This window comes from Bufo gargarizans, chromosome 5, assembly GCF_014858855.1.
Source record: "Bufo gargarizans isolate SCDJY-AF-19 chromosome 5, ASM1485885v1, whole genome shotgun sequence".
Classification (NCBI taxonomy): domain Eukaryota; kingdom Metazoa; phylum Chordata; class Amphibia; order Anura; family Bufonidae; genus Bufo; species Bufo gargarizans.
In genome coordinates, this window is record NC_058084.1 from 455,086,340 (window position 1) to 455,293,150 (window position 206,811).

The 206,811-nt window shown below is 44.3% G+C and overlaps 1 protein-coding gene across 1 annotated transcript; it reads right to left on the reverse strand.

Moving 5' to 3' along the window:
- Positions 1-5,226: 5,226 nt before the first annotated feature.
- Positions 5,227-154,947, reverse strand: ITGA8 (integrin subunit alpha 8). Its single transcript, XM_044292919.1, has 30 exons — positions 154,648-154,947; positions 153,355-153,485; positions 132,726-132,826; positions 128,045-128,168; positions 125,363-125,424; positions 123,488-123,533; positions 117,176-117,301; positions 107,726-107,770; positions 100,789-100,832; positions 99,502-99,558; positions 97,127-97,179; positions 91,718-91,923; positions 89,830-90,021; positions 87,498-87,543; positions 84,748-84,864; positions 78,348-78,403; positions 76,472-76,626; positions 75,464-75,601; positions 72,908-72,975; positions 52,570-52,717; positions 51,690-51,782; positions 49,147-49,223; positions 41,105-41,185; positions 35,327-35,432; positions 34,667-34,825; positions 32,768-32,899; positions 29,704-29,817; positions 25,267-25,368; positions 16,467-16,589; positions 5,227-8,692 (listed from the first exon to the last, which is right to left on the reverse strand). Exons 1-30 carry the CDS (start codon positions 154,815-154,817, stop codon positions 8,606-8,608), a joined length of 3,159 nt encoding a protein of 1,052 aa, XP_044148854.1. The 5' UTR covers positions 154,818-154,947; the 3' UTR covers positions 5,227-8,605.
- Positions 154,948-206,811: the final 51,864 nt, after the last annotated feature.

The window sequence follows — 206,811 nt, forward strand, 5'->3', positions numbered from 1 at the left end:
ATTTACTATAAGACTATTAAATGTTACAAACTAACAGAATACAAATCAGACCCATGGTGAGATGTGAATGGGAAATGACCACGATGGTATACAGCCAGGCAGATGAAAGGGCTATATACTGTTTAATACTCCTGACCCGCGTGTGTATCTTACCGTACTGGGAAGGATAGGGAGTTTGAGGATAACCGTATGTTGGAAAATGATACAGTCACATCTGGCTCAAAGAAAAGATATAGTAGAAGGTGATGAAATATTGGAATTCATCAGAGAATAGCAATTAGAAAGTCAGCCTATAAAATCTGGTTACAAGGTAATATACCCAATGCTATAGAGAACATCTACAGGAAGATCCTGGACAGAGATGCAGATATTCCAGCACCCTCAAAATCCATAGCTTTTGTCCAGTTGCATTAATAGCAAGTATTGTGCATCCACAATAGAACCCCCTGCTTATGCAGTTTAAATAGATGGAAGAGAGAGGTCCATCTTGTGGATGCACACTGGGGTTCTCCTGGTCAGGATAGGTCATCAAGATCAGTGGTGGTCCGCATCCCGGCTGATCAACTGTTTTTCCAAAACTTTACTACTGATGACCTTTCCACTGGATAGGTCATTAGTATCTGATCGGAGGGGGGGCCGACACCTGGGGCTCCCATCGATCAGCTGTTTGAGAAAGCACCGGCGCTCGCAGTAGCGCCGTGGACCTCCCACAGCTTTCCTGGCCTAGGAGCAGCTCAGCCCCAGTGAAGTGAATGGGGCTGATCAGCGATACCAATCACAACCATTATCGGCGCTGTGCTTGGTGAGTTGGGTGAATGGAAGCAGTGCTACAGTAAAAAGCAGCGGCCATTACACAGTGGATGTAGATGTACAGAACCTTCTGTTTGGCAGAGGTCTTGGGAGTAGGACCCCCACAGATCTGATATTGATGACCTAACCTATGAATAGGCCATCAATATAAAAGTCCCAGAGAACCCCTTTTAATGTATTTGGAATAAAGCTATGAATTTGAACCCAAGGTGCTGGGTACACTTTTCTACATTGAATACCTGGGAACCAGCTTGATGTCTTTCTCTGCACCAGCATGGTGCCTGCCCGTTTACTTCCCTCCCCTGTCCTTTTCCACTGCTGCTGTGCGGTCCAAATCGTAGCGGGCGCATGCGCAGTAGGTATTGCGATGCCCTGCCATGAGCGGGCATCGCATTGCGCATGCGCCCGCTACGATTTGGACTGCACAGCCACAGTGGAAAAGGACAGGGGAGGGAAGTAAACGGGCAGGCAGAGGCGCACGGAGGGCGGGGTTATGAGCCGTTTAGGAGGTGCTGCCTGGGGCTCCGAGGATTGAGAGACCGCCCTGGGCACTTGAGAGGGCTCAGAACATAATCTTATAAGTTCATTTTCGGCAAAAAGAAAAGTCCGTTTTCTACAACAAAGGTACCGTTTTTAAGTTCTGGGTGGATCATATAACCCTATTTGATCGGTCTAATATGCTGAAATGTGGTGACAGACTCCCTTTAACTTCACAGTCCTAGCCCTGTATCTAAATATCCAGGTCAAGAAAGAGTGATTGTTGGTGCCCCTCAAAAACCAACATCTGGGTCCCCACCTCATTATGCCCCTGGCTAATTCTAGAAAATATAATCTGTATCTATATAATGAACCGTTGGCTCCTGCAGCTTCTCATGTGGGTCCATCCATACCTCTATGATTATTCATATATGTGTCATGCTGGTGGCCCGTGCCAGCCACTGTCCTGCTGTCCCTAGCAGGCTCGGGCATTGCTCCTCTCTCCCTGTGTGTATTGGAACCACTGCACAGTAAATTTCCTTTCAGTACTGCGAGTGTTAATTCTTTCCTCTTGCTCCCTGTCCAGCTGATGACTAAGATGCTGATCAAAATCCCTGTTTAACCGGGCTGCGTATTCCACCCACTTGTCTGAGTTTTGGGTTTTCTAGTGTCTAGTAACCAGTGAAGCTGTGATCTCTTGTCTATTTCTCTATACCGTACCTTACCTGACAACCGATTCTGCTCCATGCTGCCTGCCACAACCTTGGAATTACCATCTGGATTATGCAGCCTGCCGTCCTTGGACTGATTCAGACTACACCTTTTACCTGTTCCCTCTGTGCTTCGCACCAGTGTCTCTGATCCCGTGGTACAGCTGCCATCTACACCAGGACTACTCCAGGAGGTAACAACCTGGTTGTTTCTCTGCAGCAAAGTCCAGATCCCTGAACATAGGTTAAAGGGTGAATATCACGGAACTTCAAGAACAACCACCTTAGGTTTGGCCCAAAGCCAAATGTTTTAGTTGGCACAGTGGGTCCACATCCACTGCCCATTACATGATGTTCGAGCATGCTCTCTTTAAGTAGCATCTTTTCACTACAAGCTTTGGCATAGTGCCCATTTTTCAAGGGGTGTAACCCTCCTATTCTCCCCAATTACTGCAAATGTGTTTCCCTTTAAAGGGGTTGGCTACTTTCTGACTACTGGTGACCAATGTGTATGTAAGATTACTATATGACACTTACTAATAAATCCTTTGTTAATCTTCTCTGCTGTTTGCTCTATTCCATAAGCCATCTTCTCTGCTGTCCACATAGAGGTCCTTTCCATTAGATGGCCGTTCGTGGAGGGTCATGTGACCAGGCAAATCCCTCCACCTCCTCCACTCAAATACTGAGCACATGCACTAAACACCCAACAGTGTAAGTACAGATGTCAGGTGCAGTTTGTTTGAATGGAGGAGACATTACCCGGAGGTGATTTGTCCGGTCACATGACCCTCCATCATCAACCATTTTATGGACCAAACCTCTATAGATACCCCTTTACATTTTATTGTTATCCTGTTGTTGTGCCTCATGCTTTTGTTTATGCACCTCTAGACCTTGTGTTCTGAAGGGTTGGCAGCCATATACAGTGGCAGTGGCGTCAGTGTCTCTTGGCATCAGGAATCATAGTTTCTGGGCCAGCTTGTAGATGTTGAGCATCATTTGGGGTCCATAAGGAGCCTGATGAAGCGTTGCTGGTGTCTGCAGAATTGCGACACGATACTGAGATGAGGGAGGCTGGAGAGATGTGCAATGCCAGAGTGTGGCAGTGAGACCTGAATACTACTGTTGTGAAGCATCCCACTGCACCAGAGGCAGGGGCTCAGAGACTGAGAGAGATTGGTGAGTGGTGGCCTAGAGACAGAGACCAGGAAACCTTGGGGGCCATGCCCTAGTGTAACCACTGAGAGACATGCTGGTGAGCTGGTGGACTCCATACCTTGCTGAGGTGGTTTTATGGTGAAGAGCAGACAATGCCTTACACTCTGCCCGCTTTCTCAGCCCCAAGCCAAATCCGACAGTAACGCAATGGATTCATTGTCTGTGTCTGCTATCCAGCCGGTGACAAAATGTTGTGTAATTACAGCAAAATAAAGCTTCTATTGTCCCTTTTTCTGCGCCTGGTCAAAATTTAAAGCTGAAGTCCAGGCCAGTAAATGTGTATTGATAATTTACCAGCTACTTTTGTAGGATGTGTATCTACTGCAGCTCCCTTTTGGTATATTTTATGTGCTTTAGTGTGGTACTTCAGGTTTCTTAGCACTCACTAAACATTCTCTGTGACCAACATTTGAATATATGTGGTTACCGTATTTTTCACTCCATAAGACACACTGGACTATAAGATGCAACTAAAATTTAGAGGAAGAAAATACGATTTTTTTTTTCATCAGACCTCAGATCAGAGTCTAAAACTTCATCAGAACCTCAAATCAGACCCCCAAACTTCATCAGACCCACAATCCTCATCAAAGCAAAATCAGACATCCACTGCTCATCAGACCTCAAATCAGACCACCATTCCTCATTAGACCTCAGATCAGAACTCCATCAGACCTCAGATCAGACCCCCATCAGACATAAAATTAATTAAAAAAACATACCTCTTCTGCTCTGGACAGCACCGTCGCTCTGCAGATCCAGTGACACATCCTGCACTCACCGATCTCTGCTCTTCTCCAGCCCAAGCTACATTGTGACCTAACGTCACGCAGGGTCAGGTCATAGTGTGTGCACTATGTCCTGACTCTGTACGTACGCAGTCGGCACAATGCAGTGTGGCACCCGGGGATGACAAGGGAACAGTCTCTACTTTTGGGGGGGAGAAGTGGATGTTATGAAGCAAAAAGTTTGTCAAGTCTGCAGAAGTAGTCACTATAATTTCTAAAGAATGGGCCACGAAAACCAGACCCCTGTTTCCATTGTGTGGTTTCTCCAGGATAAGGCTTATCGGGCCTCCTTCATCAATGCTGTCTTTTGCATTTTACTACAGCACCATAAGATATGACTGAGAGCCATCGCAACCTTCCCTGACAGTTGAGTAGTGCTCCGGGTGGAGGGCAGTAATGGTGTGTGTCTCCAACATGGAGTACTTGATACAAGAAATTATGATAGCGGAGGCCTATAGTCCCCAATTTGCAGGAACCGTCCCTAATTTGCAGAGGTTGAAATGGGCTTATATAAGCACCACTCGTAAATGGACGGTTCTGCATGGCTTAGGCGTTCCCAGGGCGGGAAATAATTGTCCCAAAGTTGCCAACTGCAGTGTTAGTAAGTATGGACTTGGTGCCAAAGTAATGTAACACAGGATTCATGCCCAATGCCAAAAATAAGACAGCCTTGAGTTTGGACACCAGTCATCATTGCAGACATCCAGGAGAGGGTCCCTGGAGGGAAAGTGGCAAGGTGCACATCATCGTACAAAGTGTGGCATCTTCCAGGAGTTCAACTATTGTTGCCACTAGGGGGAGCTCACTGCACATGGATGTACTACAGAGTTCAAAGTGAAGTGTATAAATGCGTATGCATTGAGCTCCCCCTAGTGGTGGTTGCAAAAATAATTTTAGCAGGTAACAACAATATGTTGCTGTTTGATGGCAAATTGGGGATTTTGGGATCTATAAAAAGAATATTAGGTGTCAACCCAGTATAGGCACCAATGAGCTTGGAAACGACACTTCAGCTGCTGATTGACAGGTTTCTTCCTGTTACTATTTCTAGGGAGAAACTTGCCAATTAGAGACAAAGGACAAGGGAGATTGTAGGAGGACCCCTAACATCATAAATATCATTGATAGAGTGCTGGCTGCAAGCTACTCTTTTTTTGCTGTGTTTTTTTTTTTTTTTTGAGTGTTGGTTTACCGTAACGAAATAAGTAAAAAACACAAAATTATTTTACATTTGCTCTTTTATTATTTTGAGTCCTTCGCACATTGCATAGGCTTTTAATATGTCTGTCGTCAAGCATCTCCCAGAATCATGTTATTTCTACAAGTGATTGCTGACCTAATGCAAAAACAGTATCAGGTTGGAAAGAAAATCTCTCAATGATGTGAACTACGTATATAAACCTAAAGCCAGTGGTCATTCGGTGGATTTGTGTATTCCAAGAAAAAGATCCCAATGAAGTATATCTGAAAATATGATTACGATCACGTGAGGAATGGAAATGACTGGGGTGCACCCATGGCTTCTTTTAGTCTGGCTAGGGGTCGTAGTTCAGTAACCTAATCAGAGTATCAAATGCATACAAAGAGGATCTTGGTATAAAAATATTCAGAGGTGTAATGTGGGCTCCTGGGCCCTCAGCTATAACAGGACCCCTCACCTATCAAGTGCATTCATTACTGATGTTTTCTTATGTGGCAAAGGGGATTTCGGGCCCCTCAAGCATCTAGGCACAGGTGCAACTTCTACCTCTGCTCCTCCTATAGCTACACTATCAATACTGCATCATTCATAATAATTGCCTCTGGATACTTAGGTTTTCAGAACTTATACGAGTATATAAAAAGATGCACCAAATGCCAGTGTAAACATGTCTTCATTATATATTGCACAGAAAAGTTTCATTGACTACTTAAGTCTAGAAGAAGTTTTCATTTTTGAGAGTGACCTTGGAGGGTGTCTCTGGGAATAAGAGGATTTTAGTAAGCACCCGCAGCCTGCCTCTCTAAGCCGAAAATTCATACCCACCTGCTCCATTCCACTCCGATCCTCTGTGCTGCCTCCACTGTGTCCATGTTCCCCTCCCTGCACTATAGCATGGTCACATGGCCACTGCAGCCAATGACTGGCTTCAGCGGTGATGTGCCCACAATGATGGAGATAGTCATTGGCCGCAGGGGACCATGCTCATGGTAATACAGATGTCAACAGCGCAGTGACCAAAACATGGACACAGTGGAGGAATCGCCGAGGACCAGAGTGGCAGGGAGCAGGTAAGTATGAATCTTCAGGAAGGCAGGCTGTGGGCACTTACTAAAATTTCCTTATTCCCAGAGAACAGCCTTAAAAGTTGGCCTCACATTATAGACAGAGTTAGACCATTTTGCGCTTGGCCACTTACACCTACTAAGACACTAAGAAGCATGGCAGATGCTGACCAGTGGCAGATCTCTGTCCAAGATTCGATCTATCTTGCTGGATATTTTCTTTTGTGCTGTAGTTTTAAAGGCGTTCATGCCAAATGTCCATCCCAGAGGCACAGACCAGGTTACCGATCACAGAGATCAATCAGTGATTTGTCATTTTAATTATGGTATTGTCACCGGAAAAAAAAAAACAACCTTCACAGACCAACCAAGTCGTTCAGAAGATGGCCATCTGAAATCCATAATGTATGGTAAGCTTAAGTGTCACTGTGGAATTGTTATATGACCCTAGAAGAGACTTTTCCCTATGGCACATGCATATTGCACATCTTCTAATCAAAGGTAAAGCAAGGAATTTCCCTAGGGCTAAAATATGAAATTCACTGCCCCCATTGCAAAACCAGGACTCCCCACCTTCCATGTACCATTTATAATGCTGGTGGCCCACCTGGGTTTGATTGTGACCAATACCTCTGTACTCCCTATGGCTACACCACTGGATACCCCACATCCAACTGAAAGTTTCCGGGACTCCTTGGAATTCTGACTGACTGATATATGCTATCATTGGTGTAATTGATTGAATAAACTTTTTGTGTGGCACCCTCTACATTGGCGTGTGATTCCAACATCCCTTAAAGTGATAGCTGTGTGCCATCATTGGTCCAATGTACTGGTCATGGATTCCAACTTGTGGATCATGGTCAAAGGCTATAAGAGCATGAGTTATAGTTTTGCAAGAGCTGCAGAGACAAGGGCTGGAGTCCATTGGTCTCACGATCAATCAAATATATTGGCTTGTATATTTTAAGTTGTTCTACAGCAAGGAACTGCTCTCAGGGAAGTCAATTCCAAAGCAATGATCTGTTCATATACATCATAATGTAGTGTAAGACCTCACCTGGAGATACATCTACATAAAGCACTTCCTAGATACAGTTAGTAAAACCATGTTCCTCTCATACATAAAGGGTCTTCACAGTGGGCAGCTACAAAATTTGCCGTAAGGTTTATGTGACTTATATTGGATTAGTCTGAGACTGAAGGCCTTTATCGAGTAGCCCCAAAAAGTCTTCTGGTAAACCTGTTTTTTTTTGGAAATAGTTGAACAGGCATATAATCTACATACATGAGCAGCCCTCTGTGAATGTTTTTATCCTAAGACGTATGCAAGGAAAGTGGACATTAGTGGTCTTTTTGGAAGGACTATGTGGTTTTCTCTGGCCACAAACTTAGTCTGTAGTTAAACCTTAGTTTCATCCAGTCTTTTCTTGCTTCATCATTGAGTGCAATATCTTATAATCACCAACCGTGAGTAGTCGGAAAACCTCTGTAGACCATGGCTGGCTACTCGTCCCATGTGACACACATGAAGGCACCGCTTAATACGATATTGTTAATACTGTAACAGTGTAACAAGTGATATAAATTAAGTGATTGCTATATAAAGTGATATCAGGTCACCAGCCATTCTGAGAAGAACACAAAAAGTTCCATTCTGCCACCTACTCAGCTGGACTTAAGCCAAAACCCAACTCTTGACCCAGTAAGAATAACCTCAATGAGGCACGATGTCTCTAGTTCTGGCCTTTACTTCCATAGTGAGTAGGTGCCTATCATGGTTTGGCATTCATGAAAAACTGCACATCTTCTATAAACAAGAACCTTTTGACATTTGTACAAATGTATAAAATATTATAGAGATCTCCATTACATTTTTGGAAGTTTCGAGAAGAAGAACAAGGAGCTTGTGCTTCGCTTATAAAATGACCAACTCCATCTTTCATAGTCAGTTTCAAAAACAGTCAAAAATCTGACACTTCCCAGTGATCCAATGGAGTTCTGTTCCATCATGGACATCTTCCAAGATCCTTTACAGAACAGTAGTGGTTCTAGATTTGGTCAGAGAAGTCTACATCCCCATACAGTAATACAGGCACTGCCTCAGTTTGTGTTACTCTGGAGTGCACATCAGGCAACTCATCTGCATGTAACTAGCAAAGATTCAAGTAAAAACTTCATCTGTGATGTTGAAGGAATATTTTTTTAAGGCATTGTTCAACAAATGTTCCTTGAGTTGTTGGTACAGCGCAACTTCGATGCAACGCAGCATAGTGGCGATGCAGGTGCATTCAATCTTTGGCCCTCTGCATAGTCTTACAGCACTTGATTTGTTCATGCTTCAGATGTCTTGTTTGTTAATTTCTCTGTGTCATCGGTTACATCTTCTTGTGGTGGTCTTGCCCGGTCGAAGAATCCACACTTTAAAAAAGTGAACAGACAAATCTTGGCATTAGGATTTATTAAAAAGTCTTTATTATAACAGGTAAACTTACAGTCATGTATGAGTTTACAATAAGGCTCCATGCACACGGCACAGCCTGCCAGAAGGGATATGAATTTTCTGCGTCTCTGCACCCTTTTGTGTTGCCACATGGTGTCTATGTACACTATCGTATTATAGTTAGGGCCCATTCAGACGGCCGTATGAATGAGTCCGCATCCGTTCTGCAATTTTGCGGAATGGGTGCGTACCCGTTCATTTCAATGGGGCCGCAAAAGATGCAGACAGCACACAGTGTGGTTCCGCTCCGCAGGAAAGATAGGGCTTGTCCTATTCTTGTCTGCAATCGCGGACAAGAATAGGCATTTTCTATTATGGTTGCGCCCATGTGCGGTCCGCAAATTGCGTAGTGCACATGGCCAATACCCGTGTTTTGCAGATCCGCAAAGCACTATGGCCGTCTGAATGGGCCCTAAAAGGGGTTGTACCATGAAAAATATTCTACATTTTTAAAAACAGCACCTGGATCTGAATATCTTTGTAATTGCATGTAATTAAAAATGTAGAATTTTTGAAGCCACTAAGATATTCAATAAAATGTATCTGTATAGCGCCACCTGCTGTTTGTTTTCTTTATTTCTTGTCCACCTCACAGAGGTGGTCACACTTGCTCAGTTTAAGTCTTCAACTGCCATCAGCCACATCTTCTGTTAGAAGCTGGGGCAGTTATAGGGAAAGAGCTACAGCAGTAAGTCCAGGCCCCCTGAGCCTAAAGTAAATCTAGCAGAATAATTGGGGCAATGAATGTGGAGATCTCTGGACCCATGTGAGGTACAGGGCTGGTTCTAGCTTTGTTAGAAAGAGGTTGTCATGTACTATATGATGTCTGATTGTAATTTTTAAACACACTGTGGTGAGGAGGAGTTTGACTGCACGGTGCTCAGCTGTTTCTGTCAGCTCCTCCGATCAGCAAGGAGTATGTTTGATCTCAGGGTCATGCAATGAGATGGAAGTCTTCTTCCATTGGCCGGTGGGAGTCGTAGCTGTGGCACCAGACATTTGTAACCTATTCTGTTGATAGATCGTAAAGGTTCCTAGTGGGAATATCTGTATATCTTAGCAATACACTGCATAGCACTTTGCCTGCCATAGGGTTGCAGTAAGAATTAAGATTTTCTACCTTAATTTCCAATTTCCTGTCCATTCATATGAATAAACAAGTCACTGCCTCCAACAAAGCCAACATCATCCTCTCCATGTCGTCATCCAGTTGATCCTCACGGGCAGGGCCCTCTGTCTTTCTGTACCAGTTTGTAACTCGTCTTGTATATGCTTAGTGCAATTGTCTGTATTATGTATGTATGTATACCCCTTATCACATGTACAGCGCTATGGAATGAATGGCGCTTTAATAATAATTAATAATAATCCTCTCCCATTTTCTTACTCTTGCCCTGCCATTGTTGAGGAGTAGCTTAGTCGCACACTGCTAATAGTATACTTTTTTGAATTTCTAGGAGTCGGGTTCCCACCCCATCAGGCAATTAGAAGAAAAACTCCAGAAATATCACAATGAATTGTAGTTCAGTGGATATGTGTTTTTATTGGATCTGCGGCTGATGTTACGTTTCGGCCTATTTTGGCCTTTGTCAAACTACAGCAGAATAAAGAAAATAAAGTCAAAGGTATTCCACGAGGATTACGTATACGTACCAGACCCACGTTTTTCAAAGACAATGCAGAATTCTGTGAAAAGTTCGAACAAGTCCTGAACAAATGCTCCTTTGATCTGATGACCCTAACGTTATCTTATTTACAGAACGCAATTACTGACATGAAAATAGAAATAAACTCTACGGAAGAACAACTTAAAGCGACCTTACCATCAGAAGATTACAATCAAGTCAAAGATAAGATTAATTCCACCTTATCACAACATAGAAAGGAGGTAGAGGCAACCAAAAGAAGCAAATTCCTACGTGACACAGAGGACTACAGACAGAACCGCGTTTACAGATGGCCCCACACCTCAGCTTCACGTCCCAACTATTCCAGATGGCACTCATCTTCAACAGAATCCTTACAATCTGGATCCAGTGGTGAACATTCGCAATTCAGATTGGGTGAACAAAGGTCTTCACGAGGACGAAGAGGCCAGAGAGGGGGTCCCATGACTTCTCTACAAGGGACGTCGCAAATCACGACTAGATCTCATGTACAGTCTTTAGTGGTGAACATTTCATTTTACACATTAGGGCCTGCAGAACTGTCCCTACTAGAAAAAGGTCTCTCTTACTGTCTTACTGGACACGCTCCAGCTGGACATGGACTTAAATACTTTTTAGAAATATTCGTTTAAAGGTCCATTTCTGTTTAAGTCAAGATAGAAGCACTGAGGACACTCTTCCTTCCCAGATCTCTATAAGAAATCTGGGTCTACGAAATAAAAGTACATTCACTCCCCCCAAAAATCAACCCGCGATCCAGACCTTCATTAACCTAGTACAACAGGACTTAACCACTTTCAAAAAGGATCTAGAGAGGGGAAGATTTAACTTTACTCACAACCTTAATAACACCGATAGGCAGGCTTTATACTCGCTACAGAAGAAAAAAGATTACATTTTTAAACCCGCGGACAAGGGAGGGGCTCTAGTGGTTATGGACAAAGATGCATACAAAGGAGAGATATACCGTCAGCTACAGGACACCAATGTCTATCTCAAATTACAATTGGACCCGACTAAAAAAATATTGAAAATTCAGGACACATTAACCACTTACCGTAATTTAAATGTAATTGATGATGCCTCTGTAACCTTTTTAACCAACACTCATCCCGTGATACCTGTCTTTTATGTATTAGCCAAAATACACAAGAACCTCAATAACCCTCCAGGCCACCCAATCGTGGCCTCGACAGATTCGATTTTATCCCCCTGTCAGTCTATCTTGAAAAAATCTTGACACCAATCATCAAAAACACTAGATCCTTCCTCCTGGACACCTCGGCATTCCTGGAGGTTATTGACAGAATTCCACCCTTAAAGGGAACCTGTCATGTGGATATTTGATTATAATCTAACTAATTATATACACTCATTAACTAATAAAAAGTACCTTAGATGTATTCACTTACTGGTGCGACAGATGGTTACCTCATAATATACACACAAAGATGCCACATGCTAATGAGCTGATTGGAGTCCAGCGTGATGTCATTGAGTCCAGCGTATATTTAATTCAGAGTTATAGCCACTCCCCTGCCCACCTGCTGCTGAGTCATATGGAAACAAACTGTCACTCAGCAGCAGGTGGGCGGGGAGAGTCAGGAGCTCATGAATATTCATGACTCATCATTATCAGCTGGAGCTTTTCAATACAAGATGTTGGCAGATTGAATGGGTCAATTCAAGAAAGTGACCCAGCATTTTGCTAAGAGAATCAGTCACTTATTTATGTTGCCCTTAGTTAGAACACCATAAAACTGGTGACAGGTTCCCTTTAAGTCAGGATACTATATTGGTAACATGGGATGTCACTAGTCTCTACACATCTATCCAGCATTACAAAGGCCTTAGAGCAACTAACGACTTACTACACTCTATTAACATGGAGTCTAGGAGCATATCCGTTTGCATGGAACTATCAGAGCTAGTTCTTACTAATAATTTCTTTATGTTTGGTGATGATTTTTTCCTTCAGAGACAGGGTACCGCAATGGGGTCTAATGTAGCGCCCCCTTATGCTAACAGTTATATGGCATATTTTGAGGAGACCTTTCTTTACCCTGATCCGTAAATTGATTGTCATGTAATAGTATGCAAGCGTTATATCGACGATATATCTTTCATATGGGAGGGTAATGTCGACTCCCTGCTACAGTTCCACACATTCCTCAATTCAATTTACCCAACTTTACCCAATTTTTCCTCAACACCACAGTCACTAAGACCACGGCTGGCACCCTTACCACTGATATATACTGCAAAACCACTAATCGCAATAACCTTCTGCACTTTTCCAGCTTTCACGCACCAAACACCATGAAATCCCTCCCGAACTCCCAGTTCGAGAGGGTTAGATGGATAGTCAAAGACAACACCGGCTGCCAGGCGAGACTAGCTGAAATGACACAACGTTTCCTAGACAGGGGATACCCCCCACGTCTTTTACAAATTTCTGATCAACCAAAAGAACCAAGACCAAGGAACTTGTAAAAACGTATGGCCTTTGTACATACTTTCCACCCATCCACTAATAAGGTCCTTAACAGTATTAGAAACCATTGGCCACTTCTACACAAAGCCTATCCTACTATAACAGAATTTCAAAATCCCATCTTACGTTGCACTCGCCGCACTAAAAATCTACTCGATCTGTTGATAAAAGCAGATATTGGCCCCCTTGAGAACCACTCCAAAACAAACATTCTTATATAACCAGAAGAAAGGTACATTTCCCTGTATACATTGTTTCCAATTTTCCAATGTACAAAAAGGCTCCGACATATATCACCCTCAATCAGGCAGAAGTTTCCCAATCCACAATGTGTGGGTAAAACCACACAAAAAAGAAAATTGTGACCGTATTTGTCAACATAAATCCAACATCAGACGCAAAAACCTACTGTTACCAGTACCTGCCCATTTTCACTCGGCAGGCCATTCAGTGGCTCAACTGAAATTCCAGGTAATTGAGCACATTCCACCGTCCAGGAGAGGTGGGGACCGCCTGAAATGTCTCAAAACTAGGGAAGCATTCTGGATACATAAATTAGATAGCCTGGAACCGAAAGGGATGAATAGGGGCTATGAAATTCAGAACCTGATCTAATATTTGTATATTTTGCGTCTGTCAACATAACTTCTTGGGGTACTTAATATCAATATATGTATATTATTTACTGTATTATTTGTATCTTACCTATACCGTTTATTGACATTTATATCCTTATCTATTACAGATCCACTAGTACGGGGGTCATATCCTGGTGCCATCTGCAAAGGGTATCCTTTATTTTCTATCATCTACCTTACCTCATATCTTTCTATATTTAGAATTCTCTCCTTTTTCATTTTTTTCACCTTTATTATTTTGCTCTATTATTTCTTTACTTTTACTATTTTCTTTATTCAATTTTTTTCCTTTTTTTCTATTTTCATTTTTATTTTCAATATTTTTATTATTATTTTTTTCTATTTGGGTTCTTTGATCTTCTCTTTATCTTTGCTACATTTTCCACTCCCCCCCTTTTTTAATCTCCCTCTTTTCATCTTATCTATGTTTCATTTTTCTCTTCATTGTTTCTCATCTTTTTCTCATTTCCTCCATGCTCTTCTATTTTGTCACACATTTCTTCTAATATTCTTGTATTTCTTTTCTATTCTCTTTTCCCTCTCTCCTTTTTCATCCCTCATGGCTTTTTTATTCGCCCCATTTCCTCCTTGTTCTTCTCTTCGTCACCATCGTCCGTTCTGTCCGTTCCCCCATCTTTTTAGCATATTCCCCTTACACCCAGCACCTATGCGTCCTATAGCAAAACTAGACACACTGTCCTGTACGCACAGCAAGGCTAGATACAAGTCTATTGACAGCTAAGATCTTTAATTCCCTTTTACTCACTATATGTTCATATACTTACACATTACAGTAGCTATAGATTCTTAACATATGATTCAGCATTATATAGTTCCATCGCTACCTATTAGTGGGATCTCGCATCAATACTACCAGGTGATTCGGTGGACCAGATGACGTTTTTGAAGAAAACACAGTTGTGTCTATTTTCATGTATCAGTGCTAAGTTTATTATTATTTTTATTTTTGTTTATTTTTGTTGCTACATTGTCTCCATTAAGTTTACTTCGATCATGCGACTTGATATATTTAATGCTTGTGACTGCTCATCATTGTAGTAAGCTGGCCACTGCCATGATGTACTTTGTTAAAATATTATATCTACTTTATTTTCTTTATTCTGCTGTAGTTTGATAAAGGCCGAAATAGGCCGAAACGTAACATCAGCCGCAGATCCAATAAAAACACGTATTCACTGAACTACAATTCATTGTGATATTTCTGGAGTTTTTCTTCACATCATCTTGCCCTGCCATTGTGATCTTTCCTATGATCCTATCCTCTGCTGCTCTCATGATCTTATTAACTACATGTCGGGCAAGGCTGGAACCTAAAGGGGTTGTATGTTATGGATGAACATTTTCATTTAGAAGGTCCCCCAAAAATTAGAGGGGTTCTGCAGTTTGTTTTAACTGATGATCTATCCTCCGGATAGATCATCAGCATCTGACCGGCGGGGGTCCGACACCCGGGACCCATGCCGATCAGCTGTTTGAGAAGGCAGCAGCGCTCCAAGAGCGCCGCGACCTTCTCACTGTTTACCACTGGCCCAGTGACGTCACGACCAGTATGGCTCTTTGCATTGAAGTCTATAGGTGTTACAGAAGCAGCTGAGAAAGCCCCTGAGGTCAAATTCCCTCCTTTGGGATATTTATGGCATATATTGGATACTATAAAAAAATATATGGTACATTTAAAAAAAATAATGAAACATAAACAAGAAAATATTTTTTTTTTTAAAACCTATAAAAAACAATTTAGAAAAACAAAAATCCTCTAATTCTGTAGTGAAGAAATTAATGATACGGTTAAAACGCACATTTCCTGACTACCTGTTTTAATAATAATATGAAAATGTCCAACTTCTCCATCCCCCCGAAGCTGATGGATGTAGCAGGTTTTACCCCCGGGGGTCCCGGCTGTGCATTGGCCGCATTGTTACTCTCCTATAATGTTGTAAATTCATTAGAAGTGGAACTTTCTTAGATAAATATGGTTTTTCATTTAATCCCTGGATGCCTGTAAACTACACGGTGTTATTATTTCCAGAACAAACATCCAGGATTTTATTACAGAAGGCAATGAGGCACCATCGCTACGGTTATGGTTACAGTTTGGAGCTTCTTGAGCACTAATTGGCGAGCAGTCAAATGATGGAAGTTGGAAATTGACTTTATAGTAGTCTGGAGAATTTATTGTTTTAAAGGGGGCTTCAGCCAGAAATAACGCCCATCCAAGCGTCCATCGAGGAACCTTGCACAAAGCCACCTTAATCCAGCCTAGCTAAGCATTTCTTTTCCCTTCATTTTTTATTCTTTTTGGACCTAGCAATTAAATTTTTGGGTAAAAAAAAAAGTTTATGTCAGATCCATATAATATAGTGTATATAGATAATAGGAGTCCAAGACGCAGCCAGACATCCTCTTAATGCTGTTTCCAAACCGTTTTGAAGGGGTTTCCAGCAATTTCTAACCTTTCTTTTGTGAACCAGACACCCTCTCTTCTTCGGAGCAGGAGGTGCCTGGTTGGATGCTTGGGTCTCCCATTGACATTCATTGTGTTAAATTGTACTCGAGCAGTATTCGGTCGAGCACTCAGATGTGCCGAGCATAGCGATGCTCAAGCCGAATAGCAGTTCGGCCAAGCATACTCGCTCAACACTAGTAGCCAGCACTGGAAAGCTGAGGTGCACTGAGTGGCTAGGCCCCACCCCTTGGTGCACTGAAGCCCTAATTTGCATAAAGAATACAAGTCTTTTTTTTTCTTGGAAACCGATCACCATCAGCAGGATCAGCCCTACCAGGTAGCTTGCTTGGTGTAATAGGCTTGATCCTGCTGACAGGTGCTTTTTATTTCACCAATAAAGCAATAACCCATCTACTTGAACCTTACCTTCCACATGACTACTGTAAGTATGGCTAAAACCAACAGTCCCAGTAGAATCGCCAGTATGATGACCCACAAAGGAATGGAGAACGTTACATTTGGTGTTGCCCAGATCACTGATGTCTTTATCTGGAAGGAAACCACAAGAAGAAAACTCTGTAAGTCATCTGAGTCCACACATGTCTCATCACTCAGTCTGCTCCCAGGCTCCTACACTTAAACAGGAAAACCGGAGGAGCGGACGGTTTAGAAAGCAGTCCCATAGAACATCATTCGCAAAGTACTTTCCTGGAAAGATCTGTAATCTGGATTTTGGAAGATGTGTAAAATCCCCGAACATGCACATGTACTTATATACCATGATAAATGGAGAAGACTTCCTTGATGGCAGCAGAACAAGAACTTAAGCCTGTGTTCAGCTCTCTAGGAAACCGTACATCTTTCATATCTGACGGCTGTGAGGTTAGATATACATTTTAATGCACTTGAATGAAAAATACATTTACATTACCGCTATTAGTAAACCTGACAGACCTTAGAAACGTTGCCTGTAAACTTTGAGATGAAGTTTGATTTCCTTGGCTCATACAAAAAAAAGGAGATACATGGGGTGCATGATTGTTTTTCTACTACTATGTCCTTATATAAGCACACTTAATGAGGTTTACCAGGATACTGATATTGATGACCTATCCTCAAGATGGGTCATTGATATTCGATTGGTGAGAGTCCAACACCCGGCACCCCACCAATCAGCTGTTACCTGCAACCTCCAGAGCTGGAATCGGCATTTGAATAAAAACGGAAGCAGACAACTCCGTTCAAAGTGTAGTGGCCGTGCTGGGAAAAGCAGCTTAGCCCTCATTAAAGTGAATAGGAGCAGAGCTTCAGTACCCCCAGTACAGTGACTACACTGTATGGAGCTGTACTTCCTGCTCCATTCAAGAGCTAGTTCCAATGCCGGAGGCTCTGGGGCACAGCCTATTAGGGAGGTGAGGCATGTCAGGCCCCCTATAATCAGATATTCTTGACCCTATCCTAAGGATAGGTCATGAATATTAGGAGCCTAGAAAATCCCTTTAAGGTGTCCATTCACCTTCAAAACTATTCCTCCCGACATCCCATACACGTGTCTGCTTGGCCCGGAATGTGTTCTAAATGAGGAGGAGACAATAAGTCAGTGGTACACACCTCTGGAGGCGACCCAGGAACAGAAGGATCAGAATTTGAATTTCAACATGACTGAACTCTGGTAAGTGCAGCTTACCAAGCACTTACCTCTGTGACGTCTATTGGATAATGGCTGTGCTTGGTATTAAAGCTTAGCCCCATTCACTGGACTGGCACTGAGCTGCACCAAGACCACATGACTGATAAACGTGATCTCACTGGCCACGGCGCCTTTTCAAACAGCTGATCAGCAGGGCTGTCGGGAGTCGGACCCCTGCCAATCTGATATTGTTGACCTACCCTTGACCTATTCTCAGGGGCTGAGCTGCAGTAAACAGGCACAGCCACTACACAGTGGATGGAGCCTTCTCCTTCCATGTCTGTCCACTGTGCTGCCCAAAATAGCTGACTGGTAGAGGTGCGGGGTGTTGGACTACCACCAAACTGATATTGTTGACTTATCCTGAAGATAGGTGAACAATGCCTAAGTCCTGGACATGCAGGAAGGCAGCCGATACCACTAGGGCAGTTCACTTCCTACTGGCTAATTTTTGCATCCATATGTAGGAAGCTCCCTCTAGTGGTGGTTTCAGGCAGGCAGAATATTATATTTTAAATTCATGTTTATCCACAGGATTTGACACTTTGTATCAGAAAACTGGCACTCTGGCTGCTATTAAGATATTTTAAGATATTAATGAGGTCAATATTTTAGAATCTATTCAGACGTTCATAAAAAAAAATATTTGATCATATGAACCATCTCTGTGTAATAATACAGCAGAAGCATCTGCCATTCACAGGGGAATGTGCTGCACAGATGGTCAAGCTCGTGTGCTCTGCACATGGTAATGTTATTGTGAGCAGTGCATCGGGCCAGGAGGCAGGTGGACAGCTTGGCCTTCAGAGCAGGAACTTCTGAGACTCTACAAGGGCTTAAAGAAAATATCTAAAGTGCTGTAAAAGGTGAACGTTAAGAAATTAAGAAGGAAACAAGGAAGAATGCTAAAGCAGGACAACCATTCCCTGGGCGCCGCACTGTCTCAGCCCTACATGATGGAAGGAAATCTCTACTTCCTCTAACAATGAGCTGCTCATAAATTTTGAGTCATTAAGCTTCACATTCATAGACCAGCAAGTATCTGCTCTTGTAGTAACGGACAGGAACAAGGTGGCTCCAAACCTTCTACATGTACGTATGAGGTATCATAACTTTCAGAAGCTAGCCAGTGGTTGGCCACACCATTCACAGGCAGATATTATAGGGGTCTCTGCTTGAGACAATTCCAACTTGTTAGACAGAGCCCTTAAAGGGTTATTCTCATCTCAGACAATGGGGACATATTGCTAGGATATGCCCCCATTGTCTTATAGGGGAGGGTCCCACCGCTGGAACCCGCACCTATATCGAGAACAGAGCCCCGAAAGTGGTGGAGGGCGTACTGCACATGCACAGCCACTTTCCATTAATTGAAGATGGCTTGGCTATTTCTGTCGGACCCATAGAAGTGAATGGGAGCGGTGGCCGGTCATGCTCAGTGCTGTCTCATTCACTTCTATGGGGAGAGCGTTAGGTGGTGGCCGGGCCAGAGTCCTCCAGCCACCACTTTGCGGGGCTCCGTTCCCGATATAGGTGTGGGTCCCAGAGCACCTATGAGACAATAGGGACATATCCTAGTGAGACAACCTCTTTAACAATAATAAGATCACAAGGTGTCCTCCTGCTAGGTGTAATCTGTTGGGAAACCTGACAGGGAGTGTTCACTTTCTCTGCAGCACCACTACAGGGGAGTTAAGGAATTACACAGTGTCCATTTAAATCCATGTGCTGTCTGTGAAATGCATCGCAGGACAGGTCCTCCAGAGCAGGAGAAACGCTCTTTGGGGGATACTATATCTCTATAGTATACAAAGACTCCTTATACAGATTAGGCACTCTCCATAAGGAAATATAGTATCCCCCAAATCCTGACCTAGGCCTCTCACCCAGTTAAGCCAGTAAACACTGCTCTGCACTGATCAGCAGCAATCACCCCGAAACAGCTGTCTGCAGATGAGGTGCAGGCTTAATTTTTATCCAAGTCATATCTCAAGGCCTGTTTAAAAGTTTGAACATTGACTTGTAGTATAGCTAACTTACATCTGGTGGCATCAGAGGCAGAGCTTGCTCAGAGCTTATTCGCATGCCTTCTTCACTGACTTATAGGATAGCTGCCTTACATTTGGTGGCATTAGAGGCAGAGCTTGTTAAGAGCTCATCCCTTCCCTCCCAGAATTCCAGAGGAGCATGTATGGCTTATAAGTCTCCTCACACCGATTAAGGTGCTCTCTCCCTAAGGAGAGTCAGTTCCCCCCTGACCCGGACACAGGCCTCTCACCCAGTTAAGCCAGTACTCAATGCTCTGCACTGATGAGGGGCAATCAACCCGAAACAGCTGTCTGCAGATGAGGTGCTGGCTTATTTAATATCCAAGTCAAGGCTTATTTCAAGAGCTGAACGTTGACTTATAGGATAGCTGCCTTACATCTGGTGGCATTAGAGGCAGAACTTGTTAAGAGCTCATTTGCATCCCTTCTTCCTTGAAAAAAATGACCAAGCAACAACCAAGATCTGTAACTAGCACTGTGCACAAGGCCGGAAGCTGATAAAGACGTAGATGCACACACAGACAACTCTATACTCACAAAGACAACCCTTTTCAGATGGAAGCCGCTATGGCAATCAACCACCGATCTCGCTTCTCATACATCATGCATCAACTATGCATTTCCCTTTCAGGAAGGTCACAGGTTTTAATTGTTTTGTATGCAGTAATTTTAATAATTGAGGATCAATTATTTAGAGCTGTTTTCTGTTTAACATTAAAGGGTCATTTTTTGGTCACCAGTTTCAAAAAGAAAATATTTTTTAGGGTTGTTCAGTTTAAGAAAATCCATTTTCTCATAATCTCATATTCAGGATCCTCATTTTTTGGGCTAGAGTGGAAAGCAGTCACAAAGAGTGTCTCACCCTGGAGGACCTGTCCTGTCCTGCATTACACAAACAACTCATCGCTACGAATGGATACAGTGTAATACTTTGTTTATCCTGTGGTGGTGCTGCAGGAAAATGGAACACTTGCTGCCAGCTTTCTTCATAGATCAGAGCTGATCACTGTGGGACACTCAGTAACCAAGGAACCCTTTTAAATGCATAATAATTTATTAATGCAAGTTGGGGGAAGCTGTTGAATAGTTTTTATGAGCACGTTATACCGCTGATCTTAAAAAAAAGTAGAATTTGGATGAACAATTCTTTCTTGATGCCTAAGGGCTACAGACTCTGAACCAATTACCTCCCCACGGTGCAGACTTGTACAGAGGCAAAACACATTTGTACCTTCAGGGTCTCTATTATACGCAGCATTTAGAAAATATTTGCTTTAGTGTTTAAGTTCTGCACATGCCAAATGTCACATATCCCGGGCCCGATTTCAACGCTCTTTGCTCCTTTTTCCATTCATCAGAAGCGCACACAGCAGGGGTCGCATAGCTGTGTAAGCACGCAGAATACCGTAAACAGATGTCAATAATATTAATTGCCCTCAGCTCCGTCGATGTTTTCTTTAGAATTATTTCCAGCCATTGCATCCCAAGTCATTGCTTCTTCTCTTATTAAAAATCCTCCAGTCTCTCATTCAGTGTCTAGCGAAGTGTACAATTTACGAGGGCGAGCAAAGCGTTATTAGGGAACATCAAATATACATTGAGCTTGAAGTCTCATTATGTGCGCTGAGTAGACGCGGGTATTGCACTGGAGAATTGGTCCCGCGTTGTGGCCGAAAATGGTTACCACGTGCTGCAAATTTGTATCCATTGACGGATGGGACAAACCTTTTAGGCTACTTTCACACTGGCGTTTTGGCTTTCCGTTCCGGGATCTCATAAACGGTCCAAAAATCAGTTTTGCCCTAATGCATTCTGAAGGGATAAGGATCCGCTCACAATCCACCAGTTTTCCTCTGTCGCCTCCATTCCGCTTGCAGCGTTTTGGTGTCCGTCTGACGAAACTGAGCCAAACGGATCCGTCCTGACACACAATGTAAGTCAATGGGGACGGATCTGTTTTCTAGGACACAATCTGGCACAATAGAAAACAGATCCGTCCTCCATTGACTTTCAATGGTGTTCAAGATGAAATGGTCTATGAAATTGTGGGCGTTTAGGAAGGGGGAGCGTTACCTACTAGGGGTAGTAGTATGGGAGGGAATGGTTCGGCTGAGAGTAAGGTCAAAGTTCAGCCTGTGATACAGCCGAATTTCAGTGTCTGTCCATATTTAAGCCAAAATACCTGCACCTACAAGACTGAACTGAACCCTACGGTCATGTGGTGATCTCCGCTTAGCTGCCGCTATAATAAGGACGGGCAGTTCTCAGCTCGGGAACTACAGGACTGACTGTGACAGATTTGCACGCCAGTGATCATCTTGGAAACTTGCAATGTGTTTAGAGAGTGAGACTAAGAGACTACTCCTACCATCATTGCTGCCTATACACAGCTATTGGGAGAAGACTGTATTGTGTTATACCTCAGAAATTGTGTCTGTTGCTATCTGTACTGCAACTCTCATCCTCCCCAGTAACGAGAATGGGACTCCACCATCATCTGCTGTCCCCTGCATCTGCCATACCCTGATCTTGCACCCTGCCAACTATTAGGGCCGGCGCCACCTGTAAGGCGACCTAGGCAGCTGCCTAGGGCGCAATTTAGCAGGGGGCGCCGGAACCGGAAGCGATACAGATGGCGGTGCAGCAGGGCAGGGGAGGGAGAGGTGTGTCTCTTCCCCTTCTTCTGATAGGCTACCGGCCTAGTGCCTGCAACCTATCAGAGGCCGGTGCAGGTGGCGCGATGATGTCATCTCGCCACCTGAGCCCTGAGCCGTACAGCGCGGGACACAGGCCGGAAGAGGCCTGTATCGCATCGCTGACATGGAGGTAAGTTTAAGTGTTTTTTTTGTTGTTGTTGTCGTCGTCAATACTGGTGGCTACTGGGCTGGCACATGATGGGGGGCTCTGGCTACTGGCACATGATCGGGGGGGCCTATGGCTACTGGGACATAAAAGGGATAGGGGGGCCCTATGGCTACTGGCACATGATAGGGGGGCCCTATGGCTACTGGCACATGATAGGGGGGCCCTATGGCTACTGGCACATGATAGGTGGGCCCTATGGCTACTGGCACATGATGGGGGGCCCTATGGCTACTGGCACATGATGGGGGGGCCCTATGGCTACTGGCACATGATAGGGGGAGGGCTATGGCTACTGGCACATGTTGATGGGGGCACAGGCTACTGGCACATGTTGATAGGGGGGCTCTGGCTACTGACACATGATATAGGGGAGGCTCTGGCTACTGGCACATTATATAGGGGGGGCTCTGGCTACTGGCACATGATATAGGCGGGGCTCTGGCTACTGGCACATGATATAGGGGGGCTCTGGCTACTGGCACATTATATGGGGGGGCTCTTGTTACTGACACATGATGGTGGGGGGGCTCTTATTACTGACACATGATTGGGGGCCTCTATGAGGGCACATTTTACTGGCACATTTTTTGGGGACATCTATGGGGCACTTATTACTGGCACATTATTGGGGGCACTTCTTACTGGCACATTATTGGGGGCACTATAGGGGCATCTACTGAGGCCACAAAGAACGGTTATTTTATATGGGGGCTCTGTACAGTAGCATTTTATACTGGGACACATTATGGTGGGTACTATGGGGAAGGTGGGAGAGGAGCACTATGGAGTCATCGACGGGGCCACTGAGAAGGGGTATTTTATACTTACAAATTATGGGGCACTATGGGGACATTAGCTCAACTAGGGGCATTACAAGGGGCTATTTTTTGCACTGTCACATTATAAGGAGAATTATTTCTACTGGGGGGGGGGCATTATGGTGGGCTTTATTACTCCCCCATGGTATGACCCCCTAGTAGCAGCACAAGCCTCTCCCTGCTCTGCTATTCCTCTGCCCCTTCTCCAAATCCTTATTATGAAATCTTTCTCATTAGGATAAAACACAACATCAGCTCCGCCGAGCCCCCGGCCAAAGTGTGGAAGTGGTGTCCGAGACCCCCAAGGGCCAAGCCAAGTAACTGTAAGTTTTCATGTGAAATATGTTTATGTTATACACATATAGCCTACACTGTGCCCCACAATATACAGTTTCATCTGTAAAAGTCATCAAGTGTCATGGGGGGGGGGGGGGGGGGGGGGGGGGGGGGGGACTTATTGTTTTTCGCCCCAGGCTTGTTTCTTTAGCTATGGCTTAAGTTATGGTAGTTATTCTCCACCATTCTTAATAGAGGGCTTTATTGCAACATATAACTCTCTTTTAATTTAAATGCTGAGAAACGGGTGGAACATATGTGATGTCATGATATGGGCAGATCATCTGATAAGGGGGGGCAGCAATTTTTATCTTGCCTAGGGCGGCAAAAATCCTTGCAACGGTCCTGCCAACTATCCAATATCAAGGGAACCCCAAATACCAGCAGGCAGGAGCCTCAATACAAGGGTGCGCCCTGCAGTCACTGCACAGCCCTACGGAGCACCAGAGGCTCGATAGCCACCATGAACTGTGTTACCACCATTGAAGTCACTACCGCTCCTCCCATCCTCCCCTTCCTGGGCTCACTGCACTTGCAAAAGTGCACATTTTTGTGATTCATATGACATTTTTATGCATTGTGGAGAAGGGAAGCGCTATCCTAGGCTTTAAATAAAAAGAAATTATAATATGGATGCTAAAGTGCAGTCATATTACACCGGACCAAAATATACGGCACATATAATGTAACCTTTCTCTTCCTATGTTTATATATATTTTTTTCATTAGACAAAAGGCTGCTTGAAAGGCCTCCCAACCGGCCAAACAGAGCCCTAATCCTAACTGATGAGGACCAATAAATGGGTGGATGTCTCTGGTTTGGCTTACATCCCAATTCATGTTTCAAGGCTCTCTAATAGGTCAGACACTGACTTCCAGGCTAGCTACCTACACGTGGCACTAAAGAGCCTGTAAGACTACCTACACCAGCTGGATCTCCACAAGAAGAACCTTCCACCGTTATACATCCATTGTGTCATATTCTCCATTGTCCCTGAATTGTCCCATCAGTCCATATGCACTTTTAGGGTTTATGAGTGCCCTACCTGGGACCTCCTCTGCAGAGCAACTAACATCTAGGTGCTTTAGCTATTCGATCAGTTCCTGTCTTCAGGAAACTGGGCAACTGTTTGTTGGGCATCTCAGTAACTGAGCCTAAGGAGATCATATTAAAGGGGTTGTCTGTGGTGAGAATTGTAAAGAGATGGGGGGATTGTGCCTCGTGCTGAAAAGGACATCAGGGGTTAGCATTCAGACATGCACCATAAATGTTTGCACCTTGGGCATAGCTATAGATACTGCAGAAGTAGCTCTTGAAAACAGGCACCTGTGTTATAAATGTCACAATAGGTAGAGGCCCTATTACAGACTGAAACATAAAGTCACGCCCCTAGGCCCACCCCTGCAGAACACAAATGCCTTGACACTACCACAGTTATGAATAGTAAGAGAACTTTATTATGTACTCACAGCTATACTTGCCGCAGGCAGTTTGGCCGGTTGAACACTATATGGCATCTTCTTTACTTCGAACGACACACTGGCGGTAAGTGAGTAATATTCATTGTCCCTCTGCAACAAGAACATTATATGAGTACGCAATGCTACAGTATATACAATATACAACATTTCAAGGTAATTATGTTTTATACAAATGGATGCTGCCATATCTTTGCTTGCGTCGGCCATTTTTGCAAAAGTGACAACAGGAAGCATAGTCGTTCTGGTTGTCACTCAGATGTTTTCATTTGTTCTGAAACATAACCTCCATGGGGGGGGGACCTAAGACAGATTCTAGTACTAAGCCTGAGTGCCCAAAACCTTTCCAGATTTAGACAACACCCACGAACCACCATGTGTCAGGGATCGTGTGGTCTGAACTTCTAAGATGTACCCACTGCTGTTTAATTCAGTAAGATCTTTCGAAATGAGCCCATATGGTCTTTAAACCAAATAAGAATCCCTGCCGAGAGGGTCTTTTTTTTTAGTATCTTTAATCCCTATTCCAGCGGTCATGTTTTGTGGTGGATGTGGTCTTCTTCTTGAGGTTCGCCTTCTCATGTCAACATAGAATGTTTATGTAAAAACCATCTGATGACAGACAAGACCAGCACCGTGTACACTGATGGCTTCAACATCCTCAACGACTTTTCCATCTTTCCAAATCAAAATCCCAGATTCAGGGCTTTCTACATCACCTTCAACAATCCCCCAGAGCCTCAAGAATACAAAGCAGACGTCCACAGTCAAACAAGCTTTTAGTAAGGTGATAGATAACTGGCCCAGTGCCAGATGTCAGCAGAAGTGTAAGATTCACATTTCATCCTCTGCAGTCCAGGGAAAACTTTCCTAAAATGTGAAGCTTCCCTGACATTGGGCACAGCATTTACTTCCAATTAAAGAAAAACTGGAGCAGAATAGAATAATTTATGGCTTCTCTTCCCAAAATAATTCCTTGCAGACCTCGTATCACACGCACATATTTAATGCCTTTCTTCCTTTGTTTTGTCTTCTCAATCTCATTCTATATATAGAGGTCCCAGGAGAGGCGAGGAGCTGGTTTTATCTCAAAACTGGACATTTTATGGTTGCTGTGATTTCATACATTTGTACAATGGATCCAGATGAGTCCGATAATCAATATGTGTTCTCCAATACTGCTGCTTCCTTACATGCACTGGGATGGACAGGCCCACAAGAGCAATGGAGAATCCACTCTTGGGCCCTAGTTAGGATGCACTAATGGGCTCCTAATAACTCAAATATCCAGCAGAGGACACCCCCATTTGAAGCTGTTCTGTAAAGCATTACTCATACCAGGGATAACTCTTTATGGGTTAAAAGGGTTTTCCGAGATTTTTATACTGATGACCGATCCTTAGGATAGGTGATCAATATCTGATCAGTTCGGGTCGGACACCCGGCACCTCTGCCGATCAGCTGTTTGAGAAGGCACCGCCACTCCTGTGAACGCCGCTGCCTTCTCCTTGCTTCCCAAGCACAGCGCCGTACATTGTATAGTGGCTGTGCTTGGTATCGCACTCAGCACCATTTACTTCTACGACCAATGAACGTGACCTCACTGGCCTAGGAAAAGCTGCAAGAAGGCTGCGGTGCTATTGCGAGCACCGCTACCTTCTCGAACAGCAATCGGTGGGGGTCCTGGGTGTCGGGCTCCCACCAATCAGATAGTGATGACCTATCTTGAGGATAGATCATCTGTATTATCTCAGAAAATCTCAGAAAACCCCTTTGAGGCTCCATGCACACAAACGTATATTTCTTTCCGCATCTGATCTGCATTTTTTTACGGATCAGATGCGGACCCATTCATTTCAACGGAGCATAAAAAAATGCAGACATCCCACTGTGTGCTGTCCACATCTGCACACCAGTACTGCCGGTCCACCAAAAAGATAGAACATGTTCATAAATGTCCATTTTGTGGACAAGAATAGGACATTTCTACAGGGGTGAAAAAAAATGGCGCCGTGCAGACCACAAAAGACATACGGTAGTGTGCAGCTAGCCTAAGGCTGCTTGTACTCAACCGTATCCAGTTTGCGGATCTGCAAAATACAGATGCAGTCCGTGTTGCAACCGCATTTTTTGCTGACCCATCGACTGCAATGGATCCGCATTTTGCTGACAAGTATAGAACATGTTCTGTCTTTTTGTAGAATGGACACACGGACTTGAAAAACATACAGGTCATCTGCGTGAATCGCGTTGACAACAATGGGCCGCAAATAAAATATGGACGACACATGGACCCCACTCGTATTTTGCCGATGTGCGATCTGTGGACCGCAAAATTGGTACGGTCGTGTGCATGAGGTCTTAGTCACAATAATTATTTGACTTTTGTTCTGTATACATGGGAGGGGGCTCCATCAGATTTATCTTCTATGCTGGGCCCAAGGTACCCTAGTGCTGCTCTCTTTCCTTTGCAGGTTTCTTTTTATTTCAGCTATGCTACCCAAAGTGACGAACCCCTTTAAATATCGGAAGGCCACCTGCTCTGAGCCCCAGGAAACAATCAGGAAGTCAATGTCATCCATCTAAACTGTTTATGGTCAGACAATAAAAACAAGAGTCTGTAAGCCATGCGGCTCGTGGCCCCCTGCTGTGCGGCTCGCTATAACAGACCTGACTTATGACCATATACGTGCACATGCTACAATATGACAAGCACTGACAGTAATGCTGCTATAACCTGTCCCCAGAACAGTGCCAACAGTGACCCTAACGTAAGGACTACTCAGGGACTTCTCCTTTCTTCCAAATGGGGCCCTGCCAGTTGATAAAAGTCATCCCCTATCCACCAGATAGGGGATAACTAACTGATTGGTGGGAGTCTAACCGCTGGGAGCCCAATAATCCTGAGAACGGGAGTCCCATACCTCGGTCCTGGTGGAGCAGCAAATCGAGCATGCTCCCCTCCCCTGCTCCATTCATTCTCTATGGGATTGCTGGAAATAACTTTTACCAACTGGAATAGCCCTTTAATCTTTGCGTTTCTCCACGTTTAGGATAAAATGATTATCCCAGGAAAATGATTCATTACCTATCTACGGGACAAGTGATAAATATAAAATCAAGGGGGAAGGGCGATGGATAGGACTCCATGACTGAGGCGTCACTCTCTGAATGGACCGGTAGGGCGCATGTCGGTTCCTTGCTCCATTCATTTCTATGAGACGGAAGAAGCACTGTCTACGTGATGAATGGAGTAGTGGACCAGAATGCGGAGAGGGCACTGGGACATCCCTTGTTCTCAGGAGGATCAGGGGGGGTTCCAGCCGTCTGGGGCCATACATGGTTCAATGCAGTTGTTGTACCAGATGGAAAATGTGACTATGTGTCCATAGATTTTGAGACTTTCAGAGCAGCAGATAAAACAATTAGCATTCCATAAAAGTTCCATAAAAAAGTCAGACTTTTGCAAAATTAATTATTTTTTTGTTATTTTTTTTAAATATTGAAATACATTACTATAAAAGAAGCATCTACAAGAAACATGCACGACAAGCATTTACTGCTAGATCCGATTTCATAGAGATGAATCATCTTATTAATATTTATCCAGAAGCAGCTGGTCCTGGCCGCCGGACAACGCAAACAACCATTATGTCACTGCACTTACTGCTGCTCTACAAGTACCTCGCTGACTGTCTACAATGGTATCGTATTGTGAGTGCGACCAGAGAACGGACAGAGCTGTACAAGTCGCTCAAGGTAATCCCAGCGCCATATTATCAAAGGGAATCTGTCAGCAGTTTTGTACCCATGACACTGTCTGACCTGTTACATGAGCGCTTGGCAGCTGAAGACATCTGTGTTGGTCCCATGTTCCTATGTGCCCGCATTGCTGAGATAAAGGATGTTTTAATATATGCAAATGAGCCTCTAGGAGCAACGGAGGCGTTGCCGTTACACCTAAAGGCTCTGCTCTCCCTGTAACTGCCGCGCTCTCTGCACTTTGATTGACAGGACCAGGCAGTGTAAACGTGATCACATCTGGTCCTGACTTCATGTAAACGTAATCAAAGTGCAGAGGAAACGGCAGTTGCAGAGAGAGCAGAGCCTCTAGGTGTAACGGCAACGCCCCCGTTGCTCCCAGAGGCTCATTTGCATATAGTAAAACTTTATTTTTCTCAGGAGTGCGGACACATATGAACATGGGACCGACACAGATGCCTTCACCTGCCAAGCGCACATGTAACAGGTCAGCCAGTGTCATAGGTACAAAAGGCTGTCCGGGCATGCTGGGAGTTGTAGTTTTGCAACAGCTGGAGGCACACTGGTTGGGAAACACTGCTCTAGAGGCATATAACAGGCAATACGTATACCGTACTGTAAATGAAAAGCTCAAGTCCATGATATCACTGTGAGCACTGTAGTTACCTGGAGGAACGTTTCAGCCCATAACCGCGACCGTATCTTTATCACCGCCCGCTCTGCGCCTTTTAATTGCTTTACTTTGCAGGAGATTGTTAAGCATTTCACATTGGTGCAATTCTGCAGTAGGAAACACACAAAAACACATTCATTGCAGCCTTTCCATTCATTAGTTCATTATTTTAACCCCATAAAGGTAAAAAAAATAAAAGTTAACCAGACGAACGGAAAATATGATTTTTATTGATAATCTCGATGCTACCAAAAGGCCTTGAATATACGAGGAATATACTTTAGATGTCACACAAAGAGGGTGTCATGCCAGAAAACTGCTGAATAGAGTGGCCCCCGCTCTGGAGGACTCAGCACATCTATGTATTCCATATTTATCTGTTCAAGGGATGTTCTGTGCCAGCGGGATAGATTTTTATAAATAAGGACCCCGCCGCCGCCACTGGTCCGACGCTCACCCTGCTCTTTTTTTTTGTTTCCTGGTCCTGCCTTGGCAAACAGAAAATGGCAGGAGATGCAGAGGCCGGTGGAGGCCCGGTGAGCATCAGACCGGCAGTGGAAGGAATCTGAGTAATGCTTCATTTTTATCCCCCTGGAAAATCGCTTTGAATAGGCTCCATGTAATAATACACAGAAAGGGGGTCATTTACTAAACTAAAAACCGTTCAGTTATGGAAATCATTTTTGTGAATTTTTTTTTCCAATTATTTACACTTTCTATAACAGTCGTTTTGATATATGGGATGTATGGGTTAGGGTCACCAGGGGCTAGAGTGTGGTGGCATGTTTTAAAATTATTTTTTCTAATTATTTATTTAATTTTGTCTTATTTTGTCTTTACCTTTGGGGAAACATTTTTTTATTGCTGATTATTATAAGCCCCAGTTACAGGGACAATACATTCCCCCGAGAGGTTGGACGTACGTGTACAACCTTACTGCAGAGGTGATCTGGATCTAATAGGACTCAACTGACTCTGACTCCGCTGACCCTGACTCCACAGACTCTGCTCCTGATGGTCATAGGACTGCTGGGCCCAGAGGAGGGAGCAGCAGTGCTGTATATAGAACTATGGAGAAGGCAGGGATGGTGGAAAAACATCCATGCCTTCTCTATGGGGAGCCCTGCTGCCCCTAATCTATGGGGAGCCTTGCTATCACTGACATCGGCCTCCCTGCTCCTGCAGCTGCACAATTAGTGTGCAGCTGCAATCTATGCAGGGACATTTTAAAACTTTTTTGCAAAGATACTGTAAATGCCGAACGACCGGATGTTTATAGTCCATGGGCAGTGGGGAAGTCGATAATGGGTGAAGACATTTGTTTGGGGGATATGCAGCTTCAGGGACATTCATCAGCCCATTTTCTTGTAGTTCATCTACAAACTGATGGAAACTTTTGACTCTGACATTTCCTAACAAACGAGCTGACACAATTTTGACAGTCTTTTATGTTTCTAATTCGCTGTCCTTCAACCGACTCTCAAATTTTCAGTTTTTTTAAGTTCCCTTCCTCTACCCCTGTAACTTCTGAACAAGAACGAATCTCACATTTTCAATGTCATTTTCATGTTCAGCATCACAAAATTATGCAAAATTACTTATACCCCCGGTACCAAAAACTTCTGAGATTTTTTAGGTCAGACCTTGATCAGCTGATCGTCAGGGTCAGCTCAATTCTCAATGATGAGACAACCGTTTAATAGATACCAATTGTCCATACAAAGCCTCACTTCTACTTCTGTTCTGGTATGTTACAAAATTCTTCTTGTTATCTACAACAGATCTGTGCAACGAGCCAAAAAAATAACTACAAAATCTTCCAAAAACAATCACACAAAAATCGTAACATAACACGTTTCCAGACGAGAAAACAAGCCAATGACCTGGAGCAAATAATCAAATGTGTTTCTAATTTTCGACGTGAAAAAAATGCATATCTTACAAGATCTCACAAACCATGAGATACAGTCGTTGTCGTACTTGTCTCGTGACAATACACAGATGGAGAGTGAAGATACCGTAAACTGTAGATATATGTAGCCTGATTTAGCTGAACCAGCTGAAAGTCTTTGACCTTTGGGCACCATCAGCCACATGGTCAAATGTTTTTTGTCTCAAGTCGTGGAGGTACTAAAGCTTTTTGACTATGCTCAATTCTCATACCTGTATATAACTTAATATGGATGCTACAATAACCTAGGAAGGATGTTTAGAAAATGATCTTTCTACTCTGCAAAAGACTCTCAAAGAACGGTCTTTGAGAACCTTCTGAGAAGGTTCTAAGAGTAGAAAGATCATTTCAAGGAATGTCCTTCCTAGGTTACCTGAGCATGTATGCTTAGATGTATTACATAGCTTTGGTGTCACTATGTCTCAGGGATCCTGGGCTCCCTTTGGGAACCATAAGACAAATTGTCAAGTGCTATTTTCTCCAAGACGTGATGGTGCTGGTGTTGTTGGACTATGATAAACCTTCTTGCTTGCTTAAACCTAATGTACGTGCTAGGGTAACCTAGACAAACATAATCTTTCTACGCTGCAAGTAGCTTGGTCAAAAATGTTTGTATATGAAGTATGCTAAAAGTGACCTTTAAGAACCTTTTGCAGAGGTTTCCGACAATAGAAAGATCATTTCTACTGTCATTACTCGATCATCAACTATTTAGGTCCATGTTTAAACAGAACTGAGCTTAGTCAAACAGCTTCAGCTGTCCATGCCTTTGAGGAAACATTCAAGGGTCATGGGCTCTTTTTTGGGCACCAACTGGTCAAATGGTGTTTTCTCCAAGACAAGGAGATGCTGGAGCTGTGGACTTTTGCTGACCCCTCAATATTCTTTCAGAAAACCTAGGCAGGTTGAGCATAGTCAAACAGCTGTGGCATCTCCGTGCCATGGGGGAAATTCTCAGGGGTCCTTGACTCCCCTATTGACTATTTACTCTTCAAATATGAATGATGTTAAACTGTCTTTGTAAATAGTCTGCATGTTAATAGGAATATTGGGGAGTTGGCCGTCAAATGAACGAGCGTTCTTATGATGTGATGCAATGTTCTTACCAGTAGTTTAGTGGGGATGGGGTTATGCCGCAGGGGCTCAGCCACTGCTATGTCCCTCCGACTCACTGCATGAGAGACACTGGAATTCCGTAGGAAAGCAGCTAATTCTGGAGTGTCTTCAGGTTCACTTGGCTAAAGAGAAAAGAAGTGAGACAGTAATACAGGCACTAAAAAGAAAAGAAAAGTGTGTTTATATGATAGGAAACCAGTCTGCAATGGAACTACTATGTTATGCATGGACATACAATAGCAATGTATTGTCAACCTAACGGTTAAAAATAAATAAATTGGCTTAATGTTTAGGTAACCAGGGTGATGGACTGGGTCCACCCCCTGGCTAGTTAAAGCAAGGAGTCTAGTCTGATCAGAAGACATGTGTGTGCATGCACCTGCTATCTAGGCCCAAGTTCAGAGAATCTTAGTCTCTGAGTCTACAGATGCCAAAGAAGCAACTTCACTACCCCTGAAGGAAAGAGAACAGACATCTTAGAAGGTCTAGAATCAACAAGGCCATGCATTAGATAGCAAGATGTAAGTTTCAAACTGACTCATATTCCCTAGACTCATCTGCAGTCTCCCAAATGGCTTAGGTTTCCTGATTTCAGCTCCTGCCACACTGCACATACATAAACCAATACATTATTACATGGCGTTCTTGTATTTCCCATTCCCTTGCTTTTTAATTTGGCTTATTAGATGTTAGTAAATCAGCTTTGTGCCCTATAAACAATCCATTCTTGTGTTCTGAGAGGAAAGAACAGTCAGTCTCTGGGACTGTTCAATTAGTGTGACTTCAAATAAAAGATGAAAAGTACGAGGGAAATGAACTGACGGCTGCAAGCAGTAAAGGAATTACCCTTAGATGGGATTAGACGGGAACCCCACACATGTGCGGCCCATATGGGGCAGACGCAAGAAGGATATTATCCCATAAATCCCACTGGTGGCAAAAGTCAGATATCTGTGGATGGAAAAACACTGTGACAAATAGGATGCTGTGGGAAAGTAACAGTATCAAGTTTTAATCCAATCGCTGCGCAGTGTTGGTTATCCAGGCGGTACGTGGCCAGAAGAATTTTATGAACCATCTCTCTATGGGGAAAATGCTGACTGTCAGAAAGGCTCCATTTAAAGGGGTCATATATATTCCGAATGATTTATTGATTTAATGGATACAAATTGTAACAAATTATGACCTTTGTAAAGGAATTTCACCCTCTAGGGAATCTTTCTATTAGCTATGGTGGAGAGCAGCTCAGAAGGAGCAGCTCTTCCTGGAGGACTCAGATCTGCCATGTATTACAAAGTACAAAGCGGGTGTCATGTAGTACCACATTTCCCCAGCAGTGGCCGCTGCAGGAGCAATGTGTGACCAGGAGTAGGACCAAAGTGATCAGCTGATTGTCAGACTGGTTTCCTTGTCTTGTTGGTACAACCCTTAAAAGGGGTTGTCTCACTTCAGAAAATAGTATTTATCATGTAGAGAAAGTTAATATTAATGTATTGTGATTGTCCATATTGCCTCCTTTGCTGGCTGGATTTTTTTTCCCATTACATTATACACAGCTCGTTTCCATGGTTACAACCACCCTGCAATCCATCAGTGGTGGCCGTGCTTGCACACTATAGGAAAAAGCACCAGCCTATGTATGCCTCCACGGTCCTGCCCACCAAAGAGGCTGGCAGTTTTTCCTATGGCGTGCAAGCACGACCACAACTGATGGATTGCAGGGTGGTCGTAATCATGGAAACTAGCAGTGTATAATGTGATGGAAAAATTAATCCCGCCAGCAATGTGGACAATCACAATACATTAGTAAGTGCCTTGTATTAGCTTTCTCTACATGATAAGTACTATTTGCTGAAGTGAGACAACCCCTTTAAGCCCCTATAACATACCTTAATTTTTAAAGTGTTAATTGCGCTGGTTGGGTAGCAATGTATGGGTCCCTCGGTCTCGATGTGAAATATATAAAGGAGGAACTCCTCTTTATTCTGTGCAGGCCATTCCACCGTCAGGTGTGTTTCACCAACCGCACTTGGTCCAATATTATGCAGCTTAAAACAGAAAAAAAAAGTCCATTCAATACAAAAATGTCCTTACAATGAAAATATTCCGGGACTGTGATTTCAGTTCTATCTGAATGACCGCCTCTCTGATGGAAACAGAGACCGAGAATCCTTCATAAGTGTCAAGTTTAGGAAAATCACTTTAAAGGGTATAACCATATTTGTATAGTTCATGCATCAAATTTAAAAAAGGAAAAATTGTAAGTTAAAAATATTGTAGCATTTTGTGTGTAAAGTTCCTATTCAGACCAATGTGTCTCCATGGTTACAGAATTCAAACAGACTCTGTGTGTGGTGTAGTCCTGCAAAATTAGAAGGGAGAGGAGCCAAAGGAAGTGGAGACTACACAAGGCTTGTCTGTAGTCTGTGACCATGGTAACACTTAGATCTGCATAGGAGCTGTATACACAAAATGAGAAGAATATAATTTTATAGGCATTGGAACAATTTAAAAAACGGTTGCAAAAGTGTACATTCCCTTATGTATACCTCATAGATGTGTTGAACTAAGGGTCCTATTTCCACTTCTTCAGCTGGTTTTTCCTTAGGTTGCCAGTTAGGAATGGGCAGGACGATCTGAGGGGGATGAGAAACTCTGTAAGAATAAAAAATGATTCATATTATTGTGAGGTGTAAATGGGCTGCCGAGCATGGGGGAGAAACCAATGTAACTCAGTATCACTCAACTATACTGTCATGTTCTCCTTACTTCAATTTCTTTAAAGGGGTTGCCCCACAAAAAATACCAGTATTCTACATTTTTCAAACGAGCACCTGGATCTGAATACTTTTGTAATTCCATGTAATAAAAATTTTTGTATAGCCACTGAGATATTCAATAAAATGTATCAGTATAGCGCCACCTGCTGTTTGCTTTTTTCCTTTTTCTTTGTCCTGCTCACTGAAATGGCCGCACATGCTTAGTTTGATCCTTCAACTGCCTCCTAAGTCGTGATAGGGAGAGCATGGACACGCCCCCTGAGCTGTGATAGGGAGAGCATGGACACACCCCCTGAGCTGCAGCAGAAAAGACACTCCCCTTGAGATCCCAGCCTGATATAAATCTAGCAGAGCAATGAATGTGGAGATCTCTGGATCCATGTGAGGTACAGGGCTGGTTCTAGCTTTGTTAGAAAGAGATTGTCATGGACTATATGATGTCTGATATTCATTTTCCATATTAATCATGGGATAACCCCTTTAAAGAGTCCTGAAAACAGAGGTGAAAGAAGTAATGGTCGCTATGGGACTTCTGAAAATATTTTTGGAACTCCCATAGAAGTGAATCGAGAGCACGCTGCGCATGCCCCGACCACTCTCCTTCCGTTCTGAAGATAGGGGCAGGTCCCGCACCTATCTAACATTGGCACATCCTAGCGAAAAGCCACCAACGATTCAGATGACACGACCTCTAAGCTTTATTTACTTAAAACCAGAAAATTATTTACGGGTGCATTCGCACGAGCGCCTGTATTTTGCGGTCCGCAAAAAGTATGGATGACGTCCATGTGATGTCCGTGATGCATCTGTTTTCTTTTGCGGATCCGTTTTAACAATGCCTATGCTTGACCTCAAAACGGACAATGCTGGACTATGGAATGGACATACGGACGCGGACAGCACACGGAGTGTTGCCTGCATTTTTCCGGACCCATTGAAATGAATGGGTCCGCATTCAATCTGCAATAAATGTAGATCGGATGCGGACCAAAAATACTGTCATGTGAATGTTTTCAGGCTTTTAGTTTTCAGGCTTTTAGTCCTCATCGGAGCAAGAGAGGGAAACGGCTAAATAATAATAACTGATCCTATTAATTACAACTTTTCAAAAACATATGTTCCGGAGAGTATATTAATGTGTCTCCTGTCCCATCTGATGTAGAGACAAGAGACAGATTACCAATTCGTGTAATCACTGAAGATAAATTGGGGTAACCCTGCAAAAAATTCAAAGATGGACGCTGGACTTCAAGGATTCCATTAGCAAAATTGCTGTCCATTTGCAAAACCTTGAGAAACCCTCTTTATCCCACCGTTTACACAACTGTAGCTGGTTATCCCTAATCACTTGTTTCCTCCCGCGACTTCCTGCCTGATGCCACTACACTAACCAGAGGACCAGAACCTGGTCGGATGAAGTGCGGGGGAAAAACTAGGGAATACAGTATATCTAACTATTCCTGGCACAGTATGTCTCGGCTTATGTCCTTGACTGTAATCTCTTTACAATACAGGGTATGTGAGCGGAGATCTTCTGAGCTTGCAGTGGAAGCCATATTAGTAAGAGAGGCCGTATTTCACCAAGATGTCCAGTTCTTTGTAGCCAACTATTGTATTATTTTTAAGTGCATTCATTTCTCCATTGGTCTACTCTTTCTAGCTGAAGAAGTCTCCAACTTTATCCTCCTCGAGGGAACAAAGAACCTGTTTCATTTTACTGTAAGTGATGTCAGCCCATGCTGTCTGGATTTACTACACATTCCTGGAAGTCACCAAAGTCCCAGGCTGAGAAAGGCAAAAAGCAGACGAGGCAGATTCCAGCGGCCTGGATATGCTATCAAACGAGACGGAGACTAAAATCCCCCCCCCCCCCCCCTTCCCCGACCTAAAGGATGACTGTAGGTAAACCTTATTAAGTTCAGTTTTTAAAGCATCGGCTCCTTTATTGGTCTTGTTAAATTTTCAACAGTAAAAAATTGGATACATACTAGGTTATATAGCGAGGGTCATGTCGTCCACTCTCTTCATTATTATGTCTACCGTCACAACCATTTATCTTATTGTTCCAGTGTATTTAAAATGAAAACTTAAGAGTCTTGAAAAAAATATATATATTGTGTCTACAGCTCCTAGGAAGAGCTATGTGTCTCCATGGTAACAGACTACACATAAACCATGTGTAGTCTGATTCTACCATCACATTCCTGTGCATGTTTTCCCTGCATCTTACTAATGTAATTTGGTTAGTAAGAACATTAGTAACAACGTTCATTTGTAGTCTGTTACCATGGAGACACAGAAGTCTGCATAGCGACTATAGACACAAAATAATATATTGTCTTAAAATTAACATTATTTTGAAAAGTTTCTGCATTCTCTATTTTAGATGCATTGGATGGATGGTTCGTCTCTTTAAAAACGGATGTTTATATAGAAATGTACATTTACCATTTTAGATGGCCACTATTACAGTCCAGGAACACACGGGGTAAATTTATTATGACTGGCGTTTTAGACCCCCTGCGCTGGCGGTGGATATGACGTAGAGGCGCCGGCCTCTACATAACTTTGGTGCATCCACCGCCGGTCTAAATGTAAGACCGCTTCCTTGGTGGCTTAGATTTAGACCATTCTGTACTCCTAAAGGGCAGGCGTAGAAAATGAAAAATGAAACCGCGCTCAGGCCACACACCCTTTTTTAGAGCACGGAAGAGTCGCGGATTGCAGCATAAATAACCTTTGCGCTGTCATTTGTAACGGATAGACGCCAGAAAACTGGCATATATCAGTTAGTAAATGACCCCTACAGTATGATGGCACACTAAGGCCCCTTTCACACGGGCGAGTATTCCGCGCGGATGCGATGCGTGAGTTGAACGCATTGCACCCGCACTGAATCCCGACCCATTTATTTCTATGGGGCTGTGCACATGAGCGGTGATTTTCACGCATCACTTGTGCGTTGCGTGAAAATCGCAGCATGCTCTATATTCTGCCTTTTTCACGTAACGCAGGCCCCATAGAAATGAATGGGTTTGCGCGAAAATCGCAAGCATCCGCAAGCAAGTGCGGATGCGGTGCGATTTTCACGCACGGTTGCTAGGAGACGATCGGTATGGAGACCCGATCATTATTATTTTCCCTTATAACATGGTTATAAGGGAAAATAATAGCATTCTGAATACAGAATGCACAGTAAAATAGCGCTGGAGGGGTTAAAAAAAAATAAAAATAATTTAACTCACCTTAATCCACTTGATCGTGCAGCCGACATCTCCTTCTGTCTTCATCTTAGCTGTGTGCAGCAACAGGACCTGTGGTGACGTCACTCCAGACATCACATGGTCCATCACCATAGTAAAAGATCATGTGATGACCGGAGTGACGTCACCACAGGTCCTGTTCCTCCACACAGCTAAGACGAAGACAGAAGGAGATGCCGGCTGCACGATCAAGTGGATTAGGGTGAGTTAAAAAATTTTTTATTTTTTTTTAACCCCTCCAGCGCTATTGTACTATGCATTCTGTATTCAGAATGCTATTATTTTCCCTTATAACCATGTTATAAGGGGAAATAATACAATCTACAGAACACCGATCCCAAGGTACCAAACATGCGCGATTTTTATCACGCGAGTGCAAAACGCATTACAATGTTTTGCACTCGCGCGGAAAAATCGCGCGTGTTCCCCCAACGCACCCGCACCTTTTCCCGCAACGCCCGTGTGAAAGAAACCTAAGGGTCCTTAGTATGAACCAATGTGCACTTTGTGGTCTGCAAAATGTTGCTTCTATGAAGCATACTATGGGTGCCATATTAGGATCTGTACAACATGGATGTGGAATATGGCCCTATGCACCAGCCCTTAGAGAATACTTTCTGACAGAACACTATGGACTTATGCAAGTAATAAATATAAGGTATAAGTATGGCCATGGGGTCAAAAATCACCCCAAAACTTTGGACCATGAGGCAAAATTAACTTGTATTGTTGTTTTCAAATACCATTATTGGATTTACATCTTTAAGATGCTGCGGAATATTTAATGGATATCTACTGGCACTTGGTTGTGTCATGTTTTTCATGCAGGTCCCCTTCCATTCTTCTGTTATACCCGGGCAACCTCTTTAATGAAACAGTTAACAGCAAAAATAGACACCGGGGTTCTAATTGACAAAAGGGGGTGGTGGAGGGGGGGTCATACTGACTGTATGCTAGAAATAATGTAGGTGTTACCTTACATTTTGTGGCTATCTAAGGATGATCTGGAATTAAAAGGGTTGTCCAAGACCTAATAGAGTGGCTGACCTGCGGTGGGGTTCATACTTACCTGGTCCCCACTCCTATTGATGGATGCCACCTGACCCAGTGACGAGCCGCATGGGTGACAGCCGGTTACAGCTGCGTCCAGTGACTGGCTGCAGTGGTCATGAGGTTCCCCTTAACAGAATGTGGAGGCCAGAGCATTGTGGATCTGCAGAGACGGACGGGAGGCAATGAAGTTGGAAACCAGAAGCAAGTATTAACTCCACTGTGGGTCGGGCACTCTCTGAGGTCTTTTTAAGTCTTGGATAACCAGTTTAAGCAAAAAATACAAGCCCCTCCTTGTTGCACATACAGATCATATTCATATAAGCGGGTTGTCTCATCAACACAAATAAAGCCGGGAGGGAGTAGAGGAGCTATACATTTATCAATATCCAGCATAATCACAAGTAGAAATGATGATTCAGTAGATGCAGAGAAGTGATATGAATTCCTACAAGCGCAACTCCTTGGTAAAGACGACAATGTGAGTGCTAGAATTTTTTAATAAAAAAATTCTTTGATCATTTGTATTGTAAGGGTATTTTGTAAGTACTGATTGATGCCGTCCCTTTAATTCTGTTCCCTTTTATTATTACCATTCTCTGTGATGATGTGATTTGTAATGTAGTACCCATCCCCCATTGTGCTGCACATTGGAGGAGAGGCTACACACACATGCACTCAGGGCATTCCATTGAAGACCTCATTCTATTGAGGATGTAAGTATTGATTTGCCCTATTTCTTGTACACCCTAGGGTGTCGACCATGTGCTACGACATGGCGGCCGGAATGCCACCCCATACTGCATGTTGCATATTTAGACTAGTGATGTCTAGTTACTTTTTATTATTCAGTATGTGATTTGTTTGTGTTAGTAAATATATTTATTCACTTAGCCTGCGTAAGCCTATTCATTCTCAGATCTTTCAAATTCATATTACGTTACATCATTTTAACACTTTTTGGAAGAGGATTTGCTTCTTCAGACAACTTGAAAACCTCTGGGCTCAAATAGTTTTCTTCTACAAGATGCAGTGCCTACAGGGAGGGGGGTCATATCACTTATCTTCATCTACTGACCCTACAATATCAGGTATGCACAGCCCCCTTGAAGCCCATCCAACACCTTTGGGGGTTTAAAAATCAAAAGTTATGGATACATTATTTTATATACAGAGAAAAGTTTAAAAAAATGTTACTTAATAACAATCAAAAATACCCCCCCAAGATACTCACCCTCTGATCTCCACCTGGGCCACAGCAGTGATGAAAATTTCTAGACTGACAAAGTTACTGTTAGGATTGTCCTTGTTAGAACTGGAAGACAAAAGAAAAAAAATTCAGCAGGGTTGAATAAAGGTATTGTGACTAGGCTTGTTTTGTATCTCTAGAGAGTTTATCGTGTACATATTCAAGGGGCTGCAAGGGGTTGTCCCATGGAAAATATTCTACAATTTTCAAACCAGCACCTGGATCTAAATACTTTTGTAACTGCTTGTAATTAAAAGTTTAGTATAGCCACTGAATTATTCAATGAGCTGTATCTGTATAGCGCCACCTGCTGTTTGCTTTTTTTCCTACTTCTCTGTCTACCCTGCTGAGGTGGTTGGACACGCTCATTTCCATCCTTGAACTGCCACCAGACACCCATATCTACTGCTAGGAGCTATGGAAGTTAGGCCTCATGCACACGACCGTATGTATTTTACGGTCTGCAAAAAAAACGAATCCGCAGACAATACGGATGACGTCCGTGTGCATTCCGTATTTTGCGGAACGGAACAGCTGGCCCCTAATAGAACAGTCCTATTCTTGTCAGTGATGCGGACAATAATAGGACATGTTCTATTTTTTTGTGGAACGGAAATACGGACACATTGAAACGGAATGCACACGGAGTAACTTCCGTTTTTTTGCAGACCCGTTGAAATGAATGGTTCCGTATACGGTCCGCAAAAAAAAACGGAACGGACACGGAAAGAAAATACGTTCGTGTGCATGAGGCCTTACAGAGAAAGAGCTGCAACAAAAAGAAAAGGACACACCCCCTGAGCCGTCAGCCTGAAATCTAGCAGAGCAATGAATGTGGAGATCTCTGGATCCATGGGAGGTACAGGGCTGGTTTGGCTTTGTTAGGCCTATTGCACATGACCCTATGACTTTTTCAGTGTTTTGCAGTCCGTTTTTCACGGATCCGTTGTTCTGTTTTTTGTTTCTGTTTCTGTTCCGTTTTTCGTATGACAGTATACAGTAATTACATAGAAAAAATTGGGCTGGGCATAAAATTTTCAATAGATGGTTCCGCAAAAATGGAACGGATACGGAAGACATACGGATGCATTTCCGTATGTGTTCCGTTTTTTTGCGGACGCATTGACTTGAATGGAGCCACGGAAACGTGATTTGCGGGCAATAATAGGACATGTTCTATCTTTCAACAGAACGGAATAACGGAAATACGGAAATGGAATGCAAACGTACATTCCGTTTTTTTTGCGGATCCATTGAAATGAATGGTTCTGTATACGGACCGTATACGGAATGCAAAAAACGGCCTGTAAACGGAAAAAAAAAAACCGTCGTGTGCATGAGGCCTTAGAAAGAGATTGTCGTGTCCTATAAGATGTCTGATGTTCAGTTTCATGTGAATCGTGGTTTACCCACTTTAAGATTTGGATACCCAACCTGCGGCCCTCCAGCTGTTGCAAAACTGCAATTCCCAGCATGCCTGGACAACCTACAGCTATTAGGGCTTGCTGGGAGTTGTAGTTTTGCAACAGCTGGAGGGCCGCAGGTTGAGCATCCTCGTGAGGGTCCCACCCGAGCAATGTAGGCCCTTTAATGCAGTGCCAGGCACAACACTGAAATACAGGGATGGCCGTGCTTGGTGCTACAGATCAGCCCATTCAAGTCAATGGGGCTGTGCATGGTCCAGCTCCAGTACCCGGCACGGCTGCTGCTCTTTTGTCCTGCTGGTTGTACCAGTCTCACGGGTGGGACTCCAACCCATCCTACTGTCTACTGACCGCCTATCCTATGATAGACCATCAAAGTAATATCCTGAAAAAAGGTGAAATCACTATATTGTGTTAATAGCAGCCCAAATGTTTGGTTCCCATCTGAATGTTATATCATGCCTCTTACTCCAGTCACAGCCAAAGCCTAATTGGTTTCCCCATTAGCTTTCAGATTATGTGACCTCACTTTGCCTTGATGATGAACTGTCATATAGACGCACTGCCTAGACCGAGCATTATATAGAAGTCTCATGTAGAAGACCACTCCTCAATCCTTAATTTGCTGCAGACTGGGATGTGACTGGAGCATAGGAGATGACAATCTAAATGAGTTGATATTATATGTAGATTCCAATGTTAAAATGATGTTGAAAAGCGGTTGTAGTGTCTGCGTCTCTGACGAGGAGGCACTGAACGGCTTGTACTAACGAGGTCAGAAAAACCACAAGACGGAGACTTTCCAAGCCAAGGCCGGAAATAAAACTCATTGTTCGTTCATGTAAATGAATTAGTAATCTTTAAATAAACGCTTTCAAATCGCTCAGTCCGAGATAATCAATTCCTCATTGAACGGCACAGATCATCTCATTAAATGGAGCCAGTGGGCGGCGGTCATGTGACTTGATCGCAATCCGCCCGTGTCGGAATATTTCAGCTTTCTTATCATTTCCATCATAATGTAATTTATGAGCGTCAGCCCCTCCGCCGACGCTTTCCTGGACATCGCTTGTGTTTTCTAATCTAGCAGATCGCGTTTAGGGCTCATTAACACGACTGTATGGTCGCCGTGCGAGTGTTGCGGACTGTAAACAGCAGGTCCACAATACACGGCATTGTGAACTCCGTGCTGCTGTGCGGACCCTTTGACTTGAATCCGCAAGATACAGCAAAAGATAGGACATGTCCTATAAAAAAAAATAGAGCATGTCCTATGCTTGTCCGCAATTGCGGACAAGCATAGGCATTTCTATCATAGGGCTGGGTGTGTGCGTGCCACAAAATGCAGAATGCACACGGCCGGTACCCGTGTTTTGCGGATCCGTAATTTGCAGTGAGGAGAGGAAGCGCACTGCAGAGCTCCTGCTCCTAAGAAGGATTCTCCAGAGAGAACAACTGAAGAAAGCCTCAGGTAAATCCTTGAGAAACCAGTCAGCAGAGTGAACAGCTGAAAAACTGCATTTCAGAGACTGCTGCCAGGTGAGGGACTATGGCTAAGACACCCATCACCCAGGATACAATACAAGTTCTAAATTGCAGCCATTAAACCTGCCTCCATAATCCTTACAGGTGCCAGAGATTAATTGAACTTGGAAATTGCTGCTCATGAATGTACCTGAAGTTATACTGTTCACTTAGTAAATTAGACTGTTCTACTTTTACTTCTGGCCTTATTCTTCAAAACTACATTTCCACTCCACCAATCCCCAGGAAGTAACAGCCTGAGGGAGTACGCTGTGACACAACATCTCATCAGGGCCACTGCCACTCCCATCGCCTATGGCTCGCTGCATATACGTCACTTGTGAATGTAACCTTAAAGAGGTTGTGCCATGAAAATGTAAAAAAAAATTCAAACCTTCACCTGGATCTGAATACTTTTATATTTACATATAATTAAAAATGTATTATAGCTAATGAGTTATTCAATAAAATCTATCTGTATGTTCTTTTCCCTATTTCTCTGTCCACCTCAGTAACATCGCTGAGGTGGTCGCACATGCTCAGTTCCATCCTTCAACTACCACCAGCTGGATCTACTATTTGAAGCGCTGACAGTTACAGGAGAGAGCTGCAGCAGAATGGACACACCCCTGAACTGTGATAGGGAGAGAACGGCATCAGAAAAGACACACCCCTGAGCTGTGATAGGGAGAGAACGGCATCAGAAAAGACACACCCCTGAGCTGTGATAGGGAGAGAACGGCATCAGAAAAGACACACCCCTGAGCTGGGATTGGAAGAGAACGGCATCAGAAAAGACACACCCCTGAGCTGGGATAGGGAGAGAACGGCATCAGAAAAGACACACCCCTGAGCTGTGATAGGGAGAGAACGGCATCAGAAAAGACACACCCCTGAGCTGGGATAGGAAGAGAACGGCATCAGAAAAGACACGCCCCTGAGCTGGGATAGGGAGAGAACGGCATCAGAAAAAACACACCCCTGAGCTGGGATAGAGAGAGAACAGCATCAGAAAAGACACACCCCTGAGCTGGGATAGGGAGAGAACGACATCAGAAAAAAACACACCCCTGAGGCGGGATAGGGAGAGAACAGCATCAGAAAAGACACACCCCTGAGCTGGGATAGGGAGAGAGCTTCATCAAAAAGGACACACCCCAGAGCTGCCAGCTTTAAATATATCTAGCAGACAAATTGGAACAATGAATGTGGAGATCTCTGGATCCATGTGAGGTACAGGGCTGGTTCTAGCTTTGTTAGAAAGAGATTGTCATGTACTATATGAGGTCTGATCTTCGTTCTTGAGATTGTTACCCCTTTAATTTCACAATACAGTATATGTCAATTCCGTGCCAATTTCTTTCACTATTGGGATGTTGGAGTTAAGGATTTTAACTATAAGTCTGCAGTTTATGTGGAAATCGAAGGGGTTGGATATGATAACAAAAATATGCAGAAACAGCGCCACTCTTGACCACAGGCTATGTCTGGTATTACAGCTGAGACCCATTCACTTAAATTGAGTTAAACTGTAATACCAAAAATAGCTTATGGACAAGAGCAGCGCTGTTTCTGTCACAAATCCGCCATGTTTTTCAAATCTCATTCAACCCCTTAAATGAGGTACTATGAGTAGATCGGTGACAATTGTCTTTTATGGGACATTTTTTTTAACTACAGGAAACGTCCTGTTTCTTAAAGGGGCATTCCCATTTGGGAGATTTATGGCATATCCCTGGGACAGGCGTGGGTCCCACCCTGCATTCACCCATATCGGACTTTAATGCTGCCTGCACTTGCTTGATTAACCCTATTATCGCAATTCCCATAGCAGGGAATGGTGAGGAAGCTGTGCATGCGCAGTGTGCTCTCTGTTCATGGAATGGGTTCCAGAGGTGGGATCAGCACCTATCCGACATTGATGGCATATCTTATCCATATGACCTAAATGTCCCACATGGGAATACCCCTTTAATAGTAAAGAGGTGGCGGTAAGCTTTTTGTGGCCTTGCTTGGCTCTTTAGATGGCTGCATCGGGCATTCTTTGGACCTGATGGTCAGATACAGAATTCAGGATTTTTCAACTTTTTGGAAAAGTTTATAACACTTACGAGGGTTGAGAACATTCAGGAAGATAATTCGAAACAAAATTTTTATTATTGTTTTTTTTTATTTCTTAATTACTAACAGCTTTTTGTGAAACTTCTATATTACAGTATGTACAAAAATATGAGGTACTTTATCACATTTTCTGGATTATCAGATTTCACACTTCATAGTATTGAAGGAAACGGTAACATTTTTCAGGAGGATCTATGGCTTCTCCCTACAGAACACCCCTCACCCCTGAGTCTGATCGCCCTAATAAATCTTCCGATTAGTGACAGTGACCAGAGTGACCACACATTGGAGATCTATCTGCTCTATTGACCCCCGGCCTCACCACAAAGGTGTGTCCACCCAGTGTCGGCCTCATTAATAAAATGCACATTTTCTGGGAAGATTAATGGCTGCTCTTTGCTGGAACAACATGGCGGATGGTATGACAGATCACCTCAAGGTCGGCATGTTAGGATAATAATCCTCTTCTGTCACCGCTTCCTTCCCTTTTGCTCCAACGTCAGATTTCACCCTGCGTTATCTGGATGTTTCTCAAACTTTCTAAATTGTTGCTATCCGCTTCAGACAATTTGGTGCAAAGGTCAGACGTCTAGAGATCACTCGTGTGTCAAGAAGCAAAAATATACAAAAAGTGCTCCTCGTCACTTCTGCCCCCGATACTGTACAATGATATATGAAGACGTCTTATTATGATAAATAACAGAAATAAACCATCACATTCCAGGTAAAAAACTTTAAAAAACATCTGATATTTTGCAGAGCAGGTATAAATCTGTTAAATGAAAATCTCTCAGCTGTAATACCAGACATAGCCTGTGGACAAGAGTGGCGCTGTTTCTGCATGTTTTTGTTATCATATCCAACCCCTTCGATATCCACATAAACTGCAGACTCATAGTTAAAATCCTTAACTCCAACATCCCAAAAGTGAAAGAAATTGGCACGTAATTGACATATACTGTATTGTGAAATTAAAGGGGTAATAATCTCAAGAACGAAGATCAGACATCATATAGTACATGATGACAATCTCTTTCTAACAAAGCTAGAACCAGCCCTGTACCTCACATGGATCCAGAGATCTCCACATTTATTGCTCCAAATGCTCTGCTAGATCTTCTTCAGGCGCACAGCTCAGGGAGCGTGTCCTTTCAGCTGCCGCTCTCTTACTATCACAGCTTGGGGGGAAGGGGTCCATTCTGCTGTAGCTCTCTCCTATCACAGCTCAGGTTACATGTCCTTTCTTCTGCAGCTCTCTCTCTCTCACAGCTCAGGTGGGCATATCCTCTCTGCTGCATCTCTCTCCCTATCACATATGGGGGGGGGGGGGGTCCTTTCTGCTGCAGCTCTCTTCCTGTAACTGTCACAGCTTCTAACAGTAGATATGGCTGGTGGCAGGTGAAAGATGGAATTGAGCATGCCTGACCACCACAGTAGGTGGACGTACACATTACTACTCAGGGGCACCATTATAGTGATGTATTAGAGTCACATCTGGAGATTTTTTGTAATAGAAAGTAAATGACAAAAGTTACAGTTTCAAACTGAATTATATTAAAATAACATTTCATGGTGGGACCGCCACTTTATGAAACCTAAAAAGTGAAGGGAAAGCGGGGTAGAACTTATAAGCATTTCATTTCTGGTTGTGTTCCAGCTGATCCCAACAGGTCAGTTTCTATGATTCCTGAAAACCCATAAATCTCACACCTCATTAATGCTGAATTTAACACATTACTGTATATACAGTAAAATTAACCGTATCAAATATTCTGGATTATCAGATGTTAGAGTGCATAGAATGTATCTGTAAGGAACACCACCCAAATAGTAACACAAATGTTAATCAGGATTAGAAAAACATTGTTGCTTCCTTCCAGAAACAGCGCCTCCCCTGTCCATGGGTGGTGTCCGGTATTGCAACTTGGATCTGTTGGCGTGAATGGGGATGCGCTACAATACCACAAACAACCTGTTGACAGGTGTGGCACTATTTTTCCCCCAGAAATCAGATACAGTTTTTTAATCCTGTCTAACACTTTAAACCCTTTATCTGTTCAGCCAGAAACGCTATCGTAGTCAGCACGGAAACACCATCACCGGAATACTGGAACCAGTAGAACCTGGTGACAGGTGACTGGAGCAAAATTTAAAATTTTAAGTATATTTTTATTATTTTTTTATTTTTTATTATTTGCTATCATTTTTGTGTGGTTCAAGGGAACTTTCTGACAATAGGTAATCATTTGAAGCCCCCTCCCACCAAAAATATAATAAATAATAATGGAAAATTACTAAAAACAATGCAGTACATTGGGGCAGATTTACTAACCCTAGTAGACAGAGTAAATGTAGATGCAACAGTCTAAAGATGTCAAATTGATCAAATTTGGTGTACTTTTAGACATTTTTATCCTCCTTTACACGGTCTGCTGATTGCCTTATTTTGAATCAAAAATTTTGCACAAATTTTGTTACAATTTTGGTGCACTCTTGGGGTCATTTATAAAGACCGGCGATGTATGCGCTGGTCTTAGTACCGCTGCGCTGGCGGCAGATGCACCCAAGATATGTAGAGGCGCAGGCCTTTACATAACTTTGGCGCTTTGTTCCACTGGCGGTGGGAGATAGTTTAAACTAAGCCAGGCTCTCTTGCCTCAAGCTGGCATAGAAAATGGTAAATAAAAGGGGCAGGCTGGCTCCCCTCTCCTCACCCTCTCCCTTGCCCACGCCACTCCCTCTTTTTCCGCCAGGTCGGAAAAGCGTCACGAGCAAATCTGCTTTGCGGCCAAATCTGCGACAGAGTACGCCTTTACATAATAAATGACCCGCTCTGTGTGCATGTTAAGCTGCACCATTTTCCCGCTATACCAGTCTCCTTTGTTGAATTTTGGTGCAAATTATGGGAGAATTCTGGTGCCTTTATCTTAGTATGTGATGAAGAAGGAACAGGCTTACCTTTTTACAAAAAGATCAAATTTGATGCTGTCGGCGCTTTCCAACCTCTGGACCATAAATCGTAGACCAAGCGAGAGCTAAAAACAGACCAGAAACCTGTAAGGTCAGGATTTTCATAGCATAAGTGGCATCACGAGCCACGCTGCCCTGTCAGACATATCCACAATGCCTTGAATGAATTAGGAACCGTTCACGGAAATCAGCCGAAATCCCACCGGCAGCCGCGTGGTTTCTGCTTCCCATTCACTGAGGATCGCGGGCATGTGTAGAAAGGCCATGCTCCTTCTCAGCGCAACCGCAGATTTAAGCCACTGAAATGAATGGGAGGCAGAAACAACATGGCCGCCGGTAAAAATTTCAGATGTGTGTGTGAACACATCTGGATTTCTATTTATTTCCTGAAAAACTAATTTCTGTTTGTAAGAAGAAGGGGACAGATAGAAGATGGTATGGCTGCGGGATCAGACTACGTAGGGGTTGTTTGTCCTCTGTTACTATGGAGACGTCTAGGTCTGCATGAGAGCGGGAGACTCTAGCACATAAGAATTTATGCAAAGTTGCTTTATTTTTCATATTAGATAGTTTGGAGCAATGAAAAGAAGACAAGAAGAAAAGAAAATAAGGAGTCGATCTATAAAAGCATAAAAATGTCCACTTTTTCTTTCCTTCCTTTTGGCTTTAACATGGATCCAGCCTTAGGTTTTTTCCCCCATTTTCTAGTTTGTGTTTTATACTGGGCATTTTATCCCCTTACCCCCAGAATGTATTTGGGGCCTTGGTGACCAAGCATTTTTTTTTCATTTTTTCATCTACGCCTTCCAAGAGCTATAACTTTTTGATAGCCGTATGAGGGCTTGTTTTTTGCAGGACAAGTTCTAGTTTTAATGTTTTTGGGGCACACATAACCTACTGTATAACTTTTAGTAATTTTTTGGGAGAGGGACGGGAAAAAAATATCAAAACCACCATTGATCTTTTAAATTGTACATTTTTGAATAATGCGGTGTAAATGGCAGAGTATCCATGACAACTTTATTCTCTGGGTCAGTACGATTACAGTGATACCAAATACATATAGTTTTTGCTTTACTACTTTTGCACAAAAAAACTTATAAAAAAAAAGAAAATGTTTTTGCATCACTGCAAGATCCATAACTTTTTTATTTTTTGTTCTACAGTGCTGTGTGAGGGCTTGATGCAAGCCGAGTTGTAAATTTCATTGGTGCCATTTTGGAGAACATAACACTTTTTATTCCTTTTTTTGCCAGCGAATACAAAAGAAACAACATTTTTGGGGGGCGTTCACCATGCGGGATAATGGCGTTCACCATGCGGGATAATGGCGTTCACCATGCGGGATAAATGATGTTATAGCTGTATAGTGCGGGTCATTACGGATGCACCAAATACATGGGAGGGATTGTTCTTTTTTACAGAGGAGATTTTTTTTCAAATAACATTTTGTTTAACTTTTTCTTTATTTTTCACCAATTAGTCCCACAAGGCGACTCTGACTTACGATCCTTTGATCGCTCACACAGTACACTGTACTACTTATGTAGTACAGTGTACTATATACTGGATGTAGGATACTCAAAGGCACTATCAGGCTGTGCCTCTGGCACAGCCTGAGAGGCATACACTGCAGGCAGGCCTTGGGGTCTTCATTAGGACCTAGCTGCAGTGTACAGACATCGGCATCCCGTGATCTCATTTTTGGGGTACGGATGCTTGAGAGAGGTAGCCCCTTCTCTCTAAACCACTTAGATGCCAAGGTCGCTATTGACCGCAGCATCTGAAGGGTTAAACAGCCGAGTTCAGTGCTTCTGCCAACCTGGACCATTAGAGCCCAGCTCCTGCTCCCCACTGCACAGGAGACCCATGCAGCTCTTATTCTAGGATGCCATTAAAAAAAGCAGCGGCCTACAATAAAGCCCATTAATGACCGCTGTAAAAACAGCGGTGGTCGGTGGTTGTTTAGGGGTTAAAGGTATAGTGAAAACTCTTTGCCCAAAAATGACATACCTTCCGCATAATTGATAAAAATGCCATTGAGCTCATTAAAACAACACAAAAGGAAGAAAACACCATGCAAAAAGCCCCCAAAAACCTAAAAAATGGCCCTAGACAGTGTGAATCCAACATGTCTTCCATTTCGACTGCTTTTGTCTAATCTGCACTGAAAAATTAAAAGCTGTCATTTGATTGGTTGATACAGACAGCTGCCTTTTTTCTTTTATACAATTAGGGGATAGAGAATATTTTTGAACCCACAAAATGGCCGCCTGCACATTAATAACTGATAATAATGTACTTTATTAGGGTCATTTATCAAACTGGTGTAAAGTAGAACTGGCTTAGTGGCCCATAGCAACCAATCAGATTCTTTCTTTCATTTTCCAAAGGAGCTGTCCAAAATGAAAGGTGGTACCTGATTGGTTGCTATGGGCAACTAAGCCAGTTCTACGTTACACCAGTTTGATAAATGACCCCCTATATGTCTAAAAGCCACATGGCACCCACATTTTTGGGAAGTTACTTACATTAGTTCCAGCGACCATGGGGTTTCCAAGGTCGCACACGACCATTCGGGATTCATTTTCCATCTTGTATTCGCAATTAAGCTGTCGCAGACCCTTTAGAAGTAATAAATAGTAGGTGAAGATCAGAATATTGTAGAAATGAAGAAGAAGAAAAAAGAATAACAATACCATAAAAATGTGATTTTATCTTTTATCTGTGCTGATGTCATATTTTTTAACATATAGGCCTAAAGCCTAAGGCTGCACAACTGAGAGATATTTTTTTTACAACTTTTTGAATTTTGTGCCATGGAGATCTAGTAGCTGTGTGTATATGTGGGGGCACTGATTTGGGGACACAAGGTTTCCATGACAACACTGCGCCTAGGCTCTGTGATTGTAACTTCAGACGATAATGTCTCAGTGGCTACAAAGGGCGCCTCTTGCTCTGGAGGACCCAGCATGTCCGTGTATGACAGAATCAAAGGGAACTGTGTAATCCTTCATTTCGCCTGTGGTGGCGCTGCAGGGAAACTAAACACTTACTCCTCCACAGATTACAGATGATTACTGGGATCAAAGACCAAAGTGGAATAACATTGCTAATAAATGCACGAATACTCATTGACTCAAACAGAACAATCTAATCGGACACACCCGAAAAATATCCTCTTGGTAAACTACAATATCCTATGTTTTCCCAGTGAACAGGATATGGCTGACGAGAAGCGTTATCTTGAAAGCATAGGATATGATGTTTTAGATTAAGCATCCTTCACTGCCAGATGTCTGCCCTGTGTATTTTAAGGCTCTCGCTGGCGACCATGTGCTTTCATCCTACAGAAGCAATGATTCATTCAGTCCTCCGCAGGTCACATGGTCAATGTATCGCTGCATTTACCTCCATGCCACGCTCAATGCCCACGTAGTCGGCTTCTGCTGGGATGTTGACTTGGAGCTCGGCCTCGTAGGCGCCTTCTCCGTCATTCCTCGCGTTTATGATGAAGAGGATATGGTTTTCTTCCCCTATAATCAGCTCCTTTTTGTCCCTATATTTAAACAGAAAAGCAATGAAAAAGTATGGAAAGAATAAAGTGGGGTGTCAGTCAGTACATACCAGAGCGCAGGTGCTCGTCGCCATGGCTGGAAGCACAAAAGCAAAAAGAAACACAATGCAGCAGCACTTCGCAAACAAAAATAATAAAGTAAATACAATAGCACTGTATTCACTATAGAAAATGTACTGCTGCTACATTATAAGGCCTCTTTCACACTACAGTATGTCCATTTCAGTGTTTTGCGGTCTGTTTTTCACGGACCCGTTGTTCCGTTTTTATGCTTCCGTTGTGGTTCCGTTTCCGTTCCGTTCCGTTTTTCCGTATGGCATATACAGTATACAGTAATTACATAGAAAAAATTGGGCTGGGCATAACATTTTCAATAGATGGTTCAGAAAAAACGTTACGGAAACGGAAGACATACGGATGCATTTCCGTATGTGTTCCGTTTTTTTTGCGGACCCATTGACTTGAATGGAGCCACGGACCGTGATTTGCGGGCAATAGGACATTTTCTATCTTTCAACGGAACGGAAAAACGGAAATACGGAAACGGAATGCATACAGAACACATTCAGTTTTTTTTGCGGAACCATTGAAATGAATGGTTCCGTATACGGAACGCAAAAAAACGTACCGCAAAACGGAAAAAAAAACGGTAGTGTGAAAGAGGCCTAAATGTGAGATTCTTGGCTAATACATTTTGTACAAAAAGATTTGTGCCTGTCCGCCAACGACAAGGTGATCTCTTAAGGACAGGAACCTACACCAAATACCACCTCTATTGGTGCCATACCGGCCTCCATTAAATTTCGGGCATGCAGGTTCCACTTGCATGCCCAGCCCACACTATAATATACAATTAAAAAGTACTTCACACCAGGCAGCTATTGGATCCAGGCTCTGACAGGCCCACATGGGAACAGGTGAATACTCTGGTGGGCCCCTGAGCAACAGCAGACCTCTAGTCCCACACCCCTTGCACATGGCACAATAGACCGCACTACATACAATTAAGAAACTTACATCGTCTTAGCCAGTCTATGCATCCATATAAAAAAAGGGCAGATTATTTAAGAGACTACCCAGTTTTATCATTATAGATAATTGGGTATTGGTGATGACCACTAGGCACAGGAGGAGGTCAGCCAGCATCCTCTTTCCCTAAGAACCTGCCTTCTCGAAGTCATTGCTGGCAAGGAACCCATAACATCGTTATTATCTTGCTGCTGGCCGACACTGTGTGAGCAGATAATATTTGCAAGTAGCCGTACACTGGGCCCACAGAATTAATTTTACTGGTAGGCCCAGGGCAACCCAGCGTGATACTGATTTGACCACCATTTTTAGAGGCCCAAGGTGCTGGCTTTAATTTCCAGCACTCCTAAAGGTTGACCCATGAAGACAACTTACCCGCTATCTACAGGATAGGGGATAAGTGTCTGATCTGCTGGGGCCTCAGACGATTATGAGGACAGGGGCCTGTGCTCCCCATTTGAATGAAGCGACAGACAAGCATGCTGCTCCATTCAACTCTATGGGACTGCTGGAGATACAGAGGCCGAGTAGAAGCACTTTGCTATGTCTGGCAGCTCGACAGAGTTAAATGGCGTGAAAGCGTGTGTGAATAGGTCCCTGTTCATGGGAAAGGCAGGGGAACCAGCAGTCGGACCACAACCGATCAGACACTGTGGAAAGGGTATAAGTATAAGTTGTCTTGATGGGACAACCCTTTTGAGGTCCTTTTACATGATGCTGATGTTGAAGCACCATTACCTAAGTTCCTTATGTTCCTGAAAAATATTTTCAACCATAAAACCAGGGTTCAAGAGCAGGTGCTCCCTCAGCACTCCTTATGACTACATCCTTGCTGTCTTGGTATCACCTGAGCAGCATACCAAGGATTCAAGCAATAATTTAGGAGTTTACCATCTTTTGGGGTATTTCCTTGGGGTCATGCCTCTTGGACCTCTTGGACCCACCCAGTTGATGTATCCTGAGCAGCACATGTGTAGTATCCCAAACCTTAGTTAAGTATTGTGTAGGTTTCTGGCTATTTGTTCCAGTAAGGATATAGATGGCAAGGGTTAACAAGGAACACAGCTAACCACCCTTGGTAGGAGTGGGCTGGTCCTGCTTCCTGGCAGAAGGAGAAGGACATAAAGGGGAAAGGAAGCACACTACAGAGCGCCTGCTCCTAAAAAGATTCCCCAGAAAGAACAATCAACAATTTGCCTCAAGCAAATCCTCAAGACAGCAAAGTGACCAGCTGTATGCAGCACTAAAGACACTGCTGTGAGGTGAGGGACTACAGGTAAGACACCCAGCACCCAGAATACTACAAGACCAGTAAAACCTTAGTGCTAAACTGCAGCCATGCAACCTGTTGTCACAGTCCCGTCCGTGACAGGGACTAGAAGATCTAAGAGACTGGCTGCAGGCTCTTTTAGTTTCACTTTTCTGTGTTGTTGCTGGGGATGACTCATCAGGTGTAGCTTAAGTGGTCATTCCTTTTCCTCTATTTAGTCTGGTCTCACCCATCAGGCTATGCGGTTGATAGCTCCTTGTTTGTGGAACTCCTGGTGTTGGTTCTCTCTGAGGTTTCTGCTCATCCGCATACTTCTGGAAGTTAAGTGTATCTTCTTTGTTGTTTGTTGCTTTCCCCTACCTCCTGATATTAGGCCGGGGGGGGGGGGGGTCTCTTATTCCTTTATCTGAGGAGGAATAGGCCATCCGTGTCCTGACACTATCTGCAGGACCCTGTTAGGGTGAGATTGGGCTTAGGTTCCTGCGTATGAGCATTCCTACCATCAAGGTCTGTTCATACTGATAGCAGTCAGAGCTTGGCGTAGGGACTCACTAGGTGTGACCTTTTTCCTTTCCCTAGGTTCCAGGCCTAATACCTTTTCCCTTTCCTTCTGTGTTCAGTGTGGAGTGTATTTACCACACTGCGCGGTGACACCTGCCTCCCTATTCTAGGAGATAATAGCTCTGATGGAGCAGGGCGCAATCTTCATAAAGTATCCAAAAAAAGTCTGTCTTTGCTCTTGTGTGGACACCAGAAGCATACAGTAATACAGTAGGACCCTATAGACGTCCATATGAACTCTGCAAAATATAAGCTTTGTAAACAGCTACAGTAAGTAAGCTGGAATATGCCAGCAAAATATGTCTAACATGTCTCCTTTTATTCTACTTTTTGGTACACATGCACATCTTAAAAAGTTCAAAGAAAATATTAGCAAAAAATAAAAAAAAAACATATGTCAATTCACAGGACCTTATGTTCTAGCGCAGCGGATGAAGATTAGTATTGTGGAGCTGTTTCTCTGCCTTTTAACACTATGGGAATTCACATGGCTTTATTTCAAAGCACTATCACATCCGTGCTGGGAATTTTCTAAGGGGTGTGCCGTGGGACACATCGAGCTTTGAAGTTACAAAGACGGGGGCCTGTAGGGAGGTAGGGGCTTCCTACCACTGTTGCAAATTGACAAGATAATGAGGACATGCTTGAGAAGTCACAAGAAAAAAAAACGAATTTCACATAAGACAAGTGATTTCTCCGAGATGACCATTTATCATGAGATATGTACTGTATCTCCCAACTGTCATAAAGAACTGTGGATGGGCGTGGTGGAGTCTTGGATTCGATCCAATGTCTATCAAAATCTGCAGGTAACCATACAAGTGCAAGCTACCTTGACATAATACAAAAACAAAGTAGTCAGTAAACACTATGAAGTATCACGACAAGATTTAGTTCCATAAATCAGCCAAAAGTGTAGGTGGGCTAAGAAGAAGGTCTCTGAGGAGGACCCGGATTGCTTGAGGATTACATGAGCAGCTCACTGATTTTAGTGGACTTCATGTAATACCAAATGTCACCTGTGGTGGTGCTGCAGGAAAAACAAAGCTTGCTGCTCTATTTCCACATTCCCAAGTTGGATCGATCACAAGTTCAGCAGGGGTGAGGCTTAAAATGTCCTTACAATTTTTATTAAATGTTGAGATGTAGGCTGCCGAGGATCTGCAGTGGTCAAAGCTCAGTGACTCTCCACAATGGAATAGGATAAGCTGTCTTGGTACTCAAAACGGAAGTACCAGAAAACACCTCACCTGGTTCCTTCTAGCCGTACTATAATTTATTTAACTGATATATGACTAAAACCGTTCCTTTACCAGTGTACTAAAGAGACATGATAAATGGAACCCAACACCTACAGCAGTTTGGACACAGCCTTCAGATAGTTGTAATAAGAGATTTTTGAACCCTATCATTGCACCACCTGTGCTGTCCCAGCTATGGCTTCAGAACTAGAATTCCTTATTGTGTTCTGTGTAATCCAATATGCTTCATGTATTTTGCCATCTAGTGCCCATTGTTATATTTGGCTTATGTAAGTTATCCATGCTGTATTTCTGTCATTCATTCTGTAACTCCTCCTCTCCTGTGAGCTCACTTCCTGCAGTCTTTTCCTGTTTGCCAGACATGCATCACACAGCTGAAGATAATATTTTCCTTTTCCCTCTATTATAGGTTCAATAAATTAACTAACGGCATATCCACTGCATCTCCCTTACTAGAATTCTACATGCAACTTGTGTTGCAAGGGGGAAGATTATAGTTAGCTATCTTCCATTGCTTGTACAAGATATTGCCACTCACACTCATCAGAGACTTATCTCACATACATTGGTGGCAGAATACCTCCCTTCCTCAATGGTGCACTGGGCAACTGCCTACTTTATACACCTCTGCTCAAACCCATCCCACCTATCTTAAAATATTCATAACATGTCATTTGTGTCTAAACTTCTCCTTTAAAGAGAACCATTTTTTTCTCTTGACATGTCTGCTTAAGTAACTACTTACATCCCACAGGTAATAACAATTCTGGAGCATATTTACTTATAACCATATGTTGTACCATTCCTCTATTATTCCTGCTAGAAGTTATGAATTACTAGTAGTTTGCAATGAAGGTCCAGTTGGTTACCAGTTGTGTGTGTGTGTCCCTTCACAGTCTGTCACTTTCCAATAACTGCTGCCAGTGTCAGACTGTGCAGGGACACACCCTCAACTACTAACACTCATCTGGACCTTCATTGTAAACTGCTAGTAATTAATTTATAATTTCTAGCTGGCATAATAGAGGAATGACACACCATAGTGTCATAAGAAGAGATGCTCCAGAATTGCCATTACAAGGGGGATGCAAGTAGTTATTAAAACAGACATGTCAGAGGAGAGGTCACAGTTCCTATTTAAAGGGCATCTGTCAGCAGTTTTGTACCTATGACACTGGCTGATCTGTTACATGTGCTACCTTGTTCATATGTGCCCACATTGCTGAGAAAAATGAAGTTTTAATATACATAAATGAGCCTCTAGGAGCGTTGCCGTTATACCTAGAGGCTCTGCTCTCTCTGCAACTGCCGTGCCCTATGTGTAACGCCCCAGAGTGGCATCACCACTTCTGCACCCCGCTACTGTCTTTACTGGTTAACCTCATAACATCATGTGTATTTATTTCAGGTCCAAACACTATGCATTTCCTATTTTGTAACTGTTTATGTTCACGTGTAATGTGCCTGGTTCAACAGCAGGTGGCAGCAAATACGGCAGAGCTACAGGTACATAGAATGGAGCTTTCCATTCTAACCCTCCTCTGTCGAGGAGTGGGTGAGTCCCACTTCCTGCAGGAAGGAGGGGTCCAAATTTAGTCTAGCTTACCCCCAGCTAGGGGAAGGAAGCAAGTGCTGGACACGTCTCTGCTGGACATGCCCAGGCCAAGCAAAGCCAAGCCAGCCAGAGCACCTTCAGCTCTGCTGGATATGGAGGCCACAGTTTGGAGCCTCAGGAGCCAGGAGGAGATTTTCCTGGCCTAATTAAGAGACAGACTACAAAGAGAGAAGTTGCAGCATAAAGAAGAAGCTAAGTTATACAGCAAGCCTGTCAGTACAGCAGAGTAAGAGAGCAACAGATGTAGCAGAGACAAGTTTGCCTGCCAGAGTTTAATGCTAAAGCCTGCTGGGACAAGACAAAATTTTAAGACTGTTTTTGATGACCGTTTATTCAAGTAAAGCTGCTATTGAACTTCATACCAGGTCTGGACTCAAGTTACTTATTTCATCCCTCTCTTACTACCCCCTATTTGTCTGCTTGAGAGCCAACGCCTGGGGTTCCAGCTGTATCCGGGTAGGAGCACCGTGACACTCGCACTCAACATAAAGGGACATTTTAGGCCACCCTTTACCACTCGACCACTCCTACACCTGGGTACTCTGGTCATCTTTATGGCCCCAGGGCGCGGCCCGCTGCATATGCACTTTGATTGACAGGGTCAGGCAGTGTAAACATCATCACATCGGGTCCTGCCAATCAAAGTGGAGAGGGCGCGGCAGTTGCAGAGAGAGCAGAGCCTCTAGGTGTAATGACAACGCCCCCATTGCTCCTAGAGGCTCATTTGCATATATTAAAACATGATTATTCTCAGCAATGCGGGCACATAGGAACATGGGACCAACACAGATGTCTTCAGCTGCCAAACGCACATGCAACAGGTCAGCCAGTGTCATAGGGACAAAACTGCTGACAGATGCCTTTCAAAGAGATTGTACAGGATTAAAAAAAATTCTATATAAAAAGCACCACAAACAGCGGCACACCTATGTATGGGTTGTTTGTGGCATTGCAGATCAGCTAGATTAAAGTGAATAGGGCTATGATGCAATGTAATTAATACATTGTGCCTAGTCATCTGACTATAGAACGTTCCGTTACACGTGCTTTAGTATTTTAAAACTTAGCTTTTATTTTTAATCGTAAATGAGCCTCCTAAATAACAAACTGTGAGACAATTTAAAAAATCGCAGCAGTCAGCAGAAATGATTCCCTACATTCTATTCAATGAATTAGGAATAAAGTGATACCAATTTGTATCTATTCACGGCATCACGCTGCTGAAGTGACAAGGTGGCCTGCTGCATGCGCGCTAGAGCTGCCTACATATCCCTGTTCAGGGATCTAAGATTGCCCTATTGTTAGCTCTCAGGAGGGAAGCTTCTGCTTTTCTTACTGCTCTTAAGGCCTCTTTCCCACGGGCGTGTGCGCCCCGTGGTCGTGCTGCGGCCCGCAAAATGCTGGTCGCAATGCACGAGCACAGTCCGTGGGGCAGCCGCAGCGGATCGCTGACCTATTCACTTGAATCGGTCCGCGATCCGGCCGTTCCGCAAAAAGATAGGACATGCTCTATCTTTTTGCGGAACGGAAGTACGGGACGAAACCCCACGGAAGCACTCCACATCATGAGCGGATCTGGTTGTATTATGTCTTCTATAGCCATGACGGATCCGTCTTGGACACCATTGAAAGTCAATGGGGGACGGATCAGTTTTCTATTGTGTCAGAGAAAACGGATCCGTCCCCATTGACTTACATTGTGTGTCAGGACGGATCCGTCTTGCTCCGCACCACATCGCGGACAGAAAAACGCTGCTTGCAGCGTTTTTTCTGTCCGCGTTGGGGACGCAACCAAACGGAACGGAATGCATTTTGGTGCATTCAGTTTCGTTCAGTTCAGTTGACAACGAATAGGGACAAAGCTGAAGCGTTTTCTTCTGCTATTGAGACCCTATGACGGAACTCATTAGCGGAATTGAAAACGCAGATATGAAAATAGACTACCTTGTCACTTCAGCAACGTAATGCTGTGAATAGATACAAATTGGTATCACTTTATTTCGTATGGCTTTTTCAGTGTTTTGTGGTCCGTTTTTTACGGATCCGTTTTCTTTCCGTTTTTCCGTATGCCATATACAGTATACAGTATTTACATAGAAAAAATTGGGCTGGGCATAACATTTTCAATAGATGGTTCAGCAAAAACAGAACGGATACGGAAGACATACGGATGCATTTCCGTATGTGTTCCGTTTTTTTTTTGCAGGCCCATTGACTTGAATGGAGCCAAGCACCGTAATTTGCGGACAAGAATAGGACATGTTCTATCTTTTCACGGTACGGAAATAAGGAAATACTGAAACGGAATGCACACGGAGAGACTTCAGTTGTTTTTGCTGAACCATTGAAATGAATGGTTCAGTATATGTTCCGCATACTGAACGCAAAATACTGTCGTGTGCATGAGCCCTTATTCATTGAATAGAACGTAGGGAATCGTTTCTGCTGACTGCGGCGATTTCTGAATCGTCTCACAGTTTATGTTATTTAGGAGGCTCATTTACGATTAAAAATAAAAGCTAAGTTTTAAACTACTAAAACTACAACTCCCATCATTCCCTGATAGCTGTATTATGCCCAGGCATGATGGGAGTTGTAGTTTTGCAACAGCTGGAGGGCCACGAGTTTGACATCCCTGTACTAAAGGAACGTTCTACAGTCAGACCACTAGGCACAATGCATTACTAACATGGTAAACGTTATACACGAGCTGACCGGTCCACTTTGGAATTGTGATGCAATATAAAACGCACCTGTGGACAGGTGTGGCGCTGTCTTTGGAAAACGAAGCAGCCAAGAAATAGAAAAGAATTTGTTAATAATTTATACAATTCCCTGCAATGTTTATTGATAGTAACCCAAATATTTATCGCAAACTCAACATTCAACCTTGGACTGAATATGTGTATTAATAGCAGCCCGCGGTACAATACTGCGCACATCGTCAGCATCCTTAATTATTTCCTGTGCAGAAAAAAGGGGCCAATTAAATGTGTTTACCCGAGCCCTCCGCGGGCGGATTACAGGCGACGGCAACTTAATAATAACTTAAATGCTCTTTAGTTTGATCCCTCTAAACAGATACATCCCTTTGTATTCAAATGTTTATCTCAATCAGGAAGCCGGCCTGATTGCGGACATGGATCCGCTCACCCTGCAGACTGTGCGTCTACCAAGTAACGCGTGCGAATGCGGGTGGGTACGGTACAAATAACCGGTATTACAAGCAGATCATTTGTCATCTCAGTTATTATATTCAGTGGGAATTAGGATCTCTAATCACGTATGGAACTGAATTCTTTATAGAGCCGGAGCGCGATTGTGCACAGTTAGGCCTCCTTCCCACAACCGTTTTTTTTCCGTTTCCGGGCCGTTTTTTTTGCGTTCCGTATAAGGTCCTTATTTGGAACCATTCATTTCAATGGTTCCGCAAAAAAAATGTAATGTACTCCGTATGCATTTCGTTTCCGTATTTCCGTTTTTGCATTCCGTTGAAAGATAGAACATGTCCTTTTATTGCCCGCAAATCTCCATTTAAGGCCTCTTTCACACAACCGTTTTAGTTTCCTTTTTGCGGGCCGGTTTTTTGCGTTCCGTATACGGTCCGTATACAGAACCATTCATTTCAAAGGGTCCGCAAAAAAAACGGAATGTACTCCGTATGCATTCCGTTTCCGTGTTTCCGTATCCCCGTTCCGTGCAAAGATAGAACATGTCCTATATTTGGCCACAAATCACGTTCCGTGGCTCCATTTAAGTCAATTGGTCCGCAGAAAAACCGAAACACATACGGAAATGCATCCGTATGTCTTCCGTATCCGTTCCGTTTTTTGCGGAACCATCTATTGAAAAGGTTATGCCCAGCCCAATTTTTTCTATGTAATTACTGTATACAGTATATGCCATACGGAAAAAACGGAACGGAAAAACAGAACAGAAACGGAAACACAAAGAAAACAAAAAAAATGGAACAACGGATCCGTGCAAAACGGACCACAAAACACTGAAGAAGCCATATGGTCGTGTGAAAGAGGCCTTATGCTGAATGTACAATAGGCCTCTGCCCCTTTAACAAAAAAATAAATAAAAAATAAATAGATTTTAGACAACTTCGATTCATTCAAATATTCAAAATAAATAAACACATGTTTTTTTTAACCCCTTCAAGCGACAGCCAGTTTGGACCAAATGCCGGAGCCCCATTTTTCTAACCTGACATGTGTCACTTTATGTGGTAATAACTTTGGAACGCTTTTACCAAGCCATTCAGAGATTGTTTTCTAGTGCCACATCGTACTTCATGTTAGTTGTGAATTAGAGTTGATACGTTTTACCTTTATACATAAAGAAATCCAATATTTGCACAAATTTTGGAAAAATTAGCTATTTTCAAAATTAGAAATTCTTTGCTTTTAAGACGGAGAGTGTAGTGATACTTCATAAAATAGTTATCACTTTACATTTCCCATATGTCTACTTTATGTTGGCATCGTTTTGTAAATGTAATTTTATTTTTTGGGGACGTTAGAAGGCTTAGAAGTTTAGAAACACATTTTTTAGTTTTTAAGAAAATTTCCAAAACCTACTTTTTTAAGAACCATTTCAATTATGAAGTCACTTTGTGGGGTTTACACAGTAGAAACCACCCATAAATGACCACGTTTTAGAAACTACACCCCTCAAGATAGTTTTTTTATGTTTTACTTCTTTTTCAGCAATAAAATCACTACCTGTGTGAAGTTGGCACCCCATGTTCTTAAATTTCAAAAATAAATACACCATTCGTTTGTGCTGCGTTTGTGCCACAAAAATGAACGTTTGTGCCGGTTCGGTTCCTGAGATATTGCGCGTTAGATTTTTATGAAGCCCCGCCCATTTTCCACCCCATGTTCTTAAATTTCTAAAATAAATACACCATTCGTTTGTGCTGCGTTTGTGCTGGTTTGTGCTGCAAAAACGAATGTTTGCGCCGCTTTGGTTTCCGAGATATTGCGCACTTGATTTTCTGAAACCCCGCCCATTTTCCACCCCATGTTCTTAAATTTCAAAAATAAATACATCATTCATTTGTGCTGCGTTTGTGCTGGTTTGTGCTGCAAAAATGAATGTTTGCGCCGCTTTGGTTTCCGAGATATTGCGCACTCGATTTGCTGAAACCCCGCCCACTTTCCACCCCATGTTTTTAAATTTCAAAAAGAAATACACCATTCGTTTGTGCTGCGTTTGTGCTGGTTTGTGCCGCAAAAATGAACGTTTGTGCCGGTTCGGTTCCTGAGATATTGCGCGTTAGATTTTTATGAAGCCCCGCCCATTTTCCACCCCATGTTCTTAAATTTCAAAAAGAAATACACCATTCGTTTGTGCTGCGTTTGTGCTGGCTTGTGCCGCAAAAATTAACGTTTGCGCCGCTTCGGTTTCCGAGATATTGCGCTTGATTTGCTGAAACCCCGCCCACTTTCCACCCCATGTTTTTAAATTTCAAAAAGAAATACACCATTCGTTTGTGCTGCGTTTGTGCTGGTTTGTGCAGCAAAAATTAACGTTTGCTCCGCTTTGGTTTCCGAGATATTGCGCTTGATTTGATGAAACCCCTCCCACTTTCCACCCCATGTTTTTAACCCTGACTCTAGACCCCTCAGGTGTGCTGCAGCTTGCCCCCCACAACTTTTTTGGGGGCACAAGCATATTATATATTTTTTTTCTGCGTACGCTGACTGTTAGCGCATCGCACGCCCCAACGCTGATCAACTTCAGACGGTTGATCAGCGAGTTTGAATTTTTAAAAAAAAAAACAAATTTTTGGGCCTTTTTTAATTTTTTTGTCTGTTAGGTTTAGGGTAAGTTCCCGAACACCCGTCCCCCCACACACACGCACACCAAATAAAGTTTATCACACACACACACTCCCCTATGGCCCGCCGGATGTTCTAGGCGGCATATGCCCAGCTTGCCTCCGAGTCCAAGAGCCCCAGTGAGGACGAGGATGACCCCACTTTCCTTTTGTCATCCGCGTCCTCCTCATCATCTAGCGATGATGATGAGACCCCAAGGCGGCGGAGACGCCGCCAGGTGGAGCAAGGAGACCGCCATGCTAGGGACCCTGTGGCCCACACTAGTACGAGAAGCTCTGGGGCTCGTACTAGTTTTCCGGCCCACCAGTTAAGTCCACCGGAGCCCCCTACCGGTGAACTTGTCTGGTATACCCCAGAGCGTTTTGAGCCCGTGATTCCTGATTTTGTAGGCCAACCAGGAATTCAGATTTCCACAGTGGGCTTCACTGAATGCGACTACTTTAGTCTTTTTTTCAGTGACTCCTTTGTGAATCTGATGTTGGAGCAGCACGAACCTTGTACGCCCCACAGTTCATTGCTCAACATCCGGGCTCCTTTTTGGCTAGGCCCGGTGGCTGGACTCCGGTCTGTGCAGCCAAGATGAGGATGTTTTGGGGCCTCGTGCTGCATATGGGCCTAGTCAAGAAACCTAGTGTCAGGCATTACTGGAGTGGGACGTCCTCTACCAGACCCCACTTTACAATTATGCAGATAATGCAGCATGTCCCCCCCAAGGTGATCCTGCCTATGACCGCCTGTACAAAATCAGGCCGGTCATCGATCACTTTGGGGCCAAATTTGTGCAGGTCTATGTACCTGGAAGGGAAGTCGCGGTTGATGAGTCTCTCATTGCTTTCAAGGGGAGACTCATTATCCGCCAGTATGTTCCCTCTAAGCGGGCGAGGTATGGCGTGAAGCTGTACAAACTTTGTGAGAGTGCCTCAGGGTGCACTTACAAGTTTTGTGTGTACGAGGGGCGAGATTCCCGTATTCAACCCCCAGAATGTTCCCCCACTCTGGGTGTTAGCGGGAAACTCGTGTGGGACCTTATGTACCCACTGCTAGATAAGGCTTACCACCTTTGCATGGATAACTTTTATACTAGTATCCCCTTGTTCCAGTCTCTCGCCGCCAGATCCAAGTTCGCTTGTGGGACCGTGCGGAAAAATCAACGCAGCCTCCCCACCCACCCCTTCCAGGTACCTATCCCTAGGGGTGCGACCCGTGCACTTCCCAGTGGAAACCTGTTGCTGGTCAGATATAAGACAAGAGGGATGTCCTTGTACTGTCCACAATTCACGGTAACGGCATCATCACAACTGTCCCTGTGCGAGGTACCGCAGCAACGGTCCTCAAGCCTGATTGCATCGTCGACTAGAATCGATATATGGGAGGAGTTGATCTCCCTGATCAAGTCCTCGAGCCATATAACGCCATGCGCAAAACCCGGGCATGGTATAAAAAAGTTGCGGTCTGCTTGGTGCAGGTTGCCTTGTACAACTCTTTTGTGCTGTCCCGGAGTGCTGGCAACACAGGGACATTCCTTCAGTTCTATGAGGCAGTCCTCAAGGACCTGATCTTTTCTGACTGGGAAAGAGCAGGCCAGAGTACCTCGGGAACTGGAGGTGCCCGGATCGTCCCTGGCCAACACGGTGTGTCACAGGAGGGGGATACGGAAGGACACCACTACTCAGTGTGACACGTGCCCCGATCATCCGGGCCTCTGCATTATTGGTTGCTTCAGGGAGTACCACACTTCCATGGAGTACTAAATTTATGTTCCCCTTCCCCATTTTAGCCACTGATAATCGGATATAAAACTATGGGGATACTAGTATAAAAGTTATCCACGAACAGGTGGTAGCCCTTATCTAGCAGTGGGTGCATAAGGTCCCACACAAGTTTCCCGTTAACACCCAGAGTGGGGGAACATTCTGGGGGTTGAATACGGGAATCTCGCCCCTCGTACACACGAAACTTGTAAGTGCACCCTGAGGCACTCTCACAAAGTTTGTACAGCTTCACGCCATACCTCCCCCGCTTAGAGGGAACATACTGGCGGATAATGAGTCTCCCCTTGAAAGCAATGAGAAACTCATCAACCGCGACTTCCCTTCCAGGTACATAGACCTGCACAAATTTGGCCCCAAAGTGATCGATGACCGGCCTGATTTTGTACAGGCGGTCATAGGCAGGATCACCTTGGGGGGGACATGCTGCATTATCTGCATAATTGTAAAGTGGGGTCTGGTAGAGGACGTCCCCACTCCAGTAATGCCTGACACTAGGTTTCTTGACTAGGCCCATATGCAGCACGAGGCCCCAAAACGTCCTCATCTTGGCTGCACAGACCGGAGTCCAGCCACCGGGCCTAGCCAAAAAGGAGTGCGGATGTTGAGCAATGAACTGTGGGGCGTACAGGTTCGTCTGCTCCAACATCAGATTCACAAAGGAGTCACTGAAAAAAAGTGGGGAGGAGGACGCGGATGACAAAAGGAAAGTGGGGTCATCCTCGTCCTCACTGGGGCTCTTGGACTCGGAGGCAAGCTGGGCATATGCCGCCTAGAACATCCGGCGGGCCATAGGGGAGTGTGTGTGTGATAAACTTTATTTGGTGTGTGTGGGGGGACGGGTGTTCGGGAACTTACCCTAAACCTAACAGACAAAAAAATTAAAAAAGGCCCAAAAATGTGATTTTTTTTAAAATTCAAACTTGCTGATCAACCGTCCGAAGTTGATCAGCGGTGGGGCGTGCGATGCGCTAACAGTCAGCGTACGCAGAAAAAAAATATATAATATGCTTGTGCCCCCAAAAAAGTTGTGGGGGGGGGCGGGAGGGGGGCAAGCTGCAGCACACCTGGGGGGTCTAGAGTCAGGGTTAAAAACATGGGGTGGAAAGTGGGAGGGGTTTCATCAAATCAAGCTTGCAATATCTCGGAAACCAAAGCGGCGCAAACGTTAATTTTTGCTGCACAAACCAGCACAAACGCAGCACAAACGAATGGTGTATTTCTTTTTGAAATTTAAAAACATGGGGTGGAAAGTGGGCGGGGTTTCAGCAAATCAAGCGCAATATCTCGGAAACCAAAGCGGCGCAAACGTTAATTTTTGCGGCACAAACCAGCACAAACGCAGCACAAACGAATGGTGTATTTCTTTTTGAAATTTAAGAACATGGGGTGGAAAATGGGCGGGGCTTCATAAAAATCTAACGCGCAATATCTCAGGAACCGAACCGGCACAAACGTTCATTTTTGCGGCACAAACCAGCACAAACGCAGCACAAACGAATGGTGTATTTATTTTTGAAATTTAAAAACATGGGGTGGAAAGTGGGCGGGGTTTCAGCAAATCAAGTGCGCAATATCTCGGAAACCAAAGCGGCGCAAACATTCATTTTTGCAGCACAAACGCAGCACAAATGAATGATGTATTTATTTTTGAAATTTAAGAACATGGGGTGGAAAATGGGCGGGGTTTCAGAAAATCAAGCGCGCAATATCTCGGAAACCAAAGCGGCGCAAACGTTTATTTTTGCAGCACAAACCAGCACAAACGCAGTACAAACGAATGGTGTATTTTTTATTTTTATTTAAGAACATGGGGTGGAAAGTGGGCGTGGCTTCAGCAAATCAAGCGCAATATGTTGGAAACCAAAGCGGCGCAAACGTTAATTTTTGCTGCACAAACCAGCACAAACGCAGCACAAACGAAGGGTGTATTTCTTTTTGAAATTTAAGAACATGGGGTGGAAAATGGGCGGGGCTTCATAAAAATCTAACGCGCAATATCTCAGGAACCGAACCGGCACAAACGTTCATTTTTGCGGCACAAACCAGCACAAACGAATGGTGTATTTCTTTTTGAAATTTAAGAACATGGGGTGGAAAATGGGCGGGGCTTCATAAAAATCTAACGCGCAATATCTCAGGAACCGAACCGGCACAAACGTTCATTTTTGCAGCACAAACCAGCACAAACGCAGCACAAACGAATGGTGTATTTCTTTTTGAAATTTAAAAACATGGGGTGGAAAATGGGCGGGGTTTCAGAAAATCAAGTGCGCAATATCTCAGAAACCAAAGCGGCGCAAACATTCGTTTTTGCAGCACAAACCAGCACAAACGCAGCACAAACGAATGGTGTATTTATTTTAGAAATTTAAGAACATGGGGTGGAAAATGGGCGGGGCTTCATAAAAATCTAACGCGCAATATCTCAGGAACCGAACCGGCACAAACGTTCATTTTTGCGGCACAAACCAGCACAAACGAATGGTGTATTTATTTTTGAAATTTAAGAACATGGGGTGCCAACTTCACACAGGTAAAATATTCACACAGGTAAAATCACTTTTGTGTTAAAAATAAATTATATTTTGCATCGCCATATACTAAAGTCCATAGCTTTTTTATTTTTTCCCCAACGTAGCTGTATGGGGGCTTGTTTTCTGCATGACGGGCTGTAGTTTTTATGGGTATCATTTTGGGGTACATATGTCTTTTTGATCACTTGTTATTTATTTATCTGTAATTTGTTTCTACATTATATTTTACAGTATTCAACGTGCGGGATTGGTAATGTGATAGTTTTATAGATCAGGTCGGTACGGACGCGGTGATACCAATTATGTGTAGTATTTTATTATTTATTTCACTTTTTTTAATTACATAAATGAACGGATATGAGAAAAGACAATTTGTATTTTATTTTTATTTACATTTTTATATATTTATTTTTATTTTTTTCACTTTTGGTTTTTTTTACACTTTTTTATTTATTTATCAAGACCCATCTTGAAGATCCAGTGGGCCTGATGGCTATACAGTGCATTGCAATAGTCATCTATTGCAATGTACTGTACAGTCAGTGCTACACTTAGGCCTCATGCACACGACAGTATTTTTTTGCGGTCCGCAAAAAGGGGTTCCGTTGTTCCGCGATCCGTTTTTGTTTCTGTGTGTCTTCCTTTATTTTTGGAGGATCTCCAAACATGAAGGAAAGTAAAAAAAAATCTAAGTTTAGTTTGCCATGCAAATGATAGGAAAAAAACAGGTGCGGACACGCGGACGCGAATGACAATCTTGTGTGCATCTGTGTTTTTTCACGGACCCATTGACTTGAATGGGTCCGTAAACCGTTGTCCGTGAAAAAAATAGGACAAACAGTGCATTAGCCGAGTTTTCCACTGACCCATTGAAAGTCAAAACGGAACAACGGACACGGGACACAACAACGGTCGTGTGCATGAGGCCTTACACTAACCCTGCTTTCACCCTGCATTCACGTTTTTTGTAATAGTAAACGCGCGTTTGACGCGCGTTTGTGTAATTGACTGCAGTGTCCTATGGCCACAAACGCGCGTCAAAATGCCCCAAAGAAGCTCAAGAACTTGATTATGTAAAACGCCCAGGTGAGAACCATTCCCATAGGGAAGCATTGGTTTTCATGTGTTGAGCGTTTTACAGCGCGTTTGAACGCGCTGTAAAACGCTCAGGTGTGAACTTAGGGTAAGGCTGATCAGACCCTCAGGGTCTGATCAGACTTAGGTACATGGCAGCCCAGACGCCTTTGTAAGGCATCTGTTTGCCATGGCAACCATCGGGCCGCTGCCATCGCAGCAGCGGCGGCCTGATGGAGAGAGAGGGAGTTCCTCCCTCTCAACCCCATGGATGCTGCGGGAGGCTGCTGACCGTGGCATCTATGGGGTTAAACAGCCGAGATCGACCAGCACCGATTTTGGCCGTAGCAGCAGAGTGTCATTTGTAAGTTACAGCTCCGTTCCTGAGCCGCTGCCATCAGAGGACATCGCAGCAGGGGGCATCTGGGGCGGATGGTGGACAATGGGAGGGGGCAATTCATCAGGGGCACATTGGGGGTCTTATCTGATTTCAGGGTGGACTGATCAAGTCGAATGGGTCTGGATCCGTCTGCGGAATCTGCAATGATGTTGCCCCTGCAAATTGCGGCCGTGTGCATGAGCCCATAGGCTACTTTCACATCTGCGGTTTTGCTGTATCCTTCATTGATCAGTAAAAACACTTCCGTTATAATACGTTATAATTCCCTTATAATACAACCGTCTGTATCCGTTATGAATGGATACGGTTGAATTATCTCTAAAATAGCCAAGACGGATCCGTCACTAAAACCCTTGCAAGTCAATGGGCGCTGGATCCATTTTCTTTTGTGTCCGAGAAAACGGATCCGGCACCGTTGACTTACATTGTGTTTCATGCTGGATCCGTCTTGCTCCGCATCCCATGACGCAATCAAAAATGCTGCTTGCAGCGTTATTCTGTCTGCGATGGGAACACAACGAAACGGAACGCAATGCATTCTGGAGCGATCTGTTCCGTTCTGTTTTGTCCCCATTGGGACAAAACATAAGGTTTTCCTCCAGTATTGAGATCCTATGACGGATCTTGATACCGGAAAGGAAAAACGCTGATGTGAAAGTAGCCAGACTCACCCTCCCAAGCCCCCCGATGCCATCATCTCCACGGCACTCCCACGCTCTGCAGCCTCGTCCATCCCAGTCCTGATCGGATGCTGCTACGTCTTTTCCTGCTTAGTTCGTGATGTGCGTGATGACGTCACCGTGGTCACCACGTGGCAACATCATCACGCATATGGCAGGTCCTGTTCAGTGAAGGTAGAAGAAGCTGCTGCAGCGCAATCAACTGGATGAGGTGAGTTGTTGTTTTTTTTTTTTTTTAACCCTCAATGGCCATATTGTTTGGAATTCTGTCTTAAGAATGCTATTATTTTCCCATATAACTATGTTATAGCGGAAAATAATAAAGTGAAGTTCGGGTCCCCATTGACTTCAGAGGGGTTCGGGGTCAAGTTCGGGTCCTGAACCCAAACCTACTCTTAGGGCTCATGCACACAAACGTATTTTCTTTCCGCTTCCGTTCTGTTTTTTTTTTACAGACCGTATGTGGAACCATTCACTTCAATGGGGTTTTAGAAAATACAGAAGTTACTCCGTGTGCATTCTGCATGGCCGTTCCGCAAAAAAGTAGTGCATGTCCTAATATTGTCTGCAAATCACGGTCCGAAGCCTCATTCAAGTCAATAGGTCCGCCAAAAATACGGAACACATTCCGTATTTCATCCGTATTTTGCGGATCCATACTGTAGAAATGCTATGCCCAGCCCATATTGCTCATGTGTTTGGTGATTAATAAGTTACTGTTTCTGTATACGATCCGCAAAAAACGGATCAAATACGGAAACCATACGGATATGTTTTGTGCAATAACGGAACGGAAGAGGACTTAAATCAGAGAGAGAAAAAACTCAGATACGGAACAACGGATCCGTGAAAAATGGACCGCAAAACAACAACGGTTGTGCGCATGAGCCCTTAAAGGGGTTATCCAATTTTAGACAATGGGGGCATATCGCTAGGATATGCCCCCTATTGTCTGATAGGTGCGGGTCCCAGCACCTACAAGGAGAACAGAGCGGACAAAGTGGAGGAGGGCGCACTGCGCATGCGCAGCCGCCCTCCATTCATTTCTATGGAGCTGCCGGTTATTTCAGTCGGCCCCATAGAAACCACAGAATAGGAGCGGTGGCCGCTCATGCGCGGTGCGCTTCCATTCACTTCAATCGGAGAAGTGGGGAAACCCAGGGTCCTCCAGCCACAACTCTCCCCGGCTCCGTTCTCCTTGTAGGTGTGGGTCCCAGAGGTGGGACCCGCACCTTTCAGACAATAGGGGCATATCCTAGCCATATGCCCCCATTGTCTAAGATGGGATAACCCCTTTAAGCACAGAAAGAGCAGAGGTTTAAATGAATAAAATACAAGTTTTACTGAATCCTTTCCCATAAAACTATACATCACTCAGCTCAGACGCCGTGTACAATGTGACAGGTTCCCTTTCAGTGTGTGTGCATCCATTCCTTCATGGAGCAGTGGGGTACACTGGGGAGAAGACCCTTCACAGCAAAGATCAAAATGGGCCTCCATTGTGGTGGGTTTTTGTTCAGTGTCTGGTAATTTCAGTAACCTTGGAATTCAAGATAAAACGTAAATTGTATTTACATGAACGGATCCGTCATGATTTCTATTGAAAGTCAATGGGGGACGGATCCGTTTTCTACTGTGTCAGAGAAAACGGATCCGTCCCCATTGACTTACATTGAGTGTCAGGGCGGATCCGTCTTGCTCCGCACCACATTGCTTGCAGCGTTATTCTGTCCGCGATGGGGACGCAACCAAACGGAACGGAATGCATTTTGGAGCGCTCCGTTCAGTTTTGTCCCCATTGACAATGAACGGGGACAAAATGGAAGCGTTTTCCTCCGCTATTGAGAACCTATGATGGATCTCAATACCGGAAAGGGAAAGTAGCCTAATTAGTAATTACTGATTAGACGCATTAGTAAATCCGGATCATTGTATCTTTCTTATTGTTTTATGAAATCTGAAGCCATCTGACAGAAAGCCTATTAGTAGAACGTTTTGTTGAGCGCCATAATCAACACATAAAACAAACATGTCACTTTGCGGTCTGTAACACGGCAGTTTTTTTTGGGACGCATGTCTTCTATTAGAAATCAATCTAGCGATGTATATTTATATAGACTTACGATTTGGCTTTGAGTTTCAGGTCAGGAATGCACATATTGTCCTCTCCGCAGTCCACAAGAATGTGCGCCTGAGCGTGGGGAAAACAGGAGACCGTCACAAAGCCTTAATCACTGCATCAACGACATTTCTAAGATTCCGATTCCTTAATATACTTTGGCTTTCAGTTCTTTAACATTTTCAAGATATCTGCTTGCTGTCAGAACACTCTGATTTCCATTCTGAGACAGTAAACATGTCCATAGCTGATCCTGTACTCAGCCGAGCGGTGCAGACAATTGTGTCCAGTGTAGATACATTGGATCCAGACTGATACATTGTAGCTCACAGGGCATTGTCTACACTGGAAACAAAAAGTCTACACTGGAAGCTAAAAGTGTTCTCATTCACTGACAGCAAACAATTATTTTGAAAATGTCAGGAACTGAAAGACATGGGGATGATTTGTCATCTCCCTACGCAATTTTTGTGGCTTAAAAAAGTTGCAAACACTATGGGGGGTCATTTATGAAGACCGGCATTTTAGACACTGGTCTTAATAACCTCGTGCACTGGCGGTGGATCCGGTGAAGTTATGAAGAGGCGCTTCGTCTAGCAGTGTGAAAATATAAACAAACACGCCCTTGCCCTGCGCCGGAGCATGAGATGTCAGAGGGGCCGGTTCAGCTCTGAACCCCAACAACCCCTTTAAGTGTATCCTCTAGCAGTGCAAGTCGGGGATACCAAGACCAGTGACGCCAACTCCGGTTTTGACAAATCTCCCCTGTAGTTTATTAGAAAGTTGTAGAACTTTTCACTTATAAATTGATTAAGCTTAAAGGGGTTTTGCCATCACAGACAATGGGGGCACATCGCTAGGAGAATGGAGCGTGAAAGTAGTGGAGGGCGCACTGCGCATGTGCAGCCGCCCTCCATTCATTTCTATAGGGCCGCCCAAAACAGCCGTGCTCTCCCATTCACTTGTATGGGAGCAGCGCCTGGTGGTGGCCGGACCCTGGGAAACCCGGGGTCCTCCAGCCACAACTCTCCCCGCTCTGTTCTCAGGTCACAGAGTTGCGGGTCCCACATCTATCAGACAATGGGGCATATCCTAGTGATATGCCCCCATTGTATGTGATGGGAATACCCCTTTAAGTTACAGAAGTCAAGAAAGTATTTTAAGAAAAGATTATTCGGCATTAACGGCCCTTTTACACAGGCAGACAAATCGAGGCAATTTTCAGGAAATTAGGTGAAAGCTTCGCTGATGCGAACACCAAAATAATTTTTTCTGGACAGCAGATCCTCTGGTGTGAACAGGAACAATGATTCTCTATGGGGAAGAGCGATCACAGTAGCAATTGTTCATCCCCATACAGAAGAGACGATTGCTGCTTGTAAATGCAGCTTTCCCCTTCTTTATTCAGCAGGCAGTTATCAGGAATGAACAGTTTGTTCCAGATAATTGCCTGCTCTATCGGCCTGTGTAAAGCGGTCTTAAAGGGGTTGTCCCATTTTACCATTTCCGTGACTGGAAGGGGCTGAGTGCCGGCCCCTGGTTTACAGACACTGCCCGGCCGCCCGGTGCTCCGCTGCTTCTGTAGCTCCCATTCTCTACAATTAAGTTCCCGGCCACCCGGGGACCACGTTTAATCCCATCTTAGCATGGAAAAATGGGGAGCTGGGACAACCCCTTTAAGAGTTTTTGAACAGATGCTTCCAGTCCGCTGCGAGTTTTGCTTCCTGAGTTATTCTAAGCGGCCGTCTTTTCTTATCACACAAATGTTTTCTTTTTGGCAGCTCTTAAAACAAAATCAGAATTGTCCAAACACTTTCTTGTCTTCGAAACATCAAAAAGATATTATGCAGGACCTGACAGATTTCAAATTGACAAAGTTTGCACAAACTTATGTGAGTGATTATAAATGGGATTCCTAAATTCTGGACAAAAGTGGTAAAGTAGCAGAGCTGAGCCGCCCCATCACTAATGGGTCGTGTAATCTCTGAGGTTGTGAGGAGCCCTAACATTGCTCCCGTAGACGTCCATGGGGACTTTATGTGCCTCCAATATTAGTTTTATCTATGTCATATTTTTCTATCCATCTATTTATCTATCTACGGTACCTATATCTACCTATCCATCTCATGTCTATCTATCTCATATCTATCTATCTATTTAATATCTATCTATCTATCTCATGTCTATCTATCTAATATCTATCTTTCTTTGTTTACCTACACTATCTATCTATCTGTCTGTCTGTCTATCTGTCTCTTTTGTAGCACTGAAAATAGCCGAGCAGCACGCTCAGCTATTTTCTGAAGTCCCATAGAAATCAATGGAGGGTGGCTGGACATGCCCGGTGCGCTCTTGTTCTCTTTTGTTCAAGAGATAGAAATGACTGGTTGGCGCGGCCTCTGCTCCATTCATGGAACTGCTGGAAATAGCTGAGCCAGCGGTCCCTTCATTTCGGCACTCCCATAGAAATCAATGGGGGGGCTTTTGTTCTCTTTGGGAGCTTTGTTCTAGATACAGGTGTGGGTCCCATAGGTGAGAACCTGTCTGTGGTACTACACACCTGCTGCTGTATTTTTGGCTCCTTATAGAGATTCAATATTGGTTTCAGATCCTGGTCACTCAAGAAAGCAGATTCCTCCAAGCTGTAATTCAGGTTGACAGTGATGGGGGTGAGCTTATCCCGAAACTCCGATTCTTCCTGTGGGGAAAAAAAGGCCAACAAAAAATCTTTAGATTTGGTTCTTTGGAAAAACATGCTTTTTTTTTTAACATTTCATCAGAATGGATTGGACAAATGATCCTATCACTGCCTGGGGTCCTATCGTCCTTGGGGGTCTCTGTCTTCTGGAGTATTTGTGTCACTGGGGAATGATCACATTACTGGCAAAGTGTGAAATCAGAAACCCCAGTGTGAACGGAGACCCCGCTGAGTTGTTTGGGGGCTCTGGAGGACCCGGCACGTCCGTGCATTGCACAGAAAGCTCACTGATTTCCACTGGCGCAGTGCAGTTCCTCATTCTTCGTGTGGTGGCGCTGTAGGTGAATTGAACACTTGCTGCCACTTTCATCCACCGATTAGAGACGATCTCAAAGGATCACAAGAGCAAATTCAAGGTCTGTAATGTTTACATGAAAATCCCAAATTTTTGTGGACCTTGGGGGTGGTAATTAGTGGGATCAGCAGTAGAAATAAGAAGTTTCCATCTGGTAGACCCCCATAAACATCAGATTGCTGTAATCATTGTTAGTCATGGGTGTAACTATGGCGGGGCAGAGAATACGCTCTTGAACCTGGAGCCTAAGGGGCTGTGTCCCTCTGCCCAATATGAGAAGACCAGTCCTATAAATGACATGTCATAGCTGAGGGCTCTGATTTAGATATTTGATTGTGATCAGTTTCAAGCTACCCCTCGGCGATGAATAGTTAAAAGGGTTAGCTGCAATACCGGACACAGCCAGTGGAGAGGTGTGGCGCTGTTTATGGAACTCTAATGCTAAATACAGACCAGATGATAAGATTTGGCTGTATAAATGTCTACACTTATTACATCAGGCGTTCAGAACTCACTCTGAGATAAACAACAAAGTCCAGACACTGCTTTCCGATATCCTTCCCAACGATCACATTGAACACGTGGTGCGTTGTGCCGTAGTCATGGAAGATGGTTCTCTTCACTGCTCCCTTCTGCTTTAACCAGTCCAGTTCCAGTTCAGCTCTCAGAGCTATGAATGAAGATATAATACATAGTACAGCTAATATTTCTATTACAGGGACGTTTAGGGGAATATATATATATATATGTATCATAGATAGAGAGATAGATAGATAGATAGGAGATAATAGATTAGATAATAGATAGGAGATAGATAGATAATAGATTAGATAATAGATAGATAATAGATAGATAGATAGATAGATAGATAGGAGATAGATAGATAGATAGATAATAGATAGATAATAGATAGATAGATAGATAGATAGATAGGAGATATATAACATAATTGATTGATAGATAGATATGAGAAAGATAATTCATTCTAGCAATACAATATTACCGTATATATAAAAATATATAATAGTTAAAGAATCCATAATTACATAATTTTTCCCTATTCCAGTCACATTTAAACAACCAAGCTTTGGATGTGAATAGAGTATAAAACATGCTTAAACAAAAAATTAATTTACTTTATATTTAAAGCAAATATTTCCCCATCCCCCCCCCCCCCCCCCCCTATTCATTGGAGAAGATTAGATTTATTTAGATAAACTGTAGTAATGGAGCCAATGTAAACGGGAGAAAGCGTCTCTTGATGACACTGCTGTTTGTTGTTATAATGAGGGAGATGGCGGGAGGATTTCCTACCCCTCGGAGATATCTCACGGTGTCAGACAGGTCACTGTTTATGTTCTGGCCTTTAGCCCGATGAAAGGAGTGTCACAATGGACATGGGCAAGATTTCCATGCAATGAACTAGATATATAAACACTGCGGGGGCTCAAATTGTGTGATTTGCTCAAAATTCATGTCTCTTTTTTTTTATTTTTGAAAAAATAAGCAACACTATCCTTAATATGGTTTACAAAGTGTTCCAGCTCTTCTCGGATCCCGCTAGTCTCGACTTTCTGGTTTCTCTCAACACACAGGAAATGACCGCTCAGCCAATCACTGGCCACAGTGGTGACCCGCCTCCAGCACTGATTGGCTGAGGGGTCATTTCCTGTGTGTCAAGACGGACCAGGAAGTAGAGAACAGAGTGGGCCAGGAAGCATTGAAGTATCACTTCTTAATAAACAAAAACATTTTACCAGCCAGACAAACCCTTTAAAGACTACAGGGCACATTTATTAAGTTTTACACACCAGTCTTAATAAGCCCCTGCGCAGGCGGTGGAGATGTCGAAGTTACGCAGTGTTTTAGGTGGAATTTTTGAAAATGTCCCTTAAATAACAATTTTAAAAGATCTTAGGGGTTGTCCCAAGAAAAATATTGAGCAGTTTTCAAACCAGCAGCTGGAACTGAATACTTTTGTAATTGCATCTACGGTAATTAGAAATTTAGTATAACCACTAAGTTATTCAATAAAATGTATCTGTATAGCGCCACCTGCTGTTTGTTCTTTTCCTTATCTGCCTGTCCATATTGCTCAGGTGGACGCACATGCTCAGTTCCATTCTTCAACTGCCTCCTGAGCTGTGATAGGGAGAGAGCTGCAGCAGAAAGGCCACGTCCCCCAAGCTGCCAGCTTGATATAAATCTAGCAGAGCAATTGGTTTAATGAATGTGTCAGGTACAGGTCTGGTTCTAGCTTTGTTAGAAAGAGATTGTCATGTACTGTATGATGTCCGATTTTCATTTTTTACATTAATCATGAGATAACCCCTTTAACAAATTTTTAGGTCCTGGTAGTCTGATAGATGCAAAGAGTTGAATGTTACTGACCTATGTGACGTGGAATACCTTGTCCGGATACATCCATACACACCGTCACAGTGAGGCTGCAAATACAAAAATGATAGAAAAACATTCATGATCTCGTCTTCAAAATTCCTCCCGTAAGACATTATTTCCTGGTAAAGAAAAGCTCAGACGACATTCAGAAAATCATTTTATCCTATAAAACTGGAGTCCCTGGATTATGTGGGTGACAACACTGGACCACACAGACTCATGGAGACGCATCCTGCAGTCCTATGTAAAGACATAAATCATAGTATCAGCAAAAAAAAAGGAAACCACAATGTATCCCACTGGCATCTCATGGACCCTATTGACCTGTGATGGATCTTTCAGTTTCCCTTGTGGTGTCTGATAAATGACTTGGGCTCCGATGGAGATGTGAATAAAGCTGTTACGGATGCGGATGTAAATGCGCCATGTCACTGAACAGATATGACTTGTGGATACTCCCGAAACCGAAGGGCATTATCTAAGTAACTCCTTGGTCTTCACCCTTCAACCTCTACACAGGGTTCTGGACTCTGCTGCAGAGGAAACACCAGGCTGCTACCTTTTAGAGTAGTCTCTGTTTAGTGGCTTCTGATCCACAAAGGTCAAGAGACACTTATGTGGAGCACTGTGGGATCAGGTAAAAATGTAGTCAGGGACAAGCTAAGCATGGGACAGTCAGAGTATGTGCAATGTGGTGACAGGCTAAAGGTCCAGGCAGGAAGCACAAGCTCAAATCTGGGAAATAATGTGTAAATGCTGCTCAGCACATAATCTTGCTGGTAGCACTGCAGTAAAGTCTCAGTAGACCTTTATTTCATTTTATTCAGCAAACAAAATACAATACGAGTTTCAGCCAGTTCCAGCATTTTTTTAAATTGAAAATATGGGAAAAATGAAGAAGTCAGGTCAGGTAGCAGAGGGTCAAAATACAGTAAACAGGCCAAGGTCAAGCACAAGTAGAATATAACACATCTGTGCAGGGTCTAGTGGATTAGAAAACGTATTGCTCAGGCACTTTCCCACAAGCAAAGATGCCCTAAATACTCAAAGGCGGTCAGCCATAGGTTGAGGAAGATGGAGGTGCACGTTTCCCCCATAAGAGTATGAGAGAGAGCACGCACGATCATGCCCTATGGAAAGGCAAGAGGCAGGCCTCAGACTATGTGAGCATTGGAGTAGCCTTACTCCTGCGGCCGTGCCCGCCAGGTTGGATCAGAAGCATGAACTACTAGGGAACAAGGGAGGGAGGACAGGCAAGTGCTCCGGTGTCCATGCCTGCCGGGTGGAGAGAGATGGCGGCAGGAACAGATCGCCGGTATAGCAAAATAAGTTGTAGAAAATGAGAAAATCCAGTTAATTTATGGTGCACTACACACATGAGGTCCATCTGACCCGCAAAAATTGCAGTTTGATCATTTGAGAGAGGAAAATGAGAAGAGGAAATTCCAAGGAAGAACTTTATCACAGCAAGTGGAGTAAGTCACAAGTGTGGTCAGTGTAATTACATCTCCTCTATGCACCATTAACATATCAATGCGAGACACTAAACAACTCTCTAATCATAATGACTGGAACTGGAGATTAACTTCCTCTCCGCAATGTGATTAAACTGAACAAGAGCCGACATCTGGACGCTTCCATCCCGCACTTGAGGACACATTTCCTACACTCTACTACACTAAATGTGGTCAAGAATGTGAGGAGTAATGATGGCAGATGACTGCCCCTCTCCTGGGGAATTAGGAATGTATGGGTTATTTCTCATGGGGGGCGGGAGGACATAATGCACTGAATTACACAGAATGTGGCATCCTGGTGCCTGTTTTCTATTTATCTCATGTCTATCAAACTATCTATCTATCAAATCTATCTAATTAACTATTTTATATCTATCAAATTATCTATCAAATTATCTCACTATCTATTTCATATCTATCTCCTATCTATCTATCTATCTATCTATCTATCTATCTATCTATCTCTCTATCTATCTATTTCATATCTATCTCCTATCTATTATCTATCTATCTATCTATCTATCTCATATCTATCTATCTCTGAAAGTATTGATTTATGGATACAGGCAAGAAAATGATGATTATGATAACTGTTTCTGTCTTATTAGTTCTCATTATCTATCTGAAGAAATATATTGCAATTTTCATTAACCCTTTATAAACATGAATGCAACCATCTAAATGTATAATTACTTATATTAAATATATAGGAAATTGAAGTCTGCTGTATACAATGCTCTATAAATTCCGCATATTCCAGTTCTGCTGTTACTGGAAATAAATTTTTCTTTGTGTCTGCACCAGTTTGCACATCGATGTCTGTAACAAGGCTCCACATGCATTTATTATAAACTCCACCATCTGTTAGTTATTACAGTATGAGGAATTTCTATATGCTCATATCCTAACGAGTTACATTATTTATGGAACTGGACCTGACATAGGACTGCGAGGAGCTCTATAAAGCACTACACTCACAACTGGTAAAGTTTTAATTGTTTATCTCCCTCTCTACTTCTATTCTGGACCTCCTGGCAATATTAAAGATTGTCAGATTTTTTTCAATTTCATGCCAACTCTAAGTGTCCCCTAAATTCCCTAAGTACCTGGAGGTGAGAGAAATAAAAAAAAAATATGTTCCCTGTTCCCTTATTACTTATTGATTGTTAGAGTTATTCTCCAAATACTATACAAATTCCAGATACCAGTGTAAAAGATAGTACATCGCTCCAGCTGACAATTCAACATATCATATTTGAGAACATAATACATCAATCGGTTCTGACAAGTCATCATGGAGGGTCAACCTTTTGTGTACAGATTTCCAAAAGGACATGCCATATGCTTTTTGCAAAGAGGGTTCTTAGAGATATCTAACTGGATCCAAAGTTCTCAACCTGCCTCATGGATGGTGCACCTCTGCATGTTCATCAAATGGTAAATTCACATATTCAAATGTCATCTAAGCCCCTTAAGCATCTAGGGGTGAAGAAATAAAAACGGACACGACACACTCTAATGGATTAAATGTCAGTCTTGATGTATCTAGTCAATATTCTCATTTAAAACACCCTATGGTATTCCAATCCCACATACTTAAGGGTAGTTTGTAGTTTAAACCAATTTCAAGGCTTGTGGGATGATTCTGTAATATATGATATACTGGGAAACAAACATAAACATTGATAGTAACATAGTAACATAGTACATAAGGCTGAAAAAAGACATTTGTCCATCCAGTTCGGCCTGTTATCCTGCAAGTTGATCCAGAGGAAGGCAAAAAAAAACTGTGAGGTAGAAGCCAATTTTCCCCACTTTAGGGGAATAAAAAATTCCTTCCCGACTCGAATCAGGCAATCAGAATAACTCCCTGGATCAACGACCCCTCTCTAGTAGCTATAGCCTGTAATATTATTACGCTCCAGAAATACATCCAGGGCCCTCTTGAATTCCTTTATTGTACTCACCATCACCACCTCCTCAGGCAGAGAGTTCCATAGTCTCACTGCTCTTACCATAAAGAATCTGTATGTTTTATCGGAAATAGAGTTCTTAGAGATATCTAACTAGATCCAAAGTTTTCAACCTGCCTCATGGATGGTGCACTTCCGCATGTTCATCAGATTATTCAGTTTACAATGTTAAATTTACATATTCAAATGTCTCCTAAGCTCCTTAAGCATCTAAGGGTGGAGAGAGAAAAAACCTGACACACTCTACTGGGTCAAATGTCAATCTTGGTGTGTCTTGTCAATGTTCTAATTTAAAGCGTCCTATTGTACTCCAATCCCACATGCTTAAGGCTCGTTTGTGGTTTAAACCACTCTCAAGGCTTGTGGGATGATTCTTCAATATATGACATATTGGGAAACAAACATAAATACTGAAAAACGTTGATGCTGTATGTTTTTTTGGGAGATAGAGTTGTTAGAGATAATCTAACTAGATCCAAAGCTCTCAACCTGCCTCATGGATGGTGCACCTCCGCATGTTCATCAAATCATTCCGTTTACAATATGAAATTCACATATTCAAATGTCTCCTAAGCTCCTTAAGTATCTAGGAGTGGGGAATAAAAACTGACACACTCTACTGGGTCGAATGTCAATCTTGATGTGTCTTGTCAATGTTCTCATTTAAAGTGCCCTATGGTATTCTAATCCCACGTGCTTAAGGGTCGTTTGACCACTTTCAAGGCTTGTGGGATGATTCTGTATATATGACATATTGGGAAACAAACATAAATACTGAAAAACATTGATGCCCTGGATTATTTATCTACTGCCTTCCTTGCCTAACGTTTTAGACAACTTAATGTCTCTGTTTATCTTCCCACAGGTCGCGTTTGCATGTGGACCTCTTACAAAACACGTCCTGGCCTCCTTCCATTAATGAGGTGTATGAAGTTACTGATTCACATTTAATGTGGGGGAACTATAGAAATAAACGGAGAGATTATTAAACTGATGCATCAATCTTGGAATTTCATGTTTCCGTCCGCTTTCACGAGGGCTGGAAATACAGCCCTGGCAATTCGGACCTCCGTCAGGTTCTCTTACATGCATTCTGTAATGTAATTTCCCTTACACCGAGAAATCCATCAGCATTCATTCTGAGCAGGCTACACAGCTGGCTCAGGAATACAAAAAGAAGGATCCCGAGGGAGTAAAGAATTATGTGCCTGTTGGATTTAACCTACTAATCGTTTTCAGATGCACAATACAAGGTTAGAACAACCATAACAGAACATAAAACAACATAAACCGAATCAATAACAAAGGCGACTATCAGCTGGGACCATCTAAAAGCTGTTGCAGCAAAAAAATCTGATTGTATTATTTAATATCCCAGAGTTTCCAGTCCTAAAGCAGCTGCGAATGCCGAGATAAATTGGCCTGTGCAACGGACAACTGATATTTGGGCCATTTCCTTTGTGGTCTATGGTAACAATCCCATTGTTTCAAGGTATCTGTTGAATTCAATGTAAATGTATGCAGTGGACATGGTTACATTTTATCTCTGCCAGTGATTGCATTCTTTATAAATTGTAACAGACCCCTAAGGGCCCATATGATTGGGAGGTTGTACGGGGGCCTGCATATGTTGTGTAGGTGACCTTACGTGGAATTAGGACATATCTAAGTTTTGCCTAAAAACAAGATCACTGCATCAGTGGCAGGTGAAGCTGCCTGGCAAATGAATGGTGGCCCTTGTGATGCCCTAGGCAGGCAGGACTAGGGGGTGGCAAACTGAACAATGGCCTTTGTTTCTTAAAGGGGCTATTTTATTTAGGTCATCAGTATCTGATCAGTGCGGGTCTGACACCTGGGACCCCCTGACGAACAGCTGATTGAGAAGGCACCGGTGCTCGCAGTGGCGCCACAGCCTTCTCCGTACTCACCAAGCACAGCGCCGTACATTGCATAGTGGCTGATCTTGGTATCGCAGCTCAGCCCCATTCACGTCAATAGGGCTGAGCTGCTGCTAGGCCGTGTGACTGATGAAAGTGAAGTCACATGGCCTAGGCTAAACCGCGAGAAGGCAGTGGCGCTAGTACCTTCTCAGCTGATGGTCCCCGGTGTCAGACCTGCACCAATCAGATACTGATGACCTATAAAAAAGATAGTTCATCCGTTAAAATAGCTCAGAAAACCCCTTTCCCCCCAAGTGCCCCAAGGGACCTTAGGGGCAACCTGAAATTGAAGTATGTAAACCCTCACTGTCCTAGATTACCAGGGACCTAATCCCTGATCCCACCATGGTCTTTATAATTAACCCCTAAACTATTTAGGCATTATATGGTAGTGTTATTTGGATATTAAATGGCAGTTTATGTGAATGGCAAATAAAATATAGCAGTGTAAATGTGGGCACTATATGGTACTTCTATTTGAATACTATACGGAAGTATTATTTCAGCATTGTATGGCAGTATTTTTTGGGTACTGGACGAAATAATTGTTTGGGCATTGTGGGGAAGTATTATTTATCATAGGGCAGTATTTTAGTGCTCATATTTATAATAGTTATCAATATTTTGAGTGGAAAGTACACATTTACCCCCAACATATATAGTGTATATATACTTGTTGCCCAGGGCCCTCGGTTTCTGGAAACCAGCCCTGCACGCAGGCAAAAGGCGGTCAGTGGGCTAGGTGATACTCCAGTGATAGCTTTTGACAATCGGTTGAATGACTGAGAGTTATATTCAGTGACATCACTACATTGTCTGTGGTGATGTCATTAGCCCCAGCCCAGATTCATGCGTCCTCAGCCCGCTCCTGTCTACTGCTATTACAAAGAGACATGTGGGTTACCTTGTAATATTATAATATAAATGACTGGAAGAGATTAAATCACAGCCTCTCACTCACCAAGACACCAGCAGCTCCACGGTGTCGGAGATGGAAAGCGAGCAGGTTCTGTCGTCAGGATTCAGGATCATGGGATTAAGATGAAGCTCGGCGTCCACTGTAACTACAGGTCTGGCCCTGAGATCGAAACACAGGAATGAAGATCTCACTAACATAGTGGATGCGAGCAATGAGGAACGCTACCAGCAGTCAGCAGTGAGCACTGGTATACTGAATGCACAAGTTCACATCTGAGCAACATTTTATAGAAATTAGAACATATACAATGTACATGAAAAGCTGAGTAACATAGTAAGTGTTTTACATTACTTATCCTGCACTGATCCTGAGTTACATCCTGTATAATACTGCAGAGCTGCACTCACTATTCTGCTGGTGGAGTCACTGTATACATACATTACATTACTTATCCTGTACTGATCCTGAGTTACATCATGTATAATACTGCAGAGCTGCACTCACTATTCTGCTGGTGAAGTCACTGTGTACATACATTACATTACTTATCCTGTACTGATTCTGAGTTACATCCTGTATTATACTCCAGAGCTGCACTCACTATTCTGCTGGTGCAGTCACTGTGTACATACATTACATTACTTATCCTGTACTGATCCTGAGTTACATCCTGTATTATACTCCACAGCTGCACTCACTATTCTGCTGGTGCAGTCACTGTGTACATACATTACATTACTTATCCTGTACTGATCCTGAGTTACATCCTGTATTATACTCCAGAGCTGCACTCACTATTCTGCAGGTGGAGTCACTGTGTACATACATTACATTACTTATCCTGTACTGATCCTGAGTTACATCATGTATAATACTGCAGAGCTGCACTCACTATTCTGCTGGTGGAGTCACTGTGTACATACATTACATTACTTATCCTGTACTGATCCTGAGTTACATCCTGTATTATACTGCAGAGCTGCACTCTCTATTCTGCTGGTGGAGTCACTGTGTACATACATTACATTACTTATCCTGTACTGATCCTGAGTTACATCCTGTATTATACTCCAGAGCTGCACTCACTATTCTGCAGGTGAAGTCACTGTGTACATACATTACATTACTTATCCTGTGTTGATCCTGAGTTACTACATCCTGTATTATACTCCAGAGCTGCACTCACTATTCTGCTGGGGCAGTCACTGTGTACATTACATTACTTATCCTGTACTGATCCTGAGTTACATCCTGTATTATACAATAGACCTGACTTTCCTAGCAGACTAGCGAGTGAAGCTCTTGAGTATAATACAGCTCTGGAGTATAATACAGGATGTAACGCAGGATAAGTAATGTAATGTATGTACACAGTAACTTGACCAGCAGAATAGTGAGTACAGATCTGGAGTATAATACAGGTTGTATCTAAGGACCAGTACAGGATAATGTAATGTATGTACACAGTAACTGCACCAGCAGAATAGTGAGTGCAGCTCTGGAGTATAATACAGGATGTAACTCAGGATCAGTACTGGATAAGTAATGTAATGTATGTACACAGTGACTGCACCAGCAGAATAGTGAGTGCAGCTCTGGAGTATAATACAGGATGTAACTCAGGATCAGTACTGGATAAGTAATGTATGTACACAGTGACTTCACCAGCAGAATAGTGAGTGCAGCTCTGGAGTATAATACAGGTTGTATCTAAGGACCAGTACAGGATAATGTAATGTATGTACACAGTGACTTCACCAGCAGAATAGTGAGTGCAGCTCTGGAGTATAATACAGGATGTAACTCAGGATCAGTACTGGATAAGTAATGTATGTACACAGTGACTTCACCAGCAGAATAGTGAGTGCAGCTCTGGAGTATAATACAGGTTGTATCTAAGGACCAGTACAGGATAATGTAATGTATGCACACAGTGATTGCACCAGCAGAATAGTGAATGCAGCTCTGGGGTATAATACAGGATGTAACTCAGGATCAGTACTGGATAAGTAATTTAATGTACACAGTGACTGCACCAGCAGAATAGTCAGTGCAGCTCTGGAGTTTAATACAGGATGTAACTCAGGATCAGTACAGGATAAGTAATGTAATGTACACAGTGACTGCCCCAGCAGAATAGTGAGTGCAGCTCTGGAGTATAATACAGGATGTAACTCAGGATCAGTACTGGATAAGTAATGTAATGTACACAGTGACTCCACCAGCAGAATAGTGAGTGCAGCTCTGGAGTATAATACAGGATGTAACTCAGGATCAGTACTGGATAAGTAATGTAATGTACACAGTGACTGCACCAGCAGAATAGTGAGTGCAGCTGTGGAGTATAATACAGGACATAGCTCATTATCGTTGCAAGATTCAACTTTTTAGGCATCACGGATAATTCTCTCATTAAGCTGTAAAATGTTCCTCAAAAGTGGATATTCAGTTTAAGGGAAGACATCAGGCCCTGTCCACACTGCATGTGATGCTCCGAACAGTGTGCAGTGTTATACTTGTGTGCGCAGCCCCACATACTGTATAACGAGACCCCAACCTAAATGCCAACATTACGTTTTTAAATGGTTTAACCACGATTCTCAAATCATGGCTGCTATCTTCCAAAAACAGCAATGCACCTGTCCATGTTTTTTTTTTCGGATACTGCGGCTTAGGTTTATTGGAGGGAATGGGTCTGAGTTGCAATACCGCAACCAACCTGCAGGCAGGTGTGGCACTGTTTTTTGGAAGAAAGCTACCCAGTACATTAATGAGACGACATAGAGTCTTACCTGTACAAAGCCACTTTTCCTGCTCCAAAAGCCCCAACAATCAGATCTAGATGTAAAAAAATAACACAATGCTAAAGGAGGAAAGTATTATGTAGCTAAAGATATAGCATTCTAAAAAACATATATCATAGAGTAAAAGTCAGATTCCTATTTTGTCATCTAGAAGGCAGTAGCTAATTCTGATGTAGTAAGGCCAATGACACCGGACAGGTGATTAATGTCAGATCAGCGGCGGTCCAACTCTGCCCCCCGCCCTATCTTTCCTAGTGGCCTGACCACTGCTAAAAGTAGTTTAAATGGTCAGGCTGTATAATCTATACTATATTATATATTATACTAATTCTATAGCATTGATGGAAGCAGCCAAGTGGTCATTTAAGTGTTCAGGACAGGACACAGAGGAACATTGCTTGGCCTACAATACTACTCAGGTTTACTCATGTGTTCTCCACAAGGAGAAATAGTACCACAACCCCTGGACCCCAACCAAGGCTTCTCAGACAACTAAGCTAATTCTCTGTGCAGCTCTGATAAAAAAAATAAAAAAAATACAAAACTGTTTGCCTGACGTGACACCCAGTTATCTTTTCCTTTCGGAAGGAGGACTGGTGTGCACATCTCTTTTCCAGAGGATCTCTCTCACTCTCTCGTTTGTGTAGAATCGATTTTCACCTGAATCAAAATTTGCTCATCTCTAATCGTCTGTATTCATTTGTCTGCCTGTGTACTGACTTCTGCCCATTTCCTGCATTTTGACCCTCCACTACCTGATCTGTACGTGACCACCGTATTGACCCTTCGCTGCCTGCCCTCAGACTGTTTATCGATTTGCTCGTATTCTGCCTGCCCTGACCTCAGCCGATCCCTTACTACGGGGTTTTGCTCGTGGTTCAGCTGTCAATCATATAGAGACTATGCTAGGAGGTAGCAGCCTGGTAGTTCCCCTGCAGCGAATTCCAGATCCTTGTACAGTGGTGAATGCCAGGGGACTCCCAGGATAATGCCCTTAGAAGTAGCCCAAAGCCAAATCTGCTGGTGACACAGTGGTTTTACACCCACTGCCGTAAAACTATGTATGTGTGTGTGTGGTATAGAGGTACTATATATGTGTGTGGTATAGCAGTACTATATATGTGTGTGGCAGTATTTTCTATTACATTTTATTAGGTGAAAACTTTTTTCAAGTTTGAGGTGTGTGTGCATACAGTGGGGTGGGGGGAGGGCCCTGGTTAATTAACCTTCTTGCTCTTACCCAATACATATAGGGAGTCATTTAAGAACAGATATACGCCACTTTTGTGGCCTATATCTGGCGCAGATTCTGTTGCACGCCATGTTGTGGCAGAATCTCCGACTTCTTCCCTTCTCATGCCAGGACTGGTTTAGGCATAGAAAATGTAAAAGGAACCTGGCTTACATTTAGAAGCGGCTGTGGATACTCGGAAGTTATGTAGAGGCCGGCGCGGAGGATCCACCGCCAGCACAGGGCCTTAAAACGCCAGTCTTAATAAATGTGCCCCATAGTTTACCATATATAAGAAGTGTGAATCTCAGATTCTAAAAAAGTCCCAGCCATCTTTACCATGAAAGTGTCACACCTATGCAAATTAGCTCCAGTGCCTGTGGTGCAACCAGTAGGAAGGTCGTTATCAACGTCTGACCTTTTGCACAGGCTTTGGGATTATAGCCGAGCCCGTACCTCCGTGTCACATCCAATAATCCAGTTTCCAGCCTAGTTCCCAGACATGGTCAGCGGAGATTTGCTAGCACAAATAAATATCCCGCACTCACCATATCACATGATGCAATAGAGGAAATGATCAATTTTCGTATTTTAAACATACAGGCGACTATATTTACAGCGGGGAATAGATTTCCTGTTTACCAAACGATAAATGTTAAAGACATTACGAGCATTAAATGCCAATTTCATCTGATGAGTCGTGGAAAAATGGCGAGAACCCCGAAAAACAACAAATGATCTAATCGAGAAGCGGCTTCAGTCTACACAGAGCGGGGGGGCTCAGAGACATCAGTCGTTTTCATCAGACCCCTCGATCTCTTCATTATAGGAAAACCATAGGAGTCAATAGAGTTCAGGCATGTTCAAATGTCATGTTAAAGGTATTACTGTTTTAGAAGAAAGTAAAAAAATAAAAATAAAACACTATGTCTACATAGTCTACACTTTTGGCTACATTACAATCCTCAGCAGAGGCCGCGCGTGACGCCCCCTGATGAGTCCTTCTTCTCGGTAAATGATCTTTGCAGACAATGCAGGGATGGAATTACCGTCCTCTATAGGATTCAAATGAAACAAATAGTCGCATACCTGGATAATCATTCTTGTCTATGTCTGAATCCCCTCTTAAGGTGAAGCCAAATCCTGCCGGCAGTGACGTTGAGGCCCAGGATCCTTCCAGGACTTGAGACGGTTCTTCATTTAACCCGTTTTTATCCCCGTTGTAAATAAATACTTTTCCCTTTCTGTCTTCCCCTCCAAATGGGGATCCGACGGCGACATCTGCCGAACGAAGGCAACGGACAGAGATGAAATATACGCATGCTGTGCTGTACGTAGTCTTCTATCTACAGATGTAGCAAATGTTAACTTCACACTTAAAACGTTACATAGACAGTTGCAGCAAACTTAAATTTTAAAGGGGTTTTCCGGCAGAAGAAAATAGGGTCTAAACTGCAATGGGTGATAGTCCAACATGAAAAAATAGCAAAAGTCATCTAAACAGATCCTCCGCTGCTCCTGCGCTAATGCTGCCCAGTCCCCGACCACTCCCTGCTTCCCGATCCAGCGATAACGTTCGGGTGTCCCATCTGGACATGTATGTCATACCCACAGAATTCAGTTTTCGCCTCAGGCAGCAGAAAGGCTAGGTGCACCCCTGATGGTACCTGCATCTATCAGACATTTCTTACATATCTAAATGTTCAGATTGGACAACCCCTTTAAGTCTTTTGACCCTGATTTTTTTTCTAGTAATTTCATGTGATCCTTTATCCACAGAATAGCGGATAATTATTTAACTGATGGGGTCCTAACACTGGGACCACCGCCGATCATGAAAACGAGGTCACCGTACCCCGCTGGGCTCATGAAGAATCATTTTTAATATTATTTGTTATTATTTTTTTATTTTACGAAAGCACCATTAGTGCTGCAGACAGCAGGAAGTCTTCCGCTCTTGGGAATTTACGATTGAATCTTTACATTACGGAAAAAGATACGGCCCAGAACATGGGACACTAATTAGACAGCTTGCGCTGTAAATGTGGAACGTATTAGGGAGCTCGCAGACAAGTTTCAGGAGAGAATTGAGGGTTAATTGAGAGGTTATCCTCATAAAGTGACTCTCTATGGACTGAAGTGTGGAAAGCTGTGAAGCCCAGACATCCAGTAAACAGAGGGTCGAGCAGGCGGAGAAAACTCCTAAACCTGCCATTTGCAAAGTATACACAGCGCTCACCACTGTGTACAATGGAGTAGACAGCAACAGGGCATGATCCACTTAAAGGGGATGTCCTATTTTTCAGAATGCTACTTTGAGGCATGTTTAGATAATATTGTAGATTGGTTACAGGGGTTGTTGCATGTAGCACATTTCCGGCTCATGGATAGAATAGGCCAAACATGTCTGATAGCTGCGGATCCTGCACCTTTAAGACCTGCTCCTATCTCAAGAAAGAACAGGGCGCCATAGTGAAAGGAGAGCAAGTCATTCATGTGCAGCCACTTCTCCATTCACCACTATGAGACTTGCAAAAATAGCCAAGCTTGGCTATTTTTGGAAGTCCCTTAGCAGTGAATGGAGAGGTGGTTGCGCATGCACAGCATGCTATCCGTTCATTGCGGGAAAGGGACATGTCTCAGAGGTGGGACCTGCACCTATCAGACATGTATGGCCTATCCTATCGAAGGACCACATTGAGGACCACAATTGGAAGGAATCCAATTTAAAGCACACTTTCTATACCATTCCCACTTCATATTCACATTAAAAGTTGCCCATTTACTCATAAATTTCCTGGTCGCCCTTGGAAACAGTCAGCAGTTTCTCCACTTTGCAGTCAGACATGCCATGTAACATCGATCAGAGGCAATTTCCCAGTGTTATGTCCTTACAACCGACCCAACACTCATTGGGACACCCAAACTATGGGGTAAGAAGAAGCCAATACATAAGAAGGTGAGAAGGACGACTTACCGTTGTATCCATCTTGATTTAAATCCCCTAGATTTGCAATGGAACTGCCAAATCTGCCGAACACCTCGGCCCCTTTCAGTAAGCGGGCATCTTTGAAGACGAGGGGACTCTCCTGCAAGTAGATGTAGACTTGGCCCACTTCCTTTGGGTTACTCTCAAATTCGCGGTCCATGTACAGTGGCGCCCCCACCAGGACATCATCTAAACTGCATAAGGACAGGAAAATCACGATGGAGCAACTGTTGAGTATTCATGGTTTATCCATTTTGCTGGCCAATATATCAAGGATTTGTCTTGTCTTGTTTCTTCATATACTCTATCGAGGAGATGAGCTCCTACGTAAATCAGGGTTGTCTCTGGAGCAATGAATTGGTTTGGATTGGTTGATTTGGTTGTCCCAAGATTTTATTTTTCAGCTATTCAACAGATAGGGGATCTGTGCTTGATCAGTGGAGGTCTGATTCCTGGGACTCCTACCGATCACCAGAACAGGACTCCTGTGTATAAATGAATTGACGGTCCCATTCATCTCTACAGTGGACGGACAGTGGACACTTATGTTTGACAATGGACCACCACCCCATTAATACAAGGGGATAAAGAACTCCGGTTCTCGCCATAAGTAGGGGTCCTAGTGATCGAACCCCCACTAATCAGACACTTATCACCTATCGTAACCCTTTAAGGAATTTCACATCATTTCTTAATCAAGTGGTGTACATAAAGGATGGAGCCTCACAGCAAGGGCCCATTGACCCCACCATACCACTAACGACCAGGGACAAAAGGTCTTGGAGGCCCTATATCATTTTCCAAATCCTTGCTTCCAAGGATTCCAAGGCTACCAATTCTCACCAACCATTAAAATGAGGCCAAGACCAACCTGGAATGGGGCCCCTCTCCCCAGGGGCCTGTAAAGGCTGCCTCTAAAGTACATGCATCCTTATCCTAATGTATTATCCTCTGTAAAGCAGAGGAGCATTACTGCAATGCTCGATAGTCCGGAGGACTAATTCAGTAAGAGATGAGTGGCTCGTGCATCAGTTACACATCATAAATATTGACCGTGAAGTGCATTAGAGAGGTCAGTTTTCCCGCCATTCACGAGGTCGCCGTCAAGACAAAGCCGAGTGCGATTATCTTTCCATACATTATCACTGCATGTAAATATACAGGATGTTAACCTCCGCCACTTCACGAGTCCCTCATAGTATGCATGGAATTCAAGGGCGATAAAAATATCAGTTACACCAGTGTGTACGTTACACGACACGAACATATGCATCGTATAAATGTTTATGTTCCCCGGGCCTGTATATAATTATGATTGATGACTGATTATAGACCACTGTATGCAGCTATAAAATATGATAAACACCTCCGAACGTATGCACACATATACATCTACACATTGTATGTGTAAGTCCCAATTTTTTACATCTTTGCCTTAAAAAATATATATATATCTATATTTTGTTAGTTTGTTTTTAAATGAGCATAGTCTTTAGAGAAACAGTAAAATCATATATTGCCCTTAAATACAGCTTGGTACATTACGGTCTAACTCAGGCACCCTCAAACTGCGGCCCTCCAGCTGTTGTAAAACTACAACTCCCACAATGCCCTGCTGTAGGCTGATACCTGTAGGCTGTTCGGGCATTCTGGGAGTTGTAGTTTTGCAACAGCTGGAGGGCCGCAGTTTGAGGATGCCTGGTCTAACTTAAAGAGGACTCATCCCCTCTACTGACGTTTGATTTAGTAACTACTTGCATTCCCCATGTAATAACAGTTCTGGAGCATTGATTCTTATCTCTCTATGTTGTGCCATTCCTTTATTATTCCTGCCAGAAGGGAATGAACTGCCAGCAGTCTGTAATGAAGGTCCATACCAGTTGAGGGTGTGCATAGTCTGACTCTGACAGCACTGATTGGATAGTGTGCAGGGACACCCCCCCCAACTGGTAACACCCAGCTGGGCATTCAGTGCAGACTGCTGGCAATTTATTCACAGTTTCTAGAAGGAATAATATAGGAATGGCACAACGCAGACTCATAAGAATAGATGCTCCAGAATTGTTATTACATGAGGAATGCAAATAGTTACTAAGACAGACATGTCCAGGAAGGTGATTGATTTTTAGGATTAGAAAAAAGATTCTTTCTTTCTTTTTTTTTTTTTTAAAACAGTGCCACATCTGTCTTAGGACTATTGCTGGTATTACAGTTCAGTCCTTTTTACTTAAAGGGGTTGTCCCACGAAAAATATTCTACAGCTTTAAAACCAGCATCCGGATCTGAATAATTTTGTAATTGCATGTAATTAAAAATTTAGCATGGCCACAGAGTTATTCAATAAAATGTATCTGTATAGCGCCACCTGCTGTCTGTTTTATTCTTATTTCTTTAACCTGCTCACTGAGAAGGCCACACATGCTCAGTTTCATCGTTCAACTGCCTCCTGAGCTGTGATAGGGAGAGCATGGACACGCCCCCTGAGCTATGATAGGGAGAGCGTGGACACGCCCCCTGAGCTGCAGCAGAAAAGACACTCCCCTTGAGATCCCAGATTGATATAAATCTAGCAAAGCAATGAATGTGGAGATCTCTGGATCCATGTGAGGTACAGGGCTGGTTCTAGATTTGTTAGAAAGAGATTGTAATGTACTATATGATGTCTGATTTTCATTTTTTTAATTAGTCATGGGATAACCCCTTTAAAGGGGTTGTCTCACTTCAGCAAATAGCATTTTTCATGTAGAGAAAGTTACTACAAGGCACTTACTAATGTATTGTGATTGTCCATATTGCCTCCTTTGCTGGCTGGATTCATTTTTCCATCACATTATACACTGCTTGTTTCCATGGTTATGATCACCCTTCAATCCAGCAGTGGTGATCATGCTTGCACACTATAAAAAAAAGCACCAGCCTCTCTGGTGGCATGGACCATGGGAGTGCACATAGGCTGCTGCTTTTTCTAAGGGTCCATTCACACGTCCGCAAAATGGGTCCGCATCCGTTCCGCAATTTTGCGGAACAGGTGCGAACCCATTCATTTTCAATGGGGTCGGAATGTGCTGTCCGCATCCGCATTTGTGGATCCGCACTTCCGGATCTGCACTTCTGTTCTGCAAAATAAAAAAAAGAACATGTCCTATTCTTGTCCGCAATTGCAGACAAGAAAAGGCATTATCTATTAGAGTGCTGGCGATGTGCGGTCCGCAAAATGCAGAATGCACATTGCAGGTGTCCATGTTTTGTGGATCCGCAAAACACATACGGACGTGTGAATGGACCCTTATAGTGTGCAAGCACGACCACTGTTGCTAGATTACAGGGTGGTCATAACCCCTGGATATGATCAGTGTATGATGTGATGGAAAAATGAATCCAGCCAGCAAAGGAAGCAATATGGACAATCACAATACATTAGTAAGAGCCTTGTATTAACTTTCTCTACATGATAAATGCAATTTGCTGAAGTGAGACAACCCCTTTAAGGGGTGTACTGCAACCGACACAGTAAATGGGGTACCATCATTGGCACTGTCAGGGGATGGTTGGTGGTTGGGGTGGGGTTCATGAGCTATATTCAAAACAAAGAGGTTATGGCAATTCCTCAATCACCATGGTACTGTCCTTCCAATGAATTAAGTGGGGATCAAGAAAGACTCCAGTCAGCATCAGACTAAAGTCCCTTGGACCCACCAGAGGAAGTGGTTCTGAGGGCCCACCCTCTGTGTATACAGAACCTTAAAGAGGACCTCTCATCTGGCAAAAAAATCAGAACTAAGTATCATGATCTGTACAGCGGTGCCCAGGGATCTCACTGCACTTACTATTATCCCTGGGCGCCGCTCCGTTCGCCTGCTATGCCCTCCGGTATGTTTGGTCACTTGGTTATAGTAGGAGGAGACTTAGGGGACTTGGTTATAGTAGGAGGAGTCTGCCCTTGTTCTCCTGGGCGTCTCCATCTCCTACGCTGTATCGCTGGCCAATCGCAGAGCAAAGCTCACAGCCTGGGAGAAACAAACCTCCCAGGCTGTGAGCTCTGCACTGCGATTGGCCAGCGCTACACCCTGGGAAAAGGAGACGCCCAGGAGAACAATAGCAGTCTCCGCCCAGTATAACCAAGTCCCCGGAGTCTCCGCCCAGTATAACCAAGTCCCCGAAGTCTCCGCCCAGTATAACCAAGTCCCCGAAGATCCCTGGGCGCGGCTGTACATATCATGATACTTAGTTCAGAATTTTTTGCCAGATGAAAGGTCCTCTTTAAGAGCCATTACACCTAGAGGCTCTGCTCTCTCTGCTACTTCCGCATCCTCTCCACTTTGATTGACAGGGCCAGGGCCTGTTTTATTAAGGTTCAACTACTATTTGAGCTTCGACCCACCGGAGGATCCTCTCGTACTCTGGTGAGCTAGTTAGACCCTGACTCCAGTGGTGGGAAATCTCCCAAAAAACAAATAAAAAATGTTTGAATGGGAAGCTTAACAAAACCTAAAGTTTTTTAGGGGGCTAGAACAAGCCATCAATATCAGATCGGTGGTGGTCCAGCTTTCAGTACCACTGCCAGTTAGCGGTTTGAAGGCCCAGAACCTCGGCCTGTTCAGTATTTTCATTGCTCCATATTCCACCACCCCTTGTACGGCACAATGTAAACAATGAAGAAGCCTCCACTCAGACGGCCGTATGCTGTCCGCAAAAATGCAGATCCGTTTTTTTTGCAGACAGTTCAGCATGTCCGCAAAAAAATGGATTGCATTCCGTTTTATTACTGACCCATACACTTCAATGGGACCACGTCCTGATTTTCAGTATAGGACATGTTTCATTTGTTTTGCTGAGCCATAGCACAGAAGAAAAGGGCTCCATAGAAGTGAATGGAACAGCATCTAATCCGCAAAAAAATGGATCCGCATTTTTGCGGACAGTATACCGCCGTCTATATGAGCCCTTACTCAAGCTCCATGGCCACCGTCAAGCAGCTGTCCTTAGAGTCAGACACCGACAGATCTGATACCGGTGACCTATCCTAAGGATAAAGCCTGGTAACATCTGGAATCTCCTTCTCCATCTTCACCATTCATTGTGGTTTCCAGTTTATAGAAAAAAGTTAGACTTTTTCCTCTTTATGAAATCTCCCCTAACACCGCTTCCTCCTGCGATCTTACTCGGCTTCCGTCTCTCCTCCTCCAGGAGCGTCTGATCTTTAGCAGATCACAAGGCATGGCATGAAACCGTGAGCATTAGGCGGCCTCTTTACTTTAAAGGTAACGTCAAATAGATGTCAAGACATTGATCCTCCGCGCAACGTCTTAAGACCAAGTGGCAAAATGCAATACAAACACGGTTCTTCATGGTGGTAATTAAGAGCGGCCCAAACATTAGAGGATAGTGTTAACATACCCGTCACTGTTTACATCTGACACGGCAACTGTATATCCGAAGTAGGAAGCCATCTGGAAAGAGAGAGGTTTTAACAATAGCTCCGGCCTCTTTGTATAGATGTGAAAGTATCGACGTTCCGACATCAAACAATGTCTTAATGGGAAAAGAATCTGTAAATGTTCAATATCTGAATTATTTAAACTTTAGGTTGAACCTTAAACCGCAAGGGTCAAAGCCGGAGACTTAAGGTAAACAAGAGCAGGGTAACCCCGCGGAGGGGATGCTGTACAGACAGATATTCCTGCATTATTATTGACATAAGGAATCACTAATCACTGTTTTTAATGTGGTCAATGTATACTACAGAACACCCAACGTAATCCTTCTTTAAGGACCTCATTTTTCCTCGAATTATTTGGCTAATGTGGTTGCACTGACTGTTTTTGTGTTTTGCTTTTGCTTCCAGAGGCAGAATTTGTATTCGGGATTGTGTTACACACAGCGGGCAGCCATGCGTTTTCCTGGAGGTCTTCTTGCTCCCAATGTCCCATCTCTTTCAATGAATACTACAGAACAGCAAGCTGAATCCTTCTTAACAGACCTCATTTTAACTTGACTTATTTGGCTTATATGGTTGCGCTGACTGTTTTTGTGTTTACCCTTTGTATAAAGATGTCGATATTCTATTAGGGATTGTGTTACCCACAGCGGGCAGCCATGTGCTTTCCTGGAGGTCTTCTTGCCCCCTCTCTCTTCCCCTGTCATCTTGCAATCCAAACAAATGTCTGATAAGCCAAGGAAATATTTGTCTGCGGTGTAAGGGCAGTATGGTACAGGGGCTATCTATACTGCCCATCTTCATTATGGGAAAGAAAAAATATTATTATAGCTTTTTTTTACAGGCTCAACCAATTTGGTAGTATGTCCCTGGCAAAGTCGTGTGCGTAGCCCCGATATGGCAGAACACAGAGTCCTTATCGTTAAATAATATACGCTTCAGTAGGCCAAAATCTGGTCCCCAAGTTCTAAATTTGGGAATAGCAGATTTTTCAGGGGTGGGGGGTTGGGATTGTTCTCAGCTCCAAAAATAACATTAGCAAATTCCAATTTCCAGAATGACACATTCAGTTGTAGAGTTTCTATTTCGCTTTGATGATAATTTTTCACACAAAGAAAACCCGAATTTTACAATAAAGGATCATATTATATCCTAATACTTAAAGGGGTTCTCCGGGCTACAGATGTTGATGGCCTGTCCTCAAGATAGGTTTACAATATCAGATCGGTTGGGGGTCCAACGTTTGACACCTTCACTAATCAGCTGTTTCAGTCAGTTATGGCACAGGATCTAGCAGCGTAGAGAGCTGTCGTTTCTGGAGTCGGTGTACTGAAATTCAGCTTCCATTCACTTAAATGCAGTACACTGATATGGCCACTACACAGTGTATGGAGCTTTCTGCCTCTAGCGCCATACACTACATAGTTTCCCATTCCGGGGCAGCCCAAAGCAGCTGATCCGCCAGGGTGCTGGGTGTCAGACCCCCGTCGAAATGATATTGATGACCTATCCTGAGGATAGGTCATCAATAGCTGTAGCCCAGAGAACCCCTTTAAATATTTTCTGAAAGTAGACACCTAGTTAATCGTGAAAATGTGACTTTGCATTCATCATTTTGCATTAAATGGCGCCTTCATGCAATTTTGCTACAAAGCCTAAACAATGGAGTTGACTAATGGCTGATTAGGCGCAGGGGGTGATTAAATGTGACATTGCTCATCTCTCTGATTGGTAAAAGTGTGGTGATAACATGAAGAAAAGTTCATTTATCCCCCCCCCCCCTTCCCAAGAGAGGCCATCAGAGGTTGTACAGGGGACCAGATAACAGTAACAGGCTTTGATTAATAAGAGAGGTGGTAACATGAAGTCAAGTTCCTGCATCTCTTCCTCCTTGAGTCACTGGAAGCTGCACAAGAGGAGAGATGACAATAACAGGCTTTGATTGGTACAAGGGGTGATGACATGAAGCAAAGATCCTGCATCTCCCTGGGGTCCCTGGAAGCTGTACAGAAGCAGATTGCAGTAACAGGGTATGACACTTGCAGTTTTCTCCCCTTCTATGGAGAACCAGGAAGTAAATCTTTTCATACTTCTCTCTGAATTTAAACAAGTGCTGCCGAATATTACACCTACAGCTTGGATATTAGTAGGGCTTTAATATGATACCAAATCTGAGCAGTTATAGTCTAGTTGCAGCAAGTATTTTAAGTCATGATGTCCATGGCAATGATAGCAAATATGATATATAATAGAGGTTGATAATATTTGAATACAATTGTTGATCCAAGTATGACAAGGTCAGCAATCACCCCCTGTCCATGATGTGTAGAATTACCTGATCACCTGTGAAATTGTGGATGTACGTCATGTCTGTAGAGTCAATGATGGTGACCTAGGAAAGAGATGTTGGTCCGTCAGTCTGGATTATTCCATGGGTCTAAACCCAATATACTTGACGTTTTAATTCCAAATCATTGGAAGGTCTCGGCCTCATCAAGTAGACTACTTGTTACAGTTACACTGATACACTTAAAGGGGTTGTCCAGCCCTTACTAAATAATGGCCTATCCTCAGGATAAGCCAGCGCTAGCTGATCATCGGGGGTTCGGCACCACACATCCTCGCCAATCAGCATTTTAGATGTAGCTCTGTGGCCAGAAGTTAGAAGTCATCAATGGTGTCGGACTGGGGTTCCTTCGGCCCACCAGAGGACATTGCTCTCGGGGCCCAACCTCTATATCATCAATAAAGTCTACTAGGTTTTGAATCAAAGAAACAGACCCTAGTGGCAAATGATTGGCTGCAAAGGCAACGGACCTTTGGGGTCCTCTGTGACTTCAGAGGCTGGGCCCACCAGACGATCCTCTGATACTCTGGTGGGACAGTCCGACCCTGGTCATCAACCTTGTTGAACAGGAAGCACTACAGCGCTGCTCCCAACACACAGAGGATATTTCTAAACAATCCATGAAAAACAAATGCTGACACATGGTCCATCGGATGCAACTAGAAGTATTGCTCACGGAGGCGCCATACAGCACAGCGTTCCCAGTTCTGTTCAGGTTCGGGGCCACCGCACAGGCTCTGCACACATAGCTTTGGTGCAAATTGGTGCATCTAGGGTTTCTACACTTTTTTCAAACATGCTCAACCAGTGGGCGGGCTTAAGCTGAAAGGAGCGGAGCGGCGCAGATAAGGGGAGTGGCCTAAGATGCACTATTTTGTGCCAAAATTGCTCCACAATTCTGGTAAAAAAATCTGTCTCAAAGTAAGCCAATCAATGGGTGGTATAGAGCTAGACAAAAGTACCTGTCCAGATAAATCATTCGGCCTGAGCCCCGGTGATAAATCTGGTGCAGGGCTGTACAGCCGGGCTAAGGTTTATTAAATCTCAGCAGATATACAGTTTATAAGTTGCAGAACCTTTCAGTCTACAATGACTGAACTTGATCTCCTTTAAGAGCTGTTATCATTATCATTTTACAATATAATAATATAACATGGTATGCCTGCATAGTGATGTATAAATAAAACATAAACAGTATGAAGCTAAGCACATTCATATATAAAATACTACATACATACAGTACATAAACGGTATAGAAGAGCCAATAATACATACATATCCGAAGTTCTGCTCGCCTCTCGGGATTCCAGCCACCAACTCTGTCAACAAAATGAACTAAAATCAACACATGAAGAAATCGACTACAGTAAAGTATCAGAACGGACATCTGCACCTATGAAGATGCCATTTTGTTCATTTATTTATTTTCCTCACTTTTATATAGCGCTGACATATTCCGCACCGCTGTACAGACATCAGCATCACTCTGTCCCCAGAAGAGCTCACAATCTAAGTTCCCTATCGGTACGTCTTTGGGGTGTGGGAGGAAACCGGAGAACCCGGAGGAAACCCACGCAAACACAGGGAGAACATACAGACTCCATGCAGATGTTGTCCTTGGTGGGATTTGAACCTAGGACCCCAGCGCTGCAAAGCTTTACTACACTAGACTCTATTCTATAATAACGAAGAATCCAAAACTTGTGCATTAAAAGACGCACAGCCATACTGTAAAAAAGAGGAAACATGGATCTCACATACGAGCCCTGCTTTCTTTTTTTGGAATTTTATTAGTGCTTTGTCTTTTTTCATGGTGTCAGCAGCACTCCTCCCATTCGGCCCAGGTGTTTTTTATTAGTAGGAGACTGCAGAAGGGTTAATAAAGAACTACTTGGTCTCAGTGTAGTTCCTGAGACTGCATGGACAGCTGAGCTTCTGACATCTGTTCACATGGTGCAGTACTGCGTTGTTGCTGTGCTTCTGTGCCTGTGGGTTGGTGGGGCCCAGTGCCAAGGGGGCTTAGTCTTGGAGAACATGGGTCCTGTTGGACTGTTAAGTGGGGCAGTCACAACGTGGTGCTGCGCTAAATTACCCACTCTAAAAATGCAACCTTGATGCGGCCAGTGGGCTGTCAATCAAACTTGAGAGGGTGCGGCAGTTGCAGAGAGAGCAGAGCCTCCTCAGTTGCTCCTGGAGTCTCATTTGCATATATTCCAATTTTTATCACATATGTACATGGGACAACACAGATGTCTTCAGCTGCCAAGTGCACATGTAACATGTCAGCCAGTGTCAGAGGTACAAAACTGCTGACAGATGCCCTGTAAAGAAGCTGTTGCTTATAAAATATTACAGGAAATTTCTCAATAGTGTCATAGTAATGGGTTGTGCTGCCATGTAATATGAGCCACTAATTCTGTAAAATAGTCACAGATGATGATAGATGCCTCTAAGTTCTCAGGCACAACGACTGTATAAAAAATGGGTTCCATATGACTTATGCACAAACTCCGCTTTTGTGGGCAGCTACAATAAATGGGAGCTAATGGTCCTAAAAGTGTCAATACACTAATGGACCTGATGGATTATCGCCGAAAGGACCGTTCTTTCCCGATAACTGGCCCATGTAAAAATGACCTTGTGCCAGTAGCACATCGCCCCATGTAAACAGGGAATGTGCTTCGGGCAGTAAAGCAAATGAACAGCTACAGGAACGATCAAATTGTTCAAGTGGACAATTCTGCCCATGTGAAGGAACGTAAAATGAGCACTGATCATACAGAGACAGGGAGCAGGATGGCAAATGCCAATTTACAATTTCTCCTGCTCTCTTCAGTACCATAGACCTGTCATCTGTCCTTAGCACACTACCACCCTTTAATAATAATGAGATGACTCTGCTGATACTGTCCCAGTCTAAACAGTAAAGCTGACAAATGAGCTACAGAAATCAGACAATATCAGTCTATTGTATGTGCTCCAGTGGCCGATGTAAATATTTCATAATTTTTTCATCATGGGTATTTACATACAAATCACCAAAAAGATTAAGGGAGTTGTCTGAGATTTTGATATTCATGGCCCACTCAGGATAGGGCATCAATTTTTTTAATCGGCGGGCGTGCTGATAGTCATCTGTCTGAAGAGACTACGGAGCTCCGCTGAGTGTTGCAGCCTCTTCCTAGGCCGGTGATGTCACATTCATCGGCCACTTGGCCTAGACGCAGCTCAGTCTCATTCCAGTGAATTGGGATAAGCTGCAATACCAAGCACAACCACTATGCAATGTACGGCGCTGTTATCGGTATGCTGTGAGGAGGCATCGGTGTTCACAGGAGTGCCGCAGCCTTCTCAAACAGTAGATAGACGGGGGTGCCGGAACCCCCCCCCCAATCCTGAGGATCGGTCATCAATATTAAACTCCTGGATATCCCCTTTAAGAAAATGTTTGTAACAAAACCTATAATTTTCGGATGACATACTGAGTATAAAAATTTCATGTTACAACAGGAATCAACATTTCCTGCCAAACATTGGACCTGTAACTGGAAATGCACAATAACATAGATTTTATGAGTTTCTGTATTCCAGTCTCCATATGGCTAACCACACAGTAACATATCTGGATCTAATTACCAATGTACATTACACCACTCACTGGCAATAGTGCCGCTTTATGTACAGTCTGTGGTTTCGTGCTGCTGGGATCCAGCGTCTGACTAATCCTCCTATAGTTCATGTATACATATCTACACAGATAGACTTCAGTATCTGCTCAGCGTCACCAGAAACCATCAGATGCCAGCGCTGCGGAGTCTCATGAGCAGGAACGATCCCAAGAATTATACTCAGAAACTGCATCATTTTTGGATTGTAGATAAGGAAGGAATATAAACCATCATTATATGGTCACTGGAAATAATACAAATATGGCTAGGGTAAATTGGGGGCAAGGCTGAAATAATATAGTGAAAAGTCAGGAACATACTGAATACGGCCAAAGCTCTACTCACAAAACTATAGCCCTAGTGGGAGTGCATTAGATAGCAGTGCAATCTTTTGTCTTATATGTCCTTATGAGGCTGCATGACAGGGGCACGCTGGGATCTTAATGGCCCTATTTTGTAGTCAGAAGGCGGTGGGCCCAGCAATACCATATTGCGGCACATTATACTACCCTAACAGCACCAAATACCACAGTCCATCATGAAATACTGCATCAGCAGCACAAAATATGTCTCAAAAACTGCAACGGCCCTGTAGAGTCTATGGCCAATCTGCCCCTGTTGAGTGACATCACATATATAAGTGTGCCCTCATTATTATACTATAATACTGAAAGAAGGCTCAATTTTTATGACATTGCAATATATTTATCATATGTGAGATTGCATCACACTGCACATGGTGGAGCTCTACACCAAAGAGTTTTATATAACTTTTTATGCTGAATACAGGATGATAGGCCACACAATAGTTTTACATATGTCAATTAGATCAATCTGACTTTAAAGCAGGTTTTCACTCTGTTAGATGCTCTTCCAGCTGTAGACTGCTCACGGGGTGTCCTGCTGTTGGGAGATACCACTCACTAGGTGTCCTACTGTTGGGAGACACCACCCACTAAGTGTCCTGCTGTTGGGAGACACCACTCACTAGGTGTCCTGCTGTTGGGATACACCACTCACTAGGTGTCCTGCTGCTGGGAGACACCACTCACTAGGTGTCCTGCTGCTCGGAGACAACACTCATTGGCTGTCCTACTCTTGGGAAACACCACTCACTGGATTTCCTGCTGTTGGGAGACACCACTCACTAGGTGTCCTGCTGCTGGGAGACACCACTTATTGGCTGTCCTACTCTTGGGAAACACCACTCACTGGGTGTCCTGCTGTTGGAAAACACTACTCACTGGGTGTCCTGCTGTTGGAAAACACTACTCACTGGGTGTCCTGCTGTTGGGAGACACTACTCACTAGGTGTCCTGCTGTTGGGAGACAGCACTCATTGGCTGTCCTGCTCTTGGGAGACACCACTCACTGGGTGTCCTGCTGTTGGGAGACACTACTCACTGGGTGTCCTGCTGTTGGGAGACACTACTCACTAGGTGTCCTGCTGTTGGGAGACACCACTCATTGGCTGTCCTGCTCTTGGGAGACACCACTCACTGGGTGTCCTGCTGTTGGGAGACACTACTCACTGGGTGTCCTGCTGTTGGGAGCTCTAAGGGTCCTATTACACCGTCAGATGAAGCTAACGATTGTCGGGAAGGAAGTGTTCCTTCCTGGCCATGGCCTGCTCGTTAGCGGAGGAGACTGCTGCAATTGTATGCAGCAATCTCCTCCTCAGTACGGGGAAGAGCGATCGCTAACGCCATCTCTTGTCCCCATACTGAATCACTGATTGTCGGCAGCAGATCGTGATTACATGCGAACCCTTGTTAGCGATGATCTGCATGGTTATCTTCAGGTGTAATAGGGCCTTATGGATCAGCTGTAATCTGTGAGAGAACAGCAATCATTCAGATCCTCTGCAGCACTCTCAGAGGAAAAATGGAGCGTCTACAAAGAGTCCTCCAGCCAGATGATTTTTGTAACTGCTGTCTGTGCTCGCTGCTAAGGTCCTGATTGAGGGACCCCCTCTAAAAGGATTGTGGCAAAAAAAATAAAAAATCCACATTTTTCAAACCAGAACTTGTATCTGAATATTTATATAATTGCATGTAATTAAAAAAAAGTTGTATAGCAACTGAGTCTTTTCAATACAATGTATCTCTAAAGCGCCACCTGCTGTTTGTCCTTTACCTTATCTCTCTGTCCTCCTTAGCAACATCGATGAGGTAGACGCACATGCTCAGTTGCATCCTTCTACTGTCACCTGTCGAATCTATGAGAGATTCAGCAGAAGACATGACCCCTGAGATGTGACAGGGAGAGAGCTTCAGCAGACAGGACACAGCCCTTGAGAATGGACATACCCGCTGAGCTGCCAGCCTGACGCAAATCTAGCAGAGCAATAAATGGAGAGATCTCTGGAACCTTGTGAGGTACAGAGCTGGTTCTAGCTTTGTTAGAGATTGTAATGTACTATATGATGTCAAATTCTCTATTACAGTTGTTTTTTAATACAGGCAGACCCTTTAAGCAACTGATAGTTAAGTGGTTCCTTACTTTTGTCTCACTATATTGCGGAGAAAAATTCATGGCTACTATAACAAAAAGCATATGACATTCAGAAATAGTAGGACACATAAGAAAATCTCCTGGACCTACAACGCACTGATATAACTGTTTTTGATATACGTCCTATTCGTTTTCCTTCTGGTAATACCCTCAAGAAGTAGTTCTGAGTAACTCTGAGATCTGACGAGCCCAAAACAAAGTAGTGCTCACGAGGACGGCTGGTTTAAAGGAAGTCCATTTCCAAAACACACTCAATCAACGTGATCTCCCGTCAGAAACAGCTTGTTATAGGGTGGAAGTGGCAGTAGTGGAGCCTTTCATCTACTAAGTAAGGCTCTCTCATACAGACAGGTTCTTCTACAGCTGGTTCCCGTTATAGTAGTTCCTGGCCTCCTCCTGTCTACGTGTTCTGCCTCACAAACCACACAAGCCTGTGTTTGGGGACCCTGCAAAAAAAAAAAGTAAGCCCTCATTTTTATAAATGGGTAATCAATGAATCGACGGATGGAGAAACTGACCACAAAGATGAATCCACTGGGATATAAATCCATTCTTTGCATGTTCTCGTCAGTCCAATTTCGTTGGACTGAAATATGGTGACGATACTGTCCATAAAGAGTATACTCCTTTTATAATATAACACTGTACTGCTAGTTTGTGCCCTTACTTTATGATCATGGGGGGGTCTGTCCTCTGAGACCTCCACCAATCTTGTGAATGAAGGGGCTGCAGTGCTGCTTCCCATTCACTGTTTTCCTGCGCAGGTACTGTAACTGCAGCACAGCCCCCACTCAAGAGTTCGGACCAAAACAGATCATAAAGTGATGGTTCATTATGGTCATCAAATTTGGTACATTAATGCTTTATTGTATAGGAGACAGGGGGATGTAGCTGCCCCAATATAAGCCTTCTTTGGCAACAATGGAAACTCCAAATTTGTTGGGTCCAGTTGCTGAGCCATAGATAGCATATCTGGTGGGTGACCCCCATGTTCGGTTCACTGCATGGCAATTCTTGCCTCCAACACTTGTGATCCCAGATTTTATTTTATTTATTTTACAAACCTACTATATATAGCGCTACTATATTCCGCAGCGCTTTACAGACATTATCATCCAACTGTCCCCAATGGGGCTCACAATCTAAGGTCCCTATCGGTATGTCTTTGGAGTGTGGGAGGAAACCGGAGTACCCGGAGGAAACCCACACAAACACAGGGAGAACATACAAACTCCATGCAGATGTTGTCCATGCTCGGATTCAAACCCAGGACCAGTGCTAACCACTGAGCCACCGTGCTGCCCCTCCCAGATGGCAAACATAGGAAGTGGGGAGGAGGAGTTCAAACAATTTTTTGTTAAAAAGGTTCCCCTGACAAAATGGAGACCACAGGCTATTCCCCTGATGAGATCCTCAGCAACCCCCAGCTGAAAATTGTTGGTAAAATAGTAAGGAAGTGTTTGATTCCCCTACAGCACCCCCCTAGGGGAAATTAAGCATTACACTCGCTCACTGGAATCAATGGGCTGTTCGTGAAATACTTGGTCCTCCAGAGAGAGAGATGGAGAAAGATGCATCTGTAACTCTGTCTCTGTTAACAGATGAGGGTCCTGAACAGCAGACCCCCTATATTAATGGGTTATCCAAATTAGACAACCCACCAAGGGAGGATCAATCGTGCTGCACATTATCGATCTCAGGAACAAACCTTGCACATGAGAATGATACGGATATTTTAATATTTGTATTATATTTTATAGTTTTATATGATATCAACTGTATTTTTTTTTTTACAACTTGACTTTCTCATTTGCAGCCACTGGGTTTCAAACTGGTCCCACTTTCCCTGAGTCATCATCAGGTCAGAAAGATGTGCATCCCACCCCTTACCTTCTGCCTCCACTGGTAATGGCACCCCGTCCTTTAATATTTAATAGTCTCCCAGTTAACCAGAGACACATTACAGCTTTAAGAAGCTGACTGCTCTTCCGAGAACCTTAATGCACCCAGGTCTGTGGTCAGTACATTACCTTGCTCTGAATCGCCTGTAAATTCTCCTACGGCCACCGAGTACCCTGTAAAGGAGGACAATTAAGAAGAGATGAAATGTGCGATCAATTCAGTAATCCGCACACATCACAGCAGAGGACGGGATTCATGATATATTCATTATAAGAGAGCACATAAAACATAGATGGCGCCAGGCGAGGTTTTATCCTAACGTAAAACACTGCATGATCTAGTATACACTATCAGCATAAAATGATTAAAGGTCGTAAAGTGCTCGAAAGGTTTTAATATTAAATATTTATGTCTGCGACTTGCCCTTAGAGCCAGCGGGGGTTACAGACACTGGTGTTTCTCCAATAGATGCCCCTTAAAGGGATTTTCCACTATTGTGGCTATTGGTGCACCTAGCCTTTCTGCTGCCTGAGGCAAAAACTGAAATGGCGCCCCACCCCGCCAATTTCTCAACCTAACCCCTTTCCCTACTGTTAAAGACATACTTGGAAAACACTACATACAGCGCTACAAAACATACAGGGTAATACAGCGCCACATGCGCCACACGCTATTCCAATACTATACTGCAGAAACTGATACTCCTCCTTCCGCTGCCCCCCCTCTTGCTCCTACCTGGTGCTGCCTGAGGCAATCGCCTCACCTTGCCTCATTGGTGGTGCACCCCTGGTTGGGACCATGCTGGCATATTGCAGCTCAGGTCCCACTCACTTGAATGGGAGCTGAGCTGCCATCTGCTAGCACAGCCTAAAATTCGATGGAGCCTTCTGCTTTCTGCTTCCATCCACTGCTTTATTTCAGCTCATCGGTGAGTGCCAGACCCCCAATGATCTGATGGTGATTGCCTCTTCTTAGGTAATCTTTAAAGGGCACCAGTCCCCTCTCCTATCATCTCTTTTATAGTAACTACTTGCATTACCCATGTAACGACAATTCTGGAGCATTGTTTCTTAGACCTCTACGTTGCGTTGTTCCTCTGTTATTCTTCCTTCAAATTTTTAAATAAATTCCTCCCAGTTGGGGGGGGGGGGGGGGTCCCTACATACTCTGACATTATCCAGTCAGTGCTGACAGTGCTAGAGGATGTAGGGACGGGCCCCCACGACAAGGGGACTGGTAAATGACAGAATGGAAGACGAAGAAGGAAGAAGAGGCAAGGACCATAAATGGCTGACATAAAGATTCTAGTCATTTTACAGATTATAACCCAACCTGACACTGTACAGGAAGATTACGGTACTGGCATAATCTTCTCATTATGAAAATGTGAATGGTTGCAATTAGCTCTATTACAGTACATTATAGATGGCCACATCACAACAGGCCTCACATTATGCTCCAACAATCAAACGAGAAGGAGGAAATTAGTAGATTAAACAGTAGGTAGTGTATCTTTTATTTACTGTATATACAGGGAGACAATTACCCCCGGAGATATTTACTTGTCTACCGGAATCGGTGAGCGGTCCATGAGAACCCGCAAATCCTGATTATACATCCAAGACTATGTAAACACATACCAAATCACCAGGCCCATCATCCGAAATTTACTGTTCATGTTATACATTGCACCAGACATGAAACATTAGGAATTCCTGCCCTGTTTACCATATGGAAGAGGCCTAATTATATTATATGGTGCCTAATTTCTACCTTAGTTCATCAAATGGCAGGTTTACATACAACAGTAGAGCAGAGACACTGTGGTCTACCGGGAGACAAGAGGACTGCCTACCCCATTTAGAAATCATACTGAAAATTAAAGGAATGAGTTACGGGAGTGATTGCTGGAAGGATACACACAGAGTTTTAATCTTACCCTAAAAATGAAAAACCGTAAATAAAAAGTCATCCAAATTGTGAAAATATGAACTAGAAAATACATCACTCCACTCTCAGCACCCAGTAAAGTAACACCTTTTGACCAACATTGTACTGAATATTTTTTATTGTTCATTTCCTACAATATTTTTGCCGTAGAGTGTGTGCAACTCCTTCACCTAGTTGGCTGCCCTGCTGAATCTAATATAGCTCTTACACAGCAGCAATCTGTTCTCTCTCACTTTCCCTTCTATCAATGCTAACGGGATTCTCCGGCACTGAAGAATTTATGTCCTTACGATAGGTCATCAATATCAGATTGGAGGAGGTGGCGGTAGTCGGAAAGCCACCTATGAGCTTTTTTTTGCAGTAGCCTCGGCAACAAAGACAGGAATACTAACTCCATTCACTGTGTAGTGGTCAGAGCTGGTTACTGCAGCAATGCTCCCAATCACAATACCCAGGATGATGTTCATTATCTATCCTAAGGATTGGTCACCAATACCTCAGTTCTGGAGAACCCCTTAAAGGTGGCCTCATATATTAGATGAATGTTCTCCAAACCCACCGATATTGGTTGACCACCTTCTGTGTGGGGGTGCCCTAACTCTCCCTGCTCAGCCAAATGTGCATGTGTATGAGGGTGGGATGGCCGTAAGGAAAAGCTGCTGGTGCAACAAGCATTCAGCCAACATCTATCTATGGCTACATGCACACAATGTATGGATTTTGTGGTCCGCAAACCGTGGATCCACAAGATACGGATACAGGCCATGTGCATCCTGCATTTTTCATGGGCCCAGTAGTACAAATGCTGATTCTTTTCTTCCAAAATGCCAAGTGTAGGACATGTTTTATAATTTATGGGATGGACACACAGATGCGGACAGCACATGGATGACAACAGTATGCTGTCCACAATTTTTGTGGCTCCATAGAAATGAAGGGGTCCACATGCAATCCGCAAAAAATGTGGTTGTGTGAATGAGGCCTAAGGTGATTAAGCCACCTTTATAAATCGCAGCAGGGAGGGAGATGAGGTTGTATAAGGCAGATCAGAGTATGGAGTGGGGGTTTAGAATCCAAGGAGGGCAGCTCACACAGGCTGCGCACAGAGGAGAAAGCACACACAAGGCAGGTTGCAGGAAGAGAAGGGAGAATCATAAGAATCACATAGGATGTATACAAGTGTAGAGCAAAAGCATTGCAAACTCTGCAGGAGAAACGTTAGATACTCCTCAGCATCAGTAACTACCAGTACTAGTAGGAGAAGACAGCTCCATAGAAGGAGAGTCAGTCCATGAATGAAGCTGTGCTGATTCATGAGAGCTAGTGAAGAGAGTAGCGTCCTGGACACACAGACCTCAGATCCAGAATTACTGGGAGGGACAGGTCTACATTAGAAAAATTTGCACTAGGAGCAGGTTGCAAACTGCATTTCAAGCAATCTGAAAATGAATGAAGGAATGAAGATTTCAGACTAAAACTTAGTGCAACTCAATGTAACCCTTAACGTATGTAAAACTCATCTGTGTCTACAGGCTCCTGAGATGTAAATCATATATAAATGAGCCTGGACTTAGTCAACCAGAATGAAACCATCTATTGTATACATTGCTTCGTGTAGAGAACTAGAAAACAGAGCAAATTAAGAAGAAAGTTTATATTAACGAGTTACTTCTTTTATTTATTTATTAATAAGGAGTTAATTAGAGATGATGCCTACAAGACAGTGCGTTACTGAAAAGCAGAAGCACAAAGGATCCGTCTCCTCCCCAGGAGGTAAAGGACTTAATTTCCTCTCGATAAATGTAAGTATGGTTTGTATATTTTCAATGTTAATAAACATTCAGTTGCGTCCCTGCGAGAGATTATCTGGGAAATGAAACTATCTCCACGTATATAAATAAACCACATTGTAAAGATGAGGACAAAACACTTTATGGAAGGAATATCTACATGAGTGATATCCTGTTTATATACCGCCGAGCTGTAACTGCTGGGAGGACTTCTGTAGGTTCTAGTACTGTCCTGCCTCGGATTAAATACATTTTTTTAATGAAGTTCCCATAGAGAGGGCCAAATGCACCGTTGTGATGAGAACCCCTGACCATATGTTATTAGGGCATTAGTAGGACATGGAGGGGATCGGGAGCTAAGCCAGAAAGCTCAGGCGGCCCCATCCCCTACGTTTATTGCATGGTCACCCCATTCGAATGACCAGCGTGTAGTACTACCTTTTCCAGAAAATCTGTGGTTTTCCCTGGTGAAGACAACTGATAGTCCAGGTTAGAGAAGATGGACTCATGTCAATCAACTGAACCTCATAGTCTTCATGGATACAACCCCTATTAATATTAAATGGGGTTTGTTAGATCATGCCCCTTCCGAAAAAAAAATTAAGAACCAATACAGGGATGCACTTTGATAATGCATTTGATTAAAGGGGTTTTCCGGGATTTTGATATTGATTGCCTGTCCTCAGTATAGATCACCAGTTATCTGACTGGTGGAGGTTTAACTCCCAGGACCCCCGTCGATCAGCTGTCTGAAGAGACTGCGGAGCTCCAATGAGTGTGGCAGCCTCCTCCTAGGCCAGTGACGTCACGTTCATCATTCAGATGGCCTAGGTGCAGCTCAGTCTAATTCAAGTTAATGGAGCTGAACTGCAATACCAAGCACAGCCACTATCCAATGGACGGCGCTCTGCTTGGTACGCTGCAAGGAAGCTGCTGCACCCACAGGAGCATTGCAGTCTCCTCAAACAGCTGATCGGCATGGATGCCAGGACTTGGAACCTCCGCCGATCTGATACTGATGACCTATCCTGAGGACAGCATCCAACTTCTGGAAAACCCCTTTAAAAGGTTTTTTGGGGATTTACGTTTTGATGGCTCATCAATATCAGATCAGTGGGGGTCCAGTTCCTAGGAGCCAGCCATGTGTTGTCATGTTCATCGGTCACGTGGACTAGAGGCAGCTCTGTCCCATTCCAGTGAATGGGGTTGAGCTGCAATACAAAGTACAGCCGCTATACAATGTACGGCGCTGTGCTTGGTGAGCTGCAAGTAGGCTGTGGCCTTCTCAAACATCTGAGATAGTCAGACCCCTGCCAATCTGATATTGATTGAAAGAAGTCCACAGGGTTCTCCATAGTGGGAAACCATGTAGACAGATAGAAGGTCGAGATAAAAGCGTGTAGTATACCAGCTCATGGGCCAAGTCAAGGATAGAAGACTGCTCAGGCAAGATCCCCGCACACGGTAAAATTGCCAAAGAGGAAAATAATACAGGATTCCCAGGGGTGCTGTTCTTCAAAAAGCAGTCTTTTATTGATAAATGCATAAGGATAAAACACTTTCTGTCTCCACCCATCCCTGGGTTGAACTTGAAGGACTTGGGCTACTTTCACACTTGCGGCAGAGTGATCCGGCAAGCAGTTCCGTCGCCGGCAAAACATATGCCAACTGATGGCATTAGTAAGACTGATCAGGATCCTGATCAGTCTTAAAAATGCCTGATCATTCAGAAAAATGCATTGAAATGCCGGATCCCTCTTTCCGGTGTCATCCACGGGTCCGGCATTCCGGTATTTTGAATGCCGAATCCAGCACTAATACATTCCTATGGAAAAAAAATGCATTCAGGCAAGTCTTCCGTTTTTTGGGCCGGAGATAAAACCGTAGCATGCTGCAGTTTTATCTTTTGCCTGATCAGTCAAAAAGACTGAACTGAAGACGTCCTGATGCATCCTGAACGGATTACTCTCCATTCAGAATGCATGGGGATAAAACTGATCAGTTCTTTTCTGGATTTGAGCCCTTTTGACGGAACTCTATGCCGGAAAAGAAAAACGCTAGTGTGAAAGTACCCTTATACCTTTTTTCAACTGTATTAACTATGTAACTTGTGTAACGTGTTTTGAAGAGGCTCCCGTTCTTCCCTTTGAAACGTATTACACAAATGTTTTATCTTTATACTTTTGATAATATTAATAATAACCTATCCTGAGGTCATCCCGGAAAACCCCTTAATGTTTGTCCTACAGGATGTTATGTTTGTCTCTCAACCTATAAATACCCGTACTCATACAACCACTTGAGACACCCAAAATCGCAAAATCAAACATTCAGTTATGCTGAAAATCAGATCAAGAAATCACCATGTGCAAAAGCAATTGCTCAAAGGTCCCACAGATTGCCTCACTTAAACACTTGAGAACAGCCATTGTGAGCAAGACACCATTAGGCTACTTCTCATAGATGATGTAAGGGTATTGCCAAGTCCTCAGCTCGGGGGACCAAATATGTGATGGTCTAGAGTTTACACACTGCCTGTGACATGGGGCGCAGCGCGTAGTCTTTCCTGTGCCTTAGCCCTGAATCTGTGGGTCGCCTACAATTTTAATCTATAAACCTATGGGGGGTCATTTACTAACCAGAAATATGCCTATATTAGGTCCTCTGCGACTTTTCCCCATTCACGCCAGGTCTACAAAAGTGGGAGTCCACAGTCCAAATAGCTCAGGACCTGATCCCTAATGTGTTGCACCGGAAGAGGTCCTTGGGCCTGGGAACAATCCAGTTGGGTTTTCAGACAGAACCCAGGAAGATAACTCCTAGTGATATTTGATGGGTTGTTTCAAGTATATATTGTGTGATGTATCATAGTACGTTATCTGTTGAGAAAGGCCCGGATGGACGGAAACACGTCCAGTGTATGTGAATTATCTACATGATGGAATAAAGGAGCATTGAGGAATACATTCGTGTTGCCGGAATTTCTACATACAGAAAAAAGTGGCAGTGGCAGTGGCAGTGGCGTGGGCAGGAAGGGGCGGCAGGCCCGTCTAATTTACCATTTTCTACGCCTGGTTTAAGCATAGAAAATGGTCTAAATGTAAGACAGCAAGGAAGCCGACTTACATTTAGAAGCAGCGGTGGATCCTCTGAAGTTATATAGAGTCCGGAAGATCCACCGCCAGCTATAGGGGATATTAAGACCAGCGTCTAAAACGCCAGTCTTAATAAATGACCCCTCAGAGTTTCTAATGGATGGGTTCTGGCTAAGCTTCTCTTTGTGATGTCTGGGTGAAGCACCAAGTTGCTCCTGGGGGGCCCAAGGCAGCTGCCTCTTGAGCCCCGCTGGCCAGCGCTGTAGCGTAGGGGGGCCGTTGCCCCAGGCGCTAAATTCAAGGGGGCGCTAGCCAATTAGGCAAAGTAAGGCGATGGCCCCAGGCCCCACGGCCCTGGTGACAATTGGAGGGCAGCAGCAGGGCACAGGGAGATGAGAGCTTCCATTGTGGATCATCTGTATCGTCGTCCTCAGGACAGTGATACAGATGACTGTGCTGCGGGGCAGGGGAGAGGCGTCTGTGGGGGCATCTATGGGGGGACTTCTTACTGGCACATTATTTGGGGCACTATGGGGCCATCTACTGAGGCCACAAAGAACGGGTATTTTATATGAGGGGGCTCTGTATAGGGGCATTTTATACTGGGGCACATTATGGTGGGTACTATGGGGAAGGGGAGAGAGGAGTACTATGGGCTCATCTATGGGGGGCACTAAGAAGGGGTATTTTATACTTGCAAATTATGGGGGACACTGAGGGCATCTACTGGGGCACTATATATGGGGAATTTTATACTGGTACATTATGGGGGGCACTAGGAAGAAGGGGGAGAGGAGCACTATGGGGCATTTACTGGGGGCACTATATGGGGGTATTTTATACTGGCACATTATGGGGGTCACTATGGGGACATTAGCTCAACTAGGGGCATTAAAAGGGGGTATTGATTGCACTGGCACATTATAAGGAGAATTATTACTACTGGGGGCATTGTGATGGGCTTTATTACTACTGGGGGTCTATGGGGAATGTGATTACTAGTATGGGCACTATGGGAGCATTATTACTTCTGGGGCACAGTGGGGACATGTTGAGGTCACTGTAGGAGCACTATTACTACCACGTGTGCTCTAGCAGAGAATTATTCCTATTGGTTGGATGTTTGGGAGCATTATTACCGTGGGGGCACCTGGCACCGTATCAGTTTACCCCAAATATTTTTGGGGGACGTTATGTTTACACTATTAGTGTCAGGGGCACTATTTGCTGGGCGCAGTTATTTTAGGGCCCTGTGTGCCAATAATTATTGAAGGTCACTATCTGCATGGTACTACTACTATCAGGGGGCTTATCTGTTTCTGCAGTATAGTATTGGGGAGCACAGCGGCACAGTATTGGGGGTGGTAGGATGATTTGTCCAGAAGATGGGGGGATGATGGAAAAGTAGTAAACTAAGATTTTGTTTGTCAAACTGCAGAGACGAGAAATGGTGGTCTGGTCTGAAGGTCTGAAAGGAGAAGATGAGGAAAGAGAACATCTACATCAGAGATACATCACTGGATGTAAGAGGTATGGGGCGCTGTATTACCCTGTGGATGGAGGGGTTAGTAGTACAGTACTATCTGCACATTGTAAAAAAAAAAAAAAAGTAATCTGCAAAATACTATATATTTGTGTCAGAAGTTGTGCTTTTTTAATTTTTAGAATAATGATACAGCCATTTTATTTGATACTTTTGTGCTGATTCATTTTTTTTCTCTATATTAAGGGACACTATAGTCACCAGAACCACAACAGCTAAACGTAGTAGTTCTGGTGTCTATAGCATGTCTCTGCAAGATTTTTAATAGAAACACTGCCTTTTCAGAAAAAAAGTCAGTATTTACATTACTGCCAAGGAACATCTCTAGTAGCCACTTATCATTATTAAAGTTTACTACTCTACGAGGTGTGAGGATTTTTTTTTTAGTGTGTGTGTGTTGTGGTGGAGGGCGTGATTGCATGCTAGGGTGTGGGAAGGCGGGATCCAGGGGGCCCAAGTAAATTCTTGTCCAGGGTCCAATCAATATTAAAGACGGCCCTGTGTAGATACCAGAGCTAATACCTGTAGACAGTGGATCCTAAAATCTGAAAATCAGAGGTTAGATTATTCTCTTCTAGAGGTAGTAATGGGGGGATAACAGAAGAACATTGTGATAATATGTCCAAAGTTAGGGCACTTTCACACTTGCGTTGTTGGATTCCGGCAGGCAGCTCCGTCGACGGTACTGCCTGCCAGATCCGGCAATCTGTATGCAAACGGATACCATTTGTAGACGGATCCGGATCCGTCTCACAAATGCTTTGCAATACCGGATCCGTCTTTCCAGTTGTCATCTGGAAAAACAAATCCGGTATTTATCTTTCTCACATTTTTAAAGGTCTGCGCATGCGCAGACAGCAAAACCGTTTCCCATTTCCGGAACACTTGGGGCCCCATCCGGCTTTAATGCATTTCAATGGAAAATAATGCCGGAAAGTGGTCCGGAATTTTGAACTGAGAAAATACCGCAGCATGCTGCGGTATTTTCTCTGTCCAAAAACCGTACAGTGACTGAACTGAAGACATCCTGATGCATCCTGAACGGATTGCTCTCCATTCAGAATGCATTAGGATAAAACTGATTGTTTTTTTTTCCGGTATTGAGCCCCTAGGTTGGAACTCAATACCGGAAAAGTTTAACGCAGGTGTGAAAGTACCCTTAAGGGATGGCAGGAATACTTGAATGTGTTCAGGTCTTACCTCTGTAGCTATCATCATAGACAGAGTCGCCCACTTTGGTCTTCTTCTCTCCAGTAAGGTTTCTGATAATGTTCCTGAAGGAATAGCCTTTAATTATTTCCGCGATGTTGGCACTGAAGACCTGCCCTAGATCCAAAAATAGTTATTTCATGAAACTTTTAATAAAAAAACAGGTTAAACTCATTCTAGAACTAAATGTCTCTTAGATTCCAGTTAAAAATACCAAAACTGAAGAAACTCTGCAAAGTTATCTCATCGATAGTTTCAATCCCTGATCTCAAAAACTGACCAACATACATGGACAGTATTTCCTTTATACACACAATCGTCCATACAGGAGTGTCTTGCCCTCCAGATCTCCGCCAAGGGAGCAAATATCCCAATAAAGTATATAAGCACTAAATAGCAGTTTTAAAAAAAATTACTATTATTTAAATTATTATTTAAATTAAATACAGAATATTGTCCTTCAGTGAAAGTCAACACAAATGATAAGACCTCCCATATAGTTAGCTAATCCTTTGAGCAGCTGTAAGGAGAAGATATTATCTGAAGGGTAATCCTTGTGGTAGTAGTAGGTATAGAATTGGGATAACAGTATGATCACTCTGTTGTTCTCTTGATTGCGCTTGATAACGATGTCCACAGAAGAGCATTGCGTTAAAGTGAGTTTCTAGGGACCTCAGCTGAAGTGAGTGCCACGGCCTCATCGCACCTTACCCCAGACTAGTGACGTCACCTTTATCATTCTTGTGGTCTAGGCACAGCTCAGTCCCATTCAAGTAAATGGAGCTGAGTTGCAATACCAAGCACAGTGCTATCCAATGGACGGCACTGTGCTTGGTATGCAGCGAGGAGGCCACTGTGCTCACCATAGCAAAGTGTTCTCCTCAAACAGTTGGTCATCAGATACTAATGACTTATTCTGAGGACAGGCCATCAGTATAACACACTCCTTTAATGTAATCTATGATTCTCTATGGTCCAGACTGCCGGTGGCATATCTAGAAATGACTGGGCCCCACAGCACATTTTTGAAGGTACCCCCCCAAGCAACCTCTTCACAACCCCCTCCTCCCGTGCATCCCCTATTCCTGCATCTAGTCAAGATCGCTCTCGTAGGTCAGACCCAGCAGCCGCTCCATCCATTTCCTACAGTGTTACTGTATATAAAGTAATTGTATAATACTGTTTAGGGGGCCCTCCTGGGTGGGCCCCTTCTGAGTACAGGCCCCAAAGCAGCCGCTTGCACTGCTTCCCCTATAGCTACGCCCCTGTAGACTGCCATTTTTTATTTTCCTACTGCCCAAACTAGCGCTGAAATACACAGTCCGCACTTCTGTGCTAACACAATAGAGAGGACTCCTGTGCGCATGCGCAGCAATCCAGTGTGGACTTCAGCGTAGCTTTACACAATGACATCCGGAGAACATGGGTCTGTAGGGCAATATGGACTCCGTATCTGCAGTAATACTCATACATTACTGCAGATAATAGTCCAAGTCCCTTCAAAGAATCAGTTGAATTGTAGATTTTAGTCAGTGTCCACTAATTGTGATAGAAATATCTTTACAGTACATGGCTTCCCATCATCTGCTGCCACTGTACGGGATATGAATGTGTCACGCATTTATGGATATTGTAATAAGGGATTTATGGATGCAGTGAAATAGCCCCATCGAGCATGAATATGTCCTTGTCTGATTGGCATGATGTCACTGCACCTCTGCACCAGCCGCTCATAGTGATACTGTTCTCCTAAACTGAGCCCACAAAGGCATTATTATATGGATTCAACTGCAATCACTGTATGCTAGGTTATGCCCTCACTTAATGATCAGTGGGGTCCAACCTCCGGGACCCCCACCAATCCTGCAATGATTTTACAAGATGGAAACTACGTGTAACTAAAGAGGCTGCAAAACTGAGACATGGGTGTTACTGTCATGGGGGCTCAATGATCCCTCTACCGCATACGAGAGAGCACCAGTACTGTAAATGGCACATGGTAGGTGGCGGGCCCTAGTGCAAGTTCTGCCGGGGGGAGCCAGGAGCATTGAGTTATTCCTCTCTACAAATCTGAACTGGTAAAATGAAAACAAGTTCTAAACCAGACATCTGATCTGTTAACTTATTATTACTGGAAATATGTGAAAGAAAGATAAAAATAAAAGAATAGAAATAGCAAAAAATAAATAAAAACAGTTCAGCCATTGATTTGGGTGGACGTACAGTGTGAGAACGCGAGGACTCAGCATAATCGTTCTCCACAGGTGGAAATAATATCCCATTGTTAATGACGGACTTAATAAAGCAGATTTTATTTTAGTGCCTGAACTTGGCAAAGGACTGAGGTGGCAGCGGTCCAGATCCTAAAATACCTTCTATGAGTTTCAATTGCCTCAAATTCCGGTCTTAAATCCAAAAACTCAGGGCTGTATTATGATGTTCTGCAGCAGCTGAGGTGTGTATTATGATGTTCTGCAGCAGCTGAGGCATTATCAGGTTCTGCAGCAGCTGAGATGTGTATTATGATGTTCCACAGCAGATGAGGTGTGTTTTATGAGGTTCTGCAGCAGCTGAGGTATTATCAGGTTCTGTAGCAGCTGAGGTGTATATTATGAGGTTCTGCAGCAGCTGAGGTGTGCATAACTATTGTGTGGGGGCATTATTGAGGCAAGTAATAACTGGAATAGGTTGACTACAAGACGCAGAAATATAAAAATTAGGGTTATTCACTTTAGAAAAAAGATGACTGAGGGGAGATCTAATTACTATGTATAAATATATCAGGGGTCAGTACAGAGATCTATCCCATCATCTATTCATTCCCAGGACTGTGACTGTGACGAGGGGACATCCTCTGCGTCTGGAGGAAAGAAGGTTTGTACACAAACATAGAAGAGGATTCTTTACGGTAAGAGCAGTGAGACTATGGAGCTCTCTGCCTGAGGAGGTGGTGATGGGGAGTACAATAACATAATTCAAGAGGGGCCTGGATGTATTTCTGGAGGGTAATAATATTACAGTGTCTCGGACGTTCCCGCGACAGGTGGCAGGAGATCGGTGAGACTGGCAGCACATGGTTTGGTCTGACATGTTTTCCGTTTGGATCAAATGACGTCTGTGTTGCTTCTGGTGCTTGCCGCACCTTCTTTCCCCAGGTGTGGCTATTAGGGTCATTTAAACTTCTCTATTTATAGCTGCTTCTCCCACAGTGCTGTGCGGTTTATAGCTTCTGTTTGGACCTTTGGATAGATTGTGGTTGGATCTCGGCTGAGTTCCTGGTGCTTCCAATGCTTTCCCTTTTGTATTTTGTTTGGGTTCTGTGTGTTGCATTTCCCTGTTGTGTGTATTAGGCCTGAGGGAGACTCCTGTTCGTCCTTCCTTTTGGAGGAACAGGTAGTCTCGTCTCTGCCATTAGTACCAGGGTCCTATAGGGCTTGATAGGACTCGAGGTATTCCTGCGTATGAACTCAGCTACCTTTGGGGTCTGTTCATACTGGTAGTCAGTCAGGATTTTCGTTAGGGTTTTCACTAGGAGGTGTCCATTTTCCTTCCCTAATTCTCAGGCCTGATTCTCTGTTTCCCCCTTCCCTCCTATGTTTCCCTCCCACATCGAAGCGTGACATACACGTTATAGCTACTAGAGAGGGGTCGTTGATCCAGGGAGTTATTCTGATTGGGGCCGGGAAGGAATTTTTCCCCCCCTAAGATGTGGAAAATTGTCTTCTACCTCATAAGGATTTTTGCCTTCCTCTGGATCAATTTAGCAGGATAATAGTCATCAGTCAACAGTCAACATCAGTCAAAAGTCAGCAGCTTTATAAACAATGCTACATTACTCTATTATCACACCTACAGCCAGGTGTTCCGGCCAGCAGTTCCGGCAGACAATCCCAGGAATCGGCCTATTCGCGGGGAAGCGGCCGGATCTTTCTTCCCCAAACTCCATTATAGTTATTGAGGCCGATATTATTATTATTATGCCCATTATATCCCACCTCAATATGCCGATGTGGGAGAATCAGGAGGGCCCATACATATCAGACGCCCAAAGGTCATTTATTGTTTGTTTCTTGGGAAGGGGGGGGGGGGTAGGAATTTTCTTCACTTTCTGACCATTGATAACTAATTTCTAGGAAAATTTATTTTGAACATTTGTTAAAGTTAGACTGTCTTTAGTACCGGTAGTTCTTCTTTTTAGACAGTTTTCCAGTATTCTCATATCCGGAGCCTCATATACGGCACTTGCCATATTTCGTGGCGGTCAGAACTGCTTGACTTGACTTTTCGGCATATGACTTCCCAAGCTTCCCCATGCACTTATCACCGACACTTGTAACAACCCCTCCATAAAGTCTATTTGCAAGTACAACCCGAACTCTCTTGGGGTAGAAGGAGTGCGCATTTTCGATCCTTTGGTCTCAGCTTCCTGTGCCTCTTACAGCCGGCTTCCCTGGAGCAAGCAGACCAGCAATGACAAATTACTTGAAGAAGATGAAGTAAAACAGGCCGAGAAGGTTTCCATAAATACACGTCTGCCGTGAGGAGGCTTTAGCCGCGTTCCTGGCATCTATCTCTGGCCGTGGAGTGCTGCATGCATATATATTCACACACCTCACTTACACCAGAACCGTGTGAAAACGAGATGACTCTTTAATGTGTTATTCCTTGCCCAACTATTACATCACCCGCTCATGAATGCTGAAACGGGATTATAACGGGATACAAGGCCTTCTAGAGCTGTCACTGGACTACATAAGAGGCAGACAATTTGTGGCAAGGATATACAGTACCCTAGTACACGGGGTACCTGCTAATTGTTATATACACCTAGCATGACCTGGTATGGTTGTCAGGGACAAGGATAACCACCCTGGTCCTCCCCTTTTGTCAGGAGTGGGCTGGTCCAACTTCCTGTCTGGAGAGAGAGAGTTCTAGTTTAGTGAGTGAAGAGGAAAGAAGCAAGTCCATGTGCTCCTTCTCCCTAGTCCTCGGGATCCAGAGACTAAGTGATCTCTGTGACAGTTATTGCTTTTGCTACAGCAAGAAAGAGAGAAAGAAAGAAGAACTTAGAATCTGCCTGGCCAAGCATAGGAGTCAGGAAGGTAACCTGCGACTACAGCTATACAGACTTTGCTGCTTGTGAGGGATTACAGTTAAGACACCCGTCACACTTAACCACGTCATGGCCAGACGTGCCTCTAAACACCTGTATCCCGCAGTGAACACTACTGCCATAATTGCCAGATTACATTTACCAGCCAGAGAGAGGGATAGCATACCAAGAGTGCCATCACGTGCCACTTTGCCAGCCTTTATATCTCTCCATCTGGGAAAAGGAGTTGCACTATGTACAGATGAGACTGTGTTTCCTTATTGGTGTGGCGCTGTTTTTGAAAGAAAGCCATCATTTTTTTTTATTTCTTTAAGGCCCAGATAGTAGCAGACATCTTCTACCAGATAAACCGTAAAGCAGAAGTCTTAGACAGGTTGTCAAGGATCAGAAAAATATAGCTGCTTTCATCCAAAAACAGCGCCACAACCTATTCACAGTTTGTGTGTGGTAGTGCAACTCATCTGCATTCACTTCAGTAGAGATGATGTGCAATACCACACACAACCCATGGACAGGTGTGGTGCTGCTTCTGGAAGAAAGCAGCCATGTTTTGCTAATTCTGGACGACCCCTCGTTAAGGTCCCACACAAATAAGGATGATACGCCTCCAGTGAGTAGACACCTTCAGCCCACAGATCCCACAACACCTGCTATGGCATTGGCATCACAGAAGGATCCATGGAGAAGAGGGCCTCAGCTCACACTCAACCCTTCCCAGAAGGAAGCTCAAGAGAACCTGCACTAGGTATTACATCCATAACATTAGGAAGTAATAAGGCTCAAGGATCAGGAGTCCTTCTTAACTGCAAGGAAAGGGGTGGGATGAAAGGTCGAGTACAGGATTGCGACAAAAACTAAAACGAAAAGAAGGTTTTCAGATGAGGTCTTTCTCCTATGTATATCCCTGCTATAGGGGGCCCTAAAACCCCTCCGCCTCATAAGACAACACCAGTATTAAAGTAGTATTCCAGGAGTAGAACATGTATGACCTGTCCTCATACCATATTGTCCCCTATAACCAGTGCTTCCAGTAAATGGAAATTTTGTAACATCCTAAAGGGGAATGACTGAAACACTCTCGCACTGACTTGGATTCACCAAATTACTTTGTTTACTGGAGGAAATAATGTTAAAAGCTTTGTAACTCTTAGTGACTAATCCTGTGCTAAATCTGGTTACATAAGTCTTACCTTGCCAGTAAAAGCTGCCGGGTCCTCCAACTGCAAGGTCTCCATTCTGGAGAGAAGACAAACAGCATTTATTAGTCCATTACACAAGGGAGCGGTCTGCAGAGATTAAAAGGGTAATGCACTAGAGCACAGGAATAGAGCGCAACGCAGGATACTCACCAGATATATGATAGACATAGATAGATAGATAATAGATAAATAGATAGATAGATAATAGATAATAGATAGATAGATAGAAGACAGATAGATATGATATAGAGATTGATATGAAAGAGAAGATAGATACTCTAAATCAGGGATGCTCAAACTGCGGCCCTCCAGCTGTTGCAAAACTACAACTCCCAGCATGCCTAGACAGCCTACAGCTATTAGGGCATGCTGGGAATTGTAGTTTTGCAACAGCTGGAGGGCCGCAGGTTGAGCATCCCTGCTCTAAATTATAACATAAGTAAACCAATGAATGAGAATGTGTATGATAATAGTAATTCCATCCTGCAACAATGAATTTATTATTTTGTTCCACTTATAGTTGAGTGATTTATATATAACCCACGACATGATCAGTAAAACTAATGTGCAGTAGGAGAAACGCTGGCATTTTGGGTAAAGGTTCTCTTTATATTCTTAAAAAACCCACTTGTTTGAAAACCCAGATATTTACATAGATCTTCTAATCTATTAATACAGAGAAATGAAGCAATAAAAGTGGATTTTGTAGAATAACAGAGCAGAGTCATCCGGGATCAGCAGTAAAGCCCCGTTACATAGAGGCGGCCAAAATATATTGCTCAAGCTGAAGAAAAATTAGAAGCAATACATTGTGGCTGACATGTCATATAAATAAGCCGCAGATAACTGCTGGTAATGGCCTCATGTTCTGCTGGTGAGTTAGATAGTTTCAGATGGGAGCCAAGAGAAGCGCGGACCGGCTGAGATCCTTCAGTGTCACCAGCAGCTGGAGTACGAGGAGCCCTCACCACCGATAAACCTCACATTATATGACATGAAGGCTTTCCACAAGCTGTAACTTTTTACACTCCTCGACAGTGAAACTACAGCACCAAGAACGACAAGTCCTAAGGTTCTGCAAATCGAGGAAGTAGCAGGTATCGCTAAGGTCTGCAGATGATCACATTTTTAAGCACCTAGCTCCAATCCGTGACATAAAAAACAGATTGAAAGCAAAGTTTTTAAGCCACATGACACCTCAAAATATCTATTTGCCCTATTAGAGTATAATCCAGAGGTTGTCAATTGATGCTTCAAGGGAATTTGTCATCAGAAAATGCCCAATTGTTTAAAGGGGTTGTCCAGGGTCAGAGTTGGACCCTGCAGGCCCTCTGAGATGAGCATTGGAAGCTGAATTGCGCAGGGCTAGGTCTTTTTCTGCAGATCCGGTGCCGTACAGGGTCTCTGCTAGGCAGAGGCTTCTGCCTAGCAGTGTTCCCGGTGATGTCACCGGCACTAATGGCAGCGCTAAAGCCCGCCCATTAGTGGTCCACAGGAGCTGCTGTAAAGCATATGTCTAAATGCTACTACTGTAGCTCAGGCAAGATGGCCGTCCCCATATTAAGTACAGAAATTAGAGTAAAAATCTACAATGGGGAAATAATTACAGATTTAACAATTTAACCTTTTCCAAACTATTTTTTAAACCCTTTTTATTATTATTTTAGGGGGTGTTCACACCTGCATTGGAGGGTCCTAAAAAAGACCAGTGTGAACAAACCCTTAGCGACCGGACAACTTCCATAGCCAAGGGACGGCTAAATAACATCACACAAAGGAGACTGATATTGTTTTACTGCTCATTGTCGATCCGTTTTCATCTTTACACTGGGTTTTTATCATTACAAAAAAATTTAAATTGATTACCTTATAGAAATCCAAACTGAATCCCGCCTGACAGTAGCCTTGTCCTGCCGGGTCAGCATTCTCTGCCAAAGAAAGAAAGACATTTGACCAATATTCAATTTCTCAAAACAACCTAAACTGGTGTGTTTAGCTACAATTTCATTTTTTGTTTCTGATGCGAAAACGCGCAAAATTTTCAGTTCTTGGAATTTTCTCAAGTCGGCCATAACTCTTTCCCTCGCAGGGAAATATTGAGGCTGCACAGCAAAGGGGTGATGCCGACGCTGGCTATTTTGCAACCAAACGTCACTGTGAAGCCTTATTCTAATTACAGAAAGTAACATAGTAATCAGCAGACTACAAGATGTATAACAGTGAAAACGTCAAATAAATCATATTTCCCCTTCCAACAATGGCTCGTTCCTCAGGAAATTCATGTTAATGGAAGAGAAATCCTTTCGATTTTACACAATAGTGACTTTTTTCAATAAATCTTTTTATAAAACCTTGAGGAAAAAGTAACTTCCCCTCACTTTCTATGAAAATCCAACTTCTTTTAACTCCTTAACTTTTTTTTACAGCATTCACTGTTAGTACAATTTTTATTTTATTTTTTTAATTCCATTATTGTAATCATAATGTTCATTAAATAATCATCATACACCGCCATAATATTACACCTTGGTCACAAGCAGCATCTACCCGAGCCACTGCAGTGCTGCCATTCTCCTTGGATATTGTTTGGATACCTGATAGGGATCAAGAACGCTGACGCCCATATTTATCCTGAAACTTTGGTGGAGTGCTGCCTGCTTTTCCATATCTATCTATCTATTAAATCATGGCTTTACAAAAGCTCCATAGAGAGAGCTGAAATGTTGCTGTCACATGGGTTAATAAATCACCCACTTTTTTTCACCAATTTTGAGTGCTGCCTTCGCTCTTTTTTGTTATATGCTTTATTGGCAGGACTAAATACATTTTATTTTACATTTATTTTGCATTGCCAATGCAAGTGGGAAATAATTGGGTAGGGTTGGGGGATGGGGACACATCCAGGGTGGGGGTATAGAAGTCCATGGTATATCAGGCTCCTCTCAGTCTATGGCAGGCAGTAATATATTGTGCTGCTGTGGCCGCTGTGTTCTCCTCTTCCCCCAGCAGTATGGAGAGTCTCTCTTCCTCCTCCATGGAGGTGGTCTGGGCAGAGATCAGACAGTCTCCTGAAGTGAGAATCCCTTAATGCTGAGTATTTTGGGCACTATCTATCTATCTATCTATCTATGTATCTCATATCTATCTCTTATCTATCATCTATCTATCTATCTATCATCTATCTATCAACAATCAGTAGAGGTTACACATGTATAAGTCTATGAGAAAAATGGAAAGCACCAAGCATGCTGATTGGACTTTGAGGGCGGCATAGAGTAGTGACAGACGTGATTTCCGCTGTGTCTTTTATATAGTAATATGCAGCAGTTTGGCGGAGTGTACGGTGTATCAGTTGCAGTGCACTGAGAGTGCTGTGGAGTCGGAGTCCGGTGTATCGATGAGCCTGCAGTGACCCAGAAAGCTATGAGCCCCGGAGTTGAGCGTCCATAACCATGTCACCTCATGAACTGTACATTATATAGTGGAAGGACCTTTCTTTGCACAGGGTGGCCCACAAAAAATAGCCCACCTCCAGCGATAGTATGACACGATGATCGAGCAAGCGGATTGTCACAAAAGATTCTGACAGTGGTCCCCGTTCACGTCTCTGCACTTTAGGACAGGTCGGATTATGTTGGATGATGCTACTTGTGATGCTGCCGAAGAAGAAATGTCCTGCTCTTTCCAACAAGATGGGGAACATGCCGCACCTCACTGGCACGGGTTCGTGAACTGTTTACAGAGGAGGGAACTGTGACAAGGGGTTATGGCCGCCACATGTGATTTTTATCTGTGGGGAAATTTTAAGCAGAAAGTGTCCGCTAACAATCCACATCCCCTGGAGGAACGCAAGGAGAACATCACAAACACTATCCGCAGCATCACAAGCCGTATCAGCCACCATAATCCGACCTGCCCGAAGGTGCAGAGACCTGGACGGGGACCACCTTCAGCTTCTTTTGTGACTTGTGGGTAATGTGACACAGTGAGGGGAATGGTCTGGGAAAACAGGTATTTTCCTCCCAGCGTGTGCTGCTGGGCTGATTTGCAGCCAGGTGGGGTCAAATACCAGACTGGATTTTAATTGCCGGTCAGGGTTTTTGGCAGCACCTGGCTGTCCTTAAATAGGCAGCTGGGCTCATCAGCAGTATCTCTGTGTTGGGATCTGAGGCTTGGTGCCAGGTTGGATGGGCCGTGGACTGCCGGAGGCAGAACTGACATCAAGGTGACTTGTCTTATATGAACTTTCCAATTTGTGTGAAGTAACACCAAAATGTACTTTCCATTGTGTGTGAAGTAAACACCAAGACTGCAAAGTAACGCAATGTTTTGTGCATTTGCTTCAAGTGTGAATAAACATTGAAGTTTTGCGTTAAGAACTGGTCTTTTGCCTCTGTACTGCCTCCGCTTACTCTATCTACCAGAGCGAAACCCCACAGTGATTACAAAAAATCAATCCTCTTGCTCGTTCATCTTGTCATACTATTGCTCGAGACGGGCTACTTTTTTTGTGTATTATCGGATAATGTATCTAGTAACGTAACTTACGGTTGCGGCAGGGGGAGTATTCGGCATACGTGCTGAAGTTCTGTACGGTCACATAGCAAGTGCCAACAGGGTCTCTTTCACTTATATCTTTCACGCTCCTCCAGTGATATAAAGGGGCACAAGCCTAGACAAAGAGCAAAAAAACATCACCGGAAATGTAACCATCACAGCGCTACAACAACGTCAGGTCATTAATAACGTATTCCCGGAAAACCCCTTTAAAAAAAAGAGGTCGGGGCTCAGAATCTAAATTTTCTGTCTCACACGTAGGCATTTATTTCTGGGGTAATTTTATCGGAAGCCCATTCACTTATCAGTAAGTTTTTTGGAGCACGGACAAAAAAAATAAAACATTAAATTCTACAGAAACTAAACTAAGGAATTAAAGGAACACTCTAGCTAAATGGATCCACTCTGACATGCTTAGTGCAGGTTCTGAAAGGGCGGAGCATGGCACAGGTTTCAAGATCACCAAAGAGGGAATCCTTGTGTCATGCCCCGCCCCTTCTCTCACACTAGCTATAACTGCAGATCTATAAAACCTCTCTTTGCCAATCATAGCACAGCTTTCATTTTTTGAAGCAGAGTACAATGTGAAAGCTGCACTGTGATTGGTTGATAGAGCTAAACCAGGCAGTCTTCCTTTTATTTATCTGCGCCTTGCCTGGAGTGCCCCTTTAATATTATCAATATGCTGCTGTGTGAGGATGTTTTGTCGTCTCGTGGTCTGTCATTTTTCCTCTGCCACTTGTGATTGCTCATATCTCTGGGATCTGTGCTTTGATCTCCATGTAATATGACAGATGTGGGAATAATAGCGTCAGGATTCAAAGGATTTCTACCTAAAAGTGTCATTAGTGTCGCAGGCAATTTACCTGAGACTGTGAGATTTTACACAGGGCCGGGCTAAAAGGATGCAGAAAATAGGCCCGGTTTCAGCTGCAAACTGCCCGATCAAGACAAACCATAGGGGGCGCCACAGCTCAGATTAAAATGGGCCTCTGTCGTCCCCAGGTGTGTTTGGGTATGGGTATGTTTGCCCCTCTTTCTTAATATCAGTGGAGTTTCTCTGGAGAGAGGAGTCCTACTCAGGGTCCTGTCACCCAGCAGCCAAGGCTGGGCCCTATTTCTCTATGGGCCACATGATCTGCCTGTAGAGAAGAGCTCTCCCCTCCCCTGACATGTCTGTTTAGTAACTACTTGCATTCCCCGTGTAATAACAATTCTGAAGCCTCTATTCTTCTGACTCTATGTTGTGCCATTCCTGTATTATTCCTACTAGAAGTCTATGAATGAAATACCAACAGTTTGCAAAGAAGGTCCAGCTGGGTGTTACTAGTTGGGTGTGTGTCATTGGCAGCACTGATTGCATAGTGCCAGCTGGACCTTCATTGCAAACTGCTGGCAATTCATTTATAAACTTCTAGTAGGAATAATAGAGGAATGGTACAACATAAAGTCAAGAATAGATGCTCCAGAATTGTTATTACATGAGGAATGCAAGTAGTTACTAAACCAGACCTGTCAGGAGAGGGGAGAGGTCCTCTTTAAGGTATATTGACCTTTGTGCTGAGATGGTTTCAGTCCACTACACAGGGTTGAGTCCTATCTAGGCTACAGAGGAGTATTGCTTTTTCATTTAAAGGGATTGTCCAGCCCTCTGAATTTTTTTTTTGCGACCGCTTTCAAGGTCCCCCACCAGTCTCTGTATCCTGGCCTCTTGCAATGACGGTTTGACATAGGCATGTGACTACTGCTGCCAATTACTGGCTGCAGCAGGCACCCCAAAATTGGCATACAGAGACGAGTGGGAAGCTGGTAGGTGGTTGCATGTAATACTTTAGCAATTCTGATGCTCTTGTGGTGCACCAGCCCGCAGGGGAGGCAGAAGGTGGAGAGGATGGGAGTTGTGACTGCGGCGATGAGGGTGGTTGTCGCCCTCACTGTGGCTAACCCTGCACCAGCACTCCCCCAGGCCGGCAGTTGCAGTACCCCAGACCTGGGGGTATCGCCAATTGTACATAGTTAAGTATTGTAATTCCAGCAGAGGAGATTACGGTTGATTCTCCCCTCTTGGTAGGAGTTGGCTGGTCCTGCTTCCTGCCAGGAGGGGGAGTTCAAGTCCGGAGAGAGAAGGGAAAGGAAGCACATGTCAGAGCTCCTACTCCTGGAAAGTGTGTCTTATTCTCCTATGTGAGCATCACCCCAGAGAGACCTTCAGAATTCAGAACACAGCTTCTAGAAAGCATCAGTGTGTCAAGACAGCAGAGTGATCAGCAAAATTACAGCTTTACAGGCACTGCTGAAGGTGAGGGACTACGGCTCAGACACCACCAGCTACCTAAACCACCACTAGGCCAGACAAATGTCAAGCCATACCCACTTTATTAAAACAAGACAGTAGTAAAAACGTATTTTTAAGAATGCCATTTGTACAAAAATATGCAACGTTTATATGCCAGAAAAGGGACGCATAATTTTGGTAAATGTGTCCCATTCTTTTTTCTAATCTTTTTTTTTTTTTATATTAACTTTTATGAAATAACTAATTGCCCACTCTCTATAGAAATATATATATATATTAATTCTATATTAGAAAACATGCCAACGATACTTTATGGGTAATTCAGGGATTCATGTGCCTATGGCTGTAAATGTCATATGACAATTTTGTCAAAAAAAAAGATGGCTTTGGATAAAGAAAGTCTGCCTCGCCCTGGTCTAAGTGGCGTCATATAATTTTTCAAATGATAAATGCTTTAATGAGAAGAGACTCCTTCTCGCAGATTGATGTAAGGCATACATCCCTTAATTCAATATACGCTGATTACAGACGGGAAACATCTAAAAAGGACAAAAACAGAGAATCTGTGCATAGAGTCTAATTCAGACAAGCAATTATAACGTAAAATATCAGTGGAAATATGACCAAGCAATACTGATGTCTTAGTATAGACCATCAATGATCAAAGGGCTTCTCTGGGCTTTCTTCTGTCCTGTCAAACAAAGACGGTTTAGTTAGTACTTACCCCTCCATTGCGCCGCCGTCTCCGTTGCATTCACACAGACTGTGGGTTTTTCCGCTTTGGTCCTGACTGAATCTGCGCCCTTCTCTTCCTGTTCAGTAGAAAGAGCCGGGCACACATCCAGTCGGTACCCGAGCGGAAGAGCCCGCAGCCTGTTTAAGGGCAGTGAGACTTCGCCATCGGCGGCGTGACAGAGAGGTAAGTACTAACTAAACTATCTTTTTTTTACAGGACAGAAGAAAGCCCAGACTTCTTAAAAATCTCTGAGAATCCCTTTAAGGAGAACCTATTTAAAGGGGTTGTCCAAATTACTTAAAAAGGGCCCCCATGCCAGTAAATACCTTAAAATAAAATCCTATTCCCTCTTTCTCCAGTGATTGGCTGCAGCAGTCGCATGCCGTATAAGTGCAGGTCACTGCTGCAGTTTTGTATAGAGATGATAGGAGGAGGACCCGAGCGGCGGTGCAGGAACAGAGCAGGAGAAAAAGGTGAATACAGTATATGATTATTTTATTTTTATTTTTTTTCTGGCATGGGGCACCTTTTTTAGGTAACTCAGACAATGTCTTCAAGGGGGTTGCTCAGGTGTTAGATTCTGATTACCTAGGCTCAGGATAGGTTATCAGTATCAGATTTGTGGGGATCTGACCGCCGGCATCCCCGCCAGTCGGCTGTGATCTCAGTAGCCGATACCACAAATAACACAAAAGATGGGGCCAGAAGTGCAGCTCCAGGCACCTTGTCAGGATGAAAGCAGCTCAGGTCCAATTCCCATTTAAAGAGAACCTGTCACATTGAACATGTAGTCCGAGCTGCAGGCAGCATGGTCTAGAGCAGGATTTGCTGAGCAATTTGATATATAGATTCGTGCAAAAAGATTGAGTAGAACCTGTAGTCTGTTCAGTTAAAGGGGTTTTCAGAGATTTTTTATACTGATGACCTATCCTCTGGATAAGGTAAACTTATAGTATAACTATAGACTATAAATTATAAGTGGCTAGTTTCTGGATTAAACCCTCATCTGCTGTTTTGGCTTTCCATCTATTCTGGTCCTGCTCGTCTACTATTCTTTGTACCCCAGTTATTCTGGTAGGTCTGCTTCTAGCAAGCTTGCACCAGCTTTCTGCTTCCCTACTCCACCAACGATACCTGGGTCCCTAGCAGTCAAGTCTACCCAGCCTTGCAGCAGGCTCTGGTGAAGAACCTAGGGATAGCCTTAGCTTTCTACTAACCAGGACTTGAAGCAGTTTCTGAGTTTCCTGGTTGTGGTTCCAGACCGTGATCATAGTTTTTCCGGTCCAATTAATAAGATCATTAGTGGGCATCAAGGCTTTAAACCCCCCCCCCCCCCAGCATGTACCACCACAGTGGCCATGTTAGTTATCATAGTGTGGTCCCCTATAGCTATGTCCCCGTCTGCTGAGCTCCTATTCCAATTAGCGAACACATGAGACATTGGTATTTTCTATGTCAAAGCTTACAACAAGATTGCTTAGGGGAGGTTACATTTCCCTTCATTATGTATTCATCCGGTAAGGATTTTTTTTTTATATTTGTTCCATCTGTTTCCCATTGTCCATAAAATTCTAAAAATACAGTAAATTTAAGCTTTTCTACTCCCACATCAGACATGTATGGGTTTCGCTCCTACTTACCACAACTTTTTCCTTATGAGACCGGACTGTTGCCCCAAACCATTGTTGAGACTTGAACTCCAGCATCTGTTTGGTTCCATTGATTCTGGCTTGTCTGTTGTCTGCACAGGAAAGAGAACATGAACCACTATTCACACAGGACAGCTCGTTTAGTGCTAATTTGCAGCTTGATCGTCGGACACGTTGGCTGGTGACTGAGTTACGGTCCTTCTATAGCACAACATAAAACACATAAAAGACTGAAACACTAGAATGCCTCCTACCCAATATAATCACCACTGAGACCCTGCAAAACCTGCCTTGGCGCAACTGTCCTGTGATCCATATAGATTTCTTTGGCGCTAGTCATCATTTAGGAGAATTTATAGCACCGGGGCTAAGACTGTGGTGGTGTCATATGTCCTGGCTGTAAAATATCACTATAAATAGGCATATAAATTCAGAATATAAATATAACATAAAGAAAAACTCAAACCTAATACTAAAAATTCAGTGTTGGACGGAGATCAATCTCATCTCCTACTCTGGTAGCATGCTAACGCCCGCTGGTGAGTTAGCATGGTAATACAGTAATACAAGCAGGAAAAACCAAAAACAAAATAGAGCGCCGGATCGGTCATATGGACTTTTAATGGGGTCCGTTAGGTTCAATGCTATTATGTAGGCTGGAAGAATAGCGTTGCATGCTGCACATACTGACGAAAGTGTGAACAGAGCCCTTTAGGGCTGGAGCTTAACTGCGTCCACTACTCCCCTTCACATCATAGATTTTATTTATTTATTAAATGTTTTATTATTTATTTATTTATTTAGTTTAGCTTTATTATGTATCTATTAGATTTTAATTATAAGGTTCTGGTTACTTGCTGCTGCCACTAGGAGGAGCTCTCAGGATACAGTTGTATTTACTGAAGACATAAATAGGAGGCAAGCTCCCACTAGTGGAGAATGCATAGCTAGGAGCCAATTATGGAAAATCCAGCTACGAAATAATCATTCATACACAGGCATATGCATTGGGGTGGGCCCATTCCAACACATGGTTTCTATGAGTTTCTAATTTATGGAAATTTTAGGAGGAGGAATGTGACAACCCGTCCCACACTGGGGCAATCATACTACACGTCAAGTTACATACATATATGTCCTAGCTAATCATCCAGAGAGTACTGTAGGTAGACACTAGAAGAAGCTGGATTAAGGCCTCATGCACATGGCCGTGGCCCTATTACGGCCCGCAAACAGTGGGTCCGCAATACGCGGGCACCGGCCGTGTGCTCACCGCATTACGGAGGCGGACACATTCACTTGAATGGGTCTGCAATCCGGAAGGTCGTGCGGAACGGAGGCACGGAACCCTACGTAAGCACCACAGAGTGCTTCCGTTGGCATTTCTGTCCGGGCCTCCACACCACAAAAAAGTAGTGCATGCACTACTTTTTCGCGGTACATACCGTCGGATGCGGATCGCGGACCCCATTCAAGTGAATGGGTCCGCGATCGGCATGCGGCGGCGATACGGTCAGTGCCTGTGCATTGGGCCCGGCCGGCACACTGTTCGTGTGCATGAGCCCTAGGAGAGTTGTCCAAACTGGACATGCCCTTTAAAGGGGTATCCCGGTTAGCAGCGTAAGTGATACATTTTAGATCAGTGCTCCATTAAAACTCCTCCTGAATGGTGATCAGGTTCTGGCAGTCCGACTGCTGGGACCCCCACTGATCTAGTATGTATCACCTATCCAGTGCATAGGAAGTAACTGCTTGTAATCAGAGAACCCCTTTAACCACTAAATCCTGTTGTTGTGGGTCTCATTTTGGTGATTTATGGTATATTTTTGGAACACTTCAAAGGCTTGATCTTCGCCCCCGTATATAAACTTTGCACCTGTGCCACCGCAGACACCTCTATGGAGAAGTGGGGATCTCTGGAGACCTCGACCTCTTAGGCCTCTATTAATAGAAGATCTCAGCTTAAAAGATCAGAACAGGTTTTTTTTTTTAAGTCTGTCCCAGGGCCACGTATGGGAGCAATTTCTACACATCTGCAAATTGAAAGAATTCCTTATAGTCCATCTAGATGCGCTCAGACTCGCTGTCCCCGATGCCATCATTTAAACCATGCTCAATCCACTTTACCATATGTTTCTGCTTAAACATTTGCAACCAAAAAGCCCTTTATATTTAACGTGTCAGTTTTTTCAATACCTCTGAAGCTTTACACTTACGCATCCCCCATCAGTCAAACCGTGGACAGCTCTGACAAGTCTACCAGATACACGCACCAAATTCAAGAGGTTCTCCAATGTCAGCAAGTCATTCACTGTATAATGAAACATAAGGCCATAATATATTCTGTATTCTGTATTCCTTAGGTTTTTCAAGATCCCTGCATATAGCCATTGAATGGGAACCTGCATTGCTTACTTCCAGGGAATGAAAACCTATCCTGATCATGCCCTTACAGTAATCAGTCCTCCACCGAAGGCTACTTTCACACTTGCAGTAGCCCGGTGGGGGAACAGCCTGCCGGATCCGTGCTAACGCTAGCCCACCATGCCGCCAGAAGTCACTACAAACAAGGTCCGACCGCAGCACGTCAAACAAGCGAAAAGGTGGCCGGACAAAAACCGCAGCGTATAGTGAATGGGGCCAGAGCGGACCTCTGGCGGCACGGTGGGCTAGCGTTTGCATGGATCCGGCAAGTTGTCTTCCCGCCAGAACAGCCTGACGGACCATGCTGCTGCAAGTGTGAAAGTAACCTAAGTGAGAATCATAAATTATTTTCGGAATTCCCATAGAAATTAATGGGAGCGCACCGCGCTTGGCTATTTTTTGCGGCCCCATAGAAATGAATGGAGGACAGCCGGCTCCGTTTACGAGATAGGTGCGGGTCCGAGAGGTGGGACCTGCACCTATCAGACAATGGGGGCATATCCTTTCCATACGCCGCCATTGTCTGAGATGACACAACCCCTTCTAATGAAGGTTTGTAGAGCTGAGGTGAGAGAAAGAATGAATGCACCCTACAGCACACATGCCAATAATACAGCTGCAATGGAGCGTCACAGTCGCAGCCTCCAAACCCCTGTGGATCTAGTGAACTGATCGTCAATGCACAGGGACAGCACCTAAATCATCACGTTACAGTCACGGCACTTGGAGATCCTGCGATTCTAGGGAAATTAACTTAGATCACCTTGTTACAATTGAGCTCCCATGAGCCTACTGAATTGAACTTAGATCACCTTGTTATAGTTGCAGCACCTGGACCAGCCATAATCCTGCTGAACCGAATTTCGATCTCCATGTTACAGTCCTGGCACCTGGTCCTTCTACAATTCTATGGATTGAACTTTAATCACTATGTTACAGGTGCAGCACCTGGACCTCCCATGATTCTATGGAACCGAACCTAGGCCACCATGTTACAACCGCAGCACCGGAAACTCCTAGAATTCTACTAAACTGAACTTAAATCACCTTGGATCTTCCACAGTTCTACTGAACTAAACTTAGATCACCATGTTACAGCCACAACCTGGACTCCTTACCATTCTACTGAACTTAGGTCACCATATTTACAGCCACAGCACCCGGACCTCTACCATTCTACTGAACTTTGATCACCATGTTACAGTCGTGACACCTGGACTTCCCACAAGTCTACGGAACTGAATTAAGCTCACCATATTACAATCGTGGCATCTGGAGCTCCTATCATTCTACTGAACTTATATCACTATATTACACAGTCATGGCACCGGGAGCTCCTACCATTCTACTGAACTTTGATCACCATGTTACAGCCGTGACACCTGGACTTCCCACAATTTTACTGAACTGAATTAAGCTCACCATATTAAAGTCGTGGCATCTGGAGCTCCTACAAATTCTACTGAACTTACATCACTATGTTACAGTCATGGCACCGGTAGCTCCTACAAATTCTACTGAACTTACATCACTATATTACAGTCGTGGCAACTGGAGCTCCTACCATTCTACTGAACTTACATCACAATGTTACAGTCGTGGTAGCAGGACCTCATATGATTCTGCTGAATTAAACCTACACTGTAGGTCACCATGTTACAGTCGTGCCACCGGGAGCTCTTGCCATTCTACTGAACTTACATCACCATATTACAGCCACAGGACATTGGGCTCCTACCATTCTACTGAACTTACATCACCATGTTACCGCTATTCTACCAAACTGATTTCAGGTCACCATCTTATAGCTGCAGTACCCCAAACCTATAAATTGCACTGAACTGATTTTACATCACCACATTACATCAACAGAACCCCGAGGCTTCCACCATGATCCTACTGAATTAAATATTCCATCTGCAGAACCCGGACCCCACACGATTCTACAAACAGACTGACATTACCATAGGGTTCTATTGTACCTGAGTTCGGTAAAGCTGTGAAGGGTCTGGATGTTGTTACTTTGGACCCATAATGGTTCCTGATCTGGAGCCATTATTAATGTTACTATTATTGCTATTATTTTTTTATTGTTGTTATTTAATCCATTCATGGACATAGAAAACCTATAAGAAGGAGGTTAGAGATCCCCTCATTTTATAATACCCTGACCTGACATATACGGTCACTGATGGAAGAACAGGAGGAAATACCAGCACATAGAAGAACAATCAAGGAGGGAGGGAAACTCATAACCTTCCACAGAACATACCCACCGCATCTAAAGAGACCGGTATACGCTGCACAATCACCAATAGACAAGAGCATCTCCTCTGCTCTCCTTCTAAACCCTCCTATAGGTCTACAAAGCTCTTCACCATGCTGCATCTTCCTCCACCTCTGAATCCTCATTCTTCTTGCTCAGGTAATGGCGTACACCTCTGTATCCTTCCTTGCTACATCCTCTGAGGCTTCAAAGGAATGGTCTTCAGGCTGAGCAGAATCAAGACAAACCCTTTCAAAATAGTGATTGCGAGGGGGCATCTGCAGCTCCTTGTTCTAGAGATCATCAGGGGTCTCAGCGCTCGGACCCCCACAATCACAACTTTTGATATTTCTCTATGACATATCAAAGGTTCCTCAGCACTGATCAAAACTTTTGATATGTCACTTCAACATATCAAAAGTTTTTCCAAACTACAGTGTCACTTTAAGGTCTGCCCCGAGCATGACCACTGATAGCACCCACTTCTTGGCAGGGCTTCATTTTTAGCCCTGGAACAAGACAAATTTTTTGGGATGGTTTGTGAGAATTCATAAAAATTCCAGCAAATTCTGGACCGTTGACATATATGTTGGTGCCATATCCATAGAGTTCATTATTGATTAAAGGGGTTGTCTCACCTCGAACAATGGTGGCTGTGGGACCTGCACCTATCTCTAGAACTGAGCCCCAAAGAGAACTAGGGTGCACGGTACATTTGTTGCCGCCCTCCATTCATTTCCATGGGAGTTCCGAAAATAGCCGAGCCTTTTTTCCGGCAGTGGAAAGATGGTCGCAATTGCGCAGTACGCTCTCTCCTTTCATTTTTTGGGGGACTCCTGAAAATAGGTAAACGTGCTGCTCAGCTATTTTTGCCACTCCCATTGAAATCAACGGAGGGTAGCGCTTTCCCAAACTTTGCGTGCTCCGTTCTAGAGATAAGTGCTCAGAGGTGGGACCTGCAACTAAACCTGCACATAGCCATATGTCACCATTGTTCGAGGTGAGACAGTCCCTTTACATATTCCCAAACCTCAAAGTAAAGTAAGTTTTCTAGAGTTTAAAAATAGACTTTCGCAGAAATCAGCAAAAAGGATTAATGCACCTCTGCCCGAAAGGTCCGACTGTTTACCACGACGCAGAGGTGCAGGCCATAACAGAGACATCATCTGGCGGCTGATGAAAGAGATCAGGATACGCGACACAGAGACGTTATATAAACTCTGCTACATGTAAGGGCAAACTTGGCTCAGACGGCCTGAATTCTGATAAAAGACTGTTCACAGCAAAATAATTATTAGCAGATCAGCTGACCAGGAGCAGAACAAACCGTCTGACCGTGGATAATACTGAAGAACGTTTCCCCCACTAAGTTCTTAAAGGGGCTTATCTGGTTTTATGTAAATGAAACAAAATCACTGTATACAGAAAACTAAATTTAATTTTAAAAAACGCACTATTAAAAATAAATAAATAAAAAGTTCTACAACTTTCTGATATACTTCGTCTTTCAATTCCCCACCATTTTCAAAATATTTGTTTGCTGTCAGTGAATGAGAACAGTCATCTATACAAAGCAGCTGAGAAGTGGATACATTTGTAAGGTCTGCGAGCTCAAGAAGACATCAGCAGCAGCTGCACAAATCTATAATACTGGTTTGCTACAATGTATCAGCAGGGGTGCGCCACCAATGAGGCCAGGTGAGGCGATCAGGTAGGGGCTGAAGGGAAGGGGCTAGGTTAAGAAATTGGCATTAGTGAGGGGGGGGGGGGCTGTTTCAGGTTTCGCCTCAGGCAGCATAAAGGCGAGGTGCACCCCTGTCTATCAGTCTGGCTATCACGAGGGGCATCGAAAATTTCCAACTTTTACAGCAAAGGGAAATGATAACAATGAAAACAAAAGAGGATGTGAATGACGGTTTCACATTTGCGTAGCAATTTTTGTCTGGTTGATTCTCTTTGCCAGGTAACGGCTGGATCTTTGCCGGTCCCCATTATATTTCATGGAGCCGGACAGAATTCTGGTAATGTCCGGCAGTGACGGATCCGGCAGGTTGTTCACACCCCGGATCTGTTCAAAGCAAATGTGAAACAAGCCTTAAGCAGTAAACTGAGTTGTATACAATCTTGTGCAGCTATCATTCCATTTTAAAATCAATCAAAAGTCTTCAAAAAGACTAGGCATTGACCTAGCATCGACAGCCTAACACAGTATGCGCCAAGCTCTGGAGCTCCCTCTAGTGGAGGCTGCCAGCCATTATTTTGCTATTTAAATTAGAGTCTATGTAGGAGATTTGAAGCTCTTGTGAGAAAAAATAAAGCCTCACCTGCCTATAAAGTCTCATTAAAAAAATCAGTACAGAATTTTGGAACTTAAAGGGAACCTGTCGAGTTCAACACAGTGTCTGATCTGTATACAGTAAAGACCAGGAGAAGCTAAACAGATTGATACCCAGTTTTGGTGGAAATGATTCAGTATAACTTGCATTTTCCAGCTCATTCTATGCTGAAGAGTCCAGTGGGCGGTCCTGATCAATGACTGAGTCTTCCCTGTATGACTATGCACATACAGAAAGCTGTCAATCACTAACAGGACCGCCCACTGGACTCCTAAGCATAAAAAGAGCTGGAAAACACAAGTTACAGTAAATCCTTTGCCACAAAACTATACAGTAGATAGGTCAACATGTAAGCTAATAAAAGTTAACTTTAATTCACTTCTTTCCTCCAGTTATTAAAAATTGTATCTATTTAAAAAAAGAACCGATACGGCTTCCACAAGTCCCACGTGTACAGTGCTCGGCTATCTCCATCAGCCCCTTAGCGAATGAAAGGATCGGCAGCGTGACCATCACAACTTTCAAACAGGGGACATAGGACCCATTCTCGTTATCATTGGCGGTCACACACTTATCACCTACCCTGAGCATAGCGCCACCACAGGGGAGATGAAGCATTGCTCTGTGTCTATGTATGTCAATGGATTGCCTGTGTAAGGCAGGACAGGACAGGTCCTCCAGAAACAGAGACGCTCTTTGTAACTGCTCTTCACTCCTGAACAGAGGACCCCCCCCCCCCCCTATATATTTAGAATTCCCTAATAGCCCGGATGGCCTGAGCTTTCTATCTGATCCAGTATCACAAGTTATCGGCTATAACAGATATTTGGAGGGCGCGATGTACTGCGGAGACGTGCAGGCTGGAGATGGGCCATCCATTAAAGTAACTTCATAACAAGGCTTCTATATATATCCCACTGACGTAAGGCGGAGAGCACACGTGCACATCTGGCTGGATGTGGGGACGTCTGGTGTACACCACCGCTGGGTGTAACGAGGATATTATGCAAACTGTATGTATCCTATCGCAACGTGTAAGCTCAAATTTAAAGGATTTGTATAGTTATGTCTGATCCGATGCGTCTAAAATTAAAAATGAAGCAACATCGCAGTGTGTCGTCTGATCCTGCAGTTTGGACAGACCCCCCGCACACACACACACTCCCCATGGCCCCCTGCCATTGGATCCCAGCTCCTTTGCTGCCTGGCCGTCGCATCACTTGGGTCCCCCGCTGTCAACGTCTGCTTTGACGCTGCTGCAGCCAGTGCCTGGCCGCAGTGGTGACCTGGCCTCCTTGCATCATGTCAGTTGGTCACATGATGAAAGGGGTTTGTCGTTGGCTGCAGCGGTGTCAAAGCAGAACCCTATGATTTGGGCCCTTCTACAAGTTCCCATGGTCGGAGCAGTTATCGGGTATTCCTAGGAGTACTCATTCCTGATAATCGCCCTGTGTGAAGTATTTCCTCCCCACCGTCCCAGATCCAGCAGGACAGTCCTGAATTTTGATTTTTGTCCCGCGGTCCTGGGATGGCCGGTGAGTACTCAATTTGTAGAAAATAAGGAGGCATCACTCTTAAGAGGGTCTCATATTGTAATGTGTGGGCACCCATGGGGGAATCATACTGTACGAGGGGGGCACCTAAGGGTTAATCACTCTGTATGGGGGCATCATATTGCATGGGGGGGATTAAAGGGGACATCAGTCTGTATGGGGGCACTTAATGGCGCCTTATACTACATGGAGGCATTTATGGGGCATCATACTGTGGGGGCACTTAAGGGGACCTTATGCTGTATGGCGGTCGCCCATTTGGGAATCAACTCTGTAGGGGCACTTATGGGGGCATCATACTGTGTGTGGGGCCCTTTGTGGACATCAGGTTGTTTAGTGGCATGTAAGGGGGCCTCATACTGTATGTGCGGTACTTATAGGGGCATCATACTGTGTGAGGGGCACTTACTGGGCATCACTCTGTATGGGGGTACTTAAGGGGGCTTAATACTTTGTGTGGGCATCACACTATATGGGGCAGTTATGGGAACCTTCTACTGTGAGGGGGGCACTTGGGGGACATTCTATTGTGTGGTGCCACTTAGGCACATCATACTGCGTGAAGGGCCCCCATACTATGTCAGGGGTACTGAGAGTGCATTATTGCTGTCTGAGGGGCACTAAGCGGGTATGAGAAGGGGGCACTAAGGGGACCGGGCAGGATTGGGAGTATATAATTGGGTACCACTAAACTCTCGTTCATCAGCATTGTTGATGTGGCACCAAAACCAGTGTTTCTGGGCAGGAGATTGTCCTGTGTGAACAGGGATCTGCTGCCCAGAACCAGTGAATCTGTATGGGAACAAATGATCGCAGCAGTGATTGCTCTTCCCCATACAGAGGAGGTGATTGCCACATGTAATCTCTTCTGATGGAACAAACTTAGTCGACCCATGTCTGTGAAGGTTCTAGTCGGCCCATGTATAGGGCCTTAAAGGGGTTGTCCCATCTGGGACATTGATGGCATATTGCAGTACATAGGTGTGAAGGACTCTGCACAGATGGACCTCTGACACCCCTTTTACAAGGTTTCTAAGCCGGATGTGGCGGCTGTGTCACTCGCATGCTAACTCCAGACAGGATCCAGGTCCTGCCTGGGGCCCCAGACGTCAGCTCCTGCCCTGGGACTGATTTTGCTGATGTTCGCTGCCAATTCCATAGACATTGCAGAAATATTCCTACAAAGAAAGAATTCACCGTATCTCCTGCCAGTTCACTGCATTATCCCTGTGAGCCGCTCGTAGGATCTACCTCAGCGGAGGCCCACCTTATACATCTGGAACATGTGCGCCCCAACTGCTGAGGGCCACACCGGTTGTATTTTACACAGATGTTCTCCTACCTGCCAAAGCAGTTCCCTATAAACCATTCAAAATTACTTCAGTTGCTGCTTTCTATCTGTTTCTGGGAAAGCTGGGTAATGACCCATATGATCGGCGCTGCATCTACCGCAGGGGTTAAAATATGGCTTTTCCAGGGGTCTGAAAGGGCAAACTTGGGAATCTGCCAATCCCAGAGAAAAATAACAATTCTGGGGCATCTAATCTTATAACGTTATGTTGCGCTGTCCCTCTAGTATTCCTATTAGAAGTCATGAATGAATTGCCAGCAGTCTACAATAAAGGTCCAGCTGAGTGATACCAGTTGGGGGGGGGGTGTCACTGGACAGCCTGACACTAACCAATCAGTGCTGCCAGTGTCAGACTGTGCAGGGACACATCCCCGACTAGTAACACCCAACTGCAGACTGCTGGAAATTCATTCCTAACTTCTAGCAGGAATAATAGAGGAATGGCATAACATAGAGTCATAAGAATAGATGCTCCAGAATTTTTATTACATGAGGAATGCAAGTAGTTACTAAATCAGACATGTCAGGAGAGGTCCTCTTTACAGGGGTTGCATAGTATTAGAAAATATGGATGCTTTTTCCAGAAATGGCGCCACTTGTGTCTAATGGTTGTGTCGGGTATTTCAGCTCCATTTATTTGGATAGGGCAGTGCTGCAATACCACACACAGCCTGTGAACAAGAGTGGCGCTGTTTTCGGTGTAAGGCAGACCTGTTTTTCTGAGTAACGCGAGAGCCGCCTGGAAGCCACGTGTTGCTGACCGATTATCGAAATCTAATTGTTGTGTGGCTTCCGTGGCGGCTGTGTCCTAACATGTCCCGATGTAATAAAGGATGTTTCTGCAACTGAATAAACCACTGCTAAGAGGAATAACTGATGGTTTACTAAATTCAGGACAGATCGTAGGTGTAATGTGGGATGCAGGGAGAAGGACGCTGCAGGGCCCCATGCCCTATATATAGCCCCTCTTGCTGGTCAGAAAGGGTTTAAAGGCATATATAAGCAGGATCAACCCCGGTAAACCATACTGCCTGGTAGGGTTGATCATGCTGAGTGCAATGGCCCCCGTCTTGTAGCAACCCTATCAGTCGTTTTGTAGAAAATGCTAATGAGGTGCTCGCAGCACGACTGTAAGGTAATTGCATTTGCCACGATCGTGCCAGATACGAGCAGAAACCATACTTTCTCAAATTTAAAGGAGCCATGCACCACTTTCAAGATCTCTGCTTGCTGTCAGTGAAACAATAGATTGTTTTGTATTAAAACTAAGTGGCCAAAGTTTACTCCAATCCTATCATATTACAGACAAATCCCTGTACAATGAAAGGCTGGGCAGCTTTATTAGATACTTTATAATACAGGGCTTCATTTTGCCGCCTTATTAAAGATCCGTGCTGGCTGTCAGTGAATGACAGCATTCATTACAGCCAGAGGTTTAAAGCCAAAGGGTACGGCTCACAATGCAGATTTTGACGCCATCAAATTCCACCATGTGTACTACGCCAAAAACCTTTGCGGTTGTTCACTTTGGATGCCGGTACCTGCTCGCGACTAAACTGCGAGCGGACACAAGCCGTACATTCAAGCGGCATCTGTCCACACACCGAGCCAAGAAGGGACATGCCCCATCTTGGCACAGTCGTGGCATTAAACATTTTCAGCAAAAGTTTTCAGCAGTTTTTGAGACCGCGTTAAAAAATTCTGCCTATTTGCAGAGTATCACTTCCAAATCCTGTCATCTGACGGGTCATGTGTAGCCTTATCTCTGATCCCCTGACCTCATAAACACTCATTTAAGCCATGATCTCATCAGTTTGATAAGAGTTTAATGACTGAGTGAATATGAGGTCAGAGGCTTCACATGAGCTGTCAGCTGATGGGATTCTGAAGTAATACTCTGCAAACAGACAGATTTTTTTTAACCCCTGTATCTCAAAAACTGCAGAAAATGTATTTTACCCAAATTATCCCAAAATGAGTAAACTGCAGTCATAAAAATATTGGACCGAAGGTCTCCATAGCCTTTAAAGAGACCAATCCTGTATGGGGACTCACTGAAAGTGATCCATGGTATGGAGACTTATTGGAGATGCTCCATGGGAAAACCATATGCAAAGAGGTATCTCCCAAGAAAAGAGAACCATCTCACTAGCGCCACCTTGTGGAAGTGTCTCCCTATAAGTCAAAAGGTTGGATTTTGAGCTCCTTCCATAAGGTGGCGCTAGCGAGATGGTTCTCTTTCCTTGTAAGACACCTCTTTGCATGAAGTCTAGATGCAGAATCCTTCACTTTGGCCTTTGTACAGACACAATTAAGCTATTACAAAGCGAAATCTTGACGTGCTCATACATGGCGCTTGGATGGCGGCTCTGACAATATCCAGGAGTCCAGGCCTTTATCTCGGGGTCTTATGTCTTAGTCTATAGATTTGGCTTCTTCTCTCCCATCCATCGTTCCTTTCGGATCCTCTCTGCCTTCTTCAGCCCGGTGCGGAGGAGAAAGCATTTCTCACTCCTCGCAAGACGGATTACGCATTGGCTCACGTAGAACTGAGGTCATCTTGTGTTTCTCCACTTATACACTTCAGATCCTACGGCAAATTTTTATTTGTATTTTTTTTACTCCTTTTTGTTCTCCTTCTTGAAAGCACATCCTGCAGAAGGCTGATGTTATCTCGTAAACTATGCGAACAGATGCGTCCAGGCTGAGGAGCGGCTCCGTAAAAAACTATTTTTGCATTTAAAAAAAAATCAGAAACACGTGTAGGTGGATTTAAAAGAAATGGACTGGAGGCATCTACCCCAGCTTCCTGTTAGCTTTTGATCTCCCCTGTACTGTTGAGAGAGATTATGTGTTAGTGGCTTCAGACGTCAGTGACGTCCACCGGCAAATCCCAACATATTGCGGTAGCAAAACATTATACATGAGGACGGTTTACAAGGTTAGAGAAGACCTGTCGCCTCTCCTGACAAGTCTGATTTCAAATCATCAATCTAAGCCATCTTTTCCCGTAAGCCTGCCTTGTCGTTCCTCTGTTATTCCTCCTGTTATTGACTACTGGAGGTCTCTATACCCATCTTCCACCCTAAGACGAGAAAGGAGTGTGAGTTATGGTGGGAAATATTAGCACAGCAATTCCACTATTGACCCAACCATAAAAACGTATTGACAAAAATCCAAAAAGCGAGGCGCCAGTTTGATACCTGAGTATTTTTTCACCTTATTGAGGTATATTCCCATCAGTGCATGTAAAGCGGTTTCTCATTATAATCACTGCAGTTGAATAGAAAATCAAATGCATTGACTTTCTTGTGGTGGGCTTCTGCTTATGTTTAGGAGCCAATGCGAACAAGCCGAGCCGAAGAGAACACCATTGTAAGGATAGGTCGTCAATACGGGAAAAGCGGACAACCCCTTTAAGTTAGAGTGACTGCCGGAGCTGGGAATAGACCCTTCCTGCAGTCACAGGATAGGAGGTCTGGGATGACCCTGTGATCTTTCTTTACGACATCCTAATGAAGACGAGGCGGAGAAGAGAGACATCTTGTAAAACGCTTCATCAGCTCCAAAAGAGTGAAAGCAAAAGCACCACCCGGGGAAGATCTTCTTCACTTTGCTTGTTCTTTTTTATTATCTTAGGCTGTCGGAACAATTCTGAAAATAGCCAACATACCGGTTTATAAATCCTAAGTGCGGAGGCGGAATATAGGGATGTGATGTGCCGGATGAGTTACTGTTTAGTTTTGCAACTTTTTACATAAGTTTTAAATGGTTTGTGCCAAGTTTTGAAGTTATCCCCTGTCCACAGGCTTTCCCTAAAAATACGTATCGGCAGGTTCTAAATGCCTAAAAAATGCAATCTAGCTAGTTAAAGGGATTGTCACATTTCAATGTGACTAAGTCTCGACCACCGGGTGGCCGGGAAACAACTTGTAGCTTCAATAGCTCCCCTTGCAGTGGATCGGAGCTACGGAAACAGCGTTAGGGCCCCGTAACTTGCGGTCCCCAATGCACGGGCAACATCAGTGCAGATTCGCAGATGGATCCAGACCCATTTTACTTGATCCGTCCGCACCACAACATGTTCTATTAGTGCTTCAGCGCCTCCATTCCGCACCGGACCTTCAGGATTTGAAGTGAATGGGTCCCCATCCGTGATGTGGCCGCATGCTGCAGACACACTGTTTGCGGGCCGCGAGCGGGCCGTGAGCATGAGCATGAGCTCTTAGGCCTCTTGCACACGACCGTATGGCTTTTTTAGTATTTTGCGGTCCGCAAAAAACGGATCTGCAAAAAATACGGATGACGTCCATGTGCATTCATTTTTTTTGCGGAACGGAACAGCTGGCCCCTGATAGGAAAGTCCTATCCTTGTCCGTTATGCGGACAATAATAGGACATGTTCTATCTTTGAACGGAAATACGGAAACGGAAGGCATACGGAGTACCTTCCGTTTTTTTGCGGATCCATTGAAATCAATGGGTCCGTATACGGAACACAAAAGATGGAATGTAAAAGGAAAAAAAAAACGTTTGTGTGCAAGAGGCCTTAGGGAAACTGCATAGCTTCCGGTGCCACCATGGTTCCGCAGCTCCCATGCACTGCAATGGGAGCTATGGAAGCAGCGAGCACCGGGCCGTTCCGCTGTTTCTCGCCCATCTGGTTGCCAGGACTTAGTCTTATTTTGCCTTAGTAACAGCGAGGTTGTCCGAGCTACAGATAGTAACCTGTTCTTAGGCTAGGCCATCAATATCAGATCCATGGGTGTAACTATAGCCATAGCAGGTTGGGGGGTGGGGGGGCAATCAGGTGCAAGAACAATATGGCGGCTTTTTGCTATAATCTTCTATTATATTATCAGATATATGGTGCTATTATAATTAATATTGCTTCTTACGCTGCTGTTGTAATTATCTTACACTAGGTGGAGGGGCCCCATCTTATTTCGCTCTGGGGCCCTATTAATTATAGTCATGCCCCTGATCAGATCAGTGGGGATCCAACACTCGGTACCCCTACCAATAAGCTATTTCAGGCAGCCGCAGATCCGGAAACTATACGGTGTAAAGCGTGGAAGCAGAATGCTCTTCACTTGAACGGAAGCTGAGCTGCAGTACCCCAGAACGGCCACTAGACCATACACAGTACAGCATGCACAGCGCCACTGCTGCCCAAAACAGCTGATCGCTGGGGGTGCCGGGTGTCGGACCCAATTACGATAGGTCATCAATATCTGTAGCCCGGAGAACCCCTTTAAAATCAGCACCATTTTACCCGGCCAGCACTGTTATCATTGCAGGCACATAAGCAGTGATGTCACTGCTGCCGCCAGTCACGTGGCATGGATGACACATCACTGCCCTGCTATGACAACAGGGGGCAGTAGGTGGTCCAGGTAAAGGATAAAGATAAAGAAATCCCACTAAAGGGGTTTTCTCACGAAGAGAAGCCACCACAGTGGTCAGCCGTGGTCCAGCTTCTCTACCACCCAGCAATCAGCGGTTATCTCCTGTAGCGGGCGCTGCCTTATTACATGCCGGCCATTAAAATACAACTGGACCATTTCCAGTCATTCAATATCTTTAGGTCCTGGGAAGGGGATCTACTTTTAAAATAAGACAAGAGATCCTGCCCCAGCTTCACTGCGTGCAAACAAAGTAAGCGGACAAGCAACGCCAGACATTTACCCCGCACTTGCAAGGTGCAGGGCACAGGACATGACAGGGACGGACCCGGCAACATTCAGATCCTGACTGGACCGTCCAGCATCCATCGTTTACTTTCCAATCCTATGGACATAAATCCAGCACAAAGTCAGCACAATGCCAAGAGAGTTCTGGAAAGCTGCCCATAAAGTAATACGCCTCATTACAAATTTATATGTTTTATGTCAGAAGTGTTCGTTTCCAAGGTCATTTATTACTATGGCTCTAATATATCTTTTTATGAACTCCACCATATAAAACGCAAACCACGTAAAGTGTGTATGGCCCCATCACAGGGTTTCTACAGTCAGACATGTCAATACCCAGGTAGAGCAGTAAAGGGATATTTCGGTTGTTTAAACTTGTTCCCTATCCTGAGGGTCATATAGATCAGTAGGGGTCATACCGCTTGGACCCTCACCAATCATGAGAATGGGGGCCCTGTACACCCTGGAGCCCCCCATTAATTTCTATTGTAGTTTTGGAGATAGCGCTCACCTATCTCTGGAATTCCCATAGAAATGAATGGGGCAGTCATATGCATGCCTGACCAGCCATTCCATTCATTTCGGGGGGGGGGGTGCAGCTGGTACGGGGCCACCATTCTTGTAATCGGTGGGTGTCCCAGTGGTAGTTACCCCGCCAATCTAATAGGGGATAACTTCAAACAACCAGAATTACCATTACCAAGGCTGCAGGAAAGATTCAGTCTTCATGAAAGTCCCTGACAACATCAAGTCCTATATAAAAGGATATTTTGTAGGGAGTCAGGTTGTTATAAGTTGCAGAGTGCATAGACAGAGGCATAACTTAAAGCTCACATGCCTCACAGCAAAAACTATAATAGGGCCGCCACTGAACATGTGTTAGTAATAATATTGGTATGTTTTTTTTGTGACAGAGAAATCTTTGGGCCCCTCAGGGACCAGATGGACCAGATCGTGAGACTGATCTGCGACTCCTATAGCGTCGTGTCTGTATGTACAGGGAGAGGCTGCCAATAAAGCTGCAAATTTACATCTGGTGCCTTGAGACCTGTGCCTAGGTGCAGCCCTAAAAGAAAAGGTGGCTGCTCCTCAGGGGCCGGATTATAGCTCCTCAGCGGGAAGCTCATTATGCAAATAAACAGGTTGTCCACTAGGGACCACTTCTATTTTTTTCTAGAAAGGCACTACTGTCAGGAGCTTACCCAGACAAACTTCGGTCCGTGTCTGTGCTTGGAGGGCTGTCATGCTGACCAGTCATGCCCTGAAGCTGAAAGCCAAGCCAGTCAGGTTCCTGGATCAGTGGCTAATCCTAGAGCTACCCGAAGTATTTAGGTTTGCCTCTCAGTCATGGACGGCTGCTGGTAATTGCATGTAGGTGTCCCGGCTCTGTTTGTACCTGTGTCCTTTGTAGCTGAACTTTAGACCTGCTTGTTAAAACCATGGCTTGTTTTCCGGATTAACCCCTTGTCTGCTGATCTGGCTTTTAGGGATTCTCCTGATATTCTAACCATGGCTACTTTCTGGATTAACCCCTTGTCTGCTGTTTCAGTCCTATCCATCTCTCCTGGTTCTGACCCTGGCTTGTCTACTACTCTTTTCATCCCAGTCATTCTGGTAGGCCTGCCTCTAGCAAGCTTACACCAGCTTTCTGCTACCTTACTCCGCAGATGTAACCTGGGTCCCTAGCAGCCAGGACCATCCGGCCTTGCTTCAGGCTTTGGTAAAGCACCTAGGGGTAACCTTAGCTTCCTATCAACCAGAGTGGTTAAGCAAGACTGGTAGCAGTTTCTGAGTTTTTTCTAGCTGTGGCTCTGGACGTTGACCATGGTATTTCCTTACAGCTACTAATAAAAACCTGATAATAAAATATCTTGTCTCTGGTACCACCAGTGATTAGCTGTAATCAGTGGGAGAACCTGGCAGTAAGTGTTGAATTAGCCTGCAGTGCCTCCACAGGAGAAACGCGGCATTGTCACTTGTCATTGAATTGTATAGTTTGTCCATGTATTGCACAAATGTGTTAGGTCCTCGAGGTCTTAGTAGATGTTCTTCATTTGGACTATTAGGACAGGGTCCTGAAAGAAGAGCCTAACTACGGTATGGGCCAAATCTAAGTGTGGAACCCGACCAATAAGCTAATGAGTGAAGCAGACACGAAGAATGGAAATGGAGCAGTGATGATTGGAGACCATAGAGACACAGAAGGAATTTCATCCCTTGAATCTCCACACTGTACAGATGGTCAAACGTTCAGTATCCAAGTGTAATGGAAGTTCAACCCAATCACACATTTCAAGCCATTGATATTGAGCAGTAAGCCTCGGGTGGATTTTAGGTTGCTGAGGAAAGAAGAAGCATGTTCCGACCAAACTCAGACGCCAGGAAGAAATCAACGGAGAACAACCATCCTGCAATAAACACTGTAAAGGCATGCAGCTACAAGCATGTCACCCTGACAATAGGAAACAATGCCTTGCTGGTCTATAATTACCATGTGGAAGTCGTTACCACCGTCAGAGGCACGAGAAAACAATAACAGGCTAAAATTACACGAGCTCGTGGAAGCCGTACCCATCAAAGGTCCTCAGTGATGTGCCCAGAGCACACTGTCTAAATCTGCGCAATTCATATACAGCATAAAACATATCAAAACCTGCAAATGTGGGGGCTACTCCTCTCCCCCCCCAAACAATAGCCAAAAATGAAGCTCAAAGGCTAACAGTGTTCATGAATTAACTTTAACCAGACATTCCGCCTTTGGCAACATCTTACTCGTTAGGAAAAACTTCAAGTGTGAACATTACACGCTAGCAGGGCTGCCATCGGGGAAGTACAAGGTGGTACCCCCCCCCGCCTCGGGGGAAGGCAAATTAGAAACTCCCTCTGCCACCCACCACTAAAGAATTAAAGGGGTTGAATAATGCTTATATTTAACTTTTTCAAAAGACAGAATGGGTAAAAAAAAATCAAAACAAACAATACTTAAAGGGGTTTCTAATCCTTTACCCTCTAACGAGGGAGGGTCCGACATCCCCCATCCCCACGATCAGCTGTTTGCAGCAGCTCCGGCGCTGGAACGCTTAGTGGACAGAGCTGGTTACTGCAGTGCTGCCTTCCTTCACATCAATGGGAGCAACTCCGCAGTAACCAGCTCCGTCCACTGCAAAATGGATGGCGAACGGTTGATCGATGGGTGTGTGGGGTGTCAGACCTGAGTCCTGGATAGGCCATCACTTATAAAGGGTTGGACAACCCCTTTAAGTCACTGATCCCCCTACACTCCCATTTCTATGCTTCCCAGGTCCCCTGCCTAGTCCCTCTCATCACACATTAAATGACGCCCTCAGTCAATGACAGGAGTGGAGGATCAGTGAGGTGATCAGTAGGTATTGTTTAAAAAAAGAAAACATGCCCACCATAGAGACATTGAGCCCTTTAAATATAAAATTATTTTTGTCTGCAGCCACCACTAGGGAGCGCTCCTGTCATACAGATTTATACCTCAACTACTGAATTCAATGAAAGCTGTAGAATTTGTGTAAAGCTCCCCCTAGTGGTAGTTGCATAAATTTTACCATTTAGTCCTATAACTACCGTATATGAAGGGGAGCAGGGAATTTTTTTTAGCGCCAATCCCTATAAAGATATATTATGGATTTTTGTTTTCTAAAGCTTTGAATCTGATGACATTATATGCACACGCTAACACCCACCAGTGCAGATCAAAATCTAAATTAGATTTATGGTGATTTATTTAATTTTGATCAATTTGGTGATTAATTTAAATTTGATTTATGAAACTACTTTGAAGTCCCAATGTCATGAGACAGTAGCTGCTTTAAAGAGTTGCTGGCTGCTCTCCTGACATGTCTGGTTTAGTAACTACTTGCATTCCTCATGTAATAACAATTTTGGAGCCTCTATTCAAATGACTATGTTGTACAGGTCCTCTATTATTCCTACTAGAAGTTTGCCAGCAGTCTGTAATGCAGGTCCAGATAGGTGTTATCAGTTGGGGGGGGGGGGGGGGGGTCCCTGCACAGTCTGACATTATCCAATCAGTGCTATCAGTGTCAGGCTGTGCAGGGACACGCTCCCAACTGGTAACACCCAGCTGTACCCTCAATGCAAACTGATAGCAATTCATTCATAACTTCTAGCAGGAGTAACAGAGGAACATGATATGATAGAGTCTTAATAACAGATGCTCCAGAATTGTTCTTACATGGAGAATGCCAGTAGTTACTAAACCAGACATGTCAGGAGAGGGGACGGGTGCTCTTTAAAAAAGCTACTGTCTTACGACATTTTCATGGTGGTATTGCTATTACAATCTGGCATCAGACATTGCACACTATTACTACTACTAGTACAATACTGTACAAATGACAAAGCCTTTCTTAAAGGGGTGGAATGAGAAAAGCCGCCTTTTAAATAACCAGAAACAGCGCCACTCTTGTCCATACGCTATGCCTGGTATTGCAGCTCGGCCTCAATGGCTTGAATCAAGTACTGCAGTACCAGACGCAGCCCATAAAAACAAGAGGCGCTGTTTTCAGAAAGGGAAACTTTTTGTTCCTAATCTGTAATGACCGCATTTAAAAATGGACCTATCATCGAATTCTTCGCTGTGCTGACCCTCTGTTATTCCTAATAGAAATGTATAAATAAATTGACAAATGGACGTTACCAGTTGGGGGGGGGGGGGTTCGCTACACACGGTGACACGGTCCAGGCAGCGCTGCCAGTGTGAGACTGTGCAGAGACACATCTTTGACAACAGGAACAGTACTGTCATCAACAATGTCTCAGTAAAGAGCGAGAAGTGAATTATTCGCACAGTAGCACGCAGCGTATCACACCCACACAGGCTGCCATTGCACGACACCCTGATACAAACACCCATAAAACACCAAGAGGTGGCCTGAGAATGGGCGTCACATGGTCACGTCATCCCTGGAAGGTGTCTGACCCCCATATGGTATAGTGATACTCACTGGTGTTGTCAAAGGGAATCCTCTTACATCCAGTCCCCGCACTTGGGAATGGGCAGTAGTACACCGCTCCTCCTTCCACTATCTCCGGCTGGCTGGTGTTGGCTTTGGGGGCTCCAATCAATACGCTGGTTCTGGAAGAGTGGGCCATAAGGGAGAGAATATCAGTACAGGAGACAGAATACAGAATATTACTGCTGAGCATCCTGACGACAGGAGTCCACCGACAGAGAACACTGCCGCCCACCACCTCCAACAGCAGGAGAATGAGACCCAACCGAGACGCAATCCAGCCCCCTGCGAACAGCACACAATGCATCATGTTACCTGTACAATTACTGTCTATTGCATCTTCTCCTGTATGGGCTGCAATAGAGGGCCGGGTAGTACCGGAGAGACGGAGCTTCTACCAACTTTCATCTTATCTTATCTATTATTTATCTCATATCTATCATCTATCTATCTATTATCTATCTATTATTTATCTCATATCTATCTCCTATCTATCTATTATATATATATTTATCTATCTATCTCATATCTATCTATTATTTATCTCATATCTATCATCTATCTATCTATTATCTATCTATCTATCTATCTATTATCTATCTATTATTTATCTCATATCTATCTCCTATCTATCTATTATATATATATTTATCTATCTATCTCATATCCATCTATCTAATATCTATCTATCTAATATCTATCTTCTATCTATTATCTATCTCACATCTATGTATCCATCGATCTCATATCTATCTATCTATCTCTATTATCTATCTATTTATTTCTAATCTATCTATCTAGATACATTTTATCACCTCCTACAATGGATACTCTAATACCTGTTACTACCAGCACATGTAATGTGTATATGACAGTATTAACCCTCTCTATCCAGCTGACATGAACACACAGGAGCACATCTCCATCCTCTGGACTCTAGAAGTTCCAGGGGGTCATCCCCAGGTCCCTGACAAGGTCCACCAGAAGCCACCACAATTATCTGAGCCTGCACAATGTCCCCTCACTTCACATGGAGAGGGGGGAGCCTCCTATTAATTGTCACTTAACCTAGGCATGCCAGGGGTTAATGACTTCCTCAGTACTTTGGGAACCTGAAGTCCCCTCTATCCCCCCCACACACCCCTATATCAAAAGAACAAGATACTGGTTGAGGTCATGGGGCACTGACTGGTCACCAGTGCCAGGCCCTCAGAGGGACATCAGACTGGCACAGGAGGCTCTGCCACATCCACCCCCCGGACCCCCAGTCTGTGCAGGACTTACGTTCTGGAGTCCGGGATGTAGAAGTCCACAGAGTATCCAAAGTAGCTGTTCTGGGGTCCACTGTACACTGTGACCTTGTCTACGTCCAGGTTAAAGGCAAGGGGTGCAGGGGGGCAAAGCAAGAAGAGCAGCAGCAGCTGCAGCAGGGGCAGGCTCCACTCATGTAGCATCGTGTATCCAGAGGTCCTGAGCCGAGCACTGATGGAGGAAGGTAGGACTGAGCCCTGAGCAGCCGGAGCACTGACTGCTGGACTGCACCCCCCTCAGGAAAGCGGGAGAGGAGGGGGAGGTCCCATCAGGAGCAGAGAGGGGGTCCTGGGGGGAGAGGGACCGGCGCGGGGCATAACCGAGAGATGAGGGAAGTTACATCTGCACCCAGCAAGGATACATTGTAGTCAGGACTCTGCACCCAGCAAGGATACATTGTAGTCAGGACTCTGCACCGAGGGAGGATACATTGTAGTCAGGACTCTGCACCGAGCAATGATACATTGTAGTCAGGACTCTGCACCGAGCAAGGATACATTGTAGTCAGGACTCTGCACCGAGCAATGATACATTGTAGTCAGGACTCTGCACCCAGCAATGATACATTGTAGTCAGGACTCTGCACCCAGCAATGATACATTGTAGTCAGGACTCTGCACCCAGCAAGGATACATTGTAGTCAGGACTCTGCACCCAGCAAGGATACATTGTAGCCAGGACTCTGCACCCAGCAATGATACATTGTAGTCAGGACTCTGCACCGAGCAATGATACATTGTAGTCAGGACTCTGCACCGAGCAATGATACATTGTAGTCAGGACTCTGCACCCAGCAAGGATACATTGTAGTCAGGACTCTGCACCCAGCAAGGATACATTGTAGTCAGGACTCTGCACCCAGCAATGATACATTGTAGCCGGGACTCTGCACCCAGCAAGGATACATTGTAGTCAGGAGTCTGCACCGAGGGAGGATACATTGTAGTCAGGACATGTTCTGTACATCAGATAACTGTAGTCCATTGACTTTACACCATGTTACCTCTGACAATTGAAGTCCAGTGGTTGCATCTTATTCTGCACCTGGTAAGATCACACAGGTCGCACTGTAGTCCAATGATCCTGTACAATGTTACATAACATAAGAATTGATCCCAAAGGAAATTTCAACGATCCAGTGATTGCATCTTATTATAAACCCTGTAGCTAGATAGGTTACAGTCTACTCCAATGTTACATTATATCTTATTTGTCAAACTGTCTGATTAAGTTACATTGTAATATTCCTAATGCATCTTATTCTACACCAGTGACATAAGTTACACTATAGACTAATGATGACATCTTAGATCAGACAAGTTACATTGTAGTGCGGTGGTTATGTGGTATACCGCACCATGTGACATCAGACAAGTTACATTGTAGTCCGGCGGTTATGTGGTATACCGCACCATGTGACATCAGACAAGTTACATTGTAGTCCGGCGGTTATGTGGTATACCGCACCATGTGACATCAGACAAGTTACATTGTAGTCCGGTGGTTATGTGGTATACCGCACCATGTGACATCAGACAAGTTACATTGTAGTGCGGTGGTTATGTGGTATACCGCACCATGTGACATCAGACAAGTTACATTGTAGTGCGGCAATTATGTGGTATACCGCACCATGTGACATCAGACAAGTTACATTGTAGTCCGGCGGTTATGTGGTATACCGCACCATGTGACATCAGACAAGTTACATTGTAGTCCGGTGGTTATGTGGTATACCGCACCATGTGACATCAGACAAGTTACATTGTGGTGCGGTGGTTATGTGGTATACCGTACCATGTGACATCAGACAAGTTACATTGTAGTCCGGCGGTTATGTGGTATACCGCACCATGTGACATCAGACAAGTTACATTGTAGTCCGGTGGTTATGTGGTATACCGCACCATGTGACATCAGACAAGTTACATTGTAGTCCGGTGGTTATGTGGTATACCGCACCATGTGACATCAGACAAGTTACATTGTAGTCCGGCGGTTATGTGGTATACCGCACCATGTGACATCAGACAAGTTACATTGTAGTCCGGCGGTTATGTGGTATACCGCACCATGTGACATCAGACAAGTTACATTGTAGTCCGGCGGTTATGTGGTATACCGCACCATGTGACATCAGACAAGTTACATTGTAGTCCGGCGGTTATGTGGTATACCGCACCATGTGACATCAGACAAGTTACATTGTAGTCCGGCGGTTATGTGGTATACCGCACCATGTGACATCAGACAAGTTACATTGTAGTGCGGCAATTATGTGGTATACCGCACCATGTGACATCAGACAAGTTACATTGTAGTCCGGCGGTTATGTGGTATACCGCACCATGTGACATCAGACAAGTTAGACTGCTTTCATACTTACGTTGTTAATTCCGGTATTGAGATCCGGCAGAGGATCTCAATACCGGAATTAAATGGATCCGTTTTGATTTTGCACATCATGATGCACCCATTCCGTTAGGATGCGGTTGTGTGAAATCAAAACGGAAATAAACAGATCCATCAATAAATACATTGAAAGTCAATGGGTGATGGATCCGGTTTTTCAGGCTTCCATTGTTTTCAGTGATGGATCTATTTTTTTCCATTTTTATGAACAGAAACAAAACCACAGCTTGCAGCGGTATTGTGTCCGGTCACAAAACGGAATGCTGCCGGAACGGAAGACGTCCTGATGCGTCCTGAACGGATCTCTTTCCATTCAGAATGCATGAGGACTAAATGGAATTTTTTTTTTCTGGTATTGAGATCCTCTGCCGGAAAAAAGTTTATTCCCGACCTTCATGTGCCGCCTGCTTCATATTCACATTCCATTCATAACATTGTTTTCTGTATTGCGACAAACACCAAATGAAAACTAGGATCATAAGTTACAATGTAACATCTGCTGCGTCCATGACGGGACATGGGGCTAGTCCCAGTGACTGCCCCGCTGCTGTACCGCATTATGTACTGAGAGTAGCTGATGTCACAAATCTGAAAAGTATCAGAGCTGCTTTAGGAGGCATTATAGAGCCAGGAGGCACTGATTATCCTGTACTACCTTGTTTATGAATATAATGCCAGTGCTACAGTAATGACTGACACTTGCACAGACAACAAACTGGACAGTAGCAACGAGGAAGGTAAACAGCCATGGAAATTTATGTTCATTTTAGAGACTGTGGAAAGCTGAAAAACCCGTTCCGTTTTTTTTTGGGGAATAGGATGTGGACCCATTCATTTTAATAAGTCCACAAAAAATGCAGACAGCACACTGTGTGCTGTCCGCATCCGTATGTCCGTTCTGTAGCCCAACAAAAAATATAGAACATGTCCTATTCTTGTCCGTTTTGTGGACATGGATAGGCATTGTTACAATAGATCAGAAAAAAAACCCGGGTGCAATACGGATGCCAAAAGGACGTCATCCATATTTTTTGCGGATCAGTGATTTGCGGACTGCAAAACACATACGGTCCTGTGAATGTAGCCTTATTAGTGTTGATATGGCCTTGGCATCCTTCCAACCTCTAATTATCTAACTTATACTATCTATCTATCTATCTATCTATCTATCTATCTCATATCTATCTATCTATCTAATATCTATCTATCATATATTTATCTATCTATCTCATATCTATCTATCTATCTATCTATCTCATATCTATCTATCATCTGTCTATCTATCCATCTAATATCTATCTATCTATCTAATATCTATCTATCTATCTAATATCTATCTATCTATCTAATATCTATCTGCCTATCATATATTTATCTATCTATCTCATATCTATCTATTATCTATCTACAGTCAGGTCCATAAATATTGGGACGTTGACACAATTCTAACATGTTTGGCTCTATACACCACCACAATGGATTTGAAATGAAACGAACAAGATGTGCTTTACCTGCAGACTGTCAGCTTTAATTTGAGGGTATTTACATCCAAATCAGGTGAACGGTGCAGGAGTTACAACAGGCCCCGCCCCTTCCTCCTGCTCCTTGTTTTCCCGCTCCATCTGCCTCCTGCGCCCTGGAGCGCTCATTAGTTACAAACATGGGTGCCCAGGCCAGCTCATCCTCGGCCTCTGAGCAGCCTCCCACACCCACTCAACCACTTATCCCCCCCATTAATGAGAAAGGTCCCCCTCAGCCTTATGTTACTCCTGTGCCTTTGACAGCCCCCCCTGATATATATGTGGATGCTGGCCCATTGTCCCTATACATTCTGGACCATCAGGCCCTTCCCAACCCCCTTCCGCTATGTCACACAGGCGCCGTCGTCGCTCTCCATCATCCTCGTCTGGGAGAGCCAGACAGAGGGGTCCTCGATGTTCTCGCAGGCGCCAGTCGCGTCGCCACTCTAGGGATTCCGGGAGAAGCCAGCGCTCCAGATCCTTGAGATGGCGTTTACCGTCGTCTTTGGAAGTTTTGTTGGGCACATCCATGGAGTCTGGTCTGGGATCACATTCAAGACGTCAGAGGCGGGAGCCTAATCCACCCTCCAGGGCCGCCAGCCTGGTTTCTCCACCTACACGGCAAGATCCTGCTTCCACCAAATATTGATTAAGGGGTTCTATATACCTGCTTCCACAAAATACTGATTAAGGGGATTGATATATCTGCTTCCACCAAATATTGATTGAGGCCTGCAATATACCTGCTTCCACAAATACTGATTAAGGGGATTGATATACCTGTTTTCACAAAATACTGATTAAGGCCTGCGATATACCTGCTTCCACAAATACTGATTAAGGGGATTGATATACCTGTTTCCACCAAATAATAATTGAGGCCTGCGATATAAATGCTTCCACAAATACTGCTCTTCTCTAGGGACTTTGGCACAGGGTCATTTTGAAAATGACAGGCAGAGGAAGAGGCAGGTCGTTACGCAGGGGTGGTAGGGGTCAGGCAGGTGCACCAGGCCGAAGCCTAAGTGGGAAGTTGGAGAAGGTGCATGCGATTACATCAAAGGACGCACCAGAGTTGGTTGAGTGGCTCACTCAGTCTTCCACTTCTGCACCCTCCTCTTCCTCTGTATCTGCACCCTCCACACTCTATGCTGTGTGCACCCCCAAAGACACCACCACCACCATAACCCCTCCACTCAAGTCAGAGGAATTATTTTCCCATCCATTCCCAGACCTTACCAATGCTCAGCCATTCTTGACATCGAATGAGGAGGAGGAGGTAGCAACGGCCGCAACCCAGCGGTCTGATGACAGTACCTGGACGTCATGTGGGTGACCACAAGAGAGGAAGAGGAGGGGAGTTCAGAGGGAGAGACGGAGCAGCAGAGAGGGAGAGGAAGCAGGCAGAGCTCGCAGGGCACAGTAGGCATAAAGCAGACTGCAAATGTATCTGGAGCGAGCCATCCACCATGCACGGTCACTTCTGGCGCTCCCAGGACGCCGGCACATGGCTCTGCAGTGTGGGCTTTTTTTAACGTGTCAGCTGCTGACAATAGTGTTGCCATCTGCAGCTTGTGAGCCCAACACTCACCTAGGGACTACTGTCTTAAGAAGGCACCTGGCCTCACATCACTGAGCCCAGTGGGAACAATGCCATCATAACCCACAAAGCGACCCTCCTGGCGCTCCAGGTCCTGCCTCTTCTCCTCTCTCCTCCCATTTGTCCCCCACTCCACCTTCCACCATGCCGTCGTCATGTTCATCTGGCAGAAGGCAGGCTTCCGTGGCCCAAATGTTCGAGCGTAAAAAATTGATGACGCCGGATAACCCTCTTGCCCAACGGCTGACCGCCGGCTTGTCGGAACTGCTAGCCCACCAACTACTGCCATATAAACTGGTGGACTCGGAGGCCTTTAGAAAATTTGTGGCCATTGGCACACTGCAATGGAAGGTCCCCGGAAAGAAAATATTTCTCCCAGAAGGGCATCCTGGAGCTATATGGTCACGTTCAGCAGCAAGTGAATATATCTCTGGCACACAGTGTCGGTGCCAAGATACATCTGACCACAGCCATGTGGTCTAGCAAACATGGGCAGGGAAGGTACATAACTTTTACTGCCCACTGGGTGAACCTTCTAGCTGTTGTGCCTGGAGCTCCGCGGTCACAGGCCGATCAGTGGCTAACCCCGTTCAATTTGACAGTTGGTAAAGTGGTGTGCGACAGCGGTGCCAATCTGCTGAGCATGCTGAAACAGGGCAAAATGACACACATGCATGGCACACGTCCTGAACTTAGTCGTGCAGCGATTTGTTGCCAAATACCCCGAGTCCAGGACGCCTTGCGGCAGCCCAGGAAAATTTCTGGCCATTTTAGAAGATCTTACATGGCCATGGCTCTCCTTGCTGACGTTCAGCGGCGACACCACCTGCCCGTCCGATGCGCTGGAACTCCACCTTGTATATGCTTGATAGGCTGCTCCAGCAGCAACGTGCCGTTAACGACTATCTGTATGAACTCTGCGGCAGAACAGGTTCTGGGGAGCTTGGTTTCTTTTCACCGCACCAGTGGCTGCTTATGCGCGACGCATGCAGACCTCTGCGGCCATTTGATGAGATCACCAAACTGGTCAGTCGCAGCCAGGGCGCCATCAGTGACCTTGTACCTCACGCCTTCTTTCTGGAGCGTGCATTGCGTCGTGTCATTGATCAAGCCCGCGAGCTGGAAGATGAGGAAGTCGCAATGCTGAATGAATTCCCGGGGGGGACTGAGACAAGTCAGCAGGAGTCTTGAAGAGGAGTCAGAGGAGGATGGTGGCTGGGGGGAGGAGGAGGAGCAAGAAGAGCAGGCTTTGAGGGGGACTTTAAACTTTTCGGGGATCCCTGGTGTTGTCCGTGGCTGGGGGTAGGAGACAGAGGACGACATTCTCCTGGGCGATGAGTAGGAGCCAGGGCGCTCCACTGCTTCCAATTTAGAACAAATGGGGGCCTTCATGCTCCAGTGTTTGAAGAGGGACGGCCGTATAAAAAGCATAAAGGGCAAGGACCAGTACTGGGTGGCAACGTACTTAGACCCCCGGTACAAACACAAAATGGCGGACATGTTACCAGCATCACAGAGGACTCGCAGAATGCAACATTTCCAGGCCTTGCTGCAAGAGATGCTGCATTCTGTCTATCTGTCTATCTATCTATCTATCTATTATCTATCTATCTATCTATCTATTATCTATCTATCTATCACAAAAAAAATTAAACCAGCACCTCCAAAATATATATAAAAAAGGGACACAGGTGCACTATACCATGGCTACAATACAATGCGTAGAACAACAAGTAGCCTCATATCTATCTATCTACCTATCTATTTATCTATCTCTCTATAACTATCTATTTCTCTCTATCTATATCTATATCTTCTCCTATAAGTGGCTGTTACAAAGGGTCGGGTGTTCTGGGTTCCATATTTTTACTCAGGAGCCTCCAACATCCTTAATCCATTCTGTCCACAGCCATCTTTATGTAGACATATTTGGAGGATCGTAACTACAGATATGAGAGAACACTACAGTCAGCCTCTCCGCAGCCTGAAAAGGCTCAGCACATGGAGGGAGGGTGTTCTAGGACTACTTAGGTTTGCATTCAATATTTAGCATTACTTTTACATGTAATAAAGCCTAACCCCGGAGCCATGAGATCCCACAATCCCGGAGGTGAACCCATATTATTCCACTCACAGGAAAGTGAGCTTCCGCTGTGGCCAGGACCATGACTAATTCATAAGCGCCAGTAAGAAGACCAACAACGTTATTCCTCATGTCAGAATATTTACTCGCTTGTATTGATTCTGGGACGTGACTGCTGTGATGCTGGCGGAGGGCCGTGTACACCGTCCTATAACTTAGGATAAAAGTGTGATTCTATGGAAGGAGGCATGTCATTACCCTGGCCGGGCCAGCACCGGTTATCACATTGCCGCCGTGAGGTCACGAGCTCCCGGGATTGTGTTACCGCCATAAGTCAAAGACGTTCTCTGTGTATGTGACAGGTTTATATACAATAAGAGTAAAACACACCACAAAGAACATCATAAAGTACCTGTGTCACGCCCCGCCCAATTAAAAGGGTTTTCCCACAAAACACCCATGATTACACATAACAGAAGAAAGTACATAATATACTCATACTTAGCGACGTTTCAGGTGGTAAAACCTGGGCATCTAAGACCCCCCCCCTGAGAACGCCCTGACCCCGATTGGAAACACTCTCTTATGGGTTGTGATTGTGTTGCTAGGACTGTCTCTGAAAATCTGGGACAGTCCCACCGAATTCGGGACAATTGGTAAGTATGCATATTTATCAGCTTTGCAGTTGGTAAATTCAGGACAAATAGGCCTTGCCCCAGGAATACCCCCCAGTGTGGGGCTGTCAATTTTTGGGTGGCGCTTACATAAGCCCCACCCATTTTCATCATGGGACAGTTCGAATTTGCAGGGACTCTAGGGACAATAGGGACAGTCTCTGCAAATTCTGAACTGTGGGCAACCATGGATGGGACATTCCTCTCCCTGGCGCATGCACAGTGGAGGTGGATTCAGGATGTGTGCGCACGCGCCAGGGAGAGGAATAGTCCTGGCTCCGTCCACAGCTGAGATGACATCCCATTTCCAGGCCAGAAACCACGAAAAGGACGAGTCATCAGCAGAAGCTGGATTTTCAGAAGACTAGGTCACATGACCGGGTTCCTGCGAGGCTGATCCACTCAGTTTCTGAAAAGTAAGGCCTGTTTCACACTTGTGTCTTGACATTCCGGTTTTCTGATCCGGCAGAGGATCTCAAACCAGAGACAAATTCCGTTCTGTTTTGTAGCGTTTTTTGACCGGACACAAAACACATGCAATCTTCGGTTTTGTGTCCGGTCTACAAAACGGAACAAACCAGATCCGGCATGAAAATCATGGTGCTGGATCGTTTTTTTTTTTGTTAGCGAAAAGTGTGAAACAGGCCTAAGTATATTATAAACTTCTCCCACAGGCGCGATATGTAAGCATTATGAAACCATCTAAAAGCGAAAGTATCTGTGTTGCCCATGCAACCAATCGTAGCACAGATTTAATTTAATTTTCTAAAAGCTGTGCTGTGATTGGTTGCTATGGGCAAGAAAAACTGTTTCTCTTTTTGACCGTTTTCATAAACCGACCTCTCTCTACACCTTTGTTTAGAGTGCTGCTTCAAAACGCTAAGGGTACTTTCACACTAGCGTTAGTGCCTGCCGGATCCGGAAATCCGTATGCAAATAGATATCATTTGTTTCCGGATGCGGATCCGTCTGACAAATACATTGAAATACCGGATCAGTCTCTCTTTTGTCATCCGGAAAAATGTATCCGTAATTTATTTTTTTCACATCTTTAAAAGATCTGCGCATGCGCAGACCGGAAAACCGGATCCATCAATGCAGCAATTTCCTGAACACTTGGTACCGGATCCGGCATTAATACATTTCAATGGATCCGGCAAGTGTTCTGGAATTTTGTCCGGAAAAAATACCGTAAAAGGGACGGAACGGAAGACATCCTGATGCAAACTGAACGGATTGCTTTTCATTCAGAATGCATTAGGACAAAACTGATGCGTTTTTTTTTCCCCGGTATTGAGACCCTGTGACGGAACTCAATACCGGAAAACTTTAACGCTAGTGTGAAAGTAGCCTAATAAATTATGCAAATTTTCACAAACTGTGTTGAACCCCCTAAGCAGGACTATGTGTCTCCATAGTAACAGACTACAAAAAAAACCTGTGTAGTCTAATCCTCCAGTTGTATTCCCTTCCATCTGCTCTCTACAGAATGTACATTGAAGGGGTGACCATGACCCCCCAAAAAAATTGTAGGGAAGCCTACAAGTTCTATAATTTACTAAACAAAAAACTATGGCTATGTTCACATGGCAAAATACACAGCAGAAAATTTTGTGGCAGATCAGAAGGAAAATCTGCCTTTTTTGGCGGCATAAACGCCGCAGAACATGCTCCGGAGATACCTCCTACTCACCAATGTTTTTTACCAATTTCCCATTGACATTAATGGAGAATGCACCCTGGAAAATACATCAAAGAAGTAACGATCCTGAAGAGTTTTTTTTTAAATACATGTCCGTGTGAACTAAGGAGTATATTTACCATCGAAATCAATGTCAAGCTCTTTGGTATCATTTCGACTATACATTATACAGCTTAACATGTCCGTTTTACAAGACTGAATGCACAGCACTTTTTGGCAATGTGAATATAGCCTTACCATCCATCTCATAGCCTTACCACCCCCCCCCCCCCCCCCCGCCATTCCAGTGCTGCTGCTTTGTGATTCCGGGTGGTCTGTGCGCCCGCTGCTGCAGTGATGGTATGCCTGACTACTCCATATGACTGTTGCAGCCAATCACTGGCTTCTGCTGTCACCTGGGATAATCGGGTACATCATTGCTTTTTTGGGGGTCCCAGAAATCCCCTATAACAATTAGTGCAGATACAGATGGCTAGGAGCATGACTGCAGGATCAGACTACACAGGGTTTTATTTGTAGTCTGTAACCATGGAGACACATAGCACCACATAAGAGATGTAAACACAAAGACTTTTTTCCTTCACATTTTATTATGTTGCTTTGAAGCAATAAATAATGGTTGCAAAAGTATGCATACCCTTTAAGCATTACGTCTCAGTAGTGAATGTATGGAGTAAGGCATAGGAAAGCTCAGAAGGCATTTTTTCTCTTTTTTTGTTTTTTTGTTACATATTTGGCGTATTTACTGAAGAACGTATCCCTCATAGTGCAGCGGGAGGAAGCATTTCTGGAAAATAAATCCCTGGAGTCAAAATTGAGTTAAAATCTGACAGTCGCTTCCCCTGGTTAACTTGTTGAAAGCTGAAAGCTGCGAGCTGCGTATAGCCCATTAGGAATTCGGGGCCATTAACCAGTGTGCATATTGATTTTTGTTAATGACTGGACAATGTGTGGCCGGGACCTGGAGGAAATCCTGGTTGTGAATAATGTACATAGACGGCTCTAACTGCACAGCTCAGATCTCCCCCCCCCCCCCCCATCCTATATGTATCCTACAGGGCATTGAGCTCAGACAATCTGATCGTAAAGACTCATAAGGAGTGCATATCATAGGCCACCTAGGGTATAAATACTGTATAATAAGGCAAAAAAAAAGTATGTGGACCCCTCCTAATTGTTCGGTTTGGGGGGGGGATTTATGCTCGAATTGAACAAGAACATCAGATCTCTCTAGGTGACTTCCCCGTCCTGAAGAAGACGCGGTATCTCTTGCAATCAGGGGTGCACCTAGCTTTTCTGCTGCCTGGCGCCCCAACACCCCAATGTCAATTTCTTAACCTAACCCCTTTCCGCCAGCCCTACTGTTAAATACATACTTGGAAAACATTACATACAGCTACAAAACATACAGGGTAATACAGCGCCACATACTGTGCTTCCCAATACTATACAGCAGAAAAAGATAATCCCCCTTCTGTGCCCCCTCTTGCCCCTACCTGGTGCTGCCTCAGGCAATCGCCTAACCTTGCCTCATTGGTGATGCAGCCCTGCTTGCAATCCCAAGATTTAACTCAAAAAGGTGCACAAAATTTAAGCACACAGACGTACAACCTCCATAGATAGACATTTGTAGCAGTATGGACCGTACTGAACCTGGCACTGTCACAGGTCAGTTCATGAAATTGTCGATCGGCCCCATTCATCTGTAAGTGCTATTATTATGGATGAGGAAGCAGCTCAACCATGAAGGCCTAGAAAAACGACAAATCAGGATCCCTAAATGGTACTGAAACAGGTGGCACATAAAATTTGCCTATCCTCCATTAAATTGCTCATTACAGAATCCCAAGCTACCTCTAGAAGTGACATCAGAACAACAACTGTGCAATGGGAGCTCCATAAAATGGCCATCCATGGTCAAGAAGCTGACCAAAAGCCTAAGATTACCAAACAAATAGTTAAAAGTGGCAATTCTAGTGCAGTTGTTGGAGTAATGGGCAGAGAGTGAGCAGGCCCTAAGGATGGAGATGTTTGTGTGAGCTTCTGAGAACTAGTTCCTAGTCCAGGGAACCTTCAACCATCTGCCAGAGAAGCAACCGAATAGAAGGACCAATTCCTGAGAGAGAGAGAGAAAGAGAACAGACATTTTACAAATCATTGAGAAAGGCCTTCCTGGAAAGACAGTAAGGTAATCGCTCGTTTATGGCTACAGACCTTAATGCATGTGAAAAAGGTTATATTGCTTCAGTGCCCGTAACACTTCTGAGACAAACTGGGCTTCCGGATCTAAGATCTGCTCCCCCAGTCTGGGCATCACAGAAAGAGTTAATGGGAACATAATTGCATGCCTGTGGTTATTTAGGAAGACTGTGAAGTATATTTAGAGGGAGGATTACTACCATCATTGCCACTGCCTATACACAGATATTAGGAAAAGTCTACTCTGTGATATAACTCAGAATTGTGCCTGCTGCTACTATAAGTACTGCAACGCCCATCATCTATTCGTGATTCTGTTTATTCGAACTAACTGTAATGTCTGTAGGTAGGAACAGACATTGACAGTGAGCCCTAACCTAGAACCCAGCCTGCTTTCCCTATGTAGCAAGACCACAACTGGTTGACAGTCCCTACGCTACAAATGTGCAGAGACAGACAAACACCTAGAAACGACACAAAGACAGAAGTACGTCAATGGGTCACAACCAGGAGGACAACACAGAACAAAGACAAGAGACAGACAGTGGTCAAAGGACGAGCCAAGGTCAGAAACACGAGCAATCCAAATCAGCACAGGAGCAAGAACCAGGAACCTAGCTAGTGAGCCCAAATAAGACTATCACTGGCACTGGTGTATGGCCAGGAAGGGGTTTAAATAGAGAACAAAGTCCCTGGATCACAACCTGATAGGCGCTCTGTTATTCAGAAATATTTGCGCACAGGAACAGAGCTGCTGAGCAATTAGCCCATTGCTCATCTTCCCCAGCACATGCCCGCTGCAGGGAGAAACAGAGCACTGCATCCTAATGCTAAGGATGCTGTCACATTACCAGGGGACATGGCTCAGGGGACATGATGGGTTATGAGGTGCAAGGCAGGAGAGCAGGATGATAGATGCCGGTGGATGGATGGTGGAGTAAATGACCAGGTCCAGCCTCAACACAGCCGTGCCAGGAGAGACGCGCTGTCTCTCCTGGCACGGCTGTGTTGAGGCTGGACCTGGTCATTTACTCCACCATCCATCCACCGGCATCTATCATCCTGCTCTCCTGCCTTGCACCTCATAACCCATCATCTACACCAGGCATGTTCAACCTGCGGCCCTCCAGCTGTTGTAAAACTACAGCTCCCACAATGCCCTGCTGTAGGCTGATAGCTGTAGGCTATTCGGGCATGCTGGGAGTTGTAGTTTTGTAGAGTTGTAGTTTTGCAACAGCTGGAGGGCCGCAGATTGAGCATGCCTGATCTACACCAAAGGAAACCCCACTTAACACTAGGCAGGAGCCCCCAAGCCTAGAAGTGCCCCAAAGGGAAGAAAAGTTGCACCCTTCCTATCACTGCACATACAGTCCGGGGAGTGCTAGAGAGAGGAATTAGCCACAGTGAGGGAACTGCAACCAACCTCATTGCTGTTATCTCCACTCCCTTCATCTCCAGTCTCCAGCCACCACCCACCACATCTCCCTTGAGGTCCAACACACTTCAACTGGACTCTGGAGCAGTGGAAATGCGCTATCTGGGGTGATGAATCACGTTTCACCATTTGCCTGAATTTGTATTTGGCGGATGCCCGGAGAACATCACCTACCGGAATACATAGTGCCTATTGTAAAATGTGGTGTAGGACGGATAATGGTCTGGGCTGTCCTTTAGGGTTTAATGCCGCAGCACACAAAGACATTTCACAATATTTTTGCTTGTGGTAACAATTTGGGTAATGTCCTTTTCCTATTATAGCAGGACTACCTCCATGCACAAAGTCCTCTCCAAAAAGACATGAGGTGATGAGTTTGGTTTGGAGGAACTCGAAGAGTTCCCAGAGACATGACCTCAACCCTACCCAGCAGCTTTGGGATAATATGAAACACCAATTTTGAGCCAGACCTTCTCATCCAACATCAGTGTCTGACCTCACAAATGATCTTTTGGCTGAAAGGGCACAAATATCCCCTGACACACTCCAACATTTTGTGGAAAGCCTTCTAAGAAGAATGGAGGCTGATAGCTTGAAAAGGAGGCACAATTCCATGCTAGCACTCATGGTTTGAGAACGGAACTTCCACTAAGCCCATGTAGATGTGATGGTCAAGTGTAATAATGTTAACTTTCTATTGACATGTCTGTAAATAATATTTGCATCACAGTCTGATGTCAGAACCTGCCGATTGTACATATGTGCTGCTTATATCTTCCCACAGCATAGGAGAACCACTGTGCTGAAATGTCAAAGAGACTTCTTTCTCTTGATCTTCTGGATCAGTAGGGATACCAGAGAGGTCAGATCCTCATGATCATAATGTTATGACATTCCTAACAGTAGATGATAGAAATGTCCCTTCCAGTATTCATTTACTTAATGAGGGTCTCTTCGAACCTCATTTCAGATTGTTGGCCTCCTCAGATTAGATGAACACTTTTCTGCTACGAAGAACATCCCCTGCCCCCACCATAATTGGTTGTTTGCTTTCTATAAGTCAGAGTAATTTCCTTTTTAAGATCCAGCGGGGTCAAGATGACCTGCTCCTGCCAAGTAAACACAAACAAAAATGTCATTAGATATTTCATGCGTCCTACCTTCGTGATACAAGAAGAAAAATGTTCGGAATGAAAATAGTCTGCTTTATGTGTCCTGCGCTGGATAAACACTGATTTCGGGTCTAAACAACTGTGGTTTCCATATGGGTGAAGATCTGTAGTGTTATAAGAAATAGGGTTTTGGATGTTAATGTGACACATTACTGATACTGATACAGACCCCAATTCAAAATATGTCATAGAGCCCCCACCTACCATGTGACATATGATGCCTTCTTATGTGGCAGAGGGGCCTTGCTAGGCCCCCTCAGGCACCAGGAGAAGGTTTTAACCTCTAATTGCTACCCTCTGTGTAGAGGAGAAGGAATTAGTGAGGGCAGGGTACCAGGAAGGCCTGATGCACCCTACTGACTTACCATCCTTTGTGAAAGTCCTCCATCCCATATTTGCTAGGTTGCAATGTGGTATCTTCATAATTCCATAGTAAGGATGGTCTGGATCTTTAATATTTAAAGCCAGATATGGGTTGAGTATATGTTTCTAGGGCACAGATTTAGATTGGTGAAAGAGAACACAAGTGAAAATGAGCTTCTGATAGGTCGATGATCTTGGACCACCACTAACAAGAATGTGCATAGGCAACTAATATGTCTGGGGTCCTTGGCAAGAGGAAGGCCAGTCCTGGTTGGTCCAGTCCAAGTAATAGCAGTACCAAATGAACTTGATCACTCTACAGTATTAGGTTCTATCAAGTTCAGTTGAGTGTAATAAGTTGTAATGCAGCTGGTATGGACACATTGTGGCACTTGAATATATTTGACTTGGTGCTACCCCCAAGGGAGTTATCTAACTGGCCTCACTGGTCTTCTCCCTTTAACTCCTATACAGGGATTTGGACACCACTGCAGGGGAACCACCAGACCATTACATCTCAGAGCAGTCTTCGTCTCTGACAGCTGACCAACGGGGTCAAGAGACACTGCTGCAGGGCACCAAGGGATCAGGCAAAACCAAAGTCAGGGAAAGGTCAATGTCAGGGGGGGGGGGGAATAGTTCATGCGATTTGATAAACAGACAAGGTTAGAACAGGCAGCTCAGGGCCAGAATGAAAATCAGGCAGAAGTCAGATCAGGCAGTGAAGGGTCAAATCTAAAAAATAGGCAGAAGTCAGTACATGGGCAGATGAACGAAGAACTGTACTCCTTTTCTGACACTAGTGGACTAGGACCTATTGCTCAGGCACCACTGGGGGAGGGTGCCTTATATACCCTAGGAAGGTCTGCAATATGCTGGTACAATATTAAGGTATGCATATGCATGCTTTTTAAGAGCCAAAGGGCAGGCAGAAAGATGCTAGGCACATAGAAGCAGGCCGCAGCCTGCATGGCGAGAAGACATTCTGATGGCCACCATGCCAAGTAGAAGGAGAGGGACACTGGCAGGACTGAGCAAGGTGGAAAGATGGAGCCACCAAACATCTGGAGGAAGCAGAGCACGGGACACTGACATGACACAAGTCATCCATTGACTATACACAGCAGTTTTGTGTGTTTATCTAATGTATGATTTTGCAGCCCAAAGCTGCGTCTACTACTAGGTCATCATAACCAATGTCAAAAACGATGACTTGGGCACCTCCTGTTCACTACTTGCATGCAATCTGCTCTTAAAACATGTCTACAGGTAGTCTTTCCAGCCATTGCCCTTTTTTGACAAATGTGAGACCATGTACCTCCATTACTTCTGTGCCCAAGATGTTATGGAGGCTTATTGGACTGCAGATTGTTGTGAGCATGCTCTGTGTCATGTACAGTAGTAACAGCCCAGAGAAGGGGGGGAGGAAGTTGCCCCATTACCTGCCTCCTGTTTTAGAAGTGCTACTTTTTATTGTATAGCTGCCTTCTGATGATAATGAGATGACTACTGAACCTCCCCCACCGTAGACAGAAACAGTACAAGCTTGTGATGTCTGTCCGTGTAAAACACATCTTTCTCATGCAAAGCGTGTCTGATATATTTCTGATGGTTGATACAGATTTCGGCAGTCTGAAATACCATTTTTATTTTCACTGTCACCATAAATGAGCGTTTTTTTGTTTTTTTTACAAAAATAATAATAATAATATTAAAGATTATTTTATGTGTAGGGGTTGTGTGATTATTGATTACAGTTAGAATTTGTGTGCAGGGATGGAAAACGATCAGAGGTTTAACTTGAAGATTGAGGGCCCCAGTGCAAAATGAAGGACAGAGCGCTCCCAGCGTGCACTTTCTATAATACCGGTGTCGTCTTATATGGCACGAGGGTGTTTGGGCCCCCTCAGGCTCCTGGGCCTGGCAGTCACTCATACCTCTGCACCCCCTATAGCTACGCCCCTGAAAACCATATACATATATGCTGCTCAATTAAATTTGCATGCACATTCCTGCAATTTTGGCGATTCTTTATGTGAAGATATGTGTGGTATGTATGGACCCCTTACATCTTGCAGTTTTTGGCAGAGGACATTTTATTTACGGTCTGCTTGAGTAAGCCTTTAAGGGACATATTGGAATTTTTTCTGAAAATCACTTTGATGCAAAGTTGCATGAAGGTGTTGTGTGCACGAATTCTTATGGTATTTTTATACACAATATGCTTTGTGCTTTCTCACAGAGTGTAGATTTGGTAACAGAGTATCCATTTGGGATGTGCACTATATACTTTCATCACATCTGTAGATGACTGCCAAATATTGCACCCTTCTGTTTCAACATTTTTAGGGCACAAGTTCTTGCTGATGTAGACGTTTGTGGTATATACTGTATGTTAACATTCCACATCGTCAAACTTAAAGGGGGTTGTCTCACTTTGGCAAGTGGCAAATGTAACATCCCAGAGTATGTTACCAACCTCTTTTTCCCTGCTACAACATGTCAGGTGTATATTTATTGTCATCTTGTGTAATCTAACATTGCATTTCCCCGTATATGTATTTTCCAGGCCTGTTTGATATATTAGATGGCAGCAATGTTTTCAGCAGACCTTAGCCAGTTTAGTATACCTAGGCTGGAATAGTTCATTCCAGTCTAGTCTCCCCTGTGTGAGCAGAAGTGGGCTGTTCCCATGTCCTGTCTCATGAGGAGGAGAAGGAAGTTAAGTTAGTGTACCAGCCACCCCCGCTTGGGGTAGGCTGTGTTAGTAGGAGCTCCCAGAAACAGGGATCCCAAGACAGGATCTTGCCTCGGCTGAGGACAAAGATCACCCTTCCCAGCCTGAGCCATCAGCCTCAGCTGGTTGACAAGAAAAGCAGCCATCTCCAGAATTCCAGGACGAACCATTCCCTGTGAGCATAGCTGTGAGTACATATCCAGAGACCAGGAGAAGCCAAATTCCTCCTCAGCTAGTCAGGCCCATACCAAGCAGAAGATAGACAGAGCAGAAGATAGATACCTGCCAGATTCTCTAGGCATATGAGGCATATGATAAGAAGCAGAAAAGATATATAGCTCCTGGCACATATTGCCAATACCTGCTGGGACCTAAAGGACTATTGCTGTCCCTCGTATGGATTTATGCTGCATTAAGTAAAGACAAGTTGGATTATATCTCTAGTCTGGATCTCATTTACTGCTACCAAAGTTCTTCAGTTACTCCTACTAGCAACACTCATTTTATTGCAAGTGAGCCAGGATCCAGGAGTCCAGCCGTACCAAGGTAGGAGACACCGTTGACATTACACAGAGACACTATCCCCACTCTGGCATTCCTCACCTGATACGTGAGTTATTACATCTTAAAGGGCCCTGCACCAGTACCCTGCTCACATTGCAATTGGCGTCACGAACAAACCATAAACTTATATACATCTATCCTGACCCACTGCATAGTTGGCCACCGTACCACGCCCCGGCTCAATGCACATTTATTATGTAGAGAAAGGTAATACAAGGCACTTACTAATGTATTGTGAGTGTACATATTGCCTCCTTTGCTGGCTGGATTCATTTTCCATAACATTATACACTGCTTTTTCCATGGTTATGACCGCCCTGTAATCCATCAGTGGTGGTCGTGCTTGCACAGAGTAGGAAAAAGCATTGGTCTCTCTGGTGGCCAGGACCATGGGAGTGTACATAGAATAGTGCTTTTTCTTATAGTGTGCAAGCACGACCACCACTGATGGATTGCAGGGTGGTCATAACCATGGAAATGAGCAGTGAATAATGTGATGGAAAAATGAAGTCAGCCAGCAAAGGAGGCAATAAGGACAATCACAATACATTAGTAAGTGCCTTGTATTCACTTTCTCTACATAATAATTGCTATTTGCTGAAGTGAGACAACCCCTTTAAGTGGCGTGCATCTCATTTTCTGCTTGGGTCAGACTTTTAGCAAAAAAACAAGAATTTGAAAAATTACAGTTTGTATGCATTTTCTTCAATGAAAAATTACAGTTTGGTGCAAATGCTGCGTGAAGGTGCCTGCCCTGTGTGCATAAAGTGCTGACAATATGCCAGCTGTGATTTGTTTTATTCTATAATTTAGGGGTTTTTTTGCTTGTCAAAAGTGTGACATTTTCCTGGCTACAATATGTATATCCGTGGCAGCGAAAGGGTTAAAGGAGGATCAAGAGGAAGGAAGAGGAAGCAGGGCGAGAGAGCTGGAGCAGCCAAGGGAAAGGGTATGTAGACCAAGATTTGGGAGGTAGGAAAAGATGAAAGGAATTCAGGCCAGTCAGAGGAGAACTGGGAAGTCATAGATCCTTGCAGATGACATCAATGAGCTCAATGCCAGTCAGCCAGCATTATAGGATAAAGCATCCAACGGCAAACAGGTGTCCTGAGCTGCAGACAGATATTGTCAGTCAGTCGCCAGACCAGTACATTACAGCCCAGCTGCAGACAGGACACGGGGAAAGACGGCCAGACCAGAATTATATTTGTCCACAGTCCCTGGAGAAGGAAATTACATCTGTCTGCTATGTGCAATGGTCATCATCTGAGAAAAGAAGCCACCGTCACCGGGACATGAACTTACTGGTAGATGTGGTCACTTGTCCATATTGATTCCAGGATGTCCCATAGTTGGAGAACTTGGAGACACAGGATCTTCTCTTTCCTTAGTTCATCCAGCAGATAATGGACGATAAACCACATAGATTCTTAGCACTTGACACCCTTTAAGAGGTTTCAGGGATTTTCAGTTGAAGGACAGTGCTTAGCATAGACTATCAGTGTATAATCTGTGGGGCTTTGATCCCCAGGGACCACCACTGAAGCATGCTATAACACAGCAGTCTCTGTGTCCTTACATACAGACGTGGACAAAATTGTTGGTACCCTTTGGTCAATGAAAGAAAAAGTCACAATGGTCACAGAAATAACTTTAATCTGACAAAAGTAATAATAAATTAAAATTCTATAAATGTTAACCAATGAAAGTCAGACATTGTTTTTCAACCATGCTTCAACAGAATTATGTAAAAAAATAAACTCATGAAACAGGCATGGACAAAAATGATGGTACCCCTAACTTAATATTTTGTTGCGCAACCTTTTGAGGCAATCACTGCAATCAAACGCTTCCTGTAACTGTCAATGAGACATCTGCACCTCTCAGCAGGTATTTTGGCCCACTCCTCATGAGCAAACTGCTCCAGTTGTGTCCGGTTTGAAGGGTGCCTTTTCCAGACTGCATGTTTCAGCTCCTTCCAAAGATGCTCAATAGGATTGAGGTCAGGGCTCATAGAAGGCCACTTTAGAATAGTCCAATTTTTTCCTCTTAGCCATTCTTGGGTGTTTTTAGCGGTGTGTTTTGGGTCATTGTCCTGTTGCAAGACCCATGACCTGCGACTGAGACCAAGCTTTCTGACACTGGCTAGTACATTTCTCTCTAGAATTCCTTGATAGTCTTGAGATTTCATTGTACCCTGCACAGATTCAAGACACCCTGTGCCAGACGCAGCAAAGCAGCCCCAGAACATAACAGAGCCTCCTCCATGTTTCACAGTAGGGACAGTGTTCTTTTCTTGATATGCTTCATTTTTTCGTCTGTGAACATACAGCTGATGTGCCTTGGCAAAAACTTCGATTTTTGTCTCATCTGTCCACAGGACATTCTCCCAGAAGCTTTGTGGCTTGTCAACATGTAGTTTGGCATATTCCAGTCTTGCTTTTTTATGATTCGTTTTCAACAATGGTGTCCTCCTTGGTCGTCTCCCATGTAGTCCACTTTGGCTCAAACAACGACGGATGGTGCGATCTGACACTGATGTTCCTTGAGCATGAAGTTCACCTTGAATCTCTTTAGAAGTCTTTCTAGGCTCTTTTGTTACCATTCGGATTATCCGTCTCTTAGATTTGTCATCAATTTTCCTCCTGCGGCCACGTCCAGGGAGGTTGGCTACAGTCCCATGGATCTTAAACTTATGAATAATATGTGCAACTGTACTCACAGGAACATCTAGTTGCTTGGAGATGGTCTTATAGCCTTTACCTTTAACATGCTTGTCTATAATTTTCTTTCTGATCTCTTGAGACAGCTCTTTCCTTTGCTTCCTCTGGTCCATGTCGAGTGTGGTACACACCATATCACCAAACAACACAGTGATTACCTGGAGCCATATATATAGGCCCAATGGCTGATTACAAGGTTGTAGACACCTGTGATGCTAATTAGTGGACACACCTTGAATTAACATGTCCCTTTGGTCACATTATGTTCTGTGTTTTCTAGGGGTACCATCATTTTTGTCCATGCCTGTTTCATGAGTTTATTTTTTTACATAATTCTGTTGAAGCATGGTTGAAAAACAATGTCTGACTTTCATTGGTTAACATTTATAGAATTTTAATTTATTATTACTTTTGTCAGATTAAAGTTATTTCTGTGACCATTGTGACTTTTTCTTTCATTGACCAAAGGGTACCAACAATTTTGTCCACGTCTGTATGTGGTTGTGCTTGGTACTTCAGCTCAGTCCCAATACCCACCTAGTTTTAAGGCCTCTTTACCTCCTCCTACCCAACTCCCGTCTTCCACCATGGCCCTCCTGCTCTGGTTGCCAACACCACTTGTCCTCGAAGATCACGTCAGGCCTGGTGCTGTTTTATGGGCAGTCGTCCTGCCATGTATTGCCTGGTATTCATGGATCATTCCTTTCTTGGATTTTTCTCCTGGGTTCTGTCTCGTCCCTTATCTGGCTCTCGATTTTTTTTCCTGACTTTCTTGCCCTGACTTTCAGATTGTTTGCCTGGTACCTGTTGTTCTCCTCCTGCCTCTGACTCTTGGCTACACTTCTTGTCTTCTGCCCTGTCATATCTTCACCATCTTCATGGTGACAACCCTTAGCTTTATTTCTGACTAGTGTTGAGCGAACTTGTGTTTTAAGTTCTGCGTCCAAAGTTCGGGTTCAGGTTATCGAAGAATCCCGTTATGGATTCCAAAATCCATTATGGTCCGTGGTAGTGGAATCCATAACGGGATTCTTCTATAACCGAACCTGAACTTTGGACGCAGAACTTAAAACACAAGTTCCCTCAACAGTATTTCTGACCACTCTTCTGCTCCGTTACATATTCTGGGGACTGCAACCTGGGGATCGTCCTGTGGCAAAACTCCATACCCAGGGGATCCCTTAGACCACATGTGTCAAACACAAGGCCCGTGGCCTTTTTTTTTGTGGACCGCAGGTGAGGCCCGTAATATGAGTAGTTTTCCCTTTAAGCTGCGCCTCAGACGTTCTGTGTGGGGCTCAAAGTGGCCGCCGCCTACCCCGTACTGTGCGGTAACAACAGGGAGGTGGCAGCGCCATCTTAGAGCGTGACTGAGGCACTCACACAAGTGCTGATTAAAGTTAGGCATATGTAACTTATAATTATGGACAGGAGATACCCAAGTTATACCAGCATGGCCCATATCACTATATACAAGGAGATGTATAACTTATACCAGCTATACATATACCATTATATACAGGAGATGCCCAGGTTATACCAGCATGCTCCATATCACTATATACAAGAAGATGTATAAGTTATACCAGCTGTGCATATATAATTATATACAGGAGATACCCAGGTTATACCAGCATGGTCCATATCACTATATACAAGCAGATGTATAACTTATACCAGCTATACATGTAAAATTATATACAGGAGATACCCAGGTTATACCAGCATGCTCCATATCAGTATATACAAGAAGATGTATAACTTCTACCAGCTGTATATATATAATTATATACAGGAGATACCCAGGTTATACCAGAGTGGTCCATATCACTATATACAAGCAGATGTATAACTTATACCAGCTATACATGTAAAATTATATAAAGGAGATACCCAGGTTATACATCTCCCGTATATACAGTAGTAATATGGGCCACACTGGTATAACCTGGTACCTGTGGAGCTCCAAAGGTCCCTCTGCCACATAAATGGTATAAATGGCAGGTGATAGGTGTTGGTACAAATGTTGCACTGGGCCCCATAATGACCTGACCGGCTACAACTACATTAAATGGCTGTATGAGATTTGATCATTTAGAAACAGCGCCACTCTTGTCCATAGGCAGTATTGCAGCTCAGTGCCATGCATTCATCTTTTTATAAAATTATATAGTGCTGGATGGTGAGATTGCTAAAATAAAGAGACAGAAGCGCTGAGCTGAGCCCTTTCGGCTTTAGTCAGCTCTCCATGGTACGCGTATCTCTAATGAGAGCAGATCAAAGGTGAGCAAAACCAAGGGGGCTCCGCTGAGAACTCATGCCCCTTCATTCCAGTGATCGGGAGCAGTTTCAGTACCTGGAGCCTCCATGATCAAAACTTCTGACATGTTAAAATGCTAATTATGCTTTAAATGAGGCTGTGCTGCAATACCAAAAACAGTCTATGTGCAAGTGTGGCGCTGTTTTAAAAAAAATATATATATTATTTTTTGTAATCTCCTAGAAACCCTTCAGTGGCTCTATAGTCTGAAAACATGAAGACTACGTTTGGTATCTATGCTCCACAGGCAGCGCCCCATGCCCCACATTTATCAGTGTAAAAGGTATAAAAAACACCACCTTATCTGTACACATAAACGCGTATATACATTCATAACAAGGTCCTCCTCCTATAGACGTGAGAATCTCACAGATGTGACCTAGAAGATTAAAGGACACGTCCAGATGTTTGTTCACAGCAGAGGTCCTCAGACTATTACACCAGCTCCGGGCTGCTCTCCTAATCCTTCACCACATGATAAGTCAAAATATCATTGAAACCGGAGCTCCGTGTTAGGGTCCATTCACATGTCAGTATTTTTCTATATCCCGAATTTCGGTCCGTTTTTTGCGGATCTGTTGTTCCTGAAAATGTTTCCGTATGTCATCCGTTTTTTGCGGATCCATTGACTTTGTGTTGTACCAGGATCCGATTTTGCGGATAATAATAGGACAAGTTTTATATTTTTTCGGACATGCGGAAAGGAACAACGGAAACGGACAGCACACATTGTGCTGTCCGATTTTTTTCAGGACCCATTAAAAAAATGAATGGGTACGCAACTGGTCCAGATCTGTTACGCAAAAAACGGAACAGATCAGGAAAGAAACAACGGTCGTGTGAATGGACCCTTAAAGGGGTTGTATGAGATTAGTAGGGTCCACTTTGTCTATTTATAACCAGCGCCCCTTCTGTCCATGGGCTGTGTCTGCAATCACTTGAAATTATCTATCTTCATCTGTTTTTATGTTTACAACCGTGTATTAGACCATTACAATTGGGTAATTTGTGCTATAGTCCCACAAGTAGATTTACAAGATGTATTTTATATCCATTACTTTACATTTTCTTCATGTATTATACCTCTTCTATTCTCTTTGTCATTTTTTTTTTCTTTAAATGCTTTTTTTTAGAGAATAGCAATGGAGAGGGAGAATTGAAGAAAGAAGACAAGGGATTGAGCGCCATTACTGAGGCACAGTGCATGGACATAAACGTCAGTGAAGGTAACAAACGTATGTAGGCTTTGGACATTACTGCATTTGGTTGGGGAAAAGCTTCAAGTACCCTACCATATTTCTGAGACAGATCTGTTAAAGACTAAATCCTGGGGTTGGGCATTGTAGTGCTATATTGGGAATGAGAATCTATTGTGTGATAGGATTTGTCCCCGTTGGCTGAAGTGAGAATTTTGCTTGGATTAACTGGAGGCGGACTCAGAGAGGTACTCATTGTATGGCCCATATCCTTAGAGACAGCCTTGGGAAAACTGGATGTAACCTGGAAAGACTGAACTTACTTTTGCATGTGCCTGTGTGGGCCATCTGCCCAAACTGTCTTCACCATTGCCACCTCATCATTGCCCCTTTCAACAGTACTTTGAGTTAACCCTGCCTTGCACCCCCTATACCTGTCGACACCAAGGGCACCCCACCTACCACCAGACAGGAGACCCCAAATCAGGATGTGCCCCAAGGAGCAGAAAGGGTGCACCCTCCCATTACTACACGATCCAGGGAGCGCCAGAGTAAGGACTGCCATCGTTAATGCTACCACCCTACTCCAATACTGAAGCCGCCAGCACCTCCACTTCCAGGTGGAATCATGTCTCCAGCACCTGGGCACCGAATCTGCACTGCTTGGCAAGCAGCAGCAGTCTTTACAGCACAGGCACAGAGTTTTTGAGCCAAAGCGCAGCCACCAGAAGACAGCACAAGACAAAATGTCTTGGCATATCAATCAAATGGGAGAGGGAAGTGCACTGAGCACATACTTCTGAGCTCCAAGTGCTACAGCCAGCCCCTCAGTGCTCCAAGCAATTTGACCAAGATAAAGCGATCCAGCACTCTAGCTTCCATGTAGCACAACACTGCAGGTCTTTCCTACGCGTTTTGGACCCTGCGGTTCTTAATCTTAATGATATCTCCGCAGCCGTTCATGCTAAAAACAAAAGAATGATATCATTTTAATCAGCGTGATCAACCCTACTAGGCAGTATTCTGGGTTTAATAGGGTTGATCATGCTGACAGATGCTCTTCAAATGATGTCAGCTGGGGGGTGTCCTATAAAAATGGGTGGTGGCCACTTCATACATTGTTTCTCAGAATTTCCCTGATGTCACTTCTCAAAAGTTGGCAAGTATAGGTGAGACAGCCTGGATGAATGGTCCAGTGGTTGATGGGTTACAGATGGCACTCTTGTAGATTACCCACCTTTCCCTTCCAAGTTCTCCGGCCCAGCATGCCAGTATATTAATAATAATGCATTCAGCATGTTATCCGCATGGAAAATCACTATGAACATATTTTTATCACACAATTTTGATGCACTGTTTATATTATGTCTCCACCAAAACTTGCCTAAGAAATCAAAATAATAATAATAAAAAAAGAAAAATGTCCATGTCTACATTGAAAACACATGGAAAAGGTTTTTATTAATGGAGTCTAATAATGGCCATTCAACAAGCAGAAAACAAGAAGCGCTGGTTCACATTACCCTGAATGTCAAAGGCGTGTAAACTGATGATAGCAGTCATGATATTTGAAGGCTTAAAGGGAATGTGCAGGATTTTACTATTGATGGCATAGCCTCAGGGTAGGCCGTCAATATCCGATTGATAGGGATCAGATATTGGGGAGTGACCCAGTTCAGTCAGTACTCTCTGTTGTGCACTGATGAGGGGCAATCACCCCGAAACAGCTGTCTGCAGATGAGACGCTGGCTTATTTAATATCCGAGTCATGTCTCAAGGCCTATTTAAAGGGTCGAACATTGACTTATAGGATAGCTGCCCCACATCTGGTGGCATTAAGAGCTCATTTGCATCCCTTTCTTCCCAATGTTAGACAATGCATGGTACTGCTGTTTGCTAAAGCAGTTGTCCAGTTTAGAAAACCCATTTGCATTCACCCTATTGGGGGATTAGGAAGAGTCATCTGATCAGGATCCTCGACTGGAGAGTGGTGAAGAGCGTCTCTCTCTCTGGAGGACTTGTCCTGTCCTGTATTACAAAGACAACGCACTGATTTGGATGGGCACAGTGTAATGTTTAGTTGCTCCTGTGGTGGCGCTGCAGGGAAACCAAACACTTGCCAAGTTTTCCTACAGATTACACCTGATTCCTGAAGGTCACAGCAGGGGAATGCTATATAATCAGTCATTTGTCAAAGGACCCTTCTAAAATGTAGGGTTTGTTCAGGCTAGAGAACTCCTTTAAATTTGTAGTAGCGTGTGTTTGCTTCACTTTGTAATATTTTATTATAGCATGGTTGTATATTCTTTTTAACTTGCATTATCTGCTCGTCTAAATCCACTATAACAGGTCAGAGAATAAAACATTTTGTGGGAGTGCTACTTAATTATCAAACCCCAGACGAGGACCCTAACTTAAAGGGGTTGTCTCACTTCAGCAAACAGCATTTATTAGGGTCCATTCACACGTCCTCAATTTCGTTCTGCATTTTGTGGAACGGAATTGCGGACCCATTCATTTCTATGGGGCAGCACGATGTGCTGCCCGTGTCCGCAATTCCGGTCCCGAAAAAAATAGAACATGTCCCATTCTTGTCCGCAATTGCTGACAAGATTAGGCATTTTCTATTAAGTGCCGGCAATGTGCGGTCCGCAAAATGTGGAACGCAGATTGCCGATGTCTGTGTTTTGCGGATCCGCGGATCCGCAAAACACACACGGACATGTGTGGATAAAGTTAATACAAGGCACTTACTAATGTATTGTGATTGTCCATATTGCCTCCTTTGCTGGCTGGATTTATTTTTCAATCACATCAGACACTGCTTGTTTCCATGGTTACAACCACCCTGCAATCCATCATTGGTGGTCGTGCTTGCACACTATAGGACAATGCGCCGGCCTTTCTGGTGGCCGGGACCGAAGGAGCTCACATAGACTAGTGCATTTTCCTCTAGTGTGCAAGCACGACCACCACTGATGGATTGCAGGGTGGTTGTAACCATGGATACGAGCAGTGCATAATGCATTGGAAATAATGAATCAAGTCAGGAAAAGGAAGCAATATGGCCAATAACATTACATTAGTAGGTGGCTTGTATTAACTTTCTGTACATAAATGCTAATTGCTGAAGTGAGAGAACCCCTTTAACTCAGACCCTGGACCAGACTTCCCTAAATATATTAAGACCCAGAACAGGCCCGTTAGTGTATTCAGACCCCCAGACAATACCACCTAAATATATTCAGAACCCCAGACGATAACATCTAATTATATTCAGACTCTAGACCAGTCCGCTAACATAATTCAAACCCCAGACTGGGCCGTCCAGTGTCATGTTGCATGTGCATAAAATTAATTTAGGGGTCAGGTCTGGGTTGTGATACTAACATAGGGGTCTTGTATTAATATAAGGGGTCTGAATATATTCAGGGGGTCTGATCTGGAGTATAAAATTAATTTCGGGGTCTGATATTAATATGGAGGGTTTCAATAGTGGAACAGAGTGACCAGATGAGGGAAGATAAATCTACCCAACTCTAGGTAAAGCCGGGCGAGCTGACATGTCTGCGAAGACTTGGATCTGACCTGAGTGCTGGTGTCAGACCTGTTTCCAGTGATCACAATTACATATCTCAGTCTGAGCAATCAGTGAAATCAGCCCCGACACGTTACATCCGCTAATCTCCGGCTACGGCTGTGTGCTTGGAAATTACTTGTGACACCAGTCAGAGACGGTTATGTGGTTACTGGTCTGTGGGAACGTCACCATGCTGCCAAACACTGAGGACATTCCTGTGCAGGAAGAAGGACTGTCAGAGAGGTCCCTTGTCCTGAAGGCCACCATGACTTTCTTATTAGAGGAACTGATGAGAATTTCACCCCCAAAAAATGATGAAAAGGAAATCTCCAGCTAGGGCTCATGCACACAAACGTATTTTTCTTCAGTTTCTGTTCCGTTTTTTTACAGGTTCATATGCGGAACCATTCAATTCAATGGGGCTTAAAAAAACTAACATTTTTCCGTGTGCATTCCATGCCCGTATGTCCATTCTGCAAGGACAATAGAACATGTTCTATTCTTGTCCGTTTTGTGGACAAGGACAGGCATTGTTAACATGGATCCGCAAAAAAAATAAAAAATGCCACACGGACATCACACGTTTTTTTGCGGATCTGTGTTTTGTGAACAATGCCTGTCAATGCCCTAACTGTAACTCCTCAGGATGTTATCTTCTCTCACTTTGCTTCTAGGAAAGTTGGGTGATAATCAATATGGCTTCCATGACAGGGAACTACCTCAGGGTTGTCCACTCTGCCTTCCCTCAGATCACTGCACCTCCAAGCTCCATGTATAATCTAAGTTTGGTTCAGTAGAACTGTGGAAGGGGCGTACCATGGTCCTTAAAAGGCGACCATATCACCAGCATCGCACTGGCCCACCAGGGTAACAGAGGACCCTCCAGAGGGCCCAGGCTCTGATGCCATAGTGGGCCCCAGGAGAAATAAAAAAACATTTGACGCTGCCTTTGAAGCCGATGACCGGCCACCAGGGTCTATTCCTGTGAATCAAAACCTTATTAGACTATATTGATGATATAAGGATTGAGCCCCGAGAATACCGGTACTTTCCTTGGATGGGCCCAAGGAACCCTAGTCCGACACTGCAAATCACAACCCTGCAAAATGATGCCAAGAATGCCTGAGGAATAATCTAAGGAAAGAGGATTCTTTTCTGACCACACTTCCCATTCCCTCTCCTGACATGTCTGCTTTAGCAGCTACTTACATCCCCATTCTGATGACATTATGATGTACCATTCCTCCATTATTCCTTCTAGAAGTTTCTGAATGAATTACCGGCAGTTTGCAACGAAGGTTACCAGTGTGGGGTGTGTCCATGCACAGTTTAATACTGGCAGCACTGTTTGGATAGTGTCAGATTGTGCAGGGGCACACTGCGAACTGGTAACACCCATCTGGACCTTCATTGTGGACTGCTAGCAATTTATTTATAAAACTCTAGTGGGAATAACAGAGGAAAGGCACAACTTAGGGTCATAAGAATAGATTCTCCAGAATTGTTAATACACAGGGAATGCAGATAGTTACTAAAGGTTCCCTTTTACACCGGACGACAGAGCAGCAGAGTGTCGGGAGGGAAGCGTTCCTTCACGACAATCAGCTGGTCACTGGCGGAGGAGACTAATGTATTTACATGTATGAGGAGGACTGAGATCGCTAATGCCATTGCTCCTTCCCATACTGACTTTTTGTTTGCCGAAAGCTGATTGGGGGTTACAAATCAAACTGGTGTAAAGTAGAACTGGCTTAGTTGCCCATAGCAACCAATCAGATTTCTCCTTAGATTTTTGACAGCTCCTTTGGAAAATGAAAGGAGGAATCTGATTGGTTGCTATGGGCCGTCTCTAAGCCAGTTCTACTTTACACCAGTTTGATAAATGACCCCCATTGTGTTTACACAGCAACATCTGCTGTCAGGAAATTAGGATTTTTCGTGTTCACACAAATGATCCAATTACCTGATGAATGAACGTTTAGCTGGTTCATCGGGTAAATGGCGGTGCCTTTACACTGCCAGATCATCGTTCAAATGCTCATTAGCGATTATCTTTAAGATTCACGGCCTGTGTAATGGGCCCTTAAGACACACATGTCAGGAGAGAAGGACAGCCCCCCTCAGTAGAAGAAGCAGCGTCCTGGTGAGAGGTCCTCACACGGCTCTGGCAAGTCCCTGATGTCCCTGGAGAGGCCTGATTAACAAGCCATTTGTTCTAGGGCAGATGAAAGCCTTGGCAGTAGCAGGGTGCTGACTGCTGGCTGCTGCGGGACATCTCATTTTCACACTTTTCTATATGGAATCCCAATCAGCCCTGAGATCCCTGAGCGTTCCCTCCTCGCCTATTAGACTTTATAAGTGTGAGGTCAGGTCAGCAGTGGCGAATACAACATGTGCGCATCACAGCGTCCTAGTCAGAAGATACGTAGACTGAATGTTCATCTCATCTTTATTAAAATTCTATTCTATGTTCATCCTGAACCTCCTGCTTCATGAATATAATGCCAGAATTAGACAGTACAGACTGACGTGGGCTCTGTTCACACATTTGTTCAGTTTTATTTTTTTTGTAACACAGAGAGGTGGTCAAATATCGCTGGAGAAGGATAAATTGAGAGGACAATTTTTTGTAGATAAGTAGATAATAGATAGATAGATGATAGATAGATATGAAATAGATATTAGATAGATAAAAGATAGATAGAAAGATAGATAGAGGATAGATAGATATTAGATAGATGATAGATAGATAGATAAAAGATAGATAGAAAGATAGATAAAAGATAGATAGATAATAGATAGATAGATAATTTTTATATAAAAATTATATTTTGGACTCTCTTCTCTATTAGTGATTTTTCACTTGCGTGTATTTTTCTATGACTATCTGATAATCTGGAATAGTTGGAATAAAGTCAAATTGATTCCAGATTAAAGGAATCTTCTGTATTATTGCGAGGTATACATAGAAGAGAAGGGGTCCTATAGCAAAAAACCATATGGGCCCCTCCTCCATTATACTGCCAGGTTTTATTAGAAGACGCTGGGGTCTACCCCCTCCAGATCAGTCCTGTACTGCTCCTCGGCACCTAGCGGCGTGGGGGATGGGAATCTCTCTATGGGCCTCTCCCTTCACGGGTCCTTCAGCGGTCGTATGGTCTCTGATACATACACACAGCAGTCCACCTTAGGGTAGGACCATATGACATGGCTGTGCTGCGGTTGTGTATCGTGGCAGTACGTGCCACAGTGGACTCCAATGAAAAGGTAGCGGTCACCTTACAGTGAAACCATCTTACATGCCAGATGCGTCAATACATTCTAATGGTGTTGGTCCTGCTTCCAACGGTGAACCCATTGTGAAGAAATAAGGCTTTTTATTGTATGCTAATTAGTCCCTGGGTGCAACTAGGGTGGTGCTTCCACTCCTTTTGTTTTCTGGCCACGCCCCCACTTTGACTGACAGGCCCAGCCAGTGAAGATGTACTCACACCTGCTTATTCTCTGTTCGGTGCATGCGCAGTACAGTACAGAAGCTCTGTGACTGATGGATTCTGTACTGTGCCCAACGAGCAATCGGGAGACTTCAGACCAGGCATGAGTACGTCTTCTCTGCCCAGCCTTTCAGACAAGGTGGTGAGCGGGAAGAATAAGGAGCCTCGGGTGCAGCGTGGTCCTGCTCTAAGGCCGCCTGCACACGGGTGCGGGTCATCGCACATAAGATCTGCACGAATTTCGGTGCGGATTTATGTTAGTTTCTGCAGAATATCCGCACCAGAATCCGCTATCTGCAGATTTGATGCAGATTTTCCTCAGTTCTCACCCTTCCATTGAAAAGGACGATATCCGCACAAGAAAAATGCAAAGACAATATAGAAGTTGCAAATTTCAAAATCCGCACGACAGGTAAGGCTACTTTCACACTTGCGTTCAGAGCGGATCCGTCTGAGACGGATCTGCTCATATAATGCAGACGATGGATCCGTTCAGAACGGATCCGTCTGCATTATATTGTAAAATAAATTCTAAGTGTGAAAGTAGCCGCAGACGGATCCTTCCAGACTTTACATTGAAGGTCAATGAGGGACGGATCCGTTTGAAAATTGCACCATAGTGTGTCACCTTCAAACGGATCCGTCCCCATTGACTTCCATTGTAAGTCTGGACGGATCCTTTTGCCTCCGCACGGCCAGGCGGACACCCGAACGCTGCAAGCAGCGTTCAGGTGTCCTCCTGCTGAGCGGAGCGATGGCCAAACGCTGCCAGACTGATGCATTCTGAGCGGATCCGCATCCACTCAGAATGCATTGGGGCAGTACGGATGCGTTCGGGGCCGCTTGTGAGAGCCTTTAAACGGAACTCACAAGCGGAGCCCCGAACGCAAATGTGAAAGTAGCCTAAATTGTGCATGAGATTTGTGTAGGCCAAAGTTCTGCGGCAAAACTGCATCAAATCCGCACCAAAATCCACAATTAGACATTGCAGATTTGGGTGTGGATACGGCACAGAAGCGCACAGAAATCCGCACAGAGATTTGCGCGGATCTTACGTGTGTTCACCTGCACTCCCTTCAGACCGGTGGATTTTCCGCTGCGGAATTTCTTGCCGTTGATTTTAATCTTCACACGTGAAATCCATGGCAGAAATCCGCAGCGTAAACTAACATGTGGCGGATTTAGGATCTGCGCCACTGTGAATTTATTGCGCCGTGTGGATGGTGCTGTAAAAGGCTGCGGATTCGTCGTGCACAAATCGGCCCTGCGCGGATGTACCCTGACTCTCATCATCCACATTTATCCTCAGGCCACTGTCACTGCTCCCCCCCCCCCCCTCAATAACTGATCACAGACCTCGGCGCTATCATATGCTCTAGGGCCCCGGCCCCAGACGCAGCGGGGTAATCTACTTCAGGTGTCTCTGCACTTCACGGCCCCAAATAAAAGGAGCGAGATCAGAAAACGTACAAGAAAGTAAAAGGCTTCTGACAACTCAGAGGCGCTCAGAGGAGCCGACATCAAAGGGCCACATTCTGGTCTGCAGCGCAGATGCATCACTCACTTTTACTGGAAGGATTTACCGCTTTCTCATCTATTGTCAACACGTTTCCTATAACGATTTCCGAACCGCTAGAAAGTGCAGCCGGTGTGCACCAGAAGATGCCGGGCGGGGAGGAAGCCTGCTGCATCTTGTCTTACAGCTCTCTGTGGTGCTGTTCCTCAGTTATTCCTCCTGAATACTCATTGGTAACACTCGGTTGTCAATGTATGCATTAACTTCTAGGAGGAATAACAGAGGAGCAGCACAATGCAGATCTCCAAAATGTTATATTCTGGGGGGAATACACGTATTTTTACTAAAACAGACCTGTCAGGAAAGATGACAGGTCTTTTTAAGAATTTAAAGGGGTTGTCCACTCCTTTTATATTGATGGCCTACCATTGGTGGGGAAGGGGGGGGGGGGGGGTTAGACCCCTACCGATTAGATATTGATGGCCTATCCAGGCTATCAGCATAAAAGGAAAGGTCAACGCCTTCTGATTGCCTGCGACTGCCACTAGGGGGAGCTTAATGCATAATGTAATACTTTATGAACTGTATGCAGTAAACTCATAAGCTCCCCCTAGTGGAGACTGCAGGCACCATGTTTACTTTTTTATTTTTCCTCTAGGGATCTGTATCAGAAAAATAGCGCTCGGACCCCTAAACAAATATATTAGGAAATTGAATCCATTTGGATCCAAAAAAACACAAAAGTTTGGGGTAGGTTTATCAAACAGGGTGTAAAGGAAAACTGCCCATAGCAACGAATAAGAGCTCCTTTGAAAGGATCAATCTGATTGGTTGCTAGGGGCAACTAAGCCAGTTTTCCTTTGCACCAATTGTGATACATCTCCCCCTGCTTTCTGTCAGGCACTTCCAGCTGTCACATCACGTCACAGCGGCCACTACTGGTGAAATGTAGTATTACATGGCTCCAATGCTAATGAATAGAAGGTCATGTAAGGCTAGGGCTACACGACGACATGTGTTGTGCGACATTTTGTCGCACCAATGTCACACGACAATTTTTATAGTGATAGTCTATGGTGTCGCACTACGACATGCGACATGCTGCGACTGCGACACAACAGTAGCAAAAATATCCATCCAACTGTCGCGCCGCGCGACACATGTTGCAGTGTAGTTGTGCCCTAGCCTAATACATGGCCAGAGTGAGTCCTCCAAAATGATGGGGGAAGGGGGGTGGGAGGGGTGGTCCTTCCGCCATGACATCCCTATGGACAGAGGTTGTCTCATGGAAACAGTCCCTGTAGGGCTGAATACAAGGACAGACCCCCCTCATAGGTGTCTTCACATGCCCTTAGGGGCGGCTGTGTGGGTTTGGGGTCTTCTGCTATTGATGAGGTGTAGAGAACACAGCAGGCGTCCTCAGGATGTGAAACTTCCATGTTCCTCATACAGGGAACCAGATAATCATCACCGTGTGTTCTTGTGACCATACGGTACACAAGGTGGCGGCCATATTGTGGGCTGGACTAATGTGCACATGTAGTGTGTGTACTAGGCCTCATGCACACTACTGGGCAACAGCTCCACAATATGGAGGCTTCCTCTGTATGAACCTGACAGGAATAAAAACCTGCCATACTGCAATGGCATCGTGTGCAGAGGTATGGGCTAATGTACCGCCATATGATGTCAGTGGCCCCCACAGTTCTATCGCACAGTATAACCTCTCATCTACACCCACAGATATATCGCACAGTACAACCTCTCATCTACTCCCCACAGATATATCGCACAGTACAACCTCTCATCTACCTTCCACAGAACTATCGCACAGTACAACCTCTCATCTACACCCACAGATATATCGCACAGTACAACCTCTCATCTACACCCACAGATATATCGCACAGTACAACCTCTCATCTACACCCACAGATATATCGCACAGTACAACCTCTCATCTACCTTCCACAGAACTATTTCACAGTACAACCTTTCATCTACCCCCTACAGATATATCGCACAGTACAACCTCTCATGTACCCCCCACAGAATTTGTTCACAGTACAACCTCTCATCTACCCCCTACAGATCTATCGCACAGTACAACCTCTCATCTACCCCCTACAGATCTATCGCACAGTACAACCTCTCATCTACACCCACAGATATATTGCACAGTACAACTTCTCATCATCTACCCCACAGAACTATCGCACAGTACAACCTCTCATCTACACCCACAGATCTATCGCATAGTACAACCTCTCATCTACACCCACAGATCTATCGCACAGTACAACCTCTCATCTACCCCACAGAACTATCGCACAGTACAACCTCTCATCTACACCCACAGATCTATTGCACAGTACAACCTCTCATCTACACCCACAGATCTATCGCACAGTACAACCTCTCATCTACACCCACAGATCTATCGCACAGTACAACCTCTCATCTACCCCACAGAACTATCGCACAGTACAACCTCTCATCTACACCCACAGATCTATCGCATAGTACAACCTCTCATCTACACCCACAGATCTATCACATAGTACAACCTCTCATCTACACCCACAGATCTATCACACAGTACAACCTCTCATCTACACCCACAGATCTATCACACAGTACAACCTCTCATCTACCCCACGGAACTATCGCACAATACAACCTCTCATCTACCCCCCCCCCCCCCCCCACGGAACTATCGCACAGTACAACCTCTCATCTACACCCACAGATCTATCGCACAGTACAACCTCTCATCTACCTCACATAACTATTGCACAGTACAACCTCTCATCTACCCCCCACTGAACTATTGCACAGTACAACCTCTCATGTGCCCCAAAGATATATCGCACAGTACAACTTCTCATCTTCCCCCACAAAAATATTGCACAGTACAACCTCTTATCTACCCCCACAGAACTATCGCACAGTACAACCTCTTATCTACCCCCACAGAACTATCGCACAGTACAACCTCTCATCTACCCCCCCCCCCCCACGGAACTATCGCACAGTACAACCTCTCATCTACTCCCCACAGATCTATCGCACAGTACAACCTCTCATCTACACCCACAGATATATCGCACAGTACAACCTCTCATCTACACCCACAGATATATCGCACAGTACAACCTCTCATCTACACCCACAGATATATCGCACAGTACAACCTCTCATCTACTTTCCACAGAACTATTTCACAGTACAACCTTTCATCTACCCCCTACAGATCTATCGCACAGTACAACCTCTCATCTACACCCACAGATATATTGCACAGTACAACCTCTCATCTACCACCCCCAACAGAACTATCGCACAGTACAACCTCTCATCTACCCCCCACAGAACTATCGCACAGTACAACTTCTCATCTACCCCCCACAGAACTATCGCACAGTACAACCTCTCATCTACACCCACAGATATATCGCACAGTACAACCTCTCATCTACACCCACAGAACTATCGCACAGTACAACCTCTCATCTACACCCACAGATATAGTGCACAGTACAACCTCTCATCTACCCCCTACAGATTTATCGCACAGTACAACCTCTCATCTACCCCCCCAACAGAACTATCGCACAGTACAACCTTTCATCTACTCCCCACAGATCTATCGCACAGTACAACCTCTTATCTACCCCCACAGAACTATCGCACAGTACAACCTCTTATCTACCCCCACAGAACTATAGCACAGTACAACCTCTCATCTACCCCCCCAACAGAACTATCGCACAGTACAACCTTTCATCTACTCCCCACAGATCTATCGCACAGTACAACCTCTTATCTACCCCCACAGAACTATCGCACAGTACAACCTCTTATCTACCCCCACAGAACTATAAAACAGTACAACCTTTCATCTACCCCCTACAGATCTATCGCACAGTACAACCTCTCATCTACACCCACAGATCTATTGCACAGTACAACCTCTCATCTACCCCCCACAGAACTATCGCACAGTACAACCTCTCATCTGCCTTCCACAGAACTATTTCAGAGTACAACCTTTTATCTACCCCCTACAGATATATCGCACAGTACAACCTCTCATGTACCCCCCCCCCAGAATTTGTTCACAGTACAACCTCTCATCTACCCCCTACAGATCTATCGCACAGTACAACCTCTCATCTACACCCACAGATATATTGCACAGTACAACTTCTCATCTACCCCCCACAAAACTATCACACAGTACAACCTCTTATCTGCCCCCACAGATCTATCGCACAGTACAACCTCTCATCTACCCCCACAGATCTATTGCACAGTACAACCTCTCATCTACCCCCCACAGATCTATCGCACAGTACAACCTCTTATCTACCCCCACAGATCTATTGCACAGTACAACCTCTCATCTACCCCCACAGATCTATCGCACAGTACAACCTCTTATCTACCCCCACAGATCTATTGCACAGTACAACCTCTCATCTACACCCACAGATCTATCGCACAGTACAACCTCTCATCTACACCCACAGATCTATCACACAGTACAACCTCTCATCTACCCCACAGAACTATCGCACAGTACAACCTCTCATCTACACCTACAGATCTATCGCATAGTACAACCTCTCATCTACCCCACAGAACTATCGCATAGTACAACCTCTCATCTACACCCACAGATCTATCGCATAGTACAACCTCTCATCTACACCCACAGATCTATCGCACAGTACAACCTCTCATCTACCCCACGGAACTATCGCACAGTACAACCTCTCATCTACCCCACGGAACTATCGCACAGTACAACCTCTCATGTGCCCCACAGATCTATCGCACAGTGCAACTTCTCATCCTTCCCCACAAAAATATTGCACAGTGCAGCCTCTTATCTACTCCCCCACGGAACTATCGCACAGTACAACCTCTCATGTGCCTCACAGATCTATCGCACAGTACAACCTCTCATCTATTCCACAGAACTATTGCACAGTATAACCTCTCATCTACTCCCACAGATATATTGCACAGTACAACTTCTCATCTACCCCCCACAAAACTATCACACAGTAAAACCTCTTATCTACCCCCACAGATCTATCACACAGTACAACCTCTTATCTACCCCCACAGATCTATTGCACAGTACAACCTCTCATCTACACCCACAGATCTATCGCACAGTACAACCTCTCATCTACACCCACAGAACTATCGCACAGTACAACCTCTCATCTACACCCACAGAACTATCGCACAGTACAACCTCTCATCTACCCCACAGATCTATCGCATAGTACAACCTCTCATCTACACCCACAGATCTATCGCACAGTACAACCTCTCATCTACCCCACGGAACTATCGCACAGTACAACCTCTCATCTACCCCCCCCCCCACGGAACTATCGCACAGTACAACCTCTCATGTGCCCCACAGATATATCGCACAGTACAACTTCTCATCTTCCCCCACAAAAATATTGCACAGTACAACCTCTTATCTACCCCCACAGAACTATCGCACAGTACAACCTCTTATCTCCCCCCACAGAACTATCGCACAGTACGACCTCTCATCTACCCCCCCACGGAACTATTGCACAGTACAAACTCATGTGCCCCACAGATATATCGCACAGTACAACTTCTCATCTTCCCCCACAGAACTATCGCACAGTACAACCTCTCATCTACACCCACAGATCTATCGCACAGTACAACCTCTCACCTGCCCCACGGAACTATCGCACAGTACAACCTCTCATCTACCCCACGGAACTATCGCACAGTACAACCTTTCATGTGTTCCACAGATCTATCGCACAGTACAACCTCTCATCTACCCCACAACAGAACTATCGGACAGACCCCAGAATATAAATGGTATGTTCACACATGGCGGACACGCTGCAGATTTATCCTGCCCAGAAATTTCAGTGGGGTAAATCCGTCCTGTGTAGTCATCGTCTATATACAGATGTAGCAGAGCTGAGATTGTCATTGGTGAAGACAAAACGAGACAGATTCATTAAAACATCTGCAAGGAAAAAAGTGGCAGCTGCTCATAGCAGCCAATCAGATTCGATTTTTCTAGTGATTTTTGAAGGACATCATATCTCCTGCTCTAATCACATCCAAAGCTGCACCTAGCTAGTTTCCACGCTCGGGGTGTATGCGGGGTGCCAGCCACAGAGACCCCATACAGCAGCGGCTGATCACCCGTCCATGTTGCAGGCTCAGCCGGAAGCCTGTGTTTTTACAGATGAAGGATTTCAGTGGTGGTGACCCCCAGGTTCATGCTGGGTTCATATTTACTGTGAAAGCTATTAAAGTGAGGCGAGTATGAAAGCGGAATATCAGCACTTGGCGCAGTCCGTAAATCACACGGATAATGTACAGTGATGAGGCCGAGCAGTGAAGAAGACGTATCCTGCATCTTCTCATTTCCTCTGCCTCACGATCAATCATTGACTTCTGAAGAGCTGCAGCCCCTTCTCTGAGTCCCTTCCAAAGCTGCGGGCGCAGAACCAGTATGGCGGTCAATGGTGCCCCTAGTGATCTATACTGCAGACCTGTAACGCACCGTGTGCTGCTGTATGGCGGCTCTACGTAGCACCAACAACATGAAATGGTGCACGCCCCTATGGTGCACGTCAAGAATCCTTCTTTCCCCCGATTGATTCTCATCTGTCGGGGAGAATCAGGAGCATCCTGTAATATGGCGGCTTGGATAACAATAGTCAGGGGGTGGCGTCACCAAACATATGCTACATTTTTCAAACCAGCACCTGGATCCAAATAGTCCACAGGGATCTTGCGCACGACCATATGTAATTTGCGGTCCGCAAAAAACGGATCAGCAAAAACTACGGATGACGTCTGTGTGTATTCCGTATTTTGCGGATCGGAACAGCTGGCCCCTAATAGAACATTCCTGTCCTTCTCCATGATGCGTATTTTTTTGCGGAACAGACATACAGAAATGAAATGCACACGGAGTACCTTCACTTTTTTTGCGGACCCATGGAAATGAATGGTTCCGCATACGGTCCGCAAAAAAAAACGGAAAGGAGCCCTAAGGGAGAGTTCATTCAACATTATTTTTCCATTCTGATCTACCAGAAGGACAGAAAAAAAAAAAAAGGGGGAAAAAACGGATATGCACATTTTACATCTGTGTTAGGGCTCATGCACACGAGCGTATGCCCTCTGAGACATACGGTCCGTGAGCGAGTCATATGTCCCGGGGCGGCATACATTGTGCGCATGGGAGCGCACAGCATCATAGATTACTATGATATTGTGCGGATCGGGACGCCTGCCGGACTATTGTCCCGCACTCATAAGATCATGTGAGTGCAGGACAGTAGTCCCGCAGGCGGCCCGACGTGCACAGTATCATAGCAACCTATGATGCTGTGCGCTCCCGTGCGCACGATGTATGCCGCCCCGGGACATATGGCTCGCTCACGGACCGTATGTCTCAGAGGGCATACGCTCGTGTGCATGAGCCCTTAGTCATTTCCATCTTAGATCCTTTTGTAAACAAAACAAAAGTCTTGCATGCAGGACTTGTTTAAGCCTAAGAAAACTGATCTCAGTTGGAAATGGCTCAAACGGATGCCAAATGTGCATAAGGTATTAACAGGATCCGTTTTTAGTTTTTTTACAGGATCCTGTTTTTACTTTTCTTCGGTGATGTGACCTCTCCCTAATCTCTGCAGTTAGAGCAGGACTGGAACCAGCAGCTCCTGATGGCACTCACACATTCCGCGCGTCACGATACGGCAACCGTCTGCCCCTCACGACGAATATACTCGGCATCCGTCTTCAATGTCTTAGGCTACTTTCACACTAGCGTTATTCTCTTCCGGTATTGAGTTCCGTCCTAGGGGCTCAATACCGGAAAAAAAAAACGCTTCAGTTTTATCCTAATGCATTCTGAATGGAGAGCAATCCGTTCAGTTCAGTCACTCTTACGGTATTTGGCATGCTGCGGTATTTTCTCCGGCCAAAATTCCGGAACAATTGCTGGAATGCCAGCATTATTTTCCATTGAAATGCATTAACGCTGGACCTGGCACCAAGTGTTCTGGAAAAACGGATCCGGTTTCCCCGTCTGCCCATGTGCAGACCTTTAAAAATGTGAAAAAAATAAATACCGGATCCGTTTTTCCAGATGACACCAGAGAGCCGGATCCGGTATTGCAATGCATTTGTGAGACCGATCCGCATCCGGATCCATCTACAAATGCTATCCGTTTGCAAACGGATTTCCGTTATCCGGTAGGCAGTTCCGGTAACGGATCCTCACAACACAAGTGTGAAATGACCCTTAATTATAATAAACGGCTACAATAAGGTAAATAATAAGAGCAGAGTCCTGACCACCGACGACCTAGAATACCCGGGGTTTCACACAACCATTCAGATTATCTAGGAAAACAAAGCTGTTGTGTACAAGACAGGGGAGGAAGGCCGGATGTACGAGTTTCCTTTTTCTGCCGATCCTCCGGAGGAAACTTCTAAGATGCTACAAGGTAGAAAATAAAATAAAGATACAGAAGGATCGCAGTCGGCGAAGTGTACGGTCCGTTATCTTATCACCCGCATGCCTAATGTAGCACAGCATGTAATAAAATAACAGTTATATTCTTTTTCATTATTTTTTTTTTTACTCAAGGAAACAAAAATTAACACAAAGTATCAGGAAAAAAAGCCTAAAAAGTTTATTTAAGGCCAGCGACATGAACATAATAAATAGTGGATCACTGCTTTTCATGCGTTTGGTATATACTGCAGCTCCAACGGCATCGGGGCAGAAGGTGTTTGGCAATATTATTACAACATGGAATTAAAAGTAAGAAAAAATAAATTAAAAACTACAATAGTAAAATGGGTCTATGAACAAAATACCCAGGGCCATATTTAGCGACCAATCAGAATCCAGTTCACATATATCAGTTGTGCCCATCCAGGTGTTTCAGGTAGGGAGCCGGACACAACTGTCTTGCACTTCAGTGCACAGATCAGGCGACTATGCGCTGATACTACCGCGCAGGAAATGTAGCACTCAGCTCTATTCTGTCCGGCGCAAAAAAAACCGATGGAATCCGTTCCCCTCCCGCTTTTTCTGCACCACGCCGGAGGGGAACTGATCCGAATCGCCAGACAAATGTGAAGCTGGCCTTAGTGATCGGATTGGTTGTTAACATGTCAATACTAGTACAGAAAACAGAGCCTGCGCAGTGAGCACATGGGGTCCTTACAGACCCATAGAGGGCCACATTACAGAGCCGTAGTGAGGCTGCGTGTACGAAACCTTATGGGAGGTATATTATGCAGTGGTGCTGTCAGTAACAATCCGCTTACACATCTCTTTATACATAGGTTGAACCTGATTGGTTGCTGCATTTTTGATCTTTGAATCTTACACAACCCTATTCGACCCATTATATCTGGGTTCTTTGGTGTTTGCCTCATAAATGTCATTTTAGAAAAATCTGATTAATATTGCAGGATGAGATGGAGAACAAGGCCATTTCACTAATTTGCCAATTTTTTAATCTTACAGAATCCTATTATATCTGGGTCAGTTGGTGTTTGCTGGATGACATTGAGAATAATAATGTAATTTCACTGCTTTGCTCATTTTTGATCTTTGACAGAATCCTGGTCATCCCAATAGATCTGGGTCAGCCTCATAAATTTAACTCTAGAAAAATCTGATAAATACTGCAAGAACAAGATGGAGAATTATGTGATTTCACTACTTTGCTTATTTTTGATCTTTGAATGTTACTGTCACTACCAGAGCTTTGAGACGTTCTCACAGCTCTGTTTCCACACCCCTGTGATGATGTCACTACTAGAGCTAGGAGGAGTTCTCTTCCCTGTTTCTCCGCCTCTGTGATGAGGTCTTTACTTTCGGTTTCCTTCCTTCCAGCTGTCCCTCCTGTGTTTGATTTCGCTGCTTTTAAATCACCCCTCCTCCTTTGTAGAGGTGCGGATTATACTCTTCATTTTGAGCTGTATCTCTCGCTTGAGTGTCTTCGCCTGTGTGACTTCTCTTCACTGGATCTGTGTCCTGCTGATGCGAGTACTTCGGATATCGTCTGCTGACTTTGGATCTGTTTTCACTGTGGCTGCAGCACCTCAGTTAAGTGTTCAGACATTGTGTGTTTCTGTGTCACTTGCTGACTGGATCCGAGGCGACCCCGGTTCCGTCCATATACTGAGCAGGGCACCGGTGGCCGTGCCCCTTCCACTATTGTAGGGGTTTCAGCGGTCTTCAGCCTCAGGTACGCGGGCATGTCTCGATCCACCATTTGGATCCGGACATGGGCATAGCAGCTTAGGGAGAGCTTTTAGGGTCTGGCAGGGGTCACCCTTTATCCTCCCTAGTTTGGGTCCGGTCAGTTGCTATTCTCTGTGTACGCTCTTGTTGCTCACTTACAGCTGTGACATTATAATCCGCCAAACCGTCCTTTTTTGACATGGATCCGCTTTCTGGCCTGGTTGACCGCATGCAGGGTCTTTCTTTGGAGGTAGCGGATCTCCGTCAATCTATGACTCAGCTTCAAGCATTGGGCTCTGCTCCGGCCCATGGAGTCTGTTGCGAGCCAAAGGTCTCACTTCCGGAGACGTTCTCCGGGGACAGTGAGAATTTTGTTCGTTTCAGAGAGGCATGCAAACTCCATTTTTGCTTGTGTCCCCACTCCTCTGGTAATGAGGAACAGAGGGTGAGGATTGTCATCTCCCTGCTCAGGGGTAATGCTCAGACTTGGGCTTTTTCGTTGCCATCGGGGGATCCCTCCCTTCGATCCGTAGAAAGATTTTTTTTGGCCCTGGGGCAGATATATGATGACCCGGATCGTGTTGCCCTGGCTGAATCTAACTTAAGTTTTTAATGCCAGGACAAACTGTCTGCGGAGCTTTATTGTTCTGAATTTCGGAGATGGGCAGCTGATACAGGTTGGAATGATGCTGCACTCCGGAGTCAGTTCTCTCATGGTCTCTCGGAGAGATTGAAGGATGCATTTGCTTTCCATGAGAGACCAACATCCTTAGAGTCTGCCATGTCATTGGCGGTACGCCTTGACAGGCGTCTAAGAGAAAGAAACGAGACCTCTCTGTTCAGTCATTTTCAGTCTTGGGGCAGTGGTGCGGACTCATTCAGTGTGCAGGGGCCTCATCCTCTCTCGGTTACCTCTGTGGAGGAGCCCATGCAGCTAGGTCGACTTGCCCCGGATAAAGGAGGATTTAGTCCTCAGAGAATGGTGTGTTTTTGTTGTGGGGGCATAGGTCATTAGGCTAATGTTTGCCCGTCTAGGAGATTCTTGAACTGTACTAAGAGTTATAATAAGAGAAAGACCTCAAAAGGTAAATCATCAAACTCTGCTTCATCTGCTACTTTGGGCAAAGTCGATGTAGGAATTGATGCTTTTCCTCTGACCTGCAGTTCCCGTTTTCTCCTTTCTGCCAGGGTGGCGCTAGGGAGCAAAGTCATTTCTTGTGAAATTTTTGTCGATAGTGGAGCGGCCGTCAATCTTATTGATACTCAATTTGTAGCCATGCATAGTTTTCAGGTTTGCACATTAGAAAAGGATATACCTGTTTTTGCTATTGACTCTGCTCCACTCTCACAGAGATCCCTGAAGGGCATTGTTCACAATATCCGGTTAGCGATAGGTGATACTCATGTGGAGGATATATCTTGTTTTGTCCTTAACGGATTGCCTTCTCCTCTAGTTTTGGGGTTACCCTGGCTTATTAGACATAACCCCACTATTGATTGGCAAGGAAGGCAAATAAATGAGTGGAGTGAGTTTTGTAGAGAGAATTGTCTCACAGCAATTTTTGCAGAGGTGTCTACTAAAATGGTGCCATCATTTCTCTCTGATTTCTCGGACGTGTTTTCCGAGAGCGGTGTTCAGGAGCTACCTCCTCACCGGGAGTTTGACTGTCCCATTAACCTCATTCCCGGCGCCAAACTGCCAAAAGCACGCCTCTACAATCTCTCACAACCGGAAAGAATCGCAATGCGAACCTATATCTCCGAGAGTCTCGAGAAGGGGCATATTCGTCCCTCAAAATCTCCTGTTGCCGCTGTTTTTTTTTTTGTTAAAAAGTAAGATGGCTCTCTGAGACCTTGCCTAGATTTTAGGGAGCTGAACCGTATCACGATTCGCGATCCCTATCCTCTTCCTCTGATCCCGGACCTCTTCAACCAAATTGTTGGGGCCAAGGTGTTTTCCAAATTGGATTTGAGAGGCGCGTACAACCTGGTCAGGATCAGAGAGGGGGATGAATGGAAAATGGCCTTTAATACCCCTAACGGGCATTTCGAGAATCTCGTTATGCCTTTCGGCCTGATGAATGCTCCGGCCGTCTTTCAGCATTTTGTTAACAGTATTTTCTACCATTTAATGGGGAAATTTGTATTGGTGTATCTTGATGATATTTTGATTTTTTCCCCTGATGTTCAGACCCATCAGGATCATCTTTTTCAGGTTCTGCGGATTCTGCGGGAGAATAAATTGTACGCCAAGCTGGAGAAATGTGTTTTTATGGTATCGGAGATTCAATTTCTGGGTTTTTTCCTCTCTGCTTCTGGTTTTCGCATGGATCCGGAGAAGGTCCGTGCTGTGCTGGAGTGGGAGCTTCCTGAGAATCAGAAGGCATTGATGTGCTTTCTGGGTTTTGCGAACTATTACAGAAAGTTCATTTTGAATTATTCCTCTGTTGTCAAACCCCTCACTGACATGACAAAAAAGGGGGCAGATTTTTCCTCTTGGTCGGAGGAGGCGCTTGCAGCTTTTTCTAAGATCAAAAAGAGTTTTGCGTCTGCTCCCGTCTTGGTGCATCCCGATGTTTCCTTACCTTTTATTGTTGAGGTGGATGCTTCCGAGGTGGGTGTGGTTTTGTCCCAGGGCCCTTCTCCTGCCAAGTGGCGACCCTGTGCCTTTTTCTCTAAAAAGCTCTCCCCGGCAGAGAGAAACTATGATGTGGGAGATAGGGAGTTGTTGGCCATCAAGTTGGCTCTCGAGGAGTGGCGCCATTGGCTGGAGGGAGCCAGGCACCCTATCACCGTTTTTACCGACCATAAGAATCTGGCGTACTTGGAGTCGGCCAGGTGTATGAATCCGAGACAGGCCAGATGGTCTCTCTTCTTCGCCAGATTCAATTTTGTCGTTACATTCCGCCCTGGGATCAAAAATGTGAAGGCTGATGCTCTCTCTCGCTGTTTTCCGGGAGGAGGAAACTCCGAGGACCCGGGTCCCATTTTGGCGGAGGTGGTGGTTGTTTCTGCCCTGTATTCTGATTTGGAGGCCGAGGTCCAGGCTGCCCAGACTGAGGTACCTGCCCGTTGTCCTCCTGGGAAGTTGTTTGTGCCTCCTGAGTTACGTCACAAACTCTTCAAGGAACATCATGATACCGTTCTTGCTGGTCACCCCGGGAGTAGAGCCACGGTAGATCTCATTGCTCGGAGATTTTGGTGGCCGGCTCTTCGTAAGTTGGTGGAGGGTTTTGTGGCTGCTTGTGAGACGTGCGCTCGCGCTAAGGTCCCTCGTTCACGGCCTTCAGGTCCCCTTCTCCCGTTACCCATACCTTCCCGTCCTTGGACACACCTCTCCATGGACTTTATCACGGATCTTCCTCGTTCCTCAGGGAAGTCGGTGATCCTGGTGGTGGTGGACCGTTTTAGCAAGATGGCTCATTTCGTACCCTTCACTGGTTTACCCAGTGCTAAAACGTTGGCGCAAGCTTTTGTTGACCATATTGTTAAATTGCATGGCATTCCCTCGGATATTGTTTCCGATAGAGGCACGCAGTTTGTGTCCGGATTCTGGAAGGCTTTCTGTTCTCGTCTGGGGGTTCGGCTGTCCTTCTCTTCTGCTTTTCACCCGCAGTCGAATGGTCAGACTGAGCGCATCAACCAGAATCTGGAGACATATTTGCGCTGTTTTGTGGCAGAGAACCAGGAGGATTGGTGTTCATTTCTCCCTCTTGCTGAGTTTGCTCTGAACAACCGTCGTCAGGAATCTTCTGATAAGTCACCATTCTTTGGTGCATATGGGTTCCAGCCGCAGTTTGGGACATTCTCGGGAGGGGCTCCCTCTGGTTTGCCTGAGGAGGAGAGATTTTCCTTGTCTTTGTCTACCATTTGGCAAAAGATTCAGAGTAATCTTAGAAAGATGAGTGAGAAATATAAGCGTGTGGCTGATAAGAGACGTATGCCTGGTCCGGACCTGAATGTGGGTGATCTGGAGTGGTTGTCTACAAGAAATATTAAACTGAAGGTTCCCTCCTGGAAATTGGGTCCCAAGTTTATTGGCCCTTATAAAATCTTGTCAGTCGTCAATCCTGTTGCCTTCCGTCTTGATCTTCCACGGGTTTGGAAGATACATAATGTATTTCACAGGGCTCTTTTAAAACCATATGTCCAGCCCACGGTACCCTCCTCTTTGCCTCCTCCTCCGATTTTGGTTGATGGCAATCTGGAGTTTGAGGTTTCCAGAATTGTGGACTCTCGCATTGTCCGCAGTTCTCTTCAGTACCTCGTTCATTGGAGGGGTTATGGTCCTGAGGAGAGGATGTGGGTTCCGGTGTCGGACATTAAAGCCACTCGCCTCATCAGGGCATTTCATAGGGATCATCCTGAGAAGGTGGGTCCTGGGTGTCCGGAGTCCACCCGTAGAGGGGGGGGGGGGGGGGGTACTGTCACTACCAGAGCTTTGAGACGTTCTCACAGCTCTGTTTCCACACCCCTGTGATGATGTCACTACTAGAGCTTGGAGGAGTTCTCTTCCCTGTTTCTCCGCCTCTGTGATGAGGTCTTTACTTTCGGTTTCCTTCCTCCCAGCTGTCCCTCCTGTGTTTGATTTCGCTGCCTTTAAATCACCCCTCCTCCTTTGTAGAGGTGCGGATTATACTCTTCATTTTGAGCTGTATCTCTCGCTTGAGTGTCTTCGCCTGTGTGACTTCTCTTCACTGGATCTGTGTTCTGCTGTTGCAAGTACTTCGGATATCGTCTGCTGACTTTGGATCTGTTTTCACTGCGGCTGCAGCACCTCAGTTAAGTGTTCAGACATTGTGTGTTTCTGTGTCACTTGCTGACTGGATCCGAGGCGACCCCGGTTCCGTCCATATACTGAGCAGGGCACCGGTGGCCGTGCCCCTTCCACTATTGTAGGGGTTTCAGCGGTCTTCAGCCTCAGGTACGCGGGCATGTCTCGATCCACCATTTGGTTTGCAGCTTAGGGAGAGCTTTTAGGGTCTGGCAGGGGTCACCCTTTATCCTCCCTAGTTTGGGTCCGGTCAGTTGCTATTCTCTGTGTACGCTCTTGTTGCTCACTTACAGCCGTGACAGTTACACAACCATATTCATACCACTATATCTGGGTAAATTGAGTTTTAGAAAAATATGATTAATACTGCAGGATGAGAAGGAGAATTATGTGATTTCACTACTTTACTCATTTTCGAATCTTACACAACCCTATTCATCCCATTATATCTGGGTCAGTTGGGGTTTGCCTTATAAATGTAATTTTAGAAAAATCTGATTAATACTGCAAGGCAAGATGGAGAATGATGTGATTTCACTACTTTGCTTATGTTTGATCTTTGAATGTTACACAACCCTATTCATACCATTATATCTGGGTAAATTTAGTTTAAGAAAAATCTGATTAATACTGCAAGTCAAGATGGAGAATGAGGTGGTTTGACTACCTTTTGCCTTCTCTTCTGTTGGTAAAGGGCCAATCCAGCTTCAAGCTGTCATTTCTGACAGTCCAGTAGCTAAGAATGAACTGTTACAGCTTTTTCAATGAGCTTGTCCCTTGGAACCAGCCTGTCCACAACACCAAGGTGAAACCAGAAGAGCTGCAAGGAGGCTTGAGAAGACTGAGTCTACACTTTTCTCTGTCCTGGCCTCCTGATAACTGTCAGACAAGCAACTATTCTTCCTGAATCAGACATATACATTTGTATCCTTGGCACAGCCGATTGTATGTGTTTTCAGTTGGGTTGGGGGCGTAAGCTGCTGCCAGACTCCTAGTGGCTGAATTTCTCCAGAACCTTATTTCCACCATGATCTGCCTTCAAGTGAGAGTCAGGAGGCCTCCATACACATCTGTCAGTTGGTTCCGATGGTCAGCCTGCCTCGTTAATCAGTTCTGTAAGTGAAGTCTGGTTTACAGATGTCATAGTCAGATCCCCAATTAGGACATTCTGATGTAATAGACAGACCCTCCATTCACGACTCTTATCTCTATCAGCCTCTCTGCGGCATCCGACACATCTGTGCATTACACAGACAGCCCATTAATATGAATGGCACCACGTAATGCTTCATGTCTCCTGTGGTGGCGCTGCAGGGAAAAATTCTGGGTTCCACCACAGATTACAGCTGATCGCTAACAGTATACTCACACATGGCGGATACGTAGCAGAAATTTTTTATGAAATCTCCACACATCTTAATGGGGTTTGTAAAAATCCAGGAACATGCTGCAGAAACAACCTCATTCGCATGCATAGAAATGAATTTAAATTCAAAAATTTTCAGCAACAGGTATGCCACACGTGAACATGGTCCCATCAGTGGGATGATCCGTGACCAGCATAGTGTAAGTGACAGTGATGCTGTAAAAGTGGCCAGAGATATTCTCCATCTATAATGACAGGAGAGGATCTTCTTGAACATATGGACACTTTCCATCACGGCAGCAGTCCTTGTTCTACCCCCCTTCATTGCCAAATTTTGACTCATGATATCCAAAGCCATAAATGGTTAACTTAAAGAGCACCCCCCCCCCACATGTCTCTTTTAGTAACTATTGCATTCCCCATGTAATAATTCTAGAGCATCTATTCTTATAACTATGTTGTACCATTCCTTTATTATTCTTGTTAGAAGATATGAACAAATTGCCAGCAGTTTGCAATGAAGGTCCAGCTGGGTGTTACCAGTTTGGGGTGTGTCCCTGCACAGTCTGACACTAGTAGCACTGATTGGCTAAGGTCAGGCTGTGAAGAGACACAACTCTAACTGGTAACACCCTGCCGGATCTTCATTACAAACTGCTGGTAACTTGTTCCTAACCTCTAGCAGGAATAATAAAGGAATGGTACAACAATGTACCCCATTTTTCGCCCCATAAGACAGATTCGCCCCCCCCCCTGCGTCTTATGGGGTGAATACTAATGAGCGCTTCCATTATGGAGGACCATACGGAAGACCAGGAAGCGGTGAAGGCTCTGTACTCACCACTTCCTGGTCCTCGACTGTGCGCGCCGGTTCACAGCACAACCGTCAGCAGGAGGAAGACAGAGCGCGGGCAGTGAGGAGCCGCCGCATACAGGAGCAGGAGAGGTAAGTGGTTTATTTTATTAAACGTAATAAATATAAGAAAAAGAACTGGATCGCACATCCTCAATACTATGCTTTTATCTAACTGCGTCTCAGCATAATTAACAACGCTTCTAAGCGCAATATTTCGTATACCTACCCCTATGCTACATATTGTACATGAGGCATTAGTATACAATTTGATCAAAAAGCATAGACTTTTGGTGCAGTACTGCACGGCAGACATTTTTTGCTTTGGTTCTGTCCTGGTGGGGTCCAGTGCCAAGGTGCTTTGCCAGACAGCGGGGGCGCTGTTTGGCTTCTGGGTCCTGCTGCCTGCTGGGGCGGTGCTGTTGCGTTGGTGGTCGCCGTGCAGTGCTGCGGCAAATTTAGGTTAGGGTCCCATTCAAGGAGGCAACCTGGTCGCGGTGAGTGGGCCTATGCTTTTTGATCAAATTGTATACTAATGCCTCAGGTACAATATGTAGCACTGGGGTAGGTATAGGAAATATTGCGCTGAGAAGCAGTTAGATAAAAGCAGTTAGTATTGAGGATGTGCGATCCAGTTCTTTTCTTATATTTAATACGTTTATTTTATTAAACATGAGGCAATAAGAGCTGATCTCTGGGGGCTAACATTACAGACAATGGGGGCTGCTGGTGGCCAAAATGAGAGGAAATGGGGGCTACAGAGGACTGATCTGATATGAGGTCTGATTGGGGGTCATTCACATTGGGGTCTGATCTGAGGTCTTGTTGGGGTCTTAATAACATTGGGGGTCTGATTGGGGCTGTTAACTGAGGTCTGATCTGAGGTCTAATGAAAAATATTTTTTTCTTATTGTCCTTCTCTAAAAGCTAGGTGCGTCTTATAGGGCGAAAAATACGGTAAGTAGTTACTAAAACAGACATGTCAGGAGAAATGAAGGGTCCTCTTTAAATTTGTATTTTCACCAATTATAAAGTGACAGCCTAGAGCTCGGATAGGACTTTATATTAGGCGGCAGTCCAACCTCTGCGACCCCCCAAGGATCCTGAGAATAAGGACACCCCCTTTAATGATCATTACTCACAAGATACAGTAACATTATTCTGTTTTATGCTTCTTGCCATCGATTCAAAATTAATACAAGGATTATTAATCAGCATCATAAAACATATCCCTCCCCATTATGAGTAGTTCAGCACGTGTAGATAATATATTGCCGGTGTCTTGCAGAGCGTGTAATACTATTTCAGACTTGGAATGAGAAAGTATGTTTGGATGAAGCAACATATAGTATGAAAACTGCATATTGGGGCCTGAAAAATTTTTTGCATTCGCCTTACAACGGCAACATTTGCATGCCCTGTGGTTCTACTAAACCGGACCCTATGGTGAGCTAAGTCCTTTTCAGTAGAATCCTGGAAGTTCCAGGTTTTGCAGCCATTACACAGATGGTAGAATACATGTACATCAGACTTGTAGATTTTACCAGGCTT

What these genes read in the sequence shown, in the direction of transcription:
- ITGA8 (XM_044292919.1), bottom strand. Translation starts at nt 154,817, where the DNA reads ATGCTACATGAGTGGAGCCTGCCCCTGCTGCAGCTGCTGCTGCTCTTC. An exon ending in CTATGATGATAGCTACAGAG is followed by an intron (nt 107,771 to 117,175) that starts GTAAGACCTGAA and finishes CCTCCTTTACAG; the next exon opens with GGTACTCGGTGGCCGTAGGA. An exon ending in GCCCAGGTGGAGATCAGAGG is followed by an intron (nt 35,433 to 41,104) that starts GTGAGTATCTTG and finishes TTATTCTTACAG; the next exon opens with AGTTTCTCATCCCCCTCAGA.